Raw genomic sequence first — 288,358 nt, 5'->3', positions numbered from 1 at the left:
TGGTAAACTAGAATAAATCAAAAAGTAGCAAAGTAGGCTATGGATTACATTTAATTATTACTACTGGAATGCTAGATTTCTTCAGTTAATCTTTTGGTTTGCCTTCTCATGTCAGCAAGTTTCTACGTTTGTTCTGTTGTCCCTTGTTTTGTATCTCATGTCCTAGATAATCCTGACAATGTGGATAATTGCTTTTGATTTTGATGGATAATAGATTATGTCAATATACTACATATGGGAACAAATGACTTTATCTGGCATGCTCTCTGACCAAATATATTTTGGGTAGAGTGGTCAGTTAGCTTGTACCCAGCAGGACTACAAGATTGATGCTGCTTGGGTACTATATCCACTAAAGAATGATTACATTCACAGCTGCTCATCAGAATATTGTAACTGAAGTCCTTTCCCTTTATTACACCTGGACAGATGAGAGAGTTGCTGCTGGAAGCTTCCTGAAGCTGTGGTCCAATTAGATGAATTTTGGCAAGAACGCACTAATTCTCAGTTGAATCCAACCAACAGATGGATAGACAGTCTCTGTGGACTTGGCAGAGAAGGCCCACTCCTGTGGCGGCTCTGTCTGGAGTAGCTCTTATATGGAAAGAACAGTGCCAAAACTTAGATTTTGTTGATTCTGCAGTTGTTCTGATAGTTAAACAGAGCTGGTTTTAAAAGTGAGTTGCTGACCTGTCGACCTCCACTTTGTGCCTGGGAAGATCATGGAATAGATCCTCCTAGAAGCTGTGCTAAGGCACATGGAGAAGAGGGAGGTGATTTGAGAGACCAGCACAGCTTCACCAAGTTGGTCCTGTCTGACAAAACCAGTGGCCTTTTGCAGTGGACTGACTGCATCAGTGGACAAGGGAAGGGGTGTGGATGTCCTGTCTTCTGTAAATCCTTTGACACGGTCCCTCACAACATCCTACTCTCTAAATTGGAGAGAGATGGATTTGAGAAGTGGTCTGTTAGATGGAAAAGAAGTTGTTAGATGGTCAGATCCAGAAAGCTGTGGTCAAGGACTCAGAATCTCGACGAACATCAGTGACAAGTGGTGCCCTCAGAGGTCTGTACTGGGACCAGAATTATTTAATATCTTCATCAGTGATGTAGACAGAGGGATCAAGTGCACCCTCAGAAAATTTTCCCAAGCTAAGAGATGATGTTGATACACCTGAAGGATGGAATGCCAGCCAGATGGACCTGAACAAGCTGTTAAAGTGGGAATTTGAAGAGCTGTAACAGGTCCAAGTGCAAGGTGCCCATACCTGGGTTAGAGCAACCTCCACTATCAACACAGTCTGGGAGATGAAGGAATTGAGAGCAACCCTGCCCAGAAGGACTTGGTGGTGATGTTGGGGACATGACCCAACAATGAAGGCTTGCAGCCCAGAAAGCCAATAAATAGTAACGTAGGATATGGATTACCTTTATTTTTCCTGGTGGAATGGAAAATTTATTTACTTAATACTTTGGTTTTTCAAAATGCAAAACACAGTTAATCCTTGGCTGTATCAAAAACTGTGGCCAGAGGATTATGGGACATGATTCAGCCTCTCTATTCCTCTCTGGTGAGACCTCACCTGGAGTCCTGCATCCAGATCTGGGGTTCTTGGCACAGAAAAGACATGGATATGTTGGAGGGCCACAAAAATGATTTGAGGGCTGGACCTTATGAAGACATGCTGAGATTTGGATTTGTACAGCCTGAAGAAGAGAAGGCTCCAGGGAGATCTTTTTCCAGCCCTCCAGTACTTGCGGGGGGCTTGTAAGACGGATGAGGACAAATTTTTTAGCAGGGCTTGTTGTAATGGGACAAGGGGTAATGGTTTTAATCTAAAAGAAGGTACATGCATTCTAGATATAAGGAAGACATTTATTACAATGAAGGTGGTAAAACACTGGAACAAGTTGCCCAAGAGGTGACTCATTCCTGGGAATATTTAAGGTAAAACTGGATGGGCCTCTGAGCAACCCAATTTACTTGAAAATGTCCTTGGTAATTTTTGGGAGATTTGGACTAGATTACCTTTAAAAGTCACTTCCAACCCAAACTATTCTATGACTCTGTGGCAGGAGAAAGGGTTCAGAGATGTCCTTTGCTGCATTTTGTGCTAGTCAGATCCATAACCCGCATGGAGACCCACTCTGACCTAGATTGTTCTCCTTCCTTGGAATAAGGTGAAAAAGAAATACTGATGTAGAGGGGGGAAGTCCCACTTCACACAGAAACACTTCCTTCTATGACAAACAGAAGACTCTCCACTGGTGGAATATCAGGATTAAAACTGAGTAATGTAATAAATAATTCAAGCAATTCTAACATTCTTTGTGTCCATAAAACAGTCATGTTTGTTGTGTGAGTTTTATAAATTCTAGCTTACTTTTAAGACTATTTTCTGCAAGAGAAGACACACAAACCATATTGTTGATGGATCATATTTTTGGGGCTGGGTGAATGACATATTTTGTCTTCTCCAAAGAATTTTGGTATATTTAGCTTAAAAATCAGAGCTGAAAAGTGGGTTTCTTAATTAAAAGCTTGATTCCAAACATATATGCAAGGAATAATTTATTTAAGTAGTTACTTCTACTGCTTGACCAACAATCAATACATGAAACAAGTAAATTTTTTGCGTTATGGCATGTAACGCATACTTTAAGTAGCACAGCAGAGTCAAAAGGCAAGATGAATTATATTTGATATATTGTACCATTTGGTAAAGTAAATTGACATCAGTAAGGCTCCAGTCACTTCCTATTTGCATGAATATAAAGGATTTTTCTTATTCAGGTAAACTTGAGGCAAACAGTGTCATGGTTGCCATTTTCATCTTCATTTTTAACATCTATAGTCCCTGTTTTATGCTTACTTTTTGAAATCCCTTGGTTCCCTTCCAGCTCACAGATGGGCACAAAGCACCTCTGCTTTCCACCTCCTGCTGTGCTATTGCTTAGGTACTTACCCTCATTGCAGCCTAATTAAGGAGGATACTGCTTACAGGGGCATAGATAGCAGAACTGGAGGTAAAGTTTCTTCTGCATCGAGCTGTGCGTGTTAATAGATATAAATAAGTTGTGGAGTATTCTTCAAACTGTTGTGCTAGTGAAAAGCTGGCTCTCTCCTGGTGGAGTTGTTTCCATCAAATTGATCTAGGTAGCTGACACGACTCAAAGTGCCTTGGCATACACAAAATGAGTTGGGAAGCATTTACACATAGACCTCTCAGATGTCAGAAATGAGAGAGGAGGAGGAGCCAGTAGCAGGGGGATTAATGGTAATCTGAGGGTTACCACCCTCCAGCATCTCTGATGTGTTGAGTGCTCTAAATATGAATTTCACAGGACACTGAGGTGCTACTGGGGAGGAATTAGCAAACTGGTAGTAGCAGGATTGGGTTTAAAACCTTGGATCCACCATGAGGCAGTCTTGGCTGTGCTTTTTCAGCCATCTGTGCTCATTTATTAACCCCTGGAGAGGCTTGCAGCTCCTATAATTTTTTAGTAGTCATCATGAAAAAATTCCAGTTATTAGAAGCTATAGGGGAAGACAGAATACAGAGTCTTTATACTGTCAGTTTAATATAATTTTCTATCATGTTTCTATATAAGTTATGGGAATGATATGTTGTCATTTTTTAAAATGTTATGGAATTGGAGGAAGTCAAGGCATTCATTTTAAAAAGGGGCAGACAAAATGTAGAGTATATATGAAGAGGCTGGAGAATTGCAAAAAATTTACCATGGGAGGAAGTCTTTTTCTTCCTCAATCCATTCATACCTTTGCTTTCTCTCCTTCTAATGGCTAAATATTTTCTTTCTTTCTCTCTTCCCCAGTCCCCCAGAGCCACATCTTCTTTCAGGTGCAGTTTCTGTTTACAACCAGTTGTCATTAATGTGCCGCAAGAACAAAAACATAGGCTTTGTATGAAGTCTGTCCAGCTTCTGCAATAAAGACCTGGTTGAAACTAGGCTTCCTGAAGGAGAATCCTGACCAGAGTAGAAACAATCCTATTTTCTCTGTCAAGATGATCTCCCTTTTCCCTTTTTCACTCCCCAAGTGATTTGGTACCTTTTTTGTTTTTGACTTCTCAACTGTCTGAGTTTCATGAGCTTGACATTTGTGCTTTGTCTATAACAATAAAAATCAGCAAAATTGCCAGAAATGCTCCTATGATAAATTGCCATTAAATGCAGCTGCACCTTTTTGGATGTGGGAGGGAGGATGGCCATGGCTCCTATCTGAGCTGAGGGTAAGCCCACTTGCTTGTGCAGAAGCAAGATGAGGGACCAGATTTGCTCAGCTGTGTTTATCTTCCCGCCCACACATGTGCCCATACAAGCATCCCACCAGCCGAATGTCAGGCTAATCAAAACAACATAAAGCCAGCTGAATCCCACCAGCTGCAACCAAGCTTGTCATGCCTCTGCCATTATTATTGTTGTTTCAATTTATAAAATTAGCCTCTACTGATGGCCCTGATTGCACGTGCTTTTCCTTCAGCTTCTCTGCAGCTCCCATGTCCAGGGGCCATCCTGCATGTGACTGCTCTGCAATCCCACCCCAGTGTTGTCTGCCAGCCACATCCTGGAACCCAGGGCTCTGAAGGCAGTGGGTTCCCATCATTTCTCCTCCTACTCGGGTCTGCTCTTTGAAAAGGAATTCAAGAACCTCCCCAGAAACAGAAAGGCTTTTGAGCTGATCAAATGGCTCAAAAATAAAACATACCGTATGCTGCTGTGTGAGCTCTCTATGACTACATTGGTCCCTTCACTAAATTTCTGTTCCTTTCATAACAATTGTCTCTCTCCAGTTTGGGTGAGAGAGGGGTTTTACCCATTTCTCACAGCCATGCAGAACTTGGCTCTTGTAGGACCCTCCACCTGGTTCATGGGCATTTCTTGTGCAGAGTCATCCCAATGGGCTGCTGGTGGATTCTCCCACTACTGGAAAAAAACCAATGTTTCTTGATACAGACTGTTGACTTTTGCTGGACCTGTGGAGTTCAGAGGTAATGGTATGACTCTTCCCATCACTGTGAGAAACTGAGAGCAGAGTTTGGGGTTTTGAGTGCAGAGACCAATGTCGTGCATGCTTCAAAACTCATGCCAGCTTTTTGAAATGTGTCAATTAGTTCACAGAGGAAAGAAAGGGTGAAAAGTGAAAAGTAAGGCGTGCTGAAACTGGAACCAGGTGATACCCAAAATGTCTAAACCAGAACTTGTGAATGTCCCTCCCTCAGGCGGGGCTGCTCTGAGCGTTGTGTGGTCTGTCTGTTGGTCTTAAGGTGTGCAAAAGAGAATGCTAGTTGTGCTCTGAGGACCACAGTACCCTGCAGTCCTTGCACCTGCTTTTGACAGAAGGGAGACCAGTGTGAATGCGAGAAATCTTGCCCTTTTGGTGATTCCAGGATGGGAGGTGCTGCTTCCTGATGCTGTCTCTGCCATATGGCCAGGCAGTGAGGTCCTGCTGCTCAGCTCTGCTGTACACATAGTGCCACACTTGCCCATTCAGTCTGCAAAGGCTGGGCTGGACGGCAATCCAGAGGGACCAGGACAGGCTTAGGAAGTAGACCTGTGTGGACTTGATGAAGTTTAACAAGGCCGAGCTCAAGGTCTTGCATCTGGGTTGGGGTAATCCCAAGCACAAATACAAGCTGGGCAAAGATTGGATTGTGAGCTGTCCTGGGGAGAAGGACTTGTGGGTGCTGGTGGGGAGAAGCTCAACACGATCCAGCAAAGTATGATTGCAGGTCAGCAAACCAGCTGTGCCCTGGGCTCCATCCAAAGCAGCATTGGCCAGCAGACTGGGGGAGGGCATTCTACCCTTCTGCTCTGCTGAGAACCCACCTAGACTGCTGCATCCAGTGCTGGGGTTCCCAATGCAAGAATGACATGGACCTGTTTGAGCAAATCCTGATAATCTGAGGGCTGGAGAACCTTTCTTATGAAGGCAGGATGAGAGAGCCTTTACAGCCTGGGGAAGAGAAAGCTCTGTAGATACCTTATAGCACCTTCCAGTACAGGAAGAGAGCCTATAAGAAAGCTGGAGAATGGCTTTTCACAAGGGCATGTAGTGATAGGTCAAAAGGGAATGGTTTCAAACTAAAAGAGGGTAGGTTTATGTTAGATGTTAGGAAGAAATTCTTTACTCTGAGGGTCATGAGGCACAGGATCGCATTGCCTCAGGAAATTGTCTGTGTCTGTCCCTGGAACTGTTCAACACCTGGTTGGATGGGGCCAACCCAAATCATTTTATGATTCTTAGAGGAAAGGAGAAACATATGTGGTAGAAATAGAAGTTAATGTCTAGCACAGGTGTTGGCACATGTTGCAGCATTTTCCCTCTTGTCCACATCTCTCCATAATCCTTTCCCACCCATTTCCCACTGCCAAAATCCTAGCTGCTGTTGTGAACAGACCTCAATTACTAACCCATGAAGGTGACGTGAAATTATGCCTAATGCTTCCTTGTCCCAAAAGGCTTAGGCATTAAATGTCACTGAAGGAAAGCTCTTTGTACTGCCTTTATGCCCCCTGTATAATCCAGTAAGGCTCCAGCATGTGGGGCTATCCTGATCAAGGGTCTGGTCTTCTCACATTTATAAGCAGTATAGGAAGTGAGATATTATAAAAAAGGATAATTTTCTCCCTCCAATTTGGTCTCATGCTGGTTTTATACTGCAATAACGGTGCTTCCTCAGTGTTACCCTTCGTGCAAGGTTAATTGGTGTATATAAAGCAAGCAGGAGGATCACTCACTTAAAAGCACACATGTGAACTCGATAATTTCCCTGAAGGTTTGGCCAGGTTTCATCTGTGTTCTCTTTGTTTGCATCTGATTTTTATTTCAGACACATGCCTCAGAAGTCTCTGGATGCTGCCTAGAAACATGGTTTTAATGAAAACCACCATCTATACATCTGATTCTGGAGAGATTTGCTGGAAATTTTTTCTCCTCTTCCCATGATTTTTAAAAATCTTTACAAATATTCTTTTTAATGCTGTCTTTCAAATTTGTAATTATCGTGTGAATGGATCTGTTGAAACTTTTCCTTTTTTCCTCTCCCTTTTCTTCTCCAATTTACATGGGTGGTCTTAACACTGAGTGGTGCTGGCCCTGCCAGCATGTCCCATCCTCTGAAGGTGCCTTATCTCCACAGTGCCCCGTGGGTCTACTGAGGTTGGTGATGGGCTTTAGCTTGGGCGGCTCTTTAGGAGAAGGCTTAAATGGGCTGATAGGGCAGGACCTCAAAACTGCTCTTATGACCCGCTTCTGAGACACTTTTGAAGGTAAGCCCTCATCTATGGCCACACCAGGACTTATTCAAGTCACTATGAAATAAAATTGCTACTAAAAATCCCACTCTCTTTGATGGACTTGGATTGCTCTTTGGTTTGTAGGTCTGGGTCCAGAGATGCAAATTGTCTCTTCCCTTCCACTGGTCCTGAGGCAGGGTTGGAACTATGCTGTCCTCCTCTTGTGTGCTCTAGGTGATGTAGAGAGCAAGACTCACTCTTGTTTTTTGCTGATTGTGCAGTCTGCTGTCCTCAGCAGAAGCCTCAGCCCCTGCCACCTGTAGCAAGCTCTCTGGAGGCTGAAAATCAGCAGGGATTTTCTCCACTGGGCAGGAGATGGTACCTCCCATTGTCCGTGGATTCAATTAGCTGCTGAACTTCAAAACTATATTTCAAATGTGTGCTTCAGTGTGCTTAGCTTATTTTTGTTCTTCCTCTGATCTTTTAAAAATACTTGTTCTTTAGCTAAATATAGCAGAGCACAGTCTCCATAGTCAGATCAGACAAACTGCAAAGAGCGTTTGCTCCTGGGTTATTTATAGAGGTCTTAGCAGCACTGTCCCCTTGCCCTCTTCATACAAAGCTAGGGCATGCTGGTCTGAAAACAAGACCTTATCCTCTGGGTATGCAAACTGGTCATTCAGAATCCTTTTTTTAACAAAATTCATGTTCCGAAAGGAAAAATTGTATTTTCAGCTACGAATTTCTCAGTTCCCAGTGCCTGGTTGAGTTGGTGTGATACATGCATACAGAACTCAGGGGGTTTTTGATAAATCTAGTAGTTGCACATATTCTCCATCAATATCATTAGACTTCTGCTTCATGATCTCCTCTGAGTCACAGAGCTGCTAGGATTGTCAAACAATCTGGGTCTTTTGGGTTGTGAAGCCAATGTGAATATTCAATATGCAATACATTTATAAAACATGCCTACAGGAGTTTTTATCGTTCATTCAAACCATGTATTTTCATTAAAGCTTAATGCTAACATAGATATATTGTAATTGATTAAAACTAATATTTTGCTTCATTAAAGTACCCGTGTACTATGAATAGTCTGTAATTTCCCATGGATCTTCCTAGATGGATGCAATTTGAAATATTTCCTTCTTGTCTGCTGGCCTTCCCCTTTTTTCTCAATTTCTACAGCAAGCATCCTTAATACTTACCATTAACAATCTTCTAGGTCCTTAAAATAGCAAAGATCAATGGACATAGCATGACACCAATTTTTGTATCAAATTGAAAGACCTTAGGTGCACTGAACTTCATTCTGTCATGCACACTATATTTTATTTAGAGAGAAATGTCAAAATTTTCATTCACATGAGAAGGCTATCAATACATGGGAGAAAAAGGCTTGCAGGGAAATCTGGTTGCTCCAAGTGTTAGGTCAAACTTGATATTTTTTACACGAATCCTTTATTAAAAAGAGTTTAGTGATCTACTGTGAAAGGGAGCATAGGCTAATTACATACACAAGGCTGATGCATCCTTTTCCCAAACACTGGCTCAACAGTGGTATCATATATTATCAGAAGTATGATGCACCATGGAATGAGACAGTTTTCTCTGACAAATTAAAATAAATGTTAAATACAATCAGCAGGTAAAGCAAACAAGTCCCTTGGACAAAAAATTGCTTCCAAAAACTTTTATACAATTAAATCTTCTTAGACAAGATAGTTCAGAGCTCCCCACAACAACTGGTATTTGCCTTAGGAGCTGGACGAGTCATCAACACTCTTGGCAACTGCAAAACATAACTACTTGCACATCAACAGCATTCTGCAAAATTAATAGACCACATTAATTCTTGGTGTGACTCCAGCTGAGATCATTGATGTTATACCACTGATAAATATGGACAAATTGTGTTAATAGTTACTGACTAAGTAGTAGAATGGTGAAAATCACTTTCCACAGCAGGAAAATCCAGTCAGTGGAACATGGCTAGGAATTGTTGCTGAACAAGGTGGGATTTGTGGAAAGAATGGAGACAAGAGAAAGAGCAGGAGAATATTGTGTTTAGCATTGAGAGAATAGTGATCATGTATGTTCCATTTCTTCTAGGGTGTTGTGTAGGGTTGGTATAAAGAAAATGCACCTGGAGGCCCTTTTAAGATGGATTTCTCTTCCTGACTGCCAACTGTAAGCTTTCCTTTGTTCAAAACCTGATACTGTAGGCAGTGCATCATGTGTGTGTCAGAAATATATGGGATCAGTTTTCTCTAATGTATGCTCACAGCTAAGCCCAGTGGGTTTATACTACTCTTTGGTGTCTGTGGTACCAGGGCTCTCTGAGGGCCTTAGGAGCTCCCCTGGGCAATTACTTCTTGCCAGGATTAATTAATTCAGCCTCTTGGGTATATGGATTTATATCATGGTGCTCCATGTCAGGTAACCTTCCCCTGACCTTTAGCTTTCCACAATGTATTTCCTGCATGCAGCATTGTCCAGGTGGCCAGTATTTCCCCTTATTATGTCCTCCACCTTCTTGCTGTGGAGACAGCCCACTGTTAGGAATTTAGGATAAAATTCCCTGCAGTTTCAAGAGGCTGCTTGAGAGGAAATGAAAGCAAAAAAATTTTTTTTAGTGAGATATTAAGTCAGGTGTTATTTACAATGCTGAAAACAGGTAAAATAAAATGCAAATGGTAATTTTTACCTAAGCCTAGATAATAAATATCTTCCTACTCCCTAATACTTTCCTCAGAGATACATTAGAGGTTTCCCAACTCCTGCAGCCAGGGTCCAGGCTTGCGTGCCGTGGTGCTCCTTTTCTGCCTTCAGAGTAGAGTCCTGGAAAGCTGCCACCAGGGAATGAGGAGAAGAGCCTCCTCCAGGCCCTCTTTTCCTCCCCTTGGCCTCCACCTGCTGCTGAGGTGCACCCAAGGAGTGCAACTTCTCTGTGCAGCCACCATCTCCACGATTATCATTCAGAGGGCTTTTTGGTTTTTTTCTGCACTGCTCATCTAGTCCCTGTTTTCTCCCAGGAAGTTTCCATGTGCAGCTCCAGTCACGCCCCCTACCCAGACCAGGCATCTGTTGAAGCTCACGAGTGCTGAGGATGTCTGTGTCCCTGGGAAACCCATATATGTCACCTCGATGGCACAGGTGGTGGGCTGCACATGAGGGTGTAACTAATCTATCTGCATCTCTACTCCCCCTACATGCTCTCAAAGAATTTTCTGCCGCAGATACTTGCAGGATTTAAAGCTGAGCAAATGTGATCTTTGAGAGAGATTTCTGTTGTTATATTTTGGGCTCTTAGACATGGTCACGTTATGTTTAAATCAAGTTGGCACAAAAGAGGGAACTAAGTAAGTATCCATCATTCTGCCAGCAGTGGCTTTCTTTACGACACACAGACTGCTTCTATACAGAAGATTAAAGCACATTGTTTCTGATTAGGAAGGCCTTTCCTATTCACTGAACATCATTGCCAAATCTTGAAGTAGTTTTATTTGTAGAGACTTGAAATGTCTAATTTCAGTACAATAAGCAGATCCATGTTTCTCACCAGCATGTCTAAAACAACATGCTTTATTTTAGGAGGCATAGAAAAAGTCAACAGCTTTAGAAAATTAAATTGCTCCTTTGCTGAAAACCTTCTGTGGGAGACATGGTGATAGCTCACAAGTTAGATAATTAATCACATATTGCTTTTAGATAGTGCCTTCAGCGATTTTTATAGAAAATGATCAGATTTACAGCGGGTCAGTGCAAAACTGTGACCAGATTCTTATGTTCTCTCCCTGGGTCAGTTTCCTTCACTTACTTTACCTAACTTTTATCTTGTATCTGTAAGTATAGAAGTTTATTTGTAAAAGTTTTGTAGGCATAACTGTCTAACTTTTATATTGTATTTGGACTTTCAAGGTTAAACATAGCAGAGAGACTTTTAGGAGTATGGAGGGAAGTTTTGCAGTGTATCTCATTGGCTCCACATTGGCTTTCAGGGGCTGTGTTTCTTTAAGACCAATTTGAAACCGCCAGAAAACTCAGTCATTCTTATTCAGTTCTGGTCTACTTTGTACTTCTATTTACTAGGTAAATGTAGGATACAGAAAAATGGAGTTATATTAAGATGAGAGAATGCGCAGAAACATTACTAAATAATTTACTGAACTTAGGTCCCCAAAATTGGACAAGATCTCTTAAAAGGGCAAGCATTCTCCAAAATGTAAATACATTTTTGTTCCAACAATGCATGAAATGCTGTGAGATTAGTTTTACTCAAGGAATTTTGGTCTTTCCACTTCTAGCAGCAATCAATACAGAAAGGCAGAGACAGAAAAAGTGGTTGCTCAGATAAATTCAGTGGCATGGGGAAAATACACTATACTATATGTAATGTAATATGTAACTAAATGTACTATAGCTGTTCTGTAGAAAAAGAAAGGAGCGCAGAAAACAAAAAGCATTAGAAAGGAAAAGACTTTTTTGGAAAATCCCTGTCTAGCAGACAACTTTATAGTCATTTTACTGTCCCACCATGTAGGTAGCAAACTCCAGTCTAATGGGGACTGGCATGCTTGAGGCCATAAAACCTGCTGCACTGCAATCCAGAAAAATTGTCTTAACCTGTTTAAAAGTCATACAGAAGAGCTTGAAAACCAGATTGTATTGCTTGGTCAGGAGTCATTGGTCAGTTGCATTGGATTCTCTGTTCTGGGGGAATGCATTGGCAAATGGCAAAGCCTACAGCATTTCCAGCTCAACTTTTTCTCCCTGATGCTAGGAAAAATATGAAGATACATATAGAGCAATGCCTACAACTTCCTGGGCCAGATTGAGAAATGGGCCCATGGGAATCTCATGCAATTTAATAAGACCAAGTGCAAGGTGCTGCACCTGGGCTGAGTCAATAGATGGTATCAACACAGGCTGGGGATGAACAGATCCAGAGCACCCCTTGGGAGAAGGACTTGGGGGTGCTGTGGGTGCAAGGCTGGACATGACCCAGCCATGGCACTCACAGCCCAGAGAGCCACACGTGTCCTGGGCTGCATCCAGAGCCCCGAGGGCAGCAGGGGACGGAGGAGATTCTGCCCCTCTGCTCTGCTCTGCTGAGACCCACCTGGAGCACTGCACCCAGAGCTGGGGTCCCCATGACAAGGAGGGAGATCAACCTGGTGGAGTGAGCCCAGAGGAAGACCATGAAGATAGAGGAATGGAACACATGTCCTATGAGGAAATGCTGAGGGAGTTGAGTTTGTACAGCCTGGAAAAGAGGTTTTGGGTGACTTCCAGTACCTGAAGGGAATCAACAAGGTAGATGGAGAGAGACTCTTCATATGAGCATGTAGTGACAGGACAAGGGGAAATGGCTTCAAAATGAAAGAAAGTAGGTTTATATTAAGTATTAGAAAAAAAATTCTTTACTGTGAGGGTGGTGAGGTACTGGAACAGGCTGCCCCGAGAAGATGCAGGCGCCCCATCCCTAGAAGTGTTTAAGGCTGGGTTGGATGGAGCTCTGATCAACAGATCTAGTGGAAGATATCCCAGCCCATTGCAGGGAGCTGGAATTAGATGATGTTTAAGGTCCCTTCCAACCCTGGCTATTCTATGAACCTATGAATCTATGATACAATGAATACTTAAGTTGTAAGAAAAGAAGACTGTTTTCAGGCTCTACTTGTCTAGAGGTAGCACAATTTCATGCTTGTTTGTTATTGGGGCTCCTAGATGTTACCAAGAAATCCAATAAAATTTGTGTGACTACCTGCTTGAGAGACTAGCTGGTGCTAGTTACTCATTTTCACAATGCAAATGCACTCTTTAAAAGGAAAACCTTTTAAAATTCTTTTTAGCAGTTAGGACTCGGAGATAGAACAAACACAGTGATTTGTCCAGGAAGATTGATACTCATGCAAGTGAAGAACGGTAATCCCACTTCTGAGAAGGATTTAAAATTTTGTATTCTAAACTTGCCTTCTTTTCCCAGTGTTCTTCTGTGACATACTTTTTATTTTAATTAATATTGGGTAATGCAGAAACAAGGTGAAGGCTGAATTTAAAGGCAAAGAACAGAGAGGTTTTCAATGGCACATTTCTTAAAAGGAATTAATCAGTCATGGTGTCCCATCCTTCTTTTTCTCAAGCAGGCTCCAGAATTCTTAAACTAATCTTTCTCACATAGTTTCATTATTTTGTTTTAACCTTCTCATTTCTTGTTCATATACTTGGCTGGCTGTGCTTCAGCTTGTATGCTTGTATAATCAAAATGGTCTTTTGTCTGTTTTGTTTCTATTTTAATTTCCTATGTTCATCTGCAGAGTTCTTCTTGAATTGAAACCTTCAAGTCATAGTCAGTTGTGAAGAGGAGGAAAAAATGGCCACAGCTTCAATTTTTCTTCAGGACAAAGTTTCCATTATGGCCTGCTGGAAGGAGGACAGGGGGACAGACACAAATCCTCCTATGGTGTTACATGTTTCCTCTTAATACTAACTGCATTTAACATATTGGACATGAATAAAGAAGGAAGTGATGGAGCAGCAGTGAGAGGGGCTGAAGCAGCTGTTTAAAAACAGAGAACAGGTAATGTGCTCCAAAATCTTTTTTTCAATGTCGTTCCAGTAGGAAAGGAGGCTCACATGAGTTGCTCCTGGATCTGAGGATTCTTCCCATCAGTGAGCCCTGCTGTGGCTCTACATGACTCCTTCTCACCCAGCAGCAGAAGGTCCCTGGCATTCCCTAGCACTGAGGTTGTCCCTGCATGCAGCAATAGTTACACCCTTGAACTGCCTATTGCTGCTGCCGCAGAGATTGTGTTGCTTCAGATGTGAGCTTGTAACTTCACTAAGCCCTTTTTATTTTCTCTTGTTGGCTACTCTCTGCACATCTAGGTAATTGATTTTGGACTACCCAAACAATTTTTGAAGTAAAGGCTTATTGGAAACAATTTAAAAATATTTTTCTTTAATTACTCCTCCACTTCCCTTGAAACCCTTAGCTGTGATGTCCATGTTCCTGAGGAATGTAATGAACCAGAAGTCCTGTATAAAAGTATTTCTTACTGTCTTGCGAAAAAAAAAAAGAAAGAAAAAAGTGCTGGTTTCCTTCTCCTCCCTCAAAGTCCTCAAAGTCTAGTTCAAACACTTAATTTTAGTAAATTCTTAATAGCTGACACTTCAGAAAGACCACAATGTTTAAACAGCTGTGTGCACCAGCAGTCTTATATTCTGGCCATTGATTAGTAGTCCAATATTTCCACCATCACACCAATTAAAAATAGTTCCATGAGCAGCAAATAATTCTCAGGTTGCATATATTTAAAGGAATTACAAAATTGAAAGCAAAATTGAAAGCCCCCGTTTCTTCTGGGGCCTTCCATAGTCCTGCAATAACATGCATTATTGGAAGCACAGGAGGAGTGTCTTTCTTCTTGCTTGCATCAGCTTTATTTAAGCTGCCCAAAAGCTCCACTATGGCAGTATTTGAGAGCTCACCTGCCTGTATATGCGATCAGGGGAGGGTGGAAAGCGAGTAATCAGTGTATACAGATACGTGGCAACAGACAAATTTATAAAAAAGTAGATGTAGGAAAAAAAGATTTAAGGAAGTCTCCTGGGATCACACCAAAAGTCACTAACAAGAGTTGAGGAATTATATCGCTGTGTCACTGATCCTAAGTTATCACTTTAATCAGCAGCATTCAGTCTTCCTCTTGGTCTCAATTTTGCTGACATTCAGTTGGCAGTAATACAGTGGGACTATGAAACAAACCATACAGTATTATATGTGCCTCTTAGGTAGTTTTTAAAGGACTGCAGCCTTTGTAGAAGAAGTGTCGTTCTTTATGGCAGCGTCGCCATGACTTAGCAGGACCAGTGCAGCACCTGGGTAAGGACATCCTGTTGCAAGAGAACGGTTGCCAGATGTTAGTGAGCATTTCTTAACCTTCTTTCAGCAGAAGATGTAGTGCCCTTATTCAACATCTGTTGTACTGGAATTGTGTGGTCAGATTTTGGTAGTGGGAGTGCTACCGGGGTGGCTTCTGTGAGAAGCTGTGAGAAGCTTCCTCTGTGTCTGAGGGAGCCAATAACAGCTGGCTCCAAGGTGAACCTGTTGCTGGCCAAGGCCAAGAAGATCAGTGATAGTGGTAACACTTCTGTGATAACACATTTAAGAAAAAAAAAAAAAAGAGTTATTGCAAAGATGTAATTGTGGACAGAAAAGAGAGGAATTATGCAAGCACCAGAGTCAGCAAATCAAAGAACCACAAAACCAAAGAATCAATAAGGGTGGAAAAGACCTCTGAGGTCATTGAGTCCAACCTATGATGGAACACAGTGCCAACTAGACCATGGCACTTTGTGCTACATCCAATCTTTCCTTATACACCTCCAGCCACAGTGATTCCATTACCTCTCTGGGCATCCCATTCCAATATCTGATTGCTGTTTCTGTGAAGAAACTCCATCTCAAACCTCCTCTGGTGCAGCTTAACACTGTGTCTCTTGTCCTGTTGGTGGTTGCCTGGGAGAAGAGGCTGACCCCCTCCTTCCTGGCACTTGTAAAGAGTGAAAAGGTCCTCTGAGCCCCTTTTCTTCTCCTTTCCACCCCCAGCTCCCTCATCTGGTCCTCATAGTACAAGCACATCATGAAGTGAAGTGAGATGGAGGGGGATGAGGTACTCCAGGTGCTGCAGCTGGGATTCTCCTGCAGCCCATAGTGCAGACCATGGAAGCAGCTGTGCCCCTGAGCCCATGGAAGTCAAAGGGGGTGCAGAGATCCACCTGCAGCCTGTGGAGGAGGCCTGTGTCAGAGCATGGCTTGCTCTACTTGACTGAGAGGAGCTTAACCCAAATGTTTTATTCATTAGGGTTCATCATCTAGTAGACCTATCATCTTGGGTGGGAAACCAAGATGAACTAGATTGGGTATCCAAGTCCAGGTTTATGGTTGAAAATTGCAAGAAGTCATAAAAGATAGTTTAGAACTTAAATTTGGCACTTTGGTGCTTGCTGGAATATATGAAAGTCGTATTTTGCAGATCTACTCTTAAGTTCAATTTTAATTTGGTTTGTAGATGTCTGGGCTGTTAGCTGTAAACACCAGAAGTTTAATCCTTGAGAATGACTGAAGTACTCTGTATCAGGAAGACAGGAGAGATCAGACCCCAACATGTGATCATCTGGATGCAATTATGAACTTCCAGAATGCCTTCTTAGATGTGGATTTATTCTGCTCAAAGAGTGGAGATAACAGCCACATCCTTTCCGGAATACAAAGGCAGAGTTGCATGTCATTCCATCTTCAGCTGTGCTTCATTTAGAAGAGCAGAGGAAATAGACCCTTATAACACCAACTAACAGCAGTTTCCTGAGTAATGACTACCAGCTAGCTAGGGTTAACACAGAGACTTCACAATGCAAGAGCATGTCTCCAAATCAAGTAAATGTCCTACGTTGATATTTCAGTATTTGAGATGCTTTGTCCTTTATTAATTGACTTTCCCTCTGCACCTCAAAATGCATCACTTCTGAGCTGTATTTTATCTCTAGAGGCAGGGGTACCAATACTGGCTTGAAAAATCTGAGGAAAACTCCACTCTCCTCATCATGCCCCCAGTCATTCTGTAAACATCCTGGCTAAATGCTTTGCTGAGATCACAAAGCCAAAGTAGTTACTTATAGTTGGGTTTAAGATGGCCAACAGTAATTTTCTTACAGTTTAGTCGAGGTCTGTAGCTAACACGTCTTTATGGTGCTGTCATTTAATTATGAGCAATGTATGTTCCACATCTAAAAGTAAACAGAGTAATTCTTGGTGATTTCCTGTTCACTGTAGGTTTCACAACTGTAGGTTGAGAAATGTCAGCATGCCAGAAACAAGCAAATGTTGAGACAACATATAACAGAGCATTTGATGTAGCAAAGCCACAAGAAACACAAATTTCTGTCTCTTCCTCTTTAATATTCCAGATACAGAAATGAAAATAAGACCTCATCACAGATTATGTTGATTCAGAAGAGGGCTGTCTGGCTTTCCATTGCCTCTAGTGAACAGGACCACTCCATGGGTTTTGTCCAAACCAGAGAGGGATGCAACTAAACAAAGAGAAAATGAGATTTGGACATTCTTGGCATTAAAACCATGCATTTTTAGGCTCCTGAGATAAACACCACATGCCAAGACTCAGTTCTGTATACAGGTATCACTAAGCATCTAACAAAATTATGCCAGTTTCTGAACAAAGGAGAAGAATAACTAAAAGTCAAAAAGAGGGCAAGGTAGCATCCACACCAGGGGGAAGCCAAAAATGTGTAGGATTAATCATTCCTCCTCATGCCATCAGCAGGATGTGTATGTATTTTCTTTGGAGGTTTCACTACCATTCCTGCATTAATGAGGTTGTCTTTGGCACAGTGAAATGTACAAGAGAGTAAGTGTACAAAGCCTCTCAGATGGCCTCAAAACAATCTTCAAAGGATCTTTGGTGTTCATATTCAGTGACACATTTAGAAATTATTATGTAATCACTTTCTCTTTTCAACTTGCAAATCCCAGCAAGTAAAGGCTTGTTCACACACAGGTTGTGTTTTCATAATTGCATGAACACAGTTAATGTGTTACATACCTTTCCTGTCTCGATATCTTGCATGGATTCAGCTATTGTGATGTGAAGGAGCCTAGCTGGTGGCGGCATTCCTAAGGATAAAGACAGAAGTAACTTCAGTGCATGACACAAAGCTACTTACATCTGTGTCCACAGGGGGACAGTGCAGTTCTACCAGAGATACAGTCTAAGAGATTGCTTCATCCTAGAAAGGTTGAAACATCTTCTCAGATTTGTCCCTCCAAGCCTCACTGTAAATTGTACAGACCTGGATATTTCTCAACATCCTCCCAAACATCAAATCAACTCATGGAGCAGAGAACCTCTGACAGTTTTTGTAGTATTTTATGTTTTTGGCAGGGTATTTAGTTTATCTGGATTGTTCAGAGATGCAACAAGATCCCACACTGGAGAAAAGTGCAGCAGCTTGTATTATTAGTAGTTAGGTCAGTATATCCTACCATATCTTGCTTCCACCTTGAAGAAATGTACTTTTTATTCATCTGGGTGTTGTGCTTGTGCATGTAGGGAGGATTTAAATTCGCAAGTTAAAACAGTGCCAAAAAGAAAATAGCTGTAGAAAAGCATGGGGACTGTGAAAAGGCAAATCCCCCCACATATTTTGAAGGCTAAATGGGCCATTTGAGATCTTTGCGAGGCAAATTGGAAACTCGTCTACCCCTTGCTTTCATTTGTTTAGCAGGTTCTTTTGCACTGAGCACATAATCCACTCCCCAAACCTTTATGCCCCCCAGCAGGGAGTTTTCAGTCAAGACAAAAAAATCCATGAAAAAGCTTTTTGTTAAACTTTTAAGGACCTCTGTTGTCCTGAATAGCATGTGGTGTTCTACAGAAAGACATTCTGTAATGGACTGTAAGACTAAACCAATGTTAAACAAAAAAGATGTGTTTACTCCTTTCAAGCAAATATAAGAGAGTTTTGCTTTCCATGATTGGTTTTGAAGATAATGTGTCTTTGTTCTCTTCCCTTTAAGCTGATAGGCTTGCTCATGGACCACCATTGGCACAATAGTCATCAGGGCTAAACTTCTACAAAAAGTGGAAGAGCAGCACTACAAAATAGTTGAGTGGTTTCTGTTTTCCAGGTCTTTCCAGGACTGTAAATAATTGAATTGAGGTATTTCTTTTTACTGTTTGCTTTGAGAATATCAATCGAAACAAACCCCAGAAGCTCTGCCCTCCTTCCCTCCTTTTTTTTTTTTTTTTTTGTGTGTGTGTGGTTTTGTTTTGTTTTGTTTTGTTTTGGATTGGTTTGGCTTTTTGTTTTTGTTTTTGTCTTTAAGGCTTACCTGTAGCATCTTGGGAGTCAGAGAAGGATGTCATCAATGTCAGAGCTACAAGGAGATTTTAAGAGCACCTCTATGCCTGAAGAACCGTGTCAAATTTTGCCCATATGCCCTATTTCAAAACAGATGACTGTAGTAGAAATAAAGTATTTCAGTCCTCAGGACACTGTAGGTGAGCCTTGTGCAGAATCAGAAGAGACTAATCTACCACAGATACCATGTGTCTGCTCCCTCTACGGCAAACAAAACACACTGTAATACCTTAGCCACATCACGTTGCTGATCCTCGTCATCATCATTTCCAAGGTGACCCAGAGAAATTCTCCTCGACCCACATCTGCTGTCAATACAGCCCTGAGCAAAACTACTCCAGCTGATGCCTAAGAGGATTTTTCACACTGCCTTTGAATGAAGCAGCAGGATAGCTAGAAACAGACTGTCCTCCCTGCTCTCCCTGGAAAGACAGGAAAGGAGAGAGGTCTTGTTGTAAGCCACAGACACAATTTCCTTTCTCACTACCTCTGACCTGAAAGTGAACAATAAGCTTGGAAAGATGAATGTAGATCTTGGTCCTTACCAAAGAACCTAGAGATTTCAGAGAATAAATAAGGATGTAAGATGCAATGGAACACCCTCCTCAGCTTATCGTGGAGGATGCCAGTAGCTTACTTGGGTACTTTCACCTCACTAAATCTCTGTGGACTGTTCCTTGACCATCCACAGACAGAGTAATCAATTCTCCAATACAATCTTCAAACAAACAGGAGCTGGAGGCCGCCATGCTGCTAGAGGGCTACAAGCTAGGTGCCTTTAGTTGCCTAGTTGCCTGGTGGGATGAATACCACGATGAGTGTGGCCACTGATGGCTACAGGCTGTTCAGAAGGGACAGGCAGGGATCTCTGTGTGTTGCCCCCAACAAAAGAAATGAATGGAAATTGAAAGGGCTGCCTCTGAAGAACAGCCACAAACAGATCAAAACTTCATGGGTGAGAGTCAGAGACTGAGGTAACAAAGGGAACCTTGTGCATGGTGTCTGTTAGAGGCTGCCTGATCAGGGGGAGCCTGTTCACAACAACACCTTCTTGCTCCAGCACAGGAGGCACTGAACACACCAGATCTCATCCTTCTGGGGCACTTCAACACTCAACATCTGCTGGAAAAGAAGCACAGTGAGCTGTAGGCAATCCAGGGGACTGCTGGGATGCACATGGATAACCCTAAGCCAGGTAATGGAGAGCCCTGACAGAGGGGATCTGTTACGGGACCTGATGGTCACCAGTGCAAGTGAGCTCATGGGTGACGTCAAGGATGGAGGCAGCCAGGGCTGCAGTGAGCATCACTGCTGGATCTGCAGTCCTGAGGAACATGGGACAGGTCAAGAACACAGTCAGGACCCTGAATTTTAGGAAAGCAAACTCCAGCTGCTCAAGGAATATATGAATGCTGCCTGGTTGTGTAGGGATGGGGCGATCAAGGCCAAGGTGCTCTTGGAGCTGAATTTGATAAGAGACACAAAGAAAAACAGGAAGGGTTTCTACAGCAAGAAAAGAACGGTCACAGAAGGAGTACTCTCCCCCAATGAACAAGGCTGGCAAACTGGTAACAACAGATGAGGAGAAGGCTGAAATACGGAACAGTTTTTGCCTCAAGTCTTTAATGTCAATCTCTCTTTGTAAACCTCTCAAGTCAGTGGATTGCAAGACAGAGACTGGGGGAATAATGATCAGGTTTGTGACCACTTTAAGACCCTGGACATACATAAGCCTATGGGATCTGATGAGAACCCAGATTCCTGAGGAAATTTTCTGATGTAGTTGCCAGGCTACTCTCCATGATATTTGAAAAGTCATACAGTCAGGGGATGTCTCCACTAACTGGAAAAAGGGAAATATTGCATCTCTTTTTAAAAAGGGTAGACAGGAGGACCTGAGAACTATTGACCTGTCAGCCTGGTTATGGAACTTATGCTCCTAGAAGCTGTACTAAGGAACATGGAAAAGAGGGAGGCAATTCAAGACAGCTAGCACCCCTTTGCCAAGAGGAATTCCTGTCTGACTGATCCAGTGGCCTGCTATAATGAAGTGACTCCATCACTGGACAAGGAAAGTCCATATGTCATTTATCTGGACTTCTGTAAAGTCCTTGACTCTATTCCCCACGACATCCTTCTCTTCAAATTGGAAAGAGATGGATTCAATGGTTGGACAGTCCCATCCAGACAGTCACGGTGAAGGATGCAGAGTCCCAATGGTCATCAGTGACAAGTGGTACCCTCAGGGTTCTGTACTGGGACCAGAGTCATTTAATATCTTTATCAATGACATAGACAAAGGAATCGAGTGCACCCTCAGCAAGTTTGCAGATGACCCCAAGCTGAGTGGTGCTGTTGACACACCCGAAGGATGGGATGTCATCCAAAGGGACCTGGAGAAATGGGAGAAACGGGCCCATGGGAACTCCATGAGATTCAACAAGACCAGTGCAAGGTGCTGCATCTGGATCAGGCCAACTCCTGGTATCAACACAGGCTGGGGATGAGCAGATCCAGAGCAGCCCTGCCCAGAAGGGCTTGGGGGTGCTGGTGGGTGAGAGGCTGGACATGACCCAGCCATGGACACGCACATTCCAGAGAGCCAAACGTGTCCTGGGCTGCATCCAGAGCGGTATGGGCAGCAGGGGAGGGAGGGGATTCTGCCCCTTTGCTCTGCTCTGCTGAGACCCACCTGCAACACTGCACCCAGAACCAGAAAGACAGGCTTTGTTAGAACAGGTCTATAGGACAGCCACAAAAATGATTAGATGGATAGAACACCTTCCCATGATGAAAGGCTGAGAGAACTGGTGTTGCTTAACCTGGAGAAGAGAAGGTTCCAGGGAGACCTTGTAGCACTTTCCAGTACCTAAAGGGATTTTACAAGGGCATGTAGTAATAGGACACTATCACTAGGTGGGAATGGCTTTGAACAGAAAGAGGTTAGATTCGACCTACATGAAAGGAAAATATTTTTTGCAATGTGGGTGGTGAAACATTGGAACAAGTTTCCCAGAGAAATTGTGGATGTCTTATCTGCAGAAGCTTTTAAGGTTAGGCTGGATGGGACTTTGAGCAACCTAACATAGTTGAAGATGTCCCTGATTGGTGGGGGTTTGGTCTAGATGACCTATGAAAGTTCCTTCCAACTCAAACTATTTCATGATTTCTGTTCTTATTGTACAATCTTGTAATGTTCAGCATTTGGAATACATAAGACCGGAAAACAGTTTTGACATTTGCACTTCTTAAGATGCTTTAAATATTTTCCCCACTACCATGTAAGCATGGATTTGTTAGCTGTTCTGAGTCAAACTGGCCTCTGTAACCAGTGCAGTGCCTGTAAATAATCAAAGTTACTGGGGCAGCAACTAAGTAGACATCAGCTACAAATCGCTCTGATCGGCAGCATCTGCGTTTGCTATGCTGGTGGCTTTGAGTGCTGTGGGCAGGACCTGGAAGCACAGACCTGAAGTTATTTTCATGGTTAGAGTCTTAGTGAACCTCACTCTAACAAACAGCCCAGAGTTTAGTGTTTTCATGGAAACATGAATGCACACTTGATCCTTCAATACCCGTGTAGACTCCCTGTAGCAGGAGTAGTGTCTAAGTTCTCTATTTTTTTGCATAAGTGGATTATGATCAGTAAAGCTATTATACAAATAGCTAATCACAGTCACCTGCCTTTCAGATTTTTAAGTGCTTATTGAAGTGTTTTCCTGTAGACTGCAGAAACAGATTTGTTTCAGATGTGCTGCACCATGTCTGTGTGTAAAAAGTGCTGTTGCTGTATGTGAAATACAGAAAGTTCTGGCACTTTCTCACATGGATGGGACAGGGACTTGTGTTTAATAGAGTGGAATGTTTTCTGCTTATTGCAGAGCTTCATTTCAGGCCAAACAGGATTTCATATGGTGGACAGCTATCCCAGGCTATTTTATGTTCCCATAAAGCAGTAGTCTAATGGACGGTTGTCCCCTATTTGACTAACTTTGAGATTGATTGTTTAAAAGGAGTCCTGATTTAAAAAAATGCTACTCCTGTAAGAAAGAACATGCTATTCCTTAAGTAGATCAAAACTTTATGATTGGAGGGCTTCATGCTATTCTTAAATAAATTTGTGAAATATCTTAATATCTTTTATTAAACTCACAGTTACACATTTATGTGGTGGCTGTTTAATGAATACTATATGATTAAAGATATTAGCATTAGAACAAAATTATTTAATTAACTGATTTTTTTTCACTTTATAGGAAGCATGAACAGAAACACACTGAAAATTGCTCATTTTCAATAAATTACGACTTACCAAGATCGAAAGGCCTTTACAGCATTAACAGCTGCAGTCTCCAAAATACATAAATAATTAAAAAACATCTTTTTATACTTTTGACTATTGTACTAATATTAGTCAAATCTGGCCTATTTGTATGTTAATGAACAGAATTTCATAGGGAATCAAACTTACAATGGCATTTCGACCCTGATTTCCCTGGATATTCTGAGTAGAAAGAAGTTAATCGTGCTTTTATCCTCCTTTAACAAGCAGTTTTGTTTCAGTTAATGAAATAAAATCTTAGATTTTATTGCAAAATAAATATAACTATGGGAAAAAAAAAAACCCTCACTGAATTTGCAGGGAGCTGAAAGTATTTCTGAAAGATGTGTCTTTAAACCATGTATATATGTTGTAGACCCTACCATACCTTTTTGGGAAGAGATTTTGATTATCACTGATCAGGACATTGCATGAAGAAGAAAACAAAGAAACAATCCTTATGTGAGCAGTCATTGTTTTTCTACCAGAAAGGATATTATTCTTGAGAAGGTAAATGTAGTTTGATATGCTATGTACTTCAATCATACAATCGTTAGCACGAAGGTCCTTTTGCAACTGTTTTTTATGGGCAGTATAAAGCCAGATTTATCACACATACTGTAATCTGCTAAACCAGTCCTCTGAAAAGTGGAAGAAGTGATAGGATAGAGTTCTCAGGACTAGATCAAGTTCTTGTGCTGTACTTTATGGTGAAATTTTAGTCCCACAGGTGCTACAGGGCTCCATGGTGAGAGCAAGCCTGGGCCAGCAGACCCTGCTCCCTTCTGCAAGGGAAGCTTGTACTTTTCGTGCATGGAGCCAGTGGCAGCCATGGCATTTTCTTCCTCAGAATCCAGTGCAATACAGATGTACAACCAGTATGTGTTCCATATTGGTCTCTACCAAGATATATTTTGGCACAGCATGATCAGTAAGTTTTAACCATTATTTTTGTAAGATAATGAGAGAGTAACATGGGGAAGCCCAAAAGACTGTGAAGTTGTGTTGCCAGAAAGCATCAAAGTGATTGCTGTGATTACTACATCCAAAATAATACTTCAGGCTCAGGATACCTCTCCTGCTTTTGGATTTTTGACCTACCCCAGCTGCATCTTCAGCGTATCTATTGCGCTCCAGAACAGAGGGGAAGAACAGCAGCTGGGGGTGGCTCTTGCACTAGTCCAAGCTGCTGTATGCAACTGGAGTTTTTTGCTCTTTGCTTAGCCTCTGGTATTAGGAGATGGAACTCTAAGTCATGTATCCCCAGAATTCTAAAGATTTGACTCTGATTTCTGCTGTTGGATAAATTAACAACACAATCTTGGTGAGCTCCAGCCGTGGAAGAACAGCACACATTTCTAATCTATGTAGTCCCACCACCAGCTTTTTTGAGAAACCATCCCTGTGGGTTTTCTCCCTGTAAGTGGCCTTCCTGCACATGCTGCCTCTCCACTGTCAGCTGCAGTCATGGCAGAGCCATTGGCATCTTCTGAACTACAACTAGATCCTTCCAGAGGCACATGGAAGAGCTTTGGAAGGGCACAGAAAAGGGACAAAACTACTTGTCTACAGTAAGTGAATAAAGATAAAGAAGTAAGCACCTCTGCAGCACTACAGAGATTGTATCCAAACATCCTCATCCTGAGAACATTACAGGGGCAATGTAAACCTGCGCACTAAATGCACCAGCCATTGCAACACCTTTGATAGAAGTCATCAGGGATGACCAAACAGCCCTCACTTCTCTCCTGTGGCACATTTTATTGATCCCAGATGTGCACAGTGATTAGCTAAGGAGAAGAGGCACATAATCCTGTACCTGCTGAAATTGTGACCCTAAAAATGAATTTCGAAGACCCTTTTATTCACACTCTTGGAAGCTTGATTCCTTGGGAAAGTGTGAAGCTGAGATATGGGGACAATTCATGTTCTGTTCTCTAAGAAAATAAAAGATTGTGAGAGGATTAACAACAGATTAACTCATTTATTTACTTCTGTCCTATGAAAGTTATGTTGATATCTCCCACAATTGGCCATTTTATGATATTTAGCTGTCATCTGCATTTGGATGTAGTTTTATTTTCTTACAAAGTGCTCAGGCACTCTTATATTTACAAATAGAGGGGGACTAGGAGCTCTTTCTTGGTTCTTTGTGTTCCCACTCGTTTTCTTGCAGTAGTTGTGCTTTTGAAAGGTGCATGGAAATTAAAGTTTCATGTAATCTCCCTCTAAAATGATGCTTAAGAATGTGTCTGTGTTGGCACTGCAGTGATATGGGCAACATGTACTCTAACATAAAAGGAGAAAATGATACGCTCTTCTCTAAATTCAGATCAAGTGGAAAGCTCATGTCCAACTAATTAACAGTCTTACACTTGTCTTTTCTGCAGCTGTCTCGGGTCACAAGTGTGATTGAAATACAGAAGCTGAGTGATTTTTTTTTGTTTTCTCATTAAGTAAAATGTGTTACAGATAAATTTTAAACTAGGCTATAAAAAACTAAAAGTTGCCTTAAAATCTGTTTTTTTTTCCTGTAAACACCAATGCTTACTGTGCTATCATATGGATGGCAGCGCATCTACTTTTCCAGGTACTGATATGCTACTTTGCTGTCTCATGACAGCATGAGTTTAACTCTTTGAGCTGAAATGCTAACCATTGTATGTCTGTCTCAATCTCTCTTTTTTTTTGCCAAGGATTAGCATGGGAAAGGTTTTGAAATTAAATTAAAAGGTATTTCAAATTATGAATCAGAGGAAAAAAGCTGTCTTTGACACTATGGCTATTTAAAAAACCCTGAAACAGTTTAAGGTTCCCATGATTCAAAAAAGAAGCTTTTTTCATGTCATAGGAAAAAGGTTTGGGATTTTTTAAATGTAGGATTTGTCTTCCTACTGTTTTCAGGACAGTTTGTCTTATCCAGGTCAAGCTCATTATATTCTCTTTTTACTAAAATCCTGTGTCCAAAATGAGGTACAGCAAAACCCCTAAACCTTGTTCTTAATGAGGACCTAAACCTGAGGGTAAGAGGAGCGCTGTGAATAAAATCTAATGTCAAATAGTATCAAGCAGTATCAAATCCAGAACTTCAAGGCATAATCTTGGTATGTCAGTGTTGGAGCACTTGACAGCAGCTTGCATTGTATGAAGACTATGCTTTGAAAGCTTTTTTTAAAGAAAAAAAAACCTGTCCAGAAGTAAAGCCTTATTCCTGGTGGAAAATTACCACTGAATTTCATGTCCTTTATCCAGTCTTCCTTTCCACCTCTGAAGTGAGTATAAAGAAATGTGTGAGCCTAAAGGAAAGGAGGGATATAAAGTAACTTACTAAAGGCCATGCAATAATTAAATGGCAAACAGGAATGAAATTCACAATACTGTAACTGCATCTCAGTAATTTGCATGGGACACTTCTTACTGAAATCTACTGCAATGTCTTGTCCTATTTGATGAGTAGTTTTGAAACTCAGGATGGCTTCCCTAAGCAGATGCAATATTCATGAGGCAACATTTGCTGTACACCTCTAAAACATAAATCTTAGGGCAGATAGTTGTTCAAATATTACTTTCAGCTGTGTGGAAGTTTTTTTTATTTTTGCTGGTGTAGGATGCTGGCAAAAGTTGCATTGGAAGGGATTTCATCTTCTGCTAATAAGACAAAATGGAATAAGGGAGTCTGATGACATCTGGAGAAGTTAATTTACATAAACCACTTCTTGCTTGCCAATAAATACAAACAGATGGCACCTTGTTGTTCTATCTACTCAGTTTTCAGCATCTGAGTAATTTCAGGATCTAGCATCTGAGAATTCTACCGCTGGTGCCTCTCCTATTCAATTATTTGTGTTATGGATATTTTAACAGGAACTTTGTTCTCATTTTATTAACAATTGCATATTAAACAGGAAATTGTAGCACACATTCAGTTCTCATTCAAAATGACAGAGTTTTATATTGGGAATTATCATTCATGTCAAATAAAATGGATATTAAGTTCATATATTGTTGAGACAAAAGATAAATTAAGCAGGATATAAATGCAGAGTCCTGGTGGCTTTGTAGTAAAAAGAAACATCCTAATTAACACCACATATAAGCTTTGCTTATCAAATTGTTGATTGTGACAGGGTTGGTGAGTCAACATAAGTTTTTAAATGAGAGAGGCCGGAGAGAAACGTTTGAAGCCTGATAGTAAGCCAGGTTATTTTTATGTAACCTCTCTTGAGCAATTAAGCTGTATTTTAGCTTAAAGTGTAAGGCTTGCAGAAACTCTAGCTCATATATTTTCTTGGTCTTCTGTTTGTTTTGACATATCTTTCAAAACAGGTGTATGAAAATAAGCTGGGGCAATGTAGGCTCTATCTTTTCACTGTTTCTCCTTGTAGAGTCTGCAAGATTTAACCTGCTTTTGTGATATCTCAGTGGCGTGTCTTCACAGTTTCCTTTCATGTAGTAAAATTTCACCCAGGCCAGAGGCAGCTTTGAGTAATGGGAGGTTTTTTCTGGGAGATATGTTATGGCAGTAAACTGGTATAACATCACAACTGGGAAGGACCTCCTCTCTTCCTGAGAAAGGGATCTTCTTGTCTGGCGAATGGTCTTCACAGGGCAGGCTGTTCCACCAACTTCTAAGCTATATACCATGACAAGACCTGCATGTAAGTACTTTTTTTAAAGCAATCTTTGAGATAAAAAGAGTGAGAATAGTCTCAGGTTAGTTTGTCAGGACTTGCCTGGGTGTGAGCTTGAACACCTTCGGTTTCACCCAGATTGTAGTATTTGTTCCTCTCTAAGATACTTACATTTCTATGCATACAGTGTAGGAGTGGCCTGGGTTGCCTCCTCTTGCCAGTGTTCTCACAGCGCAGTTTGGGCCATGCACTCCCCTGTGCTTGATCGCAGTCCCCACCTGGGAGGCCACAGGATGCTCCTGGGGATTCATGTACAAACCTGTGCTGGATACCCTTTCTATGTCCAAAATGGGAATTACAAAATCTCTTTTTCAACAGTTTTCTGCTGCTTGGATCCAGACACCTGGAGACTGGCAGTCCCAGGCAGCAAGTGGATGCCCATGGCACCAGTTTGTCTCTACCTGCTTGGCAGTAGCATGCGAAAATGCCTGAAACCAATGGATATTTGGTAGTGTGCCTGCATGTAGGTTTACAGCTACTGTGCAGCACAATGTACACAGCTGCTGTGATGTGCATTTGGTGTCTTCCCTGCAGCCAGGAATGTTTGATTTCTCAGTTCATGAAGCCTCTTCCTCTTGGCCTTTACAATGTAGTAACTCTGCAAGTGGTGTGCTGGGTAGCAGAGAGGGATGTCCACATCTAGACTTAGCCACACAGAACAAGAATACCTGAGGGCCTCATCAAAACAAAATTGAAGGAAGTTATGAGATTAGCAGATGGGTTTGTAATCAGCCCAGGAGATTTTTGTCATTGTGTTTCCCCAGCTGTCTTCCCCAACTTATGTTGAGAGTGTAGCTCAGCATCTCCACGTAGAGTTTGGGTGCCCCAGGTATCCCACCATGTTTGCAAAGATTCTTACTCAATCGGGTTGTTAAATTGACTAACTTTTTTTACCTCTTTCTTTTTTGGGAAAGGAATGGGTGTGTATGTGATATATTTTGTTTCCTTTTTTCTTAAAATTTAACCTAGGTAGTTTCACTAGATGTACTTATACCATACATCTCAGATTGGTTGCATAAATCCGACTTGGGGTTCAGGAACAGGTAGGCAGAAGAAAGTGGTATCTCCTAAACTGGTTTAGTTGCCAGAGACAGTGACATTGAAAGATCCATCTTTTGTTGTTGATTAATTAAAATAGATATCTACATTTTAACCCTTTTAACTGTCTACCTGCAGCAGCTAAACCCAGACTGAATTTCTCTGTATCTGCATTAAAAGAATAAATAGGCATTAAAACCTACAAAAGGCACACAAAAGTAATGCATAGATGTGATAACATAACCATTCCATGTGCACTTTTACCTGTTCTTCATATTTAACAAGCACCTATGTAGAGATTTTAATCTCTGAAGTGCTGCTTAGATGTGTGCTTCTTTCAATTTTACAGGTGGGAAAACTGAGACATAAGAGAGATTTAATAATTTTCCTGAATAAAATAATGCTGTAAGAAATTTTTCTCAATCAAGCAGTAGCTCTCCCATGGAGAGCTCTCCCCTCTCCCATGGAGAAGAACCGCATTCTTGTGCCAGGACCCTCTTCAGATGCAGATGGGAAATGTGCGCAGTGTTTATCTGCAGCATCCTGGGGAGTGGTGGGTGGCTCCAGCACTGAGGAAAAACTGTGCTGTTCAGAACAGGGAACACTGGAGGCTGTGCCTGTGCCAGTGGGTTTGTGCTGCTGTGCTGTGCTAGAGTGCAGTGCTCATGCCCTCACACAGCGCATGACCAGGCCTTGGCTGTCCTCCAGGTACATACAGACAAGCCAGTTGTGCTTGTCTGTGCAGGCAGGCGTGCCCATAAAAACCTTCATGTTTGTTGCTAATTCTGCTTTTAAGCCCATTTGTTATATTTTCTGTCCTGTGATTGAAAGCATGATTGCAGCACGTACAGTTGCACATGAGCTAGCTTTAATTTAGCTAACTTGGATATTAATAGCTACGAAATTGTACTCTAGGCTATAGATATCCTCCAGGGAACCTGGCAGATTACACAGTAAGTAAGTGCATGTCTTTGTTGCTAGCTCCACTCATGGTACCTTGAGTACAGCTACAGGTGCTACAGATGTACCTCCAGTGTGTGAAAAAACATTGCCTTAGTCTGAGCAGCAGTTTTGAGCTGTAGTAGTTATGCTTAGGTTATCCTAACTTCTGAAGTATGGTATATATTTGCTCTGTATAGGGATTTATACAGCAGTAGGGAGCAGAGGATCTCAAGCACCTTCTGGTTGTGTCTACAGTAATCGCCTCCCCAAGGGCAAAGTGTGCTGTGGAGAGCACCTGACACATGCACTGTCCTGGGCTAAGACTGGAAGAGGGAGCATCAGGGATGTGCCTCTCCCTGGAGCAGAGATCACAAGGTTGTGATGGTTAAACACCATTAATATTAGTGTTAGTATTTTATTTCCTCAATGGCTCATGCCATTGCCTAGGACTAACTCCTGGGAAGATTTTTTCTTGTCCTGTGTTTAGCATTTGTGCTGGAAAAGCTGTTTGTCCTTGAGAAAAAACCCTGTCAGCTATGGGCCTTTAGATATTACCTAGGCCTTCTGCCTCTTGATAGGTAAGGTTTCAAGTCTGATAGACTTATGGAAAGGAGTGGAGGACAGCCTTAACATGCTAATGACAGCCAGTGATACCAAGGGGATAATGGTATAGAAAAATTTTTGTCATTACTGTTTTCTTTCATAAGCTGGGCATGTGATATTGCAGTTTTTGAGGGGGACCTGGAGGTACATGCAAACAGTGTCTGTAATTGGCAAGGGTGGAAAAAGATGATACCTTTTGCAGGTAAGCAGTCATTACTAGCAAAAGGGAATAAGAGGGAAGGAATATGGTATTCCAAGAAGTACAAAAGCACTCTAAATTATAAACTGCATCAACCTTTGTTGGACATGTTCTTTTAGTAAGAGAAGACTGATTGCTCATTTTAAAAATAGTCTGAATCCTTTTCTGTGTTTGAAAAGTTTGACCTTAAATTTGCTCATCCCATTCCTCTGTTTTTGCCTTTTGTAAATTAAATGTCCTAGTCAAATAGTGAAAAGCAATGGTCCAGATATCCTAAGCTATCTTTTTATTTTTGACACGGCTGGCATTTCCCCCCCCCCAGATTTAGAATTATTACTTATTGTACTGTTGCTCCAAATTTCTAGTATGCAGAAAGGAAGAAATATAAATATAAAATTTGAAGTTACAGGTGTCAAAGACCATGCCTATGGAAACATTTATGGACCTGTATGAACATGTGTCCTTCTTTTTCAAGTGAAGTGAATTAATAAAAACAATAATAATTTCAGAACAAAAGCAAAATGCTTAAGGCATTTCGGCAAACTGGCAGAATTTAGTCATGTAGTAAAGGGGCTTGGCATACAGTCCTTTTCAGTAAATTGGACAGTAGTTGCTTTAGAGATCAGGCAGAGAGTCAGCAGAAATGTGATTATATCCGTGCTTTCTGTGCTAGGAGCAGGCCTTCCTTTCTAAAAAAAATCCACCAACACTGCCTGATTTATTTTCTAGATGTCTAAGGTAAATGGAAAGGGATGCTTTTGAGTGATGATCTTTAGTCTGCACTGTGCATTGTACTCTGCTTCCCATGGGACCGAGCAGGAGGAAGTGGGCTGAGGCAGAGCAATGGTCACATCCATGAGGATATTACTGAGAATGTAATCCAGACTTCAGTTTAGGGCATAAGAACACAGAAATGGGACACAAGAAATTAAGCAGGCTATTTTCAGGGTATATAAAACATTGCAGCAGAAGGACCTTTTCTTATTGATATGGAGTAAATCTACTGGTAAAATTTACGGCCAAGAGTTCAAGATTAGAGCTCAAGGAAGTTAACCTAAAGGAGAACCTAAGATAAAACTAATAGGATAACTAAGTACATATATATATATATATGTAGATATAAAAATGTCTTTTTTTCTTTAACATTTATTGAGTCAGTTGTTTTTGTAATGTGCATTCATGTGCCATCTTCTTCTGATGCCATCTGTTTTCTGTGTTTGTGTGTGAAGTTGTTTTTTTAATCACTTCAAGCACTTATACGTATGCAGAATAATGGAGCAAAGTTCTTCCTTTTGTTGTTGGTAAAATTGTGTCCTGTTAGTATTTTATTTCCTCAATAAAATTTAGTCCTTCTATTATAGTGAAGAGGGTTGTGGGGGAGGATGCTTCACTAAAATTTGCAATCTCAGTAAAGGCTACCACTTAAAATCTCCTTTTATGCATCCTTATACTGCATCAGTAACTGTTTCTAAATAAGTGAAGAGAGGCCCATGGGCTGGTATAAACTGAACATTTAAAATATATCTACCATTGATGGGGTAAAACCAAAAGGAGATGAGATTTTTCTTTTGACAACTGCAAGTCATGGAAGCACCAGAATTCCCTCTTCCATATGGCCTGACTCCCTTTTCATGCAGTCCCATATTGTCGTGAAAAACATTGTTGTCAGGAGTTGGTGCTTAAGTTGCTTTGAGGGTAAATGATATTGGGCCCAATGCATTGTCTGTAATGTTTGTTGAAAATTAATTGAATTTTCTCTCTGTTCTTGTCTCAACCTTATTTGCTTTCCCCCCTCCCACACTTGTGGAATATTGACCAACAGCGGAAGTACGGTAACACTATGTCCTTAGTCATCTTTGATTTTCTGCCTTTGGACACCTGCAAATCTTGTCAAGCCTACTTTAAAAGTCTTCATAGATGTTTAAACATTCCTTTTTTTTCTCAATTATTTTCCTTAGCTGCCTGACAGAGTGAAATATTTTGTTTGTATCCTAGCAGTTCAACTTTGGATACTGTTTCATTATGTAAAAGTATGCACATCCTAAATTAATAAATTAACATGATTTTTTTCATGAGGAAAATAGGTCAATTTCAAGTTCTTTGGAAGAAAACCAAAGACTACCACATTTACTGGTGCATAAACATTACATTTTGGAGACCATGAGGTGAACAACTGCCCTTAAGTTTATTGTCAATATTTATCAACTTGCATAAGACTTAGCTTGGGGTAAATTTTAGAATTCAGTTTCAGGCCTTCTCTTATTTTTGCCTGGGTTGGATTTCTTTGGTGGATTTTTGGTTTTTTTCCCCCCTTTTCTAGGTCATCTCCTCCTCTTCATATTCCTTGAGTAATTACTGCCATTTTATGCATATTTCTCCTTGTACTCTTGATCTTCATTACAAATATTACTATCTCACTGAAATTGTCAGCCTGTGACTGAGTATCCTTAATGAACAGCAAATTTGACTGAAGGCCTTTCTATTTCCTTCCTTGGAGGTGATGATGACTCTTTCACCTTTCTCAGGTGGTGCAAATTCTCCTTTGATGTTTTAGGATACAGGTGTTTTACATAAAACCTCACAAACCTTGACCCTCAGCTCTCACAGTGTACTTGTGTGTTTGCCAGTAGTCTCCTTCATGCCCATGCTCCTGCAGTGAGGGCAGGCTTGTAGGAGGTTGAAGTGGCTGAAAGAAAATTCAACTTGCAGACTCAAGCTTAGCACAATTAAGCAACTGTGTCTGGAAAACATGGTCATGCCCAGGCATCGTTATTGTGAGGTCTGGATAGTCTCACTTTCATTTGATTCAGAGAGCCATCATTCTCTTTGTAACTGTGCCCTCATTTGTGGTATCTGGATGTGCAGCAGGTCCTTTCCATGCCACAGTCCAGTGAAATCTGAGACTGGTGCTGCTACATTACTGATGCAAAACTAGGCAAGTTAGGCAAAAATGCCTTGTAAAATTTTTAAGCTGTGGTCACCTGGATTGCAGTGTGGTCTCTCATGGACTGTGATTGTTTCTCTAACATGCTAACATGTTATTTCTGAAAAACCAACCCTCAAAATACCTAGATTTTTGAAATTATTTTATGGAGTAATGGTGAAATCAAAAGCCAACTGAGATGTTTCTCATTGTCAGATTGACTGAAGAGGCCTATTGCCACATTCACCCCTCGCAAACTGTGGATGTTATTGTGGGAAGAATTGAATGTGAGTAGGTGAATTAAAAAAAAAAATTGCTTTAATAATTGCTTGGGCTTTTCAGCGCAGACCAAAGCCTTACTGGTTTTTGTGTCCGTTTACATATGTACTGCCAAGGCTTTTCTCCCAAACTTGAGCTGCCTCTGGAGAATGATCCGATGTCACCAATGTGAGCTGTTTGAATGAAAACCACGGATCAGCTCATGCCTCTTGTGTTTGTCACCTCCTGATTTATAGTTTGCCGCAATCACAAAGGTACTGACAGTGTCATTGGATTTAAAGAAGAGTTAGCATTTGGTTAGGATTGCACCAGGAGGTGCCAGAGGATGAAATATCTGCCTTTACTTCATAGCCCTGTGTGAGTGGTCTGGGATGAGAAGCCAGAGGAACCTCTGATGCAACTTGCAGCCACCACCACATCAAATACAAGAGAGTTATCTAGAAAGCATGGACAGATGCATAGAGCTGGATAAGGAAATTAGGGAATGGTTCATTGCTAAGGAAACTTCTGCTTCTTTGCAAGATTTTACTTCCTTAATATTTAATGTCTTTTGATATACATGACATTTCTATCTTCCTTTCTTTTTCCCATGAATTTTTGAGAAGGAATTTCTGTTGAATTCAGCTGAAGCAGAAACAGCCTGGTACCATCACAAAAAAACCCCAGAGCCTCATGTTGATTGTTGCTAGAGGTAATTCATTTGCCTTGATGGAGAAGTAGGCAGAAAAGTTACTATCTACTTCAGTTTTCAGTATTCTTTGATTTCAGAGAAAGGGAAAACCCATCAGACACCTTTTTTTCTTTGTATTCTTGCCCATGTTACATTAAGTTTAGATTCTTCATTTGAAACAAATGATCAGAATTAAGCTGTTATTGAGTCACAGAACTGGCTGGTTGACAATTTATTTATTAATAAGCAGTATTTATTTTAATTATGACTGAAGTCCTAACTCTCTATGCCACACTACTAATTACTCTTTTGGTTTATAACTGCAGTAAATTTCACACAGGAATTTTAATTAAAAAGGTGTTTGAAGAGTGAGTAGGTTTATTTACTTGTTAATTGAGATAACTAACACTGCAATGCAGTCTGATGTTGTTCATTAGTCTATTCTGTGAGGAAGATAGTCCCACTGGAACTTTGGGGTATCAGATCCTGACATGTAAAGATGAGATAATTGTAGATATTCATGCTCAGGACCATGAGAGTATAGTGGTAGCAATATGAAGGTTTATGTTCCAGTGAATGATAATATCTTCCTGCCCATTGAAGATCTGGCCCAATTGAGAAGTACAAGTTCCAGATTTTTATTAATAGGGTTTTTTTTTTTGAACCTGACAAGTGATAAGATCAGATAGAGTTACTGCTGTATGAAAAATTTAGAAGAACCTCCTTTCAGAAGGAAAAAATAAAACAGGAAAAATATAGCTAAAATGAATCACTCAGCAATGTACGATGACAGGTAAGTATAAACTGCCGCCAGGCAGGCTAAGATTAGTTTTCTAGAAGAGGCAAAGAATGAGGACCAAAATCTAGGGAATTTTGCTTTTTATGACTTTGTATTGTAATATCACCCATAGAAAAAACTAATGCAATGACAAGAATAGAGCAGTATAAACCACATATTATCCCTGCACTCACTAATGATTTACCTTTCTTTTTCTTCCTTTCCAGGGCTGCCCTTGCTCTGTTTCTCATGGGGGACTTCCACAACCTTTTCCAGGACATCCAAGTACAGCTTTCTCAACAGGCTGGCTAGGCTGGCCACCACCTGTGTCTGGGATCCCTTCCATTCAAGGGATGACTGTCCCCATCTATATCCACCTGTGAATGAAGTGGTAGGTGACAGGTAAGTCACTGCTGCAGGCAGAAGGAAACCAAGACACACAGGGTAGAGGGTAGTCCTGGTCTTAGCTATGGTTGGAAACCACAGTCTTGTAGTGCTGCTCTTTAGTGGATTTGACTGGCTCCCAGCATCTGTAGTTGCTCAGCTACTCCATCTGTCCTGGCACTGGGGTTAGTCCCAATACTGTAAATAAGATTATGCTATTTACAAGAATCCTAGTACACTGCTTTGTTCAGATAATCCTCCCATATGAAGGCTTCTTTGGGTTCAGTGGAGCAGTTTGGTGTGTCCAAGAGCTTGTACACAGGTGGCTGAGTGATGAGAGGGGTGATAGCATTGGCTGTACGGCTCCTGGAGCACAGTGGAACAGTGGCTTTGTGTTATGAGTGGATAACTCCTGGTACATCTTGGGACATGGCTGTGATGGGAATCTGTCTTGTGCTGCACCAGCTCAGCAGTCCAGCCATGCTGCCCCAATGTGTCAGGGCTGGCTATGGCCATGGGGCACTACACCACACTGCACCATATTGCCTGCCCTGAAATACCAGTCCATTACTTGGAGAGGAAAACCATGTTGTATGGTCATCTGGATGGGGATACTAGCGAGGAAATGCATTAAACCTGATACATACACAAGGAAGGGGGTACATGTGAGGAAAATTTGGAGTGCACACACAATTCCCAACCCATCTGAGAGACCAAAAGTTTTGTGGCTGGTCTTTTCCGGCTGAGTATAACATCAGTGGCTGGATGAAAGCCTCTTCCTTGGTTTCAATTTTGATTACCTTTTACTAGTTACAAATCCAGTAAATCTATTAGTGCCTGGCACAGAAGCCTGTCCTCTGTGCTCAGATCTGCACAAAGCACTCACCCTGACTTCTTGTTTCAGTGCAGCGAGTTAATCAGATGCACCATTAGGAAAACACAGCTGATGTTGGCTGGTCTCTCTATTGCTGTAGGGAGGAAAAGGTTACAACTGGAAGATTTGGCAAGGAGGGAATAATTTTTCTCAAACTGACCTTGCAGCTGAGAATGCTAAGAATGTCAGTGTGGGGAAACTCCATGCCTAGTGTTTGTAGGGAGAATGGTAAGGGGGCACAGTATTCCCCAATGAGTTGCAGCTGGGGCCAATTAAGAACAAGTGGCATATACACCTGTAAGCAATTAAGTACAAGGACCATAAAAGGGTGGAGTCAGACAAGGAGCCAGAGTAAGAGTCAGAAGTCTGCAAGAAGCAGAAGGAAGACTGCAAGAACCAGAAGAAGAGCCAAGAGAAGGCTGCCCGGGAGAAGGCTGCTGCAAAGACCAGGAACCCCAGGAGAGAAGAGAAGAATCCCAGGACCCCAGGAGAGGGTGAGGACCAGGAGAGTCCCAGAGATGGCTGCTGTGAGGACCAGGAGAGTCCCAGAGAAGGCTGCTGCGAGGACCAGGAGAGTCCCAGAGATGGCGCTGCGAGGACCCGGAGAGTCCCAGAAGATGGTGAATTCCCCTGGAGGGGATGAATAATCCTGGAAGAAGATTGACCCCAGGAGAGGGTTGGAGAAGCTTTGCACATGCCAGGGTTCTGTGGCAGTCTGGCAGCAATATCCTTCATTGGATCGCTGCTGGATTAGCTGCAGATGCTCCTGGCTGGGTGCTTCGGGAAAAGCCCCTGGAGGGCATGGACTCTGTTGTTGTAGTGTTCACTGTAATATATAAGTATGGTTGTAATGTTTAATGTATAAGTATTAGTGTAAGGTGTTTAGGGCTACTGTGACCCACTGGGACGGAGTGGGGGAGGCGGCATTGGTGAAGCTGAGAGTGGCAGGTGGAAGCCACAAAGAGGTCTAGACCTGATTATCTCAATCAAGACACCTGGGAATAGGTGAGCCACCAACAAGTAATAATTATGGGACATTTGAGGTATTTGGTTTGGGACATTTGAGGTATTTACTTTGAGTTATGACCGTCTCGACAAGTAGAGATAGATGCTGTAGTAATGTAACTGTAATAGTGTATAAGTTGTAATGTATTGTTGTGGAATATATGTATAAGTATTGTTGTGTAATGTATAAGTATTGTTGTAAAAGTGTTTAATACAACAAGTGTTGTTCAGCCTCTGACTGTTTCGAGAAGTGGAATACCTGTGTAGAGGTAATAAACTCTCACAAAAATGTTTGAGGCTCCTTTTGGGAGAGAGAGACATCATAAAAGCACAGCCTTGTGATAAGGTGCACATGCACAAAGCCCTTTCATACACTGAGGCAGGCTGTGAGGGCCTCCCCACTGTTCTGTGGGACAAATTCAGCCTGATTGAGCTTGTTCCCCCAGTGTCTCTGGCAAATGCCTGGCATTGTTAGTAAGGATGTGACATGACTCTATTCTGCATTTCAGCTTGGTAGTTGTCCTGGTTACCTGTATGTGTCAATTTACACAGTTGCCCATCCTATGGGGTGCCCATAAGCCATGTTGTCTTCATATATGCAGATCCGCACTCCTAAGCAGAAGGCTTAATTTCTGAGACACATTGACCTTTAGGCCCAAGTGCAGGTACCCATTTCAAGCATTTGTTACAGATTGTCTTGTAATGTTTTGCTGTCAACTCTGGCAAAGCTATTAACTATATTAATAGGGCAACTTGGTGCAGCCTATGCAAATAAAATTTTGTCTCAAGATAACTTTTAATTTCCTGATCATATTTCTGGGCTCTATATGTTTAAGCAGCAGTTCTGTTGTTTTCAGGAGCAGCTTAAAGGTATCAGTGGAATTAAGTAGTGGAGTTAGCACAAAAAACAACTCAGAGAGCATTGTATTGGCATTTGCTGACTGTCTTGGTCACACTTTGCTAGCTTTCATCAAGTCCTTCCACCACGTGGACAGAATCATTACTAGCTGTATTCCTTAGAACCTAGTGTCCTAGTTAATTAACAGATTCAGTACCTTGGCATAACACTTTGAAGATTATCTCCTAGTAGCAGTGCATTTTCACCTGTAGAATATATTTTAGTTTTGTTGATAACCCCCAAGTGAGCAACTGCTGAAGCTTTGGGTACTTGTTGCAATATGTGAATTGTACAACTTCCCTGAAGCATCTTTTTTGGATAAACAACCCCAAATAATGCCTTAAAAGAATTTTCTGTTACTTTTAGAAGCGAAATCAATCAAAGCTAGAAAGCTTCTGTCAAACTCAGAAACAATCAGTTCTCTCATAGGAGATTGATTATTGTACAAACCATAGTTATGTTCTCCTTAAAATCAGGTTCTCTCACAGTGAGGTGCACTGGGTTTACCTGTCTCTTGTTAAGAGGCAGTACAATTTGGATGACAACTTGAAATAAATACAAGAATCCATAAAATGTATCAGTTCCCCTGCAAAGCATCCTTGGCTGTTTTATGGCAATTGATACAATGCTTGTATCTGTAGCTGTGCATCACTTCAATCCAGAGATTTCTGAATCACTTGGGCAGATGTTGACATCTGCCTGAATCTTTCCTCGACGAATGACAAGGATATCTGAAATTTCTGGGCTAACAGGTAGGTTCTGCTCTATACCAGACTTTGTAACTAGCCTGAAAGACAGTCCATTCTCATTTGACTCAGTTTTGTTAAAGGGATGAAAGGGCACTTATAATAACTGAGGATGTGTGACAGGTCTGCTTATTTACTTGCACTGATGATTGCAGTTAGAATCATTCTAGGTAATATTTTATACTGGTTTGCGACTATCTTTTAGAAAAACTTGATATTGAGCCCTCCTAATTTCTAAGTTTCAGAATCCTATTAACGAACCTGTGGAACTACAAAAGTGATTTTGTAGACTGGAGTTTTGACACTCAGTAAAAATGTAGAATGACCTGGGAAATACTGAAAGGAAAATATCCAATATCATGAGAGACCTGGACAATGTGGAAAATGGAACCTGTTCCCTGAGTAGAATCCTAGAAATATCCTATATATTAGCTGAAGTTAGATGTATTTTCTTCTAGATAAGTGGTTAGAAAAATCATAGTTCTTATTATTATTTTAGTAGGGGTTTTTAAAAATTATTTCTATGGGTTTTGGAGTTTTTTTCATTGTGGATGTTTCATCGTTGTTCTGTGGGTTTTTTGTTGATGGCGATTTTTTTAAACCATGTGACTTGCCAGTGCTTTGCAATGTGTTTTGCCATTTAACAAATCTAGACCTTCCTTGGCTGCATTGTGCTAGCCATTATGGCTGTGATCAGCAAGGACAGTGAAAAAGAGAAGACATGCTGCTCGCTATTGATCATCACTGCATGTGGGTCAAAATGTTTGAGTTGTTCTTTTTTGTTTCTCATGCTGTCTGAGTTCATTCATGCTTGATTACCCTTCTCAGCTTTGACCTGTAGCCTTGAAAAACAACAATAAAAAGAAAAAATATTCAAGACAATCACCAGTAAAATGCAAATAATCAATAAAGCAATTTTTTTTTAAATTTTGAAGCAAATGTGTAAAAAGTCAAATGTGCCTGAATGATCTCGGGCAACTATCACTCTCCCTTGCTCAAGTAGCTGTCAGCTGTATTTCTTTCACTCCTGACAGGCATTAGACTGTGAGGTGAAATAGTTCAGAGGTTCTTTCCATCACACGTAGACTTACCCCTTCTTTTATGAAACATTCTGCCTTCTTCATGTTCATATACAGGGGTGAGGGCAGAAGTGGCTTCTTGTCACAGTTGAGACGGACGCACGACATGACATTCAAGGTTTGTGCGGCAACAGCACATTTTATCAAATGCAGTTTCCTCTATATAGGTCTCGATGGCCCACACGGCTGGTCCTGATGGGCTGAATTTGGTTGCCACTTGGCTAACTGGCCAGTAGCTGTCTGTGCCCCTAATGGCCCTAGGCTGGCCCTAGGCTGGTTCCCTAATGGCCCAGGCTGGTTCCCCAAGGGCCTAGTCTAGTCAAGTTCTAATTAGGGCCATCTCTGACTGTGAGGCCTCTAGGCCGGCTGTCAACCACCACAGCCCCTTGCCTACTGAGTGGGCAAAGACTGTGGGGCTGCCAGGCACTTTCTGCTGTGGTTCCTGACCCATTCTTCCTTGAGTCAGAGTGGGAGTGACTGAGGGCACAGTTTTCATATGGGATTCAAATTTCTTGTTTTTAACCAAAAAGATGGAAGATTCATTTGATGACCGTGTGTGAGCAGACAGTCCCCTGCATCTCTGAGGGCTGCTGCTGCAGGGCCTCTGAAGCGCTTTGCCTGCCTGAAGCACCATGGCAAAAATTTGCTGCCAGCTGATCTTGGCCGTGTGTGCGCACATGTGTGAGTGCTTGTGTCCCGTCCTTGGGACCTTCACCTCCCAGCAGTCTCAACTGCATGTGCTTTTGCCACCCTCCCCAGCTCTGTTTGTGGATGACACCTTGCTCCTTTCATGCAGGTCAGATTACCCTGGTGTAATATAGTGATATGCAGAAACAAGACTTCAGATTTGAAAGGCCCAGTTACATGGTTGAATCTAGTCAGAGATATTAGAACAGCATTTTTGAGCTGATTTAGCCTAATAATTTTAATTATTGGTATTTAATTAATTACCAGTAGTTTTGACAGCTGATCTCTGTCAAAATTTGCCTGAATATTTTTGCACAGTGCTGCTTTCTGCTGTGTGAACTTCCTTTTCACTAACAAACACCAGGTCATTTTGTCAGAGAGTGACAAGATACGTTTGTGCCTGCAGGACTATACCTGTGTGAGGAAGATGAGTATGAACAAATCCAGACATCTAAGAGTAAACTCTTAGATGCATTTGGCATGGAGCCCTAAGGCACAAGGGCAGTGTGTACTGCTGTCCCTGGGATGCTCTTGTGAATACCAGCTCTGTAGCATGGCCTGGGGTGAAGCAGGGCAATGCCCCATGCTGTAGGTATCAAGTGTGTTCAAAGGGTCAAGAGGCAACCTAATGGTTTTCACTGTTTCCCTTTGTTTTTAAGCACTGCTGGCCACCTTTACCTGCCTGTACTAGTCTGTAATGCTGCATGTATGTCCAGACATACACCTGTGCTGGGCTACCTTTTCCTCACAAAAACTGGGGGCATGCTTTGTCTTTTTAGCTTTCAACAGAAGCATTTTGAGGAGAAAGATGGCCACTGAAGTGGAAGTGTGTCAACAGTGTGCTAGCTCTAGGAAGAGTGAGAAGTCTGAGTGTATGTGTGAGAATTTTAAAAAATTGGACAAAACCCTGTGGTGCGCCTAGGTTTCAAAGTAATCTCTTCTGGTCATATTAGGCTGACTCATGAGTAAGAGCAGCAGAAGGGGCTCACCCCCTGTACTGGCAGGATAGCTTTTGGATCTGTGAGTTTAACTACAGCAGCCTTGTGATAAAGCTGAACACCCATCTCTAGCCCCTGATTAACTTGGCCAGCAAAGTAGAAAGAATTGAGGTTAGAGACAGCCTCTCTGGAGACAGAGGCTTATGCTGCCTGTAGAACAGCACTGCTCCCTTTCCTTGTTAATCTGTCCTTACTGGAGCAGTAGTAAAATCTCAACTCAACTGCTGTTATACTGGGCAGAAAGACACCTAGCAGAACTTGGTGCTTCTTGTAGCTGTATTTCACCATTCCTGATGACCCAGTATTGTATGGACGCAGCATTAATAAACTGACCCTGTTTTTCTGAGGAGCCAGCATCCTACACCACCCCTCTGTGGCAAGAATCAAGGAGAGGGGATTGAAAGAAACAACTGCATCACACCAACTTCCATTCAAGTCACACAGTCATGAAACAGGTCTGCTTCTGTTTCTGGGAGGGTCATGGCAGTGAAATAATCTAATATCTGGGATACTGACCATTCTGGTGGAGGAAGTTGACACCTTAATCCAACATGGTTTTTACACTGCCTGAGAAAGTAGTTCATCCTCTTGCTTACTGTATTAAGTGAAGCACACATGGGACTGGGCTTTTGCCCCACCACTGATGAAGGCTTGGGGTTGCGCTCTGCATTGCTTGGGGCCCAAAACAGTCCTGCTGTACCAGGGTGCAACACAAAGATGAGATAAGGGCGATGAAGAGCACAGAGGTGAAAACATACTGAAATGAAGCTCTGCTGTCTGAACATTAGGCAATATTTAGCCTCTGGAAAATGCTGTCTTTTACTTGACTGTTTTTGTAAGTTTGTGACGCTGAGACAGCTGCTTTATCACCTGCCTCTGTCCCTCCCTCCCTCTCTCTGCTCCAGTGAGGTAAACCTAACTTTGCTTTCAAAGATGACCAAACATATCTATTAAAACCTCAATTGTTTTCAGCTTGTGCTTGCATTTGCAATCTTCTACCTCTGTTTTAGATGCCAAGAGGAACTTGCCTACACTTTGAGCTGTACAACTTAGTCTAATAAAAATACCCGCAATACTTTACTGAGAGCCTCATTTGTCTGAATTCATTCCACTGGGGCTTAGCCTTGTTCTGTCTTCTTTTGGGTCGAAGCTCAAGCAAGGCCTTTGTTTAAGTAATGTCCACTGAAATGAAAAAAACCTCAGTCAAGCGCAACCTTCTCCAAAGCACTTAAATCTATTGGCAGTTTGAAATGGCAGGTTTGCAGCCCTCTCAGTTCTTGGGCTCACTGATGACTAACGATGTGTTGACAGCCTGAATGATCACTATCAGCCTTGAGTGTTGTCCTTTAAAACTCCATTGCAACTGAAGTCACTTTGGTCTGATGTGTTAAACTATTTGTCACCCTGCTTTGGTTCACAAGTTAAGAATTTCTGAGAGCTGAATAGTAAAATATAGAGCAGATGAACTGATAGCTGATTACACTACATGCAGTGGAAATGTGGGGGAGTGTGCATAAATACATTTAATCACAAAAAAGAAAGAAAAAATTGAGAGAAGGTAGCCTTTCATTCTCCACTGTGTAGCTGCAATATCTATCGTATTACACATGCTGGCTCTTGAGAACAGCCAAGATGACAGCGTTTGTAGGGCCTTGGCAGCTAAAAGAGCCCAGGGTTATGCTCAGATCCCTCTTCCAGCCTGTGGGCTCACAGCTGGCTGGATCTCAGAAAACTGGAGCCAGTAGCTAAAATGTCACAGATAATGGGATCAACTTACAGGATGCTGTATCCTGAGGTGTGTGTGGTTGCATCCGCACAGACAGCTGAGCATTATGCCAGCACTGGCTTGGAATTATCTGCCCAGCTGCCATAGCATAGCGTCTAATCCCAAAAGATGATCCATGGCCCCATTTTCTGGTTGGCTGTCCTGCATTTTGGTGACCAGTGCTGGCTTATGCTTGTCTTTCTACCAAGCAGTAGAGAGGCACTCAGATCTGTCTGCACTTGTTGGAGTAGATGGATGTGCCCTATGGCTGAGGTTGAATCTTTTCTCTATAAGCCTTGTTCGGTAAGATTAAAAAGACTTGTTTTCTTATGCGGAGCTCTGCTTTGTTCTTCTTTTAGCTTAAGATAAAATCTGTTTTGGAATAGGGTAGCTGAGAGTCCCTCCACCTGTAGAGCCAGTTCCTCCACTTGATCCCCTCTTCATGTCCTGTGCAAGCCTTCAAATGGAATTTCAGTATACTTAACACTGTACTAACACAAGTCTTCATAAGTAAGTGAAACTGGAGTAGTGCTTGCCTCGGTCTAAGTGCTAGAGGGATTGTGAAGCAGCTCTTGCAAACATCACATTTCTAGGTTTGGTTTCAGTGAATCCACAGATCTCTTTTTAATTCCTCTTTATAACATTTCTCCTTCTTCAGAGTCTCAGCAGTGCAGCTCCAGGAAGGCTGACTGGACATGATCTACCATGTAGGCTACCTGCAACAGTGGGAGCTACTAAGTAACCTACATAAAGCTTTTCACAGATTGCCCGTGTTAAACTTCAGGGGTATATTAAAATAGGAATCAATGGATTTAAACTTGTAACGTGATGTGGCGCATGGCCTAATTGTGATGTTGGGAGTCATATGTTGGATGTATCCTCTTTGGTGGATAAAAAAGGCAATGATGCGTGCAGTTGCCCTGTGTCCTTAGAGTAACCTTCCCAGGTAGCTTGAACAATTTGCTCTAGTATCTAGCTGCTAAATGGGATCTTTAAGCCTGACTGCTCTGTGTGCATATCTAAACAGAAACTAATGTTCCCCTTCTGTTGCTTTTTCAGTTTCTCCAAACTGAGTAAAATTCCAAGGCTGTGACATTTCCTTTGCCACTGAAGTACAGCTGCCTCTGACAAGTTCATTTCACATGGATAACTGAGGTGTGAAGGTGGAGATAGAGTGCTGTTTTTTTTAATTTCAAATTTGTAAGCTTTTTTGTGTTCTTTGATGTTACATTCTCTGGCATTATGTTTTTTATATTCTGAAGTTACAGTTTGACACAGCATTGTATGTATTTCAGCATAACCTGTCCCAGACCTGCTGTATAACGCATGCAAGGCATTGTTTAGGCAAGTGACACTAGCAAAGTGTAAGCATATTATACCACTGTAAACTAGTCATGTGTCTGTCATTGCAGAAACACTGGTGATTTTTTCAGCTAGCTCCTGGGTGAAAAGTATTGCGCTTTTGTAAGGAGAATGCATCAGCCAAGGACCTTGCTATGGTTTGGTAGCTGACATTGAATAACCCCACAACTGAAGGAACTACATTGTTTTCTTCATCCTCTACTTTGTGTGTAAGGAGTGCCCAGAACACTGAAAAGGCACCAGTTCAGGGAGACTTTTAATAAGCAAAGCTCATAAGCCAATATATTTAAAATGGCAATAAAGAATAAATTTAAGGTGAGACTGTAATTGAAAAATTCAACACAAAAGCTAATATGTGAATACTTCAGAGGAGTTCTGTTGGGATAAGATTGCTTTCACTCTGTTACGGATAAGATAGTTGAATTGGCTGCTAGAAGCCAATTCTTCAGTTACACCCCCTTATTTTAAAATCTTCAGCTCCTGTGGTTTCTTTTCCTGTCTTTGATATACTACCTGAGCAACCAGTCTTGCCAACTCAGTTCCCTTGCCTGAAAAGGATGTTTACTTTGGCTTCTTTTTGCCCAGTTGGAGAACACTACACATCACTTTAAGTTGTAGCACATTTTTCCTCCCATAGCAAGTTGTCTCTGTGGCAGGATCTTTTGTAAAGTGGCACATATGCAAGGACTGATCAGGTCTGGGAAGAGACTACAAGGGTCTGAGTGTGAGCTACTGGCAAAGCTGCTTGTTGTGACGTATATGGCACAGAATGGCTTTGTGCACATAACAGTGATCCTCTCCCAGACAAAATACTCTTTCACAACAATTTTTTTACAGTTTTGTATTCTAAAAGTTTACAAGACAATTTATTCATCTGCATGTGTAAGTTCACTCTGGAAGACATAACAACATAACTTCACAGACTTGAAGTCTACTACCATTGTGATCACCTTCTCTGACTGCTGTGAAGGAGGCACAATGTTTACCCAGTGGTTCCTAATTTGGGCTCATATCTTCTGGCTGGACTGTGCAGTGTCAGTGTGTATCAGTGCAGCACCATAAAGACAAAAATATCCAAATCTGTTGCTGTGATAGTCCCAGAGGCTCCCACCAGTGGTTATTCCTGCTGCAGCTTAATGTTTTGATTGATTATGTGTTGAATTTTGTTCTCTGTTCTCACCTGCTTAGGTTTGAGATGTGTAGAAGGCTCCAGACTGCAAACAAGCAGTGGTTTGTACTAACAGCCATTAATCCAGTTTTTAGCAGTGAAAGAACAATAAATAATATCTGTGTGTAGTTTTGCAGGCCATTTTATCTACCACAGGTTAAATTATATTAAGTTATATTGCTGACTACAGGTACTGAAAATACCACTGTTTGAGCAGAAGTTGAGTGGCACAGAGTTTGGTGGAAAACTTTTTAAACAACTTAAGGCATTACCACTTGTGAATTGTTGTTGCAGTGTGTATTTTTGAAGCTATACAAGACAAGTTCCTACTTGGAAGTATAAATTGATCCCATGGCTGCAGTTGCCCAGGGGGTTGGTCTTTGAGCCTTTGCAATGTAAAGAGGAGGTTCCAAGGCAGAACCCCGTTGGCATCTTATTTCTTTTAGCACTTCCTCCTGCTATTATTTTCAAATCCTTATACCTAATTGCTCCCATCAGAGTCTGTGTATTTCTGTGGTTGTAGTAGGACCCTTTGACTGCTTAAATAGAACAGCTGTATTGAGGGACTAGATTGGCTAAATGATAAAATAATGACATGTTTCAGAGCAAATCAAACAACTGGACACTTCCTGCCACTGGCTTTGGTTCATGTTTTCAGGTTCATGTTTTCATGTTTTCAGGAGACAGTGGGTCTGCAGTGGAGGTGTATGTCACCTTAACTTGACCTTGAGTGCTGGGGAGGGCTGGAAGTTGTGTGTCTGCAATGTCTCTGAACGCAAGCAGAACTGTGATGAGTTAAAAAGAGGAATAGTATATGTCTCACAGCAAGTGCCCTTAGAGACCACTGTGGCTACTTGGCAAGTTTTAGAAATGTCTGAACACCTTTTAAAGCACAATCAAAACTGAAAAAAAAATAATAAGAAAGGAAATTAAAAAAAAAAGAAGAGTTGATATAGGGATTGATATAGGAGGGACAGGCTGGTGTGGTAAGTTTTTGTGGCTGAGTGGTCTCTAAATTGCAGACAGACGAGCGGTATGCGCTGATCAAAAGACTGTCTTACCCTGTCTTCACCTTTTCCATTGTTTCTGTCTGCCATTTCCCCCTTCTCTCTCTTCTTGTTGTACATGTGTCTCTTCAGAGGGAAATCAGATGGATTATACGCTTCTGCTCTGCTTCTAAATAATTCTCAATTGCCCTAATTGCTCCTGGAGGGCCAGGCATAGAAAGTTTGAATACAATTTTGAAGGAAAGAGCTTGCAGAAAAAATGCTTTTCTGAGGCTGAGGTGTTTTGTGGGGAGAATTTCCTAGATAAAACAGATGGGCTAGAAATGCAGCTTGTGTGGTTTAATTCTGGAAGTGTTGCCATTTTCTCTTGACTGCTTGTAAGACATGCTTATTTTGGACATTCCCCCCTCGGAGACAGTCATTAGACCTGAAGAAGAAAAACCCAGGTTCTGAGAAAGCCATACTCACTCATGCACTGCAGGGGAGATCTGGATGATATGCATCCTCAGAGTTGTTTTTCCTGATTCTGACAATCAAAATGTCTTCCTTGCAGAAGGCGCATTAGTGGTTTTTTTTCTTCTTCTTTTTTTTTTTTCCTGAGTCAACACACTTAAAAAGCCTTACTTTCAACATTACTTTAGGCAATCATGTCTTCTTGGAATACCACAGCATCCATATTCCACATCACTAAGGCTAGGTTTATTTATGCTTCTACCTGGAAAGAGAAAAACCCATGCTGACTTACCCAGTACATATTTCATTGCACTGAGAGCTAAATCTTAAAATTGACATACATTGAAACTAAAGATAGCAGAGATGGTGGAACAAAAGTTGTGTTGGAAGAGAGAAGGGAGAAGTAAATCAGCCAGCACAGTTAGCAGAATATTTACATGGTTGCAGTGATCTGAAATTAAGAAACTCACTCTGAGAGTCATCTAAGTTTAGGTATTCAGGGATTTGCTTTCATGGTAAGAGAGTAGTAGGTCAAAATTATAATAAAGACTAGATTTTTCTGAATTCTTAGAACAAATGTTTTCCAGAACTTCACCGCACTCTTTCAAACATGATCATGTTAAAATCAATACAAAATACTAGGAAAATGCAAGTAGTGAATTTTGTTTCTTATAGCTGTATATAGATACTAATTTAGTTTTTTTTTTTTTTTAAAAGGAAATTACTGAAGAAGAAAAGGGGTAGGAGTGATTGAAATCTGTGGGCATTTGAAAAATCCATAACTAGTAATTTATTCCATTACACTGTAGGCAGTATATATATAAAGAAAGAGAAAAAAACAATCTGGATGTAATGATATCTCTGTGCAGCCATTATGAGAATGGAGACTACAAGTAGTATTAGCAGTTTTCTAGCAGACATGGTGAGCAAATTAAGCCTAGGTCTTTTTAAAACCTTCGTTTTGTTGTCATTCTATGGCTACTGCAATTTGGGGTTACTGATGGAATATACATTTTCTTAAATCTATTAATTTTCTGTTTAAATAATATAGTCATGATGCATCTCTACAGATACTTGCTAGTAGAGCAGCCAATGTTTGTTAAATATATGAGAAATGAAGATAAAAAAACTGCACTGTGCTTTTTGGTATCCTTTTCGTGTGACTGAATTCAGGCAGACAGATGACCAGGAAGGAAAATTGTTTACTCATACCAGAGAAAGTGAAAGTACAGGGATTTATTTAGTACACAGAGCATTTTATGTAAAATCAGATGTCTGAGGTATAATAAGCTGTTGTTCTACATGCATTACCTCCACAAAAACAAAACACTCAAGCTCTAAATTCCATGAAAGGTAAAGTTTATATAAGGTTATTTCATGTTTGATTAGGATGCAGATTTTTCTTTTTATCCTAAGGTGAAAAAAAATCTGTTTTAATAAAAATGTACTTTTCTAAAAGCTGTTTGGTTTTGGTCAAGATACTCTAGATAAGACTATATTTGTTGCAGGGGAAATACTACTGTGCTCTAGAGGTTCATTTCACTGATAGATGTGGCTAGAAATGAGACTGTAGCACCCTGGGAAACTGTAGGGCACAGGAGAAAGCTCTAACAAGCCACTCATGCATCCTGGAGTGTGTAATTATTCTGTCTGAATGCAATTAAAGGATTTAATTACAATACAGAAAGCAGCATAGCAATGGAGTCTTCCTGACTATTGATTTTTAATAAGCCCGGAATAATGAAATGTCTTCAGGAAAATATTATCATAAATTTATTTCCTGTGAAAAATTAAGGAATTAACACAGTGTGACCCTGGGGCTTTCATTTTAACATGTTTTAAATCTCTCAGGCAAGAGTCTCCTTTTCACTTTTTTTTTAATTTATGGATTTTTTGGTGTCTTTTTATTTTCTTTTTAGAGTTTCATAGCCAAGATCTTGCAGTATTTTCTCAGATGCTCCTCAATTAGCCTTTTTAGTGTCACTTGTGCCTATGGAGCTCTTCTGTTGTGGATGCAAAAGTGTATATATTTTGTTGATCTTTCACGGGAAATGTCTCCTCCTTTCCTGGGGAACTAGAATATGGTCTTGTTGTTGTATTGGTTCAGCCTCATCCAGAGGGCATGTGAATGCTGGAAAAGAGAAGGGGCAGGTCTGCATTGTCTCCTAATGCCCAAAGGACTGGGAATTGGTAGCCTCTTGGGATTGCTGCAGTTCGAGTGTCATGGGAAGCACTGACTCCTTTGGAGAGGTAGAAGTTTTGTTCCTGAAATGTGGTTTCTGGTAGAAGTGCTGTCATGCTCTGCCAGAGGAACTAGGTGAAGGCTCTGATGCTCCTGATATCAGCTCTCAATAGCAGCAAGGTGAGTCTGTGAATCACTTGAACCAACCTAAAAATATAAATCAGGTAGACAGTAGAAGTCTGAAAGTTTTCAGGACCAGAATCCCTGGCCATTTGGTTGTGAGAGCAGCAGGCAAAGGAAAAAATCTTTGGGAAGATGCAATGCCTTCAGGTTTTTCTGAAAGGGTGAGGAAATTATTGCAAATGCTGGGAGAAAAAGGAGATAATCTGGCTTGCATAGCATAGAGCACTGGGCTGTAGAGGCTGTGAGACACAATGTCTGGGGATGTGGTGGGGGTTTTTAGGGACTGCTTGAACAAGAACTTGCCAGGAGTGTCATCAGCAGCCTGCCCTGGGCAAGAAGAAAGATTAAATGACCTCTTGTAATCCCTCCCAGCCAGTCACTGTGTCATCCCAGAGAATGGGTGGACAAGGGGTGGAAAGAACATTTTATTTTGTGGTGTTGGGGAATGCAGGAATGACTCAGAGTCACCTCTCTCGTAATATGGGAGTGAGTGCTCTGTCATCCTGGGCAGGACCTGGGACTCCCATCCTGCACCTATTTGTCCTCTCAGAGGCTTCCTTAAAGATTTTGAGACCCCTTGAGCTTTCTCCTGTGAAGGAAAAGCAGCAGGAGGTACATCCTTTATGTTGCTAGCAGGGAACGGGGTCTTTGAGCCTGTGAGTGTGGAAATTCTGCAGACAAAAGATGTCCAGGAGCAAAGGGGAAAAATAAACTTTTAGCAAATGTATCACACTGCGGCTGTTTTGAGCACTTGAGTAGAAAGGTCTGGTGAAGAGGCTGTGCTGGTGAATAGGCCGTCAGTAGTGAGGGGGCTGGGAAGAGGTTGGTGATCTGTAACTGCCTGGCGAGAGGAGTATCTCAGCTTCGCTGTACCTCAGTACGTGGCTTTGTTGTTTTGGTCCTTATGAAAACACAAGAAGGAACATCCTTTTAAATATATTCTTATTTTCTAGTAAGTAAACAAAGTTTATCTGTATGCTAAAAAGACATCATTATGCTCCATGTCTGTTAAAAATTTTGCCTTTTGTGACTGACATTCATGGATTGTTATGTCAAACACAGCCAGTTGTGTTTGACATAACAGTTCCTTTTGCCAGTTCCTTTGAGGAAACCACTCACAAATCCCCTCAGTAGAAAACTCCTCCTCTGAGGAGCTATTCAAAGACTGATATTTGGATAAACTTCTGGAACAGAGGATCAATTTGTGAAATAATTCACTGAAATAATCCCCATGAAAGACATTAAGTACCTAGCAATTTTTCATGGCTGTCTTGATATGCGTGTTTTATTTTGATAAATGCCTGTTAACCTGAAAATCATTTTTAGCTGATGCTTTTGACAGACAGAGAGTCTGTATAATGTTAGTCTGTTTGTGACTGCTCTTGAGACCTACCTAGCTCATGCTCACAGTAACAATAGGGTGCCCACCGCCTATAAGTGCTGAACATTTTAGTTCTTGTCAGCTCTACTTTTTTTTCCTATTCTCTTTTCTTCAGGAAACTATCACAAATTAATCCAAGTGACATTATGTGGTAACAATTTTCATGAGGCTTCCTCTCAGTTTGGCCAGCTAGGTAGCTGTATGTCATCTGTGGCTTTTAGCATTGCTTCTCTCTCCTTGCTTTCCTCAGCAGCAGTTTGACATGATGTAATGTCTTTAAAGAGTCATAGCCTGTAAAAACTGAGGCCATCCCTTGGATAATAGTGTTACATTACCTCCTACTCCTTCCAAGGGCTTCAAATGTACTTTTAATCCCAACTATCAAAATGGAAGCAATGGTTATAGGAAAATTTTTTTTTTTTCATAAAGCGGACTTGTCAGATCACCAGTTCTGGATGGGAATAGGGGATATTTTGTCATCTGCCTGTAGGAGTGTGTGACTTGCTCCTTTGGACTGGATGAATTGCTGTCAGGGTGTTACTAACAGCTACAGTGAACAGTGAAGCTCTCTTCTGACACCAGCACTCTGCTTGCTGCTGCAGATGAGACAGTTTCTTAAGGCTGAAATGCCACACCTGAGAACAGGAATATGTTGGGCCACCTGTGTCCTGCAGGGAAGAAATCACGTTTTTAGAGACAAGAGTTTAAACAGAACTTGCACAATAGATGCTAATAAGCTGCCCTAGAAAGCTCACTTATGACAAAGGCCCATTCACCTTTGCCAGCCTGAGACATGGGTGTGCACAAAGAGTTTCTCCTTGGCACTGTGTGCTGCCACTGAGCAAATCCTCATGGCTTCAGGTGATGCAGATGCACAAGGATGTTTCTCTCTGTGCAACACAGCTCTCTGCATTCAGCCAGGCTTCTTCTCATGGGGACTGTCTGCTCATGCTCTTGGATTTATTTCAACTCTTTCAGGCCTTCTTTGCTTTCCTCCGTTTCTCTTGGCAGCACACAGATGCATACAACTGTGTTTCAATCCTTTTATTTGCAGCTGGTCCTCAGAAAAAACACCTGAATTCTGAATTTGGGTTGTAGGCTTTTTTTAACTTTTGCTCAAATTTTAAGTTGTCAGTGATCTTGATTAAACTGCCCTGGTGCAAAAAGGATTTTGCCTTTCCAAAATGGATGGAGGAGTGGTGATCAGAGACCTTTCATCTCTCATGAGGTCTTTTTGACCTTCTCTTCTCTGAAGAGAGCTTGCAAGTAGTTAATTTATACCACAGAAGAGGTATAAATGTATTCTCCAACTACCTTGAATGAAATTTAGATTAATTCTTACTGTTGCCCTTTATCTACTGCATCAAATATCCTGAGTGGGTTTTGGTTGAATTTGCTCCAGAGAAAGCCAAAGGAAAAGAAATTAAATTATGCTTGGTTTGGTCTTCATGCCCTGAGCTGACCCTAGTTCGCTTGACATTTCTTTTCAGTGCTTTGAGGACTCTTTAGACCTTCAAGCATGTAATGTAATTGGCCTGGGCTTGCAGGCCTGTTTTCTGATGTCAGGAATACTTTCATCTAAGTCCAGCAGAACACTTGCCTACCTTTTCTGTTCTGAGATTATGAATAGTTTCACTGCAGTTGTTCGGATTATTGGCAGGAAACAAGCTGCAGCCATGCTGCTGAGCGCAAGTCATTGTGTGGTTTGGAGACTATACCTTGGTGCAATTTGGTAGACATTTAAAATTTGGATTGATTTTAGCAGGTTTCAGGGGTTTTTTGACTGTTTCTGTAATATTTCCTTGTAGCAGGAAAAGAAGTAGTTTCATGAGTTACAACCTATTAGTAGAGTAGTCAACACTTGTAGCAAAATTTGCAATTTAATGCTAGACAGTTATTATTCCAGAACATGTTTGCATACTTAGCAAAGTATGACAAAGGTAATGAAAAGGAAGAGAAAAAAAAGAAACCTTTTTGACCTTGTCTGTTCTACTCTTATAGTGGTCAAAAATCCTTCTGACTGTTAATGGTCAGTAATTTAATCCAACTCACAGAAGGATAAAATTATGAACAGAAACCTACCCATCCAAGCTTGAGGAACAGCCACTCAGTACAGGCTCTGTCAAAGAAGAAACTGCTGCAGCACACAGAGGCAAGAAAAACAATTATCCTTTATTTTGTTTCTTTGTTTGCTTTGTTTATACACCAGAAATGATATTTTAAAGGGCTGAACAAGTGATAATATTTCTGCTTGAACACCCACACACTGGCACTATCACTCTGAGGTCGGGATGGAAAAGAAAAGAATTGACTGCTTTGAGGAGAAAAAATAGGCAAATGAGCTAAGCTGTCAGCTCTAGATTTCATGGTTTTTTATTTAAGGATTTTTGGAGGAAGGAATATAAATTGAGAAGGAAAGTGAATGTGAAAGACAATCACACACTAGTAATTTTCAGGCGGTTTCCCTTTTCTGTAGGTGTTGAAATGTGTTCAATTGCAATTTACTTAATTTTTCTTTCTGCTTAGAGAGATCTTTGCTTTCATAACTTTGAGGCAATTCTGAAGACTATGCCTCTAGTTTTGGGGCAGACTCACCATCTTCATAAAATATGCAACATTGTATATTCAGTAGCTGCCTGGAGTCAGTTGTCAAGCCCAACTTTTTAATTACACACCATCTACCAGGTTCATCATAATGATCATGTTTAAGTTTTCAATTCTCCCTTATATTTCTGTTTAAAATATTAGAAAGCACCTGAATGAAACACTCTTGCCCATTTTCATTCATGTTCCCATAAGCTGAGCAGTAGTGATTTTAGCCATAAAATAAAATATTACAGTCTATAGATGATTAATAGTTATTTTGGTAATCAAGCCATCAAAATACAAGAAAAAAAAAGAGGATTCAAGAAACATATATCTATATATACTTAAATAAAAGTGAAAAATGCATGCAATATTCTTGTTTTCTACTTGGTGTATGACCTTGGGGTGGACAACAGCTCTTACAGTCTGTTCAGTGGTACTGCTGGTAGGTGAGACCCTGTTTCGGGTCTCAGCTAGAGTGAAATAATTTAAAACTGTATTGAGAATCAGTGTTCTCCTTGCCAGCAATGCTGAGATTTTATATGGAAATAGCTTTCCGTGGAAAAACTTTGCTGTGACAAGAACTTTGATCCCGTTTTGTGGAAAAAAATAATCTCAGGAAAATCCTGTAAGTTAGGAGCATTAATTCCTTTTTGTAGGCTGAGACAGCTAGCTTGTACACTGAGCACTTCACAAAAATCATACAGCGTTTAATTTTTCTAAGCCATAGAGATTGTGAAAGGCCTCTGTAAAACCATATAATGATTTAGATGAAAAGTCTGTTTTGTCTCATCCAGCAGGAAGTATGCTTATCAATGTGGCTGTTAAACTGTGAATTTTCTAGGGAGCGCTCCATGTACAAGTTGATGATCGTGGTCCATAAAAGCAGGTTTTTAGACATGACTCATAAACTTGTCTGTGATTCAAATGTGTTCTTCACTTTTAAATAAGTGAGTTGTCCAACGACCTAAATAGGCCCTGTCTATGTTTTTATCTATATCCAAATAATGGGGTTAAGCCTGTGATAGGTGTAGTTGCATTACATGTGGTGGACAGTGGGCCAGTCTTACAGGGCATGAGTAAATGCTATAGCAGCAGATTCTAATGACAAAGACTCCATTTATTAATATGAACATGTATCTTTCACTTTTAGTTCTTTCATTTTCTGGGAAAACTACCACAATGTTATCAAAAATAATTTCCCCCATGTGCATGTAGTGTGTTGATTAACAGGTTTAATGACTTTCACTGTTTTTATAGCCTTCTAAAGTCTTATCTGTCTTCCTGGGTTTTGTGTTTTTTCTAGTCATTTAGAAAATCCTGAAAGGAAGACAAAACAAGGGGTTTTGAGACACTGAAGTGAGACAGCTGATTAGTCCTAAGGAAGCTTCAAAGTAGATAAGCTGAATAGGTCAGGTTTGCAGCAATGACAAAGATAAATCATTCAAAAGGATCATTCATTCTGGGGTACAAAACATTTAATGGAAGATTTATGAAATTTAAAAAAGAGCATGCTCAGGAACATTTGGATTAATAAACAGCGCAACTGAAACTTGTATGTCTTCAGTTCATGGTTTGTTCTTGAAAAATGGAGAGTGCACTGAACAATGAAGTTCTCAAAAAATATTTTTAACTTTTTTGGATCCCTTTCCTTTCAGTGTGTAGGATTTTGTTTTCTTTCTGACTCACCTATACATTATTTTTGGTTTTGGATTCATGAGCTGCAAAGAATGAGACATGATAATGTTTTTTTTTCCACAGTGTGCACATGCTTTTCACCATGTCAATCTATGCTTATCCATGCAGATAATGCGAGTTTGTGGCTCTTTTTCCTTCTCAAGCCACACTTTTCCACCCACTGTGACTCACTTGGGACAGGCACGTTTTTCAAATATTCTTGTTGATATTTTGCTTCCTCTCCCAGAGTGAGAGTGCAGAAAGTGATTAATGTCTTTCTCTGCAAACCTGGCTCTTCTGAGTGCATCAAGCAGGAATGAACAATGTCAATATTGTTCAAATTACCTTTCAAAATCCACATTAGCAGGATTTTTCTTAAGGAATGTTCTTTGAATGTAAGGAGCAAGCAGCAGGTACAATTTCACCTGATCCACTGAGGCAGAATCTCTACATAATAGAAGACTTTTGTAATTCTTTAAAAATCAAGTCTTGAGTAGAAACTACATAACTTAATTTTAAAAATGTATTTAAATCTGCCAAATATGACTGCTTCCTTTCCATACCCCTGTCAACCTCTAATAATGTAGATAGGTAGATTTTTCTTACTACAAGTTGGTCTCCTTATCCCTCATGCTCCCCACAAAGATTTTAAAACCAGAGAGCAGATAAATGCATTAAAAATCCAGAAATGACTAAACTATCTGAAATTGGAAAGGGAACATATGTGCCATCAGTGGCTTTTATTTTCTATCTGGAGCCGTGTATTTTTTTTCCTCCCTTGATGGTTAATACAATGTGAGCCATTAAAACTTCCATTGCTCTGTTTTGAGCAAAAAGTACCTGCTGTGGAAAAGCTTTAATATATATAATTTCTAAGGTAATAATCACCTTCTCTGAGAATTGTGTCTTTGAAAAGATAGCACTCCCATCCCTTCATAATTCACTGCACTGCCTTCAGTGATGTCAGATCAGTACTGTCCTTATTTCAAAATGATAGTACCTCTGCGAAGAGTACTAGCTGTGCTTAATCACTACTTGTATGGTTTTTCATTAGGATTGTTTAGCACATAACATCAGATCAGGCAAATTATGTTTATGTTGACTGCTGCAGCATCAGCGTCAAGTGGGCAACACTTGTGTGGTGATCTGGACACATGCACAGGCCCACACCTCAGCAGGTCAATTTGAGCTCTGTTTATCATCAATAGAAGAAAACAAGTGAAAATGGTCAAGCATGAGTAGTGCTCTAGGTATCTAAATTTTAGTAGACGAGTTTCATTTTGGACGTCACTATTAGCTGGCATAGTTACAGTGCAATACTGGCAGTTCAGTATTGAACAGCAGGCCACAGTTCACTGAAATACTTTTACAGCTTGGAATTAGGGTGTTGCTATTACTCCACTGTGAGAAAGGCTTTTCATACCTAAGGGTGTAGCAAAAACACAGTTACACAGTTGAAGTTCTTCCCAGTTTTGAGTCCTATCTCTGGATATTGTGTGTAACCATATGGCACCTGGCTCCAGGGCTGGGAGAAGCAGGATGTTAGAGGCAGCAGTGCTGCCTGCATCACTGAGCCATTGCCATGTGTCCTGATTTGTGCAAGCCAGAGAGAAGAGCAGGTGAGCACACATGGCTCTGCCAACAGGACAATGAAGGCTTTCTGGCTCCTTTTCCCCGGGGTTTTCCCATGTCTTTCTTCTCAGCCCATCCTTCCTGTCTCAACTCCCAAAGTCAAGCTCTTACCTCATGACTGGGTTGTCAAACCCAAATTCTGCTGAGAGCAAGCACCTAGGTAAGTTTTTTGAGACACAAAACAGCTTTCAAACAATTTTCTTCCTTGTACTCTTTCTTAATATTTTCCTATTTTCCAGTGTACTAACTTGCAAAGCCTGGGATATAGGATATTTCTCTGGTAAAATCTGCAGCAGATGAGAAAGTTGCTGTGCCTTTAAGAGAGGTTGTAATCTGAATAGATTTATAAAGACTAGACTTGCATAAAAACATAACTGTCTTCAGATAACTACCATGACATATTTCAAATATTTAGAAATACTCTTCAGTACCTTTTCAGCAGGTAGAAGTTGTAAGGTATTAGAAAGCAGGCCAGAAAAGCTCCCTCCTTCTCTCTGCAAATGATTCAGAGCATCTGTAAGTGAACAGGCTTCTTTGTCCTCATAGAAGTGAGGCCATTCCCGAGAAAGGGAGGAATAGCACTGTATTTGCATAACTTCTTTTTTTTTTCTGTACAGGCTTGGCTTTTTATTCACTGTGATTTTTTAGTTTGAAGGAATTCCTAGCCTTAAGGAAGTCCAAGGACTCTTTTACATAGTTTTGTCCTCATGTCAGTGTTTTTCCAACAGCTAAACAAGGTGATGTTTCCACTTTTAATTACTTCTTATACTTCGTTTCATTCATTTCATTTTCTTGACAGTGTATGTTGTCCATGTGTGGGAGATTTGTTCCAAACAAACCAGATGTAGTTCAGGAATCATTGCTAGATAGATTCTGGCATAGCTGACCATGCACTGGACTTCTTGCAACAATGTGGGGGGAATAAATCTCAGTGAGCTGGAGGATTGCAATGTATTTACACAGTGTATCCGCAGTCACTGCTGTGTCTATGAAAAACTGTGGTGTGAGAAGAAGGAAGATAATTCAATTTATGGAATAAATTGTACATTTTGTTCTTCCTCTACTTCCCAGCTGAGAAAGAAGCAGGCACACTCAATGTCCATACAATTTCCTCTCCCAGCCCCTTTCCTTCTTTTATAAAAACTTGGCTCCTTTTTTGTGTTCTTTCTTCAGCTCGTAATTTCATTTCTATGTGGTTGGAAATAATGTATAGTTAACTAGAGGGAGGGAATTCATTGTGCAGTGTGTTTGGAAGAGGAGGGGGGAGAAAAGGACAAAGAAGAAAAGTGTATTTAAATTTCACCTGTAAAAGAAGCTCCAGCTTTTCTAAGCTATGGTGGACACATAAGGATAAAATGAAGAGAAACAGATTGTTGTTGCTTTTTGCCATCTGCTCAGTATGCCAGAGATAGCTTTTATCAGCAGGGAGCTATCATCACCAGTTAGAAACCACACTCTCTTTAAATAGTCTCTCTCTCACTCCTCAAAAAAAAAAAAATTTCCACCTGGGCTGACTTTTTGTGCTTGCGGAAGAGGCCCTGTCTCATGTCACACACGGGGTTGTCCATTCTTTCTTGTGAGGATTGTGAGAGCCCAGCCAGCCTGGGCCTGGGCACCATGGACGTGGCGGCAGCTGCTCTGTGCCAATGCGGCTTGGCTTGACAAGTGCCTGCCCTGGACTGTAGTGCTGCCACTATGTAACTCTGTAGCACATTGCTTTCATAACCCTCCACCCACCTCCAATTTATGGGTGAGCCGAGATCACCATGCAGGCACGTTTCTGGTGCTTAAGTTACCAAAAAGGGAGTGTTAAGATTTCTGCAACAGAAATGTACATAAATCTGCTCTTCATTCCCTATTTTTATCACAGAAGCTGCAGCAGTAACAGCAGCTGCAATGATGGATCTCTCCATAGGTACTTCTGTGCCATTTCCACTGAGATCTCTTGTCCCATCAATACCTGTCTTCATTTTGGAGAGACAGAGGCACTTAACTTCATGCTTGGGTAAGGCTCTGTATGCATTCCCTGGGACCTTAACTGCACTTTAAAATAGCTCTTTTCCTTGTTAGTTCCCATTGTATCTCCCTGAGGCTGTTCCTTTACAGCAGGAATGACTCCATTTCAAGCCAAACAATTTTTTTCCTGCACTAAAAAGTTCCCAGTTTAAGTTAACCAGCTTTTTTTTTTTAATCTTTGTATGTATTGCTTCAGATGCAGTGCTTCTGTAGAAATTTTAACCAAATTCCCGTGTAAACCTTCTCTTCTTGCTTTCCATGCAGGTACATTAAACTAAGAACATGTACATTAGCCTGTGTACCTTCCAGAAGATAATTTCTCTAGAGCAGCTACTGTTTATTTTACCATGCTCTAAGTGATGGCTACATCCAATTTGGAGAAATGTACAACTACAGGTAAGACACTTTTGAATGAAAATGATACTAATTATATAGAAAAGATAGAAAGAGTGGTAGTCGGCTCAGTTTTTTGACAGAATCCTCCTGAGATTAACTGATCCCAATTCCAGTTGCTTTCTCTTACAGAATGGGACAGCAAAACAAAACAAAACATAACAAAATAGAACAAAACAGAAAACAAAACCTGTGTTCATTGCTCCTTGTCCTTGGATCTGTCATGAGTATTGGGATTAGATGAAGAGAATTAAAGGCTGAAGGAAAGTTAATACATTTTTATTTGTAGGTTGTTTTGGAGAACACTGATAGCTGTTTTGATCTTATCTATGTGGACTGGGACATTGGAGACCACTGATATTGTTGGCAAGGGCTCTTTTCTTAAATGTTATCCTACTCTCCATTCATTTGAATGTTTATCAAAGGACATTGTGCCATGCAGCCAAAGTTAATTTCTGTATTAGTTGAAATCAGTTGAATGATCCAGTTCTTATAATGATATAGCGTCTGTCCCACTGGAACATCTTTCCCAGCTAATGCAAACCATAATAAGTACTTTGTAAGGCTTTATTTTTTGATTGGTCTCCTCTATTCTAGGAATGTCAACATTGAGGATTAATGAAGACTTATGAAAACATGTATTTATTAAAAACATACTTTTATGAGATAAGGTTTTTGGAGACTTTAGTAACAGTTTTGTTATGAATTTTCTTGGTGTGGTTACTCACCATTAATTTTTTTAAAGAGCAACATAATTTGCCAAATATGATTCAAGTCTTAAGTACATTGACATTAAAGCAAAATAAGGTTACTGAGAAATTTGTCCAGTTTACAGGATGTCTATATTGGATAACTCTCAAGCTTCTTATTCATGATTTTTCATAAACATGAAAATAAAATTCTTTGATTGCAAATGGCTATAAATAAACTGGTAAAGATCCTTTTATGAAGGAGATTTCAGGGCAAGGAGTATAGAATACATAATGATAGAAGAAAAAAGTGTTCTGCTTTTGTTTATTCCTTCTGATATATTTCTACGGAAGACCAGGACCCAGGTACAAATGCTACTTGCATTCTTGTATGGGCAGCATCTGACACCAATGCACCAAGGTGGAAGTCAAGGATAGTTTTGGAAAAGAGATGCCTTGGCCTTCAGCTGATATGTGATGTCTCAATGGGAAGCTTCCCCCTGTTCAAGCAAACAGTGATTCTGCCTGTGATGGATGTAGAAATGATGGTGGAGACACTGATTTGGAGAAACAGAACTTGGCTTTCACAAGACAGGTAATTTTCTAGTCTTCATTCACAAAGTAGGTAATTCATCGAAATACGATCTTGTCACTTTTCTGTTCATCTTATGATTAATCTATAACATATAACTGCTATATTGGACATTTCCTGGTTGCACCACCATTTGCTGTTTCTGGGGAACCTATAAGCTTGGCTGACCAGTATTTGTAATTTATTCTGCTGTTTCCCTTGAGGGTGCTACCAACATGTAAGCTTTACTTTTCTTCCATGTTTTCAGTTGCAAGTCCTGCAATACAGATAGAACTAAAAATTAAAATAGTACTCTACCTTGTGTCTGTACTGTCTTTGCAAACTTCTCCCATTGCATATATCCCTGCCATTTCTCACCATTTGCTGGTAAGAGCTGCAAGGACACAGTTGGGTAAAGGTCATGTGAGAGAGTTTGTCCATCCATTCTCTAAGAGAAAGGAATTTGCCAAAGTGGTACATTGCTTTTGCTTAGTGGATCTTGCTTCCATATTCTTTTAAGAAAAGATTATATTATGCTACTGGTGTTAGTAGCCATCACACATTTAACTATTATTTTGAGGGTATTTGAGACACGTGAGTTTTTTCCCTTACATTACAGTCTCTTCTCTGTCTGATTTTGTTTGCTTCTGTTGACTGTTGCTTTTTTAGGTTATGCTAGCTCTCAGTGGATGGTAGAGGTGGTCACACTACACAAAACAAGCCAAAACGTGGCAGTGTTCCCTCCTCCTATGAATGAGTAGCAATGGTGAAAGCAACTCACTCTATGCTCTTCCCAAATCACAGAAATATAGAACCATTTACAGAACCATAGAAAAGACCCTTAGAATCATTGGGTCCAACAAATGCTGGGCTTTCTCCTGAGTCTCTGGGCTGGTTTGAAGCCATGCCAGCAACCATGTTTGCAGTGCCAGTAGGCACCTGGAGCAATGTTTTGAGTCTCATGGCTCAGGTCATTTTAGGACAGGCCTTTCAAGTTGATTCAGCAAACATTGGCTCTTTTTCTTCTAGCATAAAGAACATGTTTTTTCAATAATGTATTTATAAGCCAGACTGGATTTTGTCTCCACATGAGATGGTAAAATATTAATCCGCCTCTGTACTGTCGGAGTTGAATGTGGCTGTCAATATCTTTAGGGCAGAGCTCAGGAGAGGTCTGATGCAGCTCCCACCTGTGGGCAGGGAGTCACTGCCCTAGGCTGATTGGCCCCAGCAAGGGCTCTCCAAACTCACATTGCTGTGTCTTGCAGCTGCTTATGTTCTCTTTTGTGGCTGTGTCTGTCTGAAGATGGGAGCTGAGCAGTGTGTCCTAACATGGCTTTAGCAATATTGCAGCTTATTTAATGTCTGCTCTCTTGCTGGCCCACTTCTGACATGCCATCGCATCTTATTCCATCTGAACTGTAATGGTGTCATGGTAAAATGAGCAGAGAAATGATGTTTATAGAAGCACCCTTGTCTTTGGGTACTTTACACAAGTGGGGCCAGGTGTCCCTTGCATTTTTCATCTTGTCCTCCTGTTATGTCTCTAGAGTGGTACACCTGAGTCTGTTTTAGATAGCTCCTAAAAAGGAGGAAAAATAGCCTGCAAGAATTTTTTGGGGCCAGAGGTGGGTTAGGGCTAAAGACCTGACAGGGTTAATACTTATCCAAAATCCTGGAATTTTTCATGGATGATAGGTGTTGGGTTTGTATCCCAGGATAAAATGTTTTGCTCTTTTCAGAGGGGTGTCTCAGCTTTGGATAGCAGAGATAATGAAATGGGAAGAGGAATTACTATCCATACAACATCACCAGTTTGCTCAACCAGGTGCCAATATTTATACCACCAAGTCTACACAGATAAATCTCAAAATATTTTTTCAGCCTGTTTGGCAATCTTTGCTGTGTTCCCACTGTTTTCAAGTTTAAGTAATGTCATTCTGCAAAGCAGCTGCTGGGCTGAGAAGGAGAACTTGCTCTCAGATACACAGTATAACAAATTTCTGATTGTTATTGTAGTCTGACTGAGCTTTGTACTAGAAAGTTTCAGGAGATATATTTTAAAAATCCCTAAATAAGAAGATTGTGAAGATGAATACTTTGAGAGTTGAAGGAAAGAGAGTGATGGGTTGGAGGAAACTAAGTTCAAGAAGAAATATTAGAAAGAATTTGTTAGGGGTTATGGAGAGGAATAAAATTAACTTTCAAACAGTAAGTACCATGATAAAAACCCTTCAGATTTTAAGGCATTTGTCTTCAATGGACTGGCATGTGCTTGAAGGAGCAGCAATGATGACAAGTCTTGGACAAATCCCAAAACTCTCTGAAACATGTGTCTGAGTAAAAGCCCTAATACCTAAACGAAGATGTGTTTGCCAGCTGTGTGGAGAGAGCAGGGGACACCTGGGGGGTCATTGCCTCATGTTGGGGTGTTGGGGAGAAGTGGCCCTCCATATCCTGCCTCCAGGGTGCTATGTCTACTTTGGCCTTTCTGTTTTGGCAGGTTTTGCAGGTGTATTGCAGAGTGATGCTCTGTGCCACAAATCTCAAACCTGCCACTAGAACCAAACTTGTAGAAAAGCCCAGTTCCTGCTGAGATGTCTCTCTTCAAAAGTATTATCATTCAGACAGTTCAGACAACAGCTTTCTTTCTGCACAAATTATGCTGCAATCTTTAACCTTTCCAATCCCGTATGCTGTTCTTCATAGCACCTTGGGGGGGTAGCTTGTTTGGGAGCTTTCCTGGTACTTAGGCATTGTCACACCTTTCCCTAATCCCACTTTGTTCCTAGAAATCTTCCTGACTGCACTGACTGTGACAATATTAGGCAGCTTCTCAATCAAGTGTGCACTTGTCTACATCAATCTGTGCATAGTTGCTCCTCATTACTTGGTGGTTAATGATCTTACTCCTATACAGGGACTGAATTTGCAAAGACACTCCTTTTGGTTCTGATACTGCTCCTTTGCAGCTACGACATGAAGTCTACTGCAAAAGACCTGCAAGCCAGTGGAAGGCACCATCAGCAGGTGATTGCTTCAGAAGAGACCTGAAGACAAAATTAACTGAACAAAATAGCTTTAAAACCAGTTCCTGGCTCCCCTTTTTAAAGTTCTCCTCTGAACATGAGAATGCTTGCAAGCTTATATTTCCTGGACATGGTTTCCTAGCATTAGCTTTGCCTACAGGTCATAGTCTGAAGCTTCAATAATTCACCCCTTAATGTGTCAAACAGATCTAGTGTGATGGAAGTGTTGACACATATCCAGAAAGTTCAGGATCTGGAGATGGAAAATGAGCATCATGGAACATTACTGCCAGCTCTTCCTGTTTCTTCAGATTCAGTGAAATATTTGACACTTTTCCCCACCCTCAGGCGTTGCAGAGAAAACATCTTTTTTGTGCCTTTTTTTTTTCGTCTGGACAGTGCCATGACTATAAGAATTTATGAAGGTGCCCCATCTTTTCACAGATTACTGGAATTCCTTGCTAACAACTGCCCACTAATCTGCTAAAATGCTTTTGGATGTAAATTGTTAATTGCACAGAAACCTCCTAAAACTACCTCTGGCCTCAGTGAGACCAGCATCCATGGGACTGGGCTTTGGATAGGCAGAGAACTGCCACTTTCGCTCGGAGTCCCTTAATGTTTTGGCACAGAAGACATGGATTTTCCTATTTTCCTGCAGTGCTTTATGGCTGGTGATAATTTGAATATCTGTTTCAAGAATAATTTGCCATTACCATTAAATCCATTAACTTGTAATGCATCAGTGATAACCAAATACATAACAGTAGCTAAAGGGTATTTTTTTCCTGACACATACAATATAAATTTATTTCTATAAAGGACTAAATAAAGTACAAGGAACTTGATTTGCATGAATTTGTGCATTTTAAAATGTGAAAGACAAGCCAAAACAAAATCAAATGACAAGCTTATCCTTAGATGAGCTCATCCTTAGATGAGTGTTCCTACAAAATGTCTCAGTGTGGGTTGATATTCTGGTGGTCTCTTTTCACAGCTGTATACATTTGCTAAGCTGTCTATCTTCTGGGGTGATTTTCTCCTAAAATGTCAGGTAACTGTTTTAAAAAGGGAATGTGATATAGATGAAGGAAAGAAAAAAAAAGACTTGTTTAAATGGTACAGACCTTCAAGCTACACTAATTAAAGAGCCTGACTTAATAAAAGATGGAATGGGATGGTGGCATCAGTTGTTATATCATGGTGTGTTAGCTACCTCTGGGACTCTGGGGGATTTTGTAGAAGAAAACAGTCATCAATATATAATGCAACATCTCAGTCTTTGCAGAGACTTCTAAGAAGGAAATTGCTGACCTTTTCTCAGCCATTTTCTCTGAGATGTTTCCATTCCATTTTGCTTTTAAACTATTTAGAAGCATTGCTAGCAGCCTGTTGAAACATCACAGAAATATAGTTATGTTGTCAGATAAACTGACAGAATTCTGCTTCCCGGAATGGCTCTGGCAGTCCCAGAAACATTTCTCCCTGTATGGCAACAATTCTTGAAAATCCATGATCATACAAAATGAAACATAAAAAGATAAGCAGCAACATAGCCCAATCTCCTATAATATAACCCAGGAAAGTAATTGCAAGGTGCCCCTGAAAACAAAATGGAAGAAGATGCTTTTGGGCTCAGCACCAGCAGAGGGAAATTGGAGCTATTAGCAGCTGGTTGTTTAATGTTTATTGCCACTGAAATTTATCAGTGTTTCCTACACTTTCTGTACAGAAATAGTGTTGCATGAGTGAAATATCTTTCATCTATCATTTTTCCTTTTAAACCCTGTGATGTCTCCCATTCAACTATGTCTAATGGGCTAAAAGTAGCAATGTGATATCACTCATGGGGTATTGCATGGGGGCTACAGACTGAACTCTGTAAAGATGGCAAAACGCTTGCCTGTTCTCTTTAGAATGAACAAATGGATCATTAAATCAGGCACTCCTGCTCATCCCTGCTAGGCTGCAATACAGCACCTTTTGCAGAGATCTGGAGCAGGCCTGGGCACTGGCCCTGCAGCCACTGGCCTCTTCCTGGTCCGTTCAGGTGATGTTGGTCCATCTCAGGGTCTCAGCTGTGGGATTAAAGCACCCAGTGGCTGTGACAGATGTTTCTTCTTGCATTGTAATTTGGTTTGCTTTTAACCCTGGGCGGGTTGGTTTCCATGACAGCACAGTGGTGTCAGCACCTCTGCAGCTCTGCCTCACGGGCGGTAGTGCAAAGCTTAGGTCACTTAGTCTCCTTGGAGTTAGTCATATCCATCCTAGCCCTTGTGTCAGATTCTTAAGCAGGAGGCACAGGAGTAGGGTGGGGAGAGGGGACTTCAGCTTTTAAAGTCTGCAGTGTCCTGTCTGAAAATTACCAAACGAGCTTTTTGCCAAAGTGCGGCTCTGCCCTTGAGGAGCTGCATAGACTCAACAGAGGAGGCAAAAGAGAGAATCTTGGTGAAACTTCCAGTTTCACCAAGATTTTGATTTTTTTGTTAACTAAATTTTCTAATGTAGTAGCCTGTAGTGTATATACGTCTTATGTCTTGCCTTTGCTTTCAACTGAAGCCCAAAGAATTTCCATTTGAGAACTGAAAGCAGATGTCAAAAACAGCTTTTTTGCATCTCCATAATCTAAAAGTGACCCATGTATGTATAATATAGCCTTTTCAAATTTGAAAGTTTGAAAATACATTGCTTCTGAGTTGACTTTTCTTGTGCCAAAGCTTTGAGTCTGACACATTTTTTCAGCCATTAACTGACACATTTTTTCAGCCATTAACTAACTCCATTAATTTTTTAAAAATATTGGAAACATTCAGCAAGAGCTGTTTACAAGGTTTATTGTATTTTTTATGGTATTATTTTCAATTAGTATTAAATGAAAAATTATCTATAAGAAAAAAGACTTTTTATTTAAATAGAATAAAAGCTCTGAGTACTGTCCTTGAAAGTCTGAAATTCATGGTATTATTGTAGAATGGCTTCCCTTTTGTGATGGCTCCTCAGCTATGTGAGTACAAAATTTATGCTCACTGCATTTGCAGGCTATGTTTCCTAGAAGTTACCCATAAATATTGATTTAAAAAAAATTGGTTTAATATAGGGATTAAGAAATAGATAGTTCTTAGGATTCCATGTGAAAACTGTGTATGTTCCTGTATAGCATAACTTGTCAGACACTGTATGCAGTTACCTACTCAAGTGTAGTTTTCTAAATTGAAGTTTGTTTACAAGCCTCAACATCTATTTTTTCTCAAAACCCCACAAAATTTCAAATGAGTTTTTGCAACAAAGGCCTTGTTCTCATGCAACTTAATAGTTTCATTTGGATTAATTTTTTGGAGCTGAAGGACTTTCCCTTTGAGCCATGCTTTGAAAGATCCAGGCACATTCAGGGAATAATAGTATATAATTGCAGCGTATTGTAGAGTATAAAGGTAATTTGGGATATAATTACTTTGAAGCAATGGACACACTTTGCTGAAAATGTGTATGTTTAAGGGTAATTGTTTTAGTGGAAATGAAAACTATTAGTTTTGTAGGGTTTCACTAGTATGCCCTCCAAAAGCTCTGATAAACAAACACTTGCTGGATAGTTTTTCTGGAATAATGATCCATCTTTTTGATTACAGAGGCTTATAAATCATATTACCTTGTGCACTTCAGTCATATTTGCTGATATTGTATTTTGGCTCCTGTGGTAGTAATCCTTTTAAGCTACTGGGTTTTTTAATGAATATTGAGTTATTTTTCTCTGACTTAAAACAACTTCGAAAAATCTAATAAAAAATATGTGCCTCTCTAGTACTAAGTAAAATTAACTTAGGAATGCCTACAACTTAAGCAGAAGTCTGTTCTTACAACTTTCCAGCCTGAATTTAGGAGATATGATACAAACAACAGAAAATGCAGGCACGTATATGGAGAGAGTCCAAATTTAGGATGGGAGTGAGGCAACAGAAGTTGCCTCATGGCTTGAAATTCTGGAGGACTGAGAGGTATTTTTGTTGAAAAGCAACGTTAGTTGTTTTTAGTGGAGATAGCCACTTGAAAAACCCCCAAGCTTAGGTAGAAGAGGTAACAAAATTGAGATGCAGGGAGCAGGCAGAGTGTGCAATCTGTGATACAGAAGTGCAATGGGCACACGGGCAGATTTCCTGTCTTATCTTTGTGTGACATTGTGAAGGGCAAGTGTGGAGATTGCGTGACATGCAGGATGTGTGGGTAGACAGTGCCAGTCAGGAAGATGTGACTGCAAAAACACAGGACTGAACCATGGCCAGAGCTACAAGTTGGACTGGGTTTGTATCATCCTCTGAGTTCCAGGGTCTGGGGGACAGGCAGGACTGGTTCAAGTCTGGGGCTATGTCCCATGCAGTTCTCATCACCATGATGTGCTGCTAAGGATTCAGTATGAGAAAGATGTTTTCAGCAGCCACTTAAAAAATAAAGTCATCTTTTCAATAAAGTTAGGCTGAGGCGAGTAGAGAAAAGTGAGAAGACAAAAGATGCAGAAGGGTACAATGTAGGGAGAAAAAAGTCAGCAAATGGATAGGAAACCTGTTACAGGGTGTGGATGCTGAAGAGAAAGATGCAGACCCTACTCTGAACAAAACTTTGGAATGAGCATTCTATTAATGGGTTTCTCCGTATTAACCTGCTCTTTTTGTTGTGTTGAACATAACTAGTGCCAATGTCTTTCTAAAAATGGGCACTGGCTTCCTTTAGGCATCTATTGCAATGAGAAGACATTATGCCAACATACTGTCCTGTACTTACTGAAAGCAGGTATGTCTTTTTAATGTGAAGAATGAGTCTGATACCCTCATCTCTCCCAAAATGGTAACAGGGAGACCCTTTCCATGTTGTATGTCTCTGTGGAGCCCCTTTAGACAGACTCCAAAGATTACAGAAGCCCACAGAATTGCAGAATCAATTAGGTTGGAGAAGACCTCTGAGGTCATTGAATCCAACCTTTGCTTAAACATTTCCAGGGATAGTGACTACCCTGGGCAACCCTTTCCAATAGAAGATCACCCTTTCTGTGAAGGATTTCTTCATAATGTCCAATCTAAGCTTCCTCTAGTGCAGATTGAGGCTATGTCCTCTTCTCCTGTCACTGCTTGCCTTGGAGAAGAAGCCAATCCCCACCTGGCCACAGCCTCCTTTCAGGGAGGTGTAGAGAGTGATAAGGTCCCCCTGAGCCTCCTTTTCTCCAGGATAAACACCCCCAGCTCCCTCAGCTGCTCCTCACAATTTGCTTAAAAGCCTCAACATCTATTTTTTCTCAAAACCCTCACAGCACTTGTGCTCCAGACCCTGCCCCAGCTCCATTGCCCTTCTCTGGACTCTCTGCAGCCCCTCAGTGTCTTTCCTGCAGTGAGGGCCCAGAGCTGGACACAGCACTGGAGGTGTGGCCTCAGCAGTGCCCAGCACAGGGGGACAATCCCTGCCCTGGCCCTGCTGGCCACACCATTGCTGATCCAGGCCAGGATGCCATTGGCCTTCTTGGCCCCCTGGGCACAGCCTGGCTCATGTTCAGCTGCTGTCACCAGCACCCCCAGGTCCTTTGCAGCCACTCTGCCCCAGCCTGTGGCACTGCCTGGGCAGGACCTGGCACTTGGCTATGTTGAACCTCACACCATCAGCCTCAGCCTATGATCCAGCCAGCCCAGATCACTCTGCAGAGCCTTCCTGCCCTCCAGCAGATCAGCACTCCTGCCCAAACTGGTCTTGTTTGTGAACTTCTAATAGCAGACTCAATCCTCTCAACCAGATTATCAATAAACATATCCAGGAAAATGAGGGGGGAAGGCAAAATTTCGATGGATCACACTCTGTGACTGGTCTGGAGCAAAGCTGAGATACCAGTCCTAAAGGAGGAAGGCTGCTATCTGGGTGTGCTAGGGTGATGTTATGATGCTTGTATCCCCAGTTATCTGTTCTGTTTATGCTGGATATTATATTCTGTGCCTTCAAGACTGGCTCTGAACGCGAAGGCAGGGAGAAGAAGAATCAGTTTGTTATCAGGTACTGCACTCACTCCTCCACATTCTGCCCTTGGGGCTGTGTTGTCTGGGCATGGACGGAGCAGAACATGGCCCTCCTTTGCTTTTTAGTTAGTTTAGGTAGCTGAGGCAGAGAAGTTTTCTACAGGACTGTTTTTCTTTCCCTTTTTCTTGGAACCATTTGAACCTACTCTGGACCGGGACCTGGGGAGCACCGAGAGCTCCCAGGTCCTACTCTGTTCAGCAGCCTTTCTCAGTGCCAGAGAGACTGATAAGAGAGCACCCACCCACAGGAGAGACTTTCTGAATTTGTCATCTCTTCAGAGTGGCTAATGAGTTTTGTCATCTGGTATTGCTCATTTTGTGTGAGGAGGGAGTCAAAGCTGGGGAGTGCTTTGACTGTTAAATAAACAGGTTCTTTCCACTTCTCTCTGCGGAAATTTTTTCCCGAACCGTTTGGGGGGAGGGGCCATGTGGGTTGGCCTTCTGGGAGGGCCCCTTTTGGAGGTTTTCTCCCAAATTTGCCCTAAACCGGGACACTGGGCTTCAGTGAGCTCTGTATTTTGCATTTTTGGGCTTCCAGCTTTCCTGCCTTTAGGCTTGCAAAAGCAACCGTTTGCATCTTTTTCCACTAGCAGAGAAAGCAGAAGATTCTTTGAACAATATGAAAATGGAAAAAGTCTTTTGTATATGATGGAAATTATTTCCTGGATGGCCCTTGTGCCTCCTTCTCTGCTGATCCATGTGAAAAGTAATAACCTGAACTGATGTGAATCTGCTTTTGGCTCTCCCTGGGAAGTAGAGAAATTTCCAGAATTAAGGTGCAGATGTCACAGGTTTAGAGGAAAAATACCAAAATCTTAAAACTAAAGATGAGGGACAGCACTCAGTACAGTTAATATGGCTTTAGAGGCAGAGGGAAACAAGCATCTCAGCATCCCCTAAGTCCTGATGATCCTGAGGGTTTCAGTGCACTAGCCTCAAAGGATGAGTGTTTAGCCAGGAATGTAGGTTGAAAGGAAAGAGAAATATGAAAATAAAAAAGCAAACAGAAAATCATGCAGATGAGATGAAACCCCCAGAGGGCCAAATTCTGCAGGTTTTCTTGTTTTCCAGATTTCCTGGTTTAATTGGAAATCAGGAAAACTGCTGCAGGGAGGAATAGGGCTCTAGCAATTATAAAAATGTGGCATTAAAGAAGATGTTCACTTAAAGGCATAGTAAGTAAGGAAAATTTGTTTTTCAAGAGCCTTAAAACTGAGGTCCTTGACTGAAATCTCTGGGGTAGTCCTAAACCAGTACTGTTTATGAGAGAAATGGAATTGCATATGAAGTAAATATCACATATACCTGCCATGTTCCTTTGCACTGTATAACATGACTGCATTAGAGCAGTTGAAAAAAATTACAGCTTTTGCATTTCTGACTGTGTTCTTTAAACTCATAATCTTTTATCTGACCTGTGAATTTTAATGCCTGGATCTTAATAATACAATTCAAAACCAATGCAAATAATGCAAATAGCATACCTTTTCATTTATATCTATATTTATTCAACCACATTTACTAGTTTCTTTCATTTCTTTGTTTGAGCCCTTATCTATCTGGCTCCTTTTATGCTGCCATAGATCATGATTCATATTTAGGAGAGTGAAAATGTTATACAGAATCACATAATCATAAAATCAGAATATGCTTTGTGTTGGAAGGGACCTTACAGATCATTTAGTCTCACCCCCACTGTTGCCATGGGCAGAGACACCTTCCACTAGACTACATTGCCCAGAGGCCCATCCAACCTGGCTTTGACACTGCCCAAGATGGGGCATCCACAGCTTCTCTGGACAACTTGTTCCAGTGCCATACCATCCTCACAGGAAAGAACTTAGTCCTAATACTTAATCTGAACCTACTTTCTTCTAGTTTGAATCCATCCCCTCTTTTCTCATCCCTACATAAAAAAGTAAAAATTCCCTTTCCATCTTTCTCGCAGACTCACTTCATGTACTGAAAGACCACAATTAAGTCACTCCAAAAGCTGCTCTTTTCCAGGCTGAATTATCCCAACTTTCCTCCTACAAGAGGTGTTCTGTCCCTCTGATCATCCTGGTGTCTTTCCTCTGGACTTGCTCCATGTCATTCCTGTGCTGGGACCCCAGAGCTGATGCAGCACTTCAGGTGGGTCTCAGCAGAGCAGAGCAGAGCAGAGGGGCAGAATCCCCTCCCTCCCCTGCTACCCACACTGCTCTGGATGCAGCCCAGGACACATTTGGTTCTCTGGGTTGTGACTGCCATGGCTGGGTCATGTCCAGCCTCTCACCCACAGCAGCCCCAATTCCATCTCCCCAGGGCTGCTCTGGGTCTGTTCATCCCCAGCACGTGCTGCTATCTGGGGTTGTCCTGCCCTGGTGCAGCACCAGCACTTGGCCTTGTGAGCTCCATATCTGCCCACTTCTCCAGGTCCCTTTGGATGACATCCCATCCTCCAGGTGTGTCAAGATCACCACTCAGCTTGGGGTCATCTGCAAATTTTCTGAGGGTGCACTCAATCCTTTGACTTATGTCACTGATAAAGATATTAAATAACTCTGGTCCCAACACAGACTCCCAAGGGCACCACTTGTCACCGCTGTCCATCAGGACACTGGGCCCTTGACCACAAGCCTCTGGATGGGACTGTACAACCACTTTCTTATCCATCTAATAGTTCACCCTCTGAATCCATCTCTCCCCAGTTTAGAGAGAAGGATGTTGTGGGGCTTCACAGAAGTCCAGGACATCCACAGTCCTTCACTTGTCCACTGATGCAGCCAATCTACCACAGAAGGCCACTGGGTTGCTCAGGCAGGGCTTGATCCTGGTGAATATATGCTGGTGTCTTGAATCACCTCCCTGTTCTTCATGTACCTTAGCACAGCTTCTATGAGGATCTGATATTCTGAGCTTAGGCTGACAGGTCAGTAGTTCCTAGAGTCCTGCCTTCTACCTTTTTAAAAGATGGGCACAATGTTTCCCCTTTTCCAGTCTCCTGGGACCTCACTGGACTGCCATGACCTTTCAAACATCATGGAGAGTGTCTTGGCACCTACAGGTGCTGTTTCCTTCAGGGCTCTGATGCATCTCACCAGGTCCCATTGACTTACATTCAGGTTCTTCAGGTGGTCATGAATCTGATCTTACAGTGGGAGGGACTTTGCCCCCCCAGTCCTCATTCTGCCATCCATCCAGTCAAGAGCTATGGGAAGAACAGTTTCCAGTAAAGACTGTGACAAAAAATTGTTGTCCCTTCCCTTCCCTTCCCTCCCCTCCCCTCCCCTCCCCTCCCCTCCCCTCCCCTCCCCTCCCCTCCCCTCCCCTCCCCTCCCCATTTTAGACAGGAATGTCCTTGCTGCCTGTGTGCAAAGCACGCTGGCCTTGGCTGCTGGTGTGCCTTGCTCAGTTATAGAGCAGCTGATAAAACATTGGTGGAGGGATGTAACCAATACCCAATGAACAATATTAATTCTAGTATTTAAAGGGCTTATAGCCACTGCAAAGTTGAAGAAAATACTTTTCCCTGCAGACATTTGATATTTCTAAAGACCCCCAAACTGCGTAGATACTTTTGATTTTCTGGAGCATTTCAGGATGCTCAAATGCTGTCAGGAACTGTTGTAGGCATTGAAGTGCTAACTTGGGACTAGGTGTTGCCTTTTTCCTTCACAATAAAGATGGCTTTAGGACTGAGAAAAAAATTGATAGCTTCTTTGTATAAGGAAAGGTGAAATACTGTTTTTCACTATTTGTGAATACTTTAGAGGCTGGATTGTGGTTGAGCTTCCTACATATAATTTACACCCATCAAACAGCTGTGATATGTGTGAGCAGTCTCATGTAACATATGTAAGGATTTTCACATATCCAGGTTTGCTAATCTGCATGGAAATACTTGAACACCATTCACCAGTTAGGATGCATCCCTGTCCTGTGACATCTGTAGGTTAAAGAAACACATATGTTTTGTAAAGTTTTTTGGGTCTCTGTATAACTATATGTCTATATGGCTTTTCTATATTAATTCTCCTTATGCTCCTTGAATTTTGTAACATCTTGATGGAAATGACTCTGATTAGGAAAATCCTAATTTTATATTAGGATTATTCTTAAATTTTTTAAAATGTGTTTTTATTTATATTTTGAGAATGTTTGGGAGAAAACATTATATTTATTTGTACAAAATTTTAATTTTTTTGATGCTTGTACTAGAAAACTCAATTCATTGAAATAGAGGAAAATATTTATTACAAAACTAACATTTTTTTTCTTGGGAATATTTTACAGGCCTATTTTTATCTTTGAATGTTTTTGCGTGGATTTTGTGCCATCCAGCTGATTTTGTCTAAAAATATCTTAACTACAAAGTAGTTGTTTATCCCTTTTGGCAAGTTGCAATATCCAAACCCAAAAGGTTTCCATAGACAAGAGTTTCAATCTCTGAAAAATCTGAACTCCAGAATGAGGGTTGATTTTTTTTTCCCTGGAGGTCTCTGTGTGGATAATCTTCACTGAATTTGACATATTTTTCATTTGAGGGTGTCTCCTAGAAGCTGAAAGGAAAATAAAAACCACTTACTTTGTCCCCTACATTTACAATGTTCAAATCCTGCCATTCCTGGAAAACCATAGTCATCTAATTTGTTCCTTTGTAAAAACCCCTATTTGTTGAACCTGTGTCTGCCTTCAGTAATGGAGCATTTTTGCAGTCTGAGTGCTAGATGTTAAAATTCTTCAAGATTCTGCTTACATTGAAATGCGCTGTTTTTGCATTCATCCAGTTTTTTTGGCCTTGGTTTATAGCAATTTTGGTATTCTTGGGGCTCAAAAGATACTTGTGACATCTGTGGAGGCCTGAGCAAAAGCAAGGAGAGAGCAGGTAGTAGTCATAAGACACTCTCCCTTTCCTTCTCAGGCATTCCTTAGCAGAAGAACAAAGGGTGCAGGATGGAGCTGCCTCTCAAGGGAAACCTGCAGGGACCTGCCTTTCTGTGCTTCGTTTACACTGCCACATCTCAAGCTTGCCTTCTCAGAGGCACCATGTGCTTCCCCTCACAGCTGACAGAAGTTGCAGAAGACATGCAAAGTAAGGCTCTTGCATGGTGCTGGTTCAAAAATAACAGCTTTTATTGGAATACAGTAATAACTGGCACCTTGTCAGGAAATATTAGCATTTAAAATCTCCATGTTTAAGTCACTTCTTCCATCAAAGTAACTTCTTCTGCTCTAGGTATGGCAATATGATATATGAATACAATTTTTTTCCAGACAAAACCCAGCCATTTTTCATAGGTGCCTGGGCTCAAGCCTGTTTCTTTTCCCTTGCCTCTCCTGCTGCTGGTAATTCTGGCATGTTGATCCTCTCCTCTGGTACTGTGTTGAATACTTTCAGTCCTGGAGTACATCAGCTTCTATGCTTAGGGGAGTGCTTGGGCTCAGGGAATTAATTCTGTGAGCTGCCCAGTCACTTTTTATGGGCACAAAAAAAAAGTGATCTGGAGGCAAATTCAGTTCAGAGAGGATGGAAAGTTGTTACCAGCCATTCTTCCCCAGTTGGGTGAAGCCAACAGCAACCTCCTTGATATGATGACCCAAGCACTGGGGCCTAGTTTGTTTCAGAGTTACTTTGTGGTCTTGACTCTCTGCTATCGTTTTTCCTTGCTTAAAAACAGGTAAATAATCCTCTCTTGTAAAGCCTCAGAGGGCATTTAGAGGACTAGAAAAGTATTGTGTGAGCAAAGTTGGAGATTGGATACACAGAGGTGTGCAAGCAGCTGGTAGCATGGGATCTATTGCAAACAGTAAGAAAAGGAAGAAAAGAAGTATTTATTATCTAGATGAAATCAAACACTTAAAAAAATCAAGAGGCCCTAAGAAGGATAAGAAGGTTAAGTACCACATAGCCACCTGATACTGTCAAGGCAGTGAGGTGCGCAGCCAGCCAGTCCTTGGGACAGCGCATCCACGCTGCCTGCTGTAGTCAGCGGGACCCATCAAGGTAGCTCTAGGTGAAACAAGGGAATAAAAACCTGCAACATGGGGCTGGGTTATCCAGGGGCCCAGACAACAAGTGGTCAAGCAGTGGAATTAAAGAGGCAAAGATATCCAGAACCAGCCTGAAGATCTGGCTATGGACTATGGGATTAGAAAGGCTTTCATCCTTGGAGGTAGGCGCCACCCTTCCCTCCTGGGCAAAAAAATTTGTTCTGAGGCAGGCAGGGTTGCTGATGGTAGGATGAGATGCCTCCTCCACAACTTCTCCAATGGTTTATTTGAAACTTTACATTGGAGTTGTTATGGCATGCTTTAGGCTAACTTGTGTGCTGAGCCTCAAGTGCCCTGCTTGTCACTGAAAATACGGCTGGATAAAGCACCAGTTAGCTCCCTGAGCCATTATTAGAGTTAGTTTTAGTATCTCCAAAGTAATTAATATTTATATGCCAACAGAGAGGCTGGAATCATTCTCTCAACTTGCACACAGAACCCTTCTGTGTAGCGCCTGGAGCATCTAAGCCATCTGTGTCTAGGGCCAAAATCTGACCTAGTGTGAATGGCACAACTGTAGCATGATGTGGTTATATGTTATGCACTTAGACTTGACTTCACATGGGAGAAAATGGGAGAAAATGGCAATTCATAATGAAGCCTTTGTTTAAAGAGCCTTCCCCATCTTGCTGATGAGGCCAGGACGTTGCACAGTCTCCCCTGGCACTGGGACAAGGACTGTGCCTCTGTGTCTTTGTTTTGCTTAGGAGAGCTCTTGAATCTGGTTGCTCAAGGCATGGCCACCAGCTGTGAGGCCAGCCAGAATTTCCTTGGCTATGCAACAGGCTGATTACTTGCCCGCTTCCTGCGCAGAGCTTACGTGGTACGGAGGACTTTGTCCAAGCCTTCTACGTCAAAAAGGAATTAAATTTCAATGCAAACACAGGTTGCATGGTTGAGCCCTTAAACCCACAACAAACTCTGCAGTTTAATCTGCTGCTGCTGTAGACAAACTATCCTTGTTAAATAGTTTAATTTTAGCTGGTAGAGCCCTTGAGAGATTATTTTTGGGACACATTGTATTTACTAATCTCCACTAATCATGTTGTCTGTTAATTCTGCTGTTCAAGAGCACATGCCTACACCATGTGCTTTGTTGCTAATTTGTCTCTCTCCCATATATCAGGCAGAGACTCGAGGAAATTAGAAAATTGCTCCAACTGTTTCTACCAGGTCCCTTGATTAGTGCTTTGAGCAGTAGATCAGATCTGCACAGGGAGGCTGAATCCTGGCTGACCTTTTCTTTGCTCTGAGTTTACAAACATGAGAAGGAACTTTGTTTACTGCAGATGTGCAGTTTGCTGGATGCACTAACAAATGTCAGCAGTCCAGCAGCCAGTGCCTCCCTCACTCTGCTGCTCAGAAGTACTGTGTTGCTGGTTGAAGGTGCTCAAACTGGGACAATGGGCAGCACAACACCCCCTGCGCTTTGTCCTCTACTGTAGCCCCCTTTTGCAGAAGAGTTTCTTACAGGAGAAGCCCCAATATTTTCTTTCTTCCTTTATTTATTTTATTTTAATTAAGCTTTTTGCTTTAACAGGGAGCCAAGGCAGCCAAAATGTGAAGGAGTGTCTTGGGAAGCAGTAGAGGATGCTATACAGGTATAACCAGGTGTGACTTTCATGGGCACTGCTGGGGAATGAACCTCCGCTTCTGCTAGGACTCAAGTGCTAAAAACTATCCCTGTGATGGAAAGGGTGTTTTCTTCAACCCTTCTGATGTGAGAGACAGTGATAGGTGCCAGGGTAGTGCAGGCAAGGGCAGAAAGTGTTTGGAGATTACTTAATAATGAGGATTTAGTTATGAACTGACAAACTGTCATGGAATGGATACACAACTGTTGTGGTCATGCTGCTACTGCTCCAGCTTGTGTGCTATGGAAAATCCACCATGCAGAGTTACTCAGATACTGTTTGGGAAATTTAACATTATAGAGTCCCTGTTCAAACTTCCTGGTCAAACCTAAGTTTGAAATCCCAGTTGGACCATCCCAGACCTTGAGAAAAAATATTCTGGTTTGCTGCATACTTTGGAAAATAGTAGTATTACAGAAAAACTACCTCAAACTCCTCTGTAAGGTCTCTATTCCACTTTTATTGTTAGCATACAATGACAGCTGAAATATGCAGGTGTAAAGGGAAGAGAGGGGAAGAGTATATGAGGGGAAAATGCTATTATAGAAATTATTTCTGCAGATACATACCTTGGCAGCTCTTCACTGAGTTCTCTGGTGGGCTGTGGAAAAAAAAATCTAATTTTCAGACAAGATGCTCAAGTATGTACAAGAATGTGCTGTTTTGTTAGGGAATCAAGGGATAAGGAACTCTGTGGGCCTTACCATAATGTAAAGTAGTTTTCTGAGAAGGGCACTGTTGTGAGGGTGAGAACTAGAACTAGTGTCAGGAAGATTTCAGTCTATTTTCTGCTTGTGCTGGGGAAAATATCTTGGTACAAATAGAAGTAAGACCAATAAAAACCTGTCCAACTGTTAATTCTATTATTGGATAATAATACTTCAAATTAACGTTTTATTATAACCGAGGAAGTATTCCTTTCAAAAGTAGTGGAGACCAAAGGCACTTTCTGTTTGCAATCACAAAGTTTTGTTTTCTTTATGTAGCCTCTTATAAAATGTTTTTCTAAGAGGACTTCATGCAAAATTAAGAAGTGGCACTGAGCAAATGCCTTTACCCAAAACAGTAAAAAATATAATCTGCAGCTCCTTAGTGGCTGGTGTATTCTTATGCAAAAACTTTGAATGTATCTCTTCCCCTTCCAGTTCTTTTATTTCTGTACTATTCAATTCCCTGTGTATGATTGTAACACTTTCAACAGAGCACTTTCCATGGACAGACCTTGATGATTGAAGAGTATTGTGCTGAATAGTGAATTATATGTGTGAATAGGTGCTATTTTATCTGAAGAGAAAAGTCTCCCTTTCCTCTAGAAGAGCTGCCCAGCAAAAGGCAGAGCTTCAGTGGGCTTAATATTCAATTTCCGTCATGGAGGAAGTAATCAAATGATGAAATGGGACTGATGAAATGGAGTCCAAATGACCACTGCAAAAATGAGTAAGCAAGCAAAACGGTTAGAAGATGAGTCTAAAGTAGATAAATATAAGACCATGAATCTAGGAAAATGAAATCTGAACCATGTCTACATGATGCTGGACTTGGAAAGAGGTCTTGGAGTCACTGTTGAGGGATTTCTTCAATTAACTTTCAGTATACAACAGCATATAACAAGCCCAACAAAAATGTTGGCCAGCATTAAAGGGGTGATGAGAAGAAAAAAGCACTCTTTTATTTGGCATGTGCACAGCTTAAGTTCTGTGTGCAATTCCATTCTCTATACTGCAAGAAGAACCTAGAAGAAGGCAGCAATCAAGATCAGTGTCATGTAAGGAGATCTTAAAATACAGCACATTAAAGAGACTCTTCATTTTGGAGCAGAAGAAGCTAGAGTGCTATGTCTGAAGCCTACAAAATCAGAAGGGAGGTGGACAGGCACAACTAAATTCCCGAGTACTGGAACTTGGATCAGTCACTGAAGTTGGTCAGAGATCAGTTTAAATCTGAGAGAAAGCACTCCACTATGTGAGTAGTAAACTTCTGAATTTGATCTTGCAGGAGACTGTAGAAGCAGATGGTATCAGCATATTCAAATATATGTTAGGCAATTTAATAGGTAGTAGGCCTGGAAGCAGTTAATTTAAAGGTCTAAGGGACACAAAAATAGGCATGTATCCTCTAACAACCCTGACACAGCACCTGAGGGTGCAGGAGGAAGGTGCAGGAGAACAAAGCCAGGAGAGCAGCAGGCTTGCGTGACTGGTGTCTCCTGTCGTGCTGCTGGAGGCAGAGCATGGGGCTGGATGCACCCATCTGACCTCTCCCTTCATACCCAGCTGTTCAGCTGGCCAGTGTCCAGCTCGAGACAACTGCAGCCAGCGCTCCCAAAAGGGCAATGAGGGATAAAGAGCTAGGACCTCACACAGCTGACAAGCACAGACTGGTTCCAAACCAGCTCTGCCCTTTGAAAGAACCTCTTTGTCACTTAGTGCTTTGCTCCAGTGCCGCGCTGAGGAGGGAAGAGGTGACCAATGCAATGTCTGGATGTCCTATGGATATCGGAAGTAAATGACATATAGTTGAGCTAGGCCAATTTAAACTTATCCTTATGTACAGTGATGAACTGAGTGTAAGTAAGTCCTAGGTTTAATAAATGAAGTAGATGAAATCTAAACCTTTGGCCCCCTCTCTTCATAGGAAACAAGGCTTGTGGAAACAAGTCACAAGGATTAGATTACTACATATTGAACTTAAATATATTTTTATTAGAAATCATATGAATTATCTTTTAACAAAACCCTATTTTTCTTTAAACAGGAAATATTTCTATTGCTGAAAGTTACACTTGATGCCTCCATTTTTTTAGTGCAAATGTTTATGTTTTCAAGAAAATTATTTTTTTCTCCTCTGAGAGATTGTGTTTTGTTTTGGAAACTTTGAGGAATGGCTTTGGCAGAAGTGTTTTCAGTTTGACTGTCGAGGTCACGCTCTGTTTCTAAGTGGTTGTTTCCCCTCTGACAAGCCAAGCTGAGGACATCTGTTACCAGGACAGATCTCGTGTCACCAAGACACCTTGTGGGGAGTTCTGCAGTGCTGGGTACCTACAGCAAGGCATCCCCTCCTGCCTGAGCATGGCTTGGGGCAGAGACCTGATGTGCTAAAAGGACTGCATCTGTGCATATGCAGCTCCCCCTCTATCCTTAAATGCAATACTTTAATGAAATACTCTTCAAATAGCAGTTTTCAACCAAATGGTTTTTGTATATTAAATGAAATGAAGGAAAATCAAAAACAAACTAAAACAAAACAAGAAAAGTTCCAGAAAACTTTGCAGCTCTGCTTATTCTGTATTCTGTTATAGCTACCCAGACAACCTAAGAGCTCATCAGTGAAGAAGGAGGCAATGGAATTGACTTGAATGTATGACTTTTGTAAAAGCAAGATGGTATTTCATCGTTGGCCACAACATCAACTGAAAAACTTTTTCCATCAAAAACTGAAGTCAGTGGACATACTCATTGGCTCACAGAAGTGATTTGTCAACAGAAAGTGGAGTTTCTTTTATTTATTTATCTATCCCTCTCTCTTTTTTTTAAAAATTAATCTTATTGGAACTCTCTCGTCTGGCAAGTGGATACTGGAATGCACTGCTATATTCTCCTCATTTACTGTTTCACACAAGGGCAGAATAAACTTCAGTTAGAAGGTGTGGCAAAGGTTTGTGAGTGATAGACTTCAGCTTCCAGCTGAGACCACCTTGCCTTTTGGCATGAATAGGAGTGCTCTTGTCCTCTAATCATAAACTGTACCTCAAGTTTAAGATGCAGACTGACAGGACATTTCATCAAAACCGTATGTTAAAAGAAATGCTCTCATGATTATTTGCACAACTTTTTTTTTACTCTTAATTGTGGTGACACTGGGATAAATTCTCTTCCAATTTCTGCATTTGCACCTCACTCTTCTGCAGTGTCTTTCCTGCTGTAATATCTCTCCTGCAGTAATAACTCCTCTAAAAACACATCAGCAGCTGCCTGTCACTTCAAGAAACCTTTTATTTGGCAGCCTTGTCAGGAGTGTGTTTGTTGGAATAGAAAATCCATTTTTTTTTCCTTAAATGTCCAACCTTTTATCCAAAAATATTCTAAACTTTGATAGTAAGAAGCAGAATAGCAAGAATTGGCTGCCATTACCTCATAAGGACTCTTCACATCCATGGAGTTTCTGGTTTTTGCAGCAACCTCCTCTGCTTGTTTTTCACTGCTCATTCCAAGAATACCTGGTACATGTCAATGATGAAATAACTTCCCTTTTATTAAAGAACAAAACTGGATATGTAGGTATATGCTTTGTTTACATATTTAAAAAATGCCTTTCTTTCGGATTTTTGGCTAATTTTCCCTTATTCTTCTGAAAATAACAATTCTTTAAAAGTTTTGAAAACAAGCTCCATCCATCCCAGCAACTATGTCTTGTCTCCTTCCTTGATTATGCCCACTATTTCTTTCTTCTTCAAATAGAAGCACAGATGACTAAATTCTCCAGTCACTGTCTGCAATTCTCTCTGTCTGTGATGCCCTGAACAAACAAGATCTCTTGTGAGTAGTTTGTAGGCGAGAACAAGTGACAGAAGGGAAGAGTTTTCCAAGCTTCTAATTGAAATTATCAGCACAGTACCACCACAGCTGGAAGAGCAGTGGTCAGGGACAGCAGTGCAGGTGTTTGCTGAGAAAGTGTACCTAGTTATAAGGGCTCTGAAACCTCTGCAGCTGGTTGAGGCCACCATGAGCTCTGCCTGGGCAGAGCAGTGCTTCTCATGGCAGCTGCGATGTCTGTAGGAAGCTCACTGGACGTGAGACATTCCAGACATCTCTGATGCAAGCAAGAATAATTCAGACTGTTTTAGCTTCCAGAGAAGTTCATGACGGTGCTTGCAGGGCTGAACCATCTGCCCTGTAAGGACAGGCTGAGAGAGCTGGGGTAGTTCAGTCTGGAGAAGGTCCCAGGGAGGCCAAACCTAAAGAGCAACTACAGAAAAGATGGAGAGGGACTCTTTATCAGGGACTATTTGTAATAGGACATGGGACAATGGTTTTAAACAAAAATAGGGTAGATTTAGATTATTTATTAAGAAAATATTCCTCACTGTGAGGGTGGAAAGGCACTGGAACAGGTTGCCTAGAGAAGGTGCTGATGACCCATCCCTGGAAGTGTCAAGGCCAGGTTGTGTGTGGCTTTGAGCAATGTGATCTAGTGAAAAGTGTTCCTGCCTGTGACAGGGCACCAGATGATCTTTAAGGTTCCCTCAAACTCAAGCCATTCTATGTTTCTATGATTAACAAAAAGACCTTTTTAAGCCTCGTCAATACAAGTTGTTGAAAAAATATTTTTTTAATTTCTATAAGCTAGATAGTGTTTTTTATGGTTGATTGCCTATGGTAATTCTACTTCAGAAAAATGTTTCTCCAAAGTCATGTTTATTTAAACTGGGCTGAGATCAAAGAGAACTCTTTTCTTTGTTGTTGAAGGAATAAGCCTATTTCAGTGAGAATTTTTAAAAGCTATTTTCTATTTTGTTTGATAGAGTACTCTGTGCCTCTAGAAATTCAGAAGAAAAATAACTTGTATAAAAGGGTTTTAATTTGGAATTTTTTTGCTTCAGATAATGGCTTCATTGCCTTTTAAATTATTTTTCTTTTGTGTTTACAAAAACGACCAAGAAGTTAGAAGGAAAACATATAATTTAATCTGGAGGCCAATGTATAGAGAAGGAAGAGAAACTGTATATTGATAGTGAGAGCTAGTGACTGGGTAGAGGTGAAATGAGTATTAAATACAGGGATACAGCCTGATAGATCCTTTCTACATAAAGAAGAGTGGGACAAGGTTTCTTTTTATTTTCCTATCTTTTTCCATTACAGGGTGGAGAATGAGAGCAGTCATCTGTAAACAATTTTTTTAAAGCACCTATCTTTTTTTTCCCATTCACAAATTTTTGCAGTCAAAACAAAAGTAATATGAACCTAGCCACTGGAAGAACTACAGTAAATTGCTGTTCTTTTGTATTATCAAATGCTGATGTAGAGATATTACACATAGCTGTTAGACTACAGGATATGCAAAGGTTACCATTAATGGTAAAAATTCTTGCTCCATTGACTCTCATTGAAATGTTGATATCAGGAGAGGAATGAGAGGGATCAGCTGGGACATTGGTTCTAGAAGCTGTAAATCTGCAGTAAGGAACAAGGCTGTGGTTTCACAGCAGTTTGGGGAGTGCCAGGAGTTCAATATTTGTGTGCACTATCCTGTGTGCTTCTGTGTGCCTGGCAGCCAGGCAGGTCTGAAACAGACCAACAGCACTGTCATAGCAAGAGTGGATAACACAGGCTGTGTTTGCTGCCTGTTTGCTTCCCTAGGAATAGGGATTGTACCTGACTTGTCAAGGTATTTGGGGGAAAAATTTACCCCTCTAGATGCTTTGGAACAGATTTGTATCAGCAAAAGTGAGTTTGCACCAATTCAGTAACCTGCACCACACAGCTGTGGTTTGGTTTTTGGGATGTGATTACAGATGATGGTCTATACAGAGGCCAGAGATGCCAATATGGGGCTTCCATGCCTGTGACTGTAGTAGGAGCTGTTGATATGAAGGTACTGAGCAGGGTGAAAGGCCTCCTGGGAGGATACTGTGTCAGGAAGGCTCCTTAGGTCCTGGTTGTGCTCTGGGTGCCACGGGCTGCCATCCCCTGTGCTGCTGGGGTGTGGGAAATGGATTTGTATAAAATGACTGACTTAGAAATGCCATGGACTAAGACATGCATTGTGGAGAGAGAAATGGAACTAGAAACAAGTTTCAAAGGACAGCCTTGCAAATCAGACTAGATACTTTGGAGAAATAGAATGATGAAAGATGCATTGTAGTAGGACCCATGAGGGGTAATTTTAGATTATTGTCTTTCAGGCATTTACAGCATGGTGTTGCAAAAACTGATACGCCAAGAAACACTTATAATGTATTGTAATTAGGAAATAGTTAGCCTCTGATAGTAATAGCGTGAATTGTAACATCTGTATTGTCTCACCCTTCACGTGAGACTGAAAATAGGGTAAAAGTTTTTAAAATGCCTCTCAGTTGCCCCCACTCTGGGTCAGAAAAAGGCTTAATCTGACACTGGGGTTTTCTGGATGAATAAAAGACTGCAGAGAAGTGTCTCCTGCACCAGGCCTTGCATGGCTGAGGACAGCTTGCAGAGGCTGCATGCACCTTCCGTGCAGGGAACCAGAGCACTGAAGAGCACAAAATTGTTTTGTTGGGGATTGGCAGAGAAGTGGCCTGTGTGAAGTTTGGTCTCCTGAGATAGTACAGGTAGAGTGAGTTTTAAAGAGAATTTTCTCTTGTCTCATGAAGTAATTGCATCTTGAAGGTGTGTTCAGATCCTTATCTGGCTTATTGGATCAACAAAAAACTTGTCTGGTGTTGTGCATTGTACTAGGTAGCTTTAGGAATATGAATTGCATCTCACAGAAAAGAACTGGTACTAATTGCAGATTTTTCAGAAATAGTGCAAGTAATTATGGTCTGAAAGTTAGTAAATCTTACTCTATACACACAGTAAAAACTCAATATGGATTAATGATCACTTCTATAATTCTTTCCTGTTTTTACCATGCAACACTTAAAACATTTCGTATGTCACACTTGCTTGGTTCTAGTAGCAGGTGTTGTACCGGGTAGCTGTAGTAAAATCTTTGCTTAACATGATCCCCTGGACATAAACTTTCTTACAGTTTTACCTGCTTTTGTGGTTAGTAACACAATGAACAATGACTCTATTACTCTCAAAGACCCTCTCTTGCCTTGAAATCACTTGGCTTGGGACAATGCTGATGCCAGCCACAAGCCTTAATCACAGCCCAACTTTGTAGCAGCTTTCAGTTTGTAGCCATAGTAAAGAAACTACTCCTAATTACCTGTGGAAAAGATATTTTTCCAATGAGCTATGTGCTGAGATCAAAATTCGATTTCCACAAGTATTTATGCTAAAAATAGTCCTTATATTCTTGCTTGGATGGACATAAAAGGTTGCTCAGGAATGAAAGGTTTGCACAATCATATCAAGTAATGATTTTTCTGTGTTTCTTTGGCTTTTGTACATTTGAACGATGAAGGAAAATCTTTTCTGACAGACTTTTTAACTGTTTCAAGAACCAACTACCACTAAACTCACTAATTTGGGATTATAGGTGAAGAAGGAGATGGGTTGTCTTCACAGCACTTGCATCATGATTTTTTCATATTTCCCATTCAACTGCATAAGCAGTTGTGGTCCATTAGGTAGGTGCACATCTCTTTGTGAGAACCATGGACATGCAAAGAGAGGGTAATAAAAGGGTTATGTATGATAAATCCAAACTTGAGGCTGAATTTTTGAGAACTTGTTTGTATTAACTTTTCATTTTCACAGCTCAATTAATCACAGCGGAGTCTGTGTTTCAATTAAAAGAGAATCATAATTTGTTGTCACAGTGGGGTTTTTCCCCTTTATTAATTTGCTCAATTTACAAGGTGCTGAAGAGTCAGCATCTGTGAAGGAAATATTACCATACATAATTTTTATTTTTCTCTTGTGTCTTGTAGTTTTGGTGTTTTTGTTCTGTTTGGAAAGAATCAGGATGAGGTATTCTGGTCGTGAAGAGGTAGAAAACTGCCTTAAAATTTATTGGCATGAGGATACCTAAAGAAAGTATGTTAGAAAATTATTCCTTTTTACTTTTTTTTTTTTTTTTTAAATAGGCTGTTCTGGATAAATTGGGACAAGAAAAATTGGTTTGGCTGGGCTCTGCTTGGCTGGTGAAAAATACTCTTAATAATTATGAAGAAGTAATGCATCTCTGAGTAATAGTTGTGCAAGTATAAACTGGAAGTCTGAAGGAGGACTGAGGTTTGAAAAAGACAAGTGTAATTTCCTGAGTAAATTATATTTGTCTTGTGTTAATTATTATTGTCTTTCCATCCCTTGCAAGGAAAGAAAAGAGGAAATGTGGGGATTCAGTGATTAAGAGATTAAAGGATAGGAAATGTATTTAATGAAGTTTTAAACATAATTTTGGAAGAAAGAAATTATTCTCCATTATTTGGTAGAAAGAAAACTTAATTTGACTATGTTTCCTTAAAATGCATACAAATACAGTTTTAGTGCTGCATAATATTCTAACTTAAAACTAACACAGGAGAACAAGTACTACATGAATTAAAATTGGCCCAAAAAGGGAAACCTTACCAAATGCAATTATTTCTAGCATGTTCCATGTCCTAGATTATTGTGAAACCTTCAACTATCCTGTGTTTTCATCAATAATCCAGGTGCATATATTCTCATGTTGATCATAAAACCCTGCAAAACTTCACAACATAAAATCATAACTGATTTTATGTTGTGAAGTCTGTCAGGGTTTTAATCAGTGATGAGGACATTAAAGCTGAAGGGAGGAGTCAGGATGTCTCAGCATAGCAGGCCTAAATGCAGACAGTTTGCCAGTGCAAACCAGGCAACGAAGGCTGCACCTTGAGTAAGAAGTCCAAAGTGTTAATTCTGTAAAGGTTGTAGGGGCCAGTCTGTCCCTTTCCATGCCCTGTCACCACAGTTGTAGAGTAAGAGAGGCTGATGCTGTCATCAGGAATGCAGTAAAGACAAGGAGGGAAGGGAGAAAGGGAGCCAATGCTCCAATACAGTATGCACCTCCAGAGTGCACCTAAAGTGCAGAACAAATTTGAAGACAATGATGACAATGGATATGAAAGCTGTTGGAGGGCTGAAAGGACAGTCTGCAAGTGACCAGCCTACACCAAGTCATCCTTGGACTGAGTAGTAGTTGATATAAATGTCGTATGTATCTTCCAGTAACTTTTATTTGCCTGGATGTTGCATGTTTTTTCTTGGAAAGCAAATGGCAATAGAGGAAACGAAGACAAGGAGAAGGGACAGTTTCATTCCTTTAAAACAATATTGTTAATTTTCAGAGGAGGTAAGCTTCAGCTAGAAAAGTTATGATTTAATCAGATGCATGTTTTTGAGTTCAATACAGGATAATTAAATTAAATTTTATAGTTAATGTTTTGTAAATGAGCATTCTAGGTATCTGGGAGTGATTTATTAGTCTTCTGTTTTATAAATGTGGAAATTGGAAGGAAAAACATGGATAGCACTACTGCATTCTAGCTTCTCCTTGAGGGCTCTGAATATGTGTGCTGCCTTGACTTTCTTTCAAATACTACAAATATTTGACTGCATAAAGCTCATGTAGGAACCAAACTGAATTCTCTATTCCTTCAAGCCATATAAAAAGTTAACCTCTGGTATATTGTTAACTAAATGGCAATGAAGGCAAGTAAAACACATCCTGAAATGGAAAACACTTGAGCCCGTTGCTTGCTGCCTTGTGTTGAAGTCTAAGCAAAGATGCCTTGGGGAATTTCCACTTGCCTTTTGCCAGTAGAAATCTTCCTCACACATTAGTTGCTGCCATGCCTCAGAGGTTGCTCTGCGTGGTGACATGTCCTGGTTCCTGTCTCCACTGTGCCAGCTGCCTACAAAGAGGTCATGGGCCCCAGAGTGAGTGGGAAGCAAAGACGTCATCAGATGCCTCAGAGCTCATGGGAGGAGGTGATCACCAGCAGTGCTCTCTCTTTGCTGTGTGCCCACATTATCCTAGGAACTAGCTTCCCCAGATGCTTTGCCAGGTAGCCTGGTAATCTGCCCAGGAGAGATGGAATGAATTGTGAAAAGGCCACAGGGCTTGTGGGGTGAATGCTAAGCTGGTGTTACCTGTCTGGTCAGGAGATGCAGAGAGTGGGTGTGAAGTGAGGCCATGCGAGGACCAGCAGAAATGGAGTTTGGGAAGTGGTGGGTGCTTATGTCTCCTGGTTACTACAGACACCCAGCACAGATCACTTCAGTATGGTGCTTGAGGCCAAGACAATTAAGTCTGCTGACAGAGATGGAGCGCAAGGACAGGATTTCTTTGTTACCTCTGTTACCTTCCTTTGTGTTACCTTGGGCTTGGTGTGATGGTAACATGGTTACATTACTCTTTTCAGGCTGGGAGCATGGGCAGAGCTGGCCTGCATCTGCCAGTTTGTGTTGCAAACTTCCCCAATCCAAACCCAAGCACAAGTGTGGGTGCTTGGCCATCTTCATGATGAGAAATCAGCAGCCAGGGGCACTGCTCAGATTGTATCACTTCCCATGTTCTGGGCCATAATGTCCAGAGGAACTTGACTTCAATTCACATTCTATGGATCAACAGCTTTATGCCCAAGTGACTGGGAGCTTTGAGCAACACTGAATGGCAAAATAATCTGTACCAAATCTTCAAAGTATTCTGTAATCAGGGATTGCTCAAGATTATAGCCCAGCTGATGTGTTGCTCATCTCTCTGTTGCTCTAATTGACCTGTATGCAGCAAGGATGGGCACCCACATGAAAGGCTATCTTTCTGGGTGAAATCTGAAGCCCTAGCCTGCAGATGCCTTAGTAAATGGGTTCTTGCATACTCTCAGAAGGACAGTAAGATCTGCAGGCTTTTGGCAGAAGCTCCTAAAGAAAATGCAGAGATCACACTTTATGTCAAGACGGACAGTTAACACTGCTCAATAAAACTTGGTTTCTTTGTATTTGTCTCTCATTTCACAGACAGCTAATTTTGTGGTAGAAGGGTCTGGAATAACATACTGAAACCTGTTCTGCTTGTCAGCTGAGCTGCTCTCTTTGTCTCTGATTGCTATATATCAGAGTTTATAATAGCAGCCACTCCCACGTAAAATTGATTGTTTGTGTATTGTCTACCAGAAGGGTACGGTATTTAAACACAAAAACATAATCTACTGTAAGACACAAGAATTTTTTTGCTCTGGTTCTGCATCTCCTTGTTTGGCATCTAATTTCATTGTACTCATGCTGGTGCAAATAAGACCAGATCTTTAACACAGAAATACCTGAAATGATGCAGGCTGGTTTTATATTTGTGCTTCTTGTTTGAGCTTTGCCTTTAGGTGTGGGCTCTGTTGAAAATATAAGGCTATGTCTGCACATGCATTTTTATAACTAGGCTGTCTTTGTAATAATGGAAGTCTTAAAATAGCTGAGCAATATGATATCCCCACACATTCTTTTCTGAAGTTGATATATCTGTGGTGAAATTGAACATTACATGGATACAATTTGTTAGCAAAGCAGGAAAAAATTCTCTGGAAATAATCTCTCCCCAGATATGCCCTGTCAGACCCTCCAAAACCCCAATCAAACAAAAACCCCAGGGCAATTCCACAGAAAATTTTCAATTCTGAAAAAAAGCCTCTAAAACCTCATCTCACCTGATTTTCTTTTCACATTGAAAACATGAAACCAGGAATTCCTAGCTCCATTTCTTCAGGGTAGATGGTGATGTGGGTACTCATCTCTCAGATCTGGCTAGGTCTCTGTAGCTGATACCTGATAACACACTCCTTGACCTGTATTGCCAAATAGTGCAAGTTACCACCCTTCATTTCCATGCTAAGGCAATTTACACCAGTTTATGGCACAAAAATTTTCTTCACTAAATGTCTCAAGGAGAATGGCTACGTTTTTCATCATTTTTGGGGAGATACGTTATTTTCTGGAGAGCGCTGTCAGGAGGTCTGTGAACTGGACAACTGTAACAGATATATCCATTTTCCTGGACAGCTGTGATTCTTGCAACCACTGGTTTTGATCTTAACGTGAAACCAGAAAATACTCTCCAAGGCAGAGTTTGGAGAGGTAGACTGTGTTTAAAATTTTTGGATAAACAGAGATATTCTTTACCCATGCTATTCCTGCTGCCTGTGAAACAGTTTATCCCCACATGTGGACAATTTCAGGCTATGAGGATATTTTAGCTATGACATATGAACATATTCTATGATTGTTTCTTTCACATGCATTGAGGGACTGACTTAAAATTCAGTTAGTCCTAGAAATGAGCAGTGTAAACAGACGCAACAAATCAAAGAGGTATTTTGGTTACCAGTAGTAATCACTTTTGGCTGAAGCTCTGAGTTTGCATATGGTAAAAAGGATTCTCTCTCATAATGTTGTCTGGCAGTATAACTCCTCAGAAACTGCTGTGAACACAGTGCTCAGGTATGCTTAAAATTCATGGTTTTTCAATCTTGTCAGAAAAAACTGCTAGAAAGATGTTCCGAAGAAGGGAGAGAAAGTAATAGTTTGTTGGCTATATCTATATATAACAGGACCCTTAAAAATACTGAATTGAAATTCCCCTTCTTTGCTTTTGTGTAAAGACATAATTGCAGTCAGCAGGAGGGGAAGAGTATTTGCCTTTGTCTTGACATTTTGGGAATAAACATTGGACTAATGAGCATAGGGCAGTGTTGAAGCAATTTACAAAAATACACCAGAGACTACACTTTAGTATGTATAGTGTATAATGTGTATATAGCAAAAAGGGTTTTACAGGCAGGAGACCATATGCTCCCTTATATTCCTTGTGAAGAATCAATTACACCTAGTTTATACCAAGTCTTTCGTCATGCTTCAAAGTCAAAAGTTGCCGGGAGTCCTTAAGATTAAGCAAAATATCAATGTCTTTCTTCCCTAATAGTTGCATAATGTTGGCATCACATGTGAGGAATGAGATTTCCCATCAGTTTACTGTGGATTTTGCTGGAAAAATTTCTAAGCAGTTAAAAATCTTTCATGAAAAATCAATTTATCTGATAGCAAGTGTGTCATCATGAACTTCTTGGCATGCTATCTATCAAAGCAAAGACAAATCTGAAAAGGAAATTTTATTCCTTCAGGGGATAAGGGGGTTAAAAGTCTAAGGAAAAATGTGTGGTGGAACACTGAAAGACACTTTAAGGCTAAGAGTCAGTATAGGTTCTCGCAAATATTAGAGAAAATGTAGAAAGTGAAGAGTTTTTTTTTTAACGGAGGGTCTGATGGGTAGTTTCAAGGGAGGTTTATTTTTCTTTGGAACTTTGTGGGACATTTAAAGATTAATTGGAGACTAAGGTGCATAAATCTTGGGTCTGTCTGTGATCAAGGAATAGTGAGGTCCAAGGACTTTTTCTCAAAGCTCTTTCTAGAACTCTGAAGGTCAGCAGAAAAGGCTTCTGAGAAGCCATTACCATCCCAAGTGCAACAAGGCTGGAGTGGACAATTGTGGCAGGATTTGTTTTTCTTTGTTCAGGCAATGGAAACATAATCTTACAGACTATTTCTTAGCACTTTGTATGTAAAACAAAACATGAACAGAAATATTAATAGCACTAGAACCTGGGTTATATAATCTATTAATCCTTAGAATTTATGTCGTGCTCTGCCAGAAGTAACATAAAAACAAAAATTCCTTTTGTGCTCTCCACTTCCTAAAATGCTGGAGCTTGCCAGGTTATTTTGCCTTTGTAGGGCAGCTGAAGGCATGATGTTGGCCTGTGTCTTTCATGTAACCCATTCTTACTTTGTTTTCCAAGAAATGGTATTTGCTGGCAGTTTTTGCTGCAGAGTATTTCTAGGAAAATCAAAACACACTTATTTTTTCAAAGGTCAAATGATTAGCATAAATATTATGAAAAAACACTTTTGCACTTTATCTAGTGATGTGAGACAGTGACATCACTATGATATTGCATCAATATGGAATCAACTCTATGATTATATCATACAAATATCATCCTAGTTCTTGCGTACTGCTGCCCTTAATCTAGATATGCTGCTTGGTCCTGTTTTGCTTTCATTGTCTACAGCATATCTCTCTGTGAGTGACCTTTCCCAAAGGAGCTCACTGAGTCTGTTTTCTCTCTTGTGAAGCTGGAGGCTGCCTACTTCATCCTCTATTTCTGACATTTCTCAGCATGTGATAGCATCCCATAATCATGAAAAACAGTGACACAACAGGCAGGGAGATGGCCAGCCCTGAAGGAGGGATGCAGAAATTACTTCCAGTTCCCCGCAGCTGTGGCTGGTTTAGGTGCAGGATTCACCTGAAGTCACAGATGCTGTCATGACCTCACACGGTGCACCAGTGTGCCCTTCCAGGGTGTCCCTCGGTAGCAGTGCTCACATCCTGCACTCACAGAGAGTACTCACACTGCAGAACTGGCCCCTGCATTTTCATAGCAACACATGCTGGCCCAGTGAATTTTGAAAGCCTTCACCAGCCGTTTGATGCAGACAGCCAAGCTGTTTTGGCAACCACCAGAGGTGGGGAGAACATGGCAGGGTGATTTCCAGGGCTTTCAAGCCTCCTGGCTCTGGGAAGGGTGTGAGCTCTGGCTGCTGCCTCCTCTATCACAGTGAGTTATTGCAAAGGTTTGAAATTGGTGTCATAACAAATGTTGAGGCTTGGGAAAAAGTTTTGAGGTCAGACCTGAAAGGAGGGATGATGCCCTTTTCCCAAGACTGTCTCTTTCCCACAGGTGCTTTAAGATAGCTATACGATGCTGAAACTGATAAGATAATTAAGGTGCTAAAGGCAGGCAGCTTATGAGGATAAACCTGGCAGCTGCTCTCTGAAGTGGCTTTGGCTGAAGCTGTGTCCTGTTGAGATGAGCTGTACATGCCATGCTCCAGACCCACCTTTTTGGCACGCAGAAAAGTGTCAGAGTGATTCACTGGATCACAAGTAGGTTGTGGCCTGAGAATCACTCTATTAAGCAAAGCTGTCAAAGTGTGATCTTGTTTCTTAGGAAAATCAGTTTCCCAGATTGAGGGATTATAGTGCAGATATGTCAGTCCCAGAAGGCAGGTCTCTCAGCAGCCTGAGGTATCTGGGGTGTCCACTGATTTTGCTGGCAGCTGCTCCCTGAGTTTTCTTTGCAATCCCTATTCAAAACATTTGGACATTCATAAATAGATGTTTTCCATTGGAAAAAAAATGTTCTCCCAGAAGTTCCAAGTTATTTATCCATTGTTTTTTAGCTAAAATAATTGCTCCTAATAAGGGATAACCAGAACCCCACAGCTGAGTACGTATTATTTCAGGAACAAGTAAATAACTCAGTATTAATTCTTTGGATGTTCTCCACTACAAATAGGTCTACATGAGAAAAAAAAATCAATTTCCTGAGTAAACTTTCACATAATCTAATAGAATAGAATAGTAACAGTAAAGGGAGTTGCCCTTTAAATTTCAACCCTGTTGTAGAAGGACAGATCTCAGGCTGTTGTCTTTTATTTTTAAGATGCCAGCAGCCAACTGGAAGCTGACTGGTAGCTGAACTGGGAGATTACTGCTGATAACCAGAAGTGTAGCTCTGTCTCAAGCTTTGTTTAATGCTGGCAGCAGACTTATAAGAGTTTGCAGTTCAATATATTAGCAGGCTTAAATCTCAAGCAGCTGATAAGTTCTTGAAACTGTAGGGAGATTCCTCTAGTGTGTTGCCTTGCAACTGATTTTCTAGGAGTCAGTTTGTGGATTAACTCATTTTCAATCTTGTCTGTGATTAAAATTAAACATCTATTCTTTTGTTGAACTGAAAAAAAGGAAATAATATTATTACTCTAGGTGTTTTTTATTTTCATTTTTTTAAAATTCAGAGTTACATTCAGAAACATTTCTAATCAAAGTTATTTTTAAAATGAAAAATCAAAACATTTCCTGACGTTTCCCCTCTCTTCAGACTTTTTCGGTTGAAGCTAATCAAATTATTGTGTCCCCGTCTGCAAATAGTTATAGTTGTACACAAATCTGCATTTTTGCCAAAAAGATTATTCAACTGAAAAATCTTATCCTGTTGTGCATGAGGTAATTCTGCTTTTCTAACTCTTTGAAAGAAAACAGCACACCAGCGTACGTGCAAGACAGACTGTGAGATATTATTCTGTGTACTTCTGTAGAAGAAATTATACCCATGATAGAGAAACATCTTTTTTCAGAGCTGTAAGGGCCTGATAAAACTAGAATTACATACCCATGATCTTATTTGTTCAAAGTATAATTAAATAGAAATGAGTGCATGCATCAAGTGCATTGATGGAATTAGGATTTCCAGACAAGGTTTTGAAGAACCCCCATAATTTCACCCACGTGAACTGTCAGGTGGCCTTATACATGTGAAGGGCAGGATGGGCAGCTCAACAGGAATGTGTGAGCTGACTCCGCTGCTGATGTAAAAACACAGGAGGAGCACTGGTCTGGTGTGCAGCAGGAGGGGAGCAGGAGGAGTCTCAGGAAAGGCCTTTGGGGGAACAAGCTGTGAGGGGGGCACTGCAGAGAGAAGTGGGTTTGTTGCCACTGGAAAACTTGGACTGTGCTCCTTTTCCGCTTGTTTTCAGGCAGACCAGCCTTACTTTCACCTCTTGAGCAAGTGAGAGATATAGGAAGAAAACGCTTCCTCAAGATAAGAGCAGGAGCCTATGCTGTGTGTGCAGCCAGTGGATCAAAACATGAAGCTTTGCTGACAGCATTTCCTTCTCCATCCACAATGCATCCTCTGCCTGATATTTCCAAGGTGTGTTCTCACCTCCGACATTCGGGTTATCAAGAGGCTAACACTAGCTCATTATCATGTCATTTTTGTGACTGCAAGGGGATTTACACACAGACTGAAGAACTGCAAAATAGGTAGAGGCAAGGGAGTTACTGTAAAAAATAATCCAACCTCATTTTTCCTCATTTGACTCTTCAGTCAGTTATTGGTGGGTATCCAAACTTACTCTTGAACTTGGTTTGACAACTCAGCTTGAACCCTCAGTATTTTTCTTCTTCAAAATTGCTCACATTTTGATAAGCTCTATTATTGCCTGTGTGATTACAGGAGGAGCAGTACTCTGGTGGGAGCCTCAGGAGCACTGAGCAGAGGGATCACCCCTTCCCTCAGTCTGCCCCTGTAGCCCAGCCAGTCTGCACACTGTGGGGCACTGCCTATGCCCACTGCTACCTTCCCCAGACTTGCAGAGGGGGCACTGTGTCCCACTGCCCAGGTCACTGGGGAGGGTGCTCAGTTCCAGGAGCCTCCTCTGAGAAATGTCACACATGACTTGTTGCCACTTGGGGTTCACTCAGCCTGTCGACATTTTTAGTTTGTCAGAGTCCTGCATGTCAAAAGCCTTGCAAATTTCAAGGTATACTTTACTATTGCTAATCTTGGCATTTGTTCTTCTATACATTTTTACTTTTTAGAACACCTGAATATTTAAAAATGCAAACAAAGCTTATTTGGGAAATTAAAAAATAAAACAGAGTTCAAAATTAAAAGCTATATCAAGCTTTGATAGCTTTTCTGCAAGATATTGTTAAGTACTCATTTGTAATTATCAAAGGCTTCCACTAAAGCTTGACATAATAACATGTCTCCATGATGGCTACTTTTGTATCTGTAGTACACAGTTTTATTAAATTAAAGATAAAATTATTAACACTGTTGGAGTACAACTTAAAGAAAACCAGGGAAGGTGGGGCCCCAAAAGAAAATGCAGAATTACTGACACTTGCTGTTGTTTGCTGCTGGTCAAGCTAAAATGCAGAATGAAAGACAAAATATGAAATGGTATTTTTGACAAAAAAATAAAGCAGGCTTAATAAGACCATGACAAAACATGAAAAATGTCAGTATCAATAATAGTACGTTGTGGGTCACTTCTTGCCTAACAGAACACCAGTTGTTGTATAAATATTACATTCCTCTTCAGATAACCAGAAGGGCAAATTTTTCAGGAGTGTTTGAGGTAGAAAGCCTGGAGATGATGAGAAAAAGGATCCTTTGTACTTCTGTTACACCAGCTTTTTTGGGTAATTTCTAGGCACATCTGGAGCATTTGGGTATAAGAAATATTTCTTGTACAACCATTCTTGGGCCATCAGCTCAGGCTTCAGCTCAGCCAAGCACATGGCTGCCCTAGAGTCTGTGTTTCTGACCTGTGAGGCACATGAGCGATAGCTGGGGAGTGCCTCAGCCCTGGGCTCGCCTTAGTCCTGTAATCAGTAGTGTGATTCTTGGCCATGCAGAGGGAAAATCCCATGTGTCTGTTTGAAATGTGGTGAGAGGAAACTGTGAGCAAACGAAACCTTCCCGTCCACGGGGCACAAGGAGCCCTGGGGAGACCTCCCCTGCTCCTTGCTGTGCTGGTGCAGCCAGACAGCCCGGAGCTTCAGAGTAACACTGCTGTGCTATCAAAACATGAACTTGTCGTTTATCTCACTGACATATTTTTAAGCTTCAGGCACAGTCAGCACTCCACACTGTCTGCCTGTTAATCTGCTTTCTTTGTGCTTTCACAGGCAGATGACAGAGGCCCTCTGCAAGCATAAAAAGAATCACTGATTGCCTCAGTTTCTTCCACTGGGCAGTCAAAGTCATTTTGGCTCTGACTCCTTTTCCTTCCTTAAGGCACGGTTGTTTTGGCATTTTTTTAATAGTTTGCATTGTATGTTGCTCAGTGTCAGTCTTCTCCATATATATCTTTCCATTCCTCTTTCTCTGTCTTCCACCTCTAGACTGCACTGTCAATACAACATAATATAAATTGAATTATTAGTCAAAATACACATTCCCAACTTTTGTTGAAGCAGAGGATCATGCATGTTTTTCCATGATTTACAATTATGGTAAAGCTATTTTTCATAGTGTGTTCAGCATGCCATTTCCACAGGTAATTGCACCGATTTTCTGCTTTTTCATGCATCCAAATAAAAACGTAAGTATCTCAAAAACTGAGGACATTCATGCAAATTTGGAGCAGAATCGCCCCAACTGTAACAGGTGAGTGTTGGTTTGCCTGCAGAGGGAAATATTTGAGCAGTGATTAGAGCTATTCTTAGTGCTAGGTCTTACTCAAGCTTGCAGTCAATCAGGTAGAGCTGGGTAAGCACCAGGAACAAGTTCCAGCAGATAACACAGAAATCAGTGGCTGTTCTCAGTGTTTCCAGTATCAGTACTGTTTACTTCATGGCAAGAGAAACAAGGCTGAGCAACAGCTTTCATTAAACTATTTCCTGACAGTGTGCAGGATAAATGTATTTGGAAGCAAACATTTTTTAATCCCTGGCTAAGAAAACTTGACATCTAACCCTGAGAATGATATGATTTTTCTATCAGGCCTTCCTGCACGTGTTTCAGCCAGACCTGTTACCGCACATATTGTTGCAAATAGATTGTAGTGGTCTGGATCTGCTTCTCCTTCCTTTTTATTTTTCCTAGTTGGCTTTTGCTCTTCTCCCCTCTCCCTGTCTACCCTTTGCCTGTAGAAAAGTGTTGTCAGCTTATGCATAGGGATGATGGGATCTATCTATCTATCTATCTATCTATCTATCTATCTATCTATCTATCTATCTATCTATCTATCTATCTATCTATCTATCAATCAATCATCTATCTATCTCTTCCATTTTATTCTGGAATTTCTTTTCTGATCCCCAGGGAAATTATCAGTGTGAAATCACCTACCTGAACCTGAGAGATGGTATATTTTTTGGTACTGAGCCAGAAGCACCAGGCAGTCTGAGAAAAAAATTCCTCCTCACTGCCTTCCATGACTAAAACTTCCATTTTCACATCATGACATCAGACTATGTTTTACTCACAGTTGTAAGATTTCACTTATGTGGATGAAATAATTCTGTTTTTCTTCCCCTCTGGGAGCTGGGCTAAAACACCAAAACCAATAAACAGCTACCTGGAGAAAACAGGGAAAATGCTTCCCTTTGCCTGTTCACACAGCATTGAATGCATAAACTTGTAACAGATAGGAGGTTTCTTTTCAGATACACATTATTGCATTATTGCATAATTGTTTCTTTTCTTTTAGGTTGTAGAGTCTTCTTCCTCCATTAACATGTTCCTAATGGACTATTTTATTAGCTTATATTGTTTTTGCTTTGTGCTTGATTGCTTGATAAGAATTGCATTTACTGTCTGACTAAATGAGAAATTAATTTTCTATTTTTAGCTTTTCTAATTTCTATTTAATAGCTATTATTAGCATGAATATTATTTTATATAAAATATTATATATTATCATAATATAAATTATAGAATATATATAGTTCTTATGTTTATAATTTCTAAAAAAATATTTTGGAGTGTTTTAGAGTTGGAAGCTGTAAGTAGAGATGATCATTCATGAGCAGCATGAGCAAAGGCAGTGTACAGAGAGCTTTTACTCAGTAAGAGCCAGACAGCTGACAGACCATCACATGGCACTTGCTTAACAGCATGCTTAGAAATAACCCATTGACTTTAGCTGCTGTTGTGTTGGTGCAGAATTGGTCAGACTGGCTTTTTCCATCCTGACTATGAGATACTTTTGCAAAAATATTCTGCAATTCCTCTCCTCTGGTCTAGATTTGAATCAAGGGTCATCGAAAGGAGTGGCCCAGCTACTGTCTGATGAGTGGGTTAGGGTGGGTCAGCAGTAAAGCACGGGGCAGGATGCCAGAGGCAGGCCTGAAGGTGATTGTGTGAGTTTGCCTGCACGATGGAGCTGATGAGAGGCAGCACTGGCAAGTACTGATGTGGCAGGCAGCCCTGGGTGCTTGGGGTTAGGACAGCCAGCAGTGCTCAAAATTTTTAAATAAAATGCAGTTTTCTGATTGAAATATGTCCATCATGAGATGTACTTGTGAAGGAGTTAAAGTACTCTGCATTTTTGACTAGGTGGTGAAGCACCTTCCAATGCAACAAGAACCGCAGAATTTAAGAGCTTTTTTTGTTGCTGTACATGCAATACATACAGTAGCTGGGTGCTCCTGTTTCAGCCAGGACGCTCTAAGATGAGGGCTTGTGGAATGAATGCCTGTGTATGCAAATGCCCTTCTCTAATCCTAATCACCCTTCCCTCTTCCCCACCCAATAATGTTATCTGGGGCAGCTGTTACACAGAAAGGGACCACTTAACGAGGTGTAAGGACTGTGTGTATACTCCATGTATTTACTCAGACTCCTCTTCTGCATACTCAGGGTTTTAGGGTCCTGTATCACCAAGGCACTTTTGGGATTTCTACAAGGAGAAATGAACTTGGTTAAATTTATGCTCAGGCTTATGTTGACTGTGGTCGTCTTACATGGCCCTGTCACTCATGCAACAATGTATGGCTCAGTTTGTTGTGTCTGACTACAGGCTACTTTGTGCCTGTTTTGCTCCCTCTCTGTGGGATGGTTATCCCACAGTGGTTATGCCCAGAAATTAGCATCCGAAGGTGCTGTCTTTTCTGAAAACCCTTATATTTCTACGAAAACATGGAAAAAGCTGAGTCCTTTCACAGAAAATGAAAAATTTAAATGTAAGCTGCAGGAACCCCAAGACTGGCAATTGCATCAGCAGCTGTTGACTCTTCCAAAGCAGAAGCCTGCAGACCAGAGACCCACTCTTTAAGACATGGATATACCTTGCTTTGTGCCTATTCGTAGTATGGGGAATGGGAACAAAACTGTGACAAGTGAGCATATGATGTATACAGGATTCCTTTGTTACTGATTTATTTGGGTTTTTTTCTGAAAAAATAAATATACAGAGCGAGTTTGGATGCACTTTCATTTACGAAGAGAAGCACAAAGGTTGCTGGCCAGTGTGAGTGTGTGTGAGAGAGGGAATCAGCATAGTTTTTGCCTCCCTTGGTAGTGAGCTGTTCCACGAATTTCGACAGAGGTTAGGTGTACCTAGAGCCTTGGTTAAGGTGTCCGACGAAGCTGCCTGTGGACTGTGGTGCTGTCAGACGCCCAGTGCCTTTGCTGCCTCCTCGCAAGCCCTTCCTTGGCTACCCCCCGCAGGAGGCTGGTGCAGTTTCCCAGAGGCATCCATGCCGTCTCCCCAGCTGTGGGAGGGGGCATCACTGCATGGCCCCAGTGCAGACAGCTGTGCTTCGGGCCGCGCTGCCCCCCCGGCTGCTCCTCACACTGTCTGCCCGCCGTGTTTCTGCTCCCACAGCGGGCCGCAGGGCCGATGTTTTGCGGCTCCCGCGGGTCCCGCTGCCCGGGGTCCCTCGGCGCGAACAGCCCTTTCCTGCCGCGGGGAGAGCGGGCAGGGCCCGACCGCAGCCGCGGCCCGAACAGCCCGGCCGGGCCAAGCCAGGGCTGTGTGCCAGCTCTGCTGCGAGGACGGGCGGCCGTGAGAGGCTGCGGCTGCTTCGGGGAACTCCTGGTTCCCAAGGGGCCGTGCTGATGGCTCGGGCTGAGGCCCAGTGCTGGGGGATGGAAGTTCAGTGCGGAGCTGCCGCGGGAAGGAAGGGCTGGAGCCGCGATGCCTGGGCGTGGGGCCGGCCTTCTGAGGGAAACCTGCTTGTCGCTGTGAGCTGTGGGTGCCATGGCAAGTGTTGCCAGGTGTGCCACACTGCTGGTTCCCCAGCCTCACCTGCTTGCTGTGTGGTGCAGTTTCTACACATAAGCAGTGCTTCAACCCCCCAAATCTCAGATGTGTCTGAGGCGGGTATGATTAATTAATTGGTACAGCATCTTCTTGCACTGCCCAATAAGAAATTCAATCTGTTGATAAACCCAGTTTTGCCCCCTGTGTGTGAAATCGGAGGAGGGCAGTGAGGCAGAGAGCTCTACCCGGGGGTGATGAGAGAGCGGTGACAAAGGGGTGTTTGGCCTGGGTAGCACCTGGGGTCCCAGTGCTTGCTGTGGGGTGACCACATGCCTAGCTCAGGCACCTGGAATGTGCTGCAATAACTGCAGGTCTCCTTGGGAAAGAAAAGCTGTTGGGGTTATGTGGATGTCAGCCAAGGAATGCCTATAAGTAACGCATAAAAACTGTCCCCTTTATCACTGTAAGCAAATTTCATCTTCTAATGTGTTTCCCCTTGAAGCCACAAAGTCAGTCAAGGAAATAAAGCTCCACAGTTCACAACACGGACGTGTAAATGTTACCGAAAAGCCAGGACGTGGTGGGGGATATTGCCGGTGGGGGACGGTCCGTCTCTGCTGACCTGGGCGTAGCCGCCTGCCTTTCTCAGCATTGTTCCTCCTACACTTTGAGCTGGGGGAAGAGGAACTCTCAGCCCACAGCTCCCACTGCCTGCAGCCCCTTGCCCGCCCCTCCTTCCTCACCCTCTGCACGAGACTTGCTGCCTTCAGTCAGAAAATTTGCTGGGCTTGGCACAAACGCCTTCTAATGTAAATATCAGAGGACTACAGAAAGCCTCTCTGTCGGTGCCGGTTCTTCTGAGCCATGCTTTCAAAGTGCTGACTGTGTTAGTTCTTATCATACGTCAGTCTCAGCAATTAACTTTCTTTTGATCACTTAGGCGTGTGCTTTTATTTTTTTTTCAAGTGCACTTCTAATAGCAGATGAATGTAGTGGCCAAATACACAATCACAAGATTTTTAGTTTAAAGGAAATGATACTTAAGTAGATGTTATCAGGCTTCTTCATAAAAAAGAATTTTAAATTACAATTTTATAGATGAAAGTACTAATGAGGATTGTTACTTTAAAATAGGAAATTTAGGTGTGTGTAGGATCATGAGAAAATGGCACGTTGAATGCAATGTGTTGGTTTGATGTAGTTTATTATGATGTTTCACATGAGAAGCTGTAAGAATGATTGATGAAGAATTTTTCCCCATACATATATGGTAGCTGAGTGCTAACACCCCTGAAATATGTAGCTAATTAGTTGTGGGCAAGTACTGCACTGGGTTTCCAAGGTCTTGTATTCCTGACAATGTCATACAGCCATCAATCTCTGCTATTGTCCTCCAGTGAACACAAAAGTTTTTCTTATTTGTTAGGAGACAGGTGCCCAGTGGAACTCCCTGAGATTTTCTGTCCTGGGCTGTTCTTGGTCCCTCTGAGCAGCACTGCATGTCACACAATGTTCCTGTACTGCCCCAGAAGCATTCTGCTCCTTGGATTGTTAGATCCATCCTGAATAAATATGTGATTGGATTTATGAACAAAATTAGAGGTTTTGTTCTGTATGAAGTCTAGCTCTTGCTAGCAACAATTTGCCTTTTACAAACTTCCATCAGACTACAGCATGTCCCATTGCTCACAGTAGTCAGGAATGTCTGTGTTTTTTTTTTTGTTGAGCAACATTACATTTCTGGGGTTAGCCCTTCTTAGTCTCAAGATGTTTTTTTGCTGCAATCATGAATTTGAACACCCCCCCTCAACACCCCTTCCCCATTTTAGGGACTTAGACCCCAGTCTTCTTGCAGGGTAAGATAGCATGTGGCAGAAATGTTGCTGTCAACTTTTTGATTAAGATGTCACCAGAATGCTCAGCTTTTTTTGCTGTTAGTGGCAGCACAAGGACAACAGAGCATTTGCTGGTGCCTACCCCAGTTTGAATTCTTGGATACATTTGCTTGGCAATGTTTTTGGTATGTAGAATGGTATTTTTGTTTTGATGAAGAGTAGGCAGAGTTCAGATTCATATAATTAAAACTAGAGATTATTTAGCACTCCCAATGCTCCTCCTTGGAGAGTTTATGGGTAAGCTTAGGAAGGTCTGTTCCCTAATTGTTGAGGTTCAACCCAGACATAGGTCTCCACTTGGGTGCTACACACTGCAAAAGGAGATTTCTGTCATGCAAAACTCAGGGCTTCCCTGATGTAGCATCTCTCTCACAAGCATGTAATTTGTAGTTGCTATGAATTTTCTGATGCCATCCTCAGAAAATTGCATTTCTTGCTTTGGGTAACTATACAAATTGCAGAATTTGATTTCATACGTTACTTGGTGGTGGTGACACACCGTGTTTTCTGACACTGTGGTAAATGTTATTTGACTTAAGACCATAACAACTTCTATACTAATCAATTGAAGGTCTAGCCAATCCAGTGTCCTATTGCCAGCAGTGGCCTGCAAAAAGAGCTTAAAGAGAAGGATGAGAAACAGGGGACGTAGGAAACGCTTATCCTCACCTCCAGTAACTGATGGTTTAAGAATTTCCTGTGCTAGAATTTGCATCCGGACCATTGTGTCTAATAGTCACCAGTGGGTTTATCCTCCACAAAGTCCCCCTTTTTTTTTTTTCAATTCCTTTTATGTTGTGGCCTCCACAACTTCCTGTGGTAATGAATTCCACACTCCAATTAAGAAGCTATGTGGAAAAAGCATTTCCTTTTGTTTAAACTGGACTATTTCTTTTGGTGCCTCCTTATTTATGTATTGTGAGAAGTCACGAAGAATCAATCTCTACAAATCTTTTTTTGTGGTGTTTATAATTTTGTAGTCTACTACCACATTCTCTTCATATTTTGCTTTTGTTTGTTTCTTTATTTCTTTATTTTTATGGTATTTGATTTTGTTCTCTCTCTTCTTGACTCTTGCCAAGTAGTCCTCTTGAAGAAACCTGAGACTAACTTGATTCAATCAGAATGACAGACTGGGAAGGTCAAATAAAAAAAAAATCAATTTAATCCCGCTGTTTGGAGAAAGTCTTCGAAAACCCATCACCACCCTGGACTTCTCTGTAGCTTTTTCAGCTCTAAATATACAGTGAGGTGGATTGGCATTAATATTGAGCTCTGATGTTTTTTGTGTATCAGATTTCCTACATGGTCTTGGCTAGCCTAGTTTATAACTATGCATATCTATATAAGGTTATGTATTCACTCACATATAATATTTTGCATTCACTAAAATTTCATTCATTGCTTTCTTCAGGTCACCCTGCTGTTCTCTGATATTCTTCATCTGATCTCCACAAGCAGTTTTAAGCTAGATGAGCCTATTTCAAATAAATTTGATTATATGGAACAATTAAGTCACAAAGACTGTAAACTGGCCTCTTTGCTGGTCTGCTGAGAGCATCTGTGCAGTAGTAACAAGCATTATTTAAACATCACTTGTTACTTTTTTGGAACAGACTATTTCTTCAGAAATAAATTCACATGAAGACTGTGAAGTTTGGGCTTGAACAGAGCAATCATCTGCAGTTTACCTGCATTCAACTTGGTCTTAATACCAGCTACTTCCTGAGCAAGGCAGAGAATTTTCCCTCTATCTGGAAATTCAAATACAGACAGGGAAAGCATATGGTGTTTTCAAAAGAAAAATGTCTTATTATGTGTGTATTAGTTCACATAGCATAGAGGAGACACAATTCTGCTGCTCCTAAAAGTGTTTTTGTAGTCAACCTGCATGTGAAAATTGTTGTTTTCCATAGCTGGGTTAGACTGCATATCATTAGAAGTTGATGTATGCACAACTGGCCAGCCAAACAGGAGGAACTGCAATATAGCATGATGACTCTTGGCTTTTTTATTTACTTGTTTACAGGTAACTTTTACAACTTTTCATTATCTTTGTGGTTGAATTTTGGGAGCATGGGTTTTAATTTACTTATATTTATATCTGTGGATGGGGGTGCAGGGTGGACATGCCCTTTTCTGTAAAACATTACCATGTCCTAGAATGGGGAAAAGAAGTTCTGTCAATATTAATGCACTTTGTTCTCTGCCTGCATGCTTAATGCATTATTAAATGCAGTGAAAGAGAGGTATTGGCTTCTCTCTAAGACTAGCACATAAGAGATAGCTTCTGAGCTATCTGTCATGCTGAGAGATCATGTGCTGATAGAAGTCGCTATATTTCAGCATTAAAAGCAATAAAGAAAGTACAACAGGCTGACTGAAGAGGTATTTCAAGATGTTTTTCCTTCTAGTGGGAAATATTTACATAGGTTTTTAGAAATCGTTGTATTTAATTGCTACCATTTAACTCTTGTACTTACATTACATTCAGATATAAAAAAATGAAAAGAAAATTTTAACAGATTATAAATGAGTTCACCTATGCATAGAAGTGGAGAATCAAAATTCTTTAGACCATTTTTCTGTTCTGAGGCATATGTTAAATACTGAAAATATATAGTTTAATCAGCTAAAGAAAACAGTATCAAACAAATGATACAGTGAAAAATTCAGGGCACAGCTCTCTTTTTAAACGAACGATTACAATTATTTACTAAGATGGCATCATCATTGCAACTTATGTGTGTGACAATATTGGTGGACATCACTGAGAGAGGTATTTTTGCAGAAGAGATTTTACTGAAGACAGAGTGGTACAGATTGCGTGACTTTCAGCTAGGCAGGATTCCTACCTGTCCTGTTCAGTATGTGCAGAATTTGCTTCCAGTTTCTACCCGCTAGAGAAACCTGTTCACTCCTCCTATGATCCTGAATGTATCAGCACTCCTGGTAATACCAGTTGCTAAGAATAACAAGTGAAAATAGAGCCAAAGGGCTTAATGTGTTAATTGTTTGCAGAATGTTCCCAGCGCCAGTTTCCTTACTTTCTCCATGAGCTAGTACTTTTTGTTAAATTAATGGAAATTATCCCTGCTGTTTCCATGAAATGCGGCTACTTTATCTGAACTGAAACTCCTCTACAGTTGCACGGTGTGGGTGGCAGAATGCTGAAATGCCTTTTAACTAATCTCCCCAGAATCGTGTTTATGGGATAACGCAAAGGCACAGTTTTGGAATTACACTTTCAGCACAGCTGTCATGTGGCAAATCTCTTGCTAGAACTATATTTATGGGAATGGCATGAAAATAGCCCACCAGTGCTTATCTTGTCTGAAGTCTTTGCTAGCAGTGGGTCTGCTTATGAAAAGGATGACATGTGAACGAAAGAGATGTGGGAGCTAAAATCTTTTGTATCAATGGTAATAGGGATTCTGCCAGCTCCAGAGGGAGCACTGCTTATTTTATGTCAGAAGAGACTGTAAAAAGATATTGGCAAATGATAGGATTTTAACAGGGGACAACACCAACAGTTTTTACCACTGTAAAGATCAATTTATATGACACTGATGAGATGTCTGCTTTATAGCTTCTCTTAAACCTGAAATTTTCTGTCTTCTTTGTGTATGGTCCTTGAGGTTTGAAGACCTGACAATATATTAGTGTTTTCAACAAGAACTCTGCAGAATCCCAGGTGAAAGCAGTCAATTTTGCTCAACACAACCCCTGCCCTAGAAATTGCTTCTTGGTCTTGCTACTTGGATTTCATTCAGCTCTAGTCCAGACTTTCAGTTGCAATGATTGGTGCCAGAGGCTCTCAAAGAAACTGACCTCATTGAAAGATCTGAGCTAGAATGTCTTCCTTCTCCCAACAGTTAAATGTGGAATCATAACATTTTATGTAAGCTGTAAAAATAAGTGCATTTTTAAAAACTGTGGGCTGAGGTTCTTAGTGCTTAAATTGCTAAGAAAAGCCTAAAAATGTTAGAATATGGCAAGCAAGCGCATGCCTGTGAATTTGTACTTCCACCCCCCACTTTTCAGTACAGGACCCATGACAGAGCAGCCATTGCAATCACCCAGGTAATGTAAAACTTATTGCACAAGGAATTCAAACTCCAGCCCAAGACCATAACCTGTTAAGGATTAGCTTTGAAACTTGCTACATTTTAAGGCAATCGCCTGTTATAAACATGAGATTAATAAAGTGACTTAAGACCCTTGGAAGTCATCAACACCAGGTCATTCAAGGTTTTTCTATTCTTCCTATGTCTTGTTCAAGACTTTACTTTCTGCTACTCTCTTTTAAAGCTTATTACTGAGAACAAAACTTTTAAACTGTACTTGGCTTCTAAGTAAGGTTGAATTTGAGGTATGAACAATAAACACCCATGAGGAAGAAAGATCTTGACAAGCCCTGTTGGCTGCCTCTTCCAGGCTCTGTGCTCTGTGTCAGTGCTGCCCCAGTCAAGGACAGCTATTGAACAGGCGTGTGTGCTGAATTGTCTGGACTCTGGTAGCCTCTTCGTTGTCTTGCCTGATCCATCCACATGCATGTCCATCCTGATGTTTACAGTGAAGGCATTCTTCTGGTCTTGTGTGCATCAAACTGTTTCCCTTACATCTTCACAGGAATGAAACAATTGTCATTATCTGATTCTCTCAGGGAAATGAAGTTAGGGTGCAAGAGGGCAGCAGGCATAGCCACTGACAGGCCTAGCAAGAAAGTGTAATGGAGTCTTAATGTAAAGACGGTATAAAACTGCATCTGTTACCTTACCTGAGGGAAAGTGTGTGGTGAGAATACAGGGTTCAGAGGCTCGGTAAATATGAGACAGGTCTTTTTTTTTTTCTTTTTTTTGTGGGGTGGAAAGGGGAGGAACGTCAGAATTAAGTTTTCTACACTTAGAGTATGAAACGATGATTTTAAATTCTTTATTTTCTCTGCCAGTGGGTTATATTTATTTCCCTCTTGCTGTGTCTTTTTCTCCCAGAAAATTTCTAGTCATGTGGCTTCAAAGTTAGAGCTTACAACATCAAGGCTGTGTTGGTGGTCTTGGTTTTCCATGGAGAATTTCCAGCTCTGTGTAATCACAGAGGGTGATGGAGGAAGGTGAGCGAGAGGTGATACAGATATATTACAGTGTTAAAATTAAGGTCCAACATTGCTTCAAGTCAGTCAAGCAGCAAATCCCATTCCAGCCTGGAAGGGCCTAGTTTTGGTCCTTATATGGCTCTGCATTGATATAGGTGTAGTGGAACAAGAGGAAGGAAAATTTAAAAATCAAATGTTCCTGTTACCAACATGGTCTTTGTTTTGTTTGAGTGTGGCTATCTCCATCTCTCCCTCCTACAAGATCGATACTGTGTTTTTCAATCACCTATGTGTACATGGATTGATAAGGAGCAATGTACTGTGCTGCTCAGCTTTGACTAAGCTACATTAACGTTGCAGGTACCTACCTGCCCATCCTGGAATAAAAGTCTTGTGGCCCCTCTTAAGAATTAGCATTTCTGCAATGGAAGTGAGAGACAAAAGTCATAAAGTAAAACAGACTTTCTATATACTTTATCTTATTTTCCTCAGTTACGTTTGTGTGTGGTACTGTTTGTTTTGCAGGTGTGTCACCCTGAAAGGTGAAATTTATTTGAACTATGAGTTAGCCTACTTGTATTGGTGTCTTTTATTTTGTGATCTTCAGTTACCTTTGCAGGTAGGTATGTTCTGAGATCTCAAAGATTCTAGGAAAATTTTTCAAGTTCTCTTGTTTACTCATGTTTAGCAACATTTCTTATCCAAGGAATATTTAAGAGTCAGAAAATTAAAGTCCTGTCTTGCTTTCTACAAAGCTTATTTGATTGCCTGTCAGCTGGCTTGGTCTGTTTTTATAATTTTTATGCCAATATGCTCTATCAGTTACAAAACTGTTGGCATTGACTTAGTTAATGCTTATGGATCTTCTTTTCTGGTTGACTCATTATTCTGTTTCCACTAAAGGCGACCTAGTTGGATGATAGCTGCTGTGTGTGAGAAGTGTGGAGAGTAACTTATACAGAGACTTGTGGTGCATGGTACTGACCAGGCATGGCCTAAATTAACCCTGATCTGCACTGCTCAGCAAGCAGGTGTTCCTTCAGTAATTCAATGAGTCCTCCCAAGAGACGTAGGCGTATGAAGCATTTCTGAGGCCTGACAAAACCTGTCCATGGAGGTAACATTGGAGAAAGTCAGCTTCATTTGTTCTCGTGCTGTTTTAGCCTTTCAGTTTCATTTAGAATCCTTCAGTTCAGTAGTTTTGAATTTCCAGTTAAGTATGTGTTTTGCTGTCTGGCAGAAGTTACAGTATTTCTCAGTGTTTCAGGAAAATGCTGTGGGGATGGGAGGAAATGAATGAGTATTTTCATGCAGTAAATGTTTCTTTTGAAGTTGGAGCTATAAGTGATATTTAAACCTCAAACACTGGTTTGGTAACAAACTACCTAAGCCTATCAATAAATCAGCTTTTCTTCTATGAAGAATTTTTTCTTTTGAAATTGTTTTACAAATAATGTAGTCTCATCTCATCTCCAAAGAGAGGATAATGTTTATGCCAAAAACTTCACAAGGTCTCCTCCCTGAGTCCAGATGAATAGATAAATTAATTAAAATATCTCTAGAGAAGAGATTTTACATGGAATATAAGACACCCTATGCTTACCCTCTATGATATTTAGAATCTTGAATTCTATTTTATTTTCCAGAGGGACATATGTGTTGGTATTTTACAGTAAAATCTTTATACTGGGTTTTTTTTTCTAATGATTGAGGATGTTCTTGCAAAAGAGCAATAAAGCTCTAATGAAGAGTCATGACCTTTTCATTCTGAAAGAATGGGCCCAAGAATGCTCTTTCTTTTTTTTGCTTCTGTGAGAAGCTGAATGTCTGTAATCTGCACTGTGCAGAAGTCAGTGTACCCAGAACACCTCTTATGGCCAAAAATCCTCTGAAAACTGTGCTGTGGTAGATTAACAGAGAATCCTCTCTGAAGCAAGGAGCAAGCTAAAGTTTTACCCGAAAATATATCCCCAGAGATCTGAAGAGGTCCCTAAGCCACCTAAAATTCCAGTATGACAACCATATGTTTTACATAAGGCAGACCCTGGTGTGCGTGACATAATTCAAAATAAAATTAGTTTTTCCACAGTAACAATCCTTTCTCTTGAACACAACTTATTTTACATTTAACAGTGTCCAGTAAGATGTTATCTTTCATGTAGGGAGAATGAGCCCAGAAGAGACAGACCTTTCTACTCTAAGAATCATACTAATGAGATCTGGGCCATGTTTTCACAGTAAGTGCTTTATGTAAAGACTGATTTCTTAATTCCAAATCTCATTTCTCCTAATGAGAAAAAGGCAAAGCAAAATCTAATCCTGTTTCTTGGGCTCAAAGCTCTGCAGCTGATTGACATTATTATGTTGCGTCTCATACTGAAAGTAAAAAAAGGTCCTCACAGAAAGATCAAAATCATCTGATTAAGTCTTTAATGTGGAATCATTACCTGTTTAAACAGAAGGACTTGTTTTTGGCCATTACATGACCTCTCATAGGAAAATGCAGAGAAAAGTCACAAAATCCAAATTCTTTCAAAGCATAGCTGGCTGTATAACTGCCATGTATTCTTCTTAGGGAAATAGCTGCAAGGTTATTTGTTAGCCTGACAACAGAAAACATGCTGGAAGCCCTACAGGGCTCTGAGTTTCTGCTTACAGGCACAACCAAACACTGGGCTTTTCCACAGGATCATTCCCTAAGACGTCCTCAAGATGTGAAGTCCTTACTCTTCCCACAGGCCAGATTTTGCTGTCAGTTTTTGGTATTCATGTCAAGTGCTTCTGGGAAGAGATATGTATGCTACTAAATGACATTCTGCATTACTGAAGCTCTTTCAATCTTTGTTTAGGTTCTTCTGGGTCTTCCTTTTGCTTGTATGAAGATCCCTTTGCCATATCCTAATTGCTTCATGAGTGAAAGCTGTAGAGAAAACAAGGTTTGTGAGGGATAGATAACAGATATGGTTCTATATTTTTTACATTTTGACTTTTTTAAAGTGATGGAACTAGCTTTAAGTGGTGGTAATAGCTGAAGAAGAACATTTATTCTTTATATCATTGTCCACTGATACTTTATTACTTTGCAGGCATTATTCAACTTTTCATTTTGAAGTATTTTCAAATTATGACCTGTGTTTTTTAATGGCGACCTATTAAGACATAAAGACATGAAAAGCACACAGGAGTTAACTAAAGAGAAAAGGGACTTCTCAATCCTTTGCTATCTGATGTGCCTTAGTTCCAGTCTCTAGATGAATCTTCACAATATTTTCTACCATTACCGTCAGTCAAGTTTCTATGCAATCACCTTTCTATAGACTGTGCTCAAATGTTGAACCCAGTTCTCTTACATTGTATGGTAAGGTTTGGGATGAGACACAGAGTAGTGTTCCTTTGAGAGTTATGCTAATGAAAACAAGCTGGAATCACTTATGAGCTGACTTTCCAAGAAGAATTACTTGTTGCACATTCTATTTTAGTCTGTCCTCTTTGCTGGAATTTGGAAAGATGAAGCTCAACAATCATCATCCTACCAGTGCAGTATGCAGGGTTTTGGCACCTTGGATCTTTAGTGTACCACCTAGTTTTCTCAAGCAAAAATTGATAGCACTGTGACTCATATCAGTGAAAGCCTCAGAGAGATCCCTTTCCCTCAGGGAATGGGTATATATTGTGTGCATGTTGGCAGGAAACGGACTCAGGGCAGGGAGAGAGCACTGAACTTCTGGAACCATATTGGCTCCTGACTTACGGCTGTAGCTGACTCTTGCCAGTGTTCACAGAGAAGGTTACAACAAATATTTGATTGATTGCTAGTTTATGTTTATTTTTTCATCCTATTGACCATTTCAGATTTGCACTTGGAGTCTGTGTCCTCATGACTACCAGTGGAGTACTTCACATCCCCTGCTTTTGTCAACAGCCACTGCCACTGCTTCCTGAATAGGGTACTACTCTGTTGAGCGAGTTCAGTATCTCTGCTCTGCATGACTGAAGAGGTGCCACTTAGGTTCTGTTTTGACAAAGAAATTACCAAGTGGACAGATCCCAGCAGAGAAAAAGGCATGGGTGGTTTTAGCACTTATGAAGCTTGGGTAGGTACACTCTGGGCTCAGTACTAAAGGATTTGGGTGTGTAAAACTGAAGCATCCTGCAACCTTGTGTGCGTGTGGGATTTAACAACTCTGCTAATTCAGTGTAAAAAAACAACTTTTCTATTTAGCAAAGACATCTCTCTTAGGAGAGAGCAGAACCTGATACCAATTTGAGTAGGAATTGAACTCTTTTTTTGTGTTGTATTTCTGTTCTCTGTTACATAAGGGATGTTAGTCAACTGGGTTGTGTAAAGTAGCATCAATATTTGAACAGAGGCTGGGGATGCTCTGCTACAGATGGAAGCAGTATATTTCTGAGATCAGTGCATGAGTCTGTGTCCTTTCATTGGTGCAAAAGTAATTTGTTTTCGCTTTTGGTGTTGTAGTAGAAGACTCTCACAGCTGGGAAACTTTGTGATGAACTTGTTAGAATGGCTGGAAAGGATAATTCAGACAAATTTTCTGAATTAGGGAAGCTGTATTGCCATTCTTGGATTTGACGAAGAGGAAAGCCAGGTGGGAATGAAAATATTGTTTTGTTTCTTCCTAAAAAGAATGGTTACTCTGGTATTTAAATGCATCAGTTTTGAATTGAGAGTTGAGGACTATAAACAGGAAAGATCTTAAATCTTGGTGGATTATCAAGTTCAGTCCTCACCTCGTTAGAAAGTTTTGGTAGATTATATGTGCCCTGGGTACAGATCCTATGTTTTGGAGTAGATGATCTCCCTGGTATGGTAGGTGAAAAAGATAAGAAATACAATAATGAAGAAAGGCAATATTCAGCCACAACCTCTGTGATAAAGATTGTTTTGTCCCGTATTAATATTAAGTTCAGAAACTGAGGCCATAAACAAATTTTAATGAGTCCAATCTGAAGGTTTGGAACCTGAGTTTCTTAGATTAGTAAATATGAGCTCTACTCCCCACACAGAAAACCTGGAGAATAATTTGATTATTCATATTACATGGAAGGTTGTAGTGCAGGGTACATACATTTGCCAGGCATAAGCAAAATCCAGAGTTATCAAATTATGTATTTATATTTGCTGAATGTATTTGTCATAGGTCTTCCTTTAGATCATGTAATCCCAGTATTAAGAAAACCTTATTCAGTAGTCAGAAACATTCTGTAGGCAACAGAACAAGCTGCATTACTATCCATAATACTTGTATGTTTGCAGTGACTAAGTAGTATGCCAGTTTTCCTTTCAACACAAAAGCTTATTACCCTTTTTATTATAATCTCCACCTTTGTTTAAAATTTGCCTTGCATAAATATTATATTTCAGGGGAAGCTAAAGCAACAGAATTTTCTTTCTGTGTCCAGTCTTCTTTTCTGTCCCTCGTTACTTGCAAGTTGTTTTTGAAGAAAAGCTGAAAGGTTGACAAAATTTCCATAGGAAAAAAGGTGTCACTGGAAATTTGTAATAGTTTTGATCTTGGAGGGTCTAATTTAAATAAGTAAATCAGAACTCTTTGTGATGACTACATGTATGATTCAAAGCATGCAGGGAAAGAGAGATAATAAAAAAAAAGCAGAATAACTTGTTAAGTTTTTGTGATTTGGTGAGGGAATGAGCTTCTCTACCAAGCACTGAAGAAACTAGATGGAATACTGGCCTTATATTCAGTAACTCCATGCTTGTGGAGGTTGACACTGACTGGATGCCAGGTACACACTAAAACTGCTCTCTCACCTTCCTCCACAAATGGATGGGGCAGAAAAAAGTGTAATGGAAGCCTCATGAGCTGAGATAAGGACAGAGACAGATCACTTTTCAGTGACCATCATGGGCAAAACGGACTTGACTTGGGGAGAATAACTGAGTTTATTATAGTCAAAATAAAAATCAGTGCAGAATAATAGAAGTAAAACAAATCTTAACACCTTCCTCCACCCTTTCCTCCAGATTGCTCATGCTGCTGCTTAGGGGGAGGAGTCCTTTCAGGTGTAGGGTCCTTCCCACAGGAGACAGTTTTCCAATAATTTTTCCAGTGTGAGTCCCTTACTGTGGGGTGCAGTCCATCAAGGACAGCTTGCTCCAGCATGGGTCCCCCATGAAGTCGAAAGTCCTACCTGGAAACCTGCTCCAGGAACTCCCAGAGTCTACAAGTGTTTGCTATGACCCTGTTCCAGCATGGGCTTCCCATGGGATCACAGCCTTTTTTTGGGCATCCCCCTGCTCTAGTGTGGGTCTCCTCCATGTGCTGCAGGTGGATCTTTGCACCCCCAGGGACCTCTGAGCATTGCAGGGGCACAGCTGCCTCACCATGGTCTGCACCATGGGCTACAGGGGAACCTCAGCTCTGGTGCCTGGAGCGAACACCTCCTGTCCCTTCTTCTGTAGTCACCTTGGTGTCTGTAGAGTTCTCTCTGCCTGCTCTTCTCTGGCTGAAGTTACATCTGCATGATGACTCTTTTCCTTGTGCAATATGTTAATGCAGAGATGCCACCACCTTATCTCATGGACTTGGCCAGTGGTGGGCCCATGTTGGGGCTGGCCGACATTGGCTCTGTCTGACATGAAGGAAGTTTCTCATAGGTTCTCATGGAATCAACCGTTGTAGCACCCCCACTACCAAAAACTGGCCATGCAAACCCAATGCAGTTGTTTAAATAAGGCCAAGATTTCACTGGCTGTATGATGCCTGATACTGATTTGCAGTAAGGCCAGTCTACCTCATTCTGAGGGTCAGTTAGCTCTAATGTGGGAATAGTGGTATTTACCTCAAATTTTAAAGCTTTTTTTTTTTTTAATTAGGGCAATATAAGCCATTAGGTCTTAGGAATTGAAGCATATCAAAACAAAACCAACAAGAATCATCCTGATGGTTTGTACTGTGCTTGAATGCAAATGTGTGGGAAAATAAAATTATCTTCAGGTTGATAGAAGATGATCTGATGGAGAAGAGTGGGTACATATCGTAGTGATTAAATTCTTTTTAAAACATGTATTTTCCCATGAACTTGTTTCTGAAATTCATAACATGGGGATGTCCCTGAGTTCTACAGGAATGGTTGTGATGTAGTGTCTGAACTTGCACTTTCTTGGTGGGGCATTTTGTCATCCTGTTGAAGTGTGTATTCAGGTTTCCAAATTCAAGGACATGGTTCTGTCACTGGACTCTGTCACAGAGAATGGCTGCAGGCAAGCAAAGGGGCATGTTCTGATTTGATCATTGCACAGCTTTTGTGGGTATAGCTGTAGAACTCATTCTAACACTCAAGGTGGCTGTCACCATTCATTTTCTTCTTGTATCATGAACATCAAGCAATGAAAAAAGGCAACCTCATACTCTACTGGAAATGTTCAAACATTGCATAAAAGTTTAAGGCACCTTATGTATCCAGTGAGAGAATAACAGAATCTTTCATGCTGGAAAAGACTGAGATCATCAAGTTCAACATCTGAATACCAGATTGTCAGCCCAAAATGCCATGTTGAGTTGTTTCTTGAACATCTCCAGGGATGGTGACTCCGCCACTTCTCTGGGCAACCCTTTCCAATATCTGACCACCCTTTGTCTGAAGGATTTCTTCCTAATGTCCAATCTGAACCTCCCTTGATGCAGCTTGAGGCCATTTTTCTTGTCCTGTTGCTTGCTACCCAGGAGAAGAAGCCAACCCCCACCTGGCCACAGCCTCCTTTCAGGCAGCTGTAGAGAGTGATAAGGTCTCCCCTGAGCCTCCTTTTCTCCAGGATAAACACCCCCAGCTCCCTCAGCTGCTCCTCACAGCACTTGTGCTCCAGACCCTGCCCCAGCTCCATTGCCCTTCTCTGGACTCTCTGCAGCCCCTCAGTGCCTTTCCTGCAGTGAGGGCCCAGAGCTGGACACAGCACTGGAGGTGTGGCCTCAGCAGTGCCCAGCACAGGGGGACAATCCCTGCCCTGGCCCTGCTGGCCACACCATTGCTGATCCAGGCCAGGATGCCATTGGCCTTCTTGGCCCCCTGGGCACAGCCTGGCTCATGTTCAGCTGCTGTCACCGGCACCCCCAGGTCCTTCCCAGCCACTCTGCCCCAGCCTGTGGCACTGCCTGGGATTGTTGTGACCTAGTGCCTGGCCTTGTTGAACCTCATACTGTTGCTTAACACAATTTACTTTTCAGTATCAAAAATGACCCTAATGGACCATAAAATGGTTCTTAATTCAGCTATTAACAAACCAAATAAGGAAGGTATTTTGAGACCAATATGTGTTTGATTCTGGTTTAGCATATATTTTTTTCCCTTATGACTGAAATACTATAAGCGCTTTATTTATGTTGAATTACTATACCCTCATAAAAGTTTATAGGCATGCTACAAAGGATTTCCAACACATTCCTCTCTAAGGTGAATGAGTTGGTTTTAAGAGGCTTTTAATGAGTCACAGAAATACACACAATATTTTACATATGAGTCACTACAAAATATGATCAAACATTATTTTTACATTTCTTAAGCAGGAATATTGTAAATATATTTCCATGATAGTGCTTTTCAAGGCATTCTGCTTTCTGGTTATTTACTATTGCTATTATTGCTATTGCTGAAAAATACAAAAAATGCAGATAAAAAAATTCTAATATATATAATATATTTATGAATAAAAAATTACTAATAAGAATATAGCAGAGTTCTTAATTTCAGCTAGTTAGGAATGGGTTGCTATTGTATGACAGTGAGGAAGATACTTTACATATTTTTGTTGTCTGTTTTAGTCACCTCACCTGTCTTTGATATTCCAGGCAAAACAAACTCGATGATTTCATTTCAGTTTTAGGGATTTATAACTGCAGTTGAGTTTAGGAATTCAGGATTCTTTTTATATATAATTCAAGAACATTAAATAACCCCAGAGAATACAGTACTATGTCTCGAGTCCTCACTTCGTAAGATGATGTTGGAATGTTTATAGCAGCTGGACCTGGGACTGACAAAAGGAAGGGCTGATTTCTGTAGAAATTACATCCTGACATCCTCATTAAGACCTTCCTTTCTGATATCCAGTGGTATGTGGGGCAACTTCCTTTCTCCCTTTTCCTTGACACAACTTGTTGAAGAGGAATGTGAAGGCTGGGTGTGATCTTCCCAACATCAGAGTGAAAGGAAGTAACATACCAAACAGATGATGGTATAAGTGCTGCTGAATCTAATTCCACCTCCACCCCTCTGGGTCACCACTCAGCAATATTTCAAAAGGCTAAAGTCAATAGTCATAACAAAAAGCCCATTCAAGATCTGTCAGTATTAGAAGTGGAGATAGAAGGAGAGTTAATTAAGAACTGAGTTTACTGATATGCTGCATGTTTTTTTTCTGGGTAAGCTGTGCCTGTCACTTTGTAAGTTCAAAAGGTAAGGAGACTTCTACATCAAGTATGCACTGAGAAGTGCAGGCTGTAACCCTCTTTATAGAGCTGGGTAAACCTGTTCAGCATGAATAACAGTATGTAGTCTCCCGACAGGCTTTATTCTGATTTCAGTAATGAGAACGTCCCAATTTCTGATGGTACTATCTTTGAGGGAGAACATGGAAGGTGAGAAGTTTACATGTTTTATTAACCACCCCCCTCTGCAACTCTCTCACATTTCTCATATCTGATATTGCATTCATTTATGTGTGAAACACTTACAGCTACCCAAGAGGTAATACTTTTGACACCACCTTCCTGGAAAGGAGTGATTAGTCAAACAGCACTTCTAAAGCATTCATAGAGGTAGGGATGTGGAGGGAGAGATAACACTGTCTGTCTTTCTAGGCAGGTCTACCTCTGCATAGTTTTTTTGCTTTCTGACTGCACTTCATGTTAAGCTTGTCTGACTGCCTTCAGTTTGCCTTTGCATCAAAAACATCAAGGGTATTAGGCTGAGGCTCAAGTGCATTGTGCGGGCATCACCTGAATGAGCATCTGTGTACTTGTGGCAGAATGTGTGCAGTGCCGGCCACCTGCAGACCCACTCCATGTAGTGGTGGTGACCGCTGAGCCAAGCTTGTTTAAATAATTGTCGCTGTGACATGGCCTGTCTTTAAAGGATTATTGTGACAGTCACAGGCAGGCCTCAAATCCACATCTGTGCAAACACTCTAGCTTAAGCATCTCACAGCTGAAGTTTAGCCTGTCTGTGCAATGGCAGGGGAGATATAAGTTGTGAAGAAAATAAAAACACCAAGAAGCTGTCAGATGTCCATTAATCAACTCCTGAGAGAAGACCTGACTAGACTGAGACCAATTGCTTTAAATGATGAGCCAGTCACGCTGTGCAAAGAACGAGCTGCTAACTACCCCACAACCACACACATCTGATAGCACCAAGTGCCCATTCACATTTGCTACCTTTTCCATATTCTTCAGTACAGTTTTTACAATTTGTTTCTCTGTTTCCAAATGCATATTTTAGGATTCTGTACACCAAATCTCAGAAAGCCAAGAAATGTTTTTCAGTGTTACACAAAAATTACAACAGTAGCTATGCATTGTATGACTCCTCCACAGTTTTTTGAAGAAGAAAATTAGCTCTACACTCTTGCACAACCTGACTGTAATGATGCTGCTGTGTATGATGAAAGAAAATGATTTGGCAAAGAATTAAAAAAAAGATGAAAAGTACATTAAAATTTCCTTTCTAATCTTGAGAAGATATATAAACCTAGCAATATTAAGATGATTGCTTTGGGTTACTAGAATTTGAATATCATTTGATCTCCATTTAAAATATCTGCATATTTTTGTATGACAAACTTTGATAGCAAAGTCAGTGATAATGAGAGTTTGATGCTTTACTTATGGGTATTTTTGCTTGTAGCTCAGTGATACTTCTGTGAGATATCTTGTGATAATTTTTTTGAGAAGGAATTACCCTATAACATTTAATCATTACTTCTTTGGTGTGTGGTTTGGTTAACATGCTTAAAATACCTGATTCAAATTACTTAGCCTTGATACACAATTATCTCATCCTTTAAGACATACTGATTTTTGCCGCAGCAAAAAACCTTGCACTCCATAATGCGAATTTGTAGAACATGAAGATTTATACCTGTCCACAGGTTTGCTGAAATTCTCTAGAAATTCAGGACAAATAGCAATACATAATACCAAAAAGTACTAAATAGAATAAGCATTTTGCAAACCTGCAAGAAGGTTATATTTATAAGAAATATAAAACACAAGACAACACATTCTGAAGGTACAACATATGGTACAAAGCCGGTTGCAGGAAATGCATTGTGTAAGTACTGTGGGCTGAAATTCCATATCTAAAATGCATGGGTTTAGAATCTGCCTTACAGCATCATTTAACAGCTAAGGTGATTACAGTGACCTTAAAACGGAAGAGTGGCAGACAGCCACCAACCAATGGAAGGGTAACAGGAACACAGAAAACACAGTGACTTTTTATTTTTTAAATTGATACGGAAGAATTACTGAGTTACCTTCAAGCAGTACAAACAACCCATATCAAATGGGTCAGCATTATGGTTTTCTAAATTTTTGTTTTTATTAGAGGGAGAACAAAATCAGTTTGTTTAGCTGTAGATAGCCAGGGTTGAAAGGAGCACTCAGGAGGAAGAGGCACACTACAGAAAAGCCAGATTAATTGTTTCAGCTGGTATTGGCCATGGAGAATGGGTTTGGCCCAACATTCTCTCACAAAAGAAAGAGAGAATCTAGAGTTTTCACTGTTAATTTAGAAGTAAATATTTAAAAGAATGTTTTAGAAGCCATTCTCAAAACCAAAATTTAAAAAATTGCTGTGATCAAAAGGACTCTTAATATGTAATGTAAACCTAGTTCAGTAGGCACAGAAGATAGCATAATGGTAGTCTTTAAAAAAATATGCGGAGAAATATCCTTGGAGGCATATACCAAAACGCCTGGCACCTGTGCCCTGTATATTTATAACTGTAACAAAATAGGAGAACTGAATATTATCCATCATAAAATAATGGAATAAAATATTTACTATTTGACTTCCTTTTGGAGCAGGAAGGATTTTTTTTGCAGGTAATGCCTTACTAACCTATTAGAATTCTATTATGGAGCTGAAATGTTGTCCATATGTTGATGCAAATTATGAATCTGTACATGGAGAAAAAGACTTTGACATAGGTCTTTATTGATGAATCATGCACCAAAGTTCTCACAGGACAAGAAGGATTATGAGTGGAAAAGCAATTAAGACATAAGAAGCAAGTAGTAACAACAAAGAGTCATCTTTCATTTAAAGATTTCTAGCAAGAATGAAGCTCCACCTCTGCCTTCTCTAGCTGGCCAGCTTGCTCTTAAATGATCTGGTATAGGGATAATGTGAGTCAGGAAAGTTTGCAGATTACACATTATTAGGACAGACCAGTCATGAGGTGATGGCATAGGGATCCAGAAAGATTTTTTTAAATTGAAAAACAAGAGGATAAAATGGCAAATTAAATATAAGGCTAGAAAGTATGACATAATGCACATGGAAAAAAATAGCTATTGTTAGAAGTTTGCAACAGCCTCTAAATTAGCACCCTAGAAAGAGTTTTTTGAAAGCATTGCTTCACCACATGTTAGCCCCCAAGTAATAATGTTAGAAATTGTTGCTGTGTTCTAGTTATATAGGGGAAGAGAAAGCAGGTGATGGATTCCAGGCTTTGTCAGTAACTTAACTGTGAGTGTCCTCAAATATTAAGAAATAAATAAAGAATAATTAAAAAAGCAACAACTACAAAAAAAAAAACCACCATTGCTCTGTGCTACTGGGAAGCCATGGATTATCAGGGCCTTGAATATTGCAAGGAAACCTGATCACCTTTTGTCAGAGAAGCAGCAATAAAAGTAGAAGATAGATTGAGAATATTGTCAAAGTTGAACAGATGTGTAGAATTGCTTCTGTCTGATTAGAAATAAAGTGAGGAACTTAATCTCAGATAGTAACAGGTCCCACATAACTGTGGAGAGTCAGGTAGAAGTGTCAAAATGTAGAAATGGCACAGAGAAGATGATTAAAACATCATTTCCCACCATGCAAGAAATCAATAGGATCAGGTAAAAAGTTATAACTGAATGAAATAGAAACTACCTCTCCAAAAAGTATATAATCAAATTAAGCTGTCCTTTGTAATGGATTTGTTAAAAGCATAAGTGAATTAAAAAAGAACTTGGGCAGCTTCACAGTCCATCATTGGCACAACTTCCAGTTTGAGAAGTCTCTAAATCACTAACTAAGAGGAGCTGAGAAGATATATCAGTAGAAAGATCACACGCTCCTTGCCCTATTTATTATGTTTGCAAGCCCTGACTGCTGACTACTGTCACAGCCACTATAGTGGGGCAGATGAAGTGGTGTCTTAACTAAGTGAATGATTTTAAAATACATCCCTGGTAGTGAAAAAAAAAAAAAAACACCAACAAAAGAAATCGTATTCTGCTGGTATTCTAGCAGTATGAATAATGTTTTATCTAATGAAGTCTTAATGCCACTTGATCATAAGGATATCTGAACAAATATTTGCATTCTAATATGAATGACAGAAATTTTTATATTGAAAATATATTCTTGATTCTTCCTGCGCTCAGAGGAGCTGACTCACCAGCTGATGCTAATATCCAGTTTGTACTAATATGTTCAAAATATAAGGGTGTAAAATTACTCACATTGCCACTTCATTAATTTACATACTAAATGTTCCTCATTTTACTGCTGTGAGTGAAAAATACAGAAAATGACAAATAACAGAGAAGAGGTGGTGAAACTTTTATGTTCCTCTATCTAAACCCACATAGCATTGGGACAAGAAAGTGTTGCTTTCATGGCAGATATTTTAAGTGCTGGTATTAAACCAATAGCAAAGACTTTGTTGATACATTTTAAATATTTGTCTTTGAAATCACTGAAAGTCTTGGAGTTGGGAAGGGATTGCAGCTTTCATAAACCATATACAATAGATTTATGAGTAGGAATACATAAACCAGTATTTTTTTTCATTTGCCTGGTAAATCGAGTCCTAATAGATCTAGATGTCATGAAACCAAAAGCTATGGTAATGCCCTGTCCCAGTGACATGCTAGAAAATCACTTGCTTAGTCAGTGACCTTTGGAGAGGCAGTGTACAAGCTGTCTCCTGGGAAAGTCTCAAACCTAGAAAAGCCTGTTGTTCATAGCCTATGTGTTAATGAAGGAACCTTCCTTGTGCTTCCTTGCACACACACTCAGTGTTGTCTAGGATGACATCTTGAGATCAAAGCATCTAATGATGCTCTATCACATCAGGGACCAAGTAAAGCACCGAACATGTTCAGAATAATTAGCCATGCTTTGTCTCACTAAGGGGGAAATTTCAATGGATTTCTGCTTGCTGTGTACTCTAACCATCAGTAGGATAAATAGAGTTTCTCCTTCTAAAGTGGGGACCTTCAAAGTTTGCACTGGGCTAAAAAACTTTGCAAGGTTCACAGGCTGTGCAGAATTACACCCCATGTGTATAAAGGAGGAATGCTACACATGTACACACTTACATACCTTCTTGGTCAGAAGGAATGATTCAGGCCATTAAATTACCTTCAGAATGACAGGGCACCCTGACAGCTCCCATTCCAAAAGATGACCAGGGAGTTTCTTTTGCTGAGTAGATTAGGGAATTACCTATTCTTAGGAAATTGAAAAATCACAAGGAAATCTGAAAAATACAGTCCTTCTGAGAGAGGTGAGATGGTGATTCCCAAGATGAAGACCCTGTGGTAAAGGGAGATATCTATCTCGTGCATACCTGCTTGAGCAGAGCTGAGTTTGCTCCTTTCAGATTCCCTCTCTTTCCATGTTTACATCTTTGTGCCTGTGATGCAGAGCTGCAGGGTGGCAGATAAGGACAGTTATGCAGGAGAGACTTGTGGGCATTTTGTCTTCTTTCCAGATCCTTGCTATAGTATGCAATGCCAAAGAAGAGAAGAGAAACCACCTGATAGAAAACTCATGCTAGGATTGCTACCAGCTACCTCACTCCCTGGAGGAGTGAGAAGACACAAAGGGAAACTCACATACCCCCAGATCATTATGAATTCCAAAGATGTTCTTTGTATTTTATATTTACTTATATAACAATTTGTATGGTTTTTATACTTTTATGGGCCACATTGGGTTGAGTAAGGGCTATGAGTCCATAATATTTCTAAGCACATTTGAGCTGTTTCCACCGACTACAGAGAAAGCCACTACTGTTTGTAATTCTAGCATGTGCAACATACATACTGTAGAACCAGATAAAATTGGCATCTGTTTGCTATGATAAACCTAGGCAAAAACCTTCAATACCAGACAATGCCTCCATTTTAGCGACCTGAAGAAAGAATCTTATGTCTTGATCTTCAAACCACACAGTTCCTGGCTCTCATGAGATGGCTTTCAAGTTAATTGTCTCCTGAAGATTATTTCTCAGGCTCTTGGTAATTCTGTTGGCTTACTTGGCTTGTTACTCAAGCCTGGCATTGTCTTTTGGTTATTCCTGGTATTCATCTTGCTGCTTATCTTGGCCTGTCTGTTTCTCATCCTCCCTCAACAGAGTTGGCATTACTACCTTCCCAGGCTCTTCTCTCAGAAGATCTGACAAATTTTTTCATCTCCCAAGGCATATCTACTAATTCTCCTAGCTGTTTCCTTATCTTTACCAAGTTTCTCACCTGCTCATTTCCCCAGAGCTGTTACAGTGGAGCTCTTATTTATTCTGCGACATTTTTTACCTCCCTCACCATACTTTTCCTTTGTTTACTTTTTCATGTGTTCCATCTGCCCATGGATTTAATCTCTCATGATCTACTTCTCTCCCAGCTGATTTGGTTGTGGTAGAGTTGCTATGACAAACCCTGCTTTGCCAGTTCTAGTCTGTCAGAGCAACTAGTGTGGCAACAGGGGTGGACTACACAGGTACTTAAAAGGTCTGCCATGTTCAGACAGTTCATGGTGCATCCAGCACCATGGATGGGCAGGTAGAACACCCTAAACCTGGGCTGTAAATGTCAAGAGGACAGCAAACAGGAAATAGGGCTGAGTTTATGGCTGTAGTTGTGCACAGGGACTTTTGAGAAATGAAAAAAAATATTCACTAAGGTAGATGATAGTATTTGCATCACTGACAAAAGAAGTGTCTAGCAAAGATTTCACATCTCAGACAGCCTGTCCCAAAATACACATCATCCTGTGCCCAGGCCTGCAGTTTCTTTTGTGTTTCCACAGATGCCCTTTGACAGCACCAGAAAGTGAGGTGATTGTGGAGCTGGGCTCCTCTGAGTTCTCCAGGAGCATGTGCCCTCTATAGCTTTTCCAGACCTGCTGGTGGTGCTTCCTCTTCTGTCTCAAGAGGTGTTATCCTTTCACTGATCACACCAGCATCACCAGCACCAGGCTCAGTTACTCTGAGAAAACCCATTTATGGGCTGCAAGTCTGAGAAATGCATGAGCCTTCCCAGGCTGGTGGGCCTCACGTCAAGTCAAGAGCATGCAAGTGCAAAGAGCTTGACTTCACTCTTTGCCTGGGTCCTCTGTAAGATTTGCACCTTCTCTCTCTAGCACCGCGAGCTCCTGTTGCTGAGAAGATGTTGCGTACTGATTTATTCCTGCTTGCTGAACTGAGATCAAAAAACTCCTTGATTTGTTTTTTTTTCCCATCCTTCATTGCAATTCTGTGCTCAGCAATTGTTTCTTATTACTCAATATCTCCTGTATTGAAGGTAAAATGTATATGCCATGAACAAGATTTTAACTAGATTATTTTCAGACAAGAGAAAGGATTTTCTGCATCATATATTTTCACTGTAGCATACACTGAGTTCTTCTCTTCAGAGTTTATCATGTTCAGATTACCAGCACTTGGAATGTACGTGGGTTGTGATTTTAATTTGCTTATTAATGAAAAAGCAGCATTACATCAATGGCATTTGTGCAGATGAATCCCTCTGCTATGATGAAAGAATTTATCTTCATACTCTAAGAATGCAATTCTCCTGACTCAAGTTCTGCTAATCAGAAACTATAAACAGCCCTGCTCTGATGAGCAATACCAAGTGTGGGGAATGCAGGTAAACAAAAGAATGTGGCTTTGCAGGCAAAACCCCTGAAGATGTGCAAGGGCTTCTGTGAAGCATACTCCTTGTGTTCATAAAAATAAATAACTATAAATGAGAGTATTACATTTTTAACATGTAGGAGTTGCAATTGTACTCAGAGGTACAATTAACAAATTTTATTATTGGAGACAGAAATAACGTGCAATTATGCAGCAATAAGAAAAACATTTGGAATCAACCTTTTCTTGGTGATCTCCTACACATTGCCATTTCTTGCTTTGAGCCATGTCAGAAACCTCTTACTAAATAAACGTTTTCTGGAAGAGCGAGCTTTTTATCTAAACAGGAGATCTCCTAAATTAGAGGCAGAGCAATAAATTTCCACTTGGAGGCTTTGCTCCACCTCTTCTCTGATAGTAAGAGACTAAGCAAAGTCATCACTGAGAAAGAAGTAGAAACGAAACCAGATGGCTGGAGATGTCTCGCATACATTGTGGTAATGTCAGGACTGCTTTGCAGCAAAGTATTGGCTGCAACTTGATGCTGTGTTTTGTAATTCTGTTCCTTAGGCAATACTAGGTGGATAAGAAAAGAAAGCATTAGGTCAGAACAAAGCCACTGAGCATTCGACTCTAGAAGATTTTGGGGAATTTTTGAAGGTCCCCTGAAACATTTTAAAAGACTGCCCTTTTAGTGAACATCCAAGTTGCAGAAGCCATGAAGATATGGTAATGCACTGAGCTCCTTCAAATGAATAGTAGGGACTTTTTGTCCTTTAACAACATTTTTAGTCGGGATAAGATGGTGAGATTGTGAAAAAACAAATCAGATTTGAAAATACATTGTTCAGGGTTTACAGAGTTCTCAAAATTATGAGTAAAACTGAAAGAAAGGAACGATCTGTCTTTTGGTTCTAAAGTGCTTCCACTCCTGCTACATATGCATCTTAGACAATCACAACCAAACGGTTAAAATTTTTAGTGATTTGTAATAAGTCATCATCTTAGGCCATTGTTAGGCAATTCAGAAAACTAAAGCTATTTTTGCCTTGCGGCCTAATTTTCCTCACTCACAAACAAATTAGTTGTCTTAATGCATGATATTAAGGAGATAAAAAGGGAAACATAATTCGGGATGGCATGCAAAACAAATTCCTCAAATCTATCCATTTCACAGTCCTCAGCTTTGAAGAGGCTGAACGAGCATATTGCTCACCCTTGACCAGCCAGCCTTTGCTATGAGGTCTGCAGATGGAGAACTGCTCTGTCCCCTCTCTTTCCATTGGGTGTTTGATCACCTGCAGGGCAGGGATTGTGCCCCTGTGCTGGGCACTGCTGAGGCCACACCTCCAGTGCTGTGTCCAGCTCTGGGCCCTCACTGCAGGAAAGGCACTGAGGGGCTGCAGAGAGTCCAGAGAAGGGCAATGGAGCTGGGGCAGGGAGCACAAGTGCTGTGAGGAGCAGCTGAGGGAGCTGGGGGTGTTTATCCTGGGGAAAAGGAGGCTCAGGGGGGACCTTATCACTCTCTACCACTGCCTGAAAGGAGGCTGTGGCCAGGTGGGGGTTGGTCACTTCTCCCAGCAGGACAAGAGGAAATAGCCTCAAGTTGTACCAAGGGAGGTTCAGATTGGACATTAGGAAGGATTTCTTCATGGGAAGGGCTGTCAAACACTGGAACAGACTGTCTGATGAAGTGGTGGAATTACCACACTTGGAGGTGTTCAGAAAGCTTGTGGACATGGTTTGAAGAATAATATGGTGGTGCTATGTGCCTTGATGATTTTAAAAGGTCTCTTCCAACCTTAAGGAGTCTACAATGTGCAGGCAGGCCTAGTTGGCCTCTCCATCTTGAAGGCAGGAAATTTCTCATATGCATGCAACAAAAAGTGCTTTAGATCCCTGAAACAAAATCTAATGTCACACTTTATCTTTCACAGAGGAGTGATTTTGAAGGACTTCCAAGGCAGCAGTGTTGTCAGTTTGGTTTTTTTTTTTTAACTTTTGACTGGACCAGATTTCTACACTTCCCCAAGATCATAAAATTATCTCACCAAATGCTGTACAAACACAGGGCTCTCTTTCATCTGGAGAGGATTCTGGACTGCTGACTTCCATCCGCAGCTTCTAAATCTCTACTTGCACTGAACTCCATGATTTTTTGCTGGTGAGCACTGCATTTGGCAGAACTGCATAGAGGAAATACATCCCTGAATCTATCTTTGAACGCAGTGTCCTTTTGCAGTTTACTATGAACCATCAGTTCTCACATTCTGGCCCAAGCTGCCACAGTACTTTAGGAAGCAATGTCAGCTTTGAGGCAGAGCCAGTGCAGGGGCATCCAACAGTGATCTAAATTATGATGGGGAAGCAGTAAGAGGTACAGAAGCCTCACTGTGTTACTTGAAGGTAGTGGTTATGGAAATGACAGCATAACATCAACGTGGTCTACAGAGAAAAAAAATAGCTTTGTACTTTGGACAGCAGAGAGTATCAGTCAACAAAATAACTGCTGTTGCCTTCTTGTAAATCTTGCCTCTATTTTGGAGTTAGTAATATTATTGCGACTTTTTCTTAATGAGTAGTAGACAATCGCCTCGAGTCTTAGGAAGAGCTCTCTGAGCACCTGAAGTATTTGATGCATTTGTTATCATGAAGAGCATACTGTTAATTTATTTTTTCTGTTTTGAAGGGTTTTGAGATATCAGCCTGGTAAACTCTGCAATTCTCTTTTCAAAAAATATTTTGAAAATTAATAATTCAACACACTAGAAAGCAAGGCTGCAAAGTCTGAACAAGCTGCAATTTAGCTGCTTGAGCATGGTTTACAGATTGTCTGCAGTGGTGCAGGACCTGTTTTGAGCTGAGATCAGCCCAGGTCAAGAGACAGTGTATGCCCAATACAATAACTAGCCCTCACATGGGTTTGCTATACAGAGACATCAGTCTTGACACACAATCTGAGGTTGGGAGAATGGGCTGCTGTAAACTGAGTTTGACAATGTAATATGCTCTTATGTAGGTGGTAAGGAATATATATACCCAACCCTAGAAAATAGCCAGGCAGACCTTGAAAAGACAATGTAAATTCACAAAGATAAGTGAGAGAGAAGTTGTGTTGAGGTACTGGAGTTGTGACATCTGCTTAGAGTTTTTCCTGTGCTTGGTCACTCACAAACCTCCCTTGAAATTTGTTAGGACCGTGCATAGTGGGACTGTGAAAGGAGAGATGAGCAATATTATTGTCCTGACAGAAGTGTTTGGTGAATGGGTCTTCAACAGAGTACTCCTACATTTATTGCCCAGCACCACACATGCTCTGTATGTTCTCTGCACCTTTTCTAACTTCCTAGACAGTAAATATAGCATTTTGTCTTGCAAATGCATGAGTTCCCAAATTTGTTTGCAAAACAAATCTGGACAGCAGTAAAGCAGAGTGCATTCTGTAAACCATTGCCTGAGAAGTGCAAAGGAATTGCTCCTGTACAGAAAAGTCCCAAGCATCCTGAGGAAGCCTCTCCAGCAGCATTCAAAGACTTGGTCTAAAAGCTTATGTATAATTATGTGCACCAGCAGAAGTCACCTGGCCATTATTTATTTTTGTTTCATATGTGTGAGGAAAAGCTCAATACCTTCTGCATATTGTGGTTTACACCAGCATTATTCATGTTTTTTCCCAGGCCTGTGTAAGCTGGGAAAGTCACCTTGTGTTCAACCAATACTGGGTGTATCCCTCTTTGGCTATTGTCAAGGAGCCGGCATTTCATCTCTCAGCAGGCACATTGCAGTCACATAATGGAGGCAGGAACTCAGCTGAAATAAAGCAATGCTGAGAGCTTGTCAGAAATGTAAATGATATTACACCTATTGTCAGCGGTGTATCCTCCATTGTTCTCACAGTTGTTTGCCAGCTGAAAAAATGCTGGGAAGCCTGCATGATGAAAGCAGAGCCTGTTTACTGTAACATGCTCTGTCATGAACAGCTAACTGATCTCATGCTGCAAGTAGCATACTTCTGTGGAAGGGAAAACTGAGAGTGCTGAAACCCAGTGTTCACAGAGCTGCAAAGCTGCAGCCTCAGAGTCTCCTCTGGCTGTGTCAGTATCACAGGGAGGGCTGAAAATGAAGCTCACCATAATTGGGGGTGGGGGAAAGGTGGTTCCTGCAGACCTGTGCTGGAAGTAAAGCTAGAAGGATCTCACAAGGTTTCTTTCAAAAGAGAAAGGATTGCTGTGTGGGGGAAAGAGCAGGAATTTAGATGAAAGCCAAGCAAAGAAAACCGCTAACCCTAGGAAGTTCACAAGGGATTTCTGTACACAGTTTGTTTAGCTGTCCTTAAATAATGGAAACCTGAGAAACACTGGTTTTTAGATACTGAAAATAAACACACAGCATGTCAACAGAAGAGTTAAAAAGAAAGACAATGTAAAATAATTTTCCAGTTCCTTTTCTTCCTCATAATCACACAATATAAAAATAATACCACTGTTGTTTTTTTGTTCTTTCCCCTCAAAGTTTCTTTGATACCTTCTCTGTAATGGTGGCTATTCCAGAATAACTCAGAAAATTTAGTTCTAGCTATCTCATTAGGACAACAGCAGTGGCAAAGTCAAATGCAGCTGATGACACCATGTATTTACATCACAGAAATACTGCTCATCACTTTTTAGAGGAGTTTCCCATGAGGAAATGGCATGAGTCAGCATGGAGGCTGTACAGCACAGACACAACGAAACAGGTAATTTGAACAGAGATAACTCTGGTTTGTTTTCTGCCTGTTGCCTTTGACCAGTGCTTGGATCATACCAAGGCTTTATGTTTTTCCCCAGCAGTTATGCTTGCAAGAATGGTAAAACTGTAGGGGTACTTTTCTGTATTTGCACATCCCTGGAAGAAACTTAAAGGAATAAGGTAAGAAAATTCGTCACTTGTTGACAGTGAGCACACAAAGTCAAGTTTGGTCTGTTGACAACTTTTAGCAGCGTTGGTAGAGGTGACATATTTCTTCCTGGTTTGGTAGAGCTGGACTGTATATATATGAAAATATTTTGTTGCAATAAGATTTTTTTTTCTTATCAGAAATACATCCTTAATCTAATAATAAAAGCATATAAGTGTGCAAGTATACTCCGTGTTAGAGTTAGATCTTCTTCCATTTCCACTTAACTGCTTTTCACCTTTCTGGGTGTAAAGGGAACCACTCTTCTCTGAGATCCCCTCCATTTTGGTCTCCTTGGAGGCAGGGGAAGAAAATGGAAATCTTGCATTCACATCAGCTTGTTACTGATCTTCTTGAACCCTCACCTTCCCCTTCCTATAGCACCACAATACAATATAGCAACTATTTTTTTCATGTAGAACTTCCATGACCTTTGCTGTAAGCCTGAATAGCAGAGATACCATACAGACATGTACTTTATTTATTCACATAAACCTTGATATGGATAACTCTGTGATATCACGACAATATTTTTGGTGTAGAGCACATTCATCTACTCGTTTCTAAAACTCCTCTCTGTCACTTGGGTTCTAGAATTAGTCACCTGTCTTTATTTTGCATTTTAAACCTGTCATCAGGGAACAGCATAGCAAAACCTGTTGCAGATATCTTTCTACCTCCATCTCACCTGCCTTTAATCCACTGAGTGGGTGTTTGATTGTAAGAAAGTTCTCAGATGCATCACCTTTCATTTCCAAATACCTGGAAGGTAACTTCCGGTATTTTGTCCGTTTTACTTATCCTGTCCAAATTTAAGGCAAGGTAAAAAGGAGATTCTGGAGTGTTCCCTATGGCAATAGGATTTTTAGGGCACTTATTGACCTGGTAATGTTGCACAAGGAATTTTATGAGTGGATTTTCTCTCAGTTTGTCTGGATGAAATTGCCGTATTAAAAAACTATAAACTCAAGAAAATGTGAGAGTTTATTTCAGTATTTGAGCTAAGAAAGAAACCTCCAGTCTCTTGAGGAACTGTTAATAAGTCATACTGCTTAAGACTCTGTTAAACCTGACCTTTTCCACATTAAAAAATAATAATTTTATTTGTTATTGAACATTATTTTTTGATTAGAGCTTTAGGTATATAATCAATGGAAGAAAGCAGGGAAATGACCACGCAGAAGCACAGTAGCGTGTGAGTACAGAATATCACTAAACACTTTTAGTTAAATGTGTCTAGGCTTGGATTCACATCCCCAAACACATAGTCCTCTTAATTCTGGTCAAAAGGATCCTATTTATCTAAACAGAAAGGAAATTAATACCATTAATTGAACACATACAGGGTTTTGTTATATGAACTAGTGTAGAACGGAAAAGAAGAAAATTGAATCAATATAGAATGATCATAAGTATCACACAAACAGCAATCACTACTGTGTTCTCTCATCAAATTTAACCCGCTCCCCATTCCAGTACTGTGGAACTTTAGTTTAGGTGGTACTGAGACCTCCTGTTCAGCTCTTAGCTGCCTTTTTGCAGCGTTGTAGAGCTTGCTTTGTGCCACAGTCAGACAAAATGTGACAGAAAAACTACATTGGGTCAACTGCAACTGCCAACAGAGAGATTCATTATTCAAATATTAAATACATCCTTGTATTTAAAAACAGTTTACAAAGAGAAGGACGGAAGAGTGCATTAAAAATGTACTAACTGTGAACATGCCATTCAGCCTCCTGTTAAAGTCTGTGTGTTGGGATTTGTTCGTCTCCAGTTGCTGTGTGATGTTTTCTTCAGACTGGCAGGTGAGGTGTTTTTTTCATGCTGTTGGGTTTGGATCCCATGCAGGAACATGATTATGTCAAAAATCTGATCGGTAAAGCAAAAGTCTTCTTGAACCTGAAAAATCAGAGACATGGGTATCGGATTGCAGCTTGAGGCACAAGAGTCATCAGGGGGCTCTTTGAACCCAGACACAACGTGGCATACATAAGGAATTGCACAAACTCATGAATTTTGGACTTTTGGACTTAATCCAGTGACACTGGAATAATTTACTAGCCATAATCAAGGTTCATCCCCTCACTTTGTGGTGAGCAGTCCTGTGCTGTGCATTGTGAGGGGAAATATTCTCCTCCCCTAACAGCACCTGTGCCTCCTCTCTCTCGGCCCTAGGGAATGCATCCCTTTGCTGCTTCTCTGCCCTTGCTGCTGTCCAGAGGGAGCATGCATTCCCTGGTCCACAAACAGCTTACCCTTTCCCCCTCACAGCAGGACCTGGCCTACACTGCCATTTAAAAGGAGAACCAGCTAAGGATGGTGTGGCAGAGGGCAGCTTGAAATGGGTTGCCACCAGCATCGGTGTTCAGGAGGACAAGCAGCTTGAGCAGGCAGAGGAGCAGTGCCCTTGGCTGCACTGGGAGGTGGGACACATGCAAGGGGTCCCAGAGTCAGCTGTGCTGAGCAGATGGCAGTGTTCCTTTCCTGCCGAGGCGCTGGATGGCGAGAACAGCCACGCAGAAAAATTATGCAAAGATATTGAACAGTGGTCTTGCAAAAAAAACTTGTAGGCAAGGTGTTGTGATTTGTACTGGCTCTGCACAGCACTGTAGGATCTGCCTCACATTTTCCTTTGAAAGTAATCAATCTAAGGAATTCTGCAGTGGCACTTACCTTATTATAAAAAGAGCAGAGCAAACCTCAAGTGAATGTCATCTGTTTCACTGAGGTTTTTTGATATTTTTTGTATCACTTGTGATACAAAAAATATCAAAAGGTGATCCACAGACTGCTTTTCAAAATATAAATAAAACACCACACTCAGGATTCAGATTTTAATTTATTGCACTTCTTTTATTTATTTTCATTTATTGCTTGTATATAAAGTAGGGAGAAAAAGCAAAAACAGGATGTGATAATAGAATTGTCTATACACCATTTCATTTTTTTCACACTAGTCATGAAATGAACAAGGTCAAATAATGTCAATAAAATTCAAATATAAGCCTAATTTTTACTAGCAACATAGACAACTTTTCTTTTATGCCCATGGAATTTTCTCCTCAGAAAAATAATCATTCTTTAAATCATTGCAAGGCGTGGATAAGGAGATTTCCTCTGGGATACTGCTAGAAACTATTTAAAAGTTTAAGGGAAGAAGTTTCTACAGCTTTCCTGATGAGACAGTCCTGAAGCTCATTAGTGCTCATTGAGTCTTTCCTGCTCTTTAGGTCCACCCTTCCTTTATTTTCTTATAGTAAGCTATTAATTTGTAACAGTATAATATAACAGGAACCAGTAATATTTGCAGCAAATCAAAACCCTATATAGCATTGAAAACTCCTACTAATGTTTTCTGCTATAACATCCAATAATTCTTGCTGACTAGATTACATTTTCAACCTGCTCCATATGGCAGCGCTTTCTTAGGGAAATGAAGTTGCTTTACTTGGCTTGAAATATGAGTAAAACCTAACAGGAACCTTTCCCTGAACTTTTTTTTCTCCATCTAAGCCTACTTGTGTTTGTAGTAATTCTGTATAAAGGTCACTTCCAATTTTCTTCACCCTGAAGGCTTCCCAGTGAAACCTCAGAAGATGTCCTGACAAGCTCTGCCTGACATCTGCTCCTCCAGTTTCACAGTGATGATGACACCACCATGCTTGCCTCCCTGGGAACCTGGCAAAAGAACCTGACTATGCACAAAGTGAGTCTTCACTCATTAAAACACACAGAGACATTGTACCAAGAAGCCTTTTGCACTTATCTCCAGGTAAGAATTTAAAGAGCAGAAAAAGGGTGAGAAGACAGGAGAAGAAATTTAATACATTGTCTTTTATAATAAAGATTTCCATAGGATATGGAGCATAGCAAATCCCAAGTTTCTGAAGATCTTATGGACTATTTAATCAGACATGCATAGGTACCATCGCCTGTTAGTGCAAGGAAGTTGGAGACCCAATTAGTGCCAGCATGCAGAGTTTGTGAGCTGTGGTGCTGTGAAGTGCAGTCCTGCAGTAACCTCAGTGACAGGGGTCACAAAGTGCTGGCACTGCTGTCGGGAACAAAAGTCATCTGACTTGAGTGGAAATGCACTGACCTGTTTCCCAAGCCAGTTTGGCCTGGAGCTGGGTTCCTCTGCAGACTGCACAAACCAGTTTGTGCTGTGCAAACCATCCCTTGGGAGCAGACAGGCCCTTGTCAGGCTGACCCCAGTCCCTAAGCCTGTGTCCCTGTCACCATTCTTGCTCACCACCTTCCAGCCTCTGGCACTGAAATACATGTCCCACAGTCGTTTTTCATATTCTGTTTAACTATTTTTTTCAGCAGAGCACCTAATTAAGTCAGATTAATGAAAGGAAACCATACGCCAGTTGGCCAGTTTTTAGCACACACTGAATGCTGTCTTGAGCAGTTCCCATAATATTAATGTATAGTGTCTTTGTCCCCAGGGCATTTGCTACTATCAGATGTTTCACCCTCTTCCTGCTGCATGAAGCTCAAAATTGCAACATATGCTGCAAAACACATACCTTTGTTTCTTAACTCCTGCACCCACATTTTCTCCTGATATTTATCAGCATAGCTAAAATCAGTCTAGAGCAGATATTCAGCTCTTCTGAAGATACACTGCCATGCACCTGGGTCTGCCTGGTTGATTGCTCCTGAGAAGCTCTTGCAACAGGATAGATTTCCTTGCCACCCTTCCTTCATCTCCACAAGTATGCAAAGCAGTGCTTATGTCTTCAGAGTCAGGGATTTAGAAGCTGGGGCAAAATCTGCCTAACAACAAGTGAAGTGGATTTTGTGCACTGAAAGTATCCGAGCAGCAGGCAGTGAGACATCTGAGGCCGTGTGTACACAGGGTCTGGGATCACAGATGGGTGTCCTGGTCATGGAAGGGTCACTGCTGCCAGTGGCTCACTGCTGCTCTTCCCCCCCATGTTGCCACACAGCACAGTGGCCTGCTGCCTCCCACAGTGTCCAGGAAAACTGGATGGGACACTAGGAGCAGCAGGCTTTTCTGCCAGACCCATCTACCCGTATGCAAACCCCTTGACCAGCAGAACAGTGGAGGGAGGAACACTGGGAAGGGTGGTTGTGAGCCTCAGGAGGCAGTCGTGTCTGTCTCACTGGTACACCAGATTCTGGCAGCATGAGTGATGGCCCAAAAAATCTTCTTAATTGGCTTTTCTTATAAACCAGTTCCCTGCAAAAATTCCAACACTAAGAAAGGAAAATCAGTGCAGGCCTTTAGTTGAGTTAGGGTCAATGGGTTGTTTCTAATGTGTCCAGTGACTGAGGGCAATCACACAACAGTTTTTTAGTTTTCAAACCGTAGATGAACAGTGAATTTTCATGTTTTCTCATATTTCATCTTTGAGAATCAGAGATTATTACCAAAGATATGGTTTCTCCTGCTCTGTGACTGGTCACTAGCTATTTCAATTTAGGAGAAAATCCTTTGAGAAAAGCAATGATAAATAATTTTAGATTTTTCACCTTAGTATCTGGAAAAGTAATTGCTTCTTAATACAGGTACTTGCAAATAGCAAATGATACTTTAGCTATTCTATTTTCCCTTTTGAAAGGTATTGACAGATATCTGTTACTAAATAAGAGGTGTTTTAGTTCAGCAGACTGAAAGTGGGGCATTGTACTAATCTGTACTTGCAATGCAGCAGAACAGTGCAAACCAGATTTTAGCAGCTCTTGTAATAGCTGTAAGTATTGCATTTTGCAAAACAGTGATTTTGTTGGTACAGTAACACTTCATCATGTCTTGAACAAAGTCTGTAGGGTGATATGAGGACAGATAAAGTAACACTTCATCTCTGCATAGGGGGCCCACAGAACATCTATACAGCTGAAGTTCTTTAAGACTAGAGGAAATTAAAACCAAGTTTCTGTCCTGAAGGGAATTCTGGAGTAAAACATTATTTTGTGAGTTTTATTGTAAATGCACAGGTAGCTAAAAATGCTATTTTTTTAAAACAAAGTAAATGATTTTACAATGATCTTTCATTTGAAGTAATGAGAAAATTGGAAAAGCAGTGCTACAAAGTCTAGACAGAATAATAATACATTTTTCTGAACTGTGCTCACACCTCCTTCACATTAATTTTCAAGGGATGTGAGGACCCTGAGTGTATTACATAAGCCTTCATTGAAGCAGTAGGAAGTAATTCCGAGTCCAGGAGGGCCTAAGTCTACCGCATGACTGGCTGCAGGCAGTTCTTGCCAGGGCAGATGCAGCTGAGCCTCCTCCTCCTCCCTGGGGTGCAAGTGACAGGGGTAATGGGAGGCAATGCCCACTGAGCACATTTCAGGGTGATAGCCAGCTGGGAAGGGCTGGAGGAAACTGGAGAGCTGGGTTGTGCAGGGGTGACTGGATAGAGAGGGGAATAGTTTTTTATATTGTTGTCCTTTCAGTATTTATTAAACAAATAGATACATCTCCTACCTGGTGTATTTTTTTGCTTACCTCTCAAACTGGGAAATGTAACCTAAAAACATGATTTAAGAGACTGGTGGCCATGTATGAACAGTGTGCAACTCTCAAGTTCCAGTTACTGATTGAAAGATGACATAATACAATTAGAGATATTTTAGCTCTGTGTTTGAATAACAAGGAGGAAAGTATATAATCTTGGAAGATATTTAGGGAAAGAAATTGTTCATTGTGATTGATTCTGTATAAGATTTTATGCCCATGTGGAATCTGGGATCACAGGGAGCAAGGAAACAAATACTTTCATCTACAATCAATGCCTGTTACTGGCAAAAGCTTGTGTGACTGAAAGGAACTTGGCACAAGGAGAGCACTTTAAGAAAAATTTGCTGTAACAGAGTGGTGAACTCTCTCTGTCCATCATTGTCCATACAATTCGACTAATTCCTGTGACATAGCATGAATGAAATGCCCAGTACTGGATGACTTTGACTTGCATAAGAACCATATTATGCACTAGAGAATGAAGAAGTCAAGAATAGAAGTATCTAACTTCCCAACCTCCATTCTTCTGTGCGTAACTGACTATAGCTGGAACGGGGAAATATTCCTCACCTTCCTCAAACTATTTTAATGAAATGCTTTTTAAATGAAGCACGCTCATGCTATTTGTGTAACCATGTGCATGCATACTCTTTTTTATTATAAAACAGGTTAATGTGGATTTCAGTGCTAAAACAATAATGCTATTCTAAAACAGTAATACTGGCCCAGAGTGAATATTTGGTTAACTAAAAAGTGATTTGATTTTCAGTGTCAAGATGCTTGGAATGTAATCTGATAGAAGATGAAACATGCTGTGGTACCTGTAGAAAATGTCACATTTTTCTGTGCATTCCCTAGGGCGGTGGGTTGCACAAATTTTGGTTGAAGAGTTCTCTAGACCTACTGAATACTCTGAACACCACTCTTTGTGCAATTTAAGTTTCTGCCCAGGCTGGGGTGAGGTATGTTGTCCTAGTAGAGTTATCTTTAGTGAGCAGTTATTTCCCAGGTGAGTGTGTATGGTTTATAGTTGTAAATTGCAGTGTAATTCTTTCTTATCAAGCAGCAAGTTTTGGTAAATTACACGACTTTCCAAAAGAGAAAGTCAAGGCCAGAGACATGTGTGGCTTGGGGTTTCTTTTCCTCCTGGAGGCCTGTTCAGCATGTGGCAGCTGACTGACTTTCTGTGTTGCTGAGATGTCCACCTGGACCTGAAAGTAGAACGTCCACCTGGACCTGAAGGTAGAACATCCACCTGCACCTGCTGACAGAGCAATTCCCAAGCAGGTCTGCTATGCTTAGCCACACTCTGTTGGTGAGTTTGTCAATCATGATTATGCTTATGTATATATGTTGCTTCTAAGCAATTTGGCTATTAAGAAAATTACTAGCAAGCTCATGGTAATTTATATAGTTGCATAATATTTCTCATCAACATAATGTAATTCACATTTTAAAAAAATATAATATTACTTTTTCCAATGAGGGAAATTATGTTTTATCAGCTGAAGTTGGCAGTGTAGAGCTACTGGTCACAAGTTACAGCATTTAGAAGAAATGCAGAAATTCTTGACTTTTTTTCAAAGAAATATTTCTTTGACCTCTTCCAGCCAAGATTAAGATAACAATGGGTGTTTCTTCTTCCCAATCACACCTCTGCTCTGATGTCCACAAAGCTTTACCCTGCCTGGGAAGATGATTCTGAAGTTCCTTTTTTGTTTGAGGAGTAAATTGTTTAGCAAAAACTTTCTGCTGTCTGCCCTCATGGGTGAGGAGGAAGTGCCTTTTCTTTTTTCCTGTTAAACTGATCTTATCTTGAGTTTTGGAGATGAACTTGTGTTTCTGCTGATTTTCCACTAGAGACCTCCATCAGCCCAAATAACCAGTTGTTTTGTAGCTATGATTACTGGGCGTTGCTTGAGCAGCTGAGGAGGACATGGCCTTGCCAGTTGGCCTCAGGGAAAAGGTGGAGTCCCAGGTCAAAGGAAAAATGTTTCTGTGAACATTTTTTTTTTCTCCGAGAAATTGAGGTTTATCCAAGCAGGTGTGTTGTGAGAATCTGAAGAGGAAGGAATTTTTGTGCCTTGAAGCAATTGCACAGAGATGGCAAGAAAGATATAACCTAAAGTATATCTATGTTTTCATAGTGTGCTCTTGGAGAACTTGAAAGAAAGCTTCCTTTTGAAAAAAACTCAGCCTGTGTACATCCAGCCATCTTACAGTGATGAGACTAACTGCAAACATGTTCAATTCCTGTAAACTGAAGAATCTGGGAATAAGGTTCCCAGTTTATAAAAATCACAGCAATAACAGGGGGAGGCTGGCTTCCAGCAGCTAAGGTCAGAGCAGGAGAAGCCTGGATTTCTTGGATTGTTTTGCTGGTCTTCTTGTTTGACTTCAGGGCCAAAGTCACTGCTTCCTCTGATGAATTAAACCAGCCAAACCTGCAAGAGCTGTTATGGCTCAGTAAGATTTCTGGTTCAGGTTTTTGCAAGTGATTTATCCCTTGAGTTTAAGCTCTTAGTTTCTTGGGTACACACTTGAACAGTTAGAATGGCTTTGTGCCTTTATTTTGGCATGAATCTCATCCGCCCTATTATCAACACCAACACTTCCTGTGATTGAAATTACTTTTGTGACATTCTCAACACTACCTTTAAATGCGTGATAGTGAAACAAAACAGCAGTTATCTTTCACGATCCTTAATTTTCTGGAGTGAAAGTAGCTAGGAAGCCAAAAGTACCTAAAATATATTAAAACAACCCTATAAAGTTGTTAAAGCTGCACTTCTACAGCAGTTGGAGTCTCAGCTCCTATCCTCGCAACTGTGGTTTCTGCTCGCTTGAAACCATTATATATTTATTCTCCTAGGAGGTTAAAATGTAGTTAAGTCAGCAAACTATAGCTAAACTCATTGATTTTGTTCTCTGTGTTTCTGGACAATATATATTCCTTCCAGCTTTTTCTGATAATGTGCAGCACTATTCTGGGAAACAAACACTCAAAATTCTATTTGCATAATTTGACTGCTGTAGTACAGTGTTAACTATCTGCATTGTGTGGAATAGATTATAAGAGTGAAGGGTATGTTTGTATTTATATTTTATGCATGTCATTTGTTTAACTGTGCTTTCTGGTACTGTCTCCCTGATGACAGTCAAATATGTGTTTCAGTGCAGAAAAGGCACGATTTCAGTGAGATGTTGGAACAGAGACTTCTTTAACTTCATAAGCTCATAATACTGCCTTCCATTAGGCAGCTGTCTATATAGTCTATATAGTCTATATACTCTATATTCTTTAAAAATCTTTCATGGTTTATCAATCCATAATTATTTTCTTAATGTGCCAGTGAACTTATCAGGTAACGATCACTCTTAGAAAGAGGTAAATTGGAAAAATATTTTTTTACCTATGGCAAAAACAGTTATGACAACATGTTTGAAAGCACAGCACTGATTTTCAGGAAAGGCTCTTTCAAGCAATTTTAAACATGTGGAGGATGATGACATCCTTTAGCCAGATGTGCTAGGCTTGTACCTAAGTGAAAAAGCAACTGGTAAAAACCCTGTAAAACACATTTTTTGTTTCATAAAGTCCTAGAATGTTATATGATTTATTTTTAGAAGTGTCCATAATCTAGGTTGTGAGTGTTAGCAAATGTGAGAAATCAGGTTGTTTTGGTTGAAGTCCAAATTTCTTGCCATGTTTTGCTTAAAAGGAGGGTGGTCTCTTAATCTCTACAATGTTTTCTGAGGAAACGAGTATACATGTTTCCATACAATTTGTTAACATTGGTTGCTCTCAAACTGGATTTCAACAGAAGTCTTGCTTAAAAGACATATAGTAGCCTGAGGAAATAATTTGGTGGGCTCCTTGTCAAGGATATTTTGCCTTCTCTTGTCAGGAACTAAAACTTTTCTTGAGGCTGTGTTAACAGGATTTTTAAATATAGGGAATCTAGAAAGTCTGTGCCTTTAAATTAATAAGGAGGTACCTCCAGTGTTGAGAACTGAGTTGCATGGTCTAGCACTGCCCTCCTATCACTTCTCCTTGAGTCCTTGGGTGCAATATAAAGGCCCTGATGCCCACATTGTCTTTCAGGAGTGTCCGAAAGTGACAGAAAGGGCATCAGTTTGCTTAGCACTGATGTTTGTGGGAGCTGGATGTAATCATTGTGTGCCAGGAGAACTTTATCACCTCTGTGAGGCTGTTGATTACAAAGAGCACAACATTCCTCTGCTTTGGGAATGAGTGCCGGCTTTGGGAGAGACTCAGACATCAGCAGAAAAACAACAAAGTTATACAGTTGGTGTAAACTTTAAATTGCAAATCAAATTATTCTGAGACTCTGCATCTAGTCCTTGGGAGAGATGAATATTAGCCCTATGAATCACAGCGGAAGTTCTGTAGAAAGAAAGAAAATTTCAGAAAGAAAGTCTTACTAACAGTGATACAGGAGTGATGTCAAGAGCATAGCTGACAAAAGCCCTTGAAGGTATTAGCTCTTGCTAAAATGCTTTAGTAAGAACTTCGAGTAGTTACTGAAGTAAGTATGCACGAATATAATGCGTGTAGCACTGGTTGAAATATATTTCTTCTGAAACAAACACCACTAACAAGAAGTCAAAGGAGACTCTCACACACCTGAAGTTCTTCTCCTTCCTTTTATGCTATTTTGTGTGTAAATCTCAGATATTTCCTAACTACTGTGGTGCAATTGCATAAGGCAGGTGCCAGTATCATGGCCTTTTGGGTTTGCTGTGTTAAGCAGCACGCTTCATATTGCTTGAAATTTTGCTCTCTTATGTGCTTATAGTAGTACAGAAAACATTTATTCAAGTTATTTTGAAATCTGCAGCTGAGCTTGTGCTCAGTGATACAGCCTGTGATAATAATAGGAAAAGGGATGTTTACTGTAGACTATCAACCCCATTCATCCTGGCCCAGAAGCAGCACAGGGTGCCAGCACTGCCACCAGTTCACACAACAGTGCGGGAAGCCCTGCCCACCCAGGCAGGTGGGCAGGCAGCCAGGGAGGTGGCCTTTGTCTTGGGAAGAGGTTGAGCTGGAAAAATTGCTTCAGCAGGCTGCACATAAAATAGACATTGTTTTCCTTAGAACTGGTGAATGTACTTAGGTAACCAAGTAATTTCAAAAGCATATGTAAAGTTTGAAGGAGCAGTGGAAGGGCTAGATGAGGGTGTATTGTATGAGATCTAATCCTGCAAAATGTGGCCATATATTCTGGCAGACCTGCTTCTGATGGGCATGCAAGTAAAGTAAATCCTGGGGCAGTGCAGTGGTTTTTGTTAGTCCACATGGTGTCTGGCACAGCAGCACTGTAATTTTAACATCTGAGATGTCATTGGGCAGCTAGGCATTGTCAGCCATCAAATGTCAGCCATCAAATGTCCCTTTCAAACTTTTTCCATGGGTCTGGTGTTTACCACAGCTGGGGCCCTGGACTGCTTCAGGAGCTCCTGACTGAGTGAATGTACCAGTGAATTACGAGCTCTGGGAGAGTTTTGGGTACAGCACTCTCTCTAGCATCATCCCTGGTCTGGCACCAAGTATGAGCGCAGCTTTAGGGCTAAAGGTTAAAATTATTTCCTACAGAACTGGAGATTGCAGGACATTACTAAGCACCTTCCTTTCTCCTGGCTGCCAGTCTAAGCTAAGCATTAGGGTTCTCAGATGAGTTCTGAAGCAGGTCAGGAGGGCAGCCCCACCACCCACCCCTTGGGTGTTCAGCTGGGTGCTGGTGCCTAAAGGCTGTGGGCAATGAGCAGCAAGAGCAAGCCTGTGCTGGAGGGCCAGCTTGGGGAAAATGAATTAAGCAGTCACCTGAATGAGATGCATTCTGGGCACTGATTAATTGTACTTCTGTGAAAATTACTTTTCTAACCCTATACTACTAGCAGGTGGTTTAACCACCTCTAGTTTCCCAGCCTTTTCAGACAAGGAAACGGTTAAATTATTGATTTGACCTCTCCAAAGACCTCATGTGGGGTAGACATTTTTGTTGTACTGCAATTATGCATTCCTGCCTCTCTTCTGCTCAATGACATTAAGAGTCAAAAAACCCACTCATTTTCTTTAGTTTGCTTTTTAATGCCTGCTGGTATACTGTTCTGTGAAAGGGATGATTTCAATGGCCTTGCATTTTAAGAATCAGGTCTTTCTAAGCCTCCCTATGGAAAGTTCTTAAACTTTTTTCTTTCCCTTTAGATATCTTTTTATATTTAATTTTGTATTTACTTTAGTTTATATTCACTTTATATTTACTTACAAAATACAGTTTTGTTTTTCAGCCATTGCATATTAACAGTAATGTTGTAACTTGAGGGCCCATAAAGCCATGTGGTATGCTAATCCATGTAACTACAGAAATATTTTCTGAAAATCATGTTCTTAGGTTACCCCAAACTATCACAATATTCCACTTCTTCTAATAAACCCTACATTTGTTGCAAACATGACAACTAAATTTCTTTGCAATATTAAAGTTTCTACACTGAGTCATGAATCCTATTCAGTAATTAATGTTTTCTAATATGAAAATTAGATCGCTTCCTTGCACAGGTGTTAATGGAATGCAATACAATACTTTAAATGAAAATGCAAATTATCAGAACAAGAAATATGGGTTCTTTTATCACAGCTTAAGGCTATGTTATTAAAAGTTATTACATTCCATTAATCTTTCTATATTTTTCAACGTGCTTTTAAAGGATAGGTTTTAGTAATGTGGACTTTTTCTAAGCTTTGAAGAAATATAGTTTATATAATAGTGTGGCCACGCATTACTTTCAAAAAGTGATGTTGCTGCTGATTCAACCTGTCAGATTTATTCTTGTCTATATGTTTGACTTTATATTTTGACTAATTTTTTAAAATGTGAATTCAAAAAGGATATGTTTCCATCCAGAAGCAAAATGTAGTATTTAAAGAAGAAATTGCAAGGTTCTGGAAGTGTTAAGTCCTTTAAGTGTTTCAGTAGCACAAGCAAGAAAAACTTGCAGTGGTCATGTCTAAGTAGTTTTTTCTTAATAGATAAAGTACATCTCTATTTTCAGCAGATTTTTGATGTGATGTGAAATGACAAATTTTAAGCACTTTCTGTCACAATCTACCATTGTGACAAAATTTGGTTTCTGATACTTTGGTTTGTGATAGCTTTTTCCTGCACTGTGGTGTTTTTCCTTTCAGGCTAAAACTCTGAGAAATAATTTTGTAGAAGTTCTATTACTAAAAAATGACACTTTCATATGCAGGAATTTCTGAAAGAAGTAAACTGCCTATTTATAAATTTGCTGCTGAGAGATATCCCAAAATTGTCACTCTGGACAATTGGACAAATGGGAAATCAGAAAGTGAACATATTTTCCTTAACTGCTCCATTTGAATATTTATTTTTATCAGAATAAATTAATAGATAGAATGAAATGAGGAATATTGCTTTTTAACTCATTTATTTAGCATTTTAAATTGTACAAGTTAAAAGAACTAGTCTAGATCTAGTCAGAAATATAGAGCTATTTTCCATATTCCTATGAAATAAATACTCAAAAATATTGTGATTTTTCTGTTTTAAGTCTGAACTCAGTGTTATGGGGATTTTTCCTCCATTTTCTCCTATATCAACACCTGAAGATTTTCTGACAACTCAGAATCTAAATTTTGATCAATTAAGAAATTTTCTTTTCTCATGAGGAAATTTGCTGAGGTTTTTCCCAAAGACACATCTGAAAGTAACCATTTTGTGCACAACAGCATACCTAGGTCTGTGATATCATTACCAGTTATGTCTTAATTAAGGTTTGTATCTGAGTGGTAACTACTGACAATTTATCTGAGGATAACCTGGTATAGATTATGTGCATTTGTCTGACTCCAGTGGTACCTCTATATGTCTGGAGTTTTTCAGAGTGTCATAGATTACTCCCTGGGAGAAGCTCCTTGCTGTTCTCTAGAGTGAAGAGCATCTTTTCTTGCTTTTGTAGTAAACTGTCTGCAGGAACTTGGTGTGAGAAGGATTTTAGAAAACAAAGTAAATTATAAAATCAAAGATTCTTGGTTTTTATCCTTTTCTTTCATAAAGGATTCTTTCTTCATTCTTTTAAAAGGATCCTTTTCTTTCATAAAAATCTACTTTGGAACACAAAAGAACACTTTTAGAAATCTTGAAGCAACCTTGAGAGATACTGATCAATTTTGCACTATCTCTCTGCCTCCATCATGGCTGATACTTGAGCTATCTGTGACTCAAGGAATTTCTTTGATTAATGTTTAAGAATTAAATCCAAGATTCATTGAGTTGAATGGGAGTTTGGTCATTCACTTCACTTAGGTATTTCCAGTGTTTTATAAATCTCCAGAGACGAATTCAGACAGAAAACCCTTGCCAGTCTTAGAGCAACCTGTGAGTTCAGGCATGAAAGTGTCTCTTTTCCAGCTCCCATACCTTCATGAAATGGCTGCCTTGAGAATGCATAAATGCTGGCTTGGGACTGGGGACTCCTCCCACCCTGCTGGCCACAGTGCACAGCAGAGCTGCCTCGCCAAGAGCAGGCCTGATGGCCCTCTCCTGTCTCAGGCTGCCGGTGTGTCAGCACACTGCTCACCTCTGTGTGTCCATCACAGCCAGAAAATAGGGGTGGCTCAGGACTCCATGGCCCTGGAAACTATACTCACAGAGGCTCTGGAATATCCTTTTGCTTGTGCAATACATGTGAAAAATGAAAATTAAAGAATTTTGGTGTATTCAGATAGTGTACATATGTTACTATGGGCATGCGCACAGCAGAATACTGCAGGAGAAACAGCACAATCTAAAGACCACATCCTTCTGCAGGGGTGGCTGACCAATAATAGTTCTGTAGCATTGACCTGAGCAGACAGCCCTTCCAGAGCCAGGTGAGATGCTTGACTGGTGTTTGAGAGCCTCAGAATATAAACAAGAGAAGTCACAGAACTCACAGAAGTGAGTTGCTAGTTTTGTTGCCAAGGTACTCGGCATTGGTCTCTAATGTGTTTTTGAACCTGGAAGACCAGCTATCAAGGTAATGATGGAGGAGGCATACAACAAAAACTGCCATAGTTAGTAAACTGTCTGTCATGCTGCGCTGTACGTAAGAGCTGGATTTTAGGCTTTGTTATTCTCAGAGCACCTAGGATACAAAAGATATTGATGGTTCACCTGTGTTTGATGGCCTCTTGGAAAGTTTGCCAAAATGTTTTTGTGGGTGATCAAAGTCACAAAGGCAGATTGATGGATGTGGGGCAACACCCCAGAGGGTCCTGTTGGAACAAGACACTCCTCTGCCTGGACAAGACAGAATTTTATTCTTGTCTGATAATTTGGCCGCCGAAGTTTGTATCTGTCTTTTGTCATTTAGAGACTGTTCTCCCTTTCTGCTGCTTCTGAAGCAAAGCCAGCTGGGCAGATTCACTCACAGCCACAGCAATGGGGCTGATGATGGGGAATATCCTGCAGATTAAAGGCTGAGGAAATACTTTTGCAGTCCAGTGCAACAAGACCTTGACCATACCTGATTTTCACAAAGGGATATAATCCCTAAACCTCTCTAGCTGGTATTTAATGGAGGGCAGGGAAATTACTGAGCTGTATGTGTACCCATTTATTATACCAGTGGTAATTCTCTTGGTGTTTGCCTGCCAGTGCTCATGGTGAATTAGGAGAAATTTTATAAAGTGGTGCCTCAGCTTGCTACAGATCTTGGAATTGCCTTTGCTAATGTTGCCTGACATACTTCATTTCTCATGAGTTGTACAGATTGTGCTGCATAAAGTTTTGATGTTCTGAATTAAGTATTGATTTATACATAGCTTTCTTTACTTCCTAGCTTGAGATGGTAGATGGTTGATGATTTCTGTTATAAGCATTTCAATAAAATCTTTCTATGTGTTGGCATTTCCCCTTCATTACAGCTGTCATAAGATTTTTATCCAGCACAGAATGCTATAAAATTGCAAATCTCTACAATGTAAAGTTTAACATGCTCATGATCAGAGCTGCCAAGTGCTAACAATAAGTGGGAGTTTTGGTCACTTTTATAATTCAGAACGGTGTGGGAGCAAATATCAGCATGCACATGGAAACTAGCTGGGTCAGTAAAAGGGTATTTAGATGTTAGCAACTATTTGAAGGACAGGAGAAGGTATAAGGTAGTACCAGTGACAGAGACCTGCAGCTTGTGTTCTCCTTCCTGATAATTTTCCTGCCTCTGCCTTTGCAGGCAGTAGCATATGGGAGTGAAAGAATTTGCCTGGGCCCTTTGAGTTCCAGAGCTGTTTGGAGCCCATCAGTTCCATGTCTTGCTGTGTCTGCAGGTTGTTCTCAAATTCAGTGCAAATGGAAAAGGAGGAAAGTGGAGGTCTTGCAATTTGGACAAAATATTTAGAGAGAATTGTGAGATAAAAGCACATACAATCTTACTCTGGACACTGTGCAGTGCTGTGACTGCAATAGAAATCTGGAGCTGACCATGTGGAAAATATGAAATAAATATAGAACAGCTGCAAGGCAGGAAAGTGTACTGCCTTGAGAGGTGATACAGGACAGAAAGAAATGCATGTTTAATCTAAGTAGAAGTTACTGATGACATCAGGTGAATGTTTCATGCTCTTGATAATTGTAAGGCTGTCATTTGGCTAACTCATGTATAGCTCTAAAAGGCACTCATAAGAAAGTGAGTTGAAATATTTTAACATTTGAAAAGTTCCATATATTACTTTGCTTTTACTCTAACAAAGATTTTTGGGAATTTCTATCTACCTGTGGAATATAATTTCCACATTGTTGCATTCTTTACAATAAAAATTAGAATCTATATTTTTTCCTGTCTTTTCAGAAATAAAAAATAATGGTCTTAGTTTTATAGCAATATATTTGAAGCAAGAGACAAGTTTCCTTTCCTGCAAGGGAAATCTGAATCTTGGAAAAGAATACACACACATTTTATTTTGCGCCAATAATTTTTTTTCTCTCCATTGGCTTAAATATTTGTACAAAAAAAAGTTTTATAGACCTCGTCATGTCACATCAGCCTTTTTCAGCATGCTTTCTGCTTCAGTGCTTGAATGGGCATTCTTCATTGTTAGGAGAGTGCTTAAAGCCTCCTCCCTTGGCATTTCTTATTGAATGTGAAGGCACTGCTCTGGCAGAAAGCCACAGAGAGGTATTTTGGCATTGGGAAAAGATGAACTATTCCCCTCAGTCTCCTCCACCCCTGCAATCCCCAGCTTGCTCATTATCAGACAGACTCTGTTGTGTACAAATCCACAGGGAAGTCCACACATGCCTGTCCTTCCAATGCTCATAAAGGCGTTATAAAGGAAATTTATATAAAAAATTAGACTCTTGATTTCATCAAACCATGGGTGACCACAGGTATTTTTTCCTGCTCAGAATTCTGGTGCAGTACTAGAAATATGACATATGCTATTGATTTCAGTTAGTGTGGATGAGTGAATATAAAAAGTCTTGGGACAATATTTAACCAACAATATCCTTGAGAATCTGATTTCAGTGAGTCTGTATTTAGATGTTTCTCTACAGTCACAAAGGAGATTAGAAATACCAATCATGTGTTGATGTGGGGAAGTATAAGTAGCATAAAATGAATTTAAGCTGGTATGAAGACAGAAGATAGAATAAGGACAAAAGGCAGCTGGCAGCAGAAGGAAGAGGCCTGAAGGAAAATCTAGGATGCCATAAGCTTCTTTAAAGGACTACTGAAAAACAGGCTTTTAGGAGAAATAGTACGTGAAATGGCTGGCAATGCTGCAGTGAAGATAATCTCTTTTTCCCTTGGATTAACAGCCATAGAGGAGAGGACAGCAAACAGACCACTGTTCTTCAAGAGGCTTTTCTACCTTCTGGTCTTGGGTGGTAGAAAAAAGGGATGGTGCCAAAAGGTGGGTCAGTGGGAGACCCTGCCTGTAGCAGCAGCACCCAGTATCCTCACCCATTTTGGTGCTTCCCAGCAGTGTCTGGCTTATGCAGAAGTGTCCAGGTCTGTGGACCTGGTGCTGTGCAGCCTTGCTCTGGAAGAAGGGACCTAGAGTGAGCTGCTGCCTGAGGAAGTGCTGAAAATCTCTCACAACTTCTCCTCCAGCTCTCAGTCTGTCAGATGATTAGATGTGATTTGGCGGCAGAAGAGTCAATGGGACATTTTAGGAAGAAAAGGAGCTTTCAGTTTCAGAGAAATTAATCTGTCTGAATAATGACCCACAGCAGTTCTTACAGCAAGGAGTCTGCACATGGGGATGTGTTTTTTGGGCTACAGCTTTTAACACAATACAAGGTTATATAAACTGAAATGAAAACCAGTCTATACCATTATTTTTTATCATCTGGTGGATATTACATCATAGTGTAATTTTAAACAGTTTTCTTGCTGCTTCATAGTGCAGTCTCCATAGATTTTGTCCTGCAATATGTGCTCAGACTGATTTTTACTGTGCACCAGCAATCGAGCACTTTCAAAAAACCATCTAGGAAAGTAAGAAATTCTGAAATCCTCTCAATTTCAACTTGCTAAGTGCAATTGCATAAATAGTGGAGAAATTGTCTGAGCTAATTTGAGTGCATTCAGTGCACTCAATGTAATACAATGGGTGTTGGGTCTTTGTTGACGGTATATGGCTGATTATTTAGAAGGAAATTTCTAAATAGATGTATATTTCTACCTTCGCTTTGGTGCAGAAAGAGCTTGCCATACTCAGACCAACAGTTGGTTGTGGACCCCCTTGATGAACTCAGCAAGATCCATTAGGAGTATGTTTCTCAGCTTGACCTTAAAAATGTGTCTTGACTTCTCTAATCACTGTAGGCCTTTTGTGTTGCATCCATGTTTAGGTGGAGGAGTGCTTGACGCTCCTGCTCTCAAGTGTCTTATTTGAAAGCCACTATTAGCTTTAGGCGCAGTCCTTTCCATCCACTAATGAGCAGGTTGTAGATGGGAAGAGCAGTCCCTGCAGTATTGGACAGATGCAGTGATAAGGGCCAAGAGAAAAAGGTCTGAAATATTTCTTACTGGATCATTTCTGGGTCACAAAGACATATTATCTTATATTTGTGTGGTTTTATCTACCAGTGTTTCCTGAATGTACCATTCAGTGAACTTTTACTCACTCTCTTGAACTTAAATCTGCAGAAGCTGTCTGCAGGACTGTTTTTTCCTTTTTTTATTAAAAATTTTGATTTTTCTTCCTTGCTTTTTGTAGAATTGTTATTTTGTTAGAATTGTTTCAGAGCTATCGTCTTGAGTGCTAGTGGTGGATCTTCTCTTCACTTTGAGTAGCTTTTTATGTGTCTGTGTAACAGGGATTCATTCCAGTGACAACAGTCTTCCTGCTGTCTTTCTATGATGTACAATGGACCATAAACATTGTCACTGAGTGTTTCTTTTTGCTTTTGTGAAAAATGGCACATTCTATACTAAATTCTGCATTCAGGGGACTTTAAAGCAGATGAGTTCTTCCATTCACAATATAAAAATAACTCACAATTATTAAGATCTTTATTAAGACTGTGGAATCTTGTTTTTATAAGAACATAAACATACAAAAAAATGTAATGGATTAGCCCAAAGTAGAAAACATAGCAGCTGCTGTAACAGTGAACATATATACCTATTTCCCAATTCACATTTCAAGAAAATCAGGCTCTCAGCCTCCTCATGTTTACTTGTGACACTTGGTTGCATTGAGTTTTACTAGAGAGAGGATGCATTGACAAGCTTTTAGAGGTGAGGGCTTTGAAAGATAATATCACCTAGTTGAATCATCAGGTTCATATATTCTTGTAGTGTTCCTTTTCTTCAGAGATATTCTTTTCAACTTCATTCAACTGTGTTGTTTTCGAGAATTCTCATTGATGAAAAGTACCTGATCAGGCAGAGAAAGAAGAGTGACTGGGATCTTAAAAAGTCAAGTCAGATCCAAGTAATTTGAGATTTGGCCTTGTGAGAGCTAAGATCTGTAGAATCATGGAACATGACCCAGATGACTCAAAGCTTTTTAGCTGATGGGATGCTTGCAGAAAATTTTGAGGAAGACATTAGTGTGAACATATGCATACAAAGACATTTAAAGTGAAAAGTGTAATACAAAGCAGAGTCATAACTGATTACCATTATAATTATTTATTATCTATATTAATTAGTCATCAACAAGAAAATGTTGGCAAAATGAGAATACCCAGTAGTGATATTTTGTAATATTTGAAAAATGGAGAAAAGGAGTTACTCCTTTGTAAAATACATTTACATGCCTATCTCTGTGAGCTGAGTAATAATCACAAAATCCCTGCTGTGGATTTCTGCTTGAGCACACAAACAAAGTAAATTGTAACATTTTTAATAACCAGTTTCAAATAGGATCTGTGGGAACAGGTTTCATTTTGGAGTTTTCTCTGATCATCCATGGACTTGCAGTGGTGGGTGTGTAGGTGACTTAGAGTGAGAGAGGCAAAGACAGGAAAAAGTTACAAAGTTTTTGGCAGGCCATGGCGATTTTCCTTCAAGATGTAACCAGTAGCCTTATTGTATTAGTAGAATTTTGATATTGAATTACCTAAACTATCCTTGTTTTGGTCTCTTAAACCTCTCTTGTGCTGACAATTCATGTCACTTTGGACAGAGAAATAAACAAAACCCTTGAAGAAGTAAAATTCTGGTGGAGACAGACTTCAACCATGCCTAAGGCAAGAGCTTCTCACTTGATCTCATGGTTCAATCCAAATTCTCATACTGTCTCCTTAAGTACAAATTCTGGTCTCATTCTTAAAAGGCTGAACACAGATGTACTCTGATGTAATCAATAGACACTTTTTAGTTGAAAATTGGTATAAATGTTCATTTTTAATATCTGATATGTTTCATATTACACTCATTTCACATTTTCCCTTTCAGGAATAATGAATACCTCTCAATTTCTTCCTGTTAATGAATTTATTTTAATATTAAGAATAAGAAAGATAATGAACCTCTTCTATTTCCTGCAGAATAATTAAAGATTCACTGGGGAGAAGGAAGCATTGTAGAGCACATTGACTAGGAGATTCACAAAGAAAATTAAAAAACAGAGTTGAAACCTCAAGTCCAATTAATATTTGCATATTTTATGGCAAAAGAGAACAATTCCCACTGAGGAAAGCCCTAATTTAGACTATTCATTAGTTTTGCAGATCTGTTAAGTCCCTGCAGGTATCTAGGCCCTTTGGGCCTCAGATCTCCTCCTCTCAGATGACAAAATTTGCTTCAAATTAAACAGTTTTGGTAAGTGGACTGCGGATACATCCATCTGAGCTGTTTTACCAGGCCAAGGCCTAGATGGCATCCTGACCAAGGGGCTGTGTGTTTGTACCCTCTGTGGGGGTAATTTGAGCTCACTCCCCATGGTTATGTGCAGGCACCCTCTGCCCTTCACACCCTCTGGTTTTGGTGTGAGGGGCAGAGGGTGCCTGCACACATTCAGCAATAACATTCAGCACCCTCAGGAATGCTGCTGGACCACTCCTTGGGTTGATCTGATGGCAGGACTGACTATGGTGAAGCCTGGAGCTGCTGCGGTGAACCAGGTCCCAGACAGAGGCCTCCTTTGCTCAGATTTAGGACTGGTCTCTGTAGATGTTCTTCAGCCAAACATCACACAGAGCTTAACACAGAAAGCAGGAATTCCTGTTCTACTATGTTCTTCCTCTCACTCAGGAACTTGCAGAAACACATAGGGAAGCAAAGAGGTGGTTTGAATATCATTTAAATAAACTGCTTAATTTTCTGTCCTTTTGCTTCCATTCATCTATGAATGAACCACAAAGAGGACCTTTGAATTGAATTATAGACACCTCTTTAATATGCCTTCATTCATCTGGGTACCAGGATACCAACTTCCCCTTTAGAGATGAGGTGTGATCTTTGAAGTCTAAATGTTTTTAAATGCAGGTTTATAATGCTCTGTGAAGCTGAAAGGCTGCTTTGCAGATTATTTCATTAATTTCACAGTAAGCTGGTCTAACTTGTGAGTAGAAAGAATTTTTTTACCTATCTGTTAGTGCTGAAAAGCAAGGATCTGAAATCCTAATGAATGTCTTTTCTACCTTAGTAATAAAAGTCAGTACTTTGCAGTCAGTACTTGCATATACAATTATCTCTAATTCATGTAGTATTATATGTGAAACAGAGGATGATAGTACACACTTCTGGAAGGATTTTAGCTTTTCTTGAGAATATATTTCTTGTTTCTGTAATACAAAGAGGTGGAATACAGGTAGGAAGTACATTGGCAGAACAGCTGTTTTTACATAACCACTTTCACTGAATAAGATTTTCAGATTTTTGAGAGTGCATGGATATATGTACAGGTCAGAAAGAAAACACATTTACAAATTTCCCCCCATCTAAGATATTAAGGACTTAGGTGATCCAAGAATTTACCATGAAATGTATTTTCAGCTCATGCACTCACATCTACTTAGAGTCTTAAACTCCGAGTCAACTCAAAAGCTCCTATTATCAGCACAGTGAATAGGTGCATGTGTAACTGACCTCTGCTACATCTGATGTTGCTACCTCAGATCAAAATCTGGATCTTAGCATTAAAGAAAAAAAAATTGTTTATACAGGCTCGAAAAATGTCTTTATAGCCTGACTCACAATCTTGCATCTTGACAAAGACAAAATATCTTATAGTTTATCCACCCTAAAACATTTTCCATTTTTATTGCATGTTTTCTTGTGGATTAAAATGTTTCTGTGATTAAAAGCTGAGCCTTTCTCCCTATTTTTTGAGATCTATTTGCTAAATTGTCAAATTCTGATTTGTAGATTAAAAGTAATTTTGGACTTCTGCTGCCTCAAATGAACATTTATTATGTTGGCAATGTCGCTCTGGTGTACAGTGGGTACTGCTAGCAAGTCAACACTCACCGGCTGTTGCCATGCAACAGGATCTTAGATAATGGAGATATTTCCTGCTTGCCAGGGGATGCCATTGTGTGGGAACTACCCATGAGGGCTGGCTTTTGATGCCAGTCATTCCAACCGTTTTTCATTCTGGTATTTGAGATGCCACTCATAGGCTGGGCCCTGCTCAGTTCTATTTCTGGCTTTTCCATTGACTCAAGGACAAGGAAGTTGGTTATTTTTTTTTCTGTCCTTTGTTATCTTAGAATCATAGAATGTCTTGGGTTGATTATCACTAATATGTTAGCAGATCTGATATTTTAAAAAAGTCAACAACATTTTATTAAATAAATAATTTGCCTGGAAATACAAAAGATAATTCAGAGCTGTAAGCAGGTTTTTCATTTGTTTGCCACAGCTTTTCCTAGAAAAAGAAGCCACTTTTGTCTAAACTTGTTGTAAGATAAAAACCCATTCATCTTCCAAAACAGCATTATGAATCAGAGAATGAGTCTTCCAGGTGGACTACTCCTTTGGGCTTCAATGCCCAGTTACTCCTATGAACTGTGAATGCTGCAGAAAAAGAAGCAGAGAAGCATTAATCTCCATGAAGATTTAATGCTGTTCTTTGCAAGATCACTGTCAGGAGTTTTTGTCACTTTTTGTCTTCATCAGTGTAATAGAATTGGAAAGCCATCCATTGCATCAAAACAGAAAAGGGGACACACTAAAAATGGGAAGTTTCAGCGTGTAAAATAACTATTTTCTTTCACCTATCTTAAATATGTATTTTGAGAGGTAATTTGTAAATGATTTGCTGATGTGTTCAAAGTTCAAGGGCCTGATTACCACATTCACTATTACAAAATTACAACTAGAATAAACCTCAGATTTTGGTGCTAAAATAATTATGGTTTCAGAAAATATAACAGCGTCTTCTGTCATCTTCACCCTGAAGCTGGAACTGTTTCCCCAAGCACACAACTGAGAAATAGTACTCTAGATTTAAAATAATGCCTAGTGGGAAGCCAGTTGCCTTGTCATGCCAAGGAGAATCAGGTTCTTGGTTATCAAGAATCTAGCTGGTTTCTTGTGTCAGCTATGTAATCTATATTAGTTTACTGATTTTCTTAGTCAGTGAAGTAATCTGCTGGAAAGAAATCTATCTGAACAGCTCATATCCATGATCTAACCTGCAAAAGGACTGAGCAAATTAATTAAAAGCCATTAAGCACTTGTGTGATCCTAAGATATTGGCTTCTTTTAGTGAGCAATTTAGTGCTTCTGGAGCTGCCAGAAATTTTGCTGAAGCAAGAATAGGACCGGATTATTGAGATGAATCTTTGTATTACTCTCAAAGATCAAATGACAGATGCCCTGGGCTTGACAGGGATGAGCTGGATGGGCTGCCATGGTCTGAGGCTGGTATGGGAGAGCGCCAGTACTGCCAGACCACAGAAACTGTCTGGCTGGGCATTCGTGCTCCTCCCCATGCCATTGTCAGCGCAGGGTGAGGTGCTGGCACAAGGACATTTTCCATCTGGGCATGAACAGATACAGCTTATGCTGAAAATAGAACAGAGCAGAAATTTTTAGCAGTGTTTGAGAGAGGACAAAATGCTTTTCTTTTAAAATCAAAGATTTCTCCAGGGAAATACTATTTAAGGCAACTAATTCAATTTTCAAAGAAAAGGAATTTATGCTATCCACTTTAGAAAACTGTTTGCATTGTTTTTTTATCATCATACATGGTTCAATGACCTCTCCTCCTCTCTCTTCCATATTGCAAACCTGTCTAAACTGTGTAGTTATACAGTGAATGATAAAAACTAGAGGAAAATTTGAGCTACTGCTGCAAACAAATGATGTTGAATCAACTTGAACAGTTCAGTAAACTGAAAATCAAGAGTGAGAAATTATGTAATTGGATTAAAGATGGTTGATGTTCCTATACTTTGAAAACTGAGTTTTGCAGAATTTCTCTTTTGTCACATTTTTGGGGGTTTTTAGTGGTGCAAAGCCAAATGTTAAAGTGCTCATATGGGTACATTGTTTTAAGAAAGACTTCTTTATGAGTTTAGAAATTCCACCACAATTAATAAACCTGCTTTGTGCTATGCTGATGTAATAACTATTCCTTTGAGTATTTTACAGCCAAACATTCAAGGGTCTTCAATTACAGACAGCAGCCCCAGGCTCTCTGGTTCCTCCCAGCAGCTCTGGAGCTTGAGTGCTGAGGTGAGGTAGTGGGTTAAATCAGTCTAATTCGGGAACAATATCCTTTTGAATAACATTAGGAACAGAACTGTTTCTGTGGCCTTTAGGCACAATTCACCTTTCAGCAGGAATGCTGCGTGTTGGCGCTGACAGTGGCCTGGGATGCTATGCCTGGGTGGAGAGACAATCCCTTTCTCAGTGTCTGGTCTGTGCCCAGCACAGAACAGTGTTTCCACCCTTGTGCTGCTTTGGGGATGCTGGTGCACACCTGCCCTCTGCCTAACAGCAGTGTGGCAGCTCTTGGCAGAGCTCAATGCTCCCAGACCCGTGTTTGTGGTGAGGTCTTTGCTCCTTGGGGCTCAATGTCCTCTGTGTTTTCTCTTGCCCTACACGAGGCATGGCTGCTGGCAGCCCCTGGTGAGAGCGCTGCAGCACGGCTGTTTAAACAAGCGCTTATTTACAGGCCACGAGCACGGCAGCCTATTAAACCTATGGAGCAGGAGCAGAACTTTTCTGTGCCATTTTAGATAATTGCAGCAATTCAGAAGTTCAAAATAGCTCGACAAATATTCCTGCTGTTCTGTGAGAACCTTAAAAGTACATTTTCACATCCACACATCTGAGTGGGATGAAAACTATTTACTTCTGATTGATTCAGTATAATTTACTTGTCACTATGCCTATCTCGCTCTTGGAAATAAAACTGGGGTTCGGAATGGAATGCAAGTAGGGGGTTGTTGCAAATTAGGCCTTTCATTCATCAACAAAAAGTGGAATACGAGATTATTTTGCTAGAATTTAGCACATAAAAAAGGATAGTGACAGAATAAATAGTTCTCAATGTGTGCCTTTATCAGTGGTGGGATTTCATTTATTATTACTCTTTTTTTACCCTTAAAAATCAAATGCACCAAAGAAGAAAATAAGATTAAATGAAAGAGAATGAATTTCCATCTGACAAATGTTTTATCAGTTACAGACTATTCAGACAGTTATAAGAACATACCATGCAGTAATGAAAGGAAAACTAGCTTGCCTTTCTATCAAGAAAATAAATTTTGCTTGTGTTTCCGCAAACACTCAGGAGTTCACATGAGCATTCAAAGGTAAGCAGAGAAAATTACAGCTAGTAGCAGATAGGAGGGAGACAACTAGCAGGAGGAGCTCTGTGTCTGCTCTCTGGGTGTAAGAGATTTGTGTTAGGTTAGTCCACCACAAGCTTGTCTCAGCATACAGTGGTTCAGAGTAACACTTCCCAGAAGGCATTTGGGGTTTGCAATGTAGCAAAGACAAAGTATTGTCCCAAATTGTGTGCAGTGGTCTGAGTCAGCCTGCCCTTGTGCATGTTGATGCACAGATAAGAATTTTGCACATAAATTTCTGCCTGCTATGAGTCTGACCATGAGGTTCAGTTTCTATCATTGTTACTGTTTGATGTGCTTTATTTCCAATTCATGTACCTGAGCTAATGAGACCTGTGTCAAGCCCATCAAACTGGACTCTGTAGCTCATTGCATGTAGGAACAGTGCTGGGAGTGGTGTGCAGGAAGGGGCTCCTGATTTATTCACAGCACTTCTCTCAAGAAACTCTTCCCAGCAGTATGATTTGGATTCATGCTAGAACACACTGGTGTGAAAGATTGAGGACCAGAAACTGAGAAAGAAGAGAGCTAATTTGTCTGTCTTACTGAAAGTTCTGTCTGTTGGTTCACACATAGAAAACTCATATTTTGGGTTCCATCATTGATTGACCTTTCCTTTTTTCCACCTTGTATGAATCTTGAGCAAAGTCTTCTGTTTCCTTGGGTGACTCTCTCAGAAATACCAGCTCTCAGTTCTAAATTAGAAGGCTTCCATCATCTCTGTGAGCATCTCCCTCTTCTCTCATGGTCAGACTTCAAGACCTGATGTCACAGCCTGTCGAGAAAAGGGGTATCTGCATGGGATCAGAACATCTGCACTGATAACTGCAATAGTGGTACATGCCAGGGAAATAACCCTAACATCAGGAGTTCCCTGTAGAATAGTTTGTGAGCAATCACTTTAACTCACTATTTTGGAGACAGGGATCTACCCTAAATTTAATGTAGGCTTTTGTAATGCAGCAGTTCAACAGACCCTCCTAAGCAGGAGCAGATAAATGGATATGACAGGATCTCAACTGAGAATCACAGTGGAGTCTTTTGGGAAATTGCTGAAGACTTTCCTGCTTAAAACAAATGAGAATCTCTTAATTGTGAAGTGGTCTAGGCAGTGCAGAGACAGCAAGGATAAGTGAACAAGATTGGAAAGTGGGTGAGTATGGACACTGTGTGTTCTCTGGTACAAGAAGGACAGGGTTTGCACAGCCAGTTTGGGTGTGCATCAGCAATGCATGAAAAATAGGAAAATTTGATGATAATTTGGGACAAGGTTTTTAACCTCCTCCCCAACTTCTATTACCAGAAAACACAACATTTAGATTTAATTTGCTTTTTGTTAAAAATACCTAAAAGAATGGTGGTTACTCAACAAAAAAAAAAATAGTACCAATGTTTTCTTTGATATATACTTGCAACAAAAGGAGACATTTGGCTCTCTAGATGGGCATTGCCAGGCTCAGCTTCAGGTACTACAGTACAAAAGAAACCTGTAATTAATCTGTGTGAACAAAACAGTTTTTATGGTAATGACATTTAGCCAAACTCACTGGAGAAATAAGGCAGTGTGTTACCTCTACTCTCTCCTGCAGTGACACTGTTATATCTGTATTTGTTTTAGTCACTGCTTCAACTAGATTGTTTGCATGAAACAAGCTTTCATTTTTCTCAATACACTGGAACTGAGCACGTCCACAGCAGTTTCCAGTCCGTTTTATATTAGTATTGTGAAAAGTCATCTTTATTTGTTTATAGTTGTGTATAATACAATGGCTTTCAGTGAAACTATAAGAGGGAATCTTGCAAACATCATTTACACTTGCTTCTTTCTTCAAAAATATAATGGCAGAAGAAGTAGAAAAGAAATGCCTAAATCTCAATATCACTTATAAAATTGCTTGTATTTTTCCAAAAGTGTATTACTTTTCCACAATTTATGTAGATCATGTGAATTCTACATGAACCTTCAGCACCCTGCTAATGTAGTATACTGTGGAAAAATACTAACTTCAGCTCATTAGCAGAGGTTGCTAGATGCCCATTCAGTTTTCAATATGAAATTTTGTCAGTGATGCCACAGCCATATTACATTTTAAATTGTATATTTTTCCTAGGACAGTTTAAAAGAAATCCTTTATTTTTTGACTAAGTGCCGCAACTAAAACTGTAAATGATGGTTAGCAGCTCTGGAAAATAATATGTCATAATGTCCTTGATGCAATTCTTGGAATTCTTAAACTTTCTGAATGCAGAGATATTTTTAAGAATATAGAGCTCATACATATAAATGTGAAGTACAACTGGTTTTCTTTTAGATATTCATCAGTTATTTATTCAGACTTGAAAAAGGTGTCTGTCCCTCAGTTTTCTAGTCCTAAGGTTAGACTGGCTTTTGAGAGACACATGTACACAAACCACAAGTAGAAGACAAGGACACATTAATGCATCAAAGACTACAGTGTTGTCAGCAAATATTTAGTAATTTCAGCTGTTGGCCTAGTTACATAAATCAGACAATATTCTCTTCAGAAGGATTCACTATTGAAAATACACATCCTACATGCTAACAGAAAGATACATGTGAAACTCTGGATGTGATAGTGTAAGAGAAATATTAAATAACTAAAAAAAAGCATATGATCTGCTAGCTTGCTGAATAGTTCTACTATCAGGGCAATGGTGTCTTTCACAGTTTCAGAAACATGCCACTCCTCTGGTAAGAGCCTCTCTTAGTGCCTCCTGTCAATTATTTACCAAATATGCAGTCTTCTGAAACATCAGTTCCTTAAAATGATGGTGATGTCTGGGCTGATGTGGTACTCTGGAAAAAGAAATTGAAGGCTCAGGCACTGACACTGACCATAAGTTTTGCATTGACTTTGAGAAGAAAAACCCCCACATAGAGGATTAACTATTTTACAGAAGGTTCAGATAAGTAGTTTTTGCACAGTAACACAAGGGCATGTGGATAAAGAAGTATGATGCATAATAGCCTTTGTATTTAAATGCAGATGTGAATATGCCTGATAATACACAAAATAATAAAAAGTCTTTCTGTGTCTAAATTTACAGTGGAGTGGTTATGACACATTTTTAAAAGTTTCTGTAAATTAAAAATAAAAAATCAACTTTTGTAAGAGAGACCTGCTCAGAACATTTCCAGAGGAATAGATGGCTCTTGAAAGCCCTAACAAGTGCAAGTTTAAATGCTTTTCTGAAGCAAGCACATTCTGGTGTAGTTTTGGGTGGAGAGGAAAGAAGGTTTGTGCTCTATTATTCCCATGCTACAAGAGCAGAACTACAATAATGAACTCTGATAGAGCTTCTGGCTTATCCTCCTACAGAAATATGATCAGTCAGTGGAAGGTCTTGTGTTTGCAACAGCAGTTTAAAAACCATCATCTCATGAAAATGCTGAGAGATAAATCTGAAATTAATGTATCTTAGCTGCTGACCAGGAACAGGCTTCTCCAGCTGACCCCTAAGATTAAACAAAGACAATACTTACAAAAGAGCTCTTGCTGATCATACAGTTCAAACCACCAGTTAGATTCAGACCTTGATATATGGTGACACAAAATTTCACCACTTAGCTTGGGAAGGTACTAATGCTTGCTCATGAAAGAAGTGGTCTTCCTCTGTTAAGTGTTACATATTTTTAATTCTGAGCTATTCTTGTTTTTTTTGATGGACACAATTTTAAGCCAGATCGAATACTTTTGTCAAAAGTTTGTTCATTTGCATATCATTAAGGAAGCTATTTTTTTAAAAAATATGGTGAATCATTACCTATCACAGTTGTTAGTAAGAACTGGAATAGTTAAAATATACAAATCCTGGTGGTGCAAAGACTCCTCTTCTCTTTCTTTGTATTTATTACTCCAGCACTTTTTTAAAAGTACTTTGAATTTATTGTATAATCATACTTTGTGGTAATAAATCTTTGATTTGCCCTGTTTGTCTCATTTTAAATTGTAATTGTGTTAATTTCTAAAATGTTAAGGAAGTATTTAAATAAAAGTGAGACTGAGATGGATTAATGAGATCTAGAGCTGAAATCTTAGCATGCTGATTTTAACAGCATCATGACATCTTGGCATTTGGTGAGGAAACTAAAAAAACACCCAGCCTCTCACTTGCTGATATGAAATGAAAATGTTATATCTCCTCTCATGCATTCAACTGCAACAACAAGCAAAAAGGTGTTAATCAGGAAGAGTATTGCGAAGGGTGACTCTTCTAGCTGAGAAAAACAGGATGTATTTATGCATCATTTCCAAATGGAGTTCTAGAGAAAGAGTAGGTAGCAAAAGGACCATATGTTCTAAAAAAAAAACCTGTGACATCTTGCATGGCATAATGACAAGTGTGGGAAGGAATATTTATTAGGGAAAAAAAAAGAAGAGTAAATATTCTCAGAGTGAATTGGAATTGTTTGAAAGGTTGTAATACTCCCTGGGCTATTTGTCTTGGTTTCTCTCTGCAGCCATTTCCCTTTGAAGCACAAAGTGTCATTTGTCTTTGACTTTCAGACTGTGCTGGACCCAAGTTCAAGTGAGAGCCCCTGTTAGGTCACTCAAAACATAGGCAAACCTGATGGAAGAGAGATGGTTTTGGTTGGCAGTACTTCTTCTGAGTAAATAATTTGAGTGATTAATTCCTAAGCATTATCATTTTTATTCTTAGTGCTGGAGGGGAGGATTGGCATGACAGCGTGCTGTGAATGCAGAGTGATGAATGCAACTTCAGACTGTGCCATAATGTGAATTCCCATTAGAGGGAGAATAAAAACAACTTTCTTGGGTCAATTGAGGAAATAAAGTCCTCAGGTTTTAATGATGCAAAAGGATACAAACTATGATATTAAGCAGATCTATTAACCTCTGTGAAATGACTTTGCTATCCTATTCCCATCCTTTGTGAAGACTTTATACTTTGAAAATCTTGGCAATAAGAGAAATCCGAAATTATAGCAGGCAATGGGCAATGCAGAGGGTTGGTCTGACTGACTGTAAAGTATTGCAAGGCTAATCGGTACAGGTTTGAATTACTTTGAGTTACTTCTGTTCTCCTGTCCTTGAACACTAATTTAGATGTATGCCTTCTGTTTCTTTTCTTCTCCCTATTTATCACCAATGTTAAACTTCCAGGAGGGCAAAGTTTGATGCCTAGCTTAAGGCAGTTAAACAAATACAAAAAATACCTGTGCAGTCCCCAGGATTTCAGTACTTATTTGCTGACAAAACAATACAACCTAAACCAAGAGAGTTAGCCAGCGAATTCAATTAAAGAGAGGATGCAAATCTGTTTATACAGAATTATATTCATGACGACAACCTATTTTGGAGACAGAGAAGCTCATGGAAGCACGTCTTCAGTATAGCAAAGTACCAGTCTTTATACTTCCTGAATCCAAAACAAACAAAATATTTCATCTCCCCTCCAAACTAGATTTTCCAAAATAGACAGCCTGTTTGTTTATCCAAAGTACAGGCTGAAAGTCTTTTAATGTACATATTAATGAGAAGGTAGAAGTAATTCTTAATGGGATCCTGACCTAATTAGGAAAATACAAAAAAATTCCCTTGGGTACCTTGATTGTATGTAGGTTAAACATTCATTCTCAGCCCCTCATGTCTCTCTACCCTGGAAAGAATATAAAATTATACATGGATTCGCACATGAAACTGAGCTCACAGAAGAGACAGCTACTTTGACCCTTTACAGGTGAGGAGTCCTCACCGAGCTGCTGACAATTCATGATACATCAAGCACTATGAAACACATCAATCTCTTTCATAGGGATACTGCTTATGCCAGCTGTTAACCTGGCTTTTGATTAGTAGTTGAACTGAAAAGACTGACAACACAGCAAGAGATGAAATTGGCATCTGTGAAAAAACAGAATAATAATTTCTGTTCTAGTTATACATAATGACTCAGTTGACGTTCACCTTTTCCTTGTAAGTTTTATTTCTGAAAATATTCCCAATCATATTTACTTCCTGCTATTGTTTCTTCATTTCAGAAAATCTTTTCTGTGGAACATAAAAATCTTTGTGAAGATATGCTTCATGTTCAGCCTTACCTATGGGAGCAAATGAAGGATACATAGTTGATACCGTTTGCCATATATAGTGTCTTTCAACAAACTGGAGCTTCATCCAAATAATCAGATTTTTTCTTTGGTAATTTCTAAATATTCATTGATTATGGATGTGGTTCTGAAGCTATGAAAAGTAGAAAGGCTTCCTACTGTGTCCAGAGAGTTTTTATTCTGGTTCCCCACAGGGCGGTCATTGACATTTACGACCAGATCAATGGGAACATACTGGGCTGTGGTCAAGTAACATTGGATAATACCACCAGTCAGTCCTTACAGCTTCCCAGCAAAACCTGTTTATAGAAGTATTTCAATAAAATAAGGTGTTCTTGGTAAAGAATCATTGCAACAAACTTTGGATAACATTTTTCAGTTGCTCTTTTTCTTGATACATGACAGTTTATGGTTAGTTTTCCAATTGAATTGTGGACTGAGGAGTACATAGGGAGCTTTAATATTTTGGTGGTGTTACCACCTCTTTAATGGAAGTTCTGTGAGGGTATGTTATGTTGACAGCCTGGGGATCAAAAGTCAGTTGTGTTTAATGTACTCCTTGTACTAAATGTTCTTTTTGTAATACCAGTACATTTTCTACCCTGTGACATCTCCTCCAACATCAGTATCCACTAAAATACCAAAGTAAAAAAGGAAAAGAAACTGTGAAAACTTCCTGATGAGCAGGTAGCAAATATATGATGACAAAACTTAATTTAAAGACAACTCCATATAACATTTCAATGCTTAACTTCACTCTCTAATGTATGGTCAGGCTTTTCTAAAGTGTTAACAGAAGATAATATTGTAGGTGAGTTATTAATTATGGTGCATTTATAACAATCAATCAGAATTGTTTATAATGGAGAACTAGGCTCCATGTTTTCATGTATAATTTTTAATGAAGTGTCTTTCCTTTGAAATTTCAATTTACTTTTAAGTGAAATAAAGAGAATGTCTCCTCAATGAAACAATATAGCTGGATATGCTTCAGTGGTGACTCACCTGAGCTACTGTTCAGTTACATCACATCCTTCTTCTCTTATGGGCTCTGGATTCCCCAGTGGGACTTCAGCTTCCAAACCTGAAAGATTTCTACATATTTCTAAGTATTAATCTCAGGAAAGCTTGTGAGTTGTCATAGGATATGGAGTATGAGTTGGCATATGAAACTTCTGTAATATAACTCATATGAAGCACCCAAGAATTTTTCCAAACAGAAACATTTGTATTTTAGCTGGAGTCATTCAGCTTTTGAGACATTATGTAAAAGTTTAGGATGTCAAGACAAATAAAAGAATACTGGTCACTCAAATGCAATCCCTTCTTTTCTTTTTATGTCATAGCAGCTTGCTGTGATCCAGGGTGGTAGATCTGTGCAAAAGGCAATTTACCATAACTGGCATGTACACTTTTTTTACTACTCTGCTCTTCAGCATTTCATAGGACATGAGGTTGATCTGATTATATGCCTGCACAGCATGTAATACTTTTACTTTCTATTGTTACTCCCTGTGAAAATTTGAGTGTTACAGAGGAGACAGAGTTCCTGTATGGAAATAAGGAGACTTTCTCTGATGTGGAGTAACTTGTTCAGCACTTTTTTTTACTTATTAATGAGAATGTTTAAAGCAAGAAATATCAGGAAAAAAATATTAATGATTGAGGCCACCTATTCAAAATAGAGCCTCTGGATAACTGCTGATGCTAAAGATGAGATTCATCTGACCCATTTTAGAAGTTTACTTTGATGGGATGAGTTGTGCCCTGCAAATGTTTCTCTTTGTACACTGGGCAAAAAAGTACAGCTATTTCAGACATAAGCCTCTGCATTTTATCAGCTGAATCCCACTGTTATGTCAGAAGCCTAAAGGTTTTATTTCACAGGGAATAGAAGAGGCACTCAGGGTCTTTCTCTTGCCCTCCTTCTCTCTGGAGAAATAATAAGCTGAGGACTGATGTGGGCTGTAGAGATAAAATCAGTAGCTTTTCTTATAAAAGAAACCAAGGTAAACCTGGCCAGATTGTGAAAACAGCTACCACTAATGACCAGTCACATTAAGTATTTCAAACAACAATGGGAATATTTCTCTCAGCAATGCTTACAGTCTGCCCCTGAGATTTAAAGGGAATTTGGAGTGAAAAATTTAAAAAAAATGTGGATCTGGAAGGGTGAAAGTAAAAGGAAAGAGACAAAAATTGTGAGGAGCAATAGCGGAGAAAGTCTGAGTGAATGGTAACATTTAGTGTTGAATTTCACCCCTAAGACCCTGAAAAGGTTATGAAGATCATCTGAGATAGGATTGGAAAGTAAAAGAGAGGAGATTGATTGAAATTTCATGATTATAACATAATTCAAATTATAATAATTGTCTATTTGTTTTTTCCTTTGGAAAAATGGTAGACATGATTTTATTGAGCCATATCAAAATTAAACTTTCATAAAAACTTTTCTGCATCATGGCATTGATTTTCTGATCAAACTATATATGTAGAGACTATTTTCTGCTTAACATTTACTTAGAATATTGAAGAAGAGTCCAGTCTTAATTAATATTAGGATTTAAACCTGTGGCAACTTCACCTATCCCTTGACAAGATGAGCCCTCTGAATTTTACACACTGCTGGTTCTCCAGGTCAGCAGTGATAAACTAGATGAGAGGAGATCCAGGACAACCAAAAAGGACTTCAGAGCACTGGAGCAGCTGGTTGAAGGGACAGGAGCACAGGTGGCTTTCTTAACTCCTTTGGTGTCAGGGAAGAATGCCAAAAGGAATAGGAGAGTCTGATAAACACATGGCCTAAAGACTGGTTGAATGAGCAGGCCATCAGTTGAATATTGGGCTTTTTGATCATGTGGTGGTTCATACAACACCAGAGAAACTGGAGAGAGACGAAGTTCAGCTGTTGAAGAGAGGGGAAAGGATTCTAGCCTGTGAGTTGCAGGGTTGATTGAGAGAGCTTTTAACTGGGTTTGAAGGGGAAGGAGATAACATCAGCCTTGGCAGAGATCAGGCTACGGGTGGCATACCAGTGCTGGGAGTGAAACTGACACCCAGCAAAGCGCAGCTACGCCCTGCTTACTTTGAACTGTGCTGGCCTCCCTGGAACACACTTGCAATCTTATGGACATGACCTGGGGACTCCTGAGGTAATAGGTGCCTACGGGGAAACACCAGGGAATTATTTCAAAGGAATTAAGATGCGTTCTTCTAGGAAGGTGACATGATTGACAGCCCAGCTGAGGTGCCTCTACACCAGTGCACATGGGCAACAAACAATCTGTTGGAAGACACCATGTTGCTAGAAAGTGTGACCTTCTTGCCATTACAGAAACCTGGTGGGATGAGTGCCACGACTGGAGTGTGACTATCAGTGATTACAGGCTGTTCAGAAGGGACAGCAGACAAAGGAGAGACAGAAGGGTTGCCCTCTACATCAAGAGTGGGATTGAGTGTGGAAAATTGTGTCTGAAGAACAGCCATGAGCAGATTTAAAGCCTGTGCTAAGAATCAGAGACCAAGGTAAAAAAGGGAACCTTGTGGTCAGCATCCATTACGGGCTGCCTGCCCAAGGGGAGCCTATGGATGAAACCTTCCTGCTCCAGTGACAGGAGAATCCTGTTCACAGGCCCTTGTCCTTCAGGGGGACTTCAACTACCCCAACATCTGCTGAAAAAGAAGCATTGTGGGCTGCAGATAATCCAGGGGACTCCTGGAATGCATGGAGCACAGCTTCTTGAGCCAGGTAATAGACAGCTCTATGGAGGAGTGGCATTGCTGGACCTGAGGGTCACCAGTGCCAGTGAGAGAACTGGGGACATCAAGACTGGAGCAGCCAGGGCTGCAGCGATCATGCACTGGTGGAGTCTGCAGTTCTGAAGGATATGGGTCAGCTGAGGTGTAAAATTAGGTGCCTGAACCTTAGGAAAGCAGGTTTCCAGCTTTATAGGGGGATTATCAGTGGGATCTCCTGGGAGACTGCCCTCAGATACAAGGAAGTGGAACAGAGCTGACAAGTTTTTAAGGAAATCTTCCAGGGAGTGCAGAAGCTGACAATCCCCAGGAACACATTGAGCAAAGAAGGAAAGAGATCAGCATGGCTGAGTAGGGACCTGCTGGAGAAACTGAAAGGAAAGAAGCAAAGGCACAGGCACTGAAGCTAGGACAAATGTCCTGGGAAAAGTGTAGACATGAGGTACCGTTGTGTAAGGTTGGGGTCTGAAAGACCAAGGCAAAGATGGAGTTGACCTTGGCAAGGAACACAAGGAATACCAAGAAGGGTTTCTATGGGTATGTTAATCAGAAAAGAAGGAGCAATGGCCCCTGTTAAAGAAGGCTGCAAAACTGGTAACAAGGATGAGAAAAAGGCTGAGATACACAATATTTTTGCCTCATGCTTCAGTGATATCCTCTCTTCCCACACTTCTCAAGTGGATGGACAGCAGGATGGGGACTTGAGGAGCAAAGTCCTTTCCACGGTACATAAAGATCCGATTGGTGACCACCTGAAGAACCTGAATGTACATAAGTCAGTGGGACCTGGTGAGATGCATCCCAGAGTCCTGAGGGACATGGCAGCTGTAGGTGCCAAGCCACTCTCCATGATGTTTGAAAAGTGGCAGCCCAGTGAAGTCCCAGGAGACTGGAAAAGGAGAAACATTGTGCCCATGTTTTAAAAGGATAGAAAGGACAACTAGGAACAATCAACCAGTCAGCCTCATGTCTGTGCCTGGGAAGATCTTGGAACAAATCCTCCTAGAAACTGTGCTAAAGCATGCGCAAGACAGGGAGATGATTTGGTACAGCCAGCACAACTTCACCGAGGGAAGTCTTGCCTGACCAACTCAGTGGCCTTCTATAATGGAGTGACACCATCAGTGGATAAGAGAAAGGCTGAGCATATCCTGGACTTCTGTAAAACCTTTGATATTGTCCTCGACAACATCCTACTCTCTAAATTGACAAATTGGGGTTTGATGGGTGAACTGCCATATGGATGAGAAATTGGTTGGATGGTCTCATCCAGATGGTTGTGGTCGAGGACTCAGAGTCCCAATGGACTCCTGTGACAAGTGGTGCCCTCAGGGGTCTGTACTGGGACCAGAATTATTTAATATCTTCATCAGTGACATAGGACAAAGGGATCAAGTGCACCCTCAGCAGATTTGCAGATGGCCCCAAGCTGAGTGGTGCTGTTGACACACCTGAAGGATGGGATGCCATCCAAAGGGACCTGGACAAGCTGGAGATGTGGGCCCATGGAATTTCATGAGGTTTTACAAGACCAAGTACAAAGTGCTGCACCTGGGTCAGGACAATCCCTGGTATCAATCCAGGTTGGGGAATGAACAGATCAAGAGCGGCCCTGCCCAGAAGGACTTGGGAGTTTTGGGGCATGAAAAACCCAACATGACCAAGCCATGGGCAATCACAGCCCAGAAAACCAGCTGTGTCCTGGGCTGCATCCAGAACAGTGTGGGCAGCACAGGGAGGGGATTCTGCGCCTCTGCTCTGCTCTGGTGAGAGCCCACGCGCAGTGCTGCATCAGCTCTGGGGTCACAGCACCAGACGGACATGGAACTGCATGAGCAAGTCCAGAGGAGGCCACCAAAATTACTAGAGGAGTGGAACACCTTCCCTGTGAGGAAAGGCTAAGAAATTTGGGGTTGTTCAGCCTGGAAAAAAGAAGACTTCAGAGAGACCTTATTGGGGCCTTTGAGTACCTGAAGGGAGTCTACAATAAAGATGGAGAGGGACTTTTTACAAGATCATTTTGAGACTGAACAAGGGGGAGTAGCTTCAAAATTAAGGACAGTATGTCAACAGGGACAGTTTCACTTTACTGCCATTTCCCTTCATCCTTCCATGGCTCTTGAAGACTTGAAACCATGCAATACACTAAACTGGTGTACAACATTCCTGGAAGGAATACAGAGTTCCTCAGAGTTTGCAACTTGCCATCAGTTATTGCTGTACTCCACCTTCTCTCCATTTCTAGGAAAATACTTTTTAATAATTCACTATAAATTTGTCCTGTAAGTATTTTAATTTAATGGCTGCTGTGGACTATGGAATATGAATCTGGTGTGCACATGTTTAAACCAAAAATGATTCAATGAAAGGAAGCAGAAGTCTAGTGAGAGTTTGGATGACATATTTTAAACTAGGACAATGAAATTCAGCCTCTTTCTTAAAGAAAAAAACAAAAACAAAAAAGAGATTCTTCCATTTTAAATATTTCATTTTCTTCTGGATTTATTTTCCCTTCATCACTGCAATTCTTCCAACTTCTTTGGTGCTATGTGTTTTTTTCCTCCTTGATTACCTGCCGTCTATACTCTCCTCAGGTAGTCTGAGCAACGAAATATTTAAAAATGCTATTTTCCTATTTTAGTCAGTAGTTGATATTTGGAAAGTGTGAGCAGTAGATCAGGAATGTGTCTGTCTTGGAAATCTGAATGCAGGCCCCAGTGTATATACATATCCACAGTCAGGACTCTGCCCTGTAGGACCTCTCTGTTTCAACAACTTCTCTTATCCATATTCAACTGAATTTCAAAACAGACACAAAAGTAGCTGGGTAAGTATAATAGGTTAACTTTCTGTCCTTGTTAAAAGAATTTCTATTTGATTTTATTTATTTAAATTTTTTTTTTGTTGGAAGTAAAATGAATTTGATCATCATTTGTTGCGGTGTGATGTTGTTCACTGGTCCAGACTTAAGGCCACCGCAATTACAGTCCTTCTGCCGTGGATCTTGGCAGCAAAAAGCATGGGAGAATTAGGCCGATTGTAATGTTGGGTTGCAAAACAGGCAAACCTCACTTCTACTGCCCTGAGTGACCTCTTATCAGATGAGGAAATTACCAGGCAAGCCACCATTCAGAACAGGGCAGCCATAGACTCTGTGCTCCTTCTGCACAACCATCGCTGTGAAGAATTTGAAGGTCTCTGCTGCCTCATCTTGTCATCCAAAGCAGAGAACATCCATGCCACAATAGACAAGATGAAGACCATGGTGAACGACATCAAGAGAGAAACTGATGACTGGCTGAATGGACTGTTCAAAGGCTGGGGAACTCTTGGGCTGGTTGGGTTCTATTCTGAAAACTGTAATTTTAGTATTGTTTATCTTAGTTATTGTTATTGTAGTTGTTAGCATTGTTTTCGGGCTAATCAAATGCATGGTTCACAAGTCGATTTGAAGCTCATCTCCCCCTCCTGAAGTCTACCATTTGGAAGCCCTTAGTGCTCCTATGGATGACATGGAAGCCTCAGTGGAAAACACTGACCCTCCTGAAGAGGAGGAACCAATTTACCAACTATGGTCTGGAAAGCATTCTGCGCCACAAACCCAGTCCTCTTAATTTTAAACAAAATGAAGGGGAGATGTTGCGGTGTGATGAAATGGCCTGTCCATCCCGGTTGTTTCCCCAGGCATGCCAATAACCTCTCCCTTCCCCTCCTCTTGCCCCCTGCTGAGCGCTATCCATCAATCTTGGCATTCCAGAAAGGGCGTCGTGTGATTGGCGAAGTTCAAAAGATGCCTCTCAGCCCAGGAGACATTGGGCCATCCAAGTGTCATTTGTCCCCTGAGACTTCCCCTTTCTTACCTGGTTGGCGGGATCCCTACCCCTTCCCTCCCCCTCTCGCTGGGGTTAAAAGACACAGCAGCCATGCGGTTCCTGTTCTGCTGGAGCTGTTGCTGGATTCAGAGGCCTGTGTGCCAGGAATAAAACTCTGGATCGAAACCCTCCAGCAGAACCCTACTCCCTTTCCTTCACCTCACCTTGAAGCCTCTCTGCCAGAGGCAAACGTGAGCTCCTGCATGCCTGGACTTGTCCCAAGCGCCCAGCTGCAGCATCCAGCCAGCCAAAGGTTTCACCTCACTCTGAGGTGAAACCACCACAGCTGCTGCCCTTGGTCAAGCAGCAAGGGCCAGACGAGCCCAGGCATGTTCCATCCAGCAATATTGGTTTTTAATTCCAATAATAAGTGAATCAACTCAATAGACTGTGGCAGGATAGAGGACTGATCCAACTGGTAGGGCACTCACCTCTACTCTGTCTGACTGATATAAATTCAACCTAGTTGCATTTTCTTCCTTGCTTCATTTTACCTAATTCTATCTGAAGCAGAACAAAGCAGGGTATTTCTTGTAAGTAAAGTTGCCTTTTTCTCTGGAGTATGTTAGATGGAAATGAAACTGTACAAGCTTCTCTCAATTTATTTCAGGAAAAGCTAAAAAGAGCAGCATGGAGGATTCGCAGGGTGTGACAATGTACAAGTAAGATAAAGGCTTAAACAAAAGCACCCTAAAGCACCAGGGTTAACTAGCTCCCACAGGAATTACTTTTCCAACAGTTCATCCTTTTGGTATCTTTTTCTTATAGTTTTTACTGAAAATTAAATTAACATGACTCATGAAAAGTGAATTCATTTATTGACCTTTTTGCTTACTTTAGTTGCTATAGCCATATGGACAACAATTAATAAATCTGTTCCATTTAATTACTCTTTCAAAAAGTCAAAACATGTTTCAGAGACACCATTTGATTTCTAGAGAGAATAAGAAAATCACGAAAGAATTTTAGCTCTGCAATTTATTCTTTTTGAGTTCCTTGTTACTGTTTCTTCCCAGACTACACCTAACCATTGTGTTTTTCATCTGTGTTAAACGATAGACAACTATTTTTTGGGCTGTCATAGATTTTTCTTTTACTAGGATTTAATTTATTCTTTTTCTGGGGTTTTGTATTAACCGATTACAATTTTGGTCAATTTTACCTAGGAAGTATCTCTTTGCTTTGTCTCTTAATATGTTACCATACAAAGAGCTCCAATCATCATTAGAAAAGGATTCTGAGCAGACTAGAAATGAATGAGTAATGGAAACTAGGGAGGAGCAGGATGTAATTACAGGCCATGAATTTCCATGAGTGAATAAAAGGGTAAAGGGATTTGGTTTTTCTAATCCATAACATGAATTCCCCGCTACTCCTCTTTTAGGCCATTTATTTTTCCCAGGGATTTGGAGGAGCTACAGACTTTGACTTCACAGTTCTGGGTAACTCAACTACCCATAATCAAAACAGTTGGAGTAGAGACCTCTGTAATCAGCATGAAAATTAGGTGAGAGAAAAAAGGAGTGAAAAATACACAGATAAACACAATTCAAGATTGATGCTTGGACATTTTCTCTTCACTCTCTTCACTGTGCAAAAGACAATTTTCTACCGAAAGGGTATGATTCTTCAGACCTTGTACAAGAGATGTAAGATCTCAAGAATATTTGACTTTTTTCCTTCCAATTTATTTAATGGACTGGTTTAAATTGCAAGAAAAAATGCAGGTGTGCAGTTATAATTTTTTTATAATAGGTAAAATTAGATTTTAGTTTTACTTGTCATGGCAAGGAGGAGAAATGAAATTGCAATGGGACCTGAAGCAGTTAAATTCTCTAAGTGTAATGACTAGCAAGCAAAAGAGAAAGAGAAGGGACACTAGAGTACATTGCCTGCAGGTGAGTTTGGCAAGTAGAAGAAGTACTCTGTTAAGGAAGCAAACACAGAAAACTAACATAGCTTGAAGTCAGTCTCCAGCATTTTGATAGGTGCTCAAAAAGATGAAGGTGAGTTCAAACCAAAAATCTGAATTAGAAGTTCTCTTTGAAGTGTAAATATTGGTAGCCAGAATTTCACCTATGCAAAATAAAACATGGGAAATTTAATGAAACTTCAATCACAGCACAACCTTTCATTAAGGCTGTTAAAACTTATGTTAGCTTTTGGAAAAAAGCTAAAATGATATGCTTGTTATTAATGAACTGAGTGATTAACAATAATGGAATTTGCTTGATTTGTTTGGGAGTATCAGCAACATTTTGTGATTTTAACTACATAAATTATGTAACAACTATACAATAGTATTCTCGATTTCATAGTTTAATCATCACTGACTACTTTTTTCAGCATCTCATGATGACTTAATGATTCTCTATCAGCCCGTCCTTTATGATGCAGAGAACAGCTGCCTTTCTAGATGAATTTTCAGCCTTTATAAAATTAAATTTCTGATTTAAAATTTGTTTGTACAGCACCCCTCAATACTGTGACAATTCAGGGACAAAGACAAACAACAAATCTACCTTTGATAAATAATCAAAATTTTATGTCATCTTCCTTGTGCACTACTGGCCCAAAAATAAATTTATTAATGATGGACATAGATAGAATCTCATTTTTACTGTACTAAACTGTCCCCTTCTCAGCTTTACTCATCTGTGACTGAATAATTTTGCATGTGTGCTTGTTAGGCAGAGGAGACTGAACTAAAGATTGACCTGTTTATCTGCACTTCCATGACTCTGAGGGTATAAAAGATCTTTAAAATGTTACCTGTCCCTGCATGGAAACAGCATCAAAGATGCTCCAGACTTGTGGGCACCATGGGGGAGAAGAAACTCTGCAGGGTGACAGGGCAGCTTCTGGAAGGCTTTTCCAACACACAGAAGCATCTGGAAGGCTTTTCTGACACACAGAAGCATCCTCACTGTTTCAGTGCCACAGCACACTCTCCTCTCAGGGCATGAGGAGATATTGAATAACGGAGGAGAAAGGGTGAAAAATCAGAATTAATGTATTGTTGTACTCCTTTCTCTGTGGAGGAGAAGAAGATAAACCTCTGTTTTGTTCCATTTCTGTGTGTTTTTCCAGACCATGTCCTCTGTTCCCACACAACAGCAGCTGCCCTTTGCTGCTTTCAATGACAGATCAAGAGACAGGTAGATCTGGCAATTAATAAAATAGATTTTAATTTTAATCCAATGAAATATAACTTGATTCAATAACCAGAAGAGAGTATTTGGGAATTTATGACAATGCTTTGGGAATTTAGGATAACACGTCCTGTCAGTCACTGAATGTGAGAATGCTAGCTTAGAAAATTTTGTAATTTTTTCAAGACTTAGAATTTTTTATTGAATAATTTATGTAAAAATTCATAAGCAATTTTTATACAAGTAATTAATTCTGAAAACCTGAACCTTTCTTGGAAATCAGGACTGTGTTTTCTGTTCACTCAATGGATTAGAAGAGAATACATGCTAAAACCCCATTTCTAAGTAATTCTAAAATCAATATTACATTAAAAATAGTCTCCTAAACTCTTGACTTAAACTACTAGCTTTTGCAAATGCTTCTACCAGTAAACTAACTCAGTAGTGCATTTATAGAAAGCAGATATTACTGAATTATTTCATTTGGGGTGGATATCCATAAGCATTTTGAATCAGGCACCTACTGGTGATTGCATTGCAACTTGTCTTACAGAAAAAAAAAGATAGTCTGACTGGGTGTTAAAGTTATGTGAAGAATTTCTCACATTGCAGCGATTCAAGGAATTAATAGCGTGTTTGAGAGTTTTTTCTAGTTAGTATACATTCTGTCAATTAATGTTGAAATGATTTGAAATGACTGGCCCAACTATTATGCAGGAACTTGCTCTGCCATTGCTTGGTAAGGTACTTGGCACAGTGTGAGAACATACTGTGGCATGTATTTTTTATTACTTAAGAATTTGAGAAGTGTCTAAAAATAATGAAGAAGGAGTATATTTATTCCTGTGTTTTCAAGTGTTTGACAGCATTCCAAAGCCTTATGTTCTGAAAGAAATCTGTAAAGCCCTATTTATATGTCTTATTTACACTCTGTTTAGAGTTTCCTTTAAAATATAGGTCAGATTTTATAGCTGACAGACTCCATTGAATGGTCTGATTTCCTGTCCAGGATTTTTTAGAGGAAATTATTACTCCTTGATCACAAAGCATGTTTTGGAAAAATCTGCTGCAATGATTAGTGTATGCGATCAGATTAATTGCTGATCTTTTACGAAGTTGCAGTCCTGTACTATTTCACAGCTCATTTAAGCCCCACAAAACTGATGTTCAGGATGAAGAGAAACAGTGCAAAGAAATAAATTTTCTTTGTTATTAATCTAATAGATATTTTAAATATTTTTATGTAAAAATTAAGGTAGAAATTAAGCTGGTTCCTCTACTTGTCAATTTTTAGTAACCTCAAGAGGATTTGAAGAACTTTTAAGTCAAATTTAGGGCATACAAAAACCTTGATTGTCTTCTCAGAGCAGAAAGCATACACTTTTCTACAGTCGCATAAGGGTCTCATAATGCCTCTAGTAGTTAGAGAAAATGCCATATTTGAAATCTTACATGCAGAGCTTCCAAGTAAAACCGATACTTTTTCTGTTCTTTAAGCGACTGTCCTTGAAACTCACAGTGCAGACCAGTGACTGCTGAAAACATTACCTTTTTTCATACACTTTGAAATGTGAAAATATATTCCCTTTCCTGAAACATTCAGAAAGTCATTTTCAGAAGGCATTCCATCAAAACCTTGTAAATTAATATGAGTCAGAAAAAAAAATACTTGAGTGAAATAACACCTTTCAACAAAAGCATTTAAGTGAAAATTTTCTGAGTAGCTCTTCATAGTATGTCTATGAAAATAGTCCACTACTGCTAGAAATCCATTTAATTAAATTAATAAATGTAGTATATGAAACCTGTAAGCAAAGAGAAACATGACACTGTTAGGAAATATTTTTTGAGCCTTTGCATAATGGAGAAGTTCCATTCTGACTCATTTCAGATATCATTTATACCACTGTTAATGATATTGGGCAGGTTCACTTTGATTTTTAGGCAATATGATCCATGACATGTCTGCTGGTTAGTCACTTGTTCCTTAAGAGCTGCAGCTTGCAGTGCAGGCAGCAATGTGTTTTTGAGAGCTGATGTTCTTTAAGTGCTAAAAAAACATTAAAAAATGACAGCTACAAATTTGTGACCAAAAAGGAAATTTGATGCTCTGCAAATCATAGAGAGAAGCACAAAATGAAAATGCACCAAAAATATTCCAAGGTCAATCTCCTTGCCCCAGCTCTTCCAGCTATCAAAGTGTCACCCATCACTGAGGAGCTTTGTCTTACTCTCAGAAATCTGTGCCCAAGAGGCCCTCCAAAAAGCTTCTGAGCAAGCTCTCTTTTACAGATCTTTTGCAGGACTTGTATACCCTTTTGGAATGATACAGTGGAGATTTGATCCTGGCCCAGCTGCCAGGTGCTATAATTAACGGTGCAGAACTTACACTTTGAAGTGTAGTAAGTTGCAGAAGTCATACATGAGGAAGGCATGGGTTGCATCATGGATTACACCACTACCAGGCCTTTTTTTATGCTGGTTTCGCTCAGCACAAATCAGCTTTCTTTCTGCAGCCTTTTTCTTGAAAAGAAGGTGTCTTCAGCTGCCAAGACATCATGGAGTACTTTCTCATTCTTCCTTCGTGGAAAAAACATCATAAAACAAACAAACGAAATCCAAAACAAAACCCCAAACCACCAAAAAAAACCAAAATCTTTTTGTTCCTAGTAAATAGAATTCTAATTTGCAATATGTTTTGAGGATTTGATGATGGTCAGGGTATTCCACATCATGAGATATTCAGAATCTTGCAGAACTCCTTAGTTTAAGAAAAAAAAAACATCTTGGTATTTGTCAAAAAGAGAAAGAAGAAACAAGATGTAAAATCTCACACTGCCTAAAATAAATCAGAAATTTAAAAAAAGGGGCAAACTTAATAAAAATGGAGAGATTAACTTTTTTCTAAATGAAAAAAAATTGTGATTTTCCTCTGTATTTGAAATCTTAGAAATTCAGCAATGCTATTTTAGTAAAAAATTGCTGAAGTGATCTGTAGGATACAGAGGGATCACATATGACAAATTAGAAAAGCTAAGACTGGAGGGCTTCAGAATTCTTTTAAAATAAAATTTGCCTCAGGATCACAGATAACAGTTGTGTGTAGTAGCTTGTGATGTTTGCTAATGGAACCAAAGGCGTGGAGTTCTGCTTGAACTAGCAGTGCAATTAAAAAGGCAGACAAAACATAACTATGCAGATATAAATGCTTTACTGGGCAGAAACACTAGAAGCACAAGCAATAGAGATGGAACTAAAAAATTACCGAGTGAAGACACTATAGATTAAGCCACACACAAATCAAATAAAGGCTACATTTTTTCTGTCTGGGTTGTAAACCTGATTAATCAATTCATGATAGGATTTCAGCTGTCTAAATTCCTACTTAGTTAAAGAACTAGAAGAATTGCCATTATAGGTGGAAAACAGAATATTTTCAGAAAATAAAAATTCTGTCTTAGCAATGGCAAAACTTGAATTGAAGAAATTGAAAAAGAACAATTGTAGAAGCTAGGGGGTAAATAGCTGCTGCCATCTTACACCTGAACTTTGGTACCATTTGCTCATTTCCTTCATTTCTTTTAAGCTAAACACAGATTCCATTTATAGCAAAGCCAGTTTAAAAACTTGGTTTGCTGAAATGTTCCCCTTAAAAGAAAATTTAATAATTGCTCTAAACATAAAAGAATCAGCAAAACACATTACCATCATATCTTCATTATCATGGCTAAGGCTCCACAAAATTTTCAGTGCAGAAACTGGTGAACATCTGATTCTTGTGCTGTCCTCATGTGAACTCAAGGGACAGTAGGGCCAAAGATTGTAACAGAAAAACAGTCCAATACTCTTATTCTCTTTTTCCTTTGGAAAATAATTTTTCAGTCGTATTCATATCGTAGGAATCCCGAGAATAAGGAAAAGACAAAAAAATATTGAGGAGAGAAAAGATTTTTAAAACACAGGGAAGCTGAGAAAAGAGACTTTCAAGTGAGAGGAAAGTCATAATGAATTTTAAGAAAAAGCACAGTTCATCACTAAAAAAGACTGGTTAGAAGACGATATCAGGAAGAAATGGAATTTTGTTTCATGTGTTTTTTCCTTCTCTTACTGCTGAAATGGCAGAAGGAAAATTAAGCAGTGATTTATTTTAAGAATAAATGCAGGAAAATGTGCATATGGATAAGCTTAGAGATCTCTGGGAATAAAATGGGTAAAAAAGTGAAAGAAAGAGACAACATGTGAAAAAATTACTTCTCTAGTTGCAAAATAAGTTGCCTGTATGCCCAATTGCTTGCTGACATTCCAGGAGTGCTGGAGCCCAAGAAACTTCTTCTTCACACGGAATGTAATTTGCATTATTATTCTATATATTGAACAGAAAGCTTTTGGAGAAAAAAACCAAACCACCAAACATGTGAGAAGAAAGAATTAGACTAAAATGAATAAAAAGGGGATATTGAAAATTCAAATCTTTGCAGGACCATGCTGCATATAAATAGGTGCAACACAGAATAATATGGTTCGCCTTCCCAAAATAACCTTCGAAGAGCTGAGCATATAGGAGGAATTTAAAACAAAAGTTGTTGACAAACAGAATGAATGAACACAATTACAATGTTGTAGTGGAACAAAACAAACACCAAACTGGCAAATATTAGCATTACCACAATATATAGCCTATTCTTTATTGTAAACTGATGGTACTACTGTTCAATCCAGACAGCTAAGCACTGTTCTTCATGCCAATACACAGTATAAAAATTACCCCAAAATAAATAACACTTTCTAAGTAAAAACTTTACTCACAAACCTGGGAGAGAAGCTAAAAATTGAACATCAGAAATCGTGCATTACTTTCATGCTGTTCAATTTCTTCTAGCATCTAAGAATCACAGAGAGGCAGAAGCTAGAAGGGACCTTTGGAGGTCACCTTGTACAGCCCCTTGCTTGAGGATGACTGCCTAGAGCAGACTGCCCAGGACCGTATTCAGAGATCTTTTGGATGCCTCCAATGACAGAGACTACACATCCTCCCTGGACGACTTGAGCCAGTTCTTGGTCAGCCTCAGAGAAATGTTTCCTGAAGCACAGGACATTTCACAGGAAATGTCCTGTGCTTCAGTTCATGCCCATTGTCTCTTGTCACATCACTGGATGCCACTCAACACAGCCTGGTTCTGCCTTCTCAACACTGGCCCCATTCTTGGTTTAGTCTTTGTTTCTAGATTTGCATACTAGTTTTCTAAAATTTGTATGAGTTCTGTCTGTCTTTGTCTCCCATTCACTTTGATTTCTCAGCTTGTTTGTCCTGAAATTAGTCTTTGAAGAGCCAGTTTTTGCTACATGCTTCTTGAACCATAATATACTATGCATGCCTATGATACTCCCAAGTTAATATTTTCAAGAGTTTTTCAAGAAGACTATTGGGATTGTATAATCTTGAAATGTTCTGTGAGCGAATTTAGCTTTTCCTTAATTGTGACCACCTATTAGTGCTGGATCCTGTGCACACTGCATTTTTGTAAAACAGAGACACATCAAGAAAACAAAAGCTCTCTTGAAGGAAATGCTGCAGTTTTCTTTCTGTTGCATGATGATCAGAAGTGAATCTCTGTGGCTGGGAGGAGGAGAGGGAGGAAAAAGGAGATAATTTGAAAGAAAACAGACTAATTCTGATTAGACTTGCAATTGAAATAATATAAAATGATCATGCTGACATCTTTGTTGTTTTTAGAAATAAACATTGCAGTACTGGAGTCTATAATTAACATTACTGAGGATTGCTTCAGTGCAGTGTATTTAGCTGTGGTCTTGAATGGGAATATGTCCAAAATATGGAGCAACAGAACCTAACAAAAATAGATGTGCTATATCCACAGAGACACATGCTAGCATTTGGTATAGGCACTGTTTCTCTGATCTTCAGTATGATCCTTCCAAAGCCATTTAAGCTACTGATCTCAGTTTGTTAAAATAAGGAAATGGACATGGTGACTAAGCGGCTCTTTCATTTTTATTTAAGTCTGTACCTCTTGCAGTAGCTTCCTGCTCACAGATTTTTCTTCAAGTAGAAAAAGGGCTCATCTCCTTCCCTTTTAACTCTCATTTAGTACTTCAGTCTTTCCTGATGAATTACTGCTTCTAGACATTTTCCCATCAAATTCTTTCCATCTGTCTGTCAAATAATCAAGTATCTGGATTTCTCAAGAGAAGGTGCTTATTTTCAGGATCACATGTCAACATTAAGAAATCCAGGGTGTGGACAGTGAGAACAGAAATGGTATCTCCTCAAAAACTCCTATTGGGTCTAGATAGGATGGAGTTCGTAGCAGCCCTCCCAGTGCTGTACCTTGTTTTGCTGGGCAGAAAGGTGTTGGTAACACACCCGTGTTTTGGCAGGTGCTGAGCAGCACTGGCACAGCACCAGAGCTGCCTCTCCAGCATTTCCCCCCTCACCAGTAGGCTGGGAGTGGGCAAGATATTGGGAAGGGACACAGCTCATCCAAACTGACCAAAGGGTTATAACATACTGGGTTTGGTCAGGGGAAAAAGCTCAAAGGAAGGGAGAGGGGAGAGAGAATTCCAAGCAGGATCAACCCACCACGGTACTGTCCTTCCTATTTTACAGTAGTAGATAGTAGATAACTGGTTTTTGAATAAGATATTGGCAAACCTCAACACCTCTGAAATAACTCTGAAACACAAGAGTGCATTTAAAGGCCCATGAATCGTAAATTCATGGATTACCAAAGATTACCAAAGTTTGGGTATGTCGACAAATTGAAAACAGAAAATTCTGAATTGTCCAAAGGAAACAAGACTAGAGACACTAATGAGAGGATAACAACAATAAGTTGATCAATTCAATAAGTAATTGATCATGTAGAGATCATGTAGAGAGAAAGCACTTTTGCTTTCTCTTGAAAAAATTGATAATGTAGAGATCATTCTCTTGAAAAATTGATCACGTAGAGAGAAAAGCACTTCTGGTTCCTTCTTCAACTAAACTCTGTGTCAAGCCATAACATTTGGAAAGGCATCCAGTGCTAATTTTAAGGATGGTGGATTGTCAGGTGTTATTTTATTTATTGATAACCCACATTTTAGAATAGGCATTAAACCTTAATGTGGCTACCACCACTAGATGCCAATAAGTGTTTTCTTCCTAAAGAATTCTTTCTTCTGATGGCAAATATAGATTTTGAAGAGTTCATGTCAACATGTTCTTCCATTTCCTTTAGAAAGATTTATTAAACCTTTTTCTTGAACGGATATCTCAGCACTTTTTTGTAGCTCTCTTTTTTTCAATGAGTAAAAGGCAGAAACACACATATTTTTGAAGAACTGAAAAGTCTTGCTAGATAAAGGAGACAAAAACCAGAGGGGAAATCTCTATGTTTCAATTGATTCAGAAGGAAGAACCGATAGCTAGACCTTAAAAATAATAATTAGAGATAAATCCAACCAAGCTAAAGTAGCGTATTGTAGTAGTTTTCAGATTTTTTCACATCAATGTGAGCTATATGCTAGAAAGAAAAAGCCCAACCCAGTGTTTGGACAAAAAAAACAGCCAAGAAAGAGGATTCTATTGACAAGAATATGGGTAGGAAAAGGGTCATAAACCAGTCTGAAGATAAAATCAGACACACACTTTTTTTGTAGCCATTAGAAAAACTCCAGATGGGTGATATTTGCACCAATACTTGGACCAGAAAGGCAGAAAGAATTAAACATTCAACTCCTTGAAAAGTAACGTCCTCATTATCCATGATCTTACAGTGCCTGGCAGCAACTGTTTAATGAGGCCTAACCAGGCATTTCCTTCTCTCTAATGTTTTTTGCTCAGGCAGCAAGAGTTCAAGAGTTGATTAGCTACATAAAGGATAAACTCTGCTCAGTAGAAGCCACTGTCCATCTGGTCTTGATCCCAAGGGAGAAAACAGGTGGTATTTGTGACGCTGTAGAACAGTCATACAAGTTTTGAGGTAAACATCCACTGCACATGCACTTTCCTTGTCTTTACACCCACCCTGAGCCACAACTCAGGAAAGCTGCGCAAGTCATGGTTGTCAGCTGTAGTGGAGAACTGAGGAGGCTGTAAAGAGTATTTTCCTGGTTTATTTGTTTTCAGGTGGGGAAAAAACTCACCAGTGCTAGTGATGGTTCAAAACAAGACAAGTACAGCCAAACTGTTGTTGCAAATCAAAACAGCCAGTTTTGAATTCCTGTCAGGTACTTGTGCTGAACTATTTGCTGCCCATAAGTTCCCTGCCTGCACAGTACAGCTAAAATTTACATTGCCAAAATGCATCTGTATTGCTGCCAAGGGGAAATAAGCCAGAGACTGAACTTCAAAACTGGCGTGGGATCTGAGGTAATTTTACCCCTATATTTGCCATTGGTGCCCTTGTGATGCCTGGAATTTCTTCCTTGAACTTTCCAGAAAATCTTACTGAACAGATAAAATTAGTCAGTTCACAGGAAGATTTCGATGAATATTGAAGATATTTGTCCATAGGCCTGTGTTTTCCAGCTGGAATTGGAGATATGTTCTGTGACCCTGAATGTTGTAACCGTGGTATACCCTGATGCTTTACAGGGAAGCAGATAGAGACTGCAAAAACCCAAAAACAATCCAGTGTGTTAATGTTGGGGTTTTTTCCCAAGAGAGGTACTCTTTTTTCCAGATTGGAAAATGGAAAGAAACTCCCTCAACAGCCCACAGATTAGTACATCCATGTAACACATGAAAGATTCAAACATTTCCTACAGAGATCACCAAGTTCTTTTATGGGTCTTCTCTGGAACGGTTACGTTATGTGGAAATATGCAAACCTTATTTGGCTAGAAAGATGATAGCTTTGGGCTTGCCTGGTGGAGGCTGAACATTCTGCTGGGATGGATGTTTTTGTGCAGTGGTTTGTGTCCAAGGAGAATCTAACAGGGGCTCACTGCTGAATAGCCAACAGATGAACAGACATGTGCCGCAGGGATGTGAACCTGAGTCTTTTACTCCTAAACAAGTTTACTGCCCTTCAAACTGCTTGGAGTGGAACATCTTTATATGCCTAAGAATTTAGTCAGGTGGGATGTTAAACAGCAGCTCATGCAGACTGACACTTGATTTATCACAACAGACTACTGATAGTGGTGTGTTAGTACCTTTCAGACTCCTAGACATCAATCAAACCCCATGAACAAGTAAGTCAATGCTTATTGTGCAAGCACCATCCAATTGCTTTGTCAGTGAAAGAAGCATTGCTTTGCCAGGATACACTGAGGATTAGTCCTAGAATCCTAGAAGAAACTGAGTTGGAAGAAACCCATTAGGATCATTGAGTCCAGCAGCTCGAGGTGTCCTGGTGCAGGTGTCCTATCCTTATGCAGGACACCCCAAGAATCTCACCATGTCCCTGACAGCATTGTCCAAATGCTTCTTGATCTCTGCCAGGCTTGGTACCATGGCCACTTCCCTGGGGAGCCTGATCCAGTGCTCAATCACCTCCTGACTGAAAAATCTTTATCTGTTATTTATGATAAACCTCCCATTGTCCAACACAAAATGTATAATGCCCAAACTCTTTAGTATTCTCAATATTTTTCTTATCCTTGCATAACTAGAGAAGAGACCCAAATTATCTGGATCTTTATAGTAAAGAAGACAATAGGAAGATGAGTTGACATCACCAAAATACATGTAATAATGGCCCTGGGACTGAATGAAAATTCTATATAAGCCGAAATTCATTCAGTACTTCTCTCAAAATAAAAATCAGGTTTGGACTTAGCAGAAAAAGTCAGACTGTTTCTTTGAAATTTGGATGTTGTCAACAATGTCTAAAATCAAACTCCACCTCGGGAATTATATAAGCAAAAAAAGAGGGGTCTTGAAATATAGGAAAAAAAGGAAACATATGGAAGTTAAATTTAGGGCACAGGAAGTATCTCCTCATGTCTCTTTCCATTGTTACCGTAACAAACTGGAGTATGAGGAAATGCACGTACTAAGTAACAATCACAGCAATCTTGAGTTCGTAGCAGTTCAACACCAGCCTGCTCAAACTTTTCAGTGGAGGATAAAACAATTAGATATTTGCCACCCTAATCATTACATCTGATTGGTATTCATCTCTATCCAGCCCACAGGATATCTTCTCAGAGTACACACAGAAATGGGGACAATTTCAGTCCCTACAAAGTGGGGCCTGAAAGGGAATCTCGTATACCTCAGTTTCAGCTCTGCCATATCCTTGAAGAGCCCTAGCTTAGCACCTTGAAGTCTACAAAACAACTCAAAGCACTCTTTCTGTATGATTAGTGCAGTGCCAAAACCTGCTGTACTTACAGAGCACAATCTTTGCAGCTTCCTGAAGTCTGGGATTGGATAGTGTGGGATTTCTGGACGTGATGTGTGTATTCCTTAGGTTTTAAGATAGCAAATTTTCAGGATTTTGTGCAGTCATATGCAGTTAAAAATGTTGAATACCTTACCTTTTTTAATCCGTGGTACTGAAAATTAAAATTAAATTTTGTGAAAGGTGTAGTTGCATTAGGGTGGAAATTTTATATGTTTTATTTGAATATACTTTTAAATCCTGATGTAAGGATCTCCACTGTGTAAGATGCAGAAAACCATAGGATCATAGAATCATAGAATGATTTGGATTGGAAGAAATCTTAAAGATCCTGTAGTTCCAAATCCCCTGCCATCGGAGGGATGCCTTCCACCTAAACAGGTTGCTCAAAGCCTCATCCAGCCTGGCCTTGAGCACTTCCAGGGATGAGCATCTGTGACTTCTCTGCAGAAAATATTGACTCTAATCCATCAGGTCACTTGAGCAGACTTATATTTGCTAATTCAATGGTCCCAATGGCTCTAATATGATCCCAGAACTTAATGTTAAGTATATGTCCAGAGCTTAATGGGGTTAGGACACAAGTTTTCAGAATCTTGCTGTTTTTACCACATGAAATGAATCCCCTTCTGAACATCTATTTGAAAAGAAAGAGGAAACAAATCTCAGCTGTAACTTGTGTGCGCTTCCTTACATATGTAGATTGTGTGACAAATCTTCAATAAACTTTACCATTAAGACTTCTATAACAATAATTGGAGAATTTTCAGGTATAGAGAAAAATTCAGATAGCTGAAACAAAGTAAGCTAAGCTGTCATTCAATCTAAAATAATTGTCATCTAACTGTGACCTTCTCCGTTTAATATTGCCACAATGTACTCTTTTTGTGAATACTGTCAACTTCAGAAACCAAATATGCCTCCCTAGGAGAGAAAAAAAAAAGAGTCAAATTTGAGCACAAAATACCAGAAACTAGTTTTCTGAGTATTGGGAATATTGAAATTCTATAATACATCTACTTAGTAATAAAGATGAGCATATGATTGTGATAGAAGTCTTGTAATATGCCAGTAAACACTGTGTGTCTTACTATTGGATGAAGTTTGCATTCAGTTTAGGAAAAAACTGCATATCTTTCTCCTTCATGGAATACAATTTGCATCATATATGGAAGCAGCATTTTTTTAAAGTATCAAAAAAAATTTTATCAAGTGCATGGCTGACTCTCTGCCTACTTTTATTTTGTGTATTAAATGTTTATCATTAACAGTTTTTTAAGTGATGGAATATGCTAATTTTTATTCTTTGCTTTAATACTGTTATTTGCTTGATACATCCAGCATGTATTGAATGGTTAAATGAAAAGTAAATTTATGGTGTTCTTCAACAGCAGTACATACAGGGTTGGATGGTTTTAGTTTTCTAGGTGGTACTGGCAAAACCTTGACAGCTCCTACTTCTTTCTCTTGCTCCATTACAAGGGCAGACTGGCCAGAATATTTAAATGTAATTTGATTTAGTCTGGTTGTTGAGTACTTCCATTTGGTCTTCCCAGAATTATAAATTAATTAACTTCTTAGTTGTTTAACTAATAATTTCTTGTTTGCTTCTCAGTTTCACCCCCTTTTCCCTTCTTCTCTGTATCATTTGGCCACAGCAGAAATGCTGTTTTCTCTCAATTTCACTGATCCCTGTCTGCATACAGTACTGGCTGCCCCTATGAAACACCAGTTCCCTCCCATATGAAGAAGAAGAGAGATGTGAAGATGAGAATTTTGTCATTTTACTCTAAAAGGCTTATTTTTTTTTTAATGGTGGATCTTGAGATGAGATTTCCCCTTCTCATTTCCTCCTACTTCCAGTGCACCTGTGGTACCAACCACTCCCAGCTTTCTCGTTTTTTAGTCAGCATTTCCTTGTTTTTAATACTGTTCCTGATACACAAAATAATCTTATTGAAAAAAGAAGCCACAAAACAATGCACACAAAGCAACAACATTTTTTGATGCTTCCTCCTTAAATACTCCTTTGCCAAAATATACAGTTAGGATCTCAAAAATATTCCGATGACCTGAAGATTGCCTCTTCAGCTAACCAGCCTTTTCTCAGCATCTCCTCCCTTGCCTGGACCTAGATGCTGTCTCACTGACTTCTCAGGTGGGTATCATGCATCCCTGTTGCATGACCTGAATTGGGGCTGTAATCCCTATACTATCAATGGGAACAGAAGCAGGCTGCAAAAATAAACTTGGGAGCCAGGGATTTTTAATTGTCAACTTTGTGAACAAATTATCTACTGTGTACATTATCATACAGTGCGGTATCTGTGCCTATTTGCCACCTTCCTTTAACTTCAGTGCCATTTTTTAAATGAACGTCTATGATCACTAATGAGGATGATTTTATAATTGCTGAAAATAAGCAAGCACATGCCTAAGCTATCTAGGTGACATGTGACAAAATTCTAAGGGGTCAAGTAGTATGTAATTCTAAAAAGCATCACTGTGGATTCTTGCTGGTGCCACGTCTGGGAGCTGTGTCAGTGCTGTACCACCACCAGGCAATTCTTGAGCAGAAGCAGAGCTGCCTGGGCAATTGAGTGTCCCCTGACTGGGAGCACGTACACAGCCCCACGTAGTCCTACTTGCACAAGGAAGGGTAGGATGTCCCTTTGATAAATCGTGTCCATCAAAGAGATTGTGAAGCTATATAACATCCCTTATCTAGCTGACCACTAGCAGAGGAGGTGCAATCAAAGGAAATGGCTCATGGCTTGGATGCATCATTACATCCTGGTGAGGAAGCTGGGAGCAAACCGGGATGGCTCTTGATCTGCCAAGAGGGAGAGAGCACACCGCGGTCAGTGCCTGCTCACCTCGGCTTCCTGAAGAGAGGATGGCTCCCCTTCAGCCTTGCCCTAATCATAGCATGAGCACGCAGAGGAAGTGGGGTCCACAGGGAACAGCTCTGGTCCACTTGGGCCTTGCAAATAATCCTGCAGAAATTTAATTTCGCTCCTCTGCTCAAGGAAATGTGGCATATAGCTATCTGAATAGTGGTATGAGAAAATCCCTGAAATGTCAATTGAACCCGTTGCTGGGAGGTATTTTTATCAAGTTAATTTCTCTGTTATGTCACAACAAAAGGCCAGAAGAGGGAGAGCAGAAATAAAATTATTCTTCACTGATGTAGACAAACATAAATATTAGTGGATAAAAATAACACGTTTTGAAAATGCTTTTATATCCTTAATTGCTATCAATTTGTATGGCCAGAATTCTGTTCTGTTTGTGACATAATTAATCCAAATAATGTTATAACGTGATACTGCACCAGACTTCCTGTTTACAAAGCTGGGACCATTACTTTCAATTTTAACATTACATCCAAGATGGCTATTCCAAATGAAATTTCAAAATTGCTAAAAATAACCTTTGTGAAATTAATTTGTAAACTAACCTTCTGGGAAAGTTGCTCTTCTGCAAATAATTTTGAATTTATTCCATTCATTTCCTTGCCTGACTTTTTATTATATTTTTATTCCAATGTACTGTTTCTTGTCTACCTATAGTGTCAGTTTCAGTCATAAAATTGCTTGAACCAAATACATAAAACCACCAAAGACATGCAAATCTGGTAAGACAAAACTTTTCTAATTAAATTTTTTCAACACTGAAAATCAATATATTCTTCAGTTATGGAAGGACCATATAAGTAAGAGGAGTTTGACTTCATTAAATCAGTAAAAAAATTATACCATATTTGAAAATGAAAAATCCAGATGTGATACTGAAGGTCACTGATACCAAAACCAAAGAGAAATTGCAGACAGATGGAAATCTTCCTTTACTCTTACTGAAAATTTTATACAGACATGGTACACTATATAAAGATGTATTATTATAAGCATAATTTTTGATTCTACATCTTCAAAATTAGTGCAGTTTAGATCTGTGGTTGATGTGACTTCACATAAAAAGACAGAAAAGGCATCACAACCACCCTATCTATGAGAATTCAGAGAGGCTAAAGATACATTTTGATAGGTTATGAGACCTGGGCTACACAGAAAGGCTATGCCCAAGAATTCCAGCTTTCCTGCACTCTAACTCACTTTATCCTATTTTTGAGACAAGTGCTTTTAAATGCTTCATCAGTCATGTGATTCTATTTTCCTGTAAGCTTCCTTTACACACACATCCTCCAGGCTAATTGCATTTTATCTCCGACAAAGATGCTGCACATCACATCCTTCCTACCTGGGGCTTCAGGCCAAGACCTTCCAAGGGAGCAACACTCTCAACTCTCACCCGGAGAGGACACAGAGCAACGTGTCAAGACTGAAGGGAAAGAGGCTCCTGCTGCCAAGGGTCACAGGGCATTGCCTGGCAGGAAACAGACACTCTGCATGTGACATCCTGCAGCATTCATTTGGCAGGTGGGGAGGCTGAGAGCTCACACTGCATCAGTGGAAGTGTAGGGAAAAGTTTCCTCAAACAAATGTGTATCATGACAGTCATGAGTATTTATTGTGCCCTAAGTCTACAGTTGTATTGATCCTCTCCTAAAGCACCAAGGTATAAAGATGTGTTTTGAATTTAGCTTACTACCAAATTTGGGCTAAAAAGCATGTGTCAATTTCCCTGCTTTTCTTCCTTCATATACTTAAAAGTGTTCTTTGCAGAAGAAGCAAAGAAGCAGTGAGTTTAATTTTTTATGCAGGTTGATTACAGAAGATGTATGATTACAAGTCAACACATGGATGAGCAGGATTGGGACATGAATGTCTCATTTATTTATGAGAACCCTTGCATGCTGTGTACGTTACACATAGACAATACTTACTGACTGAGATAACTGGCAGGCTGAGATTTGTCATCCATGTTCAAAGCAGGCTTTTGTTATCTATCTCTTTTATCTGCTCATGCCATGAGAAAAGGGTGTCGTGATCTGGTCTCCTGAGATGGTGAAGCTGTTGCCTGCTTCATAAGTAGAAGAATCATGGAATCATAAATGTTGGTGAAGACCACTGAAGTCATCAAATCCAACTGTCAACATAGCACCACCACCATGTTCACCATTACATCATGTCCTCAAGTACCATATCTTCATGGTCTGTGAACACTTCCAGGGATGATGACTCCATATCTTCCTTGGGAAGTCTTTTCTAATGCCTTACAAAACTTTCTGTGAAAAAAACTTTTTCCTGATATCTAATTTAAACCTTCCCATTTACATCTTAAGGCAATTGCCTTTCTTCTTTCAGTTGTTCCCTGGGAGAAGAGACTGAGTCTCACCTGCCTACGGCCTCCTTTCAGGCAGTGCTAGAGAGTGATGAGGTCACCCCTGAGCCTCCTTTTCTCCAGGATAAACACCCCCAGCTCCCTCAGCTGCTCCTCACAGCACTTGTGCTCCAGACCCTGCCCCAGCTCCATTGCCCTTCTCTGGACTCTCTGCAGCCCCTCAGTGCCTTTCCTGCAGTGAGGGGCGCAAAAATGAGCACAGGATCTGATATGTGGTGAAAGAGCTCATCACTAAGAAATTACACTAGACTCATTGTAGGGAAATTCCCAAGCTACTTTTTTTTGCTTCTTCCACTTTTGTCTGCATTGGAAACTGACACCTACTGGATGAGAGTTTATCCAAGAAACCACTGCACATTTTTGATAACTAGAGCACATGGAGAATTAATCCCTCCAAATCAACTGCTCCCTGCTATTAGCACCCGTCAATGGGGAGTCTAGATCAATTCCTGATGAAATGTTATTCTCCTTGTGGCTCTCCAAACTGTTGCTACTGAGTGGCTAATGCCTAATTTTCATCTAAGAGATAAAAATCTTTGGAAATGGGAACTTCATGAAGTACACAGAAGCACATTAAAAGACAGAAGGGAAAGTTAAGAAAATATTAAATCATGAGATGACACAGAATGCTCAGCCCTGGTATTGTTACCACTGCATACACACACCATGAAATAAAACACAGTTCAGGATTCAGAGAAATACTATACCTCGTTTGTAGATTCCCTGTGCTACCAAGATTTAAGGACTGCTTTATCTTCTTACAGGGAGTTTTTGAAGGTAACTAGTTTTGTTTTTTTTTTGTTCAAACATCTCCTTGAAAGGCTAAGAAGAGGGATAGTACAGAGTGAATGTTAGAAATAATCAAAAGCAGGCAGCACACTTGGATGCTGGACACACAGCCAATACCACCATATATATAGGTATTGTTAGAACATCCTAATGAGGAAAAACACAGCAATACAGTCCTGAAAAGTAATAGAATATAATGTTTTCTGAGCAGCCCCGGTAGCTTAAAAGAGGTAAGGTAGGCATTTTTAGTAGTGTTTCACTTCATCCTTAACTAATAGAAATTGGGATAAATCTGTTGACTTCAAAACAATTAAATACAATTGCACTGGCTTAAAATCTAGTTTATTGATTTTTTTTTCTCTCTTGTCAGAACAAAAGTAATTTTAGCTGAAGGAAACTAGTTGATTTTTGCAAAATTGCTATAAGAGAACAATGTAAACCTGGTTAATCTCTTCATAAAACCACTTTGAAAAGTCAATTTCTCATGAAGTTTTAGGTTTTTCAGAACTTTACTTTCTGATTTCATTAGTGTTACAATGCAACAACAGCTGTGACTTTAGTTGGTCTCAGTGTGCGTCTTTTAAATTTATGTTTAGTTATTTTTTTCAGAAAACAAGATCCGGTCCTAAAAATTAAAATTGTTGTTTCTTGGGTCTTGGTTTTTTTTCCAACCTTAAAGGAGATATGAGAAGCAAGAAAACAGCAAGATTGGCTGTTAATGGAAAGTAGATCCTTAAAGAATTCTTTATGAACTGTTACTATTCTGTCTAGAAAATTTAGGATTCTAGTATGGGAAATGCTACAGACAATAATTAGAATCATTACTGCATTTTACAATGCCTCAATACCAGTGAAAGTTGCCAATAATCATCACTGTGCTGATTCTTATATAGCGGCACATGTGGAGTAGCTCATGTTTCTGTAATGTGTAAAAATTGGCACATCAAGCATAACAGAAACATGAGCTACCCCACATTGTCCACAGTGAAAAACTGTTATTACTTTGGAAGGAACTTTTCAGTAATGAGAAAGGAGCTGAGCCATTATACTAAATAAACAATCACTAATGAATTTCCAGGACTGGGATGATTTTTTTTTTAAAAGAGACAGAAATTCTTAGTGGTCTCTTGAAGACATGTGCTTTGTTCTGAAGTTCTTCCATTTGGTCTAAGGAGAGGAGGGGGAGGTGTGTGAAGGGGTGGGTATTACTGTAAAATGACTTTGTGACCCCAGTGAAGCAATGAAAGAATACAGATATTCAGAATATGTACCCTCAAATTATACTGATAAAAATTACCAAGTCAGACATTTTGTGTTCATTTTTGTGCATGCAATCACACTTGTATTAATCCACAGATGAGATTAAAGAAGAACGAGCGTGATTTTCTCTAATCTCCCTATATCACCAATATTAAATTTCTCTCCCTTATGCCTGCTCAGAGCAAAGGATAGCTTGCCCTTCTCTGGCATATAGCTTGTACATGTTAAAATACTTGCCAGAAAAGCAGCCTGTGTTTGAAGATAACACAAAATGAAGCATTTATCGCTTCACTTGAAATTTTGCTCCAATGATTAAACATTCTCACTGTTTAAAACATGAGTTTAATGTTTAAAAATGTGTCTCTCTTCAGTTTATGTGGGTTCACTTCCAGCCACTGGCTTCTCTTATGTTGTTCTTCTGTTGGTGCTTGATGCAGGGGAAAGGGGCACTTTCCACTAGACCAGGTTGCTCAGAGCCCCATACAAGCTGGCCTTGAACACTTTCAGGGGTGGGACACCACAGTTTCTCTGGGGAATCTGTTGCAGTGCCTCAGCAATCTCACAGTAAAGAATTTCTTCCTAATGTCTAATCTAAATCTAAATTTAAATTACTTTCCTTCATTTTAAAGAGATTTTGCCTTTTCTTATTGCTAGAAAAAATGTCCCTCTGCAACCTTCTTGTAGGCTCCCTTTAGGTATTGGAAGGCTTCCTTAAAATGTCTCTGAAGACTTCTGTTCTCCAGATTGAGAAATCCTAACTCTCTCAGTCTGTCATCATAGGAGATAATCATCTTCATGATTGCCTTCTTCTGGATTCATACCAGCAATTCCATGTCCTTCCTGTGCTGGGAGCCCAGAGCTGATGCAGCTCTCCAGGTGGGCTCTCAGCAGAGCAGAGCAGAGGGGCAGAATCCCCTCCCTGGCCCTGCTGCCCACACTGCTCTGGATGCAGCCCAGGACACGTGTGGCTCTCTGGGCTGGGAGTGCCCACGGCTGGGTCATACTGAGATTTTTACCTACCAGATCCCCAGGTTCTTCTTGGCTGTTCTCTATCCCTTCATTACCCAGGCTATTTTGATAATACCTTGGTTTGCCCTCACCACCTTGCTCTTGGTCTTGCGAAACCTCCTGAGGCCTCATGGGCCCACTTCTTGAGCTGGTCCAGGTCCCTCTGGAGAGCATCCTGTCTTTTTAGGAGTGTCAACAGCACCACTCAGCCCTGTGTCATTGTCATTGCTGAGGGTGCCCTCCATCTCTTAGTCTATGCCATTGCTGACAACATTAAATGACACTGGTTCCAACATGGACCCTTGAGAGATATCACTCGTTGGCATTATCTATCAAAACACTGAGCTGCCCGAGCTGCCCTCTGGATATGACTACCCAATCACTTTGCTATCCATTGAACAGACCACTAAATTTTTACAAAATGTAAATTTTGGTGAGACTTTATAAAAGTCTTGTTGAGATATTTTTCAACAGGTATCCTACAGATATCATGAAAACTAGATACCAAGCATGACATAGACACTAAGAGAAAAGCAGCCAGAATAAACTAAACTTCCAATACATACCAAGGACATCCACAAGCCAAAGCTATTGGAAGCCAGAAAGTCACAACAGAACTTGTTGAGCTGTATCTGTCTGGTACTTCTCTGGGGAGAAAACAGAAGAATGGGGAAATGCTGGAAGGAGAACACAAGTATCACTGTAACAACAACAGTTATAAAGACTAAATGATTTTGAAATTTGAGATAAAGTCTAAAATACTTTCATTTTTCATGGTTCTGACCAAAGAGAAGACAAATTCTATATTTTCAGTGGTTTAGTGGTTGACTAATGTAATGAATATTACATTAGTGGTCCTAGAACTGATAGCATGGTTCAAGAGGAAAAAACCAAAGCATTGTCTGCTATGGTGATCCTCCTGAGCAGGTAGGAGTCAATTTTGCAGCAGCATTGAAGCTAATCATAGCCCACATACTGTTTAATCAACAGTCACGGCAAGCTTGAGGGGAATTAAAGAGCAATGCAATCATTGTGCTTCATAGTATGAATAGCATCTGATGACGCACTGCAGAAACAGCCAGAAATAACATGAGAAAGGATGTTTCACAGAACAGATTGCACCACGAGCTCAAGCTACCCAGCTTAGGAGGGTGCAGTTCAACCCTTATCCTTCTGCCTATGTTCCCTACACAAATCATGTGGGTTTGCCCTTTCTATTTCTGCTTGAAAGATACCAAGACAACTGAATACAAGAAGTAGGTGGAAGTCTCTTGACACCTGAAACTTTCCTCAGCAGCATGAGTGTATGCTGAGGCTCATTTGTGTTGGGGGCCAGGGGTCCTCACCTGGTTGCTGGAGCCATCTCTTGAGGGGAGGAAAAGTGGAAGATCTCCTCTCTCTGCCCTACCCCACCAAAGGAGTAGATTAATGTTTTTTTTTTTTTTTCAAAAATTAAATGCATTTTGGTATTCTTTCTATCCTTTCTTAAAGTGTATGTGGGGTGGTTGTGAATGGCTTTTCGTTTCCACTTTTAAAATTTGCTTTAAATAGCATAACACATAATGTTGATATGTCTTGAAGATATTTTTTTCTCACATTTGCTGTCCTTATTTTTATATTAAATGCCTAGATGATGGCTCAGTAGAAATCAATCTGGAAAGTCACCACCAATAGACATGTAGGACATACTTATCTTTTGATATTAAGAGAATAAAGCAAAATTCCTCTGAAAAAGCCTTGTGGCATAGCTGTAGGTAAACTCGTAATATACATTGCAGTGTTTGTGGAAAAACATATTCAACAATTTACATTATTCTGAATCCCAATACCCTAGCAGTTAAAACTATTGTGTGCCTTATATGTCTGGAAATGGTTATTTTGGCAGTTGTTAAACCTGAAAATGTAATACTGAGCATAAACACGTCAGTTTACAGTTAGCTAAATAGCAGTTTTTTACTGTTTACACACATTTATTTCAGAATTTGCAGCAATGATCAATTTTGTGAAGGATTATATGTGTGATAAACCTGGGCAGAACCATCTCTACTTTGATTTAGTCATTAGAGCTCAGCAAGATAAAAATCAGCTCTGCAGAGAAGGATTTGCTGGTCTTGGTACATCTGAAGGTGAACATGAGCCCTTTGGGCAAATACAGCCAACAGCACCACGGGTTGTTTTAGGAAGACTATTGCTAATTGGGGGATGTGATCCCTTCCCTGTGCTCAGCATTGTCAAGGCACACCTGGAATACAATACGAGACACATGGGTCTGCTGAGGTGAGTGCAGTGGAGGGTCAGGAAAGAGATTCAGAGCTTAAGCTTGGAGCATCTGCCATAAAGGGACAGAGGGATTTGGGACTGCTTAGCCTGCAGAAGAGAAGGCTCAGGATACCTTATCAGTGTATATAGAGTCCTAGTAGCATGGGAGAGACAGACTGAAGGGGAAAGGAAACTGTTCTCAGGGAAGTAGAACTAGGAAAGGAGGCAGTGGGCATGAAGTAAAATACATGAATATGCATGTAGACTAAAGGAGATGTGATCAAACATTGGAACAACGTCCCATGGGTCTTTAATCTTCTTACTTGGAGATGCTCAAAAGCTGATTGGAAGTGGTCCTGAGCAATGTGACATAGCTGGTCCTGCTTTGAGCAATGGGGTGGGACTACACAAGAGTTGGATCTGATCTCACCTGTTTTGTGATGCTGTGATTAATACATTTCCCTGTTTTCTGCACATGGGGATAGAGCATCTTTACCAAAATCATCTGTTTGGGTGTTGTGATTGAAACTGGGTAATATATTATAAATATGTACAGATATTTCAACTGTACGAATTCAACTTGGTCTTGATTTAAAAGGAGACAACTGTATCGATTCAAACAGCTGACACAACTTTCCTTGGAAAAGATACTGCAGTGTGATCTACGCTTGAAGAGTCTGGTGGCCAAAGCATGGCTTGCTAGAGTGTTGCTCTGCTGACCTGACCAGTTAAATTACAGCAGAGACTCAGAGGATCATGAGCCTGTAAAGCAATGTCATGACATCTCAAGACAGCTAGTAAGATATGATTTAAAAATCAGGATAATCCGATATTTGTAAAGATCTGGACTCATTACTGAACTAGCAGACCTTCGTGGGGCCCTGAGTGGCAATGCAACCTTGACCATGTTTTCTATCCGCTTATACGTCACAGAGTTTTTTATAGGCATTTTGGGCATTTTGTGGAAAGGTGTGTGCCATAACTCCTGCTATTTCTGTCCTCTGAAGTTCCTTGAGCAATCAAGTCTAGTGGGCCTGTTTCTTTTTATTGTCTCTGGAGTAATTATTGCCAGTTACATTTTCTTTACATTTCAATTGACCTCAAGAGGGGAGGACTCCTTTATACTGCTGACAGTGTATCTTTCGTGTGCTTTTATGACTTCTTGAAATAACCATTGAATGGAAAATATACATTTTCCCCAGTATATTTAAGGAACTAATACAATTACTTATGTTTTACAGATTTTTTAGTTGCATTCAGAATTTGAAAGAGTGATTTAGAAGAGCTAGATTATGAGTCATATGCAGTTTAATACCATAACAGTAGACAAAAGTGCTTAGAGATGTTTGCTTGAATAAGCAGTTTGGTATGAAAGATTTTGCATTTTTACTGTAATGACCATACTGATTTTTCCCTCTTCATGCCTCATCTTGTATAGTGAACATAATAACGTAAGATCAGATCTGCTGCCACAAACTCATCATTGGAAAGAGTATTAAAGTATGAGGCTGGATATTGCTGCCAGGATCATGACCCCTCTCAATATGCAGGTTTTGTGGCCATACATTTTCTTTTAGAATCAGGGAAGTGCCAGAAGGGCTGTTGCTCCATTTGTTACCATAGAGGAGGGATGGTCTCACTAGGTAAAGAATCCAGATTAATTCTTCTCAGTAGGAAGTACTGAAATAAAGCACAGATGAATGGTAACATACCTATGTTTCTTCACAGATTGGAAATGACAGTCTGGTATGCTTCCTAAAGCAAAATGCAGCTACTTAACATTCTTGTAAGTCATCTCACAATTACCATGATCCACAAAAGGACTCAGCCCCAGGTTAGCATTCAGGAAACTCTTGTCACATGCAGCTGAAGACTCTCAAGAACTTCATTAGGAGAGGCATAAATTAAAAAGCTGGGAAGAAATATGTACTCAGAGACACACAGGGCTAGAAATTCTTCCAAAAGATGATGAAAGAAATCCAACAGAACAGAATAAGCAAGGAACCGCTGACATGACACTGCCTCCCTTCCTTGGTGATGAAAGTAACTGCAGTACGCAGAGCTTTTTGCAGTAACCATTAAAGAAAAGAAAAAGAAGAAAATGAAAGTTTGAAAACCTTTTCTATCAAAACACTTCAGTTATTCATTCAGTATTAAGTCTCTGAATAAAAATGCATGGAGTTCTGATTTTCATTTCCAGGCTTCCTGATTAGTCTGTCTGCCATGATTAGCCATGGCTAGTGACTCCTGTGTTGCAACAGAGCAGATTAAAGAGGTAAAGAATTCTAGCACATCACATGGGATGTAATCCACACAAAAAACTCTGTCCTCAAGGAATCCATGCATCTGTGCTTCTCTAGGCAGGGAGCAAAAAGCTATTGAAAATAAGTGGCAAATTAAGGCTTTCTTTGTAGCGGCTGGCACACTTTCCCAGATCAGATTTGCATAACCCCAGAGGTGTTGGGCATCAGTGTTTAAAATGAGGCTTCTCTGAAAAATTAAACTAAGTAGAATGGGGTCAGTCAAATGGTATCCTCCATCAGCCCATGGATGGGGGCTCCCAACAGCAGAGATCTGATCAAAGACTGCTTCTCTGAGACATAAAGGTTCACTGAGTAAGTCCCAAGGAGAGTTTAAGTCTGCGCAGCTAATTTAGACATGCAGCATTGCACAGTTTTATTAGCACCACACAGAGGCTAGCCAGTCTGTCCCCAAGGAACTCTTACCTCTATCAGGCTTATAGGTAGCTCCAATATTACATACTGAATGCTTTCTATTAAATGATGTTCTATTTTGCCAAAAAATCAAGTGACACTGAGAAAGAGAAGTAAATGTAGCTAAACTCAACTCTAAGGAGGCTAGACTGTAAATTTGAATTTTAGGTTCCAAGTATTTGGACATTTCACTCACTCTTTAAGAACATCTAATATACTGCTTAAAAGATTTAATAAAATAAGGCAAGTTGTGAACCTCTTATGAAGAGTTCTGAGAACTTGAACAAAATCTTGGATCAGTACCTTAACAGTTTCAAGGCGAAAATGGGTAAGGGAGTTTGCAAATACCTAACCTGGGAGTCATTCAGATGCTGGGATGGGTTGGGGTACATTTCCTAACACTTAACTAACTCTATTTTGAGAAACTTTGTGATGCATTCATTAAGCACTAAGAAATAAGAATTTGGAGGAAAAAATAAACTTGAGGCTGCATGTAGCATTGAAAAACATAGGTAGCAAATGCACAATAAGAACTGTTGGAGGGAGTCAGAAATAAAAATATTAGGAGCTTAAATTGACATGGTAATACAAAGAATGTCCCCCACTGTTCACCCACTGTTCATCAGACACTGCCAGGACATCAAAGCTCTCAGCAAAATGGCATTTCATGTTAAGAAATGCACTTAGGAATCTACTGATCTGTCATTAAAAGATGACCCCCCCTTACCCATTTGACTCTGATCTATTTACATAGCACTTAGTACATTCATAAAATGTTGCTCTATCTGGCACACTGTTCGGTTTATGCAAGCTACAAGCAATCTAAGCAATTGGATTGGTTCCAGTGTAGACATGATTTGTTCAATAACTTATAGCTGAGATGTAATCAGGATTGTCTTTAAATTTGCTAGAGAGATCAGAATTAAAGTTTGGTTTCTAGTATAATATTTACGTATCTAGTATAAGTTAATGAGAGGTAACAAGCATTAATCACCTTCCGTCTGCAGGTTTTATACACAATAATGCAATTAGTTGCTAATTCTAGGGTAAAGATAGATGATATAACACACATTTTGATACAAAAGGCTGAAACTAAACAAGACAGTCTCTGGTCCTGGGAGGGAAAGGTAGTAGTACTTCCCCCAAGAGAGGTAACAATGACAAGTTAAGCACTGCTGCCCTAGTTTCATGAAGCACATGCTAGACAGACTGAGGACCTATCTCATGTGATGAAAGACTTCCAACCAAAAAAGCTACAAACAGTCCTGGAAGAACAAAGAGAGGACAGAACAGTGCTACTTTGTATTTCACTTTTCCTTCACATAAAATCTGGACAATATCAGCAATCTGGAGACATGCTTTATTTCCCTATTTGCCTTTAGACATGCATTTGAAGACATTTCTACCCATCCAACAGAGAAATTTTTTGTGTCATTTGGATTGATTTATATGCCAATGATACTTAACACATCTGTCAGACAGGAATTGTTATGTTGCCTCAATTGACTCATTCTTACCTGTCTTAGGAACAGAGTAAGATTTTAATCACTTCAGCCAAGACAGAAATCAAGACAATAAGTTATAACAAGGTAACAGAAGCCTTGAAGCAGTTGAAAATTTGGTACAATTTATGTAATTATTTATTTTGCAAATTAGTTAGGAGTCCTAGGATACATCTGTATATTATTGCTTTAAGCCAAAATTGTGATGTCTTTTTGCAGCAAGACAGGCCACTGTAAATATTACTAATTTGAAGTGTGCTGAGAGGCCACTCACCTTACACACTAAGGCAGTTTCCACCTGGACAAACAAACTACCAGGGATGCATGCAATCATGATGCAGCTGCATGCTCCCAACTCCCAGGCTTTTCCGCATCTTGCACGCTTCCCAGACAGGGGTTCTGAACAGTTATGATAAATAATTTGGTGACCACCATATGCCCAGTACTGCAGATAAATTTCTGACTGATCATCCCAGATGCACCCTTTGGAGAGCAGAGCTCTCAGCTGGGCAGAGAAAATGTTTGCATTCCCAGCTTAAGCTCCAGTCTTCCCTCCATGGATTTTATTAAGAGCCAAGATTTGAGATACAACTTTCCATGTGTTTCTTGGTGAATAAAAATGATAGAATGAACTGAAATCAGGGCCAAAGGGTTATGTTTACTAGTCACCACTAATTATAAAGCACCTACAACCTGTGATTGTTATTTGCAATAACTTGCCATGCAAGAAAAACATTTTCTTGAGCTGCCTATGAATGTAGCAGTGCCAGTAAGGGCATTGTAAGTTATTAAGTTCTTTGCTCACAAGCTACAGGGAAGCCTGGAAGATATTTTTATTTTCAGATTAATCTAAAATGGGGTGTGTCTTTCTGAAGCAAATTCTTCCTCCCAAAGGTCAATCAAGGTAAGCTGAGAGACCTAATTGCATATGTTAAGTGATGCTGTTTAAACAACAAAAAAAATTTGGAAGTGATGATTTCAAGGTAACTTAGGTATGGAAAATTCCATGAAAAACAGAAAAACAGTTGAAACTACATTCTTTCACAGTACACTCTGTGGGTGCCAGATAGCCCAGCACAACAGCAATCCCATGGCTTTACACAGTTCTGGAGGGATCACAGTGTCGCATTCTGGGAGTAGGGTGGTTGGCACCTGCTTGGCAAGTCCCATCAAGACTAAGGGGTTACAAACACTTTATTGTTTTTAATTTTACAAACATACAAATTTTAAATTAATTCCTCTGTGGAACCAGTTTGAGAAATGCCAATGTGCATGGACAGATTTATTTATTTCTTTAGCCCAAAGCGGTGTTTGACAAATTGAGTCATTTGCAAAAGGTAGAATCAACATATTAACACCCCATTAAAGGAAGCAAATCATCATGTGCATATTCTGCCTCTACAATGCTGTAAGTAGCTTAACTGGAAGAATCATAAACAACTGGCGCAAGGGCTGCTGTGTTAATATATTTATCTTTAGCAGCAGCCCTTTGTTCTGTATAAAAGCTGTACAGTAATTGACAAAAAACCCCAGCAGATTAATAAGCAAGTTTCCATACACAAAATTAAGTTCAGTTACCAGAAAGTGACAGTCCATGGATTTTGAATTTCTGTAGCTACAATTTCATTACTTAAATGAATTATGCTCATGAATAACACAAAAACATTCCATATTGGTTATGGTACTTATTTATTATTTCTTTTTAATGTTCAATAGATGACCTATTTGTCTTCTAATTATTTTCTTACATAGAATGGGGCTAAAATAAGAATTTTAGCATCTGGGTTGAACTGCCACTTTCATCATCTTGAAAGTAAGTGTGAAGATATTTAGTTTGTACAAGATCTTGGTATTTTTTCCAAGCAACTTATTGAAACTTCAGAGTTTTAACTAATTTTTTCAGGCTGCTTTCAGAATTGAGATTTTATTTGTAAAATTCTAAGTAGTTGCTAAGAAAAATCTCAAGAGGTAATGTTTTTTCTAATTTGATTTTTCAGCCCTAGGAACAGCAATTTGGTGTAGATGTACAACTTGCACCAGTGCAGGTCACTCTGCCTTTTCTCTACAGCAGTTCTGCACCAAGAGTTGTTTTCTGCAGTCTGCTAGCTATGGAACAAATGCATTCTCTATTTATAGATAAACTTCCTGTGACCCATGGAAAGATATTCTTGAACTTCCTCTTATGTTTTAGCTTGTTTAAAATACCAGGAAAGTTATTTCACTTTTCAGCTGCTAGTCTTTTTAAAAAACCTGTATAGATGTGCATTAACTCACTATTTTTTTAAAGTGATCATTGACATACCTGCTTAAAATTATAGCAGTTAGTCTAGAGCACTGCCATCATGAAAAGATCCCATACGTGTTTCGGTAACTTCACTGCTTTTCTTAATTTTTGTGAACAGTTCTTATCAGCTTATAAAACAGCATAGTGCATTTAGCTTGTGAGGAGATACTAAAACCAAAAGAAATGAGAAAGCAAGAAGAAAGCAGTATTTTTAATGAAAGTCTGTTCTGTTTTCAAGTTATATTTTGTAAATTATTTTTTAAAATATTCTGTTTTGCCGGGTAATACAACTAACATATCTGGTTTAAATTTCATCTCCATCTATTATTATGCTTCAGCTCCCAGTTTTGTTGTTGTTGTTGTTGTTGTTTTCCCTCAATAAGAAGCAGAAGAAATTCAGTTTCAGATATTTCAAGCATATATTTTCCACCATGTAGAAATTAATAGTATAACTCCTAGCCAAAAATCCTCAGCATCTGAGCAATAATTACAACGTGCCACACAGGGTTTATGACAGCCAAGCAAAACACAGAACAAAAGCCTGTGTTTCTGTTACTCAGATGGTGTTGGTTGCAATCATTTGTGCACAGCTGTCTATGCCTTAGCTGCTTTTGCAGTGAACAGGGAGAGGTGGAAAGTTCAGAAGTGTCAATATTTCTCATTTCAGCAAAAATAAATGAAAATGCACCAGTTCAGAAATAATATTTAGGACATCTTGCTCCTATCCTGGTGAGTGTCAGAAATTTCCATATTTTTATGCATTTTTAACAGTTATCATCCCTAATTGCTATCATCAGTGGGTCAAATTATGAATCTTCTTGGACGTTCTCTCTGGCAGATGCACTAACAGAAGAAACTTAGAGATACTTATTTTAGCAAATTTCTCTAGAACCACCGAACTCCTGCTTGCCTTTAGAATTCTTAGAAACTACTGTATGACTTCTGCTCACAAGAAATAAAAATCCAGGATTCAGTATCTTGAACTGCTTTGGTAATGGTTTCCTTTCCAACTTTTTTAAGTCAAGGCAAAACTTTCATGGGCAAACTCATCTGGAGTTTGGGACATTAGAGGGACAACATGTTAGGACACATATGTATACACAAACTTTAGAACATTGCAGCAGAGGAAACATAGCCAGAAAATTTGGGAATAGCCTGGAATTCTGAAAAAAAAATTAGTTTTCGCTGCTAAAATTTTCCATAATACCTAGCTGATGTCAAAATTTATGACCAGTTTTCTAGAAGGAAAAGAAAAATTTTATCTTCTTTCTTATTGAAATATCCTGTGAATTCTAGAAGAGCAGTATACACAGAAATCAGTAGCAGCATTCAATATCATCAAGTATCATTGGAGAGGAGCTGGAATTGGAAATTACCATCAATTTTATACCCAGATAATTCTATTAAGAATTTCAGTCTCTTTTCCAAATTCAGAAAAATGTTCTCTGCTTCTACTGATTTGCCAGTCATACAAAATACTAACATTATGGGGAACTTGCTTTTGTTTTGCTTTCACCATGCTTTTTGCTTTAAAAGACACTAAAATATGCATAAAACACTTTCTTTTTTACCCCTATACTTGGCTACCTGATATATAATACAAATAAATATTTATCAGAGGCTTATTGTACTCAAAAGAAGTTTGCATACTGTGAAGGTCAAACAAGCCTAGAAAAGGAGTTTTTGCATAAGCTGTGTAGCCTATGGTTCACTGCACTAACATAAGCAGACAACTTTCCCTCCCTCCCATCCCTCCAAATATCCAGACTCCATATCTTCAGGTACTAACATGGGCCCATGTTAGTGCTGGCATGTGAGCTGCTTTTAAGGCCTTGTTACTGAGCTCTGCTCCGTGCAGAATCCCACCTTTGCTAAATTGTGATCTACAGAGGTTTGGGTTCTGATGCCAGTTTCACAAGTTCCCACTGTATTCTCTCCTCTTCACTCCCACTGCCTCTGCTCTCCACACACAGAGCCCTGCATGCGCAGTGCTGCAGACACCTTTCCTCCTCTGTGCCAGGCTATTGCACTGTTTCGGTGAGCATGGTCTTGTCCTTACTTGTCTCCATGTGTCTTGCTATGAAGAGTAGTTCAACTGCATCCTACTGAGTTTATTAAGCCCAAATTAAATGCTCAGAATTAAAATTATGATTGTTCCACCTTTGACGGGGTTTTTTGACATACTTACTTGATGTCTCTCTACTGCCACATCTGAAATGAATTTGTTTATAATGCCCCAGAAACTGAAGAGCTGTTCAAGGAGTCCTTCAGTATCAGAATAAGGATATTTAATTTTTTTTTCCTAATCACATGAATTTTGTATACTACTTCATTCTGGGAAGTTGTTGATAGCAAAACTCAACAGATGTTTTGTTTCCTTGGAAATAAAACTGAAACACACATATATTCTCTTCATAGGAAGAAGGAACTCCAATAATTTTTTTTTAATACTTTGAAATGCTACTCTGATCTTACTTCCAAAAAAATTCTTCTTTGGCTCTAGCTGAATTCAACCTTTCCCAGAGCCAAGAGTTTTACAACATTATTGTATAGATTCTATCAGAAAACTTTGTATTTTAGTAAATGTTTTATGGAAAAGACATTCTCATTAACATAGTGTTAAGTACTCTGAATGTCTTTTCCCACAATTGGACTTTGTTGCTGTATTTCCTGCACTTTGCCTTGGTTTTGTGTGCTCTGTCTGTGTGAGATTACATGGGGTTTTCCTTAACTTGAAAAATCTTATCTTTTGTTGATGGGAGTGACCTTTACTATTTTTAGAGCATAATGCAAGACCCATCTTTTCTCATGAGCCTTTCCTCAGTAACGAACAATGACATCATATCCCAGGGTACTTTTAAGAAAATAGTCAGACCCTTAGTAACTAGATATGAAAGACTAAATCAAGACAGGGAAACTGAGGCCTTTTACAAGACACTCTGCACCAGAAATTCCTTCTTATAACCACAGTAACTTTGATTTGCCTAACCAAGCAAATGATATAAAAAAACAGTTACAGCAACATGGCTTCCATCAATCAAGTATACACCAGGCTCTCAGATAGGATTAAACACTACTGGGACTTCTCTAGACTCCACACACCAAGGCCATGTCTAGATGGCTGCAATTACACAAACATCACAGAATATTCCAATTTGGAAGGGCCCCACAGGATCAAATTCAGTCCAGCTCTAAAGTGCATAGTGCACACAAGGACTGAACCCATGGGCTCAGCTGTATCAGCACCAAGCTCTCACCACCTGGGTTGATCCCAGCGTCATCGTGTACCTTGGTTACAATGCAGCCAAAGACCATTCTCAGCCACAGAAAGAGCCAGCACCCCAAGGGGTGAGAGTTGCACATGCAGCACTGCTGCGCCTCTCATCCATCCAGGGGCTGCTGAATACATACCACACTTCTGCTCGGTGACTCTGATCCTGACTTTCAAGACAAGTAATTTTTAACCAGAATATAAACTAGAAGCATGGAAAATCTTTATGGAATCCATAAGAGGCCCTCAAGCATTTCAGGCACTGCTAGTCCAATGCTTATTTTTACTTCTAATCCTTGCCAACATCATAATGAAATTATCATTCCCTTACAATTCCACTGTCTTTAAACCATGAAATACAGAGTGGCTTTAATTTCTTAATGCTGAAAGATGTAGAAGGCACTCAGATGCTACACGCAGTGTCTGGAGTACAAAACCCTTGAAATCAGATTAATACAATAGTTAGTCACGCACTCCTGTGTGGGAGAACAAACATCTGATTGGTGCAAGTTAACATTTAAGAGTATTTGGATGGAAATATGTTGGTAGGAGGATTTAGTCACAGAGAAGGAGGAGAAGGAGGGATTGCTATTATTTTGCTATACAAAGTGGAGCCTCCTTACTCAATAGAGGATTAAAAAGCAAAGGGAGGAAGCAGATATTCCTTCATCATGGGCACTCTCTGGGAAACTTGACTGACCTCAGTTATCAGGGGAAGAACTAAATCTGGGGCAGACAGAGAAATCCAGAGGGGGAAATATTCTACTGTCTTGGGACAATAGGCATTTCTGAGCATCATATGCGCTTACTGTAACAACAATGCCTCATTGACATCCTTTGCTTATTAGGAGAACTGCCTTTTTCAGCACACATCTGTTTCCCACGTGAAGCAAGAGACTTACCTTGCTAACTTCAAATAAAAAAAAAAAAAAAACAAAAAAAAAAAACCCACACAAAAGCTTTTTCTCTGTAAGCAAAACAAATTGGCTTATAAATGATGAGTTCTGAATAATGGATAGCATGCAATGGATTCTCCCACTCATAAGCTACATATGCACTGCATATCATCAAGAGCTTTTAATAATTTTGTCATCTAGATATTTCAGAAATGTTTTTAGATTTCTGCAATATGTTCAGCAATGAAAGTGGCATGTATCCAATGTTAACAATAGACTCTAAGCTATGAATCACCAGAAGAAAACAAAAAAAAAATTGCAAGAATAAGGTTTAGTCAGATTTGTCAGAATATATCAGACCAAGCAAATGCAACCCTCAGGGTTCTCAAACTAAACCTATCAATGCAGAACTCCTAAATTCAGTGAGAATTTTTCCAACTTTTACCCTGCTTTAAAATTCAAAGTACCTTGAGGCTGCATCATTTTTTATAAACAAACAAAAAAATGTACTTATGAAATCTTCAGCAGCACTTGGTGAAAAGTTTTATTCTTAGTGCAGGGAGGCTTTTGATATTGGGGGCTGGAGGGGGCAGGAAAGGAGAGGTTATGGTCTAGCATGTTGTATGAAGTACTTTGGGTCAGTCTTGAAAGTCTGCAAGTTGTGTCATGCTGCTTGAATAGAAGATGTCAGAGCCCTTATGAAAAGCCTTTCATTACTAGGGTTAGCCAGCAGGAAAATCTGAAAAAAAATCTCACACCTGGGAGTCTGTAAGGTAGTAAGTACCTCTGCCAGGTAATGAACCTTCAGTCCAGAACCTTCCTCCATGCCCTCAAAGCGCTGAGCAAAGTCCATTCTTCTCACTATTACTGGCTGTTGTGCTTTGAAAGTCATTCTACTTCACCCTGTTTAAACTCTTTGGCTGCACAGCAAAAGAATTCAAGATTCATTTGACAAAAAAGAGAAAACAAGTGTCAGCTTGGTTCAACAGCCAGGTAATGATCACACTTACCAGGGGAGAGAGTCCTTGTAAGAATGTTTTAGGCATTTTATCACTGATCTCTGAACAAGCTACAAGAACATGTGGAGCAGCCCATACCCTGATACCAAGAGCAGCAGGAGGGATGTGGGTTTGAACTCCCTCCAGCAGAGGATCAAAATGAACTTGGAAGCATTACAATGGCTTCAAAATTTCACCAAATGTTTGCAATTTCCCACCTCCTCCAAATTCCATAGCCAGATCACCATGCTATTAATACCACTACATAAGCAAGAATTTCCAGCTAGTTAGGTCTCATATTATTTCTGCAACAAATCTCATTTCTTTAGTATTATCAAACCCTTGCCACTTGCAAGAAGATGTCACAGTCAGTTATGGATAGAGACAGAAGGAGCTGAGCACAAAGCACCAAAATGTCACTGCACAAAATACCCAGAATTATACATTTCCTTAAGTAAATTTTCTTATTTTCAAATAAACATAGTCACAGTACAATTTTGACAATTGTGTCGAGACCTCCTTTCTCCCTGCAGAACGTATCCAAAGTCCAGTCTTAGTACTTTCTCCTTCATTTCTCATGGAATAGCTGCTGTTGGACAGGACAGTCTTAAGAAGGAAGCAGGAGTGAAAGCACTGGTATCACTGGTAGACCTAACTGAAGTTCTAAACCTGTATTCAAAAATATATAAGGAGAATATTGCTCATTGAGACTTTGGGATGGGTATTTGCAAGAACTAAGGGCTCAAGACTGCAATTTCTTGCAGTGTAATACTTTTATCTGGAAATGAAATCTTATATATCTTACTTAATATACTTAAGTATTTAAGCAAGGATTTGAATTACTAAAAATCACTTCCAAGAAAAAAAAATACCACCAAATTTCATTACTAGTTTGCGTTCATGATTCCAAACTGAAAAGCAGACACAGACCATTCAAATGGTTCTGTTTAAAAATAGTATTATAGGGTTAAACAAACCTAAGTAGAGCCAACAAAGAGGTTTAATTAACTGAATTTAAGTGGGAGGAAGTTTTTTTCATTTATCAAAAAATAAGTTGTGGAAAAAACCACAACTCATTTTACCTTGTAGCAAAATGAGTTTGGCAGCAAATGATTTGTTGTAGGTTTTCCCCTACTTCCCCTCTTCCCTTCCTCTACAGGTGCACAAGCCTAGTGAGTTTATTGCAGAGTAAAGAGGCAATGTTTTCTGTTCCCTTGGCAGGATATCAGTGCTTAGCAGTTGGTGTGCCAGGAACCTCCCTGAACAAATTCACTGTGAAACAGCAGCACCTTTTTGCGTTGAAACAAACTGACAAAACCAGCTACGCCACAGATGGGAAATCCTCCTGCTGTTAGTATGCATAGCTGCAAGTGTTTGGTTTAACAACCAAAGAGTAAGATGGCTAAAAGATAAATTTTCTAATCAGCTTCCTGACTTCTAAGTGTTGATTGTTTCATCCCATATATAACAGTGTTCCAAAGTTTCTCAATTAAGTGATAAAGTATCACTAGCCCTTAATCAAAAGTTGATAATATATTTTACAGAAAATCATTAACTCCTTTCTCCCTTTACCTAGTGGCTAAGTTTATCTGCTCATATGCAGAAAGTCCTGTTCTAAGTCACACTGGATTTATGTCTGCCAGTTCCTCTTCATACATATGAGCCATTTCTTGGAACAGCAAGTCATTTATGTCAGCAAGAGGCTGAAGTATGAGCCTCTCTGCACCTGGAAATTCACTGTGGTGAATAGCTGTAAGAACTAGTCTGGGCAAGCAAATTCCATTGCATGGAGACTTCAGAAGCTGGTTTTGAAACCAGCTTCACTGAAAATTGTTTATTTCCCCTTCACTCTTTTTTAAGGTCAAACCTTAGACTGCTACTCCTGTTCCAGGGCATTAACAAAGCCTGTGTGCTGTGCAAATACTGAACACCCCAGACTCACCAAATATGCACGGAGCCCAAATTCCTCAGAAACCTTGCCAGGCAGCCAGCCCAATGGTAGAACACAAAACTGTCTGATTCTCTGCCTGGCATGTTGAAATTCCAGTGGTTCTCATCCAGGAGATTCAGCAGATCCATTCAACAGACCTGCAAATGTAACTGCTGAAACTGCTGACTGCAGGGTCAGTAATTGACTGGGGATGCTCCAGATCCATTGCTTCCTGGCAGTGCAAATCCCATATAACCTCCTTAATGGGCTCAGGGATAGATGACACAGCAGAAACCCACAAAGGACTCCTGCAGAATCCAGAGAAACACCATCTCTGCTGACATTTTCAGTTTCACAGATTCAGCAAGTGTGAATGGAATCCAGCTTTTCTTTTTCTGGCTGGCTTTAAATTATTACTACAAAACCGTAACGTCAAAACTCTTGCATCACATCTGCAGTTTAGCACTATTGATCTTGTCTCTGTGCAGGAAACAAAATTGGCAGTATCCAAAGAAATATACTGAACCAGCTCACATCACACATTTTTATCTTGTTGTGCCACAATTCATATTTCAGAAGAGTCCCAGGTCAAAATTAGTTTTAAGCCCAATAAGTCAGTAAGCCAAGACCATCAGCACAGGTGGTGACACCTCTGGGGCAGAGTATTTAAAAGGAGGGAAAAAACTGTTGTACAACCACAGCTGTGAGAGGAGAGTGAAAGAAATAGCTATGCAGAAATCAAAACCAATGAAGGAGGATGGACAGGAGATGCTCCCTACTTGAGAGCTGAGGCCCCCCTGCAGGCTGTGGAGAAGAACATGGTGAGACATCCGTGCTCCTGAGCCCATGAAGGTCCATGGTGGAGCACAAACCCACCTCCATCGCATGGAGAGCCCCACACCAGGGCAGGTGGATGTCTGAAGGAGGCTGTGACCCTCTGGAAACTTGTGATGGAGCAGGGTCCTGGCAGGAAATATGTGTCCAAGGGGAGAGGAGTCCATGCAGGAGTTTGCTGGCTGGACCTGTGACACCACGGGGACCCGGGCTGGAGCAGCTCATGAAGAACTGGAGCCCATGAGAAGGACTCCGTTTGGAGATGATTGTGAAGGACTGCCTCCTGTGGGAGGGACCCCACACTTGAGTGGTGGAAGAGGATGAGGAATGCTCCCACAGAGGAGGAAACAGCAGCAGAGACAATGTGGGATGACCTGAGTGTGCAATAAACTGATTGCAGAATGTCCTGTACCCTGTCCACTGGGACAGAATGTGGGAGTGAAGTTGAGCCCTGGAAGAAGGGAGAAGTGGGGAAAAAGGTGTTTTAAATATTGTTGGGTTTTTTTTTCATTATTCTGCTCTGATTTGAATGATAATAGATGAAAATAATTTCCCCAAACTGATTATTTTGCCCATGCTGTACTTATCTGTAACCTACATGACTTAAGTTTTTTTCTCCCATTCAGTTGAGGAGAAGGAGTGATGGAGCAGCTTGATGGGCACCTGGTATTTATCATTGTCAGTTCCTTTTTCATGTTTTTTTTTTGAGTACTTTTAAGAGTTTTCAACCTCAATTTCTCATCGCTGAAGTCTTCTGGTTTTGCATAGAAAAAAAAATACAGGATAAAAGTGACTGCTTTTCCTGGCCCTAGCAGTGAGTTTAGAGAAGTGTAGCTTGCTGGCTTTGCATGTGTCATGGTTTAAGCCCAGCCAGCAGCTCAGCCCCACACAGCAGCTCCCTTTGTTGGGATGGGGGACAGAACTGAAAGGGTGAAAGGAAACTTGTGGGTGGAGATAAGAAGAGTTAAAAAATTGAAAAATAACATTAATAACAACAACAATAATAATAGTAATAATTAAAATAAATTGCAATGAAATAAAAATTTTAAAAAGGGGAAAGCAATGAATGGAGAAGAAAACAATTGCTCACCACCAACTGCTGATACCCACCATTTCCTGAGCAGTGGCCCTCTGGGTAAGTTTTCCTCCTAGTTAATACACTGAACATGACATCCTGTGGTATGGAATATGCCTTTGTCCTGTTGGGGGTTAGCTGTCCTGCCTGTGTCCCATCCCATCCCTGTGTCCCATCTTTTACCCTCTGGCCTCCTCTCTGAGAGGGCATCATGTCAGAGAAGTCCTTGACTTAGGGTAGGTGCTGCTCATCAACAATGAAAAGATCAGTGCATTACCAACATTATTCTTATCCAAAATCTGAAACACAGCTAATAGGAAGAAAATTAACCCGTCCCAGTCAACACCTGGACACCATGAAAGAAAGTCTGATATGGAGCACACTCTCACTTTCCATGTTCTTTTTTTTTTTCCACTGTAAAAAGAGCTGCAGTCCCCTTCAGTTATGTGAAAATGGAGATGTACAGATTTTGATCCGTTTTTCAGTACATGTATGAGAGAAAATATTCAGTGGGAAAGGTGGCATTTTTCACTGGAACTAAGTGGTGAAACTAAGGAGAAAAGGGGCACCAGGATCTCTAACCCAGAGAACCCATGTCAGAGCCATATAACTGTTGAACCCCCACAAAGAGGCTCGAGATGTTATGGCGTTTGTTTGGGGTGAGGCCAGTGGGGTGCAGAGCAGATTCCTTGATCTGGCACAGCAAGGAAAAGAATCCTTACATTTAAGACTGGTTGTGATTTCAGAGGATAAAGACTGCTTTATTAAAGAAAAAGAAGTCTGAAACCTCCCACCTAACTAGTAGGTCTGCTTAATATATTTTACCTTCAATAAAAAGTGTATTTTCCTGAAGTCATTCTGTTGAGTGCTCTCTCTAGTTTAAATTGTCATGCCTGCTGTCACATAAAGAATACAATTACAGTCAGTGCCTCTTTTGTAAGGCTAACTCTTTCAGTGTAAAAGCCTTCCCACTGGGGGCAGAACTGCAATTACAATTAGCTTGTTTGATACAAGTTACAGTAATGCAGGAAACTGACGTCTTGAAAACGCAAACCTTACAACAGACTCCATTTTAAGGTACTTGGCTTTGAGCAGGTTTTATACATAAGGTGCTCCTGTAAAACCCCTAATTTGCTTCCTTATTCTTCAGCAAAACATAAAGGAATCTAGCTAGAGCCTGCAGTTTCCACCGCTGTCTTTACCACTCTGTTTGTAAAAAGAGGCTTCTGCTGTAATTTTTTCTATGCTCTTTGAATATAAGCCTTCCATGTAAAAATCCCAAAACCAAACCCACATGCAAAATTAAATTAGAGTATTATGTAGCACATAGAGTATTATGGATCATGAAGTAATTTGAAGGAAGCAGTATAGCATTAATTACAGCATCCCCCCCCAGATAAAAGACGGAACCAAAGCTCTTTTTTTGCTTAAAAAACCCTCAAAATAGCATGAACACTATCCACCTCCCACAAAGAAGAATAGAACACACTGTATAATTGCTGAGAAAAGCAGGAAAGGGAAAAAACCCCAGTGCAATAAGTAACAAAACCCTCATCCAGACATCTTGGTTTCAGCAATTCTGTTACACTTTAAGGAGACGACCAGGCTTCTGACTCGCAGGTATTCCCCACTGAAATCACCCGGATGCACTGCTGGGAATGAGATCAGGGACAGCTCAGTCCCCCCTCCATCACCCCCAGCCACACACTCCCTTCAGCTGGAACTGGCAGTTCTCCCTCTGCCTGAGCTGGCAAACTACAGGAAGGACAGCCTGTCACCTGTCAGATTAATTTACTTTCTACCTGCTTAACTCTGACAGTCTCTGGAGTCGCTCATCCTGCAATCATTAACATTAAGCAGCTAGCAGCAGGGGAGAGCCCAGGACATGTGTGTGTGACCCATATGTAATATTAATGGGCTGTCCTGGACTGCCCACAAGTGCAGAGAGGGAAAATAAAAACAAGGGTCTCCCTCAGAGGTATTCCTAAATGAGTGCTAAATGAAGGTGGTTATGAGAGCTTCTGCTGTTGAAAATGAGGTGGCCCTTGGGATATGACACGAAGAGAGTATGCTGGTAACTTAAGAGGTGTTTAAAAAAGCTGAGAGTTTGCAAGGGGAACGTATTCAGCCAGCATCCTAGTCAAACTCTCCTTTGGGAATATGCATCATGTGTACAGAAACATATATAGCTTCATCTGGAAGAGGCTGGCATTTTTTCATCCTTTCCCTTTCCAGCAGAGGTAGTGGCAGTGTGGTTGATTTGTTACACCTCACTGCTTGCGGCTCTTAGTGACAAGTAAGACAGCCATGACTAAAGACTTAAAAGCACCCACTTTCTCTACCACCCTCTTTTCCTTAGTATTCTTCTCTCCTTTCCTGGTGATTTTTACCAGCCTTACTCCCTATTTACTGGCACGTTATTTACCTCGGTCTGCTGGGTCTTGCCATTGCCTGTTCAACCTTATGCAACCTGTCCAGTGATCCACCTATGGCCTGTCATATTTCATATTTCACATTTCATTTCTTTCTACCTTTTGTTGCATATGCACATTATAGACAGATATACTTTTCTCTGCTTGTCTTCTGCCCAAAAAGTAAAAAAAACCAAAAAAAAACCCCAACCACTTTAAAAGTTTATATGAGTATGTCAGAAAAGCAGAATCTAAAATTTGACTCACAGTAAAATTTTTAATTTGGGCTCAGAAGTGTTCTGAGGCAGACACAGACTTTCTCCCACTCTCCAGTATAGGTAAGGAAGAGTGAGATTACATCAATACTGTTGCATTTGTGTTTTCCTCTAAGGTAGTTTGTACATTTGAAATCTGGACTGGTCACCAAAATCTCCCCTGAAGCAAAGACTCCATCAGCACTGGAATAGTTGCCTCTCTTGGCTTGTGTGCACCCTAGACTAAATTCAAGCCTTTCAAGTACCCTTACATTAGCATAAAATTCACTCATCCAACCTTTGTGATCACTGCATTTTCAGATCCTTTTGTGTGGCATCTCTGACTACCCAAGTCTTTACCTTTTGCAGTCATTTTTTGGCAACTTCTTTCTATTGATAGTATTTTGTTATAGTCTTGGAAAATTCCATACTGTAAGATTTAGGAATGACTTTCCATTTTTTTCAATACCACATTGAAATCCTAATCCTGTTCTCCAGAGTTTTTACAAACTTCACCTTTGTTTTATGATCTCAGTTTTCATGGCTGTATTTTGTCTTGCTTTGCTCATTCAGTTTTGGGGTTCAGTGGCTGTTGATCACTAGGAGCTGCTATCCACAACAAATTAAAGAGAATAAAATATTTTTTGCAATGTCTAAATGCATGTTTCATTGGTTGAAAGGTCTGTAAATTGTGCACGGTTGCAATTATATATTTATGCACTTAATGTGCCTTCTTCTAGTCTCAAAGTAATATTAGGAAGGAAAAAATATGCATTATTTTATTTGTTGTGAGGTTAAAGAGCTGAACAGGTCTGCCCGGAAAAGCTGTTTTTTATTTTCTGACATAAACTGCTAATTATACTGAATTATATGTCATAACTTGTGCATTGTGCTTTTTTATACGTCTGATTCTTTCATGTGTCTCCCTCGAGTTCCTCAAGTTAATAATCCAGATAATCAAGTGTCCTCACATCTAATTAAATTCCCTGATGCACATTAAAAACCAACAAAAAATTCCCAGTCCTGAGACCATGATGGGATGATATATGTGACTGATAAGCACTATTACCTGGGGAGAGCTGCCTTACATGATACAGAGAGACATAAGCCTCACTACTGCTGGAGAAAGCCAGCTAATCTCCTCAGGGATGCTCACATCCTCTTCTGCACTCTATTTCCATGTATATTCAGACTGCCTACACTGCAGACAGGTGAAGACTGCTGTAATTTATTCTGACATGGTGGAAATAACATCATAAAGTCAATTTCACTTCATCACATGGTAGAACTTTAATCTTCAAGGAAAAAGGACATTGGCTGAGACCCATCCAGTCTAAAATTAGAGATTCCATGGGCAAATATTCTATCTAAGCAAAAGCCTTTCTGGACTTGGAACCCTTTTTTTACTGCCTGTAAATAGTATAGGACTGATAAAATTGTAAATCATATATTTCTCCTAGGTAGCTCATATTATATAGGTTAAATCTGAGCCTTCATTTTCAAAATTTCTCTGACTGGCAATTAGACATAATGGTGAACTAGCCCTTGCTCCTGTGATTAACAATTTATGATAATGTGATTATTATTGAGAAACTAAGAGGAGGTAAGTTCTAAGCATCATAGGAGTGCTCAGAAAGTAGGGATTAAAACCCTACATGATTCCTAATTACTCAGAAATATTCTAGATAAACTTATATGGCTTTTCTAATCACCACTATGACTATATTCATGCAGCAGAGGGCTGTAAAACCTCATGACAATAGAATAGTTTTGAATCCTCTGCTATGAAAATCCCCAACCATGAAAATCCCCAACAGACTTTCATTAAACTCAGGACAATCAAAACACTGTCAGAATTCCTCCAGCCTCTGGATATTTAAAACACAGACATCTGATAAAATATTAGCAAGATATCTAACATCAAAACACTGATTCTGTGGCAAGACCAGCTTTTAGTATTTTTGTCAGAAGATGCGTTACCTATGATAGGAGGGAAGAAAAATCAGGAAAAAAAAAAAAGAAAAAGAAACAGAGGGGAAATCAGTGACTCATTTGGAAAGAAGGTAGATTTATTATCCTAAGGACTTCTTTCCTCTTAATTCTTGAACCTACTTCACCAGAAAAACTGACATGTTCTGTGATTGCAGCTATGATTTTTATATGTCCATAGAACTTCACTTATTTCTATCCTCTTTCTAATGAGGTTGTGTTGTGTTTTACTCTGTTTTCTCCGCTGCTAAAAGGGAGCATGATAAATTCCTGGGTAATACTAACACCTGAGTCAAAGAGTTCAATTCAGATTCAATTACAGCTGCTTAAAAGCCCACATTAGTATTTGCCAAAGGTTGAGAATAGGACTGCATTCATGTTCAAATGCACGCACACATGGAGGGGGGTTCCCTACTTGAGGCTGGACAGGATGTTATCTTTCTTCAAAGGAGACGGAAAAGAGAATAGTTGTTGAAAACTGGAAAACCTAGAAAAATGTTTGACAATAGAAATTCTTAGCTAAAACGAAGGTTTTACACAATAGTCCTTCTTAGTAGATGGGAAGGTTTTAGAGATTTCTGGCCATGTTGAATTCCTCCCCCACTTCCTTGGGCAGAAATCCAAAAACAACAGGGAGGTACACTGGTTGTGAGTGAATATCAAAATAGACTGAAATCCATGACCTTTCTGAGCTCTGTAAGTACCTCTTTAGCTTGTAAACTGGAGTCTGGATTTACAAGCATCACCAGCAGTTGATATCTAGCCCTCGATCAGTTTGCAGGTAATTTGTACCAAATCCCTGTTGATGCTGCCGACTCCAGTGAATGCTTTATTGTATTTTAGATGTCTGTGTTTACAGCGGTTATGGAAAGCTCTTCAAGCTTAAGGCTTGAGACTTTTTTGGGCTTTGTATTTTGTGCACTTTCACATATATGCTGATAGTGCTTAAGTTCACAGAGGATGATTTGAGGTGCTGCTTCCTTCTGCCTTTTATTTTGTTTAGAAGGATGCAAAATTAGAGTGACTATGGAAATATTTTGTTTAAAGCGTAGAAAGAGATGAAAATACAGTAAATTACAATGCATTCAGGTCTCATTACACTTCCTGTGGATGCTGGACTGCAGACCGCGCATCCATGGGAGATCTCATTAACACAGCAGCTGTGTGTCTCTGGTCTCTGCAGATGCATTCCTGAAGCACTTCAGCTAGCTGCAATCTCATGAAACACAGTAAATCCACGTAATCTTTTTTATACATAAAGAAATATATCTTCATTAAAAAAGGCGATAGTTGTACCTCTCCTTCCTCTTAACTGCAGCTGAAATTAGACAAAAAATTCAAGCACTTGTGAAACACAGTGCTTGTAACAAATTCTCTAGCTAAAGAATTATATTTTACAAAAGTTCCTGGTGTTTGAACCTCACCCTGAGCTGCCTAAATAAATAAAGAAATATGACCATTTCTATTCAGTTAAAATAATGCATTTTGACAAATGTTCACCTTTTTAGATGTTTTACATTTTATGTTGTAAAAGCAAAGTAATAACTTCAAAATACAACTAATTAAAAATTTTCTAATTTTAAATTAAAATTAGAATTGTTGACATTGTAGTCTTTCTCATAAAACAAAAATGTCACACTTTGAAATACATTTATATTAAATTAATAGGCTTTTAATTTTTTGTTTGAAAGCTGCTGAAAAAAACAATTCTCCCTTGTAATTTTGGGTCATAGAAAAGGTATGGTAGCTGAGGTAACAAGTTACAGGATTTTTCTGACTCCATTGTCATGAACTTGATGGGATGCGGACCAGTAGGAAGTGCCTCCTGTTTCTTAGAACAGCTTGCATCCTTAGTTGTATGTTAAACCTATAATGTATATTTAAAATAATGAATATTTACAACACAAGGATATAAGTCACAGAAAAAAATCCAGTACCCTTTATGGATATACTATGGCCAATTCCCTGTAAATATATTTGACAAAAGTCTTTATTACAAATTTCAGCTCTGCACAAATATACACATACAAAAACAGCCTATTGCCAAATTTTCTCTCTCTTTTTTTTTTTTTTAAGTGTGGGTAGAAATGCAGAATTCTCTTGAGGCTCCATCTGACTGTCAGCCATTGTCAGTAGAACAGTAAGTGCTGGGACCCAAGTTTCATGATGGACCCTATCACATCTTGTGGGTACAAACATAAACAAGATAATGCAAACTGTAATGCAAGCTTCCACATTCAGTGAAGATTTATTGTTTTGGGCCTGAGTGAGGACCTTTTGGACCTGTCTGCTGAGAATGGCTAAGTGGTGCCTGCCAGACCTAAGATACCATGGCACTAGGAAGCTGCTCAATTCCTTAACAGAATTACATTTGGGGTAAGGAAGAATTGCGTCTTTTCTGCATTTGTTGGTCCACATCCATATATTTTGGTCTCAAAGACACGCTCTTCACTATAATGTAAAATACAGAGTAAGATCATATTTAAAACTAGCTTAGGTCCAAATCTCAGGCTGCTCTGCACGCAGAAGTGTGGTGTGCTCTGGCTTTGAGTCTTTAGAGTTTTGGGTGCTCAATAAAGGAAAGACTGAATTGAAAATCTTCCAGGGGCAGCTACAACACATATTTATTCCCACAGAATTCTTTGAAGTGCAGGGTAAAGTAGAGTCTCTGTGACAGCTTACTCTCTCCACTGCTTTTATAGTTGCCCTCCACCACCTTATTTCTCAAAATCTAACACCCTGGAAGCTTGAAGATCTCCAACGTCTCTCACTAAGGAATGCCATCAAAAGGTTTTAAGAAGAGGGAGGCAGAGGTCTTTCCTTGCACCCCATTGTATGTCTTCTTTTCATCATCCTAAAAGGCATGAAAAGAAATTTAAGAATTTAATGATTATTATTATTGTCATTTTTTTTATTCATTATTGTTGACTATTATTGTTATTATTATAATATATTGTTAAATACTTTATCCATTATGTATCAGCAAATAGCTGCATTAGTAATATTCGCTTAGTAATAATCAGATTTTTGCACTTACTTTTTGTCTTTACTTACTAAGAATTACTCTTACTGAGCGGCAACATTCTTCCATTACATATGTTTAATTTCAATATGCTCACAAGGATTAACAGCTCAGCAATTGATGACAATGCAGTGCTATAACAGACAGGGTTAAATCACAAGAAAATACTAATCAAATACATTGTTGGATGCATAGGGCTATATTTCAGAAAATATATTCTTCATCTAGCAATTTTTTCTCAGTTTAGAGACATTATCAGACTTGAAAGTGATCCCTATGCTTGATTTGAACTCACGTGTAGTTGTATAATGTCATAAATTACATGAACAATTGCCAAGGTCACTTCAGATAGCCTCATTGCTTTTTTTATTCAAGGAGATAGCCCTTCAATAGTGAGAAATATGGTATCCAGGAATTCCAGCTTGCCCTCATGTAATCTCCTTCACAGAGTGCAACAAAGAACAATTGTGTGAAGCACAATGACCTCAGATGCTTGAAGTCTCTCAAACTATTTATGAATGTGGAGTGGAGAGACTAAGCATGCATTCAGGATGAGGAAACCTTGACCAGCAAGAGGCATTTCAGTTGTGAATTATTTTTGTATGAGGAAGTTTTAACAGAATGCAATAAGTACACGTACTGTGATAGTCAAGCCAAAGACAAGCACAGACATTTTTGAGTTATTCTGAGAGAGCATGATACCTCTTCAGAATTTTGTGAGAGCAAACATGACAGGCATTGTGAATGTCCTTGAGAAAATTCATGTTACTGTGACATGTCTTCATACACCTGCAGCCGCAGAGATCTAAACTTGCAGAGATTTCTCCTTGCATTACTGTGATTAAACTGGTTTACTTTGATTTGTGAACCAGCAGGTCTGTTTATCCAAGGAAAAATAAGAATATATTATTTCTTTTTGGTAAGCAACCTGTCTATGTAAGTGGCTTATTGTCAAGCAAGAAATTTCATCCAAATTATCCACAGCAAGTGAGCTGTGATGTGTCCATTCCCTATACAACTGGTCTTAATATATCTATGACGGTGTGTGTGCATGCATGGCAATAGAGCAAAAATTTCTACAGTATGAGAGTATTCAATGAAAAATTTGTGGGCTGGACCAGAAGATCTGTCTGTGTGAGACACTTCTGCCAACTGCTGTCAAATAAAACGTAAGCAAAGAAAAAGCATGACTTGCAGTTGTAACTCTACTTCTACAATTTACAGCATCTGCAGTCAAATATATTATCCTCTCTGTTGTACATTATAAAAAGCAACCTCTTACATACTCACCACCCTAAAAATTACTTCACCTGTGTAACTTTTAAACAAACAAACATTTAAAAATCATTTTTTTTATTCAGATTAACAGGAAACATGAATCAGCAGGAAACTTTGCACTGGAAATAGAGAGGCGCACTGAAGGCAAAAAAACTGTAGTGGGACTGTTATATGCAGGACCAAATGTTAGAGATGTTAGAAAGTGAAATAATAAAAGCTTAGGATTTTGTGTATTATATAAAACAGGTCTGTTGTGATTTATTATAACAAACACATCTAAAAGAGTTTAAAAACTCTTGAAATTATGCTTTTTAATTGTAGATAATACTTAAAAATAATATTGGAGGTACTTAGAACACATTTCAAGCTTTTTGAGAGAATTCTAATTCCTGTGTTGTTTGAAAGTCATTAACAAGATGTGCAATCACCATATTCTGTTGTTACTGCTAGTGCACACGGAGTCTTCTCTGAGGCACCACAGCTAAGCCAAGATAAAGGACAATTAAGGATCTAGAAAATAAAAACATGGGAACAGAATGACAATGAGCTCCACCTGAGTACCAGAATAGCACCTGGTAACCACAAGTGCTACATTTCCGATAATGCCTAACCCAGAATCAGCTTTATCTTCACTTAGAAATGTGGCTGTAAAGTCTTGTGTATCTATGTACATCTCCATTATGGGCCTACAGAGGTATGGTCACTGGATATGATACCAGATAATGACTTTCAAATAAAAATCTCAGTTCTCAACAGACAAATGTTCTTTCAAATTTTATTTTATTTTAAGTCTATTTCTGTATTATTCAGTTTTAATCATACAGCATCCCTAATTAAGGAATGTGTGTTGTTATCTGGTGATTCCACCTATGCCTTGCAAGACAAATAAGTCGCAAATAAATTTGTGACTTTATTGAGGTATCAAGGACACACACTGTGCAAGGATTTAAAAGTTGCAAGTGTGGTCATATCCTTCATATCTGCAAAATAATAAACTATTTCTAAGGTTATACTTCACAGTCGCAAGATGAGCATGTTGAAGAAGGTTACTGATACCTTTATCTTCATTTATATGTATCAATTGGTGAAACAAACAAACAAGCAAGCAAGCAAACAAACCAATTATGTGGACTACAGTGAAGTGCTGGCCCTGTGTAGTTCAATGTCTATGTAATGCTGAGCTGCTGAAGACAGAGATACATAAAGATGCTGAAGCAACTTTGTAAGTAATCCAGATGAGCTTAGTTTAAGCTGTTTACTTTCCAGAGTTTAATACACATGCCAGGGAAGAAAGTCCTCACCTTCTCATTTAAATTAAGGCATGTTATAACTAAAAATGTTAAAAACATACACAGTAATTTTCTTCTTTTCTCCTCTAAAATTGTACTTTTCGCACAGCTCTCTCTGATATTTCAGTCAATGAAATCAGTAAAACTTTTGAATACCTGACAAGTTATGTGTTTAAACAAGATAAGTGTTCTCTGCATTTCATGCTGCACTGTATGCCTGTTCTGCATCCTCGGAAGTCCATGTTTAATGAATTCTCAAAGGAATAGGCAGATAATCAGATTAGGACATGAGGAGATGGGAAACAAGGTGAAAGAACAGTCTTCTCACTGCACACTATTCTGCCTTCTGCAGTATTATGGTCTCCATGATGACATGATTTTGGAGCATTTCACCATTTAATGTTTCTGCTTATTGGCATATGAAATCACTATTGTCCCCACTTCGCTTTCCATGGATGGATATATAGAGATATGAAAATATAACTAAATACCTTAATTTTGTTGGAAGTAATTAATCATAAACACCTTTGAGAACTTAGCAGTTTGCACAGCAGAATTATGAACTCAAATCTCTTAGCTGATAGGTTAGTACTTTATCAATGGACTATGTTACTTTATTCTGTAAAATGCTGATAATTAACTAAAATGTCTTGGAAGACTTTCTCCAGTCTGAGAGTAAGAAGTATGGCCCAGCTTGTGATAATGAAATTTTCTTTCCTTAAAAGAGCAGCTGCATCCCTGTAACTCAGTGGGAGCCATCTGTGGTCCTTGCTAACCCTTGAACTGTGCCTGGTGTCTGTGAGGATTGAGCTGGTGTGGGTCAAAACTGGGCTATGGTGCATGCAAGCAGGGAAACAATGATTATTCTGTGTATTTAATATGCAATTGTGGATGTTGCCAATTACAGCAGCTAGAAGCCTTCAAAGGCATCAGTATTTGAGAAAAGAAGTATGGCTAGGAAACTTCCCCATGTGGGGGTAGGTTTATCCTCTTTGTTCCCTGTGTACAGCACCACACCCAGCCTATTTTCTGTTAAACTCTGCACAATGGCTATCATGTCTCTGTGTGCAGTGAGCATGAGCAGCAAAGCACCTTTCCTCTTTTCCCGCCTGCCCCACAACACACGTACACACTCTGAGACTCAGCTCTCAGGAAAAACAAAACAATTCTGTGAAACAAGCCAATTCAAAGTAATACAATGACTTTGCCAAAATAATCTCTACAAGCGACGAGGAGGAAATTATTTCACTTTTTGCTTTATCCAGGGGGTGCTCTTGCATAACCTGTTCACTGTACACAACAGCTCCATTCCAGTCTCATGTGAGCCATAATTGAAAGCAATGCTTTCCACAGTTTTAGGTAAAGGTGTTTTCTAACCCTGTGCTATCCACAAGTCAAGAAAAACTTTTCTCCCTTTGTGCAGGAGTGTTTTAAAGTACTTATTAAGGGCACATACAAGGGTGACCTGCAAGTCTGAAGCTGATAACCATGCATTCAGAACTAAGGCTCATAAAGAGCTGGTTATGAAAGTGTATTACAGCCTAGGGGTTTGATCCTATGAACCTTCACTTGACTTTTCTGAATACTGTCAGTGTGTTCTGATTGCATTTGATTTACATTCATTGTTTACATGAATTGGCTCAGACAACCAGCTGGATCCAGTACCTCTATTACAAATTGAATTTATGAGATGAAGTTTATCATGAGGTTGGTATTCTCTCCAATATCTTCATTACACTGAAGGAAATGCAGTATCTTTTCAGCATCTGTACTGAGAAATCAGAGTTATCAACTTTGCCAATAAAATGGTTAGAAGAATTTTAAATAGTCAAAAAAACAACAAAAAAGGACACGTGTAGAAATTTAAGGAATATTTTAAACAAGATATTTAATCTCTCAGAGGCATATTTGAATGCACTGATGTCCCCTGCACTCTGAGCCCCATCTGGCAGACAGCAGCATGCTGGCCCAGCTGGATGACCAGGAGGTACAGCGCAGCAGACTGACAGGGAGCTTTCAGACAGCTGCATTAGAGCAGTCTCCACTGCCCATATGTCCAGCCACTAAACATAATCCCATTTTCTTTCTTAACCCCCCTAATCCTTCCAGACTCCTCCAGGAAAGTCGGTTCAGTTAAATCTGAAGGGCATAGGTCTTTCCTCTGAGATTTTGGGAATGACAGAATGAAGCAGCAGGGATCGTCATGTTACCAATCTCATGCAACTGCAAAGAGATGAGAATAAAATGAGCCATCACCTTAAGTGACCTCTTGTTGTTCCAGGGAGAGTTCTAGAAAAACAAACAGCCTTTAATAATTTTGAAAATAACACTTTCTTTTTTTTTTCCTAAATCTGAATATAAGCCATTGACTAACCTCTTCAATCCAGTTTCATTGAATGAAGCCCAATTCAGTTTCAAAAAATGTTTAAGCCTTTAACAAGTTCCTGCTGCCCTTAATTGACAATTTTATTTGTGTTGTTTTAGTAAAAATATATTATGGGAGCGGGCAGGAAAAAATTGCTTTATCTTATTTTGTAGTTTCCTTCATTGATTTCTGAGATGATAAGTTGTTTGTAATGTACCTATAAATGCACTCTTTTAAGTGACGATTACTCATAACAGGATCTGAATCTGAGTACAGTATCCAGCTGTCTCTGAGATTATCATAATGATTCTCCTTTGGGGGCAATACTCTGCCCACACATTAACATAAATTTAAAGGAATATATAAAAAACTAATATCAAGCAATACCTTTTCTGCTTCCATTTCTTGTCTGTATTCACTGCAACCCAGTAGATGAATAAACATCTTAGAGATATTTAGAGAGGTCTTAGAGACATCTGTATTGATCAGGAAAAAAAATCAATATAAAACCATAGCCTAAGGTCAAAAATAATAGTACCTTGTAGGCATTCTGAAACAGTTCTGAAACAGCATTTTTATGTAATTATTAACTCCCATTTCTCTAAACTCTGCTTTTTCGTATCAGAACCAGAAGATGAGATGAGAGAATGTAGTAAGATAGTCTAATTCTGTAGTGCTAGCACAAGGAAATGAAAGAAGAAAATAGAAGGAAAATTGAAAAATTATGTTCCAGTGTCATCTTCAGGTCTATTTTTCTGTCCAAGGCTGGCTATCAGTCTAATGTTTTCTACTAAAGGCTGCTAGACAAAACAAGGTATAATTTTAGAGAAGCACTGACCCAAAATGACATTTCAGGGAATTTTAAAAATTCACCATTGGAGCTCTGAAATAAAGATTAATCTTTACGTCAGGTTCCTAACATTTATTAATTAACAATTTTTTCAAAGAGCATGAGGTTTTGATTTGGTGTGGGACGGCATTGTACATGGCATGTGAGAAGCTAAATACTTTCAGCTCCCATTATCTTTAACAGGAACAATGTGATTCTCTGCCCTATCTATAAACACCATCAGATTTACATGTGTTTAATGTAGACAGGATCAAAAGGTTCAAACTATCATGTTCATGTGTCATCGATGAACAAGAAAATTTTTAAACTCTAAAGAGTACTTTAAAAAAAATTTTTAAACCAACAGAATACTTATGTGACGCACACTTATGTGATGCTCTTTGAGAATAATACAGGTGGGTAGAATATTTTGGAACGTTTCCTTTGAAATTTTGTGTCAGTTCAAAAGTACAGCTATTGCTCTCACTTCTTTGAGAAATGTTGTCACAGAGAGCTTTTTGTGTTATCTTGACTACCCATCCTTTCCTGACCTGAGGAAAACAGAGGTTAAGTGCAAGATAGAATCAGAGTCACATGTGAAAGTAAGAATTAGTCTCTGAAGAAACTTGAGAGTGGTTTCAAAGAAGTTTAAGACACATATTCAGTCTTAAGAAAAACCCCAACAGTTTTAGATTAAAGTAAAAGTTCACAGAAAACATAACTGTTGTGCCATGAAGTACAGCAAGTTAATGAGAAATTGAGAATTCTAATAATGCCTACCCTTATAAATCATATTAATTGATTTTATATTCATTTTATGAAGAATTCCACAAACATATGACTGATGCAAAAGCAATTTGGACTGGCTTTAGGAGGTCAATGGGAGAAAGCTATGTTTTTTTTAATGGTAGCTACCCCAGTAAAAAGAGGTTTGGCATTAGAAGCTGACTTTCACAAAGCCCAGCCAATTTAATTCAATCTGCATTAGAAGGTTTTTTTGCATAGTTTTTCTTGTTTTTCTTAAATGTATAATGTGATCTAAGTGGCATGTGGATTAATTTATGACTTAAGCTATATAGAATTCATGACTTTAAATATGTGGAACTGCAAATTTAACAATTACGTTAATGCCTTTGTATTAACTTCTGCTATCTAAAACAGATTTTGTTATCTCCCCATTGTCCATGAGGTATGTTTGTCATGAATGCAAACTGTGAGGATTTGTGTCTAAGCAAACAGACTCTCCTGGAAGAGCACATAAAGTCTGTGTGGCTTCCTCAACATAGTCAATAGCCCTTGATTCCTTTTGTAGTGGTTTCTTTATTGTTAGCTTATTGGAAAGATTTTATCAGTGATGTTTAATCTATTTACCTTGAAATAGGAATGCATCTAGGAGTAAGTCCTCCCATACTATTTTCTAAGCCAATTTTTGCTGACCAAACAGTGAAAAGATTCAAATAATTATCTTTGCCACAAGGGATGCCTCCAAAATGTGAGCTAGGCTTCAACTCCCTTCTATCCTGCACAGCTGTTTTTCTCCTGTTTGTTTCATTTCATTTTTGTCTTTTATGTTCTACCATAGTCACACAAGATACAACTACATTGCTGTGAAGGAGAATCTATTGAAAGGCTCAGAATTCTGTTTAGAAAGAAAAAAAGAAAAGCTTTTTTTTTTTACGAAGAGACTTTCTGCTCAAAAATCTAATTCTTTAACTATAAAGCAATTTACACTGTACTTTCCCTTGCTTACTGGCCAAATTTCTGGGAAAATGTATTTTCTGTGCTCCAGAATCACACTGATTACCAAGGGGAGCAAGATGTTCTGCATGTCTCCGGCTCATACCCCAGACACAGGGCTACATCAACAAGAAACTTCTTCCGCCTCTGCTATGATGTTAAGTACACCCACAAAGTTTTCCAGAGAATTTTAAAATTGTTGGTGTTCTCTTCAAATCACCTAAATTTCCTGCAAACTGGACTTGCCAGTGCAGTTTGGGGCTGAAAGGCTCTTCAGCAGCTTCTGACTTCCTCAAGGCACAACTAATTTCACAGTGGGAATGAGGAAGGCTCAGCGTGGGCACAGGGTGATACCCCTGACTCTTTTACCCACACACAGTCAACCTTGCTTTTGTTTTTTGCATAAAAAAATAGATTTGACATCTATAATTTACACCAAATCTCCCACTTGTCACATAAGTTTCCACAATAATTACTGGACTTCTGTAAGAAATGTAAGGTATACCTTGATATCTAAAATCAGTGAAAATGTTACTGGGAAAATACTGCTTTTAATGTGCAGCATCCTCCAAACACCTCTGATCATCTAGAGTACTCAAAAAAATTAGGTAAAGAATACTTACTGAAATATTTCTACAGTCTAGTTTTAGCCTTTGGATTTAGGTATTTTAAACTGACCTTCTCTGGCACCCATCCCTCTCCATGGACTACAAGAAGAACTCCCCTCAATTACACCTTTTTTTATGCACTGAAAATAGATACACTGGTCAGATTAGACTTGTTTGGAATTTGAACCAAAACAGAACTGTGAGTGCCTGGAAAATGTCTCTGATCCATGGAGACCAGTGCCTTCAGGGCTTGTTTTGGGAGGATCTGAGTGTGAACAAAACAATCCTGAAAAGATTGGAATAAAATTCTGACCATAGCTAGGAAATGATATAAAGTCTTCCTACTCGATAAAGACTTCCCACCATAAACAGAATACCATTCATAGCATTTTCTATCCTCTTACAAATGCCAGAAATCTCGGCAAAACACGGGAAAACAAAAAAAAAAGGAAAAAAAAAGATCAACAATATATAACGGCTCTACTGCCTGTCTTTACAAGCTGACTCCAGACAGGAATTTGCATGTGATGGACTCAGGCAGAAGAAATTCAGACAAAATAGGCCATGTAAAAGATTTGGGGGATGTTTCACCTCTGAATAGGTGCCTTTGTTAAAGTTTCAGAGCACCGTCTAAGCAAAGGAGCACTGCTCTAAAGGTTTTGGCTTGTGCTTATAGTCTTATGAGCACTGCGTCGGGCACTAGACATAGTGCTTACTCAAGGTGACAAAACCAAGGAGTTGTAGGATCGAACTGGAAAGAAAATATATTATAAAACATTGAAAAACACATGTTCTTGCAAAATATCAGTATTAGCCAATGCTAATCTTTATTAATAACAATAATAATAATAACAGTAATAGTGATAAGAATGTTACACAGAGTAGCCCTCCTTATTACATGTAGATTTGAAACTGAAATGAATGGGAAGCCTGGCTGAGTAAAGCAAGTGAGCCAGGTTGAACTGCTAGCTAGTTATCAGTCCATCAGTCCTTAAAGTATTCCAAACATTCCCTGGAAGCAACAGGAAATTCTGGTCCAAGACAGTAACCCTGAAAATAAAGATATGTGCAAAATAGGTTTACCAAACTCCTAACAACAGAAGAGCCTGCCTCTGTGATCTAACTGCGGTTTTGATGACCTGCTCACCACCCAGCCCAGGTAAAATATCTATACTGATTACAACTTGGCAGTAAGTGCTGTTTTTACTGTTGTCATGGCTCCCTTCCCACTACATATCATCATGCTATTCACACGTTTAATTAAATACATATCTCCAAGTGAATTCTGATTACAAGGGTGAGACAAAACTTGATGCATTCAACTGGTCCATGGCCATTGCTTGCATTGTCCATGTTATGAGCAACAGTGCACTCAGTATCAATATGGTAAAAGCTGCAAAAATTAATGGAAGGTTCCCTTAAGTGAAAAAAAAAATATATCCTCCTTTTTATTTAATCTGTTCCAGGGCCATCAGTAGCCTTTACATTACATTTCATCCTTTATAATTATTTACGAGAGAACTTCTTTTTCTGTTTCTGGCTATCATTATTACTTGTTTATTTTAATTATTCTCACATCATTATTACTAGGTTATTTTAAGCATTCTCTGATAAATATAGAAGCTCCTGTTTACTAAACTTCTTCAATAAAATTAGACTGTTTACTAATCTTCTTAAATTATGAGGAAATAAGGAAAATGGAAAAAGCCCTCTGAAACAACTAAGAGAATAAAGGAAATTACATGCTTACATAACTTAATTACATAATATTACTAATCTTACATAACTATAAAAAGATCAGTGGCTGTAAAAATTCTTCTAACTCAGGGATTCAAGCACTACTTAAAAAGGTTTGACATTGTCTGCCTATGCATCTTTCTTACCTCTGTGTGGCAGGTTTCAACAGAAAATTTCTGGGAAAAAATCTGGAAAAATTACAAGAGATGGTGAGATCAGGTGGAGCTGGGAAAAGGTTATTTACCCAGTTCTTCATTGCAAGCAAAGCTACATTGCCAAGGTCTGGAATACAGATTAATTTTAAAGATACCTGTTGTGATTACCTCATATAAACATGAGTTTTCAGAACAAAGGCAGTTCTCAAATGCCAAAGATTTTATCATTCTTCTAGTGTAGAAAAAGCATTAGTGTTCTGTTGCAGAGAACTAACAACTGGAGCTAGCAGTCAGAACATTTTCTACTAAACATATAACCAAAGAGCTTCACTAGAGTGAAATTTATTTTGGAGAGGCATATCAGTTACAAATGTTTTCACAGGATGCTTTAAGAAGTCATGGGTCCCCTAGGCATCTTCAATAAGAAGGGAAGGAGAAACAGATTGTAAACTTTACATGTGCTAGCTAGGGACAAGTATTTTGAAGTAATTCCCTGAGTAAATATGTATTTAAAGGATTTCATTGTTTTTGTTCCATAACTGAAAAAAGAATACTGAAACAGAATAGGGTTCTACCAGCCTTTTCTACTAATATCTATGTCTGGTTGGATTACTTATCAGCCAAGGCCAAACCTTCCATGGCTGTAACCACAGACTGCATGGTAGAAAGATGCGGGGTAGGCAAAAACAGGAGGGTAGAACAGCAGCCCTGTGGTCTGGCTTATTGTCCTGATTTCCCTCCTCACTCAGCCAGCCAGAGTCCCACAATCCTGACAGTGATCTCAAGGAAAGGCAAGGTAGAAGAATGACGTGTCTGTGTTTGCCAAACAGTGGACACATTAATGTGGAGATACTGTGTTTGAATTTCAACATTTGACACAAAAATCCCTCAAAACAGGGACAAAGTGAAATTTTAACTTGATGATCATTGCTGAATGCCATTTGGAAGGTGGATTCTGAGTGCACTACTGCTTACCTTTTAACCTCCAATCTTCTTCACTAAGTTCTATTTCAATTAAAGCAGAAGACTCATGACAAAATAAAACTCATAAGCTAGTTAATTCGTAAAGGGTACTATTTTTTACTTTTTCTTTCATTGACTGTGGGAGGTTAACACTGTCATCTTCCCAAATAGTGGACCAAACCTGTGAACCTGTGCATCTCTCAGACCTGATTTACGGCCAAAACTTGATGCTTCTTAAAAAAGGTTGGCAAAATCAGTCTCGTAATGTAGGTGATCAAACTAACACAGTTAAGATGAATTGCTCTTCTTACCTTAGAGTTCATTATCTCTAAGCAAATAAATTTTGGGTCAGGTGACCCTCCTTAAAATGTCATATAACATGAAATAATCTTCTTATAGCCTTTCTTGATAAGAAGACAAGAAGAATTCATATTTGAGAGCTAATCTTTCATGAGGAGAAAGGATAACAGAGAAATATCAGTTAACATAGTTAATAAAAAAATATAGGAGCGGAGCTGTAAAGGGAGTTGATATTTTCTACAAGCTATTTTACAACAATATTAAAATGTACTATGTGAAATTGAAATGTTTCTATGAATTAATCAAGTTCAAAATCAAAGGGATCTAGCAAGTACTGTGATGTACAGATTCTTTTGATATGTCCCATGAAGATGAAATTGCTTGACTGAAGAGAAATATCTATGGCCAGATGAAGGTTAGACCATGGGCATTTACACCCAACACAACTTTTAAAAGTTTTTAAGCCTAGCTGCTAGAGGAGGGAAAGCCACTGAAAAGAGAGAGACACAGATGGAGAAACGAGGGCATCCCCCAAGAATACCAGATATACAGCTGTCCTAGGGCAATTCCCTAAACCAGAACAACATATAACAAAGTCTGCTAAATCATGCTGCTATGAAGGTGCTGTGAAATGTCACAAAGTTCCAGCATTAACATTAATCTGCTAGAGAAATGGCAACTTCTCCACTTTGAGAATTTTTTTGCTTGTTTTTCCGGTTGGTTTTTGGTTTGTTGTTGGGCTTGGCCTTTTTTGTCCTTTGTTTGGGGCAATTTGGGTTTGTTTTCTGGTTTATTTAGGGTTTTTTTATTTCATTTTTGGCTTGTGTGTTTTGAGGATGTTTTTTAAATAACTAGCAATAACTAGGACCAAAAGTAATACTTTTGTTCACAGCATTTAGGTCTGACAGGACAAAACCTGTTTCTTCTACCAGCAGGTCAGCAGAAATGAAGAAGGTGATTCTGCTTTGTATGTACAAGAATGGCTACTACTTCAGGTGAGTGAGAGAAATTGGAGGGTATGAAAAGAGGTCTGATACTTTCTCTTTTATTGTGATTATGCTTAGAAGTTTAGCCAGCAGTCAAGGCCTAATTGCAATGAGCTAAAGTCATTTTATTAACAGATTCTTTATAATTTTAGACTTGAATTCTAACGTCACTTTTGCATCTGCACAACTTTCCCATTGAAGACAATTTCATAAGAGTCATTAGTACTATTCACATTAAGATTAAGCAGATCTTGAAGAATAAATAATAGGACTAGGACATTGGTGTACTTTTTTGTGTAATCACAAATTACAGTAGTTTTGACAATGTTCTGTGAAATATATGGAAAAAAATCTGAACAAAGAAAAGATGCATACTGAAGGCCTAGGTCACATCTAGATTTTGCCAAGACCTTTCATTTTACAAACACTTGAAAAGCTAATAACTCTCACTGTGAAATACCTGCCACATTCTTTAGCACATGTAATTGGGAATCTGGCATCACAAAGGATTTTACTGAAAGAAACCACTCCGAACATATATTCATACAAATAAAATGTGAACAATATGGTCACAGTGGCTCATTATTTTTTCCTTTTGGGCACAGGTATCTACACAGCGTGCATAGGCATGGGTATGTGTGTAGGATACAGAGGCATGGGAGAGCTCCCCACTGCCTTAGCAGGCAGCCACTGGTTTGGCCTTCAGGTGCATAACATACATCTTGTTGAAGGGAGTTCTGCTTGTGCAGACCCCTTACTGATTCTGCAGCATCAGACCCTCTCCTGCTCCATCTACATCTCTGAATTACAGGCTCAAAACCAAATGGCTGAACAATATCCTTTTAGATCTTGCTTCACCTGAATTCTTTATCCAACCAAATTGTCCAGCACTTCGCACTAAGGAAGCTGCCTTGTTTCTCCTTAAAATCCTCACTTCTCACAACCATGTCATTTCTTGTCTGTAATAATTTTCTCAGAAAAGAGCCATTACAAAACCACAGTGATATAGTAAAACACTACAAAGATTGTAATTAGGAAGTAGGTGAAGTTAGATTGCTTCCTCCTATCAGACAGAAGGAAGAACAGAAAACTTACTTGTTGCAAAGTTCAGCACTCTTAAGACTCTGTTGACACAGAAATAAAGAAAGCAGCCTAGGAAACAAAATGACAAAACATAGTTAAATATCTGTCATTAGCATAAAAAAGATTATTTCACTTTTTCCCTTAGAGAGGGAAATTTCAGCCAGTTGCCACCTGTGCATAAAAGATATATAACTAATAAATGAAACTCAATATTTTGAAAAGAAGGAGAAAAATCAAACAAAACAAACCAAACTGAAACTACCATACAAATATACCCAACACTTTAAAAAGTGGAACAAAAGATATAATAAAATGAACACTTAAATATTTTAGCAATATTTTAGCAAGAATCTCTTCCTGAGTAAAAAACCCAAAAACTCAAGCTTATTGCATCATAAATGAGAGTCACAGGAAACTTATCTGAGAAAGAAGAGATTCAATAATAGTTAAGATGGCTATTTAGCCCTGCACAGTGTTACCAAACCCTACAGAAGTATAAAATGTCAAAAAGGAAGCCATTTCATATGGCCTTCTATAGCACAATAGACTAAAGAAGATGAATACATTTACACAATAACACTGGACTTTCAAAGTACATCAGTATGTCTCACATTGGTTTATCTACCAAAATGAAAACACACCTTTGTGAAAAATACAGAGTCAGAAATATGCACTGAGCACCTGAAAAAGTTTTTCAATACTATTTTTGTTTAAAACAAGACAAAAAAACCCAACCCAAACCAATGCAAAACAAGACCTTAATCTTCCAGTTCAAGGTTTTTTCCCCAAGCAAAATTAAAGAAAAATAGATGAATCTGAATAAAATCAGGAGTTTTCCTCACATACAAAATCATGGAAGATGAAGAGATCGTAATGAAAGATAACTTCTCTTTCACTGTAGCCATGCCACACAACTTTCCTATAAATCATAACTCAGAAAGTTTGGTAAACTACAAAATAACTTTGATATCACATCAAATAAATGTTATAAATAATAATAAAGGAAAAGCTTGCACTAAAGTATTTTACCAGTTTTCAAAATAGAAGGTTCATACAAATTGAGTCTCTGAATTATGTTTTGTTTAAATTGCAAACCCTAAATATATATTTGACAGAAACTGTAAAACAAAAAGAAGTAGCAGCTCTCTGATAACTTAGTAAGTGAGAACAGATGTATATGGAAATTCAAGGAAGAAGAATACTTCTGTCAATCATCAGTGGGTAAAATTCTTGATCTATTTAGGCCTTTCCTTGTATTGCTTGTAGCCCACTGCAATTTTCCTGTTGCTTTTAGCCCTGTAGAAGTGTACTTGGTACATTCATTCATTCATTCTTCTGCTACTTTGTCTCCATATACTAAACCCACAAATATTTCTTATATTACTTTTGAGCTGCTCCACCCAGGATGTGGTAAATCGAGACATACAGGATCACAGAAGACATTTATTTTTTGGAAGAATAACAGCTTTTCTCTTACAAATGAAACTGACTACCAAGCTGAAAAGTGACACTGAGCATGTTTACCTATTTTGGAATTGCTGTGAAACTTCAGTGTTCTCCAAAAATGTTCAGCCTCAGCACTGATCCTTTTACATCATCATGTGCAAGCACAACATAACAATTGGAAAATGCAGGGCATTTCAGCAATAGGAGTTTGGAACTTTGGAATTGTCTGGATTAAGCTGAATATTTGTAAAAATATCATAGCATAACTTCTAATTAAGGGTGCTGGAGGGACCTTCCCTGACTTTGTAAACACCAAACCTGTAACTTCATGCATGTCATCAATTTTGAAGGCTTTCAGGCAGTGAGATTTTGTGGAGTCTTAATCCTGTAAAACACTTTTACCTTATGTGTTAGAAACTTGATTGCACTTCAGAAACAAACCTTCAAAAAGATGCACAATTTTGTTTGTACAGCAAATCTGATTCATTTGACTTTTCTTATGGCTTCTGGGTAGCACTGAGCACAGGCTTTTGGGATGATATACAATCACAGGGATGAAAGGCTCCCTTCATTTCCTGTTTTAAGATTCCCTTAGGGGAATATTTACCTTATAACTGAAAATCAAATAATGTCAGCACCTTGACTTCTGTGCTTCACTAGAACAGTTTATGTACTGCAGTTTGATCGAACATCAAAGATGAGTTGCAAAAGCCATTACTCACTGTCACATTCCCAATGAAGAACTGCATTGAAATCAAAGGAAAGTGTAGCTTGTGTTCCCTTGGTAATACAGTCTGTTCTTTGTCTGCCAAAAGTCTCATCTCTGTTTGCCAGTCAGGGCACCAGAGGCCCAAATATTTGCCAGTACATTAAGAGATTCTGTGTGTATGTAGACATTGCATGGCCTCAACCATAGAAACTTCAGCTGATGGAGTAAACATGTATTTTTGGGGCCTTCATCTGGCTTCTGCTCTGGATTCAGTGCAGAAGTGAATATGGGTAAATGTTTTATATAAATGTCTTAAGGATGATTTTGGCCTAATTTTCCTGTCTTAGAAATCTGCTGCACAACACTGTGTATTGGCTTGTCACAAAAGTCTCATGGATGGTCTCACCTCTCTACTGCCTCTTTTTCCCAAGCCCTGCAAATGCAGAATGAAAGAGAAGAGGTCTTTCTCTGGTAGCACTGGTATCTCTGACAATGCCTTAAGTTGTGTTTGATCCTGTTGCTGCCAATTCATTACACGATATAATACTGCTCTCACTCAACAGAGGAATTTGCCACTTTTCTTCAAGATGCTACAAAGCAAAATAAAGCAAAATGAATTTTTCACAATGAGAATCGAACTATATGTCCAGAGATTTTTTGGATCTGCATCCTTACAGATTTACAGGATAAGGCTCTGGACAACCCAAGTTGATTTGCAAGTAACCTTCCTCTGATCAGTGGGCTGCACTAAGTGCCACCCAGATGTTCCCTCCAAGCTACACTTTGCTGTGATTCTGATTTTTTAAAGCAGCTTTTGCCAAATGAAGTGTGTAATTCTGTTTCATGCTGTGCAAGGCGAGCAAGGTATTTATTTTTAGCATGAGGTACTCTTTGTGTTATGATTGCTGTGACCTCAGTACTTTTCTGTTGCTTCATTACTATCCCGAGTAAAAATCACCAGAGTAAGGAACTGTTTTAGTGGATACAACATATCTCCAGAACTGAAAGGCATCTGACCACACAGTGATGGCTAGAGCAAGTAAAGTAACCATCAAAAATTACTTTTGTAGAATCCTAAGGAAGTTCAAAAAAACAACTGGTAGCCACAGCCTGAAAAGACTGAACGAACTGTCTGAAGGAGCATGAAACTTTCAGACTTTGGAATGCCTTTACATTTATGAAGAGGTTAAAATAGCATGACACATTTTCCTATAACAGCTTAGATCCACTTTTGTGCACAGTGAAAAAGAAGATTTTTGTGACACTAAATGTCTGAAAATAGCATCTATTTTTCTCTACAATCAGCAGTTATCATCCAGCTATGTGTAACAGAGCCAGAATCCATAGAAAACAGCACAAAAATAACGTTTCCTGCAGAGTTGAACATTGTTATTTTTCATAACTTGATTTTTGGTAGCTATCATTCTATTTTCCCTTACAGAAAAAGAGTTCTTGGCCTGCAAAACCGACAGACTGAGGAAAACCATATACAAAGTACAGCAGAGATGAAAAAACACTGCAGTTGCCTTCTTGCATTTGAAAAGTGTACTTTCACTATTATAATATTAGTAAGCAAATAAAGTAATTAACAGCACCTGTTTAGAGTCACAGCAGGCATGTCTGTATTCTGCACAATGATACTAGAATGATGGCTTACTGCATAAATTCTCTTTCTCTAAACTTGCATTTTGCTCCCTTTTTGGATGCCAGCCCAGCCTTGGGTTATTCTACATAGAACATATTTCACTGCAGTTTGCTAGCTGGGCTAAGTTTTCTAGTATGGTACTTTGCCATAGCCTTGTGAATCTGCCTCTGAGATTTCTCATAGCTAACCCTGATATTTCTACCTGACAATCTGGGAATATAAATCAGGTAAGTTTGTTACTAGATTTTTAGCTGTGGTGCTCATGTGGGAAACAATACATTTTTGGTGGTTATGTAATTAACATTGACTAAATAATTTTGAAGTTGACCTAAAAAGCCAATTTAATAACCTGTTCATGAAAATGTTTAGTCAAATGACATTAAGAACTTGAATTTTTAAAACTAGTAATTTTAAAATATTTGAATAGAGCATTGAACTACTCAGTAACTCCTGGCAATGAAAGAGTACTTTAGATTTTCATTTATCTTGTGCTGCCCAATTTCTTGCAGTGAGCTCCTTAGGTGCAACTGTATTGATATATTCTTTTTGAGGAAGATTTCTCAGTGTCACATCAGTAACATAGGATTACATATTCTTTGAAGTACATTTCATGCATGACTGTTTTGACCTTAGGTGAAAGCAGCTGTGTAGAATGCAGAGCTGGCCTCATTAAATGACCTGGAAACTTCCCACTTGCTTAAATTGTTACAATCTCCATTTATAATAAAGTTGTAATTGTACCTCATCTTCTCTGCTGTACAGAGAAGCAGCCAGCTGGTGGATATCACCAAAACCACCTGTCAAGCTTCTCCATATCAGATAAGTCTCTGATGCTGGAACTTTAATCTACAGTATCATTTAAGTATCATTCTGTAACAAAATCCTGTTTTCTAACTCGGCATCCTGAACTGCTCTCAAAACCATTTTTAAACTTACATTGGATTTACTATGCTTTTCATTTCACCTACTTTTATCTTGCTGGAGTATTCTAAATGGAATGTTTTGAATGCATGTACTCTGAAGGTTTCTAAATGGTCATTAGGCACTGTTTTCCACTGGATCAGATACAAATATATATAAAACAGTCTTTGAAGGATTGAAGTGCTGAGTGACCCAGATGAATATTTCAGCAATATTTATTATCAGCTGATTGAAAACAGTAGTCCCTTTCTCCGATGCAATGATTTTCAGCTTTGAATTTGACATCAAGAAAAAGAGGTGAGGCATCCTTAGAATGATTAATGCTACTTTCAAAAGAACTACTCAAGTAAAAAGTGTTTGTGAGAATGTGTTATGTACACTGAAAGTGTCGGTATTGTATCTATTTTTACTGGGCTGATAGATCATTTCCCTTGGAAGCTTAATACATTAAAAATTATATAATATAAATAATAGAACATGCAATTAGTAGGTGCAAAGGATTTCCACTCAGATGATAAAGAAAACTTTGATAGTGACATCACTTAGAATTTCACTCTGAGAATTTTTGTGCACCCTAGATCAACTGCAAGCATTACTTACAATGACATAATCATGAGGGTAGCATCTTAAATGTCATGATTGTACTTTATCTGGACTACAGGTTACCACTTAGTGCTCCAGTGCACAGATTACAGTTATGTCAGAAGGTTCCAGCTGGACTCAGTGGAAAGGCCACAGTAGCCTACCTGAAGTAAAAGAAAAAAATTATCCTGCTGAGAATTTTATATGGAGCTACCTTGGGCATATCTACACAGAACTGCAATGTACAGGGTGGACACAGAAGAGGAGCATCCCCTGGAGATTGGCAGAGTCTCGCTCTGGCTGTGATTCGACCTGACAACTTCTCCTTTGGCAGAACTATTTTGTGAGGTTTCTCTTCCTCCCCTTTCACATTCATCCAACTCACTCTGTGAAAGAACATGGATTAAATTAAGCCATTCAAAGGAAATTTTTCTTTTGAATTTAATTTTTTGAAAATAATAATTTCATTGATTGAAAGGGTTCCATGATTAGACCTGTCATTCTGACTAATGGAGTTAATAGCATCCTGATAGTGGAAACAAGTAATTTGGGAAAAAAGGTAATGAGAAAGACTTAACCAAGCAGAATTTCTGCAGAAAATGTCTGTGGAGTGATCTCTCTGATGTGGGCATTGTTCATATGGAAGAGTTTGAAGAATAAGGTGATTAAAGCACTGAATCTGCTTGCCTCAATGCCTCAATGCCTTGAATAATGCCTCAGTGCAAAACACAGAAAATGTGTTCTTCTCACTGGAAGTGTGACAGTTTTCATATAGCTTTAAAGTGAATTATTTGCTTGGAGAAACTGTAAGATTGTACTACATTTGAAATGTTGCCTTTGGTGTTTTTTTCAATGCTTATTGTCATGCTAGGTAAATATAAGTAAGGAATGGGGTAAGATAGTTTGCGAGCAGAGTTAATAGTATAGGGGGGACTATATACATGTAGAATTAATACTGGAAGATGTTAAAATACTTTTAAAAACCTATGTGAATAACACCACCCGTTAAATTAGTAGACATTTCTTTTAATAAGTTCATGGTCATCTCTTGATTTCATTGAAAAAATGGGAAAAGGTTTATTAAATGAATGATTTTTGGTTTAAGTTTTTGTGTCATTCCTTTAACTAGTTTAGGCCATCTGTTGTGAATAGAATTGTATTTTTTGCATTCTACAAATAGAAATGGGTTGAGAAATCTTTATGGCTGTAATGCTAATCTATGATGATGTTAACTGAGCTACTGAAGACCTCTTTGCAATATACAATTAACAATATAAAGATAAAGACGAACTATATGGTACCACTGTTGCAAATGATTCAAAGAAGATAATGTTTTTTCTCATTAATATTTGATATTTCCAAAGCAAAAAGCAAGTAATCAGAATCATGTGTTTCTTCACTATTCAAAATTCTCAGAATAAAATTTCTATGCCAGAAGGAAGTCTACTTCTTTCTGAAATGCACCAAAGTGTAAATTGAATTTATAGAGATTATTTCTGTTTTGAGCATCTAGGATCGAATTTGTCTTCTTTGGCCTTCTGATCCTTCCTTCATCTAACAGTTCTTTCTTTACTAGGAGTTCACATATCAAAATGCTTTGAGATAGGAAAAAAACCCCAAACCAAAGCAACAAAGAAACTCACTCATGATGGAAATTATGCTGTGTGAGATCCATGACTCCACTGACAGGAAAATTCTCTCTTTATGCCTTTGAAAAACATATATTTCTATATTAAATAAAATATTAACACCGAATAAAAGACATTGTTGCCACTATTATTAACCCTGTGATTAAGCAAGAATTCAGGCAAGCAGGCAGTCACTAATTGAAATACTGTGGTCAGCCTGCTGACAGCTCTGTGCAAGAAACCACAAGCAGAAGTGGGTTTGCAGTGCATTGGTCTTTTGTAATCCTAGTCCATGTAAAAGATGTAGGAGCAGCACTGGAATGTGATTCATGTTGCTATGGCTTATCCCTATATAACCAACATCAAAGACTAAACCTTAAGGACAGATATTAGGGCCGCACAAAGCATTAAACAGAAAACTTCCTAACAAGACCTTTCAAATTTTATAAGTTTGATCTGTAGCTGGTGTTTCAGCAGTGTTTAGAATTACCTAAACAGAATGTTTTGATTTAAAATAGTAGCTTTATTAAATTTAGTTCATCTGATCTGAAATGTTCAATGTTAAAGATCTGAATCAATCCAGAGCATGAGAAACACACCCAAAAATGATCAATCTCTAAGAAAAAAAATACAGAGGAAAGATAGTCTTCCCCATGTCAGAAAATTCAGAATATTTTGGAAACATCTAATGATTTCTATTTAAAATCTGGCAATCTGTTGCATTTATATTAAGAATGTGGCTTGTGTTGTGGCAAAAGTATCCTAGACACTATACCTGCATATAGCTCATTCAGAAATATCTGGGATAATCCCCAAGAGTGTAACTGCAGGATACCATGGGTGGTAGACACCACTGATGCAGGAACCAGATCAGAAACAGGGACAATGTATTGCTGGAGTTTTCTCTGACCTTTGTTTTGTGCAGGCAATGAGAAGGAGATGCAAAGCCCCAGACTCAGAGGAAGAAAATACAAGAGGCAGATGTGAGAGAACGATGCAGACTGCACAGGGAGGGCAAGTGCCAGTTGTCTTGAAGCTGTAAGAGAGGAAAAAAAAGCTAGGAAGAGGCTGAAACTAGACAGGGAGCACAAAGAAGGAGATAAATTCTGGATCTGAAACACATATGAAACATGTGATCTAGTGAAACAATGCCATAAATGATTTCTAGGGGAGGCACACAAGCCAAATGAAACTGAAAGTGATTAAGCCAAACCATATGGATTTATTCCACTCTGATGAGGGGGAGACTGGGACAGACTGGATGTGAAAACTGTTATCATGACAAGTGTCCTGAAAACATAGCTACAACAAATTCTTCTAATATAGCTTATTGAGCATTTTTGTGTGTCTGTCTTACTCAGTAAATTAACATAGAGGTCAAATATGTGTTCAAATTTCAAAGCACAGAGAACATGGAAAGAATGTGGAGTATCCAACACTGCTGGAATATAAGTACAGAATGTGATAAGAAATTCTTCAACTCCCCGAGATTGAGATTTTCATACATTTATTAAATGTAATTAAATGAACGCTAGATGCTAGAAAGGAGGGGGAAAAAAACCCCAATCCACTCATAACTCAAGCCTTTGCCATCAGTGTAAAATGACAGTTATGTTTCCATAGCAATAGAAACCTCTACTCACACTGCATACCAACTAACACATCTAACTGTTTGACATGACTTTAGTTTGCTATAGCAACCATATCTATACTAGTTTATTTAGGCTATCAAAATTTATTACAAATTATACCCAGGGCATCATAGCTCTGATTTCATTAATCTCATAATATTTTTATATATCTGATAATTGAGAGTTTGTAGGGATTAAGAAGGCAAACCTCTGAACAAGATTCTGACTGGAATGTCACAGACATTAATAGAGAGTAACACCCCAGGATGCAGGATGTGCATTCTGGAGTAATGTATGTGTATATATAGGTTATCATGTACAGGAAAACTTGAGGGTTATGTTCAGTTACAACTTTATCTCAGAATGTAAAACCTTAGGAGGCATAGTGATTGGCATGAACAAAAATGTAAATTGGGTCCTTCATTATGTGAAGAGAGAGTTGCCATACAGCATGTGTTTCACTGAAAACGAGTAGCTTAATCTGGTTTTGGAGGGGAGAGTAGACTGAAACATCAAATTGCTTTACTTTTTGGGGGGTTTTTGAATTTGATTGGAGTTTTTTGTTTGCTTGTTTGTTTTGTATTTTTTTGGCACATATGATCTTTCTTGTCAACCTTGCTCTTGTATGAATGAGACAATTTCATAGCAATGACAGCCCTCCAGCAAGCCCTTCTAATGTCTGGTGCAGCAGAACCAGCTGTTACTTTGCATTGTGCTCTCTGCAACTACAACCAATAAGGCTGGGCTGAAGTTTCACTTTGAGTTTGTCAGATTACTTCACTGCCTAAACTGCCTAAACCACTTCTGCACTGCTCAATCATCTTACCTTCCCTGAGATTTACCTAGACCCTTTTAAGAGACAAAGGTGTTAATTCATTTTAATAAGCACTTGTTTTCTCCCAAATCTGAGGGATTCAGTAGGTCATTTGGTTTAAAATTATTCCTTTTTTCTTTTATTTTTTTTTCAATTTCATGGAAGTTTCTTTAGCATTTAAACAGAATCACAGAATGATGGATCTTTAGGGACCATCTTTCCCAGTACACCTGCTCAAGCAGGGTCACCTAGAACATGTTTCTCAGTACCATGTGCAAACAGATTTCAAATATATCCAAGGACTGAGATTCCACAACATCTCTGGGCAACCTGTTTCCATGCTTTCTCACTCTCACAGAAAAAAAATGTTTCTCCATTCTCTGATGAATAAGCCTTCAACTTTCTCGGCAAAAGCATAACTTTGTGTGTATATATACACATATGTGTGTATATAGGTATGTATATGTATATTTAATAGCATACACTTCCAAAGATAAGGCTTATTTACACAACACCTTTTTAGACAAAACCAAATGATGATTCCCTGAATACTGAATACTCAATAGCTCTTTAACTCCCTGAAGTCAACTTACAAAGCCTTTATCAATGGTCTGTAAACAATTCCTTAACGATGTCACCATGACAGAACTGGACAATCATTAGAACACTGCCCCCAGGATCTTGACCAGCAGTACCCTCTGCAATGTGAGTCTGCAAGGGCTCAAGAGGCAGCAGACTATCAGAGACCACAGAGATGTGCAGATGGATGTTCTGGGTTCTCCAGTCTTCCTTATCATTCTGCCTAGTAAAGAAGTCACTGGAGGTGTCCTATCTCTGTGGGTTTTTTTTTTAGCTTTTTCTTTCTGAGGTTGCAAAAGGCACCTGAACAGACACAGAAACCAAAAGTGCACATATTAAACAAAGGAAGGTGAAGTGGTTCTTCACAGACAAAATTCTGAAGTCCCTACTCCAGTGTGGTCACAGGTTGGGAAAGCTTAGATGGATTAAAAAACTGAGGTGACAAAATCACTTAATATTTAATACTGAGAACTTTTAAATAAAAATATATTCCCATTCTGCTAAATAAAAAAAGAGAGTACTGTTTTTTATAGCAGGGGGCCAGAGTATTGAGGTCAATCAGCTGCAGGAAACTTGGCCCAAGCTGCACAGTACTTGGTCCCAGATTTCTTAAGTATTTTCTGTAGTTCCAAAATATTTTAATAAGTTTGGTATTGGACAGTGGCTGTAAATAAACAATGAGCAAGCACAGTTGCAATCCTTCTAGGGATTATTTTGCTGCATGAAAATGGGAGGTTTAATGCCTTCCCTGCAGTCCAGTATGAGGGCAGCTGTGTATGCTGGATTAAAGATAGGGGAAAGCTGCAGAATAATGGAGTCAGACCTGATGCAAGCCGTTTCATTTTGCCAATGGGAACAGTCCTTGGCACAATGCAGTTCCTTTGCACAGTTTTGTGCACTGTCACAGGGATGGAGTTAATCTCGGCCAAAACTATACCTCAGGGCATGCTTGCATGCATGCAGTTAAGCATCATGGACACAACACTCTCACTTAAGCTTGCTCACCAGCCCAATACAAAGCAGCTCTCCTAATGGTGCAAAAGGTTGGCATTTGACAGAATAATGTTGGGAAGCATCAGTGGCTTCTGGTCCCTTTCCTATAGCCTTTCTAAAGGATTTACTATCTACAGAGTACTTAGCTAGATGGACTGTGATGTAGTTGAATACAGACTTTCTTATATTTTTTAAGTTGCTCTGGGTGTAGAAACTCTGTTAGAAAGCCTTGTTCTGACAATGAATGAAAGAACTGACTCCAGCTGAGCAGTGGCAATTTCTTCCTTTCTAGGACCACACTCATTGTACTGTTCTGAACGAATCTGGCAGCTGGCTGAGGTCTTTTGTTCCTGCCTACATCTTTTCTTTCATCCAATTTTTAGGGCAACCCCACATAGAAGGAAAAGAAAAAGCCTCTGGAGAGCACAGAATTAGCATTAACTGAGTATAATTCATAATTATTCATGGTCACAGATTCATTTGAGTATAAAAAAGTGAGTGTTCTACACAGAGCATATTATAATTCTATACTTTCCTGAGATGTATGAAAAAATGTTATATTCTTCCAGCCATGACCTTAACACACATGTTTTTTAGCTAATGTTTTTTTATTGTTTGATCCTTGCACTGTGCCTTCCCTGGAGGCCTGAATCATTACTAAGTTGAATGCTGTACCAAGTGTTTTGAGCAGATTTTGTGCTGGTTCAGTCTGCTTATAGTAGCCAGCCTGTTTTCTGTAAACAGTGGTGAGGGTAATTTTGTCTTGTTACCAAATAGACATTCCTCTTTTCTCCTGAGCAGTTCTCCTGGGAAACAGCCCAAGACCGTGGAGACAGAGAAGGAGGTGGATCCACCAAAATACTCTGTCTGATTCTACCAATATCTCTTCAAAGCTGTGGATCTCCAGATACTTTCAACAATGTCCTTCCTTGGGTTATCTTATTGACATGCCAGATGCCTGGAAAAGGCAGTTATTTCACCATGACAATGATGCAAATATTCAGTTAATGTTTTTAAAGCTCAGATAAATCTGTAGAGGAAAGCACCATAGATTGGTGTACTGGGTGCAGATTTCTGCCTAGGATGTAAGCTATGACACCGTTTGGGCTAATTTACTTCATCATCCAGGACTCCATGCCCTGCAGATGTGTTGTAAATAGCCAGTGCTTTAGCAAGAAAGGTGCCTTCTCCAGAGGCCATTAAGAAAAGGTCAGGAAGGGACAGGACTATACTAAGAGATATTTATAACAAAAAACAAAAGTAGCACAAATGAAGAAAACAACCTTGAGTATAAGCACACAAGTTGTTATTTTGGTTTATATACGTGCTTTTACTGGAGTGCTTGGAATCATCACCACCCTATTACATATTGCAACACTGAGCCATGAGGCACATCATATTACAAATAACTATTAATTTTGAGAATAGTTCTCCTCAGTCCTTAAACCTATTGAGAAGCCACAAGGCAAGATATTTTTTAGGGTAGTGGAAACCTCTGTGTTGTATTTTTCCTGGCTTCTTGTGGTGTGTCAGTAGTATCACAAGCAGATACACACATAAACCTGTATTTCTAACACAGATTTTTAATTTTTTTAAGAAAAAAGAAGGCTTTATTCTAATTTGATAAACTCACGCGCTAGACACTATTGCATTGGAGGAGACGATTTCAGTCTCTGTCCCTTCTCTTGGACATATCTCTGGGGTAAGCATAAGCCAGACTTGAAACTTTTGCTATGCCTAGTTTTGGAGTTACTTTGCCAGGAAGTCCCAGAATATGACATGATGATTGTTTGATTATTTCAGAGATTTGTGTTAATTCTTCAGGCTCTCCACAGTTTCTTGCAATAAATATCTTAGTAGCAGAAGCTCCAATTACATATTTCCTTCCTATTCCTCCCTCTGTGAGCCAGTGGCTCAGGATGACCCTGCATACTGGATAGAAGAACCATGGAGCTGTCCTGGCAGAAAAATTGGAAAATTTGTAGTATTGATACTTGATACCTTTTGCACTGAACCAGTGAAAGAAGAAAGGAGTTTTCTTAGGAGTATCTGGTGTCAGACAGGCCTATACTGGAAGCAGCTGTGAAATTTTCAGAACGCAAGCTGGAACCACTGAAGAAATAGTTGTATGTGCAAAATGTGACTTCTCAATGCTCTCTTAAAAATGCATCAGCAGGCTGCATCAGCCATGCAGGATAAAGCAGCATTGGAGGTATAAAAATGAGGTCAAGAGAGCCATTACTTTATACTATTTGGTATCACAGCACCCGTGGCTCCAGCTCCAGGAGGATCTTGCTTACATTCACAAGCAAAACTTTTAGAACAACAGTTTACAGTCCATCACCTGATCCATTTTACAGCATGGGCTTGCCTGCAGAAGAGGCAGTGCCCACCACTGGATATAACCACCAGCTCTCCCCTCTTCTCACTGGGATGGTGTGAGATGGAAAGGAAGGCATGATTGTCATAACAAGGGAGTGTCAGCTGCTGAAAAGGCAAGTGCCATCTTATTCCAAGAAACTGGTCCTAAGTACAAAGATAAAGAAGAGGATTAATTTTGCTGCCTGTTTTTCTATAAACCTGTTCACTCTGAAAAATAGTGACTGATTGGTCTCACTATGAAAATTCATGATTTAGCACCTCTGAGACAGAGCACTGGATTGCAGCATGCAACCCCAAATTTATAAACAAAAGGCTGCCTCACTAAGTCATTAGAATATAGATATCAGTTAATAAAAGAATGCTAACCCTTGGAACTGTAGAAAAAGTAAGAGCTGGAGCCAAAGTTGTAACATTTGCTGTCAGAGCAGTAGAAATAGCATAATGACTGAATCACAAGTATTTTTTCTTTTTTTCAAACAAACAGGATTCTGTTGGGACTACAGTTTTTTTTTCAGCAGAGAAGCTATCAACGGTGATCTGCACTTCATGACAGCAAATATGTTCTGAAGCAGCCTTTACATACTTCCCCCTTGATCTATCCAGCCTTGATATAGTACATAGATGGAAGATTTGGCATAAAATATTGAAAAATAGCATTCCATTTGCATACTGCAACTTTCATAAACCCTGTTGTGAGAGTTCACAATCCACCCTCACAAAAAAATATGGAATAGAGAAGAGAGACATAATTCACCACACACCTTGGGAAATACAAGCATTTTTGTTATGGTTAGGAAATGTACGGTATATACGGGATATAGTATCTGGTGCTGTATTTTGGAGTTTTCAGAAGAAATATATTGCACCATTTGGGAATTTATACTGGATCCAACCAAATAAATGCATTTTATAGTAATGAAAAAAAGTGCTGGGAAATCATTCGGTGAATGTTTATATATTTGGTATGCAAGTGATGGTACCACCATCATTTAACATTAAACAAACTTAGCTGTTAGTCTTGCCACAAAATAAGCAAAAGAATGTTATCTAAAAAAATTAATTGTGAGTCTAGGAGATCAGTTCAAGGCCAAAAAATATGTTTATGTCAGGTGACAACAAATTCAAGGAGTATTAATATTTGGTTTCCTGAACAGCATATAATAGACTGTGCTTTCAAACCTTCCTGTTGGCAAGATATATCCTCATTCCAATACAAACATTGCTGAAGAAACCCTTTATTTCAGTTAAGAGAGCTACAAAAGCAAACATTAACTGGTGTTGAGACGTGTGACATGCTTCTCAGACTCTTCAGAAAAGAGAACTACTAGTTCTAGCAATAGTCTGGTAAAATGAATTACTTAATTGGAAAACAAATGTCTGAATATCCCCAGTGGTCCTGGTAATGTTGTATATTCCCCTTTATACAAAGGCCTTGTTATTTTCAAAGTTTGACCAAGGCAAATTTCCTAAGAAAATATATTTTCTGTTTTAAAAGCTGTTTTCAGCCTCTAGCGAGTGAAAGGTTCATTTACTATGAATCCTCAATTATTTATTCCATGAGGATTACTTGAGGTTTTGAAGAAAAGAGATTTGACAAGTATGTTAAGGAGCTCTAGACCACAGTAAAAATTCAATTTCACTTAGAGGTTTTCTTACTTCACTGTGCTGCATACTGCTTGCAATAATAAACCAATAATTAATGAATAATCTCACTGACATTGGCTAAAATACAGAGATACGAAATACTAGGTGTGTTAAATCAGACTAGCCAGCACCTTACAGAATTTGGAATTATATGGCATTCGTTTGGCCTCAGAAATAAGCAGTTCCACCAGACATAATTAAGTGGAGCTGAAATAAAACTTTTTTCCTCACTCTGCTTTTGTCGGTGGATATTGGCTCATGTTGTTCTATTGAAAGTGGGTTGTTTTGCAGCAAAGAAAACAAAATTTAAGGGAACAGTGAGACAATGAGAAAGGAGCATGGACTTGAGAATGAGGACAGGGTTGGTGTTTGGACTGGATCACAGACACTGTGTTATCACCCTGCTCCAAGCGCCCTGAGGACACTGAAGGCCATGTAGACAATTCTGCTCCCCAAAGTCCAGACAGGCCACCTGGGCTGTTCAGTGTCTTGCAGGTCCTGTGGTCAAAAGAAAACACCATGAATTAGCTCTTCCCCATCTGCTTTCTTGCTGAGCTCCCATTCAAGTGATACACAGACAGATAATATCTTCCAGAAGCAGAAGTACACCTATATTTAAGTACATTTTTCAGAGCTGACATTTGACATCTCTGTTTTAAAGACTTCAACTTACAATGAGTTCATTATCTCTCTCTATAAACTGTTTCTCATGTCTAATTGCTCCTCAAAGACCTCTCAAGAATTTTCCTTGTATTTAAATGTCAAGTTTGTCCAACTTGACTTTTTCCCCTTTAATTTTTTAAGACTGTTTCAGCAAGACTTAGAATGTCCTGACTGACAAACCTCTTCCATGTACAAGAAATTGTAACACACAATGGTCAAATCACCTCTTTGCTCTTGCTTTGATAATCTGGAAATGTTGGTTTTATTAAGATGATTATTAAACAGCTTGTATGCAGCAGTAATTTCTCTTTACACCCATTTGTGAGCCATTATTCCTTAACAAGGTCACCAAGATCGACCCTGCTTTAATCAAGATGTTTTTCTCTTTGTAAGGATGAGAGTAAAGAACCCCAAAAGTAAATATTAGAGCTCTGAGGACTTCATAGATAGAAATTTTTGTGTCTATTTTTTTTTCTGTTTAAAGTAATTCAATTTAAGAAAACACTTTTGGTGGAATACTAAAATTGTACATTCTGCTCAATATCAAACCCTACAAAATATCTTTTCTGTTTTCTGCTTAGGCATGGCATTAAAATAAGAAAATATTTTTTAAGAGAAAAGCAAGAAAAAATTCAGAATGCCAAAAATAGTGTGAGGCCCCTGACCTGGCAGGAGGGATCATGTTTTCCCAGACACCCTGTCTCTCCCTCTGGGGATAAAGATGTTTTTAGGTGTGTTCAGGTTTGAAAATTTGGTCCCTGTTTCACAAATAAACTCACAGTGTGATGCAACTTCTATTTCTTACCAAGCATAACATCATTGATATTGAAACATGTCAATAAACAAAAAGGGAGTATACAACATCTTGTCCCTGTCAGAAATATCTGGTTAATTTGTATTAGAATCCTCTTTTACTTTCTCCTGCACATGTAGTCATGGGATTTCTATGGGGAAGAAGAGGACAGGATCAGAATATTTTTTAGTTAGTCCTTCTTTTCTCTGCTGTACCATGTGATTTTTCTTCAGTCATGTACTGTGTTGCTCTCTTCTCTGTGCTCAGTCTGGAGTCATCTGAAGCTTCACCAGTTTATTCTGTAGTTTTCTCTGTACAGCAGACATTGAAGGTAGTAGTTTGGGTTCTTTATAATATAAAGGATTACAAATTTTCACTGTACCACTAAAGTTCATCACAACTATATAAAATAAAGAAGCACACATTAAAATGGGAAGATTTAAACTACTCATTTGAGCCTTTCCATTTTATTAATTTTACTCGGCAGCATTTTAAAATGCTGTAACTTGTGATTCTTCAATAATTTGCTATTTTATGTCACTGCTAATGAGGTGTTTAGGTAGGTAGACACAGAGGAGGTGATAGTAGAACCTTTCAGCCCTCTCAGATTTTGTAAGAATATTAAAGAACATGTTTTTTTTTTAGCTTTTCCATCATTATGAGAAACTGCTTACAATAGATTTGTGAGAGGAAATGTTCAGAGACCATAAAGTATCTAACAGAACTGGCTGGGAGAAGCATTGCTCCTGCTGCTCTGCTGCCATAACTCAAGTTTGACCTCCAACTTACCAGCAGTTACTGTACACTTGGTTTCTTTGAAGTAGAGTTTACTTCTCATATCAAATGATGCAATAGTTTTTTAATGCTAAGAAAAGTCCCACTAACCCCTAGACCTGATAAAAATTCTGTGGTACTCAAGTGGGAGCTTTCCTTTCCATTTCAGGAGCCTTGGACAGAATTTAGTGAAGCAACCTTCAGATTAATTTACTTTAGAACAAGAAGCATGGCTTAGATGCATCCTCTGAAAAAAAACAACGAGTTAAATAGCTGAACTACTTAACTTCTGCATAGGAATTATTTTAATTTTTTCAACATACTATTTCTTTTTCTTGTAATTTCTTCATTATTGCCTTTTAGGAAGCTAATTGCACCTCTTATATCTACCTCATAAAATTTAAAATAAAATATGTCAAAAGAAAATACTTTCACTTGATTAACTAAACAACAAGCATATACCAGGCAGCAAAAAATCCCAAATCTTTAAAAACTATGGATGCTTCAGATATTATTAGATATAGGTTTAATTCCTTTCCATTCCTTCCCTACCCTCCAATTTTGATTATATCTCTCCACCTTACAGACAGATACCTCCATTTAAGAAAAAGGTTAGTCTGAAACTTATTTACCAACAGCTTCAAAATATTTTATAAATGGAGTCAGATTATCTTATGTGACTATTAAAACCAGGTTTCTATTATGAATATGAAAGAGAGTGAATGCAATAAATTACAATACACACATCAAATTAAATTAGAGAATTGTGGTAATAGAAAGAACTTGGAAGGAGGATTGGAAGGATCTTGGAAGGAGGATTTACACAAAGTATGATATGTTGGAAGAAGCTTAGAAAATTGTAGTTAGAACCATGTTCCCTCTTTTGGGTGACTGTTTCCCTTGCTGTTCTTCATCTGTTTGTTAAGGAAGCAAGAGATGTAACAGGAATGCTCACACAGAAATAATAATCTTTATTGGAAAACCACCATACCACCCCCTCTCAGGAAAGTCATGTGATTGGGAGATTGAAAAAATTTAGGAGGCCAATAATGTTAGAAGTGCTATGAATAAATCATGAGCTGGTGTTTTCAATCTGGAGTGGAAATGGAAATATGGACTGTTTATATTCTGGACAAAAACAATAATTGATGATCTATTGGCTACTTATTTGTCTTTAGTATTAAGGAAATCAGCTGCAGCCACCATACTTTTAGTGGTCCAACTTGACCAGAGATATTTTGCTACCACAGGCAGAGGTAGTAGAGAAATGACTAAACACAGGAGCTGAGAGGAAGAAAGCTGCTGAATATAACCAGGACATGATGATTGCATATATGCTAAAAATGAAGAGCTTTAAAGATTACAGCCCCATTACAAAGTTTACATGCCTCTGGAGAGTCGTAATTAGACAAGAGCCTTCAGAACTGAAATTTTGAATAAAAAGACCTTTACTCTTCCTATATCCTCTCATTGATCCCTAAAGCTTTGCTTGGTCCAGGTGTGGGGGCATGGTGACCTATAAGTACTAGAGGCACTAGAGGTTTCAGCACTGAATCTAATGCATGGTAACAATGCAAATTCATGGGCCCTATGTCATAGTATTTTCCCATGCACAGCCCTCACCACACTTTGTCACTTCACTGTTTAACTGTCCAGAGCTCAAGCATATCAGCTGAGCAGCTGAGTGGGCACAGTGGACATAAATCATCTCAAGGGAAGTGGGCACAACTTCTGGAAAGGTGAAACCAGGATCATAAAACCCCAGCACAAGGCAGGATGTAACCCTTTGCTTTTGTTCTCTACTGAAAAAATAATTCAACATTTGTGAACACAAGCAAGACTCTGTCTGAGGTTTTAAAGGTCAAATGTATGACCAACACTCAACCCAAATGAAGGAGTTGTCCAGTCACAAGAGTTACAGTTATATTTTCCTCAGCCCAATTGGCTTGAAGCCTTTCATTTTTAAATTCTAATAAAGAGAAAGAAACACAAAGGCTTTTTCCAATGAAAATTAAATTTTTCAAAATTTGAAACTGGACTTGTTCTGATAACTTTCTTCCCTTTCAGATTTAGAAATTATAAGCATTATATTTTCAATAAATACTTTGTTAATAAATCCTACTTGAGTGACAAATTTGAGTGAATAAGAATGAGGAAATTTTGACCATAACGTTAAAAAAACCCAGCATTTTGAACAACAAGTCTGATTACATTAACCACATGCTTCCTTCATAAAATCTTCATAGCAAGAGAGATTAACAGTACCATTATTTTCAACAGACTGCAAGCCTAGAGGAAGAAACAGCTGTGTGTTTGGGAAAATGAATGATCTTTCTGTACAGAGAAAAAAGTACCCAATTCAAATGCATAGTTCAGGAATGCACTACAGGTGAAGGTTTCGCTTTTTTAGCTTTTCGTTTCAATTAATTTGTTCTCTGGCACGTGACTTGAGCTGAACATCTTGGCATAAATTCATCACAGCTTATCCTGTAATTATGCTCCTCACTATAACTGAGGGGAAAAGCAGCATGCTTTCTCAAGAGCTGCTTTAGTAACAGCTCTTGATGACAAACAGAGTGCGTCTGAGGGGAAAAAAATGAGTCAAACTGGAGGGACATTTCCTGCAGTCAGAATCTCTAAAGGTCAGTTAAGCAAAGCAAAACATCTCTCTGTTTCTTTGAATTTAAATCTCCTCTACTTAGTTGTCCCTGAGACCAAAATGGCATCTTTTGAAGTGAAGGCTGATATTTCTCTGTTGATGTTTCCCAGGTATTTTAAAATGAGACTAGCACTACAGCCTTATGCTGAATGAATGAGGCACAAACCCCAAGAAAAAAAGCTGGCCAAGATGCTGGTGCTGACATTATTTTTTTATCACTATACCGTGTTTAGTTCACCCTGAGTCTTACATAAACTGAATCCTTACCCACAAGTCAACTGATTTAAAAACTACCAAGGCCAATTATGCATCACTGGCCATGTAATGCCACTCAGTTTTCTGTTAGATGTCAAGTTTATAAAACCATATATCAGGCCAGGATGTATCCCTTCCTGCTTATCCTCTACTAAAGGCTGGGTTAAATGATTGTGTATGGAGCAAAGAACATTTTATTTTTCAACTTAGGAGATACGACAAAGTCTGATATCTGAGGCCATAGTCGAACAGGGCTGAAACGAAACCAGTTTTTCACAGGTTTTCTTAATCATACTATACTACATGAGAGTGCACAGAGATTGCTGATATGTTCTGATGCTTTTCTTGGTGATTAAACTTTTTTTCCACATGGATTTCCACTCTCAACAACTCTCAGTCCAAGACTGCTTAAGCCATGTAGATATTTGTAAGAGGGTTACCCATAGGATTGCATCAAGGACCTCGTGTAGGTACAGAAATGTTGCAGAGATGAACTCAGGATGTAAATTCCAAAACTACTGTTACAGATATAATGAGTTTAAGATTAGCCTCCAAGATAAAGCTCTGAATGACACTTCTCTTAAATGTGTCATTTCATTCTTTAGTCTTAGCCTTTGTCTAGAGATCATACTATTAGGGAATTGTCTGTTGCTCTGCTCTGCCAATGCATACTGCCTGTGACCACCCTCAGTTACTCTGGCTCTTCACTGTCACACTGTGTCTGGCCAGGTGTCTGACCTCTAGAGTGCCACAACTCACTTGTCCACCACGCTTTCCTTCTGCCAGCCTTGGAGAGAAAGTTGTGGGCACTTGCCTCAAAAACTAATTTCTTGGAAGTAGGTCAGCTCACGTACATTTTTGGCCTGAACGTGGCAAAAAGTTACTGCTATTTCAGAAAGTAAAATTTGTGTTTCATGACTCTGCATAAGCTCCTGCCAGGACACGTTGCCAGTGTTTGGCTTTAAAAGGTGCACTGAGGGCAGGAAACATGGAAACAACAGTTCCCCAGGGGGTAGCAATGTGCCTCAGCAAATGAACGGGGATGGAAGAGACCTCTCCCTTTCCAGTTTTTAGGTGAGATATGCTAGCACACACTTCCTGAAATCCACTGTACTGAACAACACAGTGAATGGCAATTCAGCTAGACTGTTCTGGGAATGGATGGAATAGGCAGAATAAAAACATGAAATAACATTTTGAATATTTTGTGAATATTATATTTTGGTGAAATATAAATGACATGACTTGAAGATCTTACTCCACCATGGTGAAATGAGTACACCTGGGTGGGACAAATGGCCAAGATGTTATTTTAGTATTGTCAGAAGTGAACAGTGTGTGGTCACTAATTTGGGGCTGGCAAGCCTTATGCCAGTGATGGGGCATAACAATTTAAAGGCAATGAATGTTATTCTCTCTTCTACGAAAAAGAATGGATTTTGCACAGAGGACCTTTCCAAGCCGGTAAGTGGAATTATTGAGGTGCATTTCTCTCAGCCCTCTCATTGCAAACCACTACACAAGACTATGGATTGCTTGGAGAACTCATGGACCTCAGGATTCAGCGTGCTGCCAGAATCATGATTATAATACTATCACAAATTTGCAAAAGGCATTATATAAATTAGGATTTTTGGCCAGTAGAAGCACAGTTAAGAAAGAGGCAGTTCCTGGAGAACTAAGACAGGTGTCTTATACTTACATTTATATGCAATGTTTGTGCATGTATCAAATAGTATTTTCCCCTCAGCTTTATTAGAGTTTGTTGATGTTAAAAAGCATGCCAGCTGCAGAGTTAAAGTCAGAAATTCCAACTTTAGATAGCTTCCTATCAGCCTTAGTGACCATAACTATCCCCAGTATATCTTTTATAGATAAATTCACTCAGAATTTGAATGAAGCTGATGCTATAGTGCATCTCTCTCATTATCTACATTTATGTCCACATCATCAGCCAAGTCTTTTATGTTCCCCACTCCAGGTGCCAGTCCATATCTTCCATGTAGATATGACTGGGACAGAGGAAACTGATAAGCATCTGTTTTCATGGCCTTTTTCCTGATTGGTGTAGGTTTATGGGAATATAAACTACTCTTTTCTTAGTAAACATTATTCCCTTTGCTGTTTCAATCTGGCACTAAAACTTTTTCCTGTTTACACTTTTCTCTGCAGAATAATTCTGCAAAAAGAAATAATCAGCCAAATGTGTAAAAAATATTGTTGAGTCAGAGATAGGTGGGAAACCAGTTATTGATTGTCAAGGTAAGGATGGTGTTATGCTGCAGTTTTAAAGGATGTTGCAGTACAGCATATTCCAAATCAAGAGGGAAGATCAGCAGCTGGAGGATATGGGAGATAAACTCCTAGTTATCACATGCACTGTGAGATTTTTCAGATGGACAGCATGGTCGGGCTGCAGGGGCAGCACAAGAAGGTTTACAGCTGGAGGATACCTTAGGCCCCTTGAACCTTCTATTACTGGAGGCTGCAACAGCTGATATAAATTCCTTTACATTCTTCTGACACTATGAAGCTTGTGAAAAGAAGAGTAAGGAGTTAGAAGAAGATAAGTGAAATATTTACAATTTCTGTAAGGAAGCTATGCAAATATTTTTCAGTAGCCTTTGGAGAAACAGCAGCAATTAAAGACTTATGCCCTGATCCTCTCAGGTTTTCTGTTAAATACTTGGCTACAGGAGAAGTAGTCACTGGTAGCTGGCAACCATTTCCATACTTAGGCTTATACTGGATGAGCTCTAACTGTAAGGGAGTTCATGGTCTTCTGAAGATTAATTAATCCATCAGAAAAATAAAGCAACTGGAAAGAAATGGAAATTCTTTCCCTGACTTCACCCTTGTTTCATTCTCTGCAGTATTGTCTCGGTTTCTTGACACTGCATTTGTCCAACAACTTCTTAGACCTCCCAGATCCAGTGCATACATTGTCCTCCAAGAGCTCAAGTTTTGTGTCACTTTTTTCCCACTTAGTTTCAAAGCTGGCCCAAGAGTCTGAGGTGTTTGTACCATGAAACAGATGCACCTTGAGGCGTAGGCATCCATGGGGCTACAATTCCATATAAAATGCTGTTAATCTGTGGAACTAAAAGCAGAACAGCTGCAAAGTGGGATATGAAATTCTCATCAATATCATCTGGGCCATCTGTACTTACACATGGTTTCTCAGTCACAGGGAGATAATGGTGTGAAAGCAGCCCCCTGGCCTTCCCAGGAACTCCATGGGGTGTCTTGCCTGCCACACAATGTATGTATGCACTCTGCCTTAAGGAGTTGCTCTTCAAAGTGTAATGAATGTGAAACAAAGGGAAAATGTTGCAGTTGGAGAGCAGAGGTCCCTAGATCTGTAACCAGTCTTCTTTGCGATAACCTGTTAAATTGAAACATGTCTCCTGTCTATGACTTGAGCTGCAAATGCATGAGGATTGATTTAATGAAGGAGTTTGCCTCATTAAATGAAGCTGCTGCATGAATCTCAGGGTGTTAGCAACGCATCAAGGTCAGATACATCCAAGAAAGCTATGTACAAAAAATAAATGGAAAGTGCCTAGGCTCAAATTATCCTCCAGCAGGAGATAAATTCCTTAGGCAACAGCATGCTGAGGCCTGTAAAGGCATCTGAATAAGCTACACACTGAAAAGATTGTTGTTTAGACCACCAAAAACTCAAAAAAATTCTACATATGCAACATGAAGAGCTTTTTTGAGAAGAAATTTTGTGCTGTCAATATTTACAATGCTTTTTGATACATATGAAAGAAAATTTACACTTGGTAGATTAATAGAGCAAAGCAGGAATAGAAAAAAACCAAACCAGTGGTCACATTTGGTGAGGCAGAGAATTTCAGCTTCAAGGAAAAAAAAGGGATGTCTCCTTGCTAAACTTAAAAAAAACCCCAAAACAGTCAATTTCTCAGAAAAATTATCTGAGATATGGAACAATTTTCTACTTGAAGTGAGAAAAAAATGTCACCATGTAAGGTGTCTAGACTAAGGGAGCAGTGAAGAAAGAATATTTGGAAACAAGCAGAAAAATTATGTGGAAAGAATGGTTAGAAAGAATAGTTTACTCTAAAGAAGGGCCCTTGTACCTGGATCTGTCTCACTGCTATGCAGCAATGACTTGGTTGCTAGTAATTATTTGATAAGGGCATGGGCAAGAGTGGACTCTCATAAAAGATCATACTGTGGGTGCTGATCTTTTCCATTCTGCATCACGTGTAGTTCTCTTGACCAAGGAGAGTTTCCCACCAGTATTTCCTTGTGTTTGTGTTCCATATGCAAATACGTGCATAGCCAGTAAAATGGATTGGCACCAGACAGAAAACCCGTGAGTAGGACACCTGACGACAGGGGCAGCTCTGGGCTCCAGTCTCTGGTCCTACATCCTCTGGGCTCCTTTCTCTGTCTTCCATCCAGGGCTGTGAGCAGCAGCAGGAGCAGCAGGTGCCCTTTCCAGTGAGTCTTGCCCCATAAAAGGCTCCAGAAAATCCTCTGGAGATCATAAGAGGCCCCAAAAAAGCTCCAGAAAAGGCTCCAGAAAATCCTCTGGAGATCATAAGAGGCCCCATAAAAGCCTCAGGGCCCAGTGGGGCTCTGTGAAGCTGCTGTACACCTGCACTGTGGCATCCCCTGCAACGCAGACCTGTCAGCATCACAGCAGCAACGTCCCAGCAGTCTGAGCATCTGCATTTGCACCTCAGCCAGACAACTAATGCTGCTTTTGTGTCTGCCAGGAGGCTATTCTGATCCAGCATAGCATTTGATGGTAAACAATCAGTCCTCTCAGAGTTGTGCTTCATTAGTTGTACAACGAAACTATTGTTAAACCTTGTTTTACCTAAGGGGAACTGGGAAACATTTAGCTGTTATCCTGGAAATTCATGTTTTTCATAGTATCTGAATAGCCGGAGGAAAACAGAAAACTGACTTTTTTATAATTTTTTTTTTTAACTTTACATGGCACATCCTTGTTTTTGCAAGGTGAAGAATGCAAAAACTGAAGAGCTAAGAACAAGCTTTCATCCCTGGTAATCATAAGTTCCTCCTAAATCCAGTGAGTTACAAACAACAGATGTTTATTTAGTGGATGTGGTTTGAAAAGAACTTCTGGAATTTTCTTAATGAAATATTGCTGAAGGAATTTATATTTCAACTTTTTATGTGGCTTGATTAATTTAATTTTTTGTAAAAAACCTATTCTGACTGATCACTAAAAATTTTAAACTCTATTAAATAACTTTTCTAGATACATTAAAAAATAGCAGTAATTAATTCCAGCTTAATTTTTCTGTGGACTATTGAAACTTCTTCTGCAGTTAGTCAAGTCTTGCGTATGTTTTTTTAATATAAAGTCTTACTATTATTAATCGCCTCCAGTTACATACAGGGAACTTAAGAACACATTATATTTCATAACACTCCTTCTCTCCCTGTTAAAGTTTAGGGAAAATTGTTTTGTTCTAAGTTTGTAATCATGAGCTTAAGACTGACTGCCTATCACCTTTTGGATTTCAACAATCTGGATCAGAATTATTTCCATTATGATGGGTGTGTTAGAGAATTATATAATTGTCTGAGTTAGAGGGACCTTTAAAGGTCAACCAGTTCAGTTTTCATCTGTTTTACCAAAATAAATAGATATTTTTATACACATTCATCTTATGATAACAAAATGTCCTGATTCCACTGCACGTTTTAAGGCTAATTGCTCTAGCACAAATCTGCTTGAAGTTATAAAAGATTAAATTGTTGTAGTAGCAGGTGAAAGTAATCACTGGCATAATATTAAACTGCCAAGCTAAGATCAACAACAAACTACTTCAAAAATTCATTTCCTGCTCTATTTGTGCATCTATTAAGTGGTCTGCAGCTTATTTCAAGACATTATTGGATTATATTAATGAATGCACATACAGTTGAACACTGCATGTTTGTGTTCAAGTGTATTAGCAAAGAGTACCAGTGTACCTTCTGCTCCATCCAGTTCATTACACTGCCTGTACCCAAAACTGAGCCTCTGGACTTTTGCCTTCTACAAGTGAAAAAAACTTTATATGTACTTATATACAAACAAATGGTATCCACCTTCGAAATAATATTGATTTTTTTCACAAAATATACTCTTATTTTACATAACGATTTGCTTTGTTGGTTTGATAGGAGACGAAAATTTTAAAGTTCCATGATTTACCTTAAAAATAAAACTTTCAGCAGGACATTAGCCTTTCTGTTTGTGTTATATTCCAATTATGTTAGTACAGAAAAAGGATGAAAAATGTCCAAACCACAGACACAAAAACATGTAAAGGAGAAAAAAAAGCTTTTAATATTAAGAATAATATATGAGACATCTGTGTTACTGTAGAAAACCAAAATATTGCTGATGAGAATCTTCCACTAAGATAATATATAAATAATACACCCACAGGATCTAACTATCACTCTGTATCATAAAAATCTTTGGCCAATCTTTGGCCAATCTTTGGCCAAAATAGGCAATTTGTAAATGCGTTTCCTTCCAGAAACCATGACTGGGACCCTGTGCAGAGTGGCCATCACAGCATCTTATCTTCCAGTGCACTCATTCAGTGTGTCTTGTGTTTAAGTCAGCTATGATTAGATGCAGAAAGAAATTAAAGGATATTTTTCTGTTCAGATCTCTCATCTTCAAAGATGAAGATTTGGCCTCTGAATTTGATTTGGTCTTTGCTTCTCACTGTCCAAATCCACATTAGTTGACAAAAAATTAAATCAATTCTCAACAAATCATGTCTGCTTTGCCTATGATGGACCTTTGTACATGAATTCCCTGTCCTTTCTTTGGTCAATGAGCATTTTCATCTCTCCTGTCATTTTCTCAAGGGGGTGTAATAGAGCAGCTGTGCATATGTCTGGCAGCCAGGTATCAACCCACCAGTCTCAAGGTCCAGTATCTGTTAATCTAAGACCATTTTCCATAAAAATAAATTTAAATCTGGGAATTCTTCAAGAAATTGGTTTCCACCTAGGTGTTTTCTTTCCCAATCACACAATGCTGTATTTGCAGTTAAACCTCTGAGTTGCTTAAGTCAGTATATTTAACAACAAATTAACTAAAATCAAGCCCATATTTGAAAAAACCCTATTATTTCCTTCTAAAGCAAAAGCTCTTCAAGCATTAAATGCTTTGCAGTTGCTCTTCCTGCCTCTTTATTAAATAAGCATAAAACTTTCTATATCTCTTTGAAAGTCCATATCTTATGGCTGAGACAGCTACAAGCACACATTTATGTCTTTAATTATTAGAGGTAGTCTGTAAAATTCTAATACATTAACTTTTTCATAGTTGGAAGCCCATCATCCTTTTTTGATGACTAAGTACAGAATACACAATAACTATCTTGTGGTCTATCTAGTATAAGGCACAGTTGAAGGTCACTGAACATTTCAGAAAAAGGACATAATCTGATAAAAGTGCATAGTTAAAGATATTTCTGTTTATATATTTATCTGAATACCTATTGTTAAAATTAATAGTCTGTGTTTAAAACAACATTGCTATTTTCCACAGCTCACCTAATCTGTATGCTGACTGAACATATAACAGCACAGAGTTCAACATTTAGCTGCTGTAAAAATGGATTGTGTGAGAGTAATAATTGTGCTAACAAGTCAAAACATATCACTTCAAATTTTGTCTTGCTACAAGTATTGTGTGCTACCTTAGGCAAAATACCCAATACCATCGTTTCCCTTTCCTCATACAATATCTGAATAATGATCTTGACATGGGATATTTATTTGGAAGACTTTGTTCAATTTGAAAATCAGTTTGATATGCTCTGATAAAGAGGATGATTTGAGTAAAACCACTTTCCTCTGTAGTAATAATGGCTCCTCTGACAACCAGCACAAAAATAAAAATAATCTAGTATGAAAGGAATTGCAGAAGTTCAACGAATTTTATGAAACAGATTTTTACTCTGATATTTCAGAGGTCACAATTTATCCTTCCCATGTAGCTTTTCTATTTTTTTTTCTGTTGAAGGTGTATTACTAGTACTGCCCTGCTTTCACTTCTCACTTCACAAGGCTCTCCTCATACCCTATTATTTTATGTTAGCCATGTCACTGGGTTACTCAGACAGCTTCAGGGCTCTACAATATATCTGTGAGTTTTTCAGCAAAAGCAAAGAAGGATTCTAGTAAAACGTAGAGCAGCTGTGTCCTACATTGCACAGGTATTTGCTGAAGATAAAAATGAATTACCCCCTACAGAAATTCTTGTATGTTGATAAGAGATGGGTATACTGATATAAACTGTCTAAGGCAAACTACCACAACTAAATTCTGAATTAAGTCCTTCTGCTCCTATGACATTCCTCACCAAACCTGGGGGTTGTAGTTCAACCACTAGAAAAAGTGACCTTCTGTTGCAGTTAATGTTTAGGAATTTTTTCTCTGCTTCCTAGGAGGCCTATCTGCTGCACCAGGCTGCAAATACATCAGAGCATTGAACAGCTTTGATCCAGCATCAGCTGCAGAAGGATAGACATAGCAGCACCTGCCCCTCCCTGCTGGGGGGCCCTGCAGCGTCATCCCTCTCAGCTCCAGAATGGCTCTCTCCACTGGGAAACTCCAGCTGAGCTCAGCTGTGAAAGCTGGTGTCTGGGCTTTGTGCAATGCAGCTGCTAATTTCTGTGATCAAAGATGGCAAGTTACTGTCTGCAAGTGCACAGGAAGGATGTGCATTGCAGCACATGTGAGACTTGCAATTTCATAAAGAAACATCTAGTATCCAAAAAGTGAAGCAATTGTGCCTCAAAGTCTGGGTTTTAGCAACAGGGAAGATATCTGATTTTCCCTTTTTTACAGGCTGGTAAATTTCTATGTTATTCCCTCCAGTAAGTATATGATATTTTTATTTATAAATAAGTAACTGATAACAATTGGCCTATAACAGTAACTTTAGGAAATACAGAAGCCCTCTGTACCTTTCTCTGCAGAGAGTCAGAGTGTTAATATTCCAGAGTAATTCTCAGTGCTGCACAAGATTGTTCACAGTACCACCTCTATTCTCACAGAGTACATTAAAAACCCCAATCAGCACACTAGCATGGGGTGGTTTAGCTTTTTTAATTATCAATTTGCTGTTACTATAATAAAAAAGAATGCAGAGCAGGGTAATTTTTTTACTAGGACAGAGACATTAACCTGCCAGTGTAAAGAGTGTGAACTGAAAGTTTGGATTTCATATCCAGAAAAACAGACTTCCCAGCCAGCTGTGCAGATCAGATATCATTATGCACACATGGATGGTTAGACAGTGATGTCATGACACATGCACAAGTGTCCATGTGAGAACCACTCCCCAAGCATTTGCATTCATATTTTACACAGTCTATAAGTCTTCTCTAGAGCACAAAATTCTGAGACTTAATTTTAAATTTAGTGGTTTAAAAGAAATCATGATTTTAAAAGTTATCATTCTCCCAAGAGCCATCGTCAAAGCACTCTGTGCTATGTCCTGAAAAAACTGATTCCAGAGATAAAATCATTCCTCCAAAGCACCTACAGCCTACCTATGCAATAAAAGAAAGGAACTATAGAGCAAAAGAAAGAAACAGCGCATATGTATGAGTTATCAGAAACAATGAGATGACAGAAGTCTCTGAATATTACAATTTTGAGGACCAAGCAATTTTGGGCCAAATAAGATATTTTTCATAATGTACTTTATGATCTATAGTAGTAAAAACTTTTTTTTAATGTGGATTTCTTATGAGCATTTGTCAAAAAAAAAACCCAAGAAACTTTGAAAAAGAGGATGAAAGAGAATGAGAAAGATCTTGTGAAAACTTTTGAAATTTCTTGAAAACTTTTCTGGAAAGTGAAAGGCCACACGGTCCCTCTAGGCCTGAAACATTGATATTTCCATATTTCAATCCTGTTGAATGATACACAAATTGTAAATGGTTGTGACAAGATAGCAATAGATGATGAAATTTTTATCATATTTTAATGAAGGTGAGGAAATATTTTCAAGGGCATGCCTCAGGATTTATACCGCAGTTTTTAACTGGTTCATTTAAGACTAAACACATAATATACTATGCTTCTTTGGAGATGTATTTCCCTATATTTTTAATTTTTTTTCTTTCCTGTCCCTTCCCTTAGAGAAAATGAGCCCAGAGATGCCTTTCTGATTGCGAGAATATTAAGGGTAGTCACTATCAGACCACTGCAACCAGGCAAAAGTGAGTTTACCAAGGCAATAAGGCAAATATGAAACTGAGCTTGGATTTTAAATAATCTGAACGCATGAGGCCTCTAAGCATTGAGAGGCATCTGCTATTTATACTTGCTAAGCAAGGGTTGACCAAGTTTAAGATTCAGAATAACTGCTGGCTTGCAACATTAGAAAAACATACAGCAGACATTTCTTCTATGATTCTGTGTTTTTCCTGTTTCTTCCCTCTTACATAATGTTGTATTCTGCAGGTGGACCTCAAAGACTGACTGACTGAGAGAGATGCGGCTCAGACTTCACTTCAGCAAGCACACAAAAATTTACACAACATCCTGGTTCTGGCACCATTTATATGAGGCCTTTGTCTATAATTCGTCACCATATGTTGGTAACTAAAGGAAGAAATAACCCTTCTATGAACAGGAAAATAATTTGTTAAAGATTTGCATTCCCATCCAGACTGATTACAGATCTGAGACGAAACTGTAATAGGAACACAGGAATTGCCATGGTGGACCAGTGTAATGGCCTACTTAACCCAATATCCACTCACTGACATATGGTCAGTCAAGAAGGTAGAAGTTGCTTTAGAACAGTGCAGCTGAGAAGAAGAAATGCATCTAGTTTTTTTACATAATGTTTTGTTATCCAGTCAGACTTTATTGAAGGCCATTATAAGGTTTTTAATTTGTAGCCAAAGTTGAAGTTGATAATCTTTGTAACTGCAAGACTGGTGTTTAATGCTCACTTCCCACTTGTCATTTTTGCTGTTTTTTCACCAACCTCAAGTGGGATTCTTGATAAGGATGCCTAAAACTGGATTTGGAAACCACAGACCATCTGGATGATGCACTAGAAGGTTATTGCCTCACAGGCACACAGAAAAATCCTACATCTCAGTTCTTAGCATCTACTAGGATGTGATTTGCCCGCTTTGCCTTTTTGTCTGTTTCATCTCAGACTTGAATCTGGCAGCTGCTTTCTCCAGAAAAGCCTGAAATAGAAACTAATGTTGTCTCATCTGAAAATTACTTCAATTCCCACCTCTAACACTATAGTATTCTAACCTCTGACTTCAGCAGCTGAGAAGACTGCTAAACAAGATCACAACTGAAACCTAGAAAAAAGTACAAGAGGTTAATAAGTGAAATATTCCAGCCTTAAGATCTGGTCATTTTCCAGCTTCCAGGACCAGCAGCATGTTGGGGGATGAGCTCTTTGCTAGAGGATGCCTCTCCTGTCAGCGTATTGTGCGAGTGCAGCTGAGAAGACAGAGAAGGTGGAAATAGCATGGGGACAATTCCTCAAAGGCACTTGGGCAAAACTTGCATTGTGTAGGCCAAGGTATATTTTCTGAAAACAGGTTGTTGTGCCCATAAAACAGGTACCTATTGCTGTACTCATTCACAAATAGATTGAACAGGATGGAAGCAAACACTTTCTGGCGTGACAAGGCAAGTTGTGAAAGGCTTTGGCAAGCGGTCAGTGGCAGATGTATCAGGAGAGGGGCTGGTAAAGTGACAGTAAAGGAAAAATTATACAGCCTCTTCTTGCCATGGCATTGAAGGTTTACTGAAACACATCACATTCTCTCTAATTGTGGTCAGAGCAGGTCAGTAGGCCTCAGATGAGCCAGGACTCTGACATGGTGCATTATCTCATAAATATGAATGGTAGCATTCTCACAGCATGATCACTCAGACTATTCAATTGCTTTTATAATTCAATAATGATTCAAAACATATTTATATAGTGCTATCATACAGTCTATACTAAGAGAAATTAAATCAAAGGAAAGAAAGGCTGTGTCATACAACATTTCAAAAATAAATGTTTGGATTTAAATTTAAGATTACTCATTGCCTATCTTCTGCTCTAAACATTAGACAGCACTCTTGAAAAGAGAACATTTGAAAGTATAATCCTGCTAGTTCTCAAGGAGCTCTGAAAAATCAAGAAACATATTTTTGATCAATTATGAGATAGAATCAAGAAAGTACATCTACAGAATTAACTAAATACATTAATATTAGGGGAAAGAAGGTATCAAAACATCCCTCTAATGCATGAATGAGTTGACAGTACTGTCTCTGTCTGCCAGTGCGCAGCCAGATGTAGCAAAAACAAACACTTCAGAAGCTTATGTGAAAATGTTCTGCTACTATAAGTGGGGGAAGACTAGAAAGGGACCAGGCCGTAATATTACATCGAATCACTTAAAGTATAGCAACAGCTGTGCATAATTAATGTCCCCAGTAAGTAGCAGCCATATACCTTCACCAACACTGTCTTTAACACAGGTTAAAGACTGCAGATGACTTTTCCAAAATAACAACAAAAGCAGTTTGATTACATCATCACTGGTCTCCAGACCTGCTGCTAGAGGTCAGGTGTTAATTTGACTGAAACAAGCACATAATAAGGTTCAATTCAGCACATAAAAATGTCAGGTAAACTTTCAATTTAGCAAGGCCTAAAGCCTCACTTTAAGCATATAAAAAATTCCTGCTGAGTCCTGCGGCATCACAAAGTTGCTCAAAGTTGAGCAAGTTTAAGCCACTTTACAGATCTGACACTTTAACTTCTAGGTGATAACAAAGCTATCGTTCAAAAAAAATAAAGGAGGAATAAAAAAGGATCTTGGTTCTATTGCACATTGTTTGTGGATCTGTAAGGATCCACGTGATCTGCCAAACTGGGGAAAACACCGACCTGGATTAGTTTAATGGGCTCAGTTGTCTAGTCATGCAACAGAAATAGCATAGCCAAAGGAATGTTAATGTCTCTGACCTAACTATTTTCTTTGTTGCAACATCAGCAAGGCGCTACTGAAATAATCTCAAAGGTATTTTCAAAGGAGTGGGGTGATGCTGTTTCAAAATCTCCTTTACAATGTCCCTGCCTGTAGCCGTACCTATGAAGAAACTTCAGTGCTAACTCCTGGAGCCACACCTCTCTATCAAATACCAAAGTACTTATAGTTTTGTATAATAATAATAATTAAAATACAAAAATGACTTTTCAATGATAAGACTTCCATTAAAGTCCTTACAATCCTCTTCTATTTCTTATTATTGTTATATGTACATTTTAAAGGAGCCTGGGACCAAAATTAAACTGTCTTGGTGAGATAGCTCTCACTTGGTTTCTAAATAAATGTTTGCTCTGTTTACAGGCTACATAAAACTTTAGGTCATTTTGAAATACATGAAATGTGTACTGGAACAGTGATTTTTTTATGTAAATCTTTCTGTTTACTTCAATGCCAGATCTCCAGCTTGTCCTAATATTAAATTAAAAGGAAAGAGAGTGTCTTTTTTTCTGAGTCACTGATTGATCTTAAACTGGCACAGACATTTTAATATCAGCTGAAGTAACTGTAACTTTAGAATCTAAAACTGCTATAAACTCTCTTTTCCATAACACAGTATAAAGAAATGAACAGCTGTTAAAAGCACACCAGTGGACAAGTCCATCAAGAAAAACTGCATTGAGACAAGGGCTGCTGGATTATAGGACAAAATTTGAAAATACACTTTTTTAATAGGAATCAACAAGTCCTGTAAAGTTGTCCAAATGAAGGTTTTGAAGCTATGAAACTTTAAAAGATGCATTCACAGCCTGAACTGTGATGCAGTGAATGACTTATGCACGCTGCAACTTCTGAAGCCAAGTGATAATTTTTGTTCTTCATCAATCTACAGTTTTTGGTTTTATACCTGTAGCAGTGACTGTAACAGTCATTACAGTGCAGACACTGCTTATGAAGAATGCAGGGTTTGTCCTGTCGATCAGCGCAGTCTATTAAGGCAGCCCAGATCATGGGCCATAAAACTGTCATCCTTATTTGCATGAAATTCCCTATGTACTTCCTTTTGAAGAATGTTTTAATTTAGTTGAAAATTACAATTAAAATGTCATCTGATGTTGTTGTCTGAAGATATTGTAGAAAGTATGTAAAGGATGGGAGGAATGTAAAGGAGAAACAAATGAAATGAAGTGCTTCTTAGTTGTCGTAGCTTTAAAAAAAGAGCTTGGAGATTTCTAGTTACACAGGAATTATTTAAGAAGAGGTCTTACAGAAATAACAAAGTTTTTTCCTAGGCTGATGACTTAAGTGAGGTATTTTAGACAATCTGATCATTCCTCAGATTTTTAGGGATTTTTTATTTTAATTCTACCAATGCACATTACCTATGAATTTGCACAACTTCTGAAGAAAATAGAGAAACGATTTTCAAGATTCTATTTCAAGGCTCTTTACCTAAGAAATAAAAATTATTCTGATCTGCAAACCATAATATTAATTAAAGTACTGAAGGTGCATATTTCAGTGTGTGTGAAAAAGATCGTGGTAAAAATTGGCCAAATGCTGAGCACAAGCCTCTGCATCTGTTAATCAAATACACATAAATATAATGCTAAATATTTATCTGAGGCATATGTGCCCATTATAGATTTCATACCACTACTTGTAAGGATGTTTAAACAAAGGAGTGACTACTCTGACACAATACAAGCTGACCAAGGTGAGGAAGATCAAAGTCTAAGTCAGTGTGTAAACATGAGGATGACATCTGAGACCAGGTATGTCTCTATAAGAACGTCCAGCTTCTGCTTCTAGTTTGTAAATTTACATGTTACAATAACCTTAGTTTCCTAAGAGCATCCTTTCATGGCATATATAAACTATAAAACATAATGTGTGTATATAAATGATATAGATACATGCATAGTATAAACCTTTCCTTTTACCTTCCTTTCTTTCTCTCTCTTTCCTTTGTCACAAGCCCTGCATGGTTCTTTTGACTCTGAAAAGGGAAACTGCTTCATTATCCAGAGGACTTGAATTAAGGCTTAATGGTATTAGGCCTGAGCATTTCTTTTAAAGAATCTAAATTACCCAATTCCTATGGTGGGCATAAAGTATCTTATTACTTCTTAATCAGAGTCTGTTTAGAACACAATCATAGAAGTAGGAAATAGGAGACTTAAAGATCTGTATTTTTCGAAATGAAGGTTTACTGCTCTGCTCATGAATTGGAGAAAAAGATGTTCTAAGAAGTTAAGATGAAAACAGAAGAGAGGGCAAATCTATATAATATAAATGGTTTATGTCCCTCAAATCTGGTTTTGTGTAAATAGTATAAAGGAAAATTATTCAGAGGAGCAAAACTCGATACAGTAGTTTTGGAACATGTACCTGGATGAAAATAATGGTAATCTGCTCACTGATTATTTAATTTCTCATTATATTGCAAAAAAAGTAATAGTTAATGGCTAACAACATGAGAAAATTAATTTCCCAATTCTAGATGTGTTTATTATTTACATATCTGACTACTGAGAAAGATGTGCTTCTTGTATGTGCATGCAACTGTGATCTGTCAGTGCATGGGAACTAAGCCTTAATTTCCATGTGTAGTGAAACTGAGTGGCTTTTCCAGGATGTGATACCCCACCGGATGTTTACAAGAAGAACAATGAAATAATCTAAAAGATATGTTTTGTACTTTCCACCTAATTGTTGTCAGGTATCTATTTTTGCAACCAGTAAATTGCAGATTTAAAAAAAGTCAGAAAGAAACAAACAAACAAGAAAAAAAAAAGCCACTCCACCTTCCTCATCCCTCCTCCTCCCCCCAAACTAAAACAAAACCACAACAAACCAGGAAACACACGACAGTTTGGAAAGCTTTTTGGATGACTTTTGGCTTTCGAGGTTAAGCAAGCTGCTATGGCTCTGTTGCCACACTTCTGTGTTTATATGAATTACTTTTACTATGTGAATGAAGTGGAAGAAATGGTGCAAGAAACACTCAACCAAGCACTTTGCTAAGTGAAGCACAGCCTAGGAAAACACTGTGGAAATTACTCAAACAATGCAGGTAATTCCTATTCTACCACACCTTTGTTATTCCAATCCCAATTTTCTCTTGAACAGAACAGTCAAATTGCATTGTATTTTGCAACCAGACTGCATGCCCAACAGACAAAGATGAGATCAGACTCTGGACATTTGTCCCAGGTGTTATTTGGTCTTCAGTCTCGAAGATGTCCTCACTTTCTGAGTAGTCAATCATTCATTGTAGCTGTTTCATGGGTCAGAAAATGAAGCCGAAAGGACAGAAATCTCTTTAGGCTTTTTAGACCTTTCTGTCAGAATTAATGAATTAGCTATGCAGTGGGATTCACAATCTCTTGGATCAGGACCGCTAAATTGATTTCATTTGGGTAACACAATCAACCTTCTAGTCCTACTTTACAGTACTGAACTACATCCAGTGGAAGAGTCCTGGAGAGTGAGAACATCTGTGTGGAGGGACTTTGCTTTACATACAGAATATGGACAGATTACCATCCAGAATTCAAACTTTTCAAAAACCAAAAGACTGACTCAGGCAGATCCAATCGTTTATTTTGCAAAAATCAGAAGCAAATAGGAATAGTTCTTCTTATCCTCCTGTCAGAGGCACATAGGAAGAGTCCTGCTCTTCTGTAGATTCTCCAGGTGAGGAAGGATAGAAGCATATAGAAGCCCCCGCTCAGACTTACTCATTAAACAATATTCCTATTGCATTACAAGAAAATTTTACTATATCCTCCCTTTAAGAAACTCAGAAGTTGAGAAATACTGGCTGCTCATACCTGTGTCATGTATTATGTACAGTTTCTCAGGCAGTCATGGAAGTCATGGTAGATATTTATTTATTTTCCAGTTGATAACCATAGCTATAAAGAGATGACTAAACAGAAACCAAAGAGAAAACACTGTGCAAGACTTTTTGCCAGTTTCAAGGGTGACCTTTTTTACCCACAGAGTAATATGTAGGTATATTTTCCCAGTATTTATTTGACCATAAAATAGCAGCAAATATTGCAGAAAACACTAAGAAACATTTTAACCTTTGAAGAAATGCCAATTCTAGTCTTTCTCCTGCCCATAGAGAGTAGTTACATTATACTGAGATATACCCTGTGTCATTTTCACCAACCTGGCAGCATCTACTTCTACCCATCCGGCAGATCATCATGCTTTAGCTGCCAACCCTGTGCTTCAGACAGTATTTCCAATTCTACTGATGTATATAGGCATTAGAATAAATATATCAGAGAAATGACTCGCATATCTTGAGTACTTTCACATATAGGCTATAAACACTCTTGCATACAATGAAAGCACAGGATCATAGCCATGGGGTTTTACCACTGCTCATTACCAGTAACAGACCATAAGCTTGGTAATGAATTTGTAAGTCTTCAGGAAAAAGGCTTGTCAGGCCTGCTAAATCTGAACATTTGATGACCTGCCTGCAGATTTGGTTTATTTGTTTTAACTGTGACAGTAATTTCTCTAATTGACCAGTAGCCTGTGTCTAATTTGTTTTTCTCATTATCTTTGTGTGGCCTAACCACAGTTTTATACAGCTAGTGGTAATAAACAATTACTTTGTAGAGAATGATAGGTTTGTAACTCTAACAAAATGATATTGTGTAAAGAAATACAAGTCCAGGATGATAATAGAGACCTTGAAAAGCAGAAGGCACTGAGTACAACATAGTGCAGAGTAGGCATGTGATGATCTTGACAATAAAGACCTCTCAGCTAAAAACAACTCCCTCATGATCAATTAATGAACAGAGTAACAAAGAAAACAGAGGAATAATATTTAACATAGATGAAAGACGATATACAATATGCTTGGATGAAGTTGTAATAGCTGCAGACCAATGAAGAACCACAAGGTGTTAGAAAACACATAAAAGTAAGATGGATACTGGAGGAAGGAACAAGCAATATGAACATCATAATTCATTTGGCAAAAGACTTCAGATGCTGATATTTCACCATAAAGCACCACCACACCAGAATGAAACCACCCGTCTCAGGATCAGAAAAGCAGTAGTCAGGTGAACATACCACCAGGAGAAGGGGTGGAGGCTAACAAGTGTGTATATTACAATTTCAGCCATATTATTGAGACCTTTTCCATATAGAAACAGTCCAACTTAGCTTTCTTTACTTTTATGTTACATAACAGAACATGGACTAATATTGATCAAATACTTAAGATTTCATTTATATGAACAAGAAATTGTTGACTGTGAATGCATATACATATGGTATGCTTCCTCTTAGTCCATAAACAAGATTTCGTGTGTAACTGTATGACTGGTAAGAGTGGGACTGCTGCTGCACCCAGTGTTGCAATACTGCTGTTCCTGAGATGTTTATCCTGGGACAGGTATCTGTTCATCTACTATTTGGAATGTACCAGTTTATTAATTTCAATTTGTGATCAACATATCCAATATCATGAAATGTAAAGGAGACCATTACACAGCTGTGTGCTGGGTTTGGTGGCTGTCATTATGAGCACTTCTAAAAGCACCTTACCTTCCATGTCACGACCCTCCTGAGTATGATGGGGAGAGGAATTGCAGGAGCACTGGACTAGCTCTGGCAAATGCAAACACCGGGAATGGGAACAGGAACTCTTTCATCACTCAGGACTGGGAGATGGGTCAGGTTAGCTGATTCACAGGGGTCCCTGGCCCTGGGTTGAGACTTGTCATGCCTGGCTACAAACAGATGTCACAGCTGGCCATTTCCTATAGAGCACTGGGTCATGCATGTGACTCAAGGAAGGCTATTTACCATTCAAAGGTGGAGCAACCTTCATTTGTCTAGGGAAAGCTCAGTTTGGACTGTTATAGAGAGACAAGGTAGAGGTTGGAGGATTTCCCTCTGACATGCTGTCATTTTAGACACCAGGGGAATACCTTTCCACTTTCCTTCCCAGCTCCTTTTTCCCAGCTCCTGCTGGGGAGCAAAAATGCTCAGACAAATTGCTTACTTATAAAACAAAAGTAGTCCAGAGCAAAGTCCAGAGCTACAATAGAAAAATATTATTTAACACAAAATCCCCAAATTCCCTCTTTGTAGAGTAGTTCATAGAAACTTCCTATTGGGAATGGGTCCTAGTCATCCTGAAAATTAGTCTGGGATTCACCTGGCAGTACACTATCTGACCTAAATCAACAGCATACCAGGAGCCATGGCCATGGTATGGATGACTACACATCTGTGTCAGACCTATGGGATGACTACATTTCATCTGCTAGCATAGAGGCAAACACTGAGGCGGATTTTGCAGTGATTGATGCTGTAAGCAAATTCACTGGGCAAAATTTTTATCTTTTCCTGTAGTTTAGTCAAGCCAGGCTTATCTTCTGCTGGCTTCTGAGCTTTCCTGGCAATGTTAGCTGTGCAATAAAAAAGAAAACTGTCTTAGCAATTATGGCATACTTTTCTTCAAGTCAGAACTCCCCGTCTTGCCATGGAAAAGTGCAAACTGCATTCCACTACTACAGAAGCAGCGGTTAGCTATTCCTTATCATAGTAACTGGTGCTCATCTGTCAAAGTGGAGGGGTAAAAGAGCCTCATATAATTTTTTTTTCTTACTTAGATACAGCTGTGATGTAAAATTCCTTGTGACCTTTTCTGCATTGTAGCTCAATTCCTAGAAATAATTCTGACACTTACACACATGAAGATTAGAGAAATGACCCATTCAGACATTGCAGGATCAAATTTGTATTTAATTTTAATGCCTGACCTCAACAGCAATGTTTTCAGAAATGCATTTTTAAGTAGTTGTATTTGAACACATTCACAGTGTTATTTATGCACATAAATACAAGCATTGCACACATCTTATAGGAACTTCTTGCCTGACATTGGTACTTTCCACAGTCTGACCTGATAAGTTCTGCTTCTGTTCCTCAGGGCTGTACAGAGCCTGTGTCCTCTGTGAGTACTAACAGAAGGAAATCGTAACACACACATCACTGATTCACCCATCCAGCTGTGGCCACTGTTTAATTAGATAGCTGCAAAGTGATGATCATGAGTACAGGACCTCGTCTGTCCTGGTACAAGGGAGGAAAGTTGCAGCTCTCTTGCAGAGAGAGTGGTGTGTCTTTACCCTTTTTCCCATCACTGCTGCATCTGGCCAGCTGTGTCCTACCTTTTCCTATCACACCTCAGGGAAAGGCAGCTATCCTGGAGTGCTCAGCAGAGCAGTATAGACTCACGTAGCATGGTAACGTTATCTTCTAATATTTTCAATCTTGGTGATATCAAATAAATTTATAAGCATGGCCATACTGCATCTAACACACCATCCCCTTTACATTCAGTGGCACACCCTTAGGCCCTTCTGTTGGCAGATGCTAAACTGTGCTAGAGGAGGTTCAAAAATATCTGAATATCTGCCCAGTGTTTCTACCCTGTAAGCAGTGTGCAGAAGGACATTTTGTGGCCAAAGACACAGAGAACCTGATATATAGCCATTTTTCAAAGATTTCCTGTATATGGGAATCATCAAGTGATGTAGAGCTATAAGCCATGGAATAACTTCTATAGATCTTTGGATTCACCCATGAAGACTGGCTTTACCAGGCAAGATAAAGCATCTGGAGTATCCTCTAGAATATGTAGGATATTTTCTGGTAGAAGGATGGGGAGAACACCTTGGACAGGCAGCTTAAATTATTCTACTAAGAACACTGATATGTGAAGAGCTCCCAGTCTATAAAAGTCTTTGGAAATAGACCACAGGGTTATAAAAGCAGCTCTGACATATCTGTTGCAGCCCTTTTCTCACAGAATTGCACAAGCACACCATGACATGGTATACATGCTCCAAACTTGATAAAATGAAAAAACTAACAAGCATTGTGATAAGCAGGTGAATTTCTTTCCCCTTCTTTTAGAAAATAAATAAATAAGGGTACCAAAAATATGAAAATGTATTTTTTATTAATTTTGTTATTTTTAAAATCAGATGTATCTTCAAAGGATATAAAGCCTGCATTTTAAGCAGTAAATCTAAGAGCATTATCATTGCATATATATAACACTTTACAGTAAATCCTTTATCATTTCTGATTCAGAGTTACACGGATCAGACTCAATTCTTCTATCCATAAATTCCTTCTGATGAGATGCCACTTATCTCTAATAGCAGGATGTTTTTAATTAAAAGGAGGAAGATAAACTGAAATGATACCTCATGTCTGTTATCTTTATTACTGTGAAAGGCACACGTAATCTTTTCAACTCTTGCCAGCCCAGATCACATTCTTAGTGATCAGATATGTAAAACTTAAAAATAAATGTTTATGGAAAGTTGTCTTGGCCATATCAGTTTTTATTGAACTCATATCATAATTATACTTTATTTCATAGCCAAAAAAAAAGTAATTTAACCTGGATAATACATTCTTATCTAGAACAAACATTCATTACAAATGGTGGTGTCTGCATATGAACTACCTTTCTCACTAACTTGCAGATACAAGTGCCAGGTAACAGATAATAAAGGAACAACAGCAGCAGCAGCAACAACAACAAAATCTGGTGGATTTCTGTGCACATCTAACACATTTAATACTGTCAATTTTTTAGACCCTCTTTATCACCCAGTGATACTCTTCGAAACTACCCATATGAAAACAAACCATGTCATTAAAAGAGAAAGAAACAGTGCAAACTTGCTTTTTATTTCCTTTTGACTTGGAAGTACTCTGTGCTTCTGCATAATTGCTAATAGAACACACCATTCTGAAATGGGAACACAATATCTGTTTTCCTTCATTATTATCACTGGAATAATACTTCAAAGCACACAGGGAACACGTGCAAACAGACAAGTGAGCCCCATATATATAATCTGCTGGAGTTCAGACAAAGAGAAAGAAAACATTTCCTTATAATCCCCCATACCAACAGTACCAGCACATATCTCAGGAGGCACACAGGGGGCATGCACAGAGTCTTTGCAAAAGATAGCACCTGCTGCTTTCTCTATAGAATGCCCATAATACCAGGAGAATGTAGAGGAGCCTACACCCTTTGAAGAACAGCATAGGCATTAATTAATACATTCATCCACGGAAAGATTCCTTGACCCAAGGGGATATAGATGATCTCTTCCACTGGTCAATATAAGGACCTCTTTACAATACAAACAGACCTAAAGAGAAGTGGATTAGGGGTTTACCTAGCACACTATTTGCTGAAACAGAGGCAGAAGCAGATAGAGTACCTTTTTGTTCACAAAATTCACTTTAACACTAAATGTATAAGAGGCAAAGGAAGTCAAGACTAGGTTCCAGGCCCCTCACACTTAAGTGAGTGCAGCAGCGACTGTGGTCCTGATTGATGCTCCTTTAACTCTCCTGGCTCCACTCTGTATTAATTTTAAAGGCCTATTTCTGAAAATAGAGGTAGATAGGATACTCAAATATTGTGATTTGTGTGGTCAGTATATGCTGGTTTTGAAGTAGGAACTTGAAGGAAAAGCCACTTTTGTGTGATCGCACCACATGGAGAAGAAAGCCAAATGTACTGATCCAAGTGCCTAAGATCCCAAGGGGTGATGGGAGATAAGGGGCAAGGCAGCATTCAGCATCCTCTGTTTATCATCTCCTCATTCATCTCAAATTGCTGAGTTTATTTTTAAATGCTCACCTCTTCTCATAATTTTATCAGAAGCATAAAAGTTCAACTTTGTGTTTAGAACCCCAGTCTGGTAGTTATGGAGATAAAAGCTATATATCACACTGCCTGGCTTGCAGCCCATATAAACAGGTAACATATAGTTTATTCAAAGTCCAAAAAAAAATACAGCCAGTAAAGAAGGGCCTGGAGAACAGTAGCTACAGAACTCAAAGTCAATTAAAACAGTGGTGAAAAATTAACAGCATGAAATATTTTGCCCATGTAACTGTAGAAAAGAATAAATACGGAAAGAAGACCTAGAGTAGCCATTATTTTCAAAGAGAAGTTTTATAGAAGAATTCAAAATCATATATTCACTTTCCAAAGAGTCATGATAGTTTGCACCAGGCTGCCTTCTCACCCAGTGAGTTTAGGTTGAATGCAGAGCTGAAATCAATACTGAAGGCAACACACTGTACTTTGAGACCTTGAAGACCACTGTGGAAATGGGGCATTACATCAGCTTTGGTATTAAGTATAAAACATTCAAAAGGAAATGAGAGCAAAAATATCAAATGCAAATTCTGCTCAGTATACAAAGAAATCTCTCCCATTTATGGAGTTTTTACCTTTGAACCCAGCTGAGGCAGCACTTCAAAGACAGCTCTCTTATCTAGGGCAGCCAAATATCAGTGCCATGATAATACGGACTATCTTTGAAAAGGAATAAATGGAGGGCTTGAGGCCTTGTTATGAGGACATCCTTAGTCTTTTATTCACAATATTCAGGGTGAATAAAATTCAGAACACTACAGAAAGCAGATGACCCAATTAACCACCCCCAGATTTACAGGATTATTAGAGATACACAGAACTCTTACTTGCCTTCTGCCCAGGGTCAAGTGCCACATCTGAAGATTACCAACGACTTTTATAAAGCCAGTTTGAGTTATTTGTTGCTGTCTCCAAACTTAATGTCAGGTAGCACACCCAAAGTGTTTTTCTGCTGAAACACCTGGAAACTTCCATCCAAACAGAGCTCACTAAGAACCTAGTCTTGACTTCCTCTGCCTCTTACACACCAAGAACCCACTTGCAGCTTCACAGTGGTCCTCATTGAACAGGAAACTACGAATTCTGCCTCTGAGCATTCTACTCGAAAATTCTACTCTGAACCAGTAGACAATGCCATGACGTGCCCAAATTTCACATCAGGTGTTATTATTGCTTTTCTGTAGTCTTGATGTCTGCTGCAGATAATGTACCTGAAATTTTATTCTTGGCATTGGTTTTCTTCACGTTAGTTTGTCAGTCTGTACTACTGATTACTTTCTTTTACCCACACTGGTGGGTGTATCAACTAAAATAAACAAATAAATAATTTGTAATAGAGAGGAGTGACCCTCAAAGTGGCTTGAAGCCCATAATGCCAAAAGTCATCTTGATCCCCAGTAAAAAATGGGTTTAGAACTGCTTCCAGATTTACAGGCTTGAGATCACAGATGCTCATGTGAAAGCCTACCCTCTCTGTGATGAGCTTGGAGCATTTATATATATTTTAAGGGGTAACAGAAAAGGAAGCTCTGAGAGAATATGGTGGCTTGGTGTAGAAATCTAGTGGAGCTCCAGAAGAATAAAATACTTTGAATCTTGGGAATAATGTAAGGAAAGGAGTTCAAGGCAGTAGATTGGTGTTGATCATGGAGAACAACTGAAATTAAGGAGACATTGTCAGACCATGCAACAAGGAGCCAAGTATGGAAACGAAACATGACCAAATGGGAAGGTAAAAAAAGTACAGTGATTAAGAGCGCATGAAAATGGGAGGACAGAAAATGAGAGCCCTGCATTACAAAACAAGCATTAAGAGAAAGACTGAAAACCAGCAAATTGAAAGGAATATGGAAATCTAAACAAATGAGAAATGAGAATCAGGTGGCATTTTTTCCCAATATTTTTATTCTTAACTCTGCTTCTTCCCTTAGCTCAAATGTGAAAGAGAGGAAGGGATATTTCTCTCTTCTTTCTTTCAAGGTTGGGACTGGACAATATCCCTCCAGAGAACTTGCCTATTCTTCTGTTCAAAATGTTGTAACTATCTTTCCTTTCCTAGAAAACTGTGAACTATGTAAACAACATAGGCATTTTTTTGATGGTATGTATAGATTATGTGCAGACCACCAGCAAGCCAAGAGGAGACGTCTGTGCCTTGGCTCCCAAATAAATCCTATTTCAATACATTGATCAAAATCACTCTTTTAAGAAATGAAACTGAGAAGATATGAAATATTGATGTGTTCTTACATAAAAAGGGAGTAACAATGGTAGATAAATTATATATCTTGCACTACTATCATTAAAAGAGTTGTATTTGACAACATGTTATTGAATTTATTCCTTTGACAACTGCAACTAATCTGGGTGGACTTAAACCTTAAGTCACAACTAAAATCTTAGCAATGTACAGATGCAACTATTTCCTGTTTGTTATCAGTAATTGTTATCTTCCCTTTGAAGTTAATCTATCCACCAAGTTGTACAAAGCTCAAGGGTTTTCCTTTTCAGAAAGGGCAAAGTCTTGTTTTTTTCAGTACAAGGTTTGACTTTAAGTCTTTTTTTACTGATAATACATATTTGGAGTAAGTAGTGAGTCGCAGATCCTCGTGGAAAGAAAAAGAACAGCTTTTCTAATCCTTTCAAACATCTAAAAGAAATTCAGATCACTTCTTCAATAGTGGTCTTTATCCTAAGCCTTTAAAAATATTCAATAAAACATAAAATTTTCTTTTCTCAAGCATGAAGAGTAAGGAAGCCACAACTAGACTCATAATTGGTATCTGCCTTTTGGGAAAAATCCCTGTTTTAAAGCTGGGGATATTGAATCTGTCCAAACAAAAAACTGCCTTCTCTTACAACTTCCTCTGAGCTTTGAAGATTTTTTTCCCCCCAAGTTTCAAGTATTTTGCCCTGGGTTTTGTTGGGGTTTTTTGCAGGTTTCTCTGTAACCCAGTGTTGGCATGCAGAGAAGAGACACACATGCACCTTGGTATTTTTCTGTCTTGTAAGTTAGTAGCAGAGATTTCCTAAGAGATCTTATCCCCCATGTTTTTAGATACAGGGTTGTCTGGCAGTATAGAGATCCCTTTCACTAAATCCCATTACATTCCCTTTTCACATATCAGTTTGCATATTTTGTGGGAAATAGGGAGTATCTGTAGGCACAGAACAATGATACTGAAACCAAAACTGGAGAAAAAGAAAAGAAAAGCAGTCAATGAAAATACATTTCTGAAAGTCTACAGGTTAAGAAAAGGGACATTTTTTTTCTTAATTTACTTTAAATTTCTTGCAGTTTTGTGCTATAAAAATGGAAGCAGCCTCCTTACAGCTGGTTTAGGATTAGCATTATGTGCAAAAAGAAGATTTTTCTTTAGGAGTGGCATAGGAATTTTCAGCAGATTTATCTTATGTGGGATAGTAATGGAAACAAATTTTTTGCTGTGATGTCACAGCTTCTGAAATACTTTAACTGACCTTCTTGACTGACCTACTGTGTAGAGGCAAAATGTTCAACACTGTTTTAATTCTGAAAAAATATATTACAACTGGAAATACAAATGAGCTAAATGAATGATGCATGAACATAATCCTCAGGTGAAACAAAATTAAACTGGAAAGTTTGACAGAAAAATGTACAAGGTTGAGGTAATAGATATGTGAACAAATCTGTCTGCAGTCTGAGTTATTTCAAGATACTGTGGTTTGCATCTTCTTCTATATTGTTTCACAATATTAGTACTTCTAAAGCAGCTCAAAATAAACAACTGAAATATCTTTCACTGTAGGAGAGAAGGCACAGTATTGAAGATACCACTAAAAATATGGAAATCAGGGAAGTAAAATTTTAGCTAACTTATAGAATAGAGTTCACCATGATAATTACTTTTAGAACCCACTATAATATTTGTAAGAATCTTGATCACAGTCCACAAATCATTTAAATGTCATGGACCACATTATTAGTAGGGGTGCTGTGATTTCTCCATGGACACATGAGCCTTAAAACTGAAAAATCTTGCTTCTGAATGCATTCTGTGTGCTCTGGATTTCCAATGTAGTACAGCTAGAAGCTGATAAAGTTTAAAAAATAGTAAAAATGAAAGATAGATCTACTCTTGCCTAGATAAAATCTCATTATTAAAGGGAATATTTCTGAAAATCTTATTCAAACTGCTACAATTAGCAAAATTAAGACATTCTGGAAGAATATGTCTGCACATATAAATATGCAGTGCAGACCCATATGCCAGTACTTCTTTGACCCATGGTGAGAAGAAACTTTCCTGATTCAGTAAATAATGAGGAAGATCCAAAGCCTTGCAATTAATAATCAGTCCTTTTTCTCAATTATAATAAACTTCTTCTGCGGGTTAATAGAATTTTTGGAATTAGAGAATGATATCAAGTAATTAGATATGCTGTGCAATAAATCTGATTGCTCTCACAGTCAGCAATCAAGGCTCCTCAGCCTAAAACCAGAGTAAAACTTTGATATGGACAGTAGATTTTTTTCTTTGTCTCTCTGCTCTTACCTTTTTCTCTAGAAACTTCTACCTAGGGCATGGGGTGATTGGCTCAGGGGCCGGGGCCCTTCTCTCACATTGTTATTACTGGTATTTTCCATTATGTCAATCGTCTGTACCCTACTCCCCCTATATCCATATTCGCCCGAGGATGGGCTCCTCCCTTGTACCCCTCTCCCCTTATAACCTGATGTAACCACCCACTTGCTCACTTCGGTTGTTGGATTCCCTGGGGTCTGTAATAAACCTGACTTGCCCCGACTGGAGAGCGCTCTCTGTGTTCTGCTGGTTGTAGCCAGAGACGGCCTTGTCCCTCTGGAAGGGAGCACTACTGCTGTAACGCAGGGTGCTTTCCTTAGGCACTGTCCCAAAAACCAAGAGTGAGACAGTGCCCCCCAAGCTGCAAGAGGTGCTGGCCAGCTTGCCGGGACGTTGAGAAGGTCGACCCTTCTCCTCCTTTGCCGTGCTGCTACAAAGCTCCAACAGCACTTAATGGCACCTTAAACTAACAGGCATTTAACTTAACTTATAACTTCAGGCAAATGTTTTAGCAAAGGGTTCATATAGGATTTACTATACCCCAACAGTAACTTACTTACAGACCTAACTTAAAAATTTAAAGTACTTAGACAATCTAGGGGAGCAGCATTTCTTGTGCACTCGGCACAGAATCTGCACACTTGCATGCAGACAGACACAAAGAGCCTGTACAAGGTGAAAAATTCCCCTCAAAGTAGTGAAATACCCACTTCAGATGCCTTTGTGAAGGGTGGAGCCTCAAGGAGTTGGGGGATCCTCCACATACAGCAAACATGGGAGTTTGCTGGCCCGGAGAGGCCCCACTCACAGGGCCTTTGCTGGTCACAGCTGCTGCTCCAGGAGAGCTCAAAGGGTCCCACTTTGGAGCACTGTTTGTTGGGCTGCAAGAGAGGGCCTTTGGTCATAACAATGTTCCACCCTGGCCACACTTCAGGTTGGAAACGTTCTTTGGAAGTGAGAGAAGAAATCATATTCTTGCGCTTGGGTTCTTACTTAGAAAAAAAAGTTTGCAAGGCTGATCATTTAAAAAAGAGCTGGAGCTCATTAGACATCACAAAGTTCCTGGGAGCAGATAGTGTTTTGGATAAGCTTTAGATGAGCTTAGCCTGGATACTTTTAATCAGGATCCATTTAAAAAATATTTTATCCTGACTTCAAGAATGAGGAAGGTATCATTAACACAATGTTTCACTGCATGTTAGTAGCACTGTATCATATTCATATGGTAAAAAATTATTGTAAATGAAAAAATCATGTTTTAATGACCCTGATTTGTAGTCTGTAGGCATATATTATAATGTGCTAATGTAGAAAGAGAAGCAACTTTTTATATCATTGTATTATTAATATAGAGAACTAGGTGGCCTTAGTGTTTTAATGCTTCTTTAAAATTTAGAAGATCCTCTGATAAATTCATTGGGCAGGAGTTTGAGTTTGTGACAGATCAGTATAAAATTACCTGTTCATCCTACACAAGCTGTAGTCTTAAAAAAAAGCAATTTCTAATACATTACTTCTTACATTAGAAAGACACATGTCCTAAAGTCATGTTTTTGTGAAAAGCAACATGTGCTCTGTAGTATTGACTGGAATTCAGGACACTTAGGCTGATATTCACCTTCCTAAATTTTAAACACCTGAAATTTGGACTTGTGAGTCTAACCTAGTGACCTTGGAATATTTGTATAATCAGTGGAGAAAAGCAGAATTAAGGCAATTCATTGACATATCAATTTTAGTATGAAATAGGTCTTCTTCCAGAGGCAGTTTCTAGGGTAAGTAGTTAACTTTTAAGTATTGAAAGTTAGGGTAGAGAATTGCACCATTTGTTAAAATTACCTTGTCCAGCCTGAGTTTAAAGAAAACCCAAAAAAAGAGAAATTTAAAAGTGCTATGTTTCATTTTTCTAGAATACTTCATTCTAGATTTACAGGCACTCCATGCTGAAGAATTATGAAAATAAATTGCTAGACAAATCTACTGAAACATCTTCAATAGAGTTCTAATAAGATCTTCAGTAGAGTTCCAATTATGTCTAACTGTAAAGAAGCCTTTTATCTTACAGAAATTACTTCAATAGATTTGCAAAAAGCTACTCCAATGCTTCTCACTTTTCATGTATTAGGAAGAAATCTTGATGTGAGAATACCGTGATTTATTTTCTGTGCTGTTTTTTGCACAGACAGTATCAGTCATTTTAGAGACAAGACTCTTGTCAAGATGGACTTTATCCAGTTACTGTGACAATTCATACAGTATTGGTTTTGTCATAAATCCATCAGTGTCAATGCAATTGCACAGATATGGAGTGAGATCATTGTGAGCTATGAAATCGCTTCCTTCCTCCATCTGTTTGCAGTATCTATGACCTAACTCCACAAAGTTAGGCACATTTGTCTGAGGACATCAATGAGCAGACAGTGCTGGGGAACCTATGATGTATTACACAGAAAAGGATCCTGTAAGGCTTATTTACATGATAAAATAAAGACATAATAGTTATTATGAGATATTAAAATATGCTTTTAAACTGCTGTTGGAATTCAGATGTTATCTCTCTCTGTACTTAGGAGCTATTTATGGATAACAAGTTCTGGATGATTCAGTATATAAGACAATAAGATGGTAAAACAAATCCATGTAAAGGCCAGGTGACTTGAAAACTTGACACATGTTGAAGAAACCAATTTCACTCAGCATTAAGAAATGAAGAATAAGGAAGCACCTCAGTAGCTACTAAAAGGTAGGCTGCAGAGGAGACAGATCTTTTCTGTCATGCACCAGGTTAGCGGAAGAGTCAACAAATGCATGATGGAATGAGGAAAATTTTAACTAGATGTGAAGAAAAATGTGTTTACTCTGTCAGTACACATATAAAGGACAGACTCCAGCATTTCTATGCTCAGAGACAATTGAACATCATCTCCACAACCTCCTGAGCAACCTACTGCCTGTCTCCACTTTGAACAGGCAGGGACTGCATTCGGTGGCCTCTTCCAACATGAATTACTTTGTCCATATACTGCCCATGGCCATTCAGCCACAGAAGGGGCACTTGGCTTGAAAAACCCTGGCATTCTTGAAAGATTTATGAAGACTTTAAAATAATTTGTTTACATTTAGATGGAAGAACTGATTAGCCATCAGACTTACCCAGTTCAAGAATATTAATTGTCCTGTATTGTCTGTAAATTATCAAGGCAATCATAATCAACACAGCATCAGTGTCAATGAGAAAAACAATCCAATAAATAATACATGCAGATTTACAAAAATTTGAGGGTTTATGCCTAAAGGATCTGTTAGTTATTATAACATTTTATGCTTAACTAGCATTCAGATTAAGCATAAGATACTCACTAGAGAAATATCAGGATTAAAACTATCTGTATAATTACTCTACATGCCTTTTTATAGTATGAAGATGAAGTTTAAAAGGAATTTTTAATTAGGTACTTATCTCAGTAATTTAATGTAGCAATTAAAATCCTTAATGAAACACAGTATTTTTATTTTGAATCCCTTCCCTTTTCCTTCCACTTATGATATGAGAAAAGGGGATTTCTTTTTAATTATTTTTCCTAATTCCTTTTGTGTGTATATATATATATGAAGTATATACTTCATTAATCAATGGCATCATAAATCCTGTATTTAACAGTGGTGGTTTTGATCTTCTGTACTAACATTTGTCTTTGTGAAATTTTAGATTTTCACCCTGTTATGGCATACATAAGGAAATGAAAGCATGTTTATATTTGCCAGCTTGATAATATGTAATAATAAATCTTAATTTAGGAGTAGTAGGATATGCAGTGTGAAGTGACAAGATCGTAAACTGACAATGACTCTTATATTTCATAAAAAATCCAAAACTAAATATGACACATATTGAAATACCTGTAAGAAAATTATACTGTGTTCTGTACAATAAAAATATTTTTGATGAACATGCTTGTATATTAAAAAAAAAAAAATGCAACATACCTTAATGAAGTAACATGTCCAAAAAGATGACATCTCTGTCCTTACAAGGACTAGAAAGCCAGCAGATTTTATATAGAAGGGAAACTGAAGAAAAGAAGTCACTAATATCTTAAAGTAATCAGTTTGAGTTTTCTGGTTTGCATCCATATTATGGCATTTAATTTGGAGTTAAATCAATTCATGGTTGCAAGCAGATTTTTAAATTGTTTTTTTCCTCAGAATAAGTTATACTGTGTACAACATTGTTTTGGTTCCTGTCAGGTGAGCAAAGTCTGTGAGTTTGCTTCTCTCTCCTCTTTCCTCAGTTTCACTGAGTTTACAATTTAAACAACTTTAGAATTTCAAAGTTCATTTGAAACTGTTTCCATGGCATATTCAGCCTATCTTTGACTTTACAGAGATATTTTGGGTGATGCTACAGTTTAATGCACTTTTACTATGGTTATTTCACACAGTTTTTGATTCCACATATTATTAAATCCCTTTTTGTATAATCCTCTTAAAAAGAATTATTATGCAATCGGGTTATATGGCATTTTTTGCTAGTGCAATGGTTATGATATCAGTTTGAGCAAAATCTGACAGTCCTGACATGATCTGTAACATATTTCGGTTTTCACACTACCTCAAATTATGAAGGTGGCTCCTAACATAGCATTGCCCATACAGAAAAACTAGAAGTTTCAGCTGGTGAGCCATATTTCAATTTTTAAGACACTGAAAACAACTTTTAAATGAAACACTTATCCATGAGACAACCTGTCATATGTAGAACTTCTAAATAAAAATGTGCAATAAAGATGGGGTAAAAGGTGAAGGAAGAAAGGCCTGAAGTCTGCACTTAGAAGCCAAAGCTTGGTCCACATTTAGGGACTGTTTGGAAAGGAAATTGGTTTCTGGTGATCGTTTAACTCCCTTTCTTAAGAAGATCCAATGCAGCAAAGAGTTTGAGAGAGTACAATCCTTTCCCATCACTGTTGTTTTTTGTTTCAGCCTGATGCATATTCCATCCAATCACATAAAATATCTGATGGCCTTGATACAGGAGCCATTCACAGCTAGGACACATGTCTGCAAAAGCACTGATATTTCATGAAGAAGAGATTATGGCTCCTTTATGTCGCTGCACAGGCTCAGAGCGCAATGTGCTCCCAGCCCAGAGCTTTGGGCTCTTCCATAGCCTGTGCCTTGGCAATGTGCCAGAGTCCCACAGCACTGCTGAAAAAGTACAGGGGTGCATCTCACAACCAAAGTAAATCCTGATTGTTCCAGTCCCTGCAGGATTCAAGAACATAATCAAATATCAGGAGCTGGCACTTCCACCAGCTGGGTAAACTCAACTGTTTTCTAATGTGATTTGCAATGCAAATACATGTGGATTTCCATTCTTTGCACCCCAAAGCACTGAAAAAGGCACATGCAAATATTTAAATTCTAATGTTGAATTTTTCCCCTGTTCATTGAGTCCTGCACTTTTTACTCCCAACTTGGGGAATTAAAATATTTCCAATACAGCTACTCAAAATACCACCACACGCAGTGCATATGAAACAAATTGCACAAGTGGATTATTGTAACTGTCACTGAATAGATTACCCTTTTTGTTAGTGAACTGTACTTGAGAAAGAGGCAAAATGTTGTGAGAAACAAGCGCACAAAAGAGAGAATTCAATTAATTTTTTAAACAGTCATGTTGGGGCAGATCACTGATATGGAAACCCCTGCAGTCTCTCTGTGTAACCAGGGGATTTCCCAGCAGCCTGTCCCAGCTGAAGGTGAGCACAAGGTTCTGAGGAATAAAAGAACAAAATTGTTCCTTTCTGCTTTCATTTTGAGGATTTTCATAATCCCCATTGAAAGAGGTTCATATGCGATACATCTTCAAGGATGTAAAAAATTGCTTATTAAAGGAAAAGAAAAAAATAAAGGAGAAAGAAAATGAAGCTTCTGTGACCTGCTTAAAGCAGTTTTGTGGTAGAAGGCGGACTGCAGCCCAAAGTTCTCATTCAGACTGAAACATCTGAGTAGATGAGGGCGGAGAATTGAAGTATTTGGGTACAGTACTGCCAGAACACAAGGGACATGAAAAGATGAAGGTGAGTTTCTGACAGCAAGGGAAAACAAGAAAATTACAATGTGTTTCTGCAGGTAAAATGCAAGGTGTCACCAGTACACAAGTGCATTTGAGGATGACAGCATGTCTCAAAGGCTCTTTTTGGGGGAGAGATGACGTATGGAACAGAAGTTCTATGAGTAGGTGTCAGGCACTAGTAAGCCAGCATCATTGTGGGGGTGACTATGAGTGTCAGCACTGGGGAGTATAAGAGGGAAGATTATTTTCACTCCGGGAGAAAAAATATTAGGCAATCAAAGAGAAGCAACAGAAGGCAAGCAGAATAGCAGGGGGGAAATTGGGACTGTGCAGTTAGGTGTGGGATAAAAGGGCTCCACAAAAAGGCTGCTGATGTAAAGATACTAATACTAAAGATATTAACTGAAAGACAAATCACAAATCAAAGGAAGAAGCAATGAACAAAGGTATCCCTGTAGAGGAGAAAAGTAATGCTGGAATGAGAACAAATCCAACAAAACATAAACATGAATGAGAATATTATGAGCCTGCAGCAATCTTCACGAATTATTCCTTAGAGGACTTATGTAGCTATGCAGGATTTTGAAAATGCAGATCTCAGTCTGCATAGAAAGTATCATATAATATTTGGGTCACAGGCTATTTCCCTTTATCCCTTTATCCAAACATGCCTTTCATGTTTGCGTTATACAGTCGCACTGTGAAATACAAAATTCATCTCCCACTAGTTAGTTTCACAACTCACTCACAGTACCTACAATGAATTATATATTGAGTTTTCTGAGGCAACAGGGTCTCCCTCCTATAGCTATATACCATTTAGGTGTCTATTTAAGGAAGAAAATGCATCTGAGATATGCATTTTGTAAAGGTACCTTGGGTGAAAAGGATGACATTGTAAAGAAATTTTAATTTTTTTCAATAATTATCAAAAGAATCACTATTTGTAATCATTTTCTGTGATGAAATGAGTGGTTTCACTTGTGCAGACTTTGTCATGACAGGCAATGTCAGCAGATACAAGGCATCTGCCAGTACTCTTCAGGATCTTCCTGACAAATTGCTTGCCTGCGGAGCCATAAAGAGCAGGCTTCTCCTGCCAGAATCACAGGTAGCACAACAACATAATCATGCCTCCCTCAGCTCCCTCTCTTGCCTCTGAGAAATGACTGTCAAAAGCAGAGCACCATTGAGGCCGCATCTTCCATGTGAATTCATTGCCTGTTCGTGCCTCACCTTCTCTGTCCCGTTGAGGTGGCTGCCCCATCCTGCAGCTGCCCAGACTGGCACTGGGACCACCACAGCAGGAGCAGAGCCAGCTCTGTCCAACAGCAGCTTAGGAGGCACCTGTTTAACAGTGTGAGTTTCATAATTGATTCGTTTTTGCTGTCTGTTGGAGAGAAGATTTATTTCTTCATATTTTGGTTTTATTGGGGAGGGATTCTTTTCATTGTTACTCTGGAAAGCAGGGCTCATTTCTCTGTTTCAGAGCAGAGGACATTAAACACCTGTGCAGCATGTAATGTGTTAGGAAGATCAGGCAGTACCTTAAAATTACCTTTCTCCTTATGGCACATAATGAACGGGATCTGCTCCTTCAGTCCTTGGGAGAATTCAATTACTCTCCTCTATTTCAAAGAGTACCAGCAGCAAGATACTGCCTCTGACATGGTGTTTCCACATGGGAACATTATTGCCACAACCTCATATTTCTTGGCCCTTACATGGGACTGAAGAGACATTTTAATCAAACATTTGAACATTGCTTGTGAGAGACACAGATTTGTACAGTGTTAACTTCAGTCAGGATTCAATGGTCCTACAAACAGATTTAAGAATGGAAAAGACAAAAGCTATTTACAAAGCATTTTATGTCTGCTTTTCAGCTGTCCTTTGGCATACCCTTCAGAAAGGGTGATGCATGTAATGCTAAATGGCGAAGGTACTAAACTGAAGGTACCTGTGGAAACACTGTGCAAGTGTTTCCACTACAGGCCAGGGCTAACCTGAAACATTCACCCCATAGGAAAGGCATTTCCTCTGCAAATCACCAGCAAATGTCAATGTTTTTACAATTTTAACTCATTGAGGCAGAATCTCAAGGTCAGTGGGAGCTGGAATCAAATTTTGCTGAGGATTAACATTTGTAAACATAGCAATCTTTGAAAAACCTATATCAGTGTATTTTGAAGAAAGCTTTTTTTCCTATGAAAAGAGATACATGATCCCTTAGGGTTCTTTATGGCTGATGGAGCGGAGTTGAACCTGAGCAGAAGGTAAATAAGTTGAATTTGAGATTAATTTCTGAAATGCAAGGCCTACAGCCATTCATGTTTGTTTCAACAGTTGCAATGCAGAGAAAGTCCAGCTCCTTTAAGAGGTTTTAGCATAAATATGAAACTTTCTAATAATTTTATGGTATTATTTGCATTGCAGCATATCTTGGAGCCCTGTTTATTTACTTGTACACCTCACTGTGACAGACAGAAGTAATGAAAGAGGCAGTGCCCCCAAGAAAGACTGCACTGAGGAAGACAACAAAATCACCTTTGCAAGTTGGAAAAAAACCTATATTCTCAAGACTTAATAGATTATAAGAAAAGGCAAGGCAGATTACTAAAACAAAACAAAACAAAACAAAATAGGAGATATTGTATTTTTCTTATCTTAATAATGCATTTCACTTGCAGAATGATGTAGTTTTAACCCTCTGAGAGGAAAGAGTAGACTTTCAGATAATTCAGTGAGTAACAGGAGCAGCTGTAGGCCGAGGAGGTGCAGGTGGGTGTGGCAAATATCTCCAGAGTTGTATGAAAATCTTCTTGAAAAACATAATCTATTCCATCTTTTAAAAATCAATTAAAAATATGGTTTAATCATCCTCAAATTATTTGTGTATTCATGTATGTATCTGTATACATGCCTCTCATGCTTTATTGTCTTTGACTAACAAGAAACAGGATCAGAGGATTAAAGCACCCGTGGACTGGCAGAGCATATTTAGGAAAATGACAGGGAAGTCAATTTCATGGAATTGGGGAACAAACACTTAAGGCAAAGTTTTCACTCCACTTGACCACTTGAAAACTTGAGCTTGTGTTAGTTTCAGACCACAGTACTTTTCAGCAGCCTGCTGGCATCCCAAAACTCTCTAAGTTTTTTGGTAGGTACACTATGAATTTAAAGAACATATGACAAAATAAGTAGCTTTTGCCATCTCCTTCAAAAACAGA

Source organism: Camarhynchus parvulus, chromosome Z (assembly GCF_901933205.1).
Source record: "Camarhynchus parvulus chromosome Z, STF_HiC, whole genome shotgun sequence".
Classification (NCBI taxonomy): Eukaryota; Metazoa; Chordata; class Aves; order Passeriformes; family Thraupidae; genus Camarhynchus; species Camarhynchus parvulus.
Note: the sequence above shows the minus strand (reverse complement) of the source record.